Source organism: Ceratotherium simum, chromosome 7 (genome assembly GCF_057802395.1).
Source record: "Ceratotherium simum simum isolate JZ-2026a chromosome 7, ASM5780239v1, whole genome shotgun sequence".
Taxonomy (NCBI): Eukaryota; Metazoa; Chordata; class Mammalia; order Perissodactyla; family Rhinocerotidae; genus Ceratotherium; species Ceratotherium simum.
The window spans coordinates 22226241-22514598 of record NC_141906.1 but is presented as its reverse complement, the minus strand read 5'-3'; the positions used below and the strand labels follow the sequence as shown (position 1 = coordinate 22514598).

Below are 288358 nucleotides of genomic sequence, written 5' to 3'. Positions count from 1 at the left end.
AATCCTGCCCAAGGAGGAGAACCTCCTAGGAAAATGAACATGCATTTCTGTATCAAGTCAAAAGATAGATATTTCAGAAGAAATATTTTCCTTCATGTTGTAGTAAGGAATTTACCCCCAGAAACTTCTGATTCTAGCAGTCATCTGGTGACTACAAGAGAAACTAAGTGTTGATGCCTAGTCTGTTTATTCACAGTTGAAGTGCATATTGTCTACCCTACCACTGCTTTCTCCCCTTTTACACTAATTGGAACCCAGGCCAATGTCTTTGGAATAGGAGCTAAAGGGGGCATTACTGCATCCCTGGGTCAAACCGAAGGAATCCAGATTGGCTTTTCTGTTTCTGCTGCTACACAGATGGCTCACCATTCCCACACACAAACAGGGGCTGACAGCACTCCGGTGCCCTATTTAAGCTTTCTGGCTCCAGAGAGAAGCTATTTTGAAAAGTGAAAAGATTTCACTCCGATAATAGACCAGAGGCCTTACACATGTGAATGGCTCACAGAAGATTAAAAGAGCAGACCCAGAATAAATGCAGCCTGAGCCTGATAGAACAATGAGGATAACTCACTCTCACACTGACCACAAGGGGCTTTTTGAAGGAAGTTCCCTGCTCAGATCATTGATGCCTCTGTGAGCCAATGCAATGGCAGGTGGTTTAGGGGGCCAAGGTCTGATCCAACTGCTGTCTTTTCGAGGAACAAATTAGACCACTTCATACGCCTCTGATGTCTCAGGGATCTCAGGTCCTAATTGGTATACTGCTCTCTCCAGATTTTGTTTGATCTTTTTCTGAGTGTTCCTGCATGGAAACATTTTCCCAGGGTCACTAATCATATGAAGAAGTAGATGAGTGGGGAAATTCACACTAGTTCTAATTTATTTTAAACAAAATATAATGCAGATTGGAACTTTGTTAATTTCAGGCCAAGATCCCCTAGAAGTTGCTCTATGAGGAGCCCATGACTGGACAAGGTTTTAAGTTTTGTAGGTCAGATTTAAAGAGATCAAGGCTTTGGGAAGACTAGCTCACTCAACTGTGATAATACCCATACATTAATGTGTTCATTTACCAAGAGAAATTATATGGTCCAAAGATACAAAGTTTATTTTGTAACATACGTACAAAGGATATTTTATAAAGTATGTAGAAAGTTTATTAACATTGGTCTCAATGCATTTTCTGTGTGGGAAAGCCAACCTAGGAAACTAAGTAATTAATTAAACAAATATATTCAACAACATTTATTAAACACGTAATATGTGCCGAGAACCTTGCCTGGCACTGAGGACTCAATGATGAAAGAGGATTAAGGCATTGGTCTTGGTGTCTATAATCAATGAGAAGGAAACTGTTGAAACTGCACCTCCACTCCCCAATCCTATGGATGGTAGGGGGAGTCCATTACATAATCCGTGGTGTTTGTCATAGACACATTCAGGTGTCTGTTGGGTCTATTTTTGACTCAAGCATATATGTCATAGGTAGAAATGAACTGTAGGGCACCAGGCCAGATTTATAGCCACAAAATACCCTAGCATTTTATATTACCTGAAATGGTCCATGGGATGATCTTGTAACAGAGTCACTGTGTCTAAGTGGAAGATGCACCTGCTGCTTGAAGCAGGAGGCCTTCCACACCGCAGGGTACGGGCTCTTGCATGTTGTTCCTGCCTGATCATCTTGGTCAGTCATAATGAGGCTGGGGGCAATTTCTTGGGCTGGAGAATCAGGCAGGATGGCCTTTGCTGTCCCAGTTTTCAGGCTTGTGGGACCTGGCATCTGTTTGGTGGATCTGACTACTTGGAAGGTAGAGTTTAGATCTCTTTGGGGAAGCTTTCTGATATGCTTCAGTTGATCTGGGACTAGGTAGTCAGAACTTGCTGTTGAGAGTTGTATGATCCTTTGGGGAAGTATCGCCATGCTTCCATAGTGCCGTACTGTCATTAACTATTACCCACACTGGTTTTTTGTCCCTGTTTTAAGATGTGAGGATTAGAAGGTACCAATAGTAGTTAGAAATCCAGGAAAGAAATGTCAGAGTATACGTCTCTCAGTTTCAGCCATGGTCAAGCAGGAAGCCGAGCAGGTCTGATGGATACAGTGAGAGCCACTGTCCTAGGATCCTTCTAGTGTGTTTCATTTGTCCATGTGTCTAAACATGAACTTGAGCCCTCCCCAGGCAAGCATGGCATGATTAATTTTGAAGTAGGTTTTAAAATTTTTAAAATAAGCTTTTAATTTTACAATTTTATTAGTTTTACATAAAAGTTGCAAAGATACTACAGAAAGTTCCCATATACCCCCCACCCAGTTTCCCCTATGATTAATATCTTACATTACCATGCTATATTTGTATAACTGAGGAACTAACATTGATAAGTTACTATTAATTAAATTCTACACTTTATTTGGGTTTTACTTCTTTTTCGCAATGTAAGGTTTTGAATCATCATTCATACACAGTTCTAGTTGTAGTATCCTATTTATTGCCATCATTGTCCAGTTTTGATATCAGTGTTATGTCATCTTTGTAACCTTCTTTAAGTAAGTTCTGGAACAGTTTAAAAGGAATTGGAATTATTTACTTACTGGTTTGAAAGAACTGACCTGTGAAATTGGATAGTCTTGGTACCATTGGGGGAAGTTATATGCACTGAGACAATGGCCAAGAGAGGAGCATTAATATCCTAGCCAGGACTTTGGCCCCACACTCCACTGGAATCCCCAGTTGGGGTATGCTGGAGCACTTGGAGAATTCTCCCCTAGGCCAGGTTGACCTGTATGTCCTTGTAGAAAGCAGGCTGAAAAGCCCACCTAGCCTCTTCCCACATGAGTCTGGGCTTTTATGTCTCTTTGATAAGGAAAGGCCATAACAGAGCCTTGTAGTTGGTGCAAAAATAACAGAACAAATAATAAAGAGCCAGAGTTTGATCTTAATGCTCAAAGAGCCTACTCTTAACCCTTTCAGGCTCAGCTCCATCCCCAGAATTTTGATTCAGTCTAAAGTGGGGCCTGAGATTTTGAATAAGCTTTCAGGTAATGTTGCTGGTCCAGGGACCACACTTTGAGAAACATTGCCTCAAGGTATAGTTTATAGAAAAAAACCAGAATAAATGCTTCATTATTTTTCAGTTTTCTGAATAATTCAGTTCCCTAGCAGCCTCCAAATGTGACCAGTGATTTTTATTTCCACAACATTATGAACTCAAGCGTTATTTTCAATATATTTAATGTGTTTCAATGACTTGCAGTTATTAGTTTTCTTTTGGAGCTCAAGTTGTGTCATGCTTGGCCCATGGGAGCCTCTTTAAGTTGGCTCCCTGTTCTTTTGACATGACCCTTCCAACGGTCTTCGAAAACTTCCTTGTTTTTGGGCACCAACAGAATGCTGCAGGCTTATCTTATGAAGTCATACTCCACACTTGAATTCAGCCATTTCTCCAAAAATCTTGGTTCCTTTTAGTGTGAATCTGTATTATATTTTTGCTAATTTTTTCCTCTAATTTTAAAAGCATATTCTCATTGTAAAAAGTGTGGAAATAGCATGATAGTGTAAAGAAGCAGAAAAATAATCCTACCATTTTAAAGCAAATACCGATAACATTTTAATATATTCCTTTCTGGATCTTTTGCAATGACATTCTACATAGCTGAAATCACATTACGTATAAAAAGTAATATCTTGCATTGTTCATTTTAAAAAGAATATTCATAACAATTTTCCCGTATCATTAAAAACTTCCATAAGCATCATTTTAACAGTAGTGTCTTGTCCCACTATATGGACTTATTAATTTCCCTAATCATTGCTCAAATATTGGACATTTGTCTTATTCTTATAAATTATGCTTCAAAGGACAGCTGTGTGCTTACACCTTTGATCTCATTTTATATTGTTTCCTTAGAACTAATCCAGAAGTAGAATTCATGGATCAGAGGCTGTGAACAAGTTTAAAGCTCTTGAAACTTATTACCAAATTGCAAACAGAAACCATTATACTATACCCTTGCCAGAACTGAAAATTTTCATTTTAAAATCTCTGCTAGTGTGATAGGTGAAAAATTAGTCATCATTGTCATTTGAATCTTTTTTTTTTTTTGTGAGGAAGATCGGCCCTGAGCTAACATCTGCCAATCCTCCTCTTTTTACTGAGGAAGACTGGCCCTGGGCTAACATCCATGCCTATCTTCCTCCACTTTATATGGGACGCCTGCGACAGCATGGCCTGACAAGTGGTGCATCGGTGCATGCCCAGGATCCGAACCGGTGAACCCCTGGCCGCTGCAGTGGAGCGCACGCACTTAACCGCTTGCGCCACTGGGCCAGCCCCAGAATTTTTATTCTAAATATAGTAACACTTTATCTGTTATGATATTGCAAGTATTTCCCCCAGATTACCATTTGCCTTTCAGTTTTGAAATAGTTTTTGATACACAGAATCCTATACTGATCTACTAATATCTTCTTTTTTTTTAACTATAATAATAATTTAATATCCTTAGTTTATTACATCATCTATAACTGCTAACAATTGTCAGTTTCTAGTGCTTAGCTAGATTATTTTTCTTTATACCCCAGCACCTAGCATAATGCTTAGCATATAAAAATGACTTGTTCTATATTAAATAGATGAAAAGATGAACAGACAAACAGTTGAATTATATTATAAATTACTTAGGGGCAAGGGTTGTCATTTTTTTTTAAATTTTTTATTTATTGCAGTAACATTGGTTTATAACATTGTATAAATTTCAGGTGTACATCATTATACTTCTATTTCTGCATAGATTACATTATGTTCACCACCCAAATACTAATTACAACCCATCACCACACACATGTGCCAAATTATCCCTTTTGCCTTCTCCCCTCCCCCCTTCACCTCTGGTAACCACCAATCCAATCTCTGTCTCTATGTGTTTGTTTATTGTTGTTATTATCTACTACTTAATATCTTCTTTTGATATCTCTGCTAACAGATTTATTTATTTATTTATTTATTTATTTATTTATTTATTTTTTTTGTGAGGAAGATTAGCCCTGAGCTAACATCCATGCCAATCCTCCTCTTTTTGCTGAGGAAGACTGGCCCTGAGCTAACATCCATTGCCAATCCTCCTCCTTTTTTTCCCTTTTTCTCCCCAAAGCCCCAGTAGATAGTTGTATGTCATAGTTGCATATCCCTCTAGTTGCTGTATGTGGGACGCCACCTCAGCGTGGCTGGACAAGTGGTGCATCGGTGCGCGCCCGGGATCTGAACTCGGGCCGCCAGTAGCAGAGTGCCTGCACTTAACCGCTAAGCCACGGGGCCAGCCCCTGTTAATGGATTTATAATGTCTACATTGATAACAGAAATAAAAGGGAGGTTTATGTCCAGTTTATATAAATTAACTATAAAACTGATTTTACTAGAGCACATATGTTTTATAAAGCAAGAAATAGGAGCAAAAAGGAGACGCCAGTGGTCACACGTGAGTGGAGCCTCAGCCTTATACTGTAATTTGAGTGTGGCAGGGCCCATCCCAGCTCTGCTCATCTGTGAGGTGCAGTTGAGTCTCTCATACTTGATGGAGGCTATTTTTGTTGAGATAGTCACTCTGAAAACCAGTTGTGATTTAATAATCCACATGGGCTAAAACCCTTCAACACGGTCTCAGCCAGAGCCCTGTGATGGGACTAGGAACAACAAAGCCTTCCTCTGGCCATTCTGCTGGAGCCTCACTGTTCTCTATCAGAAAAACAGGCAGAACTATAATAATAGAAGGGAAGGATGGGGTCATCTCAGTATAAGAACATGGTGTGGGGAGAACAAGCTCAGAACTCAGTCTGATTTATGCCGTGAAAGCCATACTTCATCCTCTGCACGGATGTGACCCTGTGGACATTCCCTCCCATTGACTCTACTTTCCCTCTCCCCATGTTAGCTTCCCCCTTTCCTCCTGCAACTCTTTCTCACTAAGTCATTCAGTACCATTCCTGCGCCCTCCCTCTTCACTCAGGAAATTCCCTTCACACTTTAGGATTAAGAGTTTCATCCTTTGCGTTTTTCAAACTCCAATAATGTCTCAAGATTCTTCTATGTGCTCTTTGCAGTTTCCTTCTGCTCATTTCATTGCTAGTTTGGGAGGGGTGAGGTGGGGTGAGGCTTAACTTTAATCTCTCTTAAAGAGAAAACTGAAAACTAGATTTTTTTAATTTTAATTTTTTTTTTTACTATTTAACCTAATATGTAAACACATCCCATCAAAGTGAGTATTATTTTTGTTAAAGACAATATAGTTTAGTATATGCCAAGAGAGAAATAATTTGTATCAGCATGACTCTGGGCCTTGCCCATCTTGGAACAATAAATCTCGTCATCGTTGTGTTAAGGAGCATTTGGCGGTCTCTGAGCCTGGCCTGCTTTACAGAAGGAACCACTAGCTCTAACAGGCCCTTTCCTTGCTGTGCAGGATAGATGCTGCCTGCTCCAATTAATTTGAGAGTCAGTTCATCTCACCTCAAAATGGCATGCTCCCTACCTGCCACCAAGATGAATTATGTTCCTGTAGGATTGTCAGTCTCCAAATTTGCTTTGGCTCATCTACTGCTTGTATTTTTCAGAACAAGTTTATACACACACACATACATGTTTTTTAAGGAGAGAAATATAAGTTCAGTTTTGCTTATATAAGTGGGTAGCTTTTGAGGGAGAAAATTTGGCTTTATGGCAGTCTTCTATTTCTACTGATGGAGACAGCATTTGGGAAGATTTTCCTCATTGTGAGCAAAACATTTGGGTGGTTATTTATTTAAAATAACCATAAGTTATTAGAGTTATATAAGTTATTAAAATAACCATAATAATAAGTAGGCCCACCTTGCCCTGGGACTAGATTTAAAAGGGCATTTTTCTTCTTTATGTAGCTAAGGAGAAGCTATGGTCCTGTCCTCATGGTGTGCTGAGCTCACAGGAGGACATGAAATGATTTGCATAAGGAGATTTGAAGATAGGAAAACGTCCTGGATCCATCTACATGGCAAACAGGAGGCCCAGGGCTGGAAATGATGCAAAGGGCCCCACATAGGAGCTCTCTACGGTGCATCTGGGCTGTGGCCATGAGTGTAACATGTGGGGCCTTGAGTGGGCTTGAGGGGCTCTGCTTCAGTCTGTGGTCGAGGTTGGCAAATGCAGTAGGTGCAGCCACCCCAGTAGGGTATGGAACTTTGGGGGAAAAAGCTAAGCATGTGTTTTTGAGCTGACCAAGTTATAAACTTGGAATCCAAGGATGAGGTGCTGCTGTGGCGGTGAAGGATCTTGATAGAGATTATTGCCGCACCTGTAGACAAGCCCCCCTCTGATTTTATGAAACCAGTGTTCATATATTATGAGAGAGTGGTGGGAACGACGGAGGTTATGGGATGAACATACTTCTAGTTTTCCTTCTTCATGTGTTTTTGGAAGCAGGATGGATCTCTTCAAACCGAGCGAGCCTCTAGTGCTCTTACACATTTGGGCATGGTGGGGGCTTCAACAGGTCGAGACTGGACTTCTCAAAGTTACTCAAGCCAGAAATCTTGGATTTCTGTTTTTCCTTTCCCTATTTCCAAGCTATCATAAATCCCTAATGAGGCTACTTCTAAAATCGAAATGAATCCATCTGCTTTTCTTTATTTCCACTTCTAGTTTGAAATACAGAATGCTAGTTTGGGCCATTGGCATTGCTTTTCTGGTTTACTAGCCTCCTATCTCCTGTTTCAGCTCCCACCCCTATAGAATTCACTCTCTGCACAGAGTTAATTTTTGAAAATATAAATCAGTCGTGCCACTCCCCTGCTAAAGTACTCCGATGGTTTAACATCCTGCTCACAGTAAAATCAAATCTCCCTACACTGGCCTACAAGGCCCTACAAGGTCTCACCCCCTTTCCACTCCCTTCTCTAACTATTCTTCCCTTTCCCAGTGCACTCCAACCACAGGACTCTCTGTTTCTGGAACATTCCCATTTTAGGGCATGGGCACTAGCTGTTCCCTTTGCCTGCAATGCACTTCTCCCGACTCTTGAGCTTCCACATCACAGCGTCAGAGAGGCCTTTCTTAGACAACCAAGTTAAAATAGCCCCCACTCCCATCACTCAGAGATTTTCGAGTTAGCATTTATCACCATCTTATATTTTCTTAGTTTTTTTATCTACCTGCCTATCTGTCTATCATCTCTCTAATCTAAGCTAGCTACTAGTTTATGGTCTAGTTTGGGGGCAGGGGAAAGAGTAGCAACAGATGACTAATAATTGAATGAGTGGCTAGCTATGAATTCATTCATTTAGTATTTCTTCCATGATTAGACTGCAAGTTCCATGGGAGCGGGGATTTTGAATGGATCCTCAGCTCCTGGAATAATGTCTGGTACATAGTAGTCACTCAATAAATATTTGTTGAATGAATGAAATGACTGGAGTGAATAGTTGAAAAAATAGAGAGACACTCACCTTTATTCCCTGAGGGTATGAAGTGCATCTCACCTGTTACACATAGTTAAAATGTTTTAGTGTTTCCCAGGAGACAGGTAATGTGCAAAGTGCTTTTTCAATGCTTCGTTTAATACTTAAAACAACCTTCTGAGTTACATACTGTACTATTTCCGTTTTATAGGTGGAGAAACTGAGGCTCAGAAGATTAAGTAACTGTTATTTAAGTCAAAGAGCAGAATCTCTGATCATTTGATGCTATCTAGTAATTGGTTCATATGATTTCATCCTAGTAAAGGGTGCTTATTGAAGTTATAATTTTTAAAATAGATTCTATACATCTTATAACAATAGAAATAATAGGAACAATAAATGGTAAAAAGCATCCTTTCTTGCTTCTTTCCTGTTCAGAGAGGAAGTGCTACCTTTTTGGCAGAAACAGTTATCAGCAAATAACTATATTATAAATGATCAAATATGGGAAACAAAGTCTTGTCTGCTCCATTATAGATTGTCTTTTCAGCTTTCAGGAAAGGAAGAAATGGAGTAAAATAATCTTGTATTAAAGGTTAAGTGAAAGACACCTAAACTAATGAGTAATCTCTTCCTTTCATGTAGGAAAGAGAAACATTCCACTTTTCCTTTTTTTTGAAAGTCCAGGCCCCTTTTGGAGGCAGAAGTTTGCGTTTCCTAACTCCATGGGGTTACCGGCTCCCAGGACCAGCCTGCGTTGGAAGGTGGCCCCCACCACCAGCTTTGAGTAGGCCTGACATTTGTCTCCTTCTGTCCATCCCACTGGGCTCTGTGACAGACAGATGGAGTTGATTCTAAACCGACCTGCTGAGCTTGGGTATGATGCTTTCAGACATGAAATCTTGATTAACAGCAAATGTTAATTGAAGCAGTGAATTATTAAAGTGTTTTTCCATAAATGATAAATGCTGTTGTTGGCTGTTTTGCCTCTTGTGACATCATAAAACTTTCCAAGAAGTTACTAGCTTTGCCCATGGAAAACGGGAAGAGGTGGCTGCATATCCTGGCATTTTTGGTGATCTGCTTATGCTCTGTGGCCAGGCCTGGCTGAGGATGACACCACCTTTTCTCCTGGAGTCCCGCATCACCTCAACCAAACATGTAAATCATCTTTCCTTTAAATGCAGAACTCTCGCCAAGTGATCTCATCCAGCCTCCTAGCTTCAGTTCCCACCAATAACTGATGACTCTTAGTTTTTACCTCAAACTGGATTTTCCCCTAAGCTCCAGAATTATACACACAATTATTATTTGACAGCTCCACCTGATGCCCCATGGGATCTCAAACTCATATTTGTTCATTTAACAATTATTTATCAAGTACCTACCATATGTCCCCAGTGCCACTTTGTTCTAGGCACCAGGGAAACAATAATGAACAAAATAGACAGAGGTCTTTGTGGAACTTACATTCTAGTGGGGAGGGGAGGAGAGAGATAAACAAAGGCAGAGACAGGGGAGCAGGGGACACTGAGCATTGGAGGTGGTGGTGGCAGTGATAGGGGTTTCTTCAACGTGTTCAAGAAATACCCCATTAGATGACATTTGAGCAGCTACTTAGAAGAAATTCTAGATGGATCTAAGATTTAAACATAAGAAATGAAACTATAAAATATTCAAAATTGTCTGTCTGTCTTTTCAAATTTTCCCCTTGTCCTGCATTGACAATCTTGGGGAATGTAGCACCCAATCACTAGAGTCACCTTCCTGGGGGTCGTCTTTCTCCCCCACCTCTATCCTTGCAGGAGAAAGCATCCTTTTGCTCATCCTGAATTCCTGCCAGCCCCAAGCAGGAACTCACACCTTCACAGAGGCATCAGGTAGAATTTTCTACCTCTCGTCCACCTTTTATTGGCTCCTCCCCATGGGAGAAGGAGTGATGGATCTAATAGGCCAGATGGAGAGGGTCTGTCGTCCACTGGTCCAGTTTCTCTAGTGCTCTCTGGCATGGCTTTTCAAACTTTATTGTTCACAGGAGTCAGCTGGGGGATCTCATTCAAATGCAGACTCTGATCCAGTAGGTTTTTGCTGGGGCCTGAGATTCTGCATTGCTATTAAACTCTCAGGTAAAGCTGCTGCTGCTGGTCTGTGGGCTGTACTCTGAGTAACAAGGATCTAGAGGGTATGAGAAGGCTTCAGTCCTTCACACTAAGTACCTTCTCAGCAGCTGCAACTCTCCTCACATGTGGGCCGCAATGTATGGGCTTGAGAGCAGGTGTTAGGGAGCACATTTTCACTTCAAATCCAAGCCAAATACTCCAGTCCAGATTTATCAGATTAAAGCCTATATGTTGATTTCTATTTGACACGTGTCTATGCCTCAGTTGGTTCAGAAGTCAGGAGAGAGAGGAGGAAGTTGTTATCATTTCCATTTAGCAGATGAGGAAATCGAGGCTTAATGAAGTTGAATAATTGGTTTAAAGCCATGCAGACTGGGATTAGAAGCCTATCGATTAGACCTTAGCATTTACCCTCTTACCCCCCGTTTTCTACTGCCGCCATTGAAACTACCCTGCCCCACGTGATCTGGTCACTCCCTAGCATCTCGTTCCTGTCTTGCAGAGAATGATACCATATTCACTATCTCCTGCTTTGTACTCTCCACACCAGTCACAGCTCTCTTATCCCTTTTTGCTACTTGGCCATCTTCTTACCTATCAATATGCAGATCAAGGTCTATCTCCTTTATGAAGTTTTTCTTTGAAGCTTCAACAGAAATAATTCTTTCTTATTTGTCTCTTGGTTTGCTGTGTACAGAATTCCAACAGTTCCCTTGCAATAGTTATTGCATTGATTTGTCATGTGCCAATTTCCTCTACTATTTTGAAAGATAGGACTAGTGTTTGATTTATCTTTTCTTCCCAGCACGCTACTCAGGGCTTGCACTTATTATGTACTAAATATATGTATATTGAATGAGTGTTTAATGCTTATGTTGGAACTTACTTGCTGGGTGCTTCTGTGCTCCATCTTCCTTTTTCTCTTTCCCCCTCTTCACTCTCTTGCATTTTGTTTGAAGTGTCCATTTTCCTCTCCACTGTATGAGCAGAAATAGAGAGGGCAGGGGCAATGTCCTCTTATGTTAGAGACCTGCTCATCATTTCATGAGAACCTTACACAAAACTCACGGTAAAATAAAAGTTTGATGATAAAATATTTTTGTATCCTGAGAAGAGCAGAATACAACCCTTAACACAAACTTAAAGGAACCAGCTGTTCCATTAACAAGTATATGATCTTGGGCTAGTTCCCTAAATTATCTGAACTTTACTATCCTCATCTGTAAGATGGTGGTGTTGACATCTACATCGCAGAGTTATTGATGGTTCGGATGAAATAATGCGTCTTAAAGGACAGCGGGGGTTCAATGACTGTCAATCCTCCAGCTTCCTCTTGTCCATTCTTGCTGCCAACATGAGGTTTAGGCCCTCATCGTACTTGATTCTTTCTACTTCCTGTCTCTCCCTTTTTTGTTCATTTTACGTATGCTGCCACGATCCTCTCTGTAAACGCAATATTTATCCTGATGCTCTTCTGTTCTGAGAGCCTCCAACAAGGTAAAATCCAAGCAGCCGTATTCCAAGGTGCCCCTTCAGCCTTCCACTGTGCCCTGGTACCAGCTCCTGCTCCAGGCACAGTGGGCAGCCACTACTTCTTTGAATACACAGTTTTACTTTCTTATCCCTGGGCCATTTCTCACATGGCTCCATCTGCTACTTATGTCCAACTGTTACTTAAGAATCCAAATCTTATCCTCAAAACAGTGCAGGTCTTAATTTCTCAATCACCAGAAATAACATGTGCTTGCTCTTCTGACCTGTGTGTCCTGGTTACAGTAATTAGTTTTGCATTTTCCTGTTGGAGTAGTATTTTTTCTGTTGTTTGAAAAGGACTTTTAAATCTTGTCTCACTATTTTTCCTCTCCCATCAGATGGTAAGATTCTTGGGAGCAGGGACAATGTCTTGTATTCTACGTGTCTTTGGATTCCAACCACTGTCTAACCTGCAATCTAATGTTTACTCAACCCCACACTGAGCAGTTTACTCTGTGCCAGGCAATCAGTACATGAAAATAAATATCAAGACAAGACGTATGAGGATTTGTCAACATAATTATGCAGACAGATAATAAATAGGTGGAATACAGTGGATGTAGTAGATGCAAATATCCATGTATGCTTTGTAATACCTTTCATCAAAAGGTGACGTCTATTCCACCGTTCCTTGAATCTGCCTGGTCTTATGATGTGCTTTTCCAGTAGAATGTAGCAGAAGGGATATTGTGTGAGTTTTTGCAGCATATGCTCTTATTGTCTTGGAAACTGCAACCATGAGAACAAGTCAAGGCCAGCCTCATTGAGGATGAGGGAACATGTGGAGAGAGGGAGGCCCAGCCTTCCTAGCCATCCTTCCAAGAGTGAACCCAGCCAACCATGTAGAGCAGAGAGGAGCTGTCCCAGCTGAACTCAATCCAAATTACTGACCCACTGAATCATGAGAAATAAATGATTATTATTTTAAGCCACTGAGGTTTGGGAATGATTTTTTATGCACCAGAAACTAACTGATACAGTGGAATAAGTGCTATGGTAGACTGATATAATAAAACGCAGCCTATTAGGGGCAGAGGCCAGACAGGGAAAATCTCCTAGAGGTGATATTTGACCTCAATATTTTATGCATAGAAGTTTCCAGAATAAATGATTAGAGGGGGAACACATGATAGGTGTTTAACAAAATTATATTCCTTTAATTAGCAAATATACATTAAATAAAACCTAAGAAAAATTATAATAATGTCATTATCTCGCATTTAACAAAGATGTAAGTTATTGGACCAATGTATGGGGACAAAAAGAATTATAAGACCAGTTACTGCTATGAGAAGCTAATACTGTCACTGAAATATAGGGTACTTAGGCAAAAACAAGATACCAATTAAAAGCATATATAGTAAATGAAACAGACAGTGGGATAGCAGATGGGAGGAAGGAAGAATATCAAAGAACTGGGTCTCAGGAGAGCTTCACAGAAGAGGCAGGGTAGGGACTAAATTGTGAAGGATAGGGAATGCCTAAAGCTCAGACAAAATGAGTTTCCAATCAAAATAGAAGGAGAGGACATTCCAGAAAGGAAAATGGCGAGAGTAAAACATGGAGGCAAGTAAGTGGCCCAGCTGGAGAAGGAATGGACCCTTTGAAGTAGCAAGTGTAGGCGTGAGGGATGGTTTTGGAAAGGAGTTATGGACCTTATAGTAATGGGTCTTGAATGCTAGAGTAAGGATGTTTAATTTTATTTTGTGGAAATGGGAGCTTTGAAGATTTTTAGTAAGACCACAACATTAACAAGGTTCTGTGAAAAAACAAACCTATGTGAAAATCATCTACCTAATGTCAACACTGAGATTTTTCTCCGGAAGCTCAAAGGCTCCTAATATTCAGTTTGCTTCCCACCCCACCACCCCCACCCCCAAACTTTTGTGATCAAATTGAGTTTAGGAAAATCTCCAAATATGTGGATCTGGGGTTTGGGCATAGTCCAATATAGAACATGGTTAGTTAGCACACTTACTTCTCATTTGAGAAGTAGCTGAATTAGGTATAGTAGATCTCAGTTCCCGTTGCTCTCCTGGTCCACACTCCAGCTTTTCAGGCTCACTGGTTTGCTTCTCAGTATACACAGAGTGTGTCAATTCAATAATAGACCCACTAATGCCCCATATTCTCCTTTGACCTTAGAAGCAAAATAAATAGGATTTGGTAAAGAATTACTCTTTATTCCCCAAGTATCTATTGATACCTTTTCTTGGCTAAGAATTTTGGATTAGAAAAGCCAAATAAGATGTTGTTGCTCCCCTTTATGAGCCACTAATGAAAGCAGATACATCAAAATACAGCCTGCAAGGTTCTGTAGGGGGTTATATGAATTGTCTTACTCAAGTTAGTTTTCTTCTTTCTGTTGAGCCTGGCTGTTTGCAAAGGCTGAAAAGCTAAAAACTATATTTCCTAGACTCCCTTTCAGCTAGGGTTCTGGATAAATTAGTTCCTACTGATTTGATGCACTCACATCTGATTTGGAAGGGCAAATTCCTACCCTTTTGGCTGTTTTCTGTTGACAGGCAAGGTCTGGGGTCTGTAGTTATTCCGCTGCAGCATTCTAAGGCCCATTTGCCAACTTTGTGGCTGCCAAGAGGCAATTTCAGTTGAAGTGTTGTCAACTTTTTCTGATCCCTGGATCAGAGGTGTGGTATGTGCTCTTGTACTAGGGTCAGTTGTGTAGCATTCTTGGAGTCATTTCAGGAGACTTAGCCTAGAACGCTTGCAACAATTTTGTAAGCATCTAATTCCCTGTATTAAATCTCCTTCTGCTTAAAGTACTTAGTATAGTTTCTGTTTCCTGCACTGAACATTTACAGATGGCTTGAAAAGTGTATAAACAAAGCAGTTGAGAATCCAGCCAAGTGCATGACTAATTCTGCTTGGGAAGTTGGAGAAGTATCCATGGAGAAAGTGATAATATTATGTATCTTGAAGAATGAGTAGTAATTATTATTTAATAGGCAGCTAGGGGTGGAAAGGGCAGGCTAGGCATTGAAAAGAACTTTTGTAGAAGTGCAAAAGTGTCAAAGATAATTGTGTTCAGGGAACAATAAGTAGACTACTGAATTTCTGCTGCCATTTCCAGCCCATTTTTTCAGTACATTCTTTTAATAATACAATTATACCTCAGTTACCATTTCCCCACAGAGTACCAAGTCTTTATAGTGCTTTTCATGTCACAAGTAACATATATACATGAATGTAATTAGTATACATCTTTCCCATGTCCAGTCAACCAGTAGGGTAGAGAGATATCAGGGAGTTGTGCAGTAAGGTGATTAGGATATGGGCTTGGGAGTCAGACTGCCTTGATGTTACCCACTCCCTGTATTTCCTCCTCTGTAAAAATAGGGATAATAATAATACCCTCCCACCAAAGAATTGTTTTGAGGATTATAATTAACACATGTAAAGTGCTTAGAACCTAGCAGACATGCAGAAAGCCCTCAATAAGTGTTAGTATGGTGATCCATTATTCTTATGTTTGTACTGTCTCGGCCAGTGAGTGCTAGTGTGCTAGCCTGTGCTTTTGCAGTTGGAATGACCTTCACGAGTCTGTTTGTTTGCTGCTCTGTGGTATTTCTTTCTACTGTTATTAACTTGTTTTTGAGAGCTATTTTGACCCTTTTTGGCTATTAAAATATATGCCAAGAGAGTGCTTGTAGTGCCACAAAATTGCCAAGGAAGATTTTCCTGCTGGATGTTAAAATGCAAAGTTTATGATGGTTCAAGGCATTCAATGTAATGGGCAAGGCAACAGAAGATAAATATCAGCAGAAATTGGTGGAAATCCTTTGACATTTTAAAGGGTATTGTAAAATAAACTTTACTGCAGACCAACAATTGCTTGACAGAACCCAGAAGAAACAATGGAAGTGGTATAGAGACTCTGGTACAACTCTGAAACTAACACTCTCGTCTCCGAGAAAATATTCTCTATGTTAAAATGGCTACGCCTGTACCTTTTTTAAAAAATCTATACTCTCTATTTGTATTGTCCTCTTCCCATCCTTGTCAGTCTCCTGGATTTCCTGAGATCTTTGGGACTTGACTTTTGGTTGTCGATTCCACAGACTCTCCTGCCAACACTCAGAAAAACTTCCAACTGACAAGTTTCAGCTCTATCCAATGGCCATTCGATAGAACTACATCATAGGCCTCTGTTGTCTAGCAACTTGGACCTTCTTTTTACATTAGGAACCTCCACATTAGGAAAGAGCTTCAGCTCGCCGCACCCCCCACACCTCCCCCCGGCCGCCACCCCATACTCCCCTTGGGACTGTTCTACCCTAGAGAACTTGATCTCTTGTTTTCATTCCCCATCCTTAGATTTGCTCCATCACACTACACTTTTTTAAAGTTTTACAATTTTTTCCTAATCTGAAACAAAAGAAAAGCCTTCCCTTTATTTTTGTTATTAATCCAATTATTTCTTCACGTTCTTTCTTCCTTTCAACAAACATTTACTAAAGCATCTACTATGTGTGTTCTAGGCTCTTGGGATTCAGAACAGAAAGACACCATCCTTATTCCCAAGGAACATTCAGTCTGATGTAAGAAACAAAGGAGTAAAACTTACAACAGCAGGTGATTCAAGCTATGATGTAAGCAACTGCAGAAGTCTGTAGGCAAACTGAGCAGGGACACGGAACCAAGACTTCCTTGAGGAGGAAAAACTAGAGTTCAATCTTGATGGCAGAGATTTTATTTTTGTGTTTTGTGGTGATTTATCTATTTTTAACTGCTTTCTTGAAATATAATTCACATACCATACAATTCACCCTTTTAAAGTATATGATTCAGTGACTTTTATTGTATTCACAGAAATGTAGATCTATTACCACGTTCAATTTTAGAACATGTCATTACCTCAAAAGAAACCCAATACCTCATAGCCATAACCCCAACACCCCCACCCATTTTTCCCCTAGTTATAGGCAACCACTAATCTACTTTCTGTCTCTATGTATTTGCCTATTCTAAACATTTCATATAAATACAGTCATACAATATATGGTACTTTGTGACTGACATCTTTCACATAGCATAATGTTTTCAAGGTTTATCCATGTTGTAGCATGTATCAGTATTTCATTTCTTTTTATTATCAAATAATATTCTATTGTATGGATATGCTACATTTTATTTTTTCGTAATTCTATGGACATTTGAGTTGTTTCCACTTTTTGGCTACTGTGAATAATACTCCTATGAATATTCATAAGTTTTGTGTAGACAGATGTTTTCTCTTCTCTTGGGTCTATACCTAGGAGTAGAATTACTAAATCATATGAAAACTCTGTGTTTAACTGTTTATGGAACTGCCAGATTGTTTTTGAAAATGGCTGCATCATTTTACATTTTGACCAGCAGTGTAAGAGGTTCCAATTTCTTCACATCCTTGCCACATTTGTTATTGTCTGTCTTTTGTTTATAGCCATCCTAGTGGTGTGAAGTGATAACTCTTTGTGGTAGAAACTTTGTTTTACTTAACTTCACATTTCACTAACACCGTGCCTGACACATAGTGGGTACTTTAAATTTTAGAACAGAGGAAGGGGAAAAAGACATATTGGCAGAAGGAACAGAAAATCCAAAGGCAGAGAATCAAGAGAAAGTTGATAGTATTCTGTGAATTCTTAGAAACTCAGTGTGTTGGAGCACAGGCTTTATGTGGAGAAGATTCAGGAAATAAAATTGAAGATATAGTCAATTAGTCAACAAATATGTGCCAGGCAGTGTGTTTTGTACCAAGATAGAGCAATTAACAAATAGATGAAGTCTCTACCCATGAGAAAGATGGAACATAAAAATTTTATAAAATAAGAAAATCAGAACATTTCAGAAGTTAAATTCTTTGAAGAAAATTAAATAGCCTAATATAATAGAAAATAACTTAGGTAGGAGTGAGGCTACAGTAGGTCAAGTGGAAGACAAGTGGCATTTAAGCAGAGACCTGAATGATTAAGAACCAGTTAGTTACATGTCACCCTGGTGTAGGAGCACTCAAGTCAAAAAAAAGCAAGAGCAAAGATCCTGAGACAGTGTACAATTAGAATGCACTGGGCTGCAAGTAAAAAGAAAGCAAAATGCAAATGCCTCAAAAGTAGGGATTAACATTACTCACAACAAGAATCTGGTAATAGATGATCCCAGGTTTGGTTAATTCAGCAGCACAATGACGTCAAGGACCCAGGTACTTTCCGTTTTCCTCCTTTGTCATCTTTAGGATGTTTCCTTTATTAATATGTAATATGCAGACTGACAATGGGCTTTCACTTGGTCCAAATGCCAGACAATCAAATGTGGCACAGAGTGTACCCAATAAAAAAGTGGTGGGGTTCATGAGTTATTCTCACATTTTTCTTTTGCTTTCAGGTTTTTGTAATGTTTTGTAGTTTATGAGCCTACTTAAGTAGATTAATTTTTTCTTAGATAGAGGAATCTTTACAATACTTATTTATGAAATGGGAAATGATTATAAAAATCTTTTAAGCTCCACATATTATTTCATGACAAGGAATATTAAAATACTTGTCAAACATAAAGCTGAACTACACATTTTTCTCTTTAAAAAAAATAAACATTCTACATTTACTGACCTTTTCTTTAATAAGTGTGTCATTAGTATCCTATCTAGCAGATAGTTTTGAAAAAATAAACTCATTTAGTTTCTTCTTCAAGGAAAATGTGATGTCTCATTAATGAAATAAATTCAAGGTATGGATTGAACATTTTGAAAATTATTTTTTGGAAACATTTCCACTGTGTGATTTTGTTGCTGAAAATGTTGTGTCACCCATAAAACTCTCCTGTGTGCATACCTTAAAAATGTAGAAACAATTTTCTAAGATTCAAAAAATATTCTAAAGAGTTTCAGTTGGTTTTAAACTCAGCTGTTTAAAATATATAAATGTAGTACTTTCTCACTTGTTTCCTAGACCAACTAAGGGTATTTCCTCCCAAATTTATGTGCAAGCCTCTGGGGGATGGTGGAGAGGATTGAAAACATTAATTTCATTATTTACTAAGTGTAGCCAAAGAAACTTGTTCTCTTTGAAACAATTATGCCATTTGGATCTCTGTATTATTGTGACATATAATTTTCATTTATGAATGCTGTTAAGCACTAAGAAGCAAAATATGTGGAATTTAGAACTAAACTGTTGATTCAATGTATTACAAAGTATTAGACAAACGTTTTTAAAAAGATATTACTCCCACTAAAATTTACTAATAATGTCATTAATATAAATTATATTAAAATATTATTAACTTTATAAGAGCAAAATACCTTGTACCTTTGAAGAGCAAAATGAAATAGTTGAAAATTACTCTTTATTTTATCTTTACCACATTATTTTTTAAACAGTTTTATTGAGATATAATTCACATACCATACAATTCACTCATTTAAAGTGTACAATTCAGTATTTCTTAGTAGAGGCATAGATATGTGCAACCATCACCACATTCAATTTTAGGACATTTTCGTCATCCCAAAAAGAAACCCCATGCCCATTAGCAGCCATCCCGCATTTCCTCCCCAGACTCCTAGTACTAAGCAACCACTAATCTACTTTCTATCCCTATGATTTGCCTATTTTGAACATCTCATATAAATGGAAAGATAATACGTGGTCTTTTGTGACTAGCTTCTTTCACATAGGAGAATGTTTTCAAGATTCATCCATGTTGTAACATATATCAGTATTTCATTCCTTTTTATGGCCAAATAATATTCCATTGCAGTGGATAAACCACATTTTGTTTATCCATTCTTTCATTGATTATCCTTTGGGTTGTTTCTACCTTTTGGCTATTGTAAATAGTGCTGCTATGCACATCCATATACAAGTTTTTATTTGAACATCTGCTTTCAATTCTTTTGGGTATATACCTAGGAGTGGAATTGCTAGATCTTATGGTAACTTTATGTTTAACTTTTTGAGGAACTTCCAAACTACTTTCTATAGTAGCTGTACCATTTTAAATTCCCACCAGAAATGAACAAAGGCTCTAATTAATCCAATCCTTGCGGATACTTGTTATATTCTGTTTTTTTTAATTATAGCCATCCTAGTGGGTATGAAGTGGTATCTTATTGTGGTTTTTTTATTTTTATTTTTTTATTTTTTGTGAGGAAGATCAGCCCTGAGCTAACATCCATGCTAATCCTCCTCTTTTTGCTGAGGAAGACCAGCTCTGAGCTACCATCTGTTGCCAATCCTCCTCCTTTTTTTATTTTTTCCCCAAAGCTCCAGTAGATAGCTGTATGTCATAGTTGCACATCCTTCTAGTTGCTGTATGCGGGACACGGCCTCAGCATGGCCAGAGAAGCGGTGCGTCAGTGTGCGCATGGGATCCGAACCCAGGCCGCCAGTAGTGGAGCACGCGTGCTTAATGGCTAAGCCACGGGGCCGGCCCCTATCTTATTGTGGTTTGATTTACATTTCCCTAATAACTAATGACATCGAGCATCGATTCATGTGTTTATTGGCCATTTGTAACTCTTCCTTGTAAAACTGTTTATGCATGTCCTTTGTCCATTATTAAATGGGGTTGTCTTTTTGTTGTTGAGTTGTAAGAGGTCTTTATATATTCTGGATACTAGATCCTTATCAGATGTATGATTCACAAATATTTTCTCCCATTTTGTGGGTTGTCTTTTCACTTTTTTTTATTGTATCCTTTGATGCACAAAAGTTTTTAATTTACATGAAGTTCAATTTATCTATTTTTTCTTTCGTTGCTTGTGCTTTTGGCGTCATATCCAAGAAACCATTGCCAAATCCGAGGTCATGAAGATTTATCCCCATGTTTTCTTCTAAGAATTTTATTATTTCAGCTGTTACCTGTAGATCTTTAGTCCATTTTGAGTTAATTTTTGTAAATGGTGTAAAGTAAGGTCCAACTTCATTCTTTTGCTTGTGGTTATCCAGTTGTCCCAGCACTCTTTGTTGAAAAGACTGTTCTTTCCCCATTAGATGGTATTGGCAACCTTGTCAAAAATTAGTTGGCATAGGCTTATTTCTAGACTCTCAGTTCCATCCCATTCATCTATATGCCTGTCCTTATGCCAATACCACACTGTCTTGATTACTGTTGCTTTGTATAAGTTTTGATATCTGGAAGTGTGAGTCCTCTTACTTTGTCCATCTTTTCCAGGATTGTTTTGGCCATCTGAAAAGGCCATATACTGTATGATTCCATTTATATGACATTCTGGACAAGGCAAAACTAGAGAGACAGTAAGTAGATCATTGGTTGCCAGACATTCAGGGTGGAGGAGGGTTGAATAAGTGAAACAGAGGGGATTTTTTTAGGACGATTATACTATTCTGTATGAAACTGTAATGGTGGATACATGACTATGCATTTATCAGAACCCATAGAACTTGAGAGCAATAGAGTGAACCTTAATATATGCAAATTTTAAAAATCAATTAGGAAGTGGGAGATCCCAGGATAGAATGCCGACTGAAAAAGAACTTAATTGTGTTGTAATTATGTTACAGTCTAATTGTATTACAATTGTATTACAAAAGGGTATATAGGGGCTCATTGTAAAATACTCCTTTTGTGAATATTTATTAGAAAATTTTCATTACACTTTGTAAAGGTAAATGAAATTTCAACAACAAAAAAATATATGTATATGGAATATACCATGTACAATGTTTATTAGGGAGTATCCTTGGAATCAGCACCTGCAGAAGAGAGGCAAAGGAAGGAAGCAGGAATGTATGGAGGGAAAAGTCAAGCTGCAATGTAGGCCCAACTTCAAGGGAAGCTCAGGAGCTAGAATGGCCCTTTAAAGTTATCCCAAATTAGGCCTAGATGGCGAGGACTTTATATACTTTATACTCCTGCATCAGTGAGTCACTGGATGTGGGACAGCCCAGGAATGGGTAAAAAGACGTCAGGCAAGGCAGCTCTCTGCAATCTCTAAAGAGACTGACAACTGAGGGCTGTCTACTGACAGAGCTCCAAGCAGCTGGTGCAGCGAGTCCTTCCTTGAAATGGGATCTGAGCAGTGCATCATTGGGTCCACCACAGGTGGTAACCAGATCACACACATACAAAATGTCAGAGTTAGCCAGGATCTATAACCAAGGGAATCTGGATGTCAAGAGAAGAGTAAGAGGATGGATTCAGGATCAGACAGACTTCCAGAGTCCAGGGAGGTGTCCAAGAGTATGGTTCATGCCATAAACAAAGTCAGAGGACAGGAGAAGTCAGAAAGCCAAAGAGGCAAACAAGAAAGGCTTCACAATGCCTCAGATTGAGAGAGCTTTGAAACTGTAGCCAATTTATGGCCTAGTGAGAAGTTTTTCATCCAAAAGTCCAAGAGCCAGCAACTGACTATGGCAATGGGAAGGAGGAAGGAAGAAGCAGTAACTAAGAGCTTTGAACGACATGAGCTTAGAGTTCTATAACTTGGAGAAAAATCCACAGTCATCCTGCTTAGTAATAATACTGAACCATTGCCTGACAGGAGGGAGAAAATGCTTTAATTAGTAGAGAAGCCTCTTTAAGTCTGAATTTTTAAGTAGACCTAAAATACCTCTCACACATACAGAGGGGCACAGCAGCAACTTCTGTTTATTATGCCTTCTCATTCTCTGCCAGTGAAATTCAGCACTGTCTTCTGAAATCCAGAGGTCTTATCTCATGTACACCTCTTATTCCTGGGTTCATACAGGCGTGTGGTGTAACTAGCCATTTGACCACTTCCATTTGACCATTTTTCTCTATATAGTTATGTATAAAACTCCCATTTCCAATGTAAATCTGGAACATTCATAATTTGTTTTCTGGATCTTTTCCCATTCCTAGAATTATCTTGCTGCTAAAAGTGAAGGACTCCAGTGGGATCCCTTCCTTCCTGGATGATACTAGTCACTCCATGCTGTGTACTTAGTTTCTGATTATCTATCAGTCTCCTTATATTTTGCATCTTTCACTGGAACACTTTGCCTCTTACTGACAAATGTCTCAGATAACCCTGTAGATCCTAATGATTGAGCTAATCATTGATCAAAGTCTTCAGGTCATTGTGCTAAATTACCCATTTGGATTGTCTGGCCTACTGACTTGTGAGTAGCTTTTCTTAATGTTAGGACACTAAGTCTAGCAGAATAGGATCTTGCATAAGATTAATGGAGAAAATTTCTCTTATACCTATAGGGCCTCGCACCTTTTGCAGTATCTTGGAATGTTCCCTGTTTACTGCTGGTGAGGCATAAGTGCCAACTGTCTTTCTCTTACTTGGTTCTCAGCTGGAAAAGCTTTACCTGGACTAATTCTTCTTCCAATTATCTACACTTGGTCTTTCAGGGTACTTTGCCTGGAATATCCTGCTTTGGCTCCTAAGTCTGTGGCTCAGCAATGACTTGTATTTCTCAATTGCCAACCACTTCTTCTCTTTCTTCTAATTCTTGTCTGAGTTTTCTACCCTATACCTTATTTCTTATCAAGGAATCATATTTAAAAAGAAATATTCCAAATTTCTGACTTCCTTAATTTTTTAGTTCAGTTTATAGAGATTTGTAGAAAGATACTCTGCAGAATGCTTCTCCACGGGAGTCTACCTCTGACTGGGAAGTCTTCTTACTTCACATTTCTGTAGCTTTAGCATATAATGTGCATTTGTATAGAGAGGCTGGCTCATTCAAATTCACAGTCATTTATAAGAATGGAGTCTCCCTTACTATAGATTGGATGTACTGTCATATTTCTTCTAGATTTAAAGGCAGTCTTCCCCCATGTGATTGATGTTTTCTGAACTATGTAACAAGTTGGGATGCAGAGGGGGTGGGTAACATGGAAAATGATGCATGTACATTCCGGGCAGCAGATTTTCGACATCCAAGTCTCTGAGACAGTAGGCACTTGGCAGTAGGGGCTAGGAATAGCTAGGAGGTTGGTATGGCTGGAATACAGTGAGTGAGAGGAAGATTGTTAGGAATTGAGGTTGGAGAGCTGGGGTAGGAGTGGGGAGCAGGAGGTATAGGTCCTTTGGGACCTTGGAGGCCGTGGTAAGCACACTGGATTTTTCTCTGAGGAACATGGGAAATTATCTGTTCTCCTTCATCTCTTCTTTTTTTTTTTTCCAGTAACATATTTTATTTTTATTTTTTCCATTTTTTTTTATTGTGGTAAAATAAATATAACATAAAACTTACTAACAACTATTTTTAAGTGTACAGTTCAGTGATATTAAGTGTATTCATATTGTTGTGCAGTCATCATCACCATCCATCTCCAGAACTCTTTTCATCTCACAAAACTGAAACCCGGTACCCATTAAACAATAACTCCCCAAGACCTTCTCCCCCTAGCCCCTGACAACCACCATTCTACTTTCTTTCTTTCTTTTTTAATCTCCCTATTTTCCCAACGCCCCAGCCTCTGGTAACCACCATTCTACTCTCTGTTACTATGAATTCAGCTTTTCTTGTTTTTAATTCCACACATAATTGAGATCATGCAATATTTGTCTTTCTGTTTCTCACTTGTTTCACTTAACATAATGTCTTCCAGTTTCATTCACTTTGTCACAAATGGTAGGATATCCCTCTTTTTTTTTTTTTTTTTAATTTTTTACTTGTCTTTTATTTATTTATTTTTTTCAGGTGTACATCATTGTACTTCTATTTCTGCATGGACTACATCATGTTCACCACCAAAATACTAATTACAACCCATCACCACACACATGTACCGAATTATCCCTTTCACCCTCCTCCCCCCCCTTCCCTCTGGTAACCACCAATCCAATCTCTGTCCCTATGTGTTTGTTTATTGTTGTTATTATCTACTACTTAATGAAGGAAATCATACGGTATTTGACCTTCTCCCTCTGACTTATTTCACTTTGCATTATACCCTCAATGTCCATCCGTGTTGTCACAAATGGCTGGATTTCATCGTTTCTTATGGCTGAGTAGTATTCCATTGTGTATATATACCACATCTTCTTTATCCATTCGTCCCTTGATGGGCACTTAGGTTGCTTCCAAGTCTTGGCTATTGTGAATAACGCTGCAATGAACACAGGGGTGCATGTACCTTTGCAAATTGGTGTTTTCAAGTTCTTTGGATAAATGCCCAACAGTGGAATAGCTGGATCATATGGTAGTTCTATCCTTGATTTTTTGAGGAATCTCCATACTGTTTTCCATAGTGGCTGCACCAGTTTGCATTCCCACCAGCAGTGTATGAGAGTTCCCTTCTCTCCACATCCTCTCCAACACATATTGTTTTCTGTCTTGTTAATTATAGCCATTCTGACAGGCGTGAGGTGATATCTCATTGTAGTTTTGATTTGCATTTCCCTGATAGTTAGTGATTTTGAACATCTTTTCATGTGTCTGTTGGCCATCTGTATATCTTCTTTGGAGAAATGTCTGTTCAGGTCTTTTGCCCATTTTTTAATTGGGTTGGTAGTTTTTTTGTTGTTGAGATGCATGAGTTCTTTATATATTTTGGAGATTAAGCCCTTATCAGATGTATGGTTTGCAAATATCTTCTCCCAATTGTTAGGTTGTCTTTTTGTTTTGTTGATGGTTTCCTTTGCTGTGCAGAAGCTTTTTAATTTGATGTAGTCCCATTTGTTTATTTTTTCTATTGTTTCTCTTGCCCGGTCAGATGTGGTGTTTGAAAAGATATTGCTAAGACCGATGTGGAAGAGCGTACTGCCTATGTTTTCTTCTAGAAGTTTCATAGTTTCAGGTCTTACATTCAAGTCTTTAATCCATTTGGAGTTAATTTTTGTGTATGGTGTAAGGTAAGGGTCTACTTTCATTTTTTTGCATGTGGCTATCCAGTTTTCCCAACACCATTTGTTGAAGAGACTTTCTTTTCCCCATTGTATGTTCTTGGCTCCTTTGTCAAAGATTAGCTGTCCATAGATGTGTGGGTTTATTTCTGGGCTTTCGATTCTATTCCATTGATCTGTGTGTCTGTTTTTGTGCCAGTACCATGCTGTTTTTGTTACTATAGCTTTGTAGTATATTTTGAAATCAGGGAGTGTGATACCTCCAGCTTTGTTCTTTTTTCTCAAGATTCCTTGAGCTATTCGGGGTCTTTTGTTGTTCCATATAAATTTTAGGATTCTTTGTTCTATTTCTGTGAAAAATGTTGTTGGAACTTTGATAGGGATTGCATTGAATCTATAGATGGCTTTAGGAAGCATGGACATCTTAACTATGTTAATTCTTCCAATCCAAGAGCACGGAATATCTTTCCATTTCTTTGTGTCTTCAATTTCTTTCAGAAATGTTCTATAGTTTTTGGTGTACAGATCTTTCACCTCTTTGGTTAAGTTTATTCCTAGGTATTTTATTCTTTTTGTTGCAATTGTAAATGGGATGGTATTCTTAATTTCTCTTTCTGCTACTTCGTTATTAGTGTACAGAAATGCAACTGATTTTTGTATGTTGATTTTGTATCCTGCAACTTTACCATATTCGTTTATTACTTCTAAAAGTTTTCTGGTGGATTCTTTAGGGTTTTCTATATATAAAATCATGTCATCTGCAAATAGTGACAGTTTCACTTCTTCCTTTCCAATTTGGATCCCTTTTATTTCTTTCTCTTGCCTGATTGCTCTGGCTAGGACTTCCAATACTATGTTAAATAGGAGTGGTGACAGTGGGCATCCTTGTCTGGTTCCTGTTCTTAGAGGGATAGCTTTCAGTTTTTCACCATTGAGGATGATATTAGCTGTGGGTTTCTCATATATGGTCTTTATTATGTTGAGGTACTTTCCTTCTATACCCATTTTATTCAGAGTTTTTATCATAAATGGATGCTATATCTTGTCAAATGCTTTCTCTGCATCTATTGAGATGATCATGTGATTTTTGTTCTTCATTTTATTAATGTGGTGTATTACGTTGATTGATTTGCGAATGTTAAACCATCCCTGCATACCTGGAATAAATCCCACTTGATCATGGTGTATAATCTTTTTAACGTATTGTTGTATGCGATTTGCTAGTATTTTGTTGAGGATTTTCACATCGATGTTCATCAGTGATATTGGCCTGTAATTTTCTTTTTTTGTGTTGTCCTTGTCTGGTTTTGGTATCAGGGTAATGTCAGCTTTGTAGAATGAGTCAGGGAGCTCCCCCCCCCTCCTCAATTTTTTGGAAGAGTTTGAGAAGGATAGGTATTAAGTCTTCTTTGAATGTTTGGTAGACTTTACCAGGGAAGCCGTCTGGTCCTGGACTTTTATTTTTGGGGAGATTTTTGATTACTGTTTCGATCTCCTTACTGGTGATTGGTCTATTCAAATTCTCTACCTCTTCTTGATCCAGTTTTGGAAGGTTGTATGATTCTAAGAATTTATCCATTTCTTCCAGATTGTCGAATTGGTTGGCATATAGCTTTTCATAGTATTCTCTTATAGTCTTTTGTATTTCTGAGGTGTCTGTTGTAACCTCTCCTCTTTCATTTCTGATTTTACTTATTTGTGCCTTCTCTCTTTTTTTCTTGGTGAGTCTAGCTAAAGGTTTGTCTATTTTGTTGATCTTTTCAAAGAACCAGCTCTTGGTTTTATTAATTTTTTCTATTGTTTTTTTGGGCTCTATTTCATTTATTTCTGCTCTGATTTTTATTATTTCCCTTCTTCTACTGATTTTGGGCTTTGTTTGTTCTTCTTTTTCCAGTTCCTTTAGGTGCATTGTTAGATTGTTTATTTGAGATTTTTCTTGTTTGTTGAGATAGGCCTGTATCGCTATATACTTCCCTCTTAGAACCGCTTTTGCTGTATCCCATAAATTCTGGCATGTCGTATTTTCATTTTCATTTGTCTCCAGGTATTTTTTGATTTCTCCTTTGATTTCTTCGTTGACCCAATCATTGTTCAGTAGCATTTTGTTTAATCTCCATGTATTTGTGGCTTTTCTGACTTTCTTCCTATAGTTGATTTCTAGTTTCATACCGTTGTGGTCAGAAAAGATGCTTGGTATTATTCCAATCTTCTTAAATTTATGGAGACTTGTTTTGTGGCCTAATATGTGATCAATCCTGGAGAATGTTCCATGTGCATTTGAAAAGAACGTGTATTCTTCAGTTTTTGGATGGAATGCTCTGTATATATCTACTAGGTCCATCTGTTCTAGTGTGTCATTTAAGGCCAATGTTTCCTTATTGATCTTCTGTTTGGATGATCTATCCGTTGGTGTAAGTGGAGTGTTAAAGTCCCCTACTATTATTGTGTTACTGTCTATTTCTGTTTTTATGTCTATTAATAATTGCTTTATATATTTAGGTGCACCTACATTGGGTGCGTAGATATTTACAAGTGTTATATCCTCTTGTTGGATTGTTCCCTTGATCATTATGTAATGCCCTTCTTTGTCTCTTTTTACAGTTGTTGTTTTAAAGTCTATTTTGTCTGATTTGAGTACTGCTACCCCAGCTTTCTTTTCATTGCCATTTGCGTGGAGTATCTTTTTCCATCCCTTCACATTCAGTTTGTGAGTGTCTTTAGGTCTGAAGTGTGTCTCTTGTATGCAGCATATATATGGGTCTTGTTCTTTTATCCAGTCAGCCACCCTATGCTTTTTAATTGGAGCATTTAGTCCATTGACGTTTAAAGTAGCTATTGATAAGTATGTACTTACTGCCATTTTTTAACTTTTTATTTTCCCCTCAGTGTTTTAGTAGTCCTTCTCTGTTCCTTACTTCTTCTATACAGAATTGATGGTCACTTTAGTTTGACCTCTGTCTGAAAGCTGTACTCTTTAACTCCCCTCCTCCCTCATGTTTGATATCATATCTAACCTCTTTTTTGTGCATTTGTATCCGTTACGTTCTAATCGTGGAAATAAATAATTTTTCCTATTTGTGGTCTTCTCTTTTCCCCTTAAATCAGTCCCTTTAACGTTTCTTGTAACACTGGTTTCTTGGTGACAAACTCCTTTAATTTTTGCTTATCTGGGAAAATTTTGATCTCTCCTTCCATTTTGAATGATAACCTTGCCGGGTAGAGTATTCTTGGCTGTAAGTTTTTTCCTTTTAGCACTTTAAATATATCGTGCCATTCTCTTCTAGCCTGTAAGGTTTCTGCTGAGAAGTCAGCTGATAACCTTATGGGGTTTCCTTTGTATGTAACTTGACATTCTCTTGCGGCTTTTAGGATTCTCTCTTTATCTTTGATTCTGGACATTTTGATTATGATGTGTCTTGGTGTGGGCCTCTTTGGGTTTATCTTGTTTGGGGCTCTCTGTGCTTCCTGTACCTGGATGTCTGTTTCCTTCCTTAGGTTAGGGAAGTTTTCATCTATTATTTCTTGAAATAGATTCTCTGCCCCCTTGTCTTGCTCTTCTCCTTCCGGGACACCTATAACACGGATGTTAGTGCGCTTGATGTTGTCCCAGAGGTCCCTTAGACTGTCCTCACTCTTTTTAATTCTTTTCTCTTTTACCTCTTCACCTTGGGTAATTTCTTCTAGTCTTTCTTCCAGCTCACAGATCCGTTCTTCTGTATCCTCTACTCTGCTTTTGAGTCCCTCTAATGAATTTTTCATTTCCAGTATTGTATTCGTCATTTCTGATTGGTTCTTTTTTATATCTTCCATTTCTTTGTTGACATTCTCACTGAGTTCATCTATTCTTCTCCCCAGATCAGTGAGCATCCTTAAAACTCTTAGTTTGAACTCTCTGTCAGGTAGGTTGCTCATTTCTGTTTCACTTAGTTCCTTTTCTGGGGTTTTGTCCTGTTCCCTTACTTGGAATGTATTCTTTTGCCTCCTCATTTTGCCTCTTTCCCTGTGCTTGTGTCTACATATTAGGTAGGTCAGCTACGTCTCCTGCTCTTGGATAGGTGACCTTATGTAAGTGATGCCTTAGGAGGCTTCCAGTGTACTTCCCTCAGTTCTCAATGTTCCAGGGGTGGCCCCTATGTGGGCTACGTGTGTCCCTCTATTGTGGCCTGTTAGCTCTCCCTGTAGGTGCCCAGGGAGGCTGAGTCATGCTCCTGGCCAGCTGTTGTAATGCTCAGCTGCTTGTAGTTGTTGTGGGCCCTTCAGTCTCTTTATCAGGTGTGGGGAGCCCCAGCACAGTTGGCTGTAAGTTCTAATACCACATTTGTGTTGCAGTATTTCTTTTAACTGAGTAGGCCCCCAGCGTGGCAGGTTGTTAGGCTCAGGGCCTTACAATTGCTGTAAGCCTCTAGCCTATTAGGTCTCTTGTCAGCTCTCTGAGGATTGCAGCTGGGTGGGGCTGGCCTCAGGCACAGGAGCACCCAATTGTTTCAGGCTTTGGAAGGTGGGGCAAACCCCCTATGTGGGTCTTTGAGAAGCACAAGTCTTCTGCAGCTGACAAGCCCTGTTGCCCACAGGTCCACACACACAGTCAACACAGTCCTGCCCCGTGTGAGCGCCCCAACCTCCCCAAGCAGACCCAGTCTCTCCACGGCGGGAGCCCCACACACTCCGCCACTGCCCCACTCTCTCCACCCGCTCCTTGTGCACACCCTGCCTGCTCAAGTCGGCTCAGTTGCCGGGCTGCAGAGAATCCAGTCACCAATCTATGCAGGCCCACACGTTGCCTGAGGGCTTGTTGTTGGGTGGGGCCAGTCTCTAGGGTGGGCTGCCTGCCTTGGCTGAGCTGGATTAAATCGGTGCTCTAGCGGGTGGGGCAGACCCTGGGCTAGCAGGCCTCAGGGAGAACTCCAATGGCGTCTGTGTCAGCACGCTCACACCAGGCCACAACAATGGCCGCCGCCAATGTCCCAGTCCCTGGAGAGGTCTCACCCCTCACCGAGATGCACTCAGGGCCTATTAGGTGAGTCTCTTGTCACCAAAGCACTGTGCACCTTTCTTTCTGGTGATTTTAGGGTGCTTTCTGGAACGGGTGAGTTTGTGCGCGGGCCCTTTAAGAGCCAGTTTTAGTTTCTTTGTGAACCGGGTTTTCTGGGGGTGCTCCCCAATGCTTTAGTAGCAGGCAAAGTCAGATATTATGCCGCTGGTGTCGATTGTGCTGGGTCCACAAAATGCCCACAGCGGGGGCGCTCCCCGCCTCAGGACCCCGCGCCTCCAGGGAGGCTGCGTACCTGTGGGCTGCTCCTGCGGCCGTGAAGCTGGCGGCTTGTGAAGGCGGCATTTTTCCTCTCCGGAAGGGAGTCTCTGCCTCTTCTACCCCAGCTAGGACTGTCCGCTGCTGCAGGAGGTCCTCTTATCCAGTTTTCAGTTCTGTCTCAGGGGCAATTTTTCCACGAGTAGTTGTAAATTGGCTGTGTCCACGGGAGGAGGTGAGTTCAGAGTCTGCTTACGCCGCCATCTTGACCTGAAACCTATCCCTCTTTTTTAAGGCTGAATAATATTCCATTTTTTGTGTGTGTGTATGTATACATACACATGAGTATAAATATATATATATTTATATATATGTACACATACCACATCTTCTTTATTCATCCACCAGTGGATATTTAGGTTGTTTCCCTATCTCGGCTACTGTGAATAATGCTGCAATGCACATGGGAATGTTGATATCTCTTTGAGATCCTGAGTTCCTTTCTTTTGGATATATACCCAGGAGTGGAATAGCTGGATCATACGGTAGTTCTACTTTTTTTTTTTTTTAAAGATTTTATTTATTTATTCCCCCCAAAGCCCCAGTAGATAGTTGTATGTCATAGCTGCACATCCTTCTAGTTGCTGTATGTGGGACACGGCCTCAGCATGGCCAGAGAAGCGGTGTGTCAGTGCGCGCCCGGGATCCAAACCGGGGCCGCCAGCAGCGGAGCGCGTGCACTTAACCACTAAGCCACGGGGCCGGCCCAAGTAATTCTATTTTTAATCTTGTGAGGAACCTCCATACTGTTTTCCACAGTGGCTGCACCATTTTACGTTCCCACCAACAGTGCCCAAGGGTTGTTCCATTTTCTCCCATCCTCACCAATGCTTATCTCTTCTCTTTTTGATGATAGCCATTCTAACAGGTGTGAAGTGATATCTCATTGTGGTTTTGATTTGCATTTCCCTGATGATTAGTGATGTTGAGCATCTTTTCGTGTACCTGTTGGCCGTTTGTATGTCTCATTTGGAAAAATGTCTGTTCAGGTCCTCTGCTCATTTTTTAATCAGATTATTTGGTTTTTTGATATTGAGTTGTATGAATTCCTTATATATTTTGGATACTAACCTGTCATCAGATACGTAGTTTGCAAATATTTTCTCCCATTCCATGGGTTACCTTTTAATTTTGTTAATTGTTTCTTTTGCTGTGCAGAAGCTTCTTAGTTTGATGTAGTCCCACTTTACTTTTGCTTTTGTTGCTTGTGCTTTTGGTGTCATATCCAAAAAGTCTTTGCCAAGACCAATGTCAAGGAGATTTTTCCTATGTTTTCTTCGAGGAGTTTTATGGTTTCAGACCTTACATTTAAGTCTTTAATCCATTTAGAGTTAATTTTTGTGAGTGGTGTAAGATAGAGGTCCAATTTCATTCTTCTGCAGGTGAATATCCAGTTTTCCCAGCACCATTTATTGAAGAGACTGTCCTTTCCCCATTGAGTAGTCTTGGCTCCCTTGTCAAATATTAGTTGACTATATATGCATGGGTTATTTTCTCCCATTCTGTAGGTTGGCTTTTTCGTTTTGTTGATAGTTTCCTTTGCTGTGCCTTACCTCTATTGTTTTTGTCTGAGGAAGGGGAAGGAGATTTCCTTCTCATGTTCAAGGCTAAATCCTATCTAGACTCTGAGCCTCACTTCTTCCTTGTTTCATGAATTGTCTTTACTATGAATATACTGACACTTAGGAATTATTAACGTATTGAAATTTTATCTCTCACACAGTCTTTAATCATGCTTAGTTATTTTTCATCTTAAAACCAAGATTTTCCTTTAACTCTCGTTTCCTTGTTTAGTTGATATCTTATTTTGTTTTATTCTTTCATAACTAAATTTCTTAAAACAGTAGTCTACTCTCCCTTTTCTACTTCATCTCCTATTCATGATACAAATCACTATAGTCTGTTACCTATAGTATTTACCCTGCTGAAATGGCTATTGCTAAATTCACAAACCACCATTGAATGGCCAAATCCAAATTCATTTCATTCCTTTTCATATTTGCACTTTTTGTTGACCAGTACCTCTATCTTGAGATTCTCTCCTGTTGGCTTCCCCAAACCACTTTCTCTTTCTTTTCTTACCTCTGTTAGTTTTTTGCTAGCTCCTCTTTCTTCATTCAGCTCTATATTTTAGCATTAACCAGCATCCTGTTTTTTGAATTTATTCTCATTCTAAACACTTACCTTGAGTGATTTCATTTACATTCATAGCTTCAGTTACTATGTAATAACCTGTCAACTTCCAAACAAGTCTTTAGCCTTAATTTCTTTCTTAAGTTTAAATATATAGATTTACATGTGTTTATCTGGCATTTTTCACATTAATTTACCACAGACGCCTTAAACTCAACATACCTCAAACCATAATGTTTGCTTCTCAATTTATATTCCCAACTCAGTTCATAATCCTATGATCCTTCCATTAAGGCTAATCAAATATATGGAAATTATCCTACTTTTTTCTACTTTTTACCTCTAATATTAAATCTCCTCAGTTCTCTTTGTAAATAATTCTCAAGTATGTCACTTCATCTCAATTCCCACCATCCCTGCCTTAGTTCAAGTTATTATTATTATATTGCCTAGACTATTAAAATAGCTTGTCAGTTCCTACCCCTTTAAACCTCAATTGCATGATTATCATGGAAGTCTTGCTTCGTTGTCTGTGGAGATACTTGTTTACTCATCAATTTACTTTTATGCCCACAAGAGGAAAAATTTGAAAATAGAGATTAACCATATTTGTTGATGCAAAAGTTGCTGGCATAGGCATTGGTCCTGTTCAAAATAAAGTGGTACTTGGGTTTTTGTTTTTTTTTTTTACAGGAGACAAATGAAGTCTTGTGTGTGACTGTCAAAGTGAAACAGAGATGGATAGTAGTTAAAGCAGTAAAAACAGATTTTATTCAGGAACTATTGCAATTGACTTAAAGAGACCTCAGTATTGAACTAGGCTCAATTCTAAATACAACAAAGACAGCTGGGGATTTATAGTCACGAAGCCAAATGAGGAGGTCAGTGGATGGAAAATTAGTAAGTGGAGACATCAGAGGTAGGGGGATTGTTGCTGAACTTACTTGACAGGATTCTTGCTGAAGGCAGACCAGCATGATCAGACATGAAAGGTAGGGAATTCTCTCCAAATTGACTTAGCAGGATTCTTGCTAAAACTGGGCTATGAAGACTGACCAAGGATGGGGGTCAAGGTCAAGATCTAGTGTGATAGAGGGCTCAGAGGAGCCTGACCAAAGTTTGGACAAAAAGAGAATCTTTATCAATATATAGATTGTCAATAATGCAGAACATATTCATATTTGATAAATTATCAATCAAACAAATATGAACAGGAGAATGAAAAACAAGAATTTGATTGGCTTGTTTCGGGCATAAATTGTTTTAGGCTGTCTTTTGAAGAGATTATAGTATATAGCCACAATTGATGTCATCTTTTATTCTTTAAAAATCATTTTTGCGTGTTCATGATCTATAGGAAAAATTCCAAATTCATTGTGTTGACATATAAAATCCATTAAGATCTTTGCCGTGAATATCTTTCCACACTCATTGCCCTCCTCTCCTCAACATGCCTGTGAATAGTAGGCGAACCAGACTATACATAATTTTTTTCCTATATGTGATCTTTCTTAAATCTAAGACTTTACTCAAGAAGTTCCCTCTTTCTGGCGTGGCCTTGTCAACATGGTAAACTCTTATATTGTCTTTCAAGACTCCCCTCAGTGTCACTTCTTTTCAAAGGCTGTCTCTTGCCTTCCTAGTCAAGTTTAAGTATACCATCCTCATTACTCTCTTAGGATCTTGTGTATACATGTTATAGCACTTATAATATCACAGTGCAGCTACTAGTGTACATGTTTATCTGTTCCCAAGGACCCTAAACTACAGGGAGGCAATGATGTTGTTTCAGTCATTACCATGTACCTGCATCTACGTCAGTGCCTGGCACCAAGTAGGTGTACAATACATGTTGGCTGAATGAATGAATGAATGAATGAACAAGGATTTTATAGCTGGCTGACTTACCTAACATTTGGCAGTCAGTAGAAATAATTGTTGAAATAAACTAAAAGTCTCAATTTCCTCCATGCAGGAAGGAAGAAACTTCTGTGATTGTTATTCATAAGCAACTCCAGAAAACGTTAGGATCCCAGATGAAAGTTAGCATGCTGCCAAGCATTAATCCCAGTGAGTTTTCTGAAAGGCACTTTTATGGCCTAAACAAACTCCTTCAAGCCTTTTCTATGTACAACTAAGTTCTTAAAACTCAGAATTTTATCTCATCAAGCACCTAAACCATTATGTTGTAGGGGCAACGAGAAAAGAGGATATGCAGATAAAACCGGAGTAATCCTTTTTACAGAGACCAGAACACCAAGCAAAGATTTCCAAAATAAACTGTCCACAATTACAGCTCCTTTTCTGCCCCCACCAACCCAGGCAGCTGACTGACTGACAAGGTACTATCTGCCATTCCAACTTAAGGGCTAAAGGCAGAGTCCAGGGAAAGAGGAGGAGGATATTCTAAGACACACATTAGGTACAAACAGGAAAAAGAAAAAAGAATCTGTGTAAAATTTGGCCACTAAAAAAGAAATAAACACGGCATGCAAAATTATGAATGTAAAAGTGTGTGTGAAAATTTACACCAGGAAGTAGATAAAAATTTTGGAAAACAACTATTTTGCATGTTCAAGAAATTAAAGATATTACAGTTTCTGTGATAATCCAGACTCAAAGATGTCTTAAAACTATAAACAAAAGGTAGCTGGAAAAGCTAGAGAGGAAAGAAAGAAAGAAACGGGGTGGGGGGAGGAAGAAATTCATTACGTATTTTAGAATAGATTTAGAAACAGATATAAAAAGCCTCCATACTGTATGATTCCAATTATATGACATTCTGGAAAAGGAAATACTATGGAGACAGTAAAAAGATCAGTGGTTGCCAAGGGCTGGAGGATGAATAGGTAGAGCATAGAGGATTTTTAGGGCAGTGAAAATACTCTGTATGATACCATAATGATGGATACACATCATTATACATTTGTCCAAGCCCATAGAATATACAACACCAAGAGTGAACTCTAATGTAAACTATTGACTTTGGGTGATGATGTGTCAATGTGGGTTCATCAGTTCTAACAAATGAACTGCTCTGGTGGAGGCTTTTGACAATGCGGGAGGCTATGCATGTGTGGGGACAGGGGGTATGTGGGACATCTCCATCCTTTCCCTGCAGTTTTGCTGTAAACCCTAAATTGCTCAAAAAAATAGTCTTAATTAAAAAAAAATCCTTTCATGACCTTCTGGAGAACTAGAGTTTTGTTTTATTTCATTTACTATTTAGCCCTTTTTCCTTTACTGCTCTGATACACACCTGCATCTAATCTTCCTTGTAATTTCTCAATAATCTTCAAACTTCTTACTCTTTTTCTGAGGCCCTATAGTCGTGGAGGTATATTTTGTACTTCACAATTGTCTCTTGTTAGCCCACCAGTGTTAAGATGTTGGCCACCTGTCCTTTCAATATGAATCTCCCTGTAAAACCAGCTCGATCAATCATCATAGTTTTCACGAGACCATGGACGTTTCTGTTATTGTGGTTTGGGAGATGTTTTTCTTCCTCCTTCAAAGAGAATAGCAACTTAGCAAGATAATTGATCAGTGGTGAGAAAACATATTCTGTTAAGTGTTCTATAAGTATTTTCCCAGGCTCTTCAGTCCTCTTATCTTTAAGTTATGAAAGTAAAGATTTTCTTTTCTTCCTACCTTTGAATGTGAGGTCTCCTCTCATCCTAGCTGCATGTAGTTCAAGTTCTTTGAATTTGTAATCTGAAAAATGAAGTAATACATTGGTGACTATCTTCCTTTGATGACAGAAAACATGTTAAATCTCTCTCAAACTCTAGGATACATGCTTTTTATCAATTCAGGAAAATTGTTTTAGGTTAGTTTCTTAGTTTCATAATATGGGTTTATTTCAATTTTTTCTCACATCTTCTTTGACACCACAATTGTGTACAGATTAGATTTATATCTGTGATACTTATCAGGTTTTATTTTCAGCTGATTGTGTGGGGTTAATGTCAATTTGAGTTGTGACATCCATTCTGATTGGTTGGTACCCATTCCGTACAATTGTGGAATATTTTTGATATCTCCCTAGTGTGATATCTTTACACTGGTCAGTGGGCCAATGCCAGTCCCTGATGAAGTTTGCATTTATCTCTGGCTAATTGAGAAATATCAGGACAATAAATTTAGTTCATAATAAGGGTAAGTGTATTCAATCTAAAAAACTATTCTTTATTCATAGCCTGTGTCACTCCTAAAATTTTGGTTACAAAATGTTTTTTCTTTTATGAAAAAATGATAATGGTTGTTTTTTTTTTCTTTTTCTTTTAACATTCTTACTTGGCTTAATAGAAAGATGACAACGACCATGTCAGTCCTCAAAATTTTAAAAGGGAGGAAAAAAAACCAATTTGTGAAATTCAAAAGTCTGGGAACACTAATCTTTGGCATTGTTTTCTAAGTTAATGTCTAGTCCTGTTGTTCTGGAATCTGTCTATATCATTTGTCACAGGCTGTCTTTCTTTTCCAGTTCTTTTGTAATATTGTTTCATTATACAGTTTTTAGAGTTCTATTCCATTCCAGTGATTTTCATATTCTGTGGTAGAGTTGGAAACCGAGCATTTTAGTATCTATCATGATCTAACACCTGGTAGAACAGGATTGAGATCCGAGATTCAACTTTTATCTTTCAAGTTACTGACTCTTTTTGCCTTCCTCTTTGCTATTTCTAGGAATTTTCATAATTCTTAATTTTTTATTTTCATCAAACTTTCAGTTCTTGTACACTTTCATAGTTGATGTTGCCGACTTCACATTCCTCTAGTCACAAAGGCCAAGGGGCATATCAACAGTAATAAACTGGATCTAGTAATAAACTACATTTTTCCAGCTCTCTTCCTCACCTACCATTATGTATTTCCCACTCTGCAAATTCTCTCCTCTTGTTTCTAGAAGTTTCCAGTGAGCATCTCACATGTGTGCCTTAACCAGTCTCTTAGGTCCTCTGATTGCGTGTATCTCTGTAGCCCACATAGCTAATGAAGGTGTTGTCATCGTCAATGGCACCAAAGCTCACTCTTGTGGGTCTGATGTCTGGCTACTGATGCTATCTTCTTTTCCTCCCATAGATGAGGCCAATAAATACTGGAAAGATTGAAACAACATTTTATTATCTGTAGGTAATAACTATATAGTTAGAAAATTTCCAAAAATTGGCAAAAAGTAATAGCATTATTTTTTTAATGAAGAAGACATGTCAATTGCAAGACAAAAAAGGATCAGTGATATTCTAATGTGTTAATAATAAATGGAGAGTCTAAACAAGAAAAGCCCTACTTCAGTGTAACACACACACACACACACAAACATACATACACACACAACGTAAACACACAGAGATAAAGGCATTGGGATAAAATAATAATACATAGCTTCATAATGAAAATAATAAAACCTTGATAAATATAAAAATTTTGAGCAAATATAGCATGGTACATTTATAGATTGGAGCATGAACATCTGCTAACTCTGGCTGGAGTTCTAGGATCTAGAGCTGGAATAGGAAAACAGGAGAGGCTGGCAAATAGGCTAAAATAATAGAATCAAAGCAAAAGGAAAAAAACATAGCACCTCGCAGGGAACACAGGCCGGAAACCAAGGAAACTGTCAAAAGGATGTGACCAATAATAAAAACAGAAGTAAAGGAAAAAGAATAAACTTCAAGGCCAAAAGTCTTTACCTTAAAGCTTATCAGACAAGCAAGAGACATGCAGGGTCCAGCAGAGCTTGAAGAGTTTCCTATAAATAGTGATTCAAATCCCCTTTCATATGTAGACAGAGGTCACATCAACAGCTGTTACAAATACCAAAATAATTCAATAATAATTTTCCAACAGTTAATTTAGAAGTTACACAGAATTCAAATTGACATTCCCACCAAGGTTTTATCTTAGAAAGCAACAAAATGCTTCTAAATTTCATATGAAAAATGAACAGGTCACATAGTCACAGATCATAGATAGAAGCAGTGAAGCGGCCTGTTCTACCAAGTATTGGGACATGGTAGATACTAAAATGCTTGGCTTGCGATTCTACCACAGAATATAAGAGATCATTGGAATGGAATAGAACTCTAAAAACTGTATAAGGAAACAATATCACAAAAAAACTAAAAAAGAAAGACCACTTATTAAATGACAAGTTGATAGCTGGATAATAATTTGAGAAACCGATAATTTAAATCCAACACACACTAAATTTGTGTCTCACCAAAATGAATTATGGAAGAATAAATGAGTAAACATTTAATCAAGTCAAATCATAGACTACCCAGATGAAAATTATTCAGATATTTGCATGTGCAAGATTCTTTTAAGGATTTAAGTCATAAAACAAAATATGCTCCAGATATCACCTTTTCTGTGGACCCTTCTCTGACCACTCTGCCAAGGCCCCACTTTTCCTCCTTTCTGTGATTCTTACACGTCTACCTCTCATACAAGATTTTGAGCTTCTTGAAGAACTGATATAAAACATACCAAACATATTTAACAAGAAGCATAAAATTTAAAAAAAAACATTTAAAATGAGCTGTATAGTATATTTCTATTTGTGAGGATAATGATACATTCTGTATGTATATGTGTGTAAATATGCTTTTGCTATTATATGCTTAGGAAAGAAAAGGAAGATACCTAAGCAATCACAAATATGTTTATCTTTGGAGAGTAGGGTTACTCTGGGATAGTGGTTTTCAATTTTTTTTTTGTCTTAGGACTCCTTTATATCCTTAAAAATTATTGAGGACCCCAAGGAGCTTTGTTTATGTGAATTATATCTATAGATATTTACTGTATCAGAAGTAAAAACTGAGAATTTAAATATTTATCTATTATTTCATTTTAAATTACAACAATAAACACATTACATGTTAACATAAATAACATGTTTAAATAGACAAATGGCCAGATTTCCCAAAATTAAAAAAAAAATAGTGAGAAGAGTAACATTGTTTTACCTTTTTGTAATTCTTTCTACTGTCTGGCTAAATAGAGACAGCGGGATTCTTATTCTGCTTCTGAATTCAGTCTGGTTTAATCTAGACTCCTGAGAGAATTAGAGTAACAAAGGAAAATAAAACTTCAGTAGTATTATGAAAATAGTTTTGACCTAGATCCCCAGACAACACTTGGAGAACTATTTCTCTAGAAGAGGAGGGGAAGATTTCTGTTTTCACCATAGTTATCTGTTAAATAGGAAAAATAATCCTGCCTTATAGAATCTTTATGAAGAATATGTGTAATGTGCTTAGAAGAGAAATAAGCACATCTCAGGCAAGTAAGATGGATAGCTATTATTATAACAAAAGATACATATATAGTAAAGAATAGATGTTATTATAATAGACATTTATTATGATGATGGTTAAACTCAAAGCCAAGATGAAAACTTATGACTTTAAATCCCATGCTCTGATTTCCACTGAGGCCACAATATGGCTTAGAGGCTGTAGACAGGGTTGCAAGGACTTAATATACCCTTCTGGAAAACCATATGTTTTGAGTCAAGCAAAGCCCTATTTCCCAGAGTGAGACTCTAGGGTTGTTGGGAGAAATGCTGAAGTCATCCTTGGATACTGATAGACCTTAGGGCACTGATATTTTCAAACAAAATGGAGGAGAAAGATGGCCCAGACCTCTGAAGAGAAAGAAGGCCAGGGAAAGCGTGAGTAGTGAAACGGAGCCAATGCAGCCAATTAATCAACTCAGTGGCCCTGGTCTATGAGGGGCCCACAGAGCTTACACCCAGGGCAGGATTGTGCATAGCCCAAAAGGGTGCTGGGGCTGGTAGCCTAAGAAGTGAAGGCTGATGCAATGATGTTGAAAAGTGGAGCAGGCTGGTCAGAATACAGAGAGGCATTGGGACCACAGCAGGGGCAGGGGGGCTCTCCCAAAATTGCACCTTCTCCCCCACATTCTCAACCCACTTGTGGTTAAGTGGGGCCAACATGACTGGTTTTGGACAATGAACACAATAAAAAGAGATAAGGAATTTAATATATACATTGTGAAATGGCAGAGAAGGGGCATGAAGGGTATTTATTTGATAGGAGTCTAAAAGAATTTAATGGAGGAAATGAAAGATAAATATCTGAGGAGATAAAACATTGAAATTTTCAGAATCAATTAAATACGAGTCCTTACACTGAAAGTGCATGCCTAGAACCAAACAGGATGCAGATAATGCACCACACCTAGACATTTCGTGGTGAACCTGCAGAGCATCAAGGATGAAAGAAAATCTTTAATATTGTAAGAGGGAAAATACAGATTACATACAAAGCAACAACAATTGTCTTCATAGTAGACTTCTCAGTGACAATAGATGGCAGAAGATAAAAGAGTAATATTGAATGATAAACTATTAATCAATACTAAAAGAAAAATAAAAATATTTTCAGCTTTTCCTTGCCAAGACAAATGGTTAGAGGGAAAGAAGGGGAAATAAATGATTTTGAGTGGGCTGAATATTGCCCAAGTCTATACTGTCAGCTGCTACAGGCATTGAAAGCCAGGAAGCTGGGAGCACAGGTAAACTACCAGGGATTGTATAACCAAATCTGCCATATCCCCAATATCGCTGTGGAGCAGTAAACTAAACAATCATTAAAAGCCATATACTAGACCAGAAAATTGAGGGCATGCATCTGCAAAACCACTAAATAAGAAAGATAAGCATAGAGGAAAAGGGAGAAAATAAAAAGAAGGAAAAAGAAATCCTTAACATTCAAAATTGAGCTTGCAAACCAAATTTCAAACATGAAAAAATGTAACATTAAGAAAACAGCCCCTGGGCCGGCTCCGTGGCTTAGCGGTTAAGTGTGCGCGCTCTGATGCTGGCGGCCCGGGTTCGGATCCCAGGCACGCCCCAAGGCACCACTTCTCCGTCCAACGCGAGGCCAAGTCCCACGTACAGCAACTAGAAGGATGTGAACCTATGACATACAACTATCTACTGGGGCTTTGGGGGGAAAAAATGAATAAATAAAATCTTTAAAAAAAAAAAAAGAAAAAGAAAACAGCCCACACAATCAACAAGTGAAAAATTAATTCGTTACAGATGATATTACATTTCTAGAACAGATGGTTATAAAATCAGGGTATTGAATGTATTCAAAGAGGTAAATGAAGACAAACTTCCTGCTATAAAAATAAAAATAAATTATGTAACAAATAGGCAAGGATAAAAGCAGATTTCATAATATAAACTTAATATAAACTCTTGAGAAGAGAATTGGATAGTTGGAAGAAATAAATTTGAAATTCATCCAGAACACAGCCCAGAGAGCTAAGAGAGAAAGAGATAAAAAGTATATTTTCAGAACTAAGAGATGGAGAGACGAGAAAAGGATATCGCTTTTGCCATTTCTATTCAACATTGTACTGGAGGTTCAAGCCAGGGCAATTAGGCAAGAAAAAGAAATATATAGGCATCCAGACCAGAAAGGAAGAAGTAAAACTATCTCTATTCACAGATGCATGATCTTGTATATTGAAAATCCTAAGGAATACACACACACACACACACACAAAATTATTAGAGGTAAATGAGATCGGCAAGGTTGCAAGATACAATAGGTAATAATCAATTGCATTTCTATACAACAGCAATGAAAAATCTGAAAATGAAATTAAAGTAATTCCATTTATTGTAGCATCAAAAAGATAAAATACTTAGGAATAAATATTACAAAGAAGTATAAGACTAGTACACTGAAAACTACGTGACATCATAAGACTGTATGATACTGGCATAGGAGAGATATATAGGTCAATGGAATAGAGTTGAAAGTCCAGAAATAAATTCATAGATTTTTTTTTCAATTGATTTTCAACAAGGATAGCAAGACCATTCAATAGGGAAAAAGTATTATTTGTCTTTACAACAAATAAGGCTTGGACAACCGGATTGCCACACACAAAAGAATGAATTTGGACCCCTACCACATACCATATACAAAAAATTAACTCAAAATCCATTAAAGACCTACGTGTAAGAATTAAACTGTAAAACTCTTAGAAGAAAACATAGCAGTAAATTTTTGTGACCTTGGATTAGGCAATATTTTCTTAGATATGACACAAAGCACAAGCAACCGAAGACAAAATAGATAAACTGGATTTCATCAAAATGAAAAACTTATGTGTTTCAAAGGGCACTATGAGAAAGTGAAAAGATAAACCACAGAATGGGAGAAAATATTTGCAAATGATATGTCTGATAAGAGTCTAGGATCTCGGTCATAAGCAAATGAATGAAAACAATATTGACATTATATTATAACACTGGACTTCTCATCAGTCTCACAGAATGCAAGAAGCTAATTATCCTAATTAGGAATATGTTAGAAGCATTACCTGTTAAAACAGGAACAGAAGAAATGCAGGTGTTCTCATAAGTAGGGAAATTCATTCCAAATTAATCTATTAATTTAGTGCAATTTCAATTAAAATAACTACAGAGCGCTTTTACAGAACTTGCCAAGATAATTCTAAAATTCTTAGGGGGAATTAAGGGCCAAAAATAAAAAAGCCATTTTGCAGAAAAAGATCAGGGGAAAGATATGACTTATCATTGTGAGATTGCTTTAAATCCAAATGATTTCTATGCAGAAAAAGGAATAAACACTATTATTTATAATTAGTTTATTTTCCAATTTATTAATCATATTACTCTAGAATTTATTTGAATATTAATAACATCCCCACTGAATATTTACACAGAATGTACATAAACTGATATATCAAATGTAGGCACTAGACAGATTAAATTTCCCAAAACATTTAAACGTTGATTGCAAACTTAATCAAACACTTCTAAACCTTTAAGGAGAATCCCTTTGAATATATCAGAGTCTCTTAAATGCTCTAAAATTTCAAAAGACTGTCAAAAAGCACATGCAGTATAATTATTATAAAACTGATCAAAAACTCACCAGAAAACCTGAGTATAAAGTGTTTAAACTAGGGTTTTAAAATTAATTGTTTATTATATTCATTATTATACTTATTTCTTAGTGGAGTTACCTTCAAGATGAAGTTCAGTAACACTACCTTCTTACCTTCCTAAATTTTCATAATTTTCCAGACCCCAAAGAAAAGAGGTACTATATGAGGACAACTGGGATTACAGGATGTGGATATGGGCTTATAGATGGTCAGGACACAGGAAGTTGAGTCCTTCTTTAGAGTCAAATTTTCTTATTACATCGTGACACTTTTCCATTCTCCACCTATCATATTGATATTAATTTTTGACACCTGGTGTCTTTGCCAGAAATGATGTATTCTTTAAGTTTCAGATGACCAACAGCATTTGTCCCTTGTCTATTATCATGATATATAATATAGATCTGGTCTAAGATTTTCTAATACATTTACAATTAGAAATATAAAGCATGAAGACATTGTGATAGTGACTAAAGGGATCAGAATAGAAAGCCCACAAATAGATCCAAGCAGGTATGGAAACTTAATTTATTGCAGAAATAGCATTAATCAGTGGGGAAAATGACGTGTGACTGAATATATGGAGCTGGGATAATTGGTTACCCATATAAAAAAGTGAGTTTGTTCTCTCACAGTATACATAAAATAAATAAGTTCCTGTAGGGGCTGGCCCTGTGGCTTGGTGGTTAAGTGCACGCGCTGCGATGCTGGTGGCCCGGGTTCGGATCCCGGGTGCGCATCGAGGCACCGCTTCTCCGTTCATCCTGAGGCCGAGTCCCACATACAGCAACTAGAAGGATGTGCAGCTACGACATACAACTATCCACTGGGGCTTTGGGGGGAAAAATAAAATAAATAAAATCTTTAAAAAAAAAATTAAAAAAAAAAAATAATAAGTTCCTGTATATTAAAATGTAAATGTTAAAAACAAGACTTTAAAATTGAGAAGAAAATATAGGAGAATTATCTTTATGACATTGGGATAGGAAAGGATTTCTTAACACACTGCACAAATACACCTATAAAAATATTATTGACATATTTTGCTGTATTAAAATTTAAAATTCTCCACAACATAAAAGACCATAGGCAAACAAGTTTTATTGAATGAGCTGAACTTGATAGAATGCAAATAGAAAGCAAACTTATGACACCACTATACCTTCAAATTTGCATTTCAATTAGATCTTTCATGTCCCTGGATGAAATTTCAGTGAGTTCTCCTAGTTTTTGGTCACTATCACAAAATAAAATGATTTTTTTCCTATTCTTGGCATTTAAAATTCCAGTTCTCTAAACTATAAAACTCTAAACTCCTATTACATGTAATTTTTCCCCACATTCCCAAATTGAGCTTTGTTTCAGACTTGGAAGGCTGCCTTGGTTGGTGCAGGCTTGATTTCTCTTTTCTCTCTCTTCTGCTTCTTTCTTGATTCTCATATGATGTTTATGGCCTCTCTAGGGTGGAGTGAGGAGAAACGTGGGCTAAATAAAGGTAAAAAAACTTTGACTGGCAAAGTTGGAGTTGATGTTAGTGCTTCTAGGTGTGCCAGACATCTGAAGCTGCCTTTTCCTCTCATAGGACTCTTCAGAGACCACTTCTCCCCACCCTCAGGAAACATCTGACTGCTGTTTCCTTGTTGCAGTCCCTGGGCAGGCTGACTGCTTTTGACTTCTTTTCTCAGCCCCCAGACCCCTGGCAGTCACATTTTTTTGATCAGAACTGCATGCAATAAAGTTTATTGATTTATTATATTTGTAGGGTTCAAACCTGGAGCATTATCACAAATAATGAGTACAGCCATGTGAGAAGCTTTTTGTTTGTTTGTTTATTTGTTTTACTTCCCAACATATCAGATCCTATCTTAGTGGATCTGACAGATCTTGTCATCTGGTAGATCCAAATGAAATGGCACACAGAATTGCTACCACCATGTGAAATGGCCTTAGGAAACAAGTGTTCCCATGATTAAACTCCTACATGTATTCATCAATAAGTCAACGTGATCAGTGATTGATGTGATCACAAGAAAATAAGCTAATTTCACAATTATGTAGCTCAACACAGCACGGCAGCAATTTAAAAATCATTTGAATTGACCTTGTGTGTCTTAATTTCAGAATGATTTTGTGTGATTTTTTCACAATAATTGATCATACAAAAAGTCAATTATAATGGGAAGGAAGTAGCCTAGGAGAAGCCAAAAAATATAATTTTACAGAAAGAAAGCTTGCAGAAACTTCATAATGTCAAAATTCTGAACTATAATTAATAAAAAATAAATGTTGACAATTATGCTAAAGGAAATACTGAACCATTTCCTCTACCAAAAAATGGTAGTAAAAATCATTATCATCTGAAGAAACAATCGAAGAGCATGCAGAAAAAAATGTAGAAAAAAGAATTAAAGAGGTGTGTCAGGCTGATAATAAAAAGATCATATTACTTTTCTGACAATTGTAATATTTGTGATTATTGTCAGCTTCTTTTATTTGCTGAGGAAGATTTGCCCTGAGCTAACATCTGCTGCCAATCTTCCTCTTGTATGTGGATCACTGCCACAGCATGACCACTGACAGATGAGTGGTGTAGGTCCACGCCTGGGAAACAAACCTGGGCCACCAAAGCGGAGCACGCCAAACTTAACCACTGTGCCACCAGGGTTGACCCTACTGTCAGCTTTTTAAAATTTGTAATTTGTGATTTCTTTTCTCATTCTAAATAAATATTAGTTTTTATAAGAAATTTCAAATTTTAATTTTCTATCCTTTTTTCTTAAAGAGGGGCTTAAATGTTAACTAGACTAAGATCCCAAAAATCTTGGACTCGCTATTCTTTTATACAAAGTTCAAAGACAGTCTGGGAGAAAATATTGCCACATAAGCAATTGACAAGGGTAGTATACAGAGCATATAAAGATCTCTTTATATCAATAAAGATATAAATATATAGAAAATCTATATTGTCAGGGCCATGAGAGGGATCCAATAATTAAAGCTTTTTATTTTCTTTTTGTGATATATTAGCAATAAAAACATAGAAAAATAAACATTTTAGAATATTTTCATGAAACTGTTCCCAATGCTAAATTACTTGTACACACTGTCAAAAAGCCTCATTTAACGTATTTTCAGATAGTGCAGTCCAAGCAATATAGTGACAGGTTTCTGCTTGGGCTTTTAATTGTACAGGCATACCTCAGAGATACTGTGGGTTTGGTTCCAGACTACTGTAATAAAGTGAATATCACAATAAAGCAAGTCGCACAAAGTTTTTGGTTTCCCAGTGCATATAAAAATTATTTTTACACTATATTATAGTCTATTAAGTGTGCAATAGCATTATGTCTGAAAAAACAATGTACATACCTTAATTAAAAAATACTTGGGCCTGGCCCCATGGCTGAGTGGTTAAAGTTCCGTGTGCTCTGCTTCAGCAGCCTGGGTTCTTGGGTTTGGATCCCCGGCCCACAGCCATGCTGTGGTGGTGTCCCATCTATAAGGTAGAGGAAAACTGGCACAGATGTTAGCTCAGGGCTAATCTTCCTTGAACAAAAGAAGAGGAGGATTGGCAGTGGATATGAGCTCAGGGCAAATCTTCCTCAGAAAAAAAAAAACCTTTATTACTAAAAACTGCTAACCATCATCTGAACCTTCAGCAAGTCATAATCTTTTTGCTGGTGGGAGTGTCTTATAAGAAATGTAGTATCTGCAACGTTCAATAAAACAAACTGCAAATAAAACGAGGTATGCCTGTATATGAGATGCCGGAAAAATAAACATATTTCACTATTAGGCATCAGAGTAAAAATCTTGGTAAATGATTGATAATCAATTGGTATAATTTACCAGATAAAAAGTACTGACGTGTAAATTTAGAAAGCAAATTCACCAGTTATTTTACCCTCAAAAGGAGTTTATTTGGAATAGCCAAAAAAATTGCAATTTGGGATGTACATGCTGTGGCAACCATAGGCAAATCCACAAGACAAAGGAAGGGGCTTGCTTTTATAGAGCAAAGGGGAACTAGGGAGGGCTGTTGTAAATGAAAGCCCATTGGAGGAAAGTAGTAACAGTTCAGGGTGGTGAGGGCTTCTCATTGGCTGATCTGTGGCATTTCTCATTGGCTAGGCTGTTGCTGGGCTGGGAGAGAAATCTTCCCTCATTAGTCAAGTAGTCGTACTTCCTGTGGGAGATGCAAGTGTATGTCTCTTCCTGGTTGAAGTAATTGACAATGTGTGATAGGCTGTGAGAGCTCCCCCTACAGGTCTGCTCAACTCCTATTTAGTTGAGGTTTCTCTTATTTATTTTACACGTTGGTGCACAAACTCTTTTTAAAAATAGAACTGGGTTAGCATCACTGAAAAAGGAATCACTGCAAGGTCTAAATCTTTAAACTTACAGGCAAAAAAATAGGTGTTGAACCAGATGTGTATAATCATCAGCTTTTGCCCATCATCTCCTGACTCAAGGCAGACGTGCCCTCCATCAAGCTCTGAGTGGACCTACAGTTATATCCTGAGGGCTGATGGTAATGCATACAACGTGCTACTAAAAGAGTCTGAAATAAGCACCGTCCCTTGAATACTGCTAAACCTCAGCTAATTTGATGAAAAATCTAAGAGGTGCTTTTTTATTTTTTTTAATCCAGACAAGTCCCCATGTAGAGTTAAGTATGTAACTCAATTCTAATCAATGAGATGTAAGCACACTTTGTTGAGTGAAGCTCTTCAGAAAACTCCTAAAGAGCGGCATGCTCTGTTGGTACACATCTTTTATGTCTTTTACCCTTGCCCTCCGTCCTGTCCAGAATACAGATGAGGTATCCAACAGTAGAGCAATAGTTATGTGCCCACAAGATAATATACACATACTAAGGATGGCTGAGTAGACAGGTAAAAGGAGCAGGGGCTTGAAGTACTTGAGAAGACACTGAACCAGCCTGGGATTATCCATTATGACAGAAAAATAAACTGAATTTGTTTAAGCCACATTTTGTGTACGTATGTGTTTTAGGATTTCTCCTGAGTATAGGATTCTTCCTTTTCCAGGTAAGTTTGTACCCATGAAACGTATAACATTGTTTTAGATATTTTAACATTTTACGTTAATGAGATCATTCTGTATTTATCATTTGGCAACTTGCTTTTTTAAAATTCAGTGCTATGGGGCCGGCCCTGTGGCTTAGCGGTTAAGTGTGCATGCTCCGCCACTAGGGACCCGGTTCCGATCCCGGGCGCACACCGATGCACCGCTTCTCCGGCCATGCTGAGGCCACGTCCCACATACAGCAACTAGAAGGATGTGCGACTATGACATACAACTATCTACTGGGTCTTTGGGGGAAAAAAAAAAAGGAGGAGGATTGGCAATAGATTAGCTATTAGATTAGATGAGCTATAGTTAGCTCAGAGCTGGTCTTCCTCAGCAAAAAGAGGAGGATTAGCACGGATGTTAGCTCAGGGCTGATCTCCTTCACAAAAATAAATAAATAAATAAAAATAAAACAGTTTAAAAAAAAATAAAATAAAATTCAGTACTATGATTTCAAAATTAATCCACATTAATAAATGTAGATCTAGATCGTCCATTTAAACCATTTTATGGTAGTCCACTGTTTGAAAATGCTACAGTTTGGTGGTTGTTTATTTCATCCATTCCCCCTATTGATGAACATTTAGATTACTTATTATTTTTCATTTTACAATGCTACAATAAATATCTTGGTATGTCTGCTTGTGCACATGTGCTAGAGTTTCTCCAGGTAAAGACCTTAAAGTGGAAGAATATAAACTTCTTCAATTTAACCAGATAGAGCCAAATTACACTCCAAAGTGCCCATGACAATTTACATTCCCACGAGTGTAAATTCTCCATACCTAGAACTGTGCTTGGCATTATCAGTTATAAATTTTGACAATCAGATGGGTGTGAAATTTTAATATTTTTATTTGCATTTCCCTGATTATTCTGAGAATGAACATTTTTGAAATGTTTATTAGCCATCAACTTTCTTCTACAAATTGCCATTTGTCCATAAATATAAATTAAGTACTTCTGTGTTGCTAATATCTTCTCCAAGTCTGTGCCCTATCTTTTAACATTGTTAATGATTTCTTTTGTCCCAGAGAAGTTTCTTATTTTAATGTACTCATATTTAACAAAATTTTCCTATTGTTTTATACTTTTTGTATCGTGTTCAATAAATTTTGTCTCTCTCTGATATTAAGAAGATATTCACCTACATTTGTAATTATTAGTTTTAAAGGAATAGATTGATACATCCTCGTGCAAACATATGCATTTCTACATATATCTATATTTAAACCAAATGTCAATATTGATGTCAGTCAAAAAATATTAAAACATTGGAAAATTCTCGTTATAATTAGGAAAAGACATGGATGTCCATTGTAATTCTTGCTATTTACCATGTGCATTAATATAATACAATTGTTAGACAAGATAGTAATTACACAAGATAGTGAAATAAGATATATGTAGATATGTACCTGGAAAACCCCCAAAAACAATAAAACCCATGAAAACTAAGAAATTATGAAAAGATTAAATGGTATGACTGGTTACAAAATAAATATATGCAAATCAATATATCTTATATGAACCAATAAGAACCAATTGAAACGTATAATAGAAAAAGATATAATTTACAATGACAACTGAAAAATAACCAGTTGTTTCTTTTTTTGTTTTTTTTTTTTGTTGTTGTTGTTGTTTTTTAATGCTGAAATATTTTATTGTAGATCTTTCAGACTAAACCTGTATTAATTATTCTTTTTTAACTCACTTTATTTTTTTATTTTTTTTAAATAATTTTATTTATTTATTTTTCCCCCAAAGCCCCAGCAGATAGTTGTATGTCATAGCTGCACATCCTTCTAGCTGCTGTATGTGGGACGCTGCCTCAGCATGGCCGGAGAAGCGGTGTCAGTGCGCGCCCGGGATCCGAACCTGGCCGCCACCAGCGGAGCCCGCGCACTTAACCACCAAGCCACGGGGCCAGCCCCTTAACTCACTTTATTTTTTTTTTTAATTTTTTGTTTATTGCAATAACAATGGTTTATAACATTGTAAAAATTTCAGGTGTACATCATTGTACTTCTATTTCTGCATGGACTACATCATGTTCACCACCAAAATACTAATTACAACCCATCACCACACACATGTGCCGAATTATCCCTTTCACCCTCCTCCCTCCCCCCTTCCCCTCTGGTAACCACCAATCCACTCTCTGTCCCTATGTGTTTGTTTATTGTTGTTATTATCTACTACTTAATGAAGGAAATCATACGGTATTTGACCTTCTCCCTCTGACTTATTTCACTTTGCATTATACCCTCAATGTCCATCCATGTTGTCACAAATGGCTGGATTTCATCGTTTCTTATGGCTGAGTAGTATTCCATTGTGTATATATACCACATCTTCTTTATCCATTCGTCCCTTGATGGGCACTTAGGTTGCTTCCAAGTCTTGGCTATTGTGAATAACGCTGCAATGAACACAGGGGTGCATGTACCTTTGCAAATTGGTGTTTTCAAGTTCTTTGGATAAATACCCAGCAGTGGAATAGCTGGATCATATGGTAGTTCTATCCTTGATTTTTTGAGGAATCTCCGTACTGTTTTCCATAGTGGCTGCACCAGTTTGCACTCCCACCAGCAGTGTATGAGAGTTCCCTTTTCTACACATCTTCTCCAACACATATTGTTTCCTGTCTTGTTAATTATAGCCATTCTGACGGGCGTGAGGTGATATCTCATTGTAGTTTTGATTTGCATTTCCCTGATAGTTAGTGATTTTGAACATCTTTTCATGTGTCTGTTGGCCATCTGTATATCTTCTTTGGAGAAATGTCTGTTCAGGTCTTTTGCCCATTTTTTAATTGGGTTGGTAGTTTTTTTGTTGTTGAGATGCATGAGTTCTTTATATATTTTGGAGATTAAGCCCTTATCAGATGTATGGTTTGCAAATATCTTCTCCCAATTGTTAGGTTGTCTTTTCGTTTTGTTGATGGTTTCCTTTGCTGTGCAGAAGCTTTTTAATTTGATGTAGTCCCATTTGTTTATTTTTTCTATTGTTTCTCTTGCCCGGTCAGATGTGGTGTTTGAAAAGATGTTGCTAAGACCGATGTGGAAGAGCGAACTGCCTATGTTTTCTTCTAGAAGTTTCATAGTTTCAGGTCTTACATTCAAGTCTTTAATCCATTTGGAGTTAATTTTTGTGCATTAAAAATTAAATGGTATGACTGGTTACAAAATAAATATATGCAAATCAATATATCTTATATGAACCAATAAGAACCAATTGAAACGTATAATAGAAAAAGATATAATTTACAATGACAACTGAAAAATAACCAGTTGTTTCTAACATGAATAATGAAATTTATAAAATTAAGAAATTTTATCAAAGACCATAAATAAATAGGCCCAAATTGTTTTAAGATAGAAAGACTTTGTATATAAAGAAAGAGGTCAATATCCTACATCTGTTCATATATTCAATGCAGTTCCTATAAAAATTCCAACAGAATTTCTTTTCAACTTTACAAAATAATTATAAAAATATACAAGTGAAAATACTCAAAAATTCTGAGAAAGAACACTAATGAGAATGGTTTGCTTTAGCAGATATTAAAATGCATTATAAAGTTAAAGCAATTAAAAATATACGTTTCTGGTGCAAAAACAGAAAGAACAAAGGAAAAAACACAACTCCAGACTTAGAACCAAGTGTATGTGGGGAGTTTATGTCTGTGAAGATGGCTTTTTAAATTAGTAGGAAAAACAAAGATTAGTAAATGAAGTTAAGACAATTAGCCAGACATTTAAAAAAAAAATAGATCTACTTCTTTACTATACCAAAATAAATTCTTGCTTAAGCCATTGGTAAATATTTTTATAATCTTGGGTTGGGGAAGACCTTTCTAAGTTTGTCTCAGCAGTGGAAAATATAAGATTGGTAAACTTGACTACTTAAAGAATGAAACTTCTGGGGCTGGCGAGGTGGCGTAGTGGTTAAGTTTGCACACTCTGTTTCAGTGGTCCGGGATTCACAGGTTTGAATCTCTGGTGTGGACCTATGCACCGCTTATCAAGCCATACTGTGGCGAGGGTCCCACATATAAAGTAGAGGAAAATACGCATAGATGTTAGCCCAGAGCCAATCTTCCTCAGCAAAAAGAGGAGGATTGGCAACAGATGTTAGCTCAGGGCTAATCATCCTCACCAAAAAAAAAAAAAAAAGAAAAGAAAAAGAAAAAGAAACTTCTGTGTAATAATAAACACCATAAAATATTGAAAGGTAGAAAGCAAATTGGAAAATTATTTGCAAAATGTTAGACAAAGGATCAATATCCCAGACAAATAGAGAGCTCTTAAAAATCAATGTGGAAAATATTTAATGTTTTAATGGAAAAATGGGCAAAATACTCTGATGCAAGTTACCGAAGAAACACAAAGACATATGAAAAATGTTTAGCCTCACGTAAAATCAAAGAAATGCTACTAAAAGGTGAATAGTCTTTGTCTTCCATCAAGCTGGCAAAGATTAAAATTATTGACTAACTCGAATTTGCAACTGTGAGGGGCAGCAAGTCTTCTCCTGCAATATTGTTGAGAGTGTAAAACAGTCACATCACCTTTGGAAAAGAGGGCAGCAGTATATATTGAAATGTAAAATCGTTCATTCTGCAACACACTTCTGGGAATTTACCCTAAGGAGATGAACGCACTTGACTGCTCTATTTACAATATTGAAAATGGGAAATAATCTTAACGTCCATCAATAATGGACTGGTAAAGTAAATTATGATGTAGGAATTTCATACGGCTCTTCAACGTGGACTTGATGCTTATTGACTAGAAAGATCTTGTTGAATGAAAAATGAAGTTTTCATAATACAGGCTATGTAAAATTATGGTAATAGATTTTTATGCCTGTTTATGAATAGAGAGATGCTTGAAATGATGTTCATTCTCTGCCCACCACTCCGCAAAGAAAAGTAATAAAAAATAATGCATGTTTCATGTTAAAAAAAATCAAATGCTACGGAAATGTAATAAGTAGAGGTGAAAGTGCATCTCTCACTTTTCTCTCAGACTCCCCACAACACCTGCCTCAGGAATAAGCAGTGTTAACAATTTGATTTCTAACCTTAAGACCTTAAAGTCCATATCCACCCCCATGCTAACATGGGTGGATACAGAGATATATTGATATTTCAATATTTATGTTGTTCTGCTGCTTTTAAAAATATCTCATGGAAGTATTGTTTGCACACATATAAGTGCACGTACCACAGTTATACATATCAATGAATCTTCACAAACTGAACACATCTGGATAACCAGTTCCCAGATAAAACACCACCACCACCACCCCAGGACATTACCAGCACCCAGAAGACCTCCTTGTGCCCCTTTTCCAGTTATTACTCTGACTATACTGACTTCTAATAGGAGTGATTAGTTTGGCTAGTTTTTATTTTAAATAAATGTAGCAACAACAACAAAGTATGTGTGCTTTTGAGTCTGGCTTATTTTGCTCAATGTCATATGTCTGAGATACATCCATGTTGCTACATGTAGTTGTAGATCATTTATTCTCATTGCTGTCTAGTATTCTATTCTGTGACTATTCAACATCCATTGTGCTTTTGATGGACTTTTGGATAATGTCCAGTTTGAAGTTGAAAAGTGCTGCTGTGAACATTCTTGTGTATGTCTTTTGGGAATCATGCATGTGCATTTCTGTTGACTATAAACCAAAGGATGGAACTACTGCAGCATAGAATATGATAATATCCAACTTTGGTGTACACTTTGAAGACATTTTCCAAAGCCCATTTACACCTCTTGTGATGGTTAAATTTGTGTCAACTCTGTTAAGCCACAGTATCTACATATTTGGTCAAATGTTATTCTAGATGTTTCTGTGAAGGTCTGTTTTAGATGAGATTAACATTTAAATCAGTAGACTTTGAGTGAAGCAGATTACCCTCCATAATGTGGGTGGGCCTCATCCAACAGTTGAAGGCCTGACCTCCTTATAGTCTATAACTTTTTATATGATTTCTTAAGCAGTTGAGAAAGTTTTAATTTTTATGTTGTCAGTTAATCTTCTTCATGACCTCTAAGTCTTATATTACATCATCATCTCTCTAAGATAATAAAATACTGCTGTTTGGTTTCTTCTAGTATTTACATAATTTTATGTCCTCCTTTTAGATTATCAAGCCATATGGAATTTATTTTTTATATGTTATAAAGATTTACCTTCATATTCTCCCAAATAGAGAGCCAAATACCCAAAAGCCATTTTTCTAATAATCAGTGATTTCCTCGTGGACTTTAAATGTCACTGTTTTAATACTACAATAGTATTGGTACTTGGATGTGTTGCTGGACTATAATAGTATTGGTACTTGGATGTGTTGCTGGACTCTTTCTGTTCCCATTGATTTTTACGCTGGTACCACGTTGTTTAATTTTGTTAGCTTTATAGCAATTTTTTATATCTGCCGGTCAAGCCAACTTTTCTTCTTCTTTACAACAGGTTCTCAATGATTATTGCAAATTTATGCTTTTAAATCCAGTATAGAATCAACTAGCCAAATCAACCTGCTGTGGCATAATGCCACTCCTCCTCATTTTTTTTTTCAGTGTCTTTCTGATCTTTTAATCTCTTCATTGATGTTTTGATTCGATGAATATGTCATCTTTAATTTCTCTGAGAATGTAGAGAAGGTTTTGATTTCAAGTTTTTCTTTTTTGTAGTTTCTTTCCATATGTCTCATGTTATCTCCTTTCTGCTAATTATTTATCTAGACTGGAGGAACAGGGCTGCCGTCTAGAGCTGTACCAGTATGCATCCACAACTTTAGGAGGCATCCTTCATGTAGATGCGGTGCAGACCTTGCAAAACTGTTATACTGCTGGCTTAGGGATCAGTTGTATGGGATCTTCTTTTTACTAAAGATTAGCATGCGTTAGTTCTCCTTGATTCTCCTCTCTGGTAATCTGGAAACTATTTTAATTGTGCCATTATAAATTGAGCTAGAGAATCATTTGTGCCACAGTTTGTAATCTCTGTACAGTGTTTCAGTTATTGTCAGGTGGCAGGAAGCAAGGATTGGATCAACCAGTATACTGAGGCAAACTTTATTCAGAAAGGTTGTGTCAGGGCGCTGTGGCATGACTTTTACCTGCAACACACCTAGTGTATACTGCCCAGCTCTCACTGCAGTTAGGTGTGGCCACATGATGAGTTCTCATCCAGGGAATGTAAGCTCAAGTCATAGATATATATCACTGCCAGGATGAACCAGTTGAGGGGCAGACAAGCCTCTCCACCGTGGTATAATGGAAATAAGTATTTAGTCTTTGTTCTGGGGGGAGCTGGGAGGGCTACATAGCATCTAGCTGGTAGCCAGAAAAATCAAACCTTGATTAGAGGATTGGGACTTTCAGCCCCACCTCCTAACCTCCAGGGAGGGGAGAGGGGCTGGAGATTGAGTTAATCACCAATGGCCAATGATTTAATCAATCATACCTCTGTAATGAAACCTCCATAAAAACCCCTAAATGACAGGATTTGAATAGCTTTGGGTTTGGTGAACACATCGAGGTGCTGGAAGGGTGGCACACCTGGAGAAGGCACGTTCTGCACCCACCTTTCTGCATACTTCCACCCACACTGTACCTCGCCCTATGCACCTCTTCCATTTGGCTGTTCCTGAGCTGTATCCTTTATAATAAACAGGTAATAACAAGTAAAGTGCTTTCTTGATTTCTGTGAGTCGTTTTAGTGAATTATCAAAAGGGGGTTATGGGAACCTCTGAATCTATAGCCAGTCAGTCAGAAGTCCAGGTAGCAACCTGGGACTTATGACTGGTGTCTGAAGGGAGGGCAGTCTTGTAGGACTGAGCCCTTAACCTGTGGGGTCTGTGCCAGCTCTGGATAGTTAGTGTCAGAATTGAACTGTTGAGGGCCGGCCCTGTGGCTTGGTGGTTAAGTGCGCGCGCTGCGATGCTGGTGGCCCGGGTTCGGATCCCGGGTGCGCATCGAGGCACCACTTCTCCGTTCATCCTGAGGCCGAGTCCCACGTACAGCAACTAGAAGGATGTGCAGCTACGACACACAACTATCCACTGGGGCTTTGGGGGGAAAAATAAAAATAAATAAAATCTTTAAAAAAAAAAAAAAAAAAAAAAAAGAATTGAACTGTTGAAAACCAGTTGGTGTTGGAGAATGAGAGAAGCGATGTCTCAAAAAAAGACACCACATCGACCCTTTATATTTCTATCTTCTACGTAAGTACAGAGGACTCTGAGGCCCTAGAGGAAGGTGAAACCACAAGACAGAAGGAGCCAGTACCCTAAATGACAGGTAGATGACAACCACCTACCAGGAACATTTACTTTAGACTATGTGGGGAATAAATTACTTTTTATTGTGTTAAGCGATTCAAATTGGGTGTTTGTTGTAGGATATACTTCCAAATAAAATGTAGAATCAACTAGCCATATCAACCTCCTGGACCCTGACCCCGCCGCCCTTCCTTACTGGGTTTGTTTTAGTGTCTTTTGGATCTTTTAATCTCTGTGTTGATCTTTGTTTCAAAGAATACATGTCCTCTTTAATTTCTCTGAGAATGTTGAGAAGGTTTTGATTTCAACATAGAATAACAACATAGGATATTGTTAGCAATATCCTAATTAATATTAGTACTACCACCAAATATAACAAGTTATCAACCCTAAGTCATGATTCCCTTCAGCACTTTTTACGCCCTTTTAAGCAAGTAGATCATTGATGGTTCAATATGAAGCTCTTTGGCTCACAATTAGGACTCTTAGCTCATAGATCTTTTTTTTAGTGATTTAGTTTTAATTTGTTTGTTTGGTTTTTAATATGTGCTCAGTTAACTTTAGTCACCTGATGCCAAACTAATCTGATGGCTAAGCTAGTTTTCTTCTAGAATTGTATTTGCATATTTCATTCTTATTTTCCAGGCTTAACTCCTGCCACTTTCCCCAGTGTATTGTTCCCCAGCCACACTTTATTCTTCTCATTCTTCAAATGCATGCTGCACCTTTTTTTATTCTTAGCTTTGCTCCTGCTATGACTTAGTCTAGAATAATTTTCTCTGCCTTCACTACCCGTGAAAAGCTTACCTAATCCCTCCATAGTCAACTCAGATGCCACTTTCTCCCTGAGATCATCATTGTATAAATTTTTCCTTTCTCTCTTTCCTTTCATAGCTTTTATCATATCATTTATCTTGTTTTATATTGCATTTTAGAAGGCATCATGAGATGAACACTGATTCAATGTCCCATGTCGATTAACTTATTTAATACACATCACTTGAACACATATTATATACGAGGTACCTAATACAAAGGATCCTATTTCAAAGTTGCCTTTGTGAGTGAAGAGCCTCCGTAGTACCTGACCTACAGTATATGCTCAATGTGAATTTTGTGATTATGTAGTTATTAAAGGAGTGATTTGCAAACAGACTATCTTGGTAAATCAACCATAAATTCTCCTACTTGACCACTTCCCAGAACAGATGGTAAATTTGAAACTCCCTCCTTTATGACCACTGTAGTCAGAGCATATGTCAAATAGATAGGCTCAGTAACTCATTCAAGAATAAAGAAGATGCCTGGCATGGGTGTCAAAGTTCAAGTAGGGTGAGGAGCTGCCTATGTGGAGAGGCAGCCTGGTACGGGGTGAGAGTTCCAGAGCAAGGTGTGGAGGGTGTTGACATGGAGAGGCAGCTGTCATGGGAGTCAGAGACCAAGCAAGAGGGGAGGGCATCATCCGCACAGAGGGTCTTCCTGGCATGGAATGCTGGAACTAGAGTAAGCAGAGGAGAGCATCCATGTAGGGAAGAGGGTAGGCAGAGTGTTGGAAGATTGGTTACATACCATGGAGTTGATAAGTGAATATAGTAAGGATAATTTCTATTTATCCTATTTATCCAGAGATTCCTATTTATATTATATTATATAATACATTATTTATTTATATATAATGTATATTATATTATATATATTATATTATATATCATATTTATGGGTAAATCCTATTTATCCAGTGATTCCTCGCTGTCACAGAAGAGATTTACAAATAAGGAAAGGGAGAAAACTAGGATGAACCTATGGTGTTAGACTAGAATTAGAGATATTGGTGTGAATTCATGGACTACTATAAATATAGGTAGATATAGAAATAAACGTGGATGTGAATGTATGTGAATGTTCTGTTAACTGAGAGGGCCTGGAGGTCTCCTCTGAATAGCAATGAGCACATGTAGTGTCCAGATCGTGGCTTCTAAATACCATTTTCCAGTAAAAGAAACCAGTGCTCCTTGGAGAAATAGCTGATTCCAAGGCAGGAGCAGGGAAAGTTCAAGATGAGCCCAGAACATATTTTTATACCAGAAAACAAGGAAGTGCTCAAAGAATGATGAGACACGTCAAAAGGACACAGGAGCCATCCTGAAGGATATGAGAATAAAGGATTATAACCCTTGAATAAATTAGGAAACAATGGTCCATTCTGATATAAATAAATAAGAAAGTTTGATGAGCAATGGAATATTTACATAGTTTCAAAGAACTTCTTCCCAAAACACTTATTAATTTGAAAGGAAAAAGTGTAAGCGCACAGTAAAGAGTGTGGCATAAACTACCTTTAAGAAATGGTGAAAGTGAACATCATCAAGGATGAGACAAATTAAAATCCTGTGTCACCTGATAGGATGCAATGACAAGAACACAGCGTTATTCTCTGATATGTCTGCCAAATCACATAACCTGATTCTAGTCATGAGGAGACATCAGATGCACCAAAATGGACAGACATGATGCAAAATAACTGGCCTGTAATCTTCAGAAGTAGCAAATGCAACACATAATTCCTAATAACTAAATGCAACACATAATTCTAAACTGGCTTCTTTTGCTCTAAAGGACGTTATTAGGACAATTGGAAAAACCTAAATGGAGTCTGAGGCTCAGATGGTATTAATGTATCACTTTAGTTTCCTGATTTTGATGTTTGTATTACGATTGTTAAGACAATATCCTTGCTTGTAGAAAACACACACTAAAGTAATCAGAGGGTTAAGGGGTATCAAGTCAGCAATTCGCTCTCAAAGTTTTTTGGTACTGTACACACCTCTTTTCTGTAAGTTTGACATTGTTTGAAAATAGAAGATATATGCCAAAGAAAGAATAAAATGGTTTGTGGGATTTTCTATCATCTTACAATCAACTACAAAACTTCCATATCTAGTTCTAACCATGTTTTCCAGCAGTGCACGCTCACCTCTGCAGCCTCGAGCAGCTTCTTCTATCAGATGGCTCACCACGGCACTGGTCACGCTGGGCACTCTTGTCTCCTCTTCATCACTGTTCACTGGACCGTTTCTGGACTTAAGATGTGCTTATTTTTAGAATGTGGATTTTAACAGCCAGAGTAGGAGTATAAATGTCTTAGACATTTCAGCACATCCAGTGTTCATGTTACAGAAATGTGAGGTCGGGATGTCAGAGCCCTTAGTAGATATTATAGTATTATAATTTATATTTTTTGTCCCATTGCGTTATATATATATTTTTTTATAATTTTATTTTATTTATTTTTCCCCCAAAGCCCCAGTAGATAGTTATGTCATAGCTGCACATCCTCCTAGTAGCTGTACGTGGGACGCGGCCTCAGCATGGCGGGAGAAGTGGTGCGTCGGTGCGCGCCCGGGATCTGAACCTGGGCCGCCAGCAGCGGAGCGCTCGCACTTAACCGCTAAGCCACGGGGCCGTGCCCATTGCGTTATATTTGATTCTCCTGAAAACTTCTATTTATAGAAACCAAATGACTTTACGTTATATATTTTCTCACAAATACTCAGCCTATAAAAGTTTACATATATAAAAATATATTTTATTATCTTATTTTGATAATTAAAACATTTGAAAATTATCAATAATTTCTTTAAAGTTTACACATATATTTAGCCTTGAGAAGTGGAAGATAAATATTGCAATGTATTGATATAAACATAGTATACTCTGTGTGTGAGAGACCAAATTATCTGTCAGGGAAAACACAATATGTTTGTTACCATCTGCCTGGATAAGTAAGAAATATATAAATCAAGTAACTGAAGGAAAAATGAAAAACCAAAGATATTTCCCTATGTGTATTAGGAAAAGGAATATGACTACTCAAGTATTTGGGTACCTCCTTTGGAATGGAGGGACTTATTAATTTAATTAATGAGTTTAATTATAATTTAATAAGTATTAATTTAATTAATACTTATTAATTATGAACCTTATAACTCAACTTGAACTCCACGCAATATTAGTATCAATTCTATGGTTGTTTAATATAGGAGCTAGAGGTATGCATCACTGGGCCGTAAAATAGGAAACTCATTTGGCTACCCTATTTGTCCCTATGACAGTCTAGCATGTGTCAGCCTGCTTACACCGTGACAGCACAGTTGACATTAAAGCAGCCTAATCTGTTTGCCTACGTGTACCATTATGGCCCTATATATGCCATATCAGCCCAAAGTATGTTCGTGTGTGTGTACCATGTCAGTCCATTATACACTGTGACAGCCTGTATATCAGTCTACATGGAGCATGACAACCAAGTATAAATATGACAGCACCGCATACGTCAGCTTGTGTGTATCTTGAGAGCCATTTTACACTGTGGAGGACCAGTATGTGTTAGTCTCACACACCGTGACACTCTCATATTTGCTGTAACAGCCCAGAGTATGTCAGGATGTATGTATCATGACAGCCCATACAAACTGTGACAGTCCAGGATCTATCAGCTGGCATGCACTATGACAACCTTCTGCCTTGAGAGCTCAGTATATACCATGACAGCCTTGCATGAACCACAGTAGCCATTTTACATGAGGGGGGCAGGCATTTTGTGTCAGTCTACATGTCCTATGACTGCCCGGTAGATATTATAACATCTTAGCAGACCAGAATGCAACACGACAGCCCAGCACGTGTCAGCCTGCCTGTATTCTAAAAGTCTGGATGCACTGTGACAGCGCATGATTTATCAGCCTGCATGCTCCATCGCAGCCACTGCGTACTATAACAGCCCAGCGTGAGCCTTTCTGCATGTGCAATGACAAATACAGACTGTGACCACCCAGTGTGTGGAAGCCTGCCTGGACAAGGGTGGTCAGTACATACTGTGACAGCTTATAATGTATTGAGCTTTTCATTCTAGCAATGCAACTTGGTGTAGTGTCTGTGTGTATGTGCACATGTGCATATGCTTACTTTACCTACACTGGTTCTAGCTGCATTTCTTTCCATTGCATTGGCTTATTTATTTCTTTATTTTTGGTGAGGAAGATCGGCCCTGAGATAACACTTGTTGCCAATCTTCCTCTTTTTGCTTGAGGAAGCTTAGCCCTGGGCTAACATCTGTGCCAGTCTTCCCCTATTTTATATGTGGGTCGCTGTCACAGCATGGCTTGATGAGCAGCATGTAGGTCTGCACCCAGGATCCGAACCCATGAACCCAGGCTGCCAAAGCACAGCATGCCAAACTTAACCATGACGCCACCAGGCCCGCCCCTGGCTTATGTTTTCGATTATCTACTTCCTGTTCCCAGTTCCTTCAAGTGATTGTATCTCATTTTTTATACCATCTCTCAGCATTTGCCTTCCTCATTCCAGAAGGCTGCAACAGCTTATTGGCCAGTTGTCTCTTAGATTCTTTTTTTGAACTAAGGTGGAGCATAAATAAGTAAATAAATAAGGTCATTTTGGGGGCTGACAAATTTTACAGTTTAACCTCCTTTCCTCTCATTTGGTTGTCTACAACTAGAATCATCATCTCCATCACACACACACACACACACACACAATTGCATATACATCACATCTTTAAAAATCCTCAAGGTTTCCCCGTGCTAAAGAAACAACTTAGCATCACTGTCATCACCGCCCATGTTTCCCTTTCACTTTCTTTTCATTACAATGCACTTTTGTGTTACACTTTGTCCCATTCCATGAACAAAACTCTGCACTTCCCCACCTCTGGACCTTGGTTTGCCTTATGCCCTCTTGGTACAATGTACATCTCTGAACATCTCCTTAAAGGTTTGAGATCCTTTACGCTTTCTGCCCAATTTTCTCCTCCCATTGACTCAAATATCTAGATATCTGACAGTCAGGGGAGTAGTATTTCACTAAAAGGATAGAGCTCACATTAAGCATTTGGTTCTAATTGCAAGGGATTTTAGAAGTACATTAGTCCAGCACAATTTCCTCTAATAGGTGGCACCCCATCTCAACTTTCGGTTTCAAAAGGGAAGATTTCTCTACCTGAATATACCTATTAATGAAGCAATATTCTGAGAGGCATGCGTGATTTACTAAGATGATTTTCATTAACCGTAATAGGAGGAACCTGAGTGGTCACACCTACTCCAAATCATTGGAATCAGTTTTTACAATCTCTCTACCCTTTGAAAGAAATCATTATTATTCACAAGTATTGTGTGCAATTAATATATTTTTTTATTGTGGTAACATTGGTTTATAACATTGTATAAATTTCAAGTGTACATCATTATACTTCTATTTCTGCAGAGACGTAATTAATATTTTATTTAGGTAATGAAAAAAATTCTGTCTATTATAATCAAAGGCTCATAGTTTAATGAAGTTCAGATTCTATTAGTAATTTTTAATGTTCTATTTAGCATACTAATAAATTTGAATTTCAGCTGCACCACTTAACAGCTTTGAATGTGGGCCAGATAATATATCTAAGCCTCAGTTTCTTCATTTGTAACCTAAGAAGGTTGATAACACCTACCTCATAGTATTGTGAGAGTTAAATGAGATCATTCATTCACTCAACAAACATTTACTGAATACGTGCTACATGCCAGTACCTGTTCTTAGTGCTGGGGATATATTGATGAGCAAAATTTTTTAAAAAATTCCCTGCCCTTAAGAAACTTGCATTTCTAGTAAACAGTAGTAGTTATAGTACATTAGAAGCACTGTGGAGACACAGGGAAAGTTAAGAAGGACTGTGAGTTCTGGGGTGAGTGTGGGTGAAGTTATCACTGAAAGAATGACATTTCAGCAAAGTCTTTAAAAATGTGCTGGACTAAACCAGGCAAACACCTGTGGGGAGAGTGGTTCAGGTATGGGGAACAGCCATTACAATGACCTTAAGGCTCAAGGAACCTTAAGCATATTCAAGGAATGGCAAATAGATCAGTGTGGTTGGAGAAGAATAGGTAGGAGGGAAGGTAGGAGATGAAATCAGAGAGATAACAGAGGCCCAGATCACGTGGGGCATTATTAGTCATTGTAAGAATCATGGCCTTACTCTGAATGAGATGAAAGACCTTTGGAGATTTTTGAGCAGAGGGGTGACATAATCTCATTTAAATTTTAAAAGCTGTACATTGGCTACTGTGTTGAGAATGAATAATAGAGGGACAAGGGTGGAAGCAGGGAGACCAGTTAGAAAGCTGATCCAGGTAAGAGGTGATCATAAAAGTGAATGTGGAGAGAAGTGGTCAGAGACTAGGGGTATCTTGAACACACAGCTCAAGGGATTTACTGATGAAAAGATGTGAAATACAAGAGAAAGAGGAGAATAAATGATAACTGCAAAGTTTTGGCTTAAGCAATGAGAAAGATGCGATTAGCCGGGATGGTCTAGACTTCAGGTGGAGCAGGATGGGGCTAGGCAAGAGCAGAGCTCGGTGTTGGACATGATGAATTTGAGGTGCCTATTTGACATTCAAGTGTAGAAGTTGAGAAAGCATTTGGATATATGAGTCTGGAGTTCAGAGAAGAGGTCTGAGCTAAAGACATAAATATAGGAGTTGTCTTTTTATAGATGATATTTAAAGCCATGAGACAAATCCCCAAGGGAGGGAGCACAAATAGAGAAAAGAAATCCATAAACTGAGCTCTGAGGTACTCCAGCACTGAGAAATCAGGAGTTGAGGAAGAACCAGCACAGGATGCTAAGCGGTGGTCAGTGAGGGTGGAGAGAAACCAGGAGATTCAAGCCGTATTGGAAGCCAAGTGTCCAATACTGCTGATTAGTCGAGAAACATGAGGATGTGGAATTATATTTGGATCAAATGGATTTTAAATACGGTATTAAATTTTGGATTATTGGATTTAGCAACAGTGAGGTCATTATTGATCTTGAAAAGAGTAGTTTTGGTGGAGTGGTGGAGGCAGACTCTGAGTGAATGAGTTTAAGAAAGAATGGAAAGAGAAGAACTATATGTATCAAGCATATACAACTCAAAAAAAATTTTTTTTTCTGTAAGGGGAGAGGAAAAGGGGCATAGTAGCTGGAAACAGAAGTAGGGTTAACAGAGGGTTTTTTTTTGTAATGGGAGAAATAATAGTATGTTCACAGCCTAATAAGGAAGTTCCAAAAGAGAGAGAAATTGTTTTTTCAGGAGCAAGAGGGAAGAACTTGCTCCTTGAATGACAAGAAGGGGTGAGATCTAACACATCTAGTGGTGTTCTTGAGCTCTGATACAGGCTCCCAAGAGCATATTAAGAGCATCTCTTCCCAACTCCAAGTTCAGTGACGTCATGCTGGTAGCTTGAAATAGGCCATAGGAGGACTATTTACACTACAGAAATCAGCAGATGCTACAAATCTGGGCTTTCTACCCCAGGAGAACAGGGTGTTAAACATTTATGAGTTCATCAGTGGAGTTGCTGGCCTTGGATAAACGCAGGAAGTATTCATCTATAAGAGAGAAAGAAGAGAATGAATAAAGGTGTAGATTCTGGTAGGTGGAGAGATGTACGTAACATGCTTGTCCCAGTGACTAGCAGACAGTAAGTGATTATTTATTATGTTTGTCACCTCACTCAATCATACCACATTGCCTCTAGCTACAACAATGTTCCAGGCTATGTAGCACAGCATTATGTCTTAAAAGGAAGAAGACAAAATATTCAGTACAATATGCAAGTACAGTTTCAAGTATCACCTGTATGCAGACAAATAACAGCTGTGTGTCTTCCACTTCGTAAATACCCTGTGCTCCAGAGCTGTACATCCCAACCAGCCACTTGAAATCTCCCTCAAGCTGTTTCCTAGACACCTTAAACTCAAACATATTCATCTCCTAGAAACCAAGAAATTACCTGAATTCCTCCTCTCTCTCCCTACTACATCTGCTTAGACATCCAATTCTATCAGTTCTCCCTTTAATATTCATTGTCCCTGCCAATTCCTTAGTTCAGTAACTATTATTTTTACCTGAGTTATTGCTAATAGTCTCCTATTTTGTTTCCCTGTTTTCAATTCTTTTTCCCTTTCATCCGAATTATCTTTCTAAGATACTGATCTGATCAGGTTACATTCCATCTTAAAATTTTGTAACTATATCTATCCTTAGGATATAATGTGTAATATTTAACAGAAACACAAATGAATTATGAAGATGTGAATCATAGTACGATTAGTGAAAAATAGAAATGACATAAATTTTCAACAATAAAGGAATGGGTAAGTTGATTATGATGTGTCCATTCAATGAAATATCCAGCAGTCAACAGTAATAATTTTCCAGGAAACTAGAACAGACTGAATCTTAGGGATGCACATTGGAGCTAGTGCAAATTTATGTTCTCATTCTTTCTAGAACCCACACAGACTTATTCTGACTTAATACTCCAAGAAAATTGCTCCATGCTCTTGGAGGTCACATGCAACTTCAACAGATCTCAGAAACTCTGTGAATCTTGTCCCAGTTACACTGTAAGCAGTTTCATAAAGGTAATCGCTGACACTTTTGTGCCTGTTGCTCTTGCTTTCTTTATCCCTGATTCTTGTCTCCTGGACCCATATCCCAGATTTAATATCCAATTCTAGTCCCATTGGACTTTAACAAACTTAGGACAGATCCTTCTGGCTCTCTTCAGAGTTCACGTTCCCACCTGGGCTTTATGCAAGCCTTTGTTTTTGGTGCCCTCTGCCCCTGCTATTGTGAGTAAAGATTTCCTTGCTCCAGTCCCTAGTACATCTTCAGAATTTATACGTGGGATTCTGAATTCCCAGTCTTCCATCACTCACTCAAGGCAATTGATGAGAAATGGTCACTGTGCCCCCCTGCAAAAGGGAATGCAGCACAATTGTATGACAGTGTGATGTTACACAGACGGGAAACTGCTCTCTCTACACAACCGAAGCTATGACATCTGAAGTTGTGGTAGAGTACTCACAAGAACTGCTAGAAAAGGTATTCCTTGACCCTTCCTCAGTCTCCTCCTTAGACTAATTTGAGGTGGATGAGATGGATGGAGGGGAAGGGACGTCGGTAAGAAACGTGCAGATTTCCTCCTGCGTAAGTGACCTAATTTATAGAGAGCCCGGAAAGAGAGGCTTTTCTTGCTGTCGGCTTATCCAAGGAGAATGAACACTAAGTGAGTGGTCTACGTCTCCAGTAAAAGGAGTTCCTTTTAATGGGAGGCACAGGATTCTAGGACTCAAAGTGTAATATAGTTGGCATCGTGTATCCTATATGTCCTATATATATCCTTTATATCCCAAATATCCTATATTCAGGACATACTGAATGCTGATAAAAATAAACATTCCCCTCTGGCAAGGTAAAGAAAAATGTTGGAGCTTTCTTATATCCGAGCATTTATTTTGCTGATTTAACCTCTAGAAAGAAATCTCTCCCTCTTGTGGGTTGAGGAAAGACTTCCCTTTTTTCATGGCTATAGGCCTTAATACCACATGGGGGAAGGGAAGGTGTGTTGTGTTCACCACTATATCCCCAGAGTCCAGCAGCATCCGGCACATAGGTGTTCAACAGGTGTTTGTTGAATGCATGAAGTATTGACTGGCTTCTTGCCCCAGGGCACATGTTCTATTCCTAGAATATCATTTCATGTGTAAAGGTTTGACCTCTGCACAGAGACAGGTATGTTCTTCCCTGAGTTAGCATTTCCCAGGTAGTGTTATTAAATCTAGGCATCTGATTCTCCGTGCTGCCAGGGCATCAATCACCTCGTCAGTCTATGGTGATCGGGCTTGTTCTCATCAGGTTACCAGTGAACTCCTCGTGGCGGAATCAAACTGTGTTATCAGACCTTTCTGCCACTCATTACCCTGATCCTCCTCCTTGAAATCCTTTCATGCTTTAACTACAACTGTGATTTTCATTTCCAAAAATATATGTCTCTAATCCAGGGCTCACTCTTGAGTTCCAAATATCCAACTAACTGTCCCAGAAGAATCTCAACTTCAGTGTGTCCAAAAACTGGCTTATAATCATCCCCTTAAACAAGCTTCTAGTCCTGTATTTGTTGTCTTGGTTAATTAGCTAGATTCAATTTTTTCTATTTCAATTTTTTCTACTGGTTTCCTTAATTAGAACAAACATTTTGAACTTTTATTTCTAGTGGTGTTAAGAATAAAATAGTAATTATGTTTCAGCTCTCTCAATGATGTAATAATAAAAGTGATGATGATGATGATGATAGAGGATGTTTATTAAGCACTTACTATATGCTAACTACTCTCCTAAGCCCTTTATATGTACTAATTTATTTATTCTTCACAACAATCCTACGAAGCAGATGCTGTTATCAATCCCGATATACTGAAGAGGAAACCAAAGCACGAGAGATTAAATAATTTGCTCTTGATTATAATAGCTGGAAAGCAGTAGAAGTAGCAGTTAAGCTTGAGAATCCGCACTCTTGAATTTATTCTTACACTGTTATACACTTTTTTCTTACTTTATGTCCTTTGTATTTCAAGAATTCTTAACAATCCCCACATATTTCAGGAACATAGTAGCAACTGTTATTCAGATTGAATTAGCACTAGTCTTATTGATTGCTACTGTTTCTTGTATATTAAATTTTCACCATCTTGAAATCTTTATGCTAATGCATTTTCATTTGGCTAGATTACTTTTATGAGTCTTTTTTTTTTTCTGAAAGGAAATATGGATGTGATACTTTCTAAGTGCTTGCATGTCTAAAAATTCCTTGCCATCACGAAGGAACAAATTTGGTTGGATACAGTGATGCAGAATTACCATCTCTTTTCCTTATAAACCCACAGATATTGCTCCATTGATACTGTTTATCCAGTATTATAAATGAAGCTGTTGGAGCCAATCTGATTTTTTTTTTTTAGGTAATTGCTCTTTTCTATGGGGAAGCTTTTAGAATGTTATCTTTTGATTCCAAAATGTCACCAGTGTGTGTCTAAGTATGTGTAGATATTTTTTCAATAATCATGGCCAGCATTTGCCTTTTCAATTCAGAGAAGTTTTCTTCCAGTTTGGCTTTTATTGCCATTTCTCCTCCATCCGCTCTTTTCTCCCCTTTCAGTCCTCTCATTTTTCAGATTGGAACACTTGGATTTATCCCCCATTAGTTTTCTCATAATTTCTACCTCTTTGTCTTCTTGCTCTGCGTTCTGGGAGGGTTATTTTTTTCAATAATTAAACTCTTTAATTCAGCATTTAGTAGCATACATTCTTCTGTTCATTGCCTCTATTGAATTTTTTATTTTGGCAAATACAATTTTTATATGGAAAACACCTTCTTATTGTCAAATTGCTCTTCAGTATGGCAGCCTGCTATTTTTATCAATGCAATATCCCATTAACAGAGAATAGGATTTAGAATTCTTTAAAGTCTTCTCCTATTTCCTACATTAACTCTTTTTTTAAAATGTTGGCCTATTTGCTCTGGTTACTCAGTTCAATATTCTATTTTGGAGTGTTAATTTGTTTTATTTGCTCCATGATTTTTCCCACTTGAATAACTACATAGTTTTTTTCCCACTGGGGTGAATTCCTTCACATCCTATGTAATTCTGGTATCTGTAGACCTAGAGAAGCAGCAGTTGGATTTATTTCTTAAAAGATCATAGATGAGAGGTAGGCAGGCCCTCCCATGCAAAGCAGATAGATGCATAGGTCTTTACCTTAAGTGGGTCTCTCCTAAGAGGTAAATGACTATAAGACCCCTCAGATAATACAAGTGACTGTGGGAATTCCATCCAAAGAGCACGTTAATTCTTTGGGAGCTTACAAAGGATGGAGGTGTCAGAAGTATGACTGCCAAACAGGACTGTTCGATCTAGGCAGGCACCTTTGGGGAGTTTTGGCTTACAGTTTTGTCTGTTTCCAGGAAAGCAAGGTGGCTATAGCCAGGCAGCATGGACCTGAGAAAGCCAAGAGAGCTGCCATCTGGCCAGCTTCTACTTGCATGCAGTGGACTAATGGCAGACAGTAGCCATGGGGTTGTCCTTTCATCCATCCTCCTGTGAACAACTTTTTATGAACCTCAGAAGGTGTGTTGGTTTGGTCTCTCTCTCTGTTTTCCAATAATAATAATTTGTCTGTGTTTTCCCTTCAACATTCGTTGGGTTGTCTCAGTAGCAAATTGAATTTAGGTTCCTATCTTCTCAGAATTATAAGTATCCTTTATATTTTATTTTTTCTAACTTCAATTTTGAAGACATGAAGGTACATTTCTTTATCTCTAGGGATTGACCATAGTCTCCATTCGTCTCCACCCCTCTAATCATAGGGGCCACAGAATGCTCAGGTAAAACTTACCAACTGTCCATCACCCCTATAGTTGTTTTCCTTGGACAACGTGGTCAGATGAGAAATGCTATGAAAACATAACTCACTTCTGAAAAAGCCTCCATATGTGGGAAAGAATGCTGCAAATGGATCAGCAGAAGCAAGACGTGGTGATAAGAGAAACATGATAGATTCTGAAAATTACAAAAGGTCTAGTATGTCTGCAGTGGAGTGTGGGAGAGATAAGCCTAGAAAGTTGGGTAAGGACCAGATCATGAGGTTTTTTTATTGCCATGACAAAGAGTTTGAATATTATCCAGAAGGCAATCGGAAGATGAAGGCTTTTAAAGAAGGGAGCAATAAGATTAGACGTGTGTTTTAAGCAGATCATTCTGGCAGCAGTATGGAGAATGAATTGGATGAGGGGAGAATGGAGTGAGGAAACCCATTAGGAAGCTATTAAAGAGGTCTAGGTGAGAATTTATGAGGCTTCTACCAGGGCCAGTAGCAATGTTGAGAATAGTGGAAAGACTCAAAAGCTACTTAGGAAGTAGAATAAATACACTTATTGTTTGATTATACATGGAATGAGGAGAAGCCAGAGCCTAGAATGGCTTGGTGATGGGTGTGCCTGGTGATACCATTACTTGAGGCTGGGAATATAGAAGGAGAGTTGGGTTTAGGGAAAAAGAGGACATATTGTGTATAACTTGTCTAAGATATTTGAATGTAAATGTCCAAATGTGTCCAATGTGTACACCCACACATTACATATACATAAGCAAAATTGTTCAGTAAGGACATATGAGCCAGATTTATAGATATGGACGTCAACAGCATATGGTCAATATGTAAAGAAAGAATAATAATAGTAAATACAATTTTTGTGTTATTAGTATGCTCTAGATACTATACTGGTGCTTTAGGGATAGACAGAAGAGAAGAATCTAGAAGCTCATAGATAAGAACCAGAGAGGTAAACAGAGTATGGAGAGAATGTAGGTCAAAAAAATGTGGGGGAGGGAGAGAAGGGAGTTTCAAAGTGTAGGATAAAGTCATATCCTTAAGATGTCAAACAAGTTGAGGACTAAAAGTGTCCTTTGATTTTGACAATTAGGAAGTCACTGAAATACTAATTAAAGGGAAGGATAGACAAAGGGTATGGAAGAGTTCCCATCTCTTTCCTTAGAAGTGCATTTGACTTTGATTAGTCACTTTTTGAACAGATTTTAGAGGAAGTACCTGAGATTAGAAGGAATTCTCTGAGAAGAAAAAGTGTAGTTTTAGTTGCTTGTTGTTGGAAGTGAATACAGCCAAATTCCTGGTGAAGGATAAAGTAAATCTTATCCCCACAGAGCAGATTGAGGCAAATGGACAACGTCACCTCAGTGCTGCGAGAAGCCCACCATCCCTATGCATTAGAAAGGATGGGTAAGGCTGAGGTACCTGAATAGGCTTGAGTAGAGTGACTTGGAGGGAGGAAGGGTGAATGTACTAGATGCTGAGTCCTGTAATCTAGATCCCTCTCCCAGAAGCGAGGTACTCCTTCTTTTAGTTGTCGGGAATATTGACTACTGGTTACTCATGGCTGAGTCCCTCTGCAGAAATCATCCTTGTCAAAGGTTATGCTCCCTCCCCCAGGGCAGCCTGCATTCAGTGACTGGTTGATGCAGAGATATCAGAATCCAGTCCCCTTGCCTCAATTCAGGACATCTCTGAGGGGCCATCGCAGCTTCAGGGTTCCCATGATATTGGCTGAAACCTCAGTGCAACCATGTACCACTTCAATCTCTTTCTTAGCAGAATCCAGTCTCCTTACTCTTACTTAATTTAGAGGTATCATTCTCAAGGACAGTCTGCAATAAACCTCCTGCATCAAATCTTGGTTGCAGAGTCTGTTTCTGGGGAACCCAACCTAAGGGAGTGAGTGTATTTGTCATAATCAGATTTATATCTCCCAGATTTGGATCTAACAGGAACAGAGTTTTGATTTCATCATTTAGAGGACTGATCAAAAGACTCTAAAATGAGGAGTTAACATGACATAATTCTAAGCAATAGTTCTCAACTGGGAGCAGAGGTTAGAGATAAGAAGGATATATCCTATGGCTATACCCATCTGTGTCCATCCTTGATACCTTTCTTCCCAAAATTCGGACATCCCATACTGCCCCCACCACCTTCTTGAGAAACACTCTTCTAATACTATGGAACTGTCTGCACGTTGGAATGGACTTGTTTTGGGGGAGTCACTGCAGATGGAAAGCCTATCAGTGACGCAATGTAGTCGCTAGAGGAGAGGGGAAGGGCAGAGGAGAGCTATTTTGTTTTTTTTAAGGGAGGTACTTTAGTATATTTATATCTTGGATGAAAAAGACCAGTGGAAAGAGAGACGTTGTGAATACAGGAGAAAGAAGAAATAATTAATAGAAGAACCACTTTGCCTGAAAAGACCCTATACCAACCAAGCCCTGTAAGTTTTTCTCCAGTAGTCTCATCTCCATGCTGATAATGCTGAACTCTTATTTGCATCTTTAGAGTTAGAGTTCCCATCAACAAACCCCCAAACCCCTAAGATTGGAGGTTGGTGATATTTGATAGAGACTTCCAATGCTCTTCTTTTTTTTTTTTTTGATAACAAAGAGAAAATAGCCTTAGGTATTGCCATATTTTATGTTTTTTTTTAATTGAGGTATAGTTGACATATAACATTATATTAGTTTCAGGTGTACAACATAATGATTTGATATTTGTATACCTTGTGACATGATCACCACAATAAGTCTAGTTAACATCCGTCACCAAACATAGTTACCAGAAAATTTTTTTCTTATGATGAGGACTTTTAAGATCTACTCTCTTAGCAACTTTCAAATATGCAATACAGTATTAACTGTAGTCACCATGCTGTACATTACATCCCCGTGACTTATTTGTCTTATAACTGGAAGTTTGTATCTTTTGACCCCCTTCACCCATTTTTCTCACCCAATGTTCTTCTGATCCATTTCTAAATGGCTTGTTCACTCTGGCTCTCAGCTGCTGGGGTCATCATGAGACCAGCAAGTCTCAGCCTCTTTGGGAGATCTATTTATGACCCTCTATACTTTTTGCTTACAGGTTTCCTGATGGTCTGGGTAGTTCTGCAGTGGCCATCCTTCCCCTGAACGAAAACCCAAAAGTTAATAAGTCTCTTCATATCTGACAGCTAATATAAGCTATAATTATGATGAAACAAAACTGGGAGTCCAGCTAAATGTTCTTACCACTGAAGGAAGTGTGTGTTCGGGGCAGTCATGAGGTAAGGCCTCACTGCAATTAGAAATCACTCCTGGATGTTGACACCTCCCTCTGAGTTTCAGAGAGAAAATAAATTGGATGAGAGGAAGGGACACGACATGCAAGAGGAAAAAAATTTAAAGAGATGTCTGACAAATCACAGCTCGAAGGTTAAAATTTTTTATTTATTTATTTATTTTTTACTGCTTTAGGGGATGATAGCAAATTTCCGTGGTAAGAAATGATTGATTTACAGGACTGGCTTGGGGGCTATTAACAAGATATGACCGAATGCAATGCTCCCCATGGGTCGTAAAGATGACTATATGCAGGAACTGATCATTAGAAAAATGATTAAGGCTATTATTAACACATTACTCAATTACTTATTAATTACTTTAAAATGTGGCTAGAAATGAGGCAATTAGGAGTTCACAATTTAATTGGTATTTGAAATCACAGAGGGTGAATTGATGAGCACCAGCTGCTCTGACATTTTGCCTGGCGATCAGCTACTGAGGAAGAGGCTGCAGAGCAACCATCTGTAATCTCTCTTTTCACAGCACGGCCACACTCGGGGAAGGCAGATGTTTCTCCTGGGAGAATTAAAAAGTACTCACACTTCCATTTAACTGGAGAGCCGTGAAATCAGGATCAGGCTAAAGCATGCCGCCCTGGTAGGAAGCAGGAGGAAAGCTGTGCATTGGTCTTTCGCACAGTGGACACAGGAACTTGAAGCTGCACCCGGAAAAAGGGGGATGACTGTGGACATGGCTGAGTTCAAAACTGAACTTCTGGGACAAGTGGGTTAATACCCAGCTGGGTACAGTATGAATACCAGTGATACAGCCTTCAGAGTCCCCTTACTTGTTGAGAGTAGGTGGGCTAACCACTCAAGACACTCTCCATTCCTCATTCAGGTCTTCGGAAGGCATTTAGTGTCTTTTGATCATGTGTCCATCAGCTCTGTGACAAGAAGACAGGGTACTCAAGGAAGTGGCCTCCTTCCATGAATTTCCCAGAGTTTTCTTCCTCCAAGGAGATATGTTTGTGATATTAAACATGTCCTAATATTGTTATGTATGTGGTTCTGTTCTCCACATAGATGTCTTTAATCATTTCCTTTGAAACAGGAGGAACAATTCTCACAATAACACAGCTACAGAGAGTGAGTTTTCTCATGTTCAGTACCTGAGGCAAAATAATGACAGTCTTTCCCAAAAAGGCTAGAGTTTTTTAATTAAAAAAAGACCTGGTTTTCATAGGAAAACATAGAATATGGAAAGAAGCATGTCAGAAAGGAGGGGAAGGGGGTATGGGAGGTAAAGAAGAATGAAAGAAAGAATAGAGAAAAGAGCCAAATAAAGAAGCAGAGGAGAGTGAGAAAAAGAGAGAGGCAGAAGGTTATGAGGTGTGCTACCTGAGAATCTCAAGCATATAAAAGCAGGGACATCTCCTTGTCCCCATCTCTGATGGTTAATTTTATTTTATTTTATTTTATTTGGTGAGGAAGATTGACCTTGAGCTAACATCTGTTGCCAATCTTCCTCTTTTTGCTGGGGAAAATTGTTGCTGAGCTAACACCTGTGCCAATCTTCCTCTATTTTGTATGTGGGACGCCGCCACAGTGTGGCTTGATGAGTGATGTGTAGGTCCGTGCCAGGGATCCAAACCCGTGAACCCCGGGCCACTGAAGCAGAGCACGTGAACTTAACCACCAAGCCACCAGGCTGGCCCCACTGGTGGTTAATTTTATGTGTCAATTTGACTGGCCCATGGGGTGACCAGACATTTGGTCAAACATTATTCTAGGTGCTTCTATGAGGGTGTTTCTGTATGAGACTAACTTTTTTTTTTTTTTGGTGAGGGAGATCAGCCCTGAGCTAACATCCGTGCTAATCCTCCTCTTTTTGCTGAGGAAGACCCACTCTGAGCTAACATCTATTACCAATCCTCCTCCTTTTTTTTTTTTCTTCCCCAAAGCCCCAGTAGATAGTTGTATGTCATAGCTGCACATCCTTCTAGTTGCTGTATGTGGGACTTGGCCTCAGCATGGCCAGAGAAGCGGTGCGTCGGTGCGCGCCTGGGATCTGAACTTGGGCCGCCAGTAGCGGAGCGTGTGCACTTAACCGCTAAGCCATGGGGCCGGCCCTAGACTAACTTTTGAATTGATAAACTGAGTAAAGCAGATTACTTTCTCTAATGTGGGTGGGCCTCATCCAATCAGCTGAAGGCCTGAATAGAACAAAAAAATCTGAGTAAGAAGGAAATCCCCCTGCTTGACTACTTGAGTTGGTCTTTTCCAGCCTTCAGACGCAGACTGAAGCATGAGCTCTTCTTGGGTCTCAAGCCTGCCAGCTTTCAGACTGGAACATACACCATCGGCTCTCCTGGTTCTCAGACCTTCAGACTCAGACTGGAACTACACATTGGCTCTCCTGGGTCTCCAGCTTGCTGACTTCTTAGCCTCCATAATCACATAAGCCAATTCCTTATAATAAATATATTATAGAATAGTATAGTATAATATAGTATAGTATATTAGTCAAGGTTACCCAGAGAAACATAAGCAAACAGAACCAATTCTTTCCCATTGGAAAGAAGCATGTCAGAATACACACACACGTGTATATATATATGCATCCTATTGGTTCTGTTTCTCTGGGTAACTCTGACTAATACACTATCCCAAAACTTTTCCTTCTCTATGTATTTAGGGGAGGAAGGAGTGTGTCCCACATCCACTTCTGGGCAAGTTCATACTGAAGACTTCTTTATTATCATCCCCAGTTTCTCATGCCTACTTTCACATATGCCTTAGGCGTCTACCTGCTTTGCTATCTTTGCTATGGGGCCATCTCCTGGAGCTTTGGAACTGCCATCCTTCATCACATTGATCCTGCTACCACCATGCTGGCCTTGATAGAAGGATGATTCAGAAAAGGCCATTTTTCTTTAAAGTTCCATTTTAATTCTCCAGAGAACCACTAATGGAAAGAAGTCGTATGTAACTGAAAGTTTAGGGATAAGTAGAAAGAATTTCTAGTGGACTTGTGGTATCAATTAGTTTTGTTACTCAGCATCTCTTCCTCTTTGTCTGGTAATAACACCCTCTCCCATTTGGGAAACTGTTCCATTCCCATTCCATTTTGTTCTGGGAGGGTATCATCATAGTGCCCACACCTCATGGCAACAGTAATTGGTCCAAGGGATAGACACATGACCCAAACAAAGATATCAGAACACTTCTTTGGGATTGATATATGGACACTGAGAGAAAGTGTCTGTCTTTCCACTGGGGTTACTAAGCTCAGACAGTGTAAGCTTGGAGCTGCTGGCAATCATCTTCCCTAATTGCATTGAAGTCCATCTATAGTAGGAGAAGATGAGGCCAACACAGAAAGTAGCAGAACTAAAAAATGAGGAGGAGGAAGAGGAGAGGAAGGAGGAGGAGGAAGAGAGATCTAATTAAATTATTTAAGTCTCTGAGTCCAGCCATGCCTGAAAGAGCCATTAACTCCTAGACTTTCGGTATATGGGCCAATGTGCTTCATTTTTAGTTTAAGATAGTTTGACTTGAGGTTCTGATATTTCTAAATAACATCTAAGGCAAATGATCTATAGCATTCTGATTAATACCAAGTATTCAATATAATCTAAAGAATTCTAATTAATACCAAAAATGGTACAGAGGTTGGAGCATTACTAGTGTTACTACTAACAGAATTGTAAATTGTAGAACCAGCAAAGAGCTTAGGCAAATGGATAGTGAGGCCTCTTGCTGAGAAGTTGACGATGTTGGTTGAGTGGTTGTGAAACAGCAGGTTAAACTGCTGTCTGCTCGGTCTTTGAGTCAGACTTTGTGCCTACTGTAAAGCTAGGATTTCAGGGGACTTGGTGGAAAAATGTAAGGGTGGTGAAGCATTTTTGCTATTTCCGATGCCCTTCATAAATATTCTGCAATAAAAAAGATAAGCTTAGGGACCGGCCTGGTTGCGCAAGCGGTTGAGTGCGGGCGCTCCGCTGTGGCTGCCCGGGATTCCCTGGTTTGGATCCCAGGTGCGCACAGACACACTGCTTGGCAAGCCATGCTGTGGTGGCGCCCCATATAAAGTGGAGGAAGATGGGCACCGATGTTACCCCAGGGCCGGTCTTCCTCAGCAACAAAAGAAGAGGATTGGCAGATGTTAGCACAGGGCTGATCTCCTCACCAAAAAAAAAAAAAAAAGATAAGCTTGGTTCAAGATGGCCCATCTGAAAACAGCACAAATAAAACAGCATTTGACTTTGTAAAGAGATGCCCTTTAGTCCTAGAACCAACAATCCAAGCCCATGGATGTGAGGATGGTGGTCAGATAATCACAAATCTTTTGAAAATGCAAAAATTTAGTTATCTGCCTCTACAAAGTCAGGAAAGTGGCAAAAAGTGGGAAATACAATAGGGATCTGAGACACTTAGGGTATCTTGTGGGATTTATGCTTCCTTCCTTAAGATAGGAAGACAGATTGTCCTTTCCTAAGGATTGGAAAGATCCTTAGAACCTCTTTCCTAGGAGATTATGCTTTTTTCTAAGACATTTTAAAGATATGGAAAAATACAAAGAATAATATGACAAATACCTATTCTCCCGCAACCCGGAATTAACAGTGGTTAATTGCTTACAAACATAGGTAATCAATATATAGTTCAAAATTTTTATTCACTGTAGAGTATTTCATATCATGATTATAAAAATAAAAGTTTTGTCTCTTCTCTTTGTAATAGAGATTTAGGTTGCAGTTTATAGTATCACAAATAATAGATTAATTACTTCCACTATATATGTTTTGTGATGCTTTTTGTGAGAATTTTTTCTAGCTTGTACGTCTGGAATTGGACTGCTGGATCATAAAGTTTGCATAGTTTTAATTTTGTTAGCTGCTACCAATCGCTCTCCGAAATTGTTATGCCAATTTATATTCTTACCAGTAATGTATGAGAATTCTATTTTCCCAAAATCTTTGCAAATAATTGATATTGTCAGACTTTTTAATATTTGCCTATTTGATGAGAGAAAAATGGCATTGTGTTGTTGCTTTACTTTGCATTTTGCAGAATCTAAATGAGATTGAACATCTTTTTCCCATGTTTATTGTCCATTCAGATTTCTTCTTCTGTGAACTTTATAACCTGTGACTATTTTTCTGTTTTCTCTTCTTGATTTGTGGGAGATCTTCATATATTTTGCATATAAATCCTTTGCTTGGATGGTGGTTGTAGAATATAACCTTTGACCTCTGTTTGAATTCTGGTTTGTCACTAACCAGTAAGTTACTTATCTACTCTGTGCTTCAGTTTTCTTGTCTGTAAACTAGAGATGATAATAGTTTCTCCCTCATAGCGTTATCATGATTTATTGAATTAATAGCGACAAGAGGGATTTAGAACAGTGCTTGATATCTTGTCAGAATGCGGAGGAGAGAAAACGTAATGAAAAAAACGCGAAGAGCACACATTCTTTCCAATTCTTTTACAGCAGCAGAAACAAGATACCCATCAGTAGGTCAATAAATCATCCTGGTACACACTTGATAGAGTTCTTGCTGGGTTTCTTCACTTGTCAAGTGACCCTTCTTTGCCTGACTCCATTTTGCATGCCATTCAAGCTTCTACACATTTTTGCAAAGTTAGCACAAATACTGTATGTTTAAGAGAACTTATTAGACGATCTCTTCTTTGGTTCCCAACGCTTCTTGAACATACCTTGAACGTAGCCCTTTCTCACAGTAATACAATATTCTCTACACCACTGCTCAACCCTGTAAGGCAGTTAAGGGTAGAGACTGCCTCATTCATCTCAATATCCCCAGTGCTAGGATCATTACTGCCCCTTAGAAGGGATTCACTAAATGTTGAATGATTGCCTGACAGAAGCAGTTTCCAGCTGGAGGAAAAATAATGCTTTAAAATTCTTCCCAGCTCATCAGTAATTATAATAGCAGTAGCATTAGTGAAGGTTAATTTTGGAATCATTTATTAAATGTATTTTTCATAAATTGTAAAATTTCGTTTGGGAAATCTAGTACACATATATTGTGTGTATATAGCACCTATGCACCAGTGCCTCATGAGCATACACACACACTGTATTGTAGAAATAACAGCGAAATCTGGGGGGGAAAGGTAGCTTCCTGTAGCTCTTCCTAGAGCTCATCTTAGAGCTTATTTAAAAGAAACAATTTATTCTTTTCGGGGCCTCAGCACAGAACTCTGCTAAACTGAGCTCCTAGGCTGGGAACACATCAGAGAGAAAGGAAGGTGTCATTTGGCAATTTGGCTGCTGCTGATGACAGAGTCATCGTTCAGGAAAAAAGTTAGCTCCAGGGGAGGTCTGCCTATTAGAGCAAAAGGATAGGACGTTAAGAGAATTGGTTGCTAGGTTTTCTTTGCGGGAAAGCAAGCTGATTTTTTTTGCTGAGTATGAAAAAAATGCCACCTATTTATTCTGACTGAGATAGTACTAGCAAAAGAAAGGCTGGAAACCAGAAATACAAATCTTGAGAGATACGGGGACTGTAAGTAAGGTTGTTGGGAAAGGATTCATGCCTGTTTGTTCACCCTTTGTATACTGAGGAGCTGCAGTGTCTGGCACTAGCAGACACTTGGTAAATGTTTGTTGAATGAGTATATAAATGAATGTCTCCTAGATTTTAGTAGTATCCCCTTATCCTTCTTCTCAACGATTCTTTAATTCTTATAAAAATATAATATTCTCAGTATTTTCAAAATTACAGAAAAATAAAGAGAATAAAAGAAAATAAATTCATAATCCACCCATAAAGATAAAATTAGGTTTTGAATATTTTCCTGTGGTCATTTTTATATATGCACGTGTTGGTATTTGCATGTGTGCATGCATAAATATACACAAATTTATAATCATGGTATATAAGCAATTTTTCATTTGCATTGAGAATATTTTTCAATGTTACTAAATAATTTCTTTGAGAATATGATATAATTGCTGAAAAAATTGTTAATCTATCAACATTTAATGATTCTTCCCTATTGTTAGATAATTAAACTGTTTCTAAATATCTCCTATTTTAAAAACATAAATTCCAATTAATAAGGTTACTTAAGTCAAAGGATATTAATATTTAACTACTTTGGTATACCTTTCCAAAATCATTTTCCAGACAGGATTGTACGTAATGCTAGTATAACCCTCACTAACATTGAGTATTACAGGTTTTAAATTTTTTTTTCAAATTCGGAATCAGAAAAACACAGTTTCACTGTTATTTTAACCCACATTTCTCATAATTAAAAAGATCAAACATTTTATTTTTTTCATATTTTTAGGCTTATGCTTTTTTGGTGAATTATCTGTTCATGTCCTTTATCCATTATGTTTTATTGAGATAATAGTGTGTTCCTTCTTGATTTGACAGCAATGTGAAAAAATATTTTAAGAAGATTAAGTCTTGGTCTACAAATAATTTCCTAGGTTGTCAAATTTCTTTTAATTTTATTTTATGGTAACTTAGATTTTTAAGTAATTAAATCTACTGTTTTTTGTTTGTTTTTTGTGATTTCTTCCATGTCTTTCATTCTTAGAAAAAATTGTCCATTCCTGGAGTGTACAAAATGCTCATTTATAGTTTATTCTAGTTTTGTTTCACTTACTTTGGTTTAGTTTTATTTTGTCTAACTTTTAAGCATGTCACTAAGTGATTTCAATCCAGCTTTATTTTTCCCTGAAGATGTAACCAGTTGTTCCAACATCATTTATTGAATACTCCTCCCTTTACATATTGATTTATGATGGATATTTAACTATATATTAAATTCTTACATGTAGGAGTGTTGGTTTCTAAAATGTTTATATTGCTTCATTGATCAAACTATCAATTCTTGCCCTAGATACACAGCATCTTGATAACTAAAAGTTTATTGTAGGCTTTATTATCTTGTAAGACAAATCTCTCTTCATTACTCTTTTCATCTTATTTTATTTTGTCTTTTTGGAACTTTTTTACTATTCAAAACTGTATACTTTTTTAATGAGCTATATTTTCACTTTGTCAAGAAAAATTAGAACTCTTTTAGAAAATTTTTATTGGAATCACATTAAACTTTTAAATTATTTGAAAAGAATTAAATAATTACCTAAATATTATAAATATTTAGTATTCCCATTTAGGAACATGGTATATCTCGCCATACATTTTATTCATATAGATGACACACAATTCTCTAAATCGTTTTTCACAGATTTCTTATTAGAGATATTTGTAAGTTTTCTTAATTATTTTGATGATATAGAATAAAATAGTTTACTATCATAATTTTGATATTCCTGGTGAAAAGGATCAACAATTAATATTTTACATTTATGTTTGCATCTGGACATTTTCCTAACTTCTCTAATTGGTTCTAATATCTGATAATTTTTATTAAAAATTTCTTAGATCTTCTAGATCAACAAATGAATAATTTGTAAAGTATTTTTCTCCTTACTTTAATAGCTGCAGCTTATTTCCCTTTAACTCTATTATTGCACTGCAAATTTACAAAGTAATGTGAAATAATAATGAAGGAATTAATGATTATTTTTTTGTCCCTTAACTATAAAGGAAATATTTCTGGTGTTTCAGCCTTCAGAATGTTGCCTCTAGATTTTTTTTAAAGATTATTTTATAGGGGTCATATTGGCTTACAACACTGTGTAAATTTCAGGTGTACATCACTATATTCCAGTTTCTCTATAGACTGCATTGTGTCTTCATTCTAATGTTAAGGAAATTTCCTCCTTTGCTTATTTTCCAAGACTTTTATCAGAAATAGATATTAAATTTTATGGGATGATTATAGGGAGCCTGCAGGAGTGATTACGTTGCTTTTCTCCTTTGACCTATTATTGATGGACTATATTAATAAATTTACTACTAATAAGTGAATGTTATATTCCACGAATAAAATCTACATACTCTTCTGGACATAGTATTCTTCTAATATACTACTATATCATTTTCATTGATTTATTTAAGATTTTACATCTATCTCTAAAATGTAAAATTCTAAATTGCAGAAATCATGACCTGGCCACCCCGTTCCCCATACTCTAGAGTCCCCTTATTAGGTACCCCTCTGTTTTTTTTTAATGGGACCATGTAGCATATTATAGAAGTATAAGGAAAGCCCCATAAGAGCAGAAGTCTTTGTTTTATTTGCTGACGATGCATTTAAGATCTTAGATGTGTGCTGACACACAATTGGTATTCAGTAAATATTTGTTGACTAGATTAATGAATTCTCTCTTTTATTGATATTTACATTCTTCTTCATTCATATTATACTATGCATTACACATTCTTTGACTCTTCATTTTGAGTCTTTACCTGATTAGCTGGAATATGATACAGAAGTAATTATACTACATACAAATATTTTTCCATGTGAGTAAGAGCATGATTTCCTTGCAGAACTTTTGCATATCTGAGGATATCTTTCTGTTGCCATCAGGAATGGAAAAGTAGCTGAAAACAAAATTCTTCTGATACACTTTTTTTTCCATCAAACCGTAATATATTGTTCCATTATTTTCTGGTACTTAGCATTGCTGAGAAGTATTATGAAGCTGGGCTTTGTTTCTTTGTCTATAATTTTTCTTTTTCTTTAGTGCCAGGATGCTTTATTCTTAAATTTTAAATACTATGACAAAAATAATACATTTATTATTTAAAAATATACGGACATATATGCTATATAAAGTAAGACTCCCTCTCACTACTTAGAACTTCTATTCCCCATCTCACAGAACTCCTTCAAAATAACCTCACTCCTCAGCTGTAACTACTCTAGTGCTTGGTTGTATTTTTCTTCTAGATTTGTTTCTATATAGTTATATGAATATAGAGTTTCTTCTTTCTAAAATGAGATCATACTCTTGTAACAGGGTACCAGGAAGAACTTTAATAAATAGAAGCGGCCAAATGCCTCTTTGTCTAGGTAGACACAGAAATTCACATTGAAACAAATTTTCTTGGCCTGCTGCTTGAATGGCTCTACTTGATAGTGTAAATATTAGATGTGTAGGCACTTGTCATCCAGGGGAAAGGCACAATAGGAACTTTTGTGTCTTTGCCAAGGCTGCCTTTTCTCAATGTCCCTAAGGATGTAGATATATTTGGTCTTCGAGTAGAAAGTGGAAAATTTTACATAGAGGCTATGAAGCTGCCCCAGAAGACAGGTAGATTCTTCAACTCCTTCCCATTCAAGAGTCAACATTACTAAAATCTCAAACTTGGGTTAGGATGATCCCAACCTAGCACAAGGTACCCAAAGCAAACAAACTAAGAAGAAACTTTGAGTTTCTAGAGGGTTAGGAAGAAATAGGAGATGTATGACAGAGCTAGAGAGGGTGAACAGCTCCAGCAACATGTCAGGAGGTTAAGCTAGTTCAGAGGGTCCTAGACAGTGAGAAATTCCTAATGATGGAGAATGGCCAATATATTTCCAGGAACAATGACGTCTTCTTTTAATTTGAGGGTGTTTCTTTTATTGACTATAATTACCTCCTATTATCTTTAAACCATCAGTAGACATCCGTTATCTAAAATAACCTACTGTGAGTTGTACTTTGTGGGTATGAAGGAAGAGGAAAAGAGTCCACTGCAGACTCGGAAGCAAAGAAAACCTGTTAGAAGCAGGCTATAAGGAGGAAATAGGATTTAGGATAGACTCATCAGAACATAAACCCTCCCTGGAATCCAAGGAACTATACCAGTGGCAGAGGTAGGTGTACTTTGTATAGTATTGGGATAGTTGCTTGAATCATCTTATTTGGATATTATGCAAAATGTAAGACTCAAAAGATGGAGAATTTGGGGAGTACTAGATTACATGCTTAAATATAAATAATTCTGGGCTAGAATGACCCTGTCCTAATGGATGTAGTGGGCAGCCTCTAAGATGGCCCCCAATGATCCTCACCTCCTCGTATTCATGCCTTTGTATAAACCCGCTTGTTTGATTATGGAACAGATTTAGTGATTCACTTCTAGCGAATAAAATGCAGGAGAGGAGATGGGATGTCACTTCTAAGATAAGGTTACAGAAAGACTGTGGATTTCATGTTGGGCATTCTCTCTTACAGACTCACTCCAAGGAAAGCCAGCTGTTATGTTGTGAGCTGCCCAGTGGAGAGGCTTGCATGGCAAGGAACTGAAGGAGGTCTCCAGCCAATAGCTAGCAAGAACTCAGGCCCTCAGTTCAACAGCCTACAAGGAACTGAAGCAGGCAAACAACCATATGAGTGAGCTTGAGAGAGCATTCTCCCCCAGTCAAGTCTTCAGATGAGACCATAACCCTGACCCACATCTTGACTTTAACCTCATAAGAAACCTTGAGCCAGAACCCAGCTAAGCCATGCCTGGATACCTGAGCCACAGAGACTGTGGAAAAATAAATGTTTGTTGCTTTAAGTTCCTAAGTTTTAGGAAAAGTGTTATGCAACAACATAATTAATTTGGGGAAAAATAATCAAGTGTACCTCACAGATAGTTGATAAATTAGAGTGAGGACTCTGATATGGGATTCTGAATGGAATCAAATGTTTAGTAGAGACAGAGTGTAGGAAATACAATGTTATGTTCAAGGATCCATCACTATATAAAGTAACATGTCACAGGATATTATACCAATCCATTTTCATGCTTCTACTTGATCCTTAAGATATACATGTAAATCTGTTTCAGAAGAGACAACAGAAAGGCTCAGGTGGAGCATAGTGAGACAACACTGACTTGTCTTCCTTTCCTTCCCGATGACATACTATGAAAACACAGGAAGTTACATAGGCATATTGGTCAAAAATATGGTAGGCTTCAAGTAAAGCCACTCACCAGAGTGTAGAGGGGAACTTAGGTGAGGAGAATACTAAGAGGTCCAGGCTATCACCTACCAAAGGCTGCAGAAGAGCCACTCTTCTTGGACCCCTCCTCTCTCCAATCACACATAATGGGCTCCTCATTAGTAAATCTCTTTCTGAATGCTTTCAGGGAATTCAATTCCCAAGATTTAACATAGCTGAGGGCATAGTATAGACAGATGGTGGCTCACTGTATCCAGAGAAATCAAGTTGATAGTAGAAAAGAGTAGAGGCAGAGAAAACATTGAAGCCTGCTTGCTCTTGTTAGTACATTTTTATTATAGCCATGGGCTGTTACAACAGATTCCCAGTGTTTTCCAACCTTATATTTGCATTATTATAATCCTAAAACTCAATCAATCTCCAAATACATAATTGCCAAAGTCTTGTTCTGTTTGAAACTGTGATTTTACTTAATATTACATTACAAGTCCATTTCTAGAACTTGCCTGAAACAGGGGCCTGGTCAGTCAGACAGTGTGGTGTCTCTAGGCAGACTGCCTGTGTTCAAACCCCAGCTCTCCTACTTACTGGCTGTGTCACCGTGGGCAAGTAACTTACTCTCTCCAGGCATCAACCTTCTGACTTATAAGATGAAGATAATAAAAGCACCTGTCTCTACCAGAGTAATGATAGCCTTACTTTGAGGATTCAATGAGTTAATGCTTGTAAAGCGCTTAGAACAGCAACAGCTCCACAAATGGGTTAGCTCTATGTTAGCAGTTGGTTTTGTAATAGAACAGCAAATTCTGGGGAGAGTAGGGGTGTTGGTGGAGAAGAAAAGAAACCTTAAGCTTCCCCAGTACAGAGTAGTTCCTTTTGCCTCAGGAGTCAGCCTGACCCAGAAACAGTGTTAGTGGTGTAACATAAGGCTGTTTTGTGTTTCCTGAAAATTCTAGATTAATATTAATACTCATGGAATAGTCTCTGGAGGCCCAGAGTTGAACCTGCATACACCTTAGCCGTGTTGGGTCTTAACTCATAGATATTCACTCAAACAAATATGGCTTAAACTGGGGGAAAAAATCAGCTTATTGGGCCTTTGTTTTTTATTTTACGGTTCTGTCTTTTCTTTTGAAAAACAAATGATTTATTCTCTTGCTCCTCTGGGAGCAGAGAAGGTCATAAACTGAAAACAACTGTCTGTGGAAAAAAACTTTCCAGTCAACAGTTCTTCTAACAGACAGAACATCATCTATTCAGTAGAGAAAGCCAAGCTTGCTTGCTTGTTTGCTATTTTTTAATACTCTAAAAAAAACTGTGAGACCCGTAGCTTTTCCATGGTCATCTTTATCTAAAGCTTCACAGTGAATGGAATCCTTCCTCCAGGAGTGGAGGCCCAAGGACTGACAAGCAGGAGGCATGAGGACCCCCAGGCTTGTTCTCTGGAATAAATTCTTCTAACTTAAAGGAACGCTTCTGGTTTGAGGTTGGGCTGGGAATTCTGCAGGGCATAAAGAACTCTCTTTCTCTCTCTTGACTAGTCAACACTTGTAAGCACACATTCAGAAACTGTCTCCTATATCCAGCATGCACACACTAATAAATTTCACATTTACTCTTTACGTGTTGTGTCCATGTGTGTGCATGCACACACACACACACACTCTACCTATAAACACTCACACCTTCAGAACACATTCACATATACAGGCACATGGTGGTCATGGTCTGAGGTGTTAGTCAGAGAGAATCATGGAGGGGTGGGGGCTTACATCAGTTCAGAAGAAGGAGCTTTTTGTTAGATTACTATCAAAGTAAAACTGAGACGTAGCACCTGTCTCAAGTGCCTTGGCAGGATTCATAAGGGTAAGGAGCTAGGCCAGGAAAAACTCCTTGCAGGTATTTAATATTTATCTTTAAATTCAGTTGTTTGAAGTCTGTCTATTTGGGGTGAGGAATTCTACTTGATCTCGAAATACTAGAATAAGAGAGGAAGAGGAATTTCAGTCATTACCCAATCAGCAGGCACTTAACTGATGCGTACCATGGGCCAGGCAGTACCCTGAGCACTGGGCTAGAAGGGTGATTGAGACATGATTCCTACCCCATCAGAGTCTAACAGGGGAGATGAGACTAACACACGAAACAGGCTGAGTGGAGATCAAAGTTATATTGTCAATGCCCCATAGGACCTTGTCTTGTCAAATACGTCCATTTTTAGCAATGAGACACTGATATCCAGAGAGTCACTTTCTTATGGCCACACAACCAGATAATAGACGAATGCTTCCTGATAGAATTACTCTCTCCATTCCTCTATATTCTTTTATAATTCTATAAAAAACTTTAACATGGCCCTGTGATTTAACTAGATGTCACCCGTCTGTCCCTCCTCCAGGATTGGGAGGTCTCACAAGGTAAGAACCTGATCTTATACATTTTCACACAGTTGTACACAGTCATACTTATCCAGGAAGTGCTCAATCCATCAGCCTGAAATGTTCTGAAATAGTCCAGGTAACTTTGCTTTTGGCCCAGGGCTCCATTTATTACACAAGAAGCCACACAGGTAGTAAAGAACTAAATCTTGAATACAAATTCAAGGTAAGATATTTCAAACTTGGCATAAAAACGACAAACGTGTTTCCAAGCCTTTCTGTTTTCTTATCCATTTTGACCTCAGCTCTTGTATAATTTTACAGACAAAGGTAATGCATTTTCAATTCAGCCAGCAGGAAAAGATCAGTTTCCTCAGGTGCTTTTGACTCTTCATTGAGAGACAGAATCATTGAAAGGTTTTGATATATTTCTCCTAAGGGTTTTTTGAAATTATACCAGGTCACGCAATCATCAAACATTTATTTCAACGAGAATTTTTTAAGTCATCTGCTCTGTGCCAAATACTGGGCAAATTGTTGGCTACAAATTTGCCTGGCTGAATTATTGAACACTTACTTTATGCCCAGAAAAAAAATAACAGCATAGCTGTTGTATTATTTTCCTAGGGCTGCTGTAAAAAATTACCATAACCTTGGTGGCTTAAAGCAACCAATATTTATTCTCTCACAATTCTGGAGGCTGGGAATCTGAAATCAAAGTGTTGGCAGGGCCACAGTCCTTCTGGATGCTCTAGGGAAGAATCCTTCCTTGCCTTCTCCTAGCTTCTGGTAGTTCCTGGCAATTCCTTGGCATTCCCTGGCTTGTAGCTGTATCACTCCACTCTCTGCCTCTGTCTTCCTCTCTTTGTATCTCTCTATGTCCTCTCCTCTTCTTAGAAGGAGCCTGCCCTAAACCCAGGATGATTTCATCACTAGATCCTTGACTAATTACATCTGCAAAGACCTTGTTTCCAAATAAGGTCACATTCTTGAGGTTCCAAGTGGACATGAATTTTGGGGAAACACTATTCAGCAGCTGTTACTGTGCTTCACTGGCTTGGGTCTGCATTGATCAGACTGACAGTAAAAGAGACGACCATGGAGGGAAGCTTGGCTTTGTTTCCATGAATGAGTTCCTCCCCTCTTGCTTCTGGTTCTCCACGGTCTTACTCGTGTTCTGCATGTATCCAGATCCAGACTGCTTACTTGGATTCTGAGCTCCTGATTCCCCTGATTCTTAGACATCTGACACTGGGTCTTATGCGTTTGCCAAGCTATTGACCCATTCTCTCACGACTACCCTGGCCCATCTGGGTTTGAGTCCTGCTCAGCATTATCTACTTTGTTTAGTTTAACAAATACTCACTGGACACTTCCTAAGTGTCAGGCACTGTCTTGGATGCTGGATTCTCAGCGATGACAGACAAGGTCCCTACCCTCATGGGAAATGAGGGATGGGAATAAGCAAAAAACAAGCAAATAGATACTTGGCACCCAGAACAGTTTCTGGCACATAGTAGGTGTTCAATAAACATTTGTGATTTGAGCAAGATAGTTTCTAATAGTGATAAGTGATATGAAGTAAATAGCTTACTGTGAAATAGAGCATGGAAGGCCTCTCTAAGAAGGTGATGTTTAAGCTAAAATGTGAAGAAAAGGAAGGAGCCAACTGAGGAGACATGTCTAAGGTAGAGGAAAGAGCAAGTGAAACATCACTGAATTGAGAACAAACTGATTGTATTTGGAGAACAATGTGACTGAGACATACTGAGCAAGGGGGAGAGTAGGTGTCAGAATGATAGAGGGAAGCTCAGTTACACTGGACACTATAGATCAAAGGAGTTTGGGTTTTTAATTTCCGGTGCAATTGGAAGCCATTTGAGGTTTAAGCAGTGAATCAATGTGACTTAACTCATGAATTAAAAGGTCACTATAGCTGCTCTGAGGAGAAAGGATTGTAGGAGGCAAGACTGCAAGAAGGAAGTCTGCTTAGGAAGCGCATCAGTTAGGATGATTTAGCATACAAACAGGTTATAGGTGTCAAAGATATTGATCCCTTCAGTCCTTAGTGTAACCAGGAGAGGATTGGGCTGGCCCAAGCCGCAAGATTGGTCTGTCTACAAACAGACTCATACATTAACCCGAGCTTGCTGAATAAATAGCATCATTTTCTATGTCTGCCACGGTGTAAAAAAGATCAGAAAGCATTGCACTAATGAACATTTCTCATGCTTTGTGGACACCAAGCTTCTTTTACACACTCTTTCTATGTTTGGAGAATTTCCCACCGTGGTAACCAGCCTCCAAGATGGCCTCCAGTGCTCTCCACATCCTGTTATGCATACCCTGATATAGTCCCCTCCACATTGTACCAGGGTTTAGTTTGTGTAACTAATGGAAGACGACAGAAGTGATGGTATATCACTTCTAAAATTAGGTTATAAAAGACTATGGCCTATATCTTGGGCTCTATCTATCTTTTGCATCACTCACTCTGGGGTAGCCAGCTGTCATGTCTTGAGAATATCCAGGTATCCTTGTGGAGAGGCCCACATGGCGAGGAACTGAGACTTTCAGCCAACAGCCAAACAGGAAAGCTTCTTGAAAACAGCCCCAGTCAAGCCTTCAGATGATGCAGCCCTGGCAACAACTTGACTGCAGTCACATGGGAGACTGTGAACCAGAAGCACCCAGCTAAGCTGCCCTCAGATTCCTGATGTTCAGAAACTGTGAAATAACAAATGTTGGTTAAGTTGCAAGTTTTGGGATGATTTGTCACATAGCAATAGATAACTAATGCATCCCATTTTGGAGTCTTACCACCCCAAGGTGGAAGCCAATAACTCTTTATTAGTCTCCCTGGCAAGTAGGGTGAAAGCAAGTGGCCTGAGCTTTGCCAGTCTGACCCATCTGACTGAGAGTTCAATTCAGGAAATAATGACATGAAGAAGTGGGTGCTGCAGAGAACTGATTCTGGGGAAGATGGTGGAGGAAGATTCAGCTTTCAGAGGCAGCAGAGATAAAGTTGCTGGTAGTGAATCTCATGCCCAACCTCTATCTGTGTGAGCTGCTGTGCCGGCAGCCAGCAGTGGTAGGAGTGGTAAGGTCTCCACTGGAGCTATCTGCTGATGTAACATGGACATTGTTCCTGGACTCCAAACCCGATTCACTCCAGGACATTCTTTCACACGTTTCGCTTAAGCGATCTAGTGGGCTCTGATGCTGGCATGCAGGAACTCAGACTGACATACAAGTCTTTGAAAGCAAGTAACAGAAAACACTGCCTCAAAGTGGCTTAAATAATATGGAAGTGAACTGCCCCCCACAACAAGAAGTACAGAGGAAGGAGGCTGCAGGGGCTGGCCATCAAAACTCTGGCTCCACTCTACTAGAGCTCTCCAGGCTGTGCCCTTCCCTGTGTGTTTGTTCCATCCTCTTTGCTGGTTGCAGTTTGGCTGTGGCAGTTCCAGGTATCAGATTAGATGTGAAAATGTCCAGAGGGAGAAGAAGGCTCCATATTCCTCGTATCCCTTGTAAGAGTGAGGAACCTTACTCAGGAATCCTCCGTAAACTTTCCTTCACGTCTCATTGACCATAATTTGGTCAGACGCTCCTTCCTAAAGCAGTCACTGGTAAGGAGGATGGTATTACTTACCACAATTGCCTTGGACTAATTAGGTTCTACCTCTGGGATCTGGGGATGCAGCCAGACTCCTTTGAAGCATCTGGCCAGGTGGAAGAAGGTGGTTATATTTAAAATATTAGGGCTTTTCTGGAGATTAACAGATGGTGGGTAATCAAGCAATACTGTCTGCTATAGGAGGTTATTAGTGGTCCAGGCATAAGGTAATAGTGGTTTGCAGTAGGTAATGGAGTAGGAACAGAGAGAAGGAAGCAAGACTAGGGATGTACTACACATCTAAAAGCAACAAGATTTGCTGGTGGATTGAATTAGGAGGGAAAAGAAAGAGAAAGGGATGAAGGGAATGATGCATTAGTTTAGACCTGAGCATTTAAATGAGTAATTTACTTAAATGAGGAGGGTTGGGAAGAGACAAGGTGAGGTGAGGGTGAAGTTATACACTTACGTGGTTACCAAGCAGGCAGATTAACATATGAGTTTGGAGCTCAGAGGGAAATCATGAATGGAGATATGAACTTGAGAGTCATCTGCATATAGAGGGAATTTGATATGATATCGATATATCATAGAGGGATGTCTATGTTTGAAAGGAACCATCATCTTCTGCATCTGTGTTTGAAGTCTGTATAACAGCTTTACTTCAAGTGAGTTTCACCTCTAGTTGAGCCTAAAAGCCACTGGAAACTGAAAAAAGATAGGAACATAATCTAGGGGAAAATGCACTTTAGAAAACTTGTCTACTTTTCTTTCTTGAGTAATATATGCAAGGCATTTTCCTTATAAATGGCATGGTAAAAGGCTAAAAAAACAAAAACACAAAACAAGCTTTGAATACATCTTTTAATACCCCAAATATTTTAAAACAAAAAATGAACAAGACCACCTCTTACTATTTTATTGAGGCAGTATCCTTAAAGCAGTTCACAAATAACATTATGTTGCTTTAAATAGAACTATTTCAAATAGGACAACTGATATATAATGATCTCTCTTTTTTCCTTTTAGATCTAAAAGAGAATTAAGGCATGTGCTTTTATTTTGATCAGTGGGAGTTATAGTTTAAAAGGTACACTTCTAATTAAACCCTGAAAGGCAGGCAGCTATCCACAGTTCATTAAAGTTCAGGTTTTGCATAAAACCTTCATTATCTGAACTTGATGAGTTTCCCTTCCTTTCAATACATTGCACTCTCTCAGAAGAGGTCTGAACTCAAAAGACCCTTCAAGAAACGTGAAATAAGCCCACACCCTGGCTCACTGCTGTGCCCTGACGAACCTGAAGAATTCTAATCATCTTTGGAAACAAATAGTCTTCTGCAGGGAATAAGATGATTCAAAAGAAAAAAATAGCTTATTTGCTACATCCACATGCATCCAGGGAAGTTGTTTTGTATTGTAACAGATAGTCCATTACTTTCTATACTGGCCAAGCCCTGAAAAAGAGTTACTCTTTTCTCCAATAAGAAGGCAGAGATTATGTAAAACACACACACACACACACACACACACACACACACACACACACACACAGAGCACATATTTTAGAGATCCATATGAAAATGAGAGAAATGAGATAACAGAGAGGTACTACCCAGGTACAAGGAGAGAAAAAATGTTTGTGTGGTAAAGATAGCAATTATTTTTCACTTATTGCATGGGAGGAAAATTTATGTCTAGTTAGCGGAAACTCTCTATGCAAAATCTGAGCTTTGATGAGTTGCTGATAGAGAAGGTCTCTGTGTTGGAGAACAGCAATTCTGATGCCTACAAGGAAGGCAGAAGTGCAGAAAAGAAGGCGAAAGAACGCACACCAGGACAAAACCAGTGGAGAGGATCCAGACCACGTGGGATTGCTCATTTCCTAGTTAGGCGGGACTGCGTGGGCCGAATAAAAGGAGAATAGGGTGTTTTGCTTGTAGTTTAACCATATAATCACCTGGGCTTTAATCAATTCTTCAGTAAGCTATATACAATTCATTTTAGAGTATGGATTTGGCGTTCCTACAATTGTCCAGCGGGATCATAAGAGTCTCCAAGAATGTATATAAAACTTGCAAAATTCTGCCAGGCGTTTCTCATATGAAAAGTTCATGGGGAAGCATATTGTGTGATAGTTAAATTTCAATCATTGGCGTCTCCCTAACATGGGTTTGAATCCTCATTCCATCGCTTGCTTGCTGTGTCACCTTTGGCAGGTGACTTAGGCGTCAGACTATCAGTGTTACCATCTCTGAAGTCAGGATGATAACAACAACATCTGTTTCAAATGGTTGTGGTAATGATACAACTAAACCAAGCACGTAAAGCACAGCATGCAGTTCACAGTACAGAGCACTTGCTCAATAAATGTCAGCTATAAATGGACACTTAGGCCAATCTGGAAAGACCCCACAGGACATAAGCATACATTGGTCAGACCCTGCCCAACCTCACATGCAGAAAACAAAATCAAGGCATGGATCCGATTGCATCCACCAGAGTTGGTGAAGGCACAGTGCCAGCACTGCTCTTTCGGCCACTTGGGCTCAGTCAGCTTCAGGAGGTAGGCTCTGTGCTCTCCTGGATCCACTGTAGCCATCTGCAGAGGAGGGCAGTGTTAAAGGCAGGGCTCAGGAGTCACACAGCCCATCGTGACCACTGACTAGCTATGTGACCTTGTGCAGGCTGCTTAATTTCTGTGCTTACGTTTCCTCAGCTGAAAAGTCGGGATAATTATAACAATACCCTCCTCCTAGAGTTGTTATGGAGATTATATGAGCTAATATATTTAGACCATTTTTTAGAATGTCTGACACATAGCATGAACTCAAAAAACTATATTAAAAATAATATGAATATAATTATAATAGTAACTTTGAAATAGACTTCTAGGATTCCAAATTCTACTTTGCTTCCCGACAAAAGCTTTGCAGAATGGATTTATGGAAAGAAAACGAGAAAGAAGAAAATTAGGTAGGTTAGAAGTGGGAAAGAAAAGTCAAGAAAATTTGCAATAGGGATAATTCAAAGTATAAGCAATACTAAGAGGCTAAAGCTTTAAATAATAAATGCAAGATATAAGAAGAAGAAAGCTTAAATATGGTAATCTAATATTCAACCTAGAAGTTGTATTAAAAAATCCTTGCATTTAGCAAGCACTCAATAGACATTTGATTAATTTATTGGTTGATTAAATGTGTTTTAAGTTCTAAACTCTTCAGCAGATAACCTGAAGCCTTGGTTCTTTGGACAGAGTGAGGGCTGAGAAAAACATATGGTATTCTTATGGTCTTCTGAATAAGACTAGAGAGATAATAAACCGGATACTTGTCTCTCTCTCACTCTCTCTCTGTGTATAACCAGAGATTTTTGTCCAAGCCATTTACAGCTACGCAAAAGATCAGGAAAGGGATTGTGGAAACTTTTCTTCAAGTGCTTAATACCTGTATTCTCACCCATAAATATGCACACTGACCCCTTTTCTTAATAAGCAGGCACCTGAGTGCAGCTCCACCTGCTCTAGATCCATTTTCAGCCCTGAGGGTAAAGGGAAGCTTGCTGTGGAAGACAAGGAAAGCTACTGATTATTTGGAATCTTTTCTTCCAGCACCTCTTCAGCTAGTTGGATATTTTACGACCACTGTAACACAGTCTAGCCAGTTCTGGACTTCATCATCCTCTTCTGTCTTTCCATCATCCAGAGTGACTTCAGCCATTTCCCAGACCTATGCAGGGTGAGGGATGTTAGCCACTTTGAAAGGCAGCTCCGGGGATGCAAAAAGTATTTGAAAAAAAAGAATTACTTGGTGGCAGAGAGTACTGAGATCTGGTTTTTTTTCACTCAGCAGAAATCTGACCTCTGCTCTCTCCTCTGGCCTTGTTCTGAAAAGACGAACCACGAGTAAAACCACGAGTGTCTACTAAGACAAGACAGTGGAGGAGTGCCAGGCCCTCTGACCCGGAACGTCGCCTTCTGTTCCTTTCAGTAGATTGCTATTATGGTGTAGCTTTTAAATACTAAAGCTAATAAATCTCTACTTTCTTTAAAGTCAAAGAAATTTGAGTTATAACTTTGTAATTATAATTGGCAATGATAAAACCAGGAAGGAACCCACACAGCCCAGGAAGGAAGAATAAGATTCTGAATATCCCAGAACAACCTGCTTCTTGGTGCAATGATAAGAGATACATGGGCAAAGTGGACTTCCCCAATCCAAATCTGCTGTGATTTCATCTCAAGAACAATTCACTCCGAACAAGGAAGGACCAAGCTCACAGATTCAAAAGGCAATTGATGTCCAAGATGAGAGAGTGGTTGTCACAGAACATGAGCTCAGTTCTAGTCTCTTGATCCAAGTGAATTGTACTTCAGACTCTAAAGCAAGTGTGAGCATGAGTTCCTGTTTGGGATAATTAAGCAGGAGGTCTGTGAGTAGTTCACGGCGGGTGCTAATCACTAGGAGATAGCATGGGCTCACTAAGAACAAGTCATGACAGTGAGATCTTATTTTCTTTTGTTAAAGGCCACTATCTGGCAAGGAAATGAATTGAACAAAATGCCAATTAATAGGAAGTTCTGCCATTAGGAATCCCAAACCATTTCCCAAGAACAGAATCTGGGTCTTGGGAGAAGGAGTGAGGATATGGTGTAAGAGCAGCATGAAAGACTTACGGGATTTCTTTATTATTTTTTCCCTTGGCTTTTTTGAGATATAATTGACAAATAAAATTGTATATATTTAAAGTGTACAGCATGATGATTTGATATACATATACATTGTGAAACAATTACTAAGAGCAAATTAATGAACACAACCATCACCTTTTAAAATTTTAACTTTTCTTAAAACTTTTTTTTTGTGGTGAGAAAGCTTATCTACTTTCAGCATCTCTCAAGCGCACAATACCGTATTATTAACCATAGTCACCATGCTGTACATTAGATCCTTATAAGTGAGAGTTTGTGCCCTTTGACCTACATCTACCCATTTCACCCACCCCCAACCCCTGGCAACCATCGTTTACTCTGTTTCTAGGAGATCAGCTTTTTTTTTTTTTTTTTGATTCTACCTATAAGTGATACCATGCAGTATTTTGTCTTTCTCTGTCTGGCTTATTTCACTTAGTATAATGCCCTCCAGGTTTATTCATGTTGTTGCAAATGGCAGGATTTCCTTCTTTTTAAGGCTGAATAATATTCCATTATATATATCACATTTTCTGTATCCATTCATCCATTGATATATCCATTCAGATATATACCCAGAAGTGGGATGGCTGTATCATATGGTTGTTCTATTTTTAATTTTTGAGGAACTCCCATACTGTTTTCCACAGTAGCTGCACCAATTTACATTCCCACTAACAGTGCACCAGGGTTCCCTTTTCTCCACATCCTTGCCATCAAACGTTCTGACACCAGAATATCACTTCCACACATTTTGTTGGTTAAAGTAAGTCACAGGGCCAGCCTAGATTCAAGGGGAAGGGAAACAGACTTGACTTCTTGTGGGAAGCAGTGGTCAAGTCACATTGCAAAAGGATGTGTGGAATGGAAGGGATGGTTGAGGCTGTCTCCGGAAACAATCTACCAATTCGTCTTTGGGAAAATTATTTAACCACCTAATTTCACTTTCTTCATCTGTAAAATAAAAAATAATAACATCTACCATTTAGGGATGTAGTGAGTATTAAGTTAAGAAAGTGTGTTTATCACCTAGCACATTGTAGTAGCCACACAACAGCAACAACAAGAACATGTATTGATTGAGCCTGTACTACATGACAGCACTATTCCAAGTACTTTCTGTAATCTTTATAGCAACATGATGATGCACATACTAGTATTTTCTGATGAGAATCCTTAGGCACAGAAACCTTAAGTAAATTCTACAAGGTTGGTTGCACAGTAACTATTCTCTCTAAATCATGAATGTCTTACTGCCTGCTACATCCACAGGATAATTCTTAGTTTTTTTCTCTTAAGTACTGTCAACAGTTGATGCTGTTGATCACTCCTCCATCAAATGCTCCCCCTCCTTTGCCTCCATGACTCCCCTCCGTCTGATTTTCCTCCCTCTCTGATTGCTACTTTTCAGTCTCCTCCTTGTTAAGCCACTTTTTAAATGGCAAAGCTCTCTCCCATTTTTCCAGCTCTTCTTTTCTGGAGGAACCTATCCAATGTGACAATTTCTACCTTTCTATGGACGATTCCCAGTCTCCCCTCTCTTCTAAACACTAGGCTTGCAATTCTAAGTGTCATCAGCGACTCACCACATATGACCCAGAAACTTCTACGTCTTTCATTCTTCCTCATTCCATTGATTGCAGTCTTGTCAATTAATACTTGAAATGTTTTTCAAATTTGGATGTTCTTGGCAATCAGCCAATGCCTTTGGCCTGATCTAGGCCCTTTTTATATTTTGCCTGGCTTATCAAAGTAGTTTCTTAACAGAACTTATCACTTTCAGTGCCTCTCTGACACAGTTGCATCAGTGTTATATTTCTACATGCTTTAACACACTCTCCTCCTCACCGTTACTGTAACAGCCCTGGCATCGCAATCTCTCCTGTTCCCCCTCCACCTTCACGTGTTCTTTTCCCTCCTTTCAAGGACCAGCTTCTGCTCTACCTCCCCCATAGGCTCCCTCTCAGCTGGTTACTTCTTATCCTAATTTCCCTAGAGCAGAGTCGACTCATCTTTTCACAACTCTCTGGAGTTATCTTTACCTTTACAACTCTGCATTTTCTCTGCTGTTCTAATATAAGGTCCTTGAAGCTCTAGCACCATTTACAGCAGGATCTCAAAGCCTGTCTGTTGGGTGAACACTCCATGGCATCCAGAATGACCTTTCTGCACAATATGATGTACTTACGAGATGTCCCTAGCAAGAGCACAATCTTATGGCTAAGGGTGCCAGTTGTAGGGATTCTGTCCTACTTGTTTTAGAGTGGCAGCCTGGACACTAGTATCATGTAAAAGCAAAAAAAAAAAAAAAAAATCAAGATTACTCTGCCTTCCCATGTACGAACTTGGGCAGGTGACACTTTTCGGAGTCTCAGGTTTTTCACTGATAAAATGAGGATAACAGTTATACAGACCCTGTTGGGTTATCGAAGGGATTAAATGAGATTATATATCTAAAGGGCTTGTGGCACAGTGCCCAGCACACACACACAAAAGAGCTCAATACTCCGTGGTTATTTCTGGGCTTACTGCCTGAAAGACTGAAGAGGTGGGTGGGTGAGAGGTGTCCTGTGTTCCCTTCCAAACATCCCAGATTCTGTGATACCCTTCGTTGGTGGGTGCTGGAGACACGCTGGCAATTCTCCAATCGGTTGCTTAGAAAACCAGCCAGGATCTGCGAAGCTCCGGGTAAATCCAGCGTCTTTCTCAGAAGCCATTTATTTGACCTTAGTTCTGATCTGAGAGCCTCCACCGTCGCCAAATCACCACGACGGTCGAAAAGGTCCTGCGCTTGGGAAATCTTTCCTTTGTTGGCGAATCTTGGACCCAAACCCCGCATTTGGGCGTCTAGCACCCTTAGGCCCATGGTTTATGCCCAGGTGGCGCTTTTCAAGTTCCAAGCCTGAACTCGGTTCTCCAGCTCCAGCGGGTGTGGTCCAGATTGCACCCTTCGCGCAACGCACCCAAGAACGTGCTATGGGCGCCCGCGGCGAGGGGTGGTGGGAGGGGGTGCTTGGTTTGCATCAGGACAGAGGGGTGGGGTGGCGAGAGCGCCCGGAGCGCGCACCCGCTCACCTTCTCCAAGCCTGGGCGCGGCCGCTCTGCGCGCGAGGACCGGAGCCGAGTTCCGCGCTCCTCCAGGAGCCGGCGAGCGCCCCCGGTCCCCTGCTGGTGCCCCAGCAGGGCCCGCCGGGATCCTGCCCCGGGGCGCGCACCCCTGACCCGGCCCCGCCCCCGGCGGCAGCGAGTGGCGGGCGGAGCGCGAGGAGAGAGGCGCGCTGGGCTGTGCGGCGCCGCCTCTTCTCCGTGCCGGGGGAGGGACGGAGGGGCCGGGCGGGAGAGAGAGAAAGCCCGACCGACCGGCTGGCAAAGAGCTGCATGCAACCGGTGGGAGGCCGGGCCGGCTGGGGCTGGGGCTCGGGCCGTTTCCCGGCGGGTCCCTGGCGGCGAGCGCTTACGGGCCAGAGGCGGCGGCTCTGAGCTGGCAGGCGGAGGGTTGTCTCCCGCGCCCGCCTGCCCGGCGCGGTCCGAGGATGCGGGGGGGCGATGCCCGGGGCCAGGGACGCGCTCTGTCACCAGGCGCTGCAGCTGCTGGCCGAGCTCTGTGCCCGTGGGGCCCTGGAACACGACAGCTGCCAGGATTTCATCTACCACCTGCGGGACCGCACCAGACCCCGGCTCCGCGACCCAGGTGAGTGCCGCCGCCGCTGCCGGGCGCGACCGGAGGGCCCTGGGCTGGGAGTTGGGGCCGCACCCGGGCCTGAGGCAGAAGAGCGACGCGAACTGGAGGGAGGAGGGGGATGGCCACCGACCTAGAGGAGGGGATCAGGAACCAGCGCGCAGTGGCCTGATGCTGGAACTGGGCGGGGACCCCGGAGGAGGCTGCCGCGCGGAGGCCGAGTCCGGGTGGGCTGGGGCAGGGCTGGAGGGACCACGCCCGCCACCTGCGCTCCCACCGCCGGGGCTCCTGGGGGCGGCTCCCGAGCTCCCAGCTCCGTGCTCCACTTTCCCGGCTCTGCGCACTGGGCAAGGGGAGGCCGCGGCGGCCTCACGAGCAGTGGGAAGGGGGACGAGGCTGGAGGAAACTCTAGGAAGTTGGGAGTTGGGGACGGCCCCGGGCTGCGGCTGAATCCCACTGGGCGCTCCTCGTCCTCGCTCCGGAGCGCCTATTTCCCTTCCTTGGTCTGGAGTGAGAAAGGCGGGGCGGGATCCGGCGTCGGGCCGGGGACAGGGAGCTCCGGGTCCTGGGCAGCCGGGCCTGAACCGGTTGCCTGCGGGTCGCTTGACGTGGAGGCGGCCTGGGCCTGGGCGCCCGGCTCTACCAGCTGCCACCGCTGGGCACACCAGGGTCGGTGGACTCGCTGGTCACGGCTTGTGCACCTGCAGTTATCCCTAGTGAAAGTTGCAATGCTCCTAACTTAGGAAAGTTCATTTATTTTGGCATTTGACCAATTAAGGTTGGAGAAGGGAGTTTTAGTGGAGCCATTTGCTTTCCCCAAGGGCCCTGGGTCTCCCACGTCTTCTCATTCACTGCTGGTTACTGGAAGACACATTCCTTCCAAATGTTTTCTTGAGATTCTTCTCACCTGGAGAAATAATTTTCTCGAATATTCTCTCAACCTAAGTAAATAAATAAATAGAGCAAGATATGTGGTTGGATTATTAAAGATGGGGTGAGAAAATGGCCTTTCCCCTGATAGTCCTGTGTATAAATGTTGGAAATGAGCAATTGCTGTGCAAATTATCCAACACTAATTTACCTCATTTTAAGCCAATCCATTACACAAAAATCCATTTACCCAAAGGATATATTAGAGAATTATTTGAATCATGAAGAGATATACACTGAGCCTGACTTAAATAGCATTTCATAGATAGTATATTCAAAATAGGTCTATGGGGTGAAGAGAAGTCGTCTGGTAAAAGTTTATGTCAGATTTTCCCTACTCAAAGGCTTATTTTCTATTGAAAAAGAAAGATGATTGTTCCCCGTTGGCTGGGGTTGCCTTAATTAAGTTTATCAGGTGATCACTAGTGTGTTACTTCAAAAGTGGAGAATTAAGTAGAGAAATACTGTTGATTCCCAAATGATTTCCCTGGAGGTTTCGTATCCAGCCTCTGTGTGGCTCATTGCTGGATGTGATAGGCGGCACAGACTGCAGACATGGATGAGAGAGCCTCATTTCATGAACTGGGGGCCCTGATGATGTCCTAAGTGGGGAAAGCTCTGTCCTTAAGCAGCAGGAACAAGAAAATTGTCAAGCATGGGTCACCCAAAGCAAGTGTTAGTGTTGAAACCGTCCCACCTGCTTGCCTGTGACTCCGCCTTGAGCTTCCATTGTTATCCCACGTGAGCAGCATCTTTGGCTTTACAAGAGAACACGGATGAGGCCTCTGGCTGAGTCGCATGTTTAACACTCCACATCTTTTTGGTTGATTTTATGCGTCTGCTCCTTTTAATCCACGAGCTGGATTCCGTGTTCTAAGGTTTTGCTCAACCCTTGCACTAGGCAGCCCTCGAGGAAGAATCACAGAGAAGACTCCTTGCAAGAGACAAATCTGTTTCCTTGGCTGAGAAATAGCCATAGACAAGAGCATGCCTTGCTACTCTCTGAGTTCCTGAAAGCACTGCTCTGCTTTCTTAAACTAGGGCACAGGGGTTTTGAGGTAGCCCCGTGCCTCCCTGGATCTTTGGTTTGTGTCAGGAAGTAGCCTGCACATGAGGCAGGAGTTGGGGACTGTGAATGCAAGATGAGAGGAACCGAGGCTGATGACAACATCCAAAGTGCACCCTCTCTTCCAGGGTACTTCAGCTTAGGCCAGAATCTCTCTTCACTTCCCTCCTCCCTCTCCTTGCCCACATTAATTCTTACATCAGATGCATTTGTCTCCATCCCTCTGAAGCTGATTGTCCAAGCCAAGAGTGGCTTTAATTTCTGAGCCCTAAGAGCTGAGTGGCTGGAGCAGCTGCCCTGCACAGCACTGCGAATGGTGCCCCTGCTACTGTGGAGTGCAGACCAGAATGACCATGCACGGCAGCCCTGGGATGTGCGTCCCCAGGGAGAGTTGTCTCTGCGAATGGGTGACTTTCTTTTCTGTAAAGGATCCCACCTGAATGCCAGGCTCCAGCTTTCTCTGTCTATTGTCCATCCGTGGCTACCCACTGGTAGCTAGTTTTGCTCAAGCTCGGTGGAGAAACTTTGGTTTTAAAAGGAGAAAACAGACGTAATTCCCTGTGGGAAGCAAAGTGACACTGCATCTAGGATGTTCATTTTTTCAGAGGTGGGATAAGCCTGGGTCACAGACCAGTGGGCCATCAGAAGGGTTATTCTTTGTCCAGGCAATTGCAGCCCCGATGTGGGAGTACGGCATCTAGTCTCCCCTAACTTGGTGTTAAGAGAAGATTTGATGAAAGTGTGATTTTAAAAAATGAAGCTAAGTCACTATTGGAACTAGAATGCCCTACCTAGTCCTTCATCTGTACCAGCTATGGAAAGTAAAGTGTTGATCTTTAAGCTGAGTATGATCACTTTTTTTCCATAGAGAGTGATTAGAATGCTTCTGGTAGGTGTCTTTATGTTGTCATATATTGGCCATGTGGGACATAAACTTAGGAATCTTAGAGAATAGCTTTCATGGCAGAGGGAAAAGCAAGTGCAAAGGTCCTGAGGTAGAAGTGTCCTTGACGTGATTCAGGAAGGAGTGAATTCAAGGGTGGCTGGAGCAGAGTAAAAAAGATAGAGAATGACAAGAAATATGGTCAGGGATGTGGGGGGTGGGGGGGGGTGGGCGGGAAGATCATGTAGGGCTTTGTAAACCCTTATAAGGACTTTGGTTTTTACTCTGAATGTGATATGAAGCCATTAGAAGGAACTGAGCAGAGAAGTGCCCATGCTCTGGCTGCCGTGTTGAGAAAATACTGTAGAAGATCAAAGGTGAAGAAAGGGAAACTTGTTAGGAGGCTATTGTAATAATCCAGACAGAGGGGACAGTGGCTTGGACCAGGAGAATTGTAATGGAGGTGGTGAGAAGTAATCGGATTATGGGCACAGTTTGAAGGTACAGCGCTAGGATTTATTGATGGGATGGATGTGAGAAGTGAGAGCAGAGGAGTTAAGGATGAGTCCAAGGCTTGTTGACCTAAGCAACTCCATTTACTGCGTAGGGAAACACCTCAGGAGGAGCGGAGTGGAGTGGAGGTTCAGTAAAGATGTTTCTGTTTTATTGTTAAAAAACTTTTGTACATATTAAGTGTGTGATGCCTCTTAGGTAGTTACACAGTGACCCGAAGCGTGAATGTCTTCCTTAACATCATCAACCGGTCTACGCTCATATTTTTTGACTGCAGACTTCACTCTCTCTCCTCAAGAGGGCCAACTGATGTAAGATGTCAAAAGGTTTTTCCTTGTATAGAATTAAAAGCTGTCTTTAACTTCCACTCATTGATCTTTTTTTTTTTTTTTTTTTTAAAGATTTTATTTATTCAGTTTTTTCCCCCCAAAGCCCCAGTAGATAGTTGTATGTCATAGGTTCACATCCTTCTAGTGGCTGTACGTGGGACTCGGCCTTGCATGGGACTCGGCCTCGCATTGGACGGAGAAGTGGTGCCTCGGGGCGCTCCCGGGATCCGAACCCGGGCCGCCAGCATCAGAGCGCGCGCACTTAACCGCTAAGCCACGGAGCTGGCCCCACTCATTGATCTTGATTGTACTTTTTGCAGTCAAAAAGAATTAGTCTCTTCTCCATTACACACTTTGGCCGTTAGGAGGTAGCGATTTTAACTTTTCTCAACCTGTTGTTTCCGTATCTGGAAAAGAAAAGAGGATTGGATCGTGGGATTTCTAAGTTTTAATCATGTTTTATTATTTTCGTCATGAGTCTTTTCTTCTGTAGAGTGCCAAGCACATCTGTGCCAAGCACTTTATATAGGTCATTTCATGTAATCCTCGTAACGTCTTCTAAGACCTTGCTGCTCAAAGTTTTCGTCTGTGGACTGGCAGCATTGCAGCACTGGGAGCTTATTAGAAATGCAGACTCTCAGGCCCCACCCCAGACCTACTGCATATGAATCTGTGTATTAACAGGATTCTTGGGTGATTCGTAGGCACATTCAAGTTTGAGAAGCACTGCTGAAAGAGATTGGTATGTATGAACAGACTGAAGCGCAGAGAGCTAAATTAGCCCAAAGCCATGGGTTCCATGTTAAAAAAGAGTTGAATGTAAGTCAAAGTAGCTTATGAGGTAAGCACAGCAAATATACTAGGAATCTTGGGGTTATTGTCAATGAAAATTTCCTAGGTATTTTTCATAAGAGCTACCTTTAGACCTACTGTCTCTGTTCTGTACTTCTATAATGGATTTAATCTCTTAGTGTAGGTTAAATTCTATGCAGTTATAAAGATTCAGCTCAGTATTTTGGTTATGAATTCTTTTATCCAGGATACTGATTTTCCATTGACCTTTCAGCTTTGTATTTCTAGAGATTTTTCTTCATTTTCTGGTGAACTAGAAAATGTTCACTTGATCAGAGTGAAGCAGAGCTTGATGACACGTCATTAATGACTCCTCTTTTCAAGTGGATGTTAACCCTATTCAGGGAAAGCTTTTTCTAGACCAATGGTTTTCAGCATTGGCTGCACATTAGAAATATTTAGGGAGCTCTAGTAAACAAACAAACAAAAATAAAACAAAAAAACTACCAATGACTGAGATTTACCCTAGACCAATTAAATCTGAATCTCTGGGGGTGGGGGCCTGGTATCAGTGTGTGTATATATATATAATTTTTTTTTTTTTTGGTGAGGAAGGTTGGCCCTGAGCTAACATCTGTTACCAATCTTCCTCTTTTTGCTTGAGGAAGATTGACCCTGAGCTAACATCTGTGCCAATCTTCCTCTATTTTGTATGTGAGTCACCGCCACAGCAGCGCTAATGAGTGGTATAGGTCCACGACCCGGATCCAAACCCGTGAACTCGGCCACCGAAGCGGAGCACGCTGAACTTAACCACTAGGCCACAGGGCTGGCCCCATCAGTATATTTTTTAAGTTCCTCAGTTGATTCTAAAGTGCAGCCAGATGCAGGACCACTGTCGACACTATCAAGGGAAGGATGAACCCACCTAACTCTACTCCGATCAGCTCATATATCTTTCCTAAAAATTAGGAAAGATGGTATCAAAAGTTGGGGGCCTTGACTGTTACCTTTGTGCACTTACTATCCAAATGGAACTGATTCTTAACTTTTTTTGACAATATTATCTCAAATTTTTATTTTGAGGGCTCTTTAAAAATATGATGAGACTCTAATTCCACTCAATTTGGGGGGAAAAAAAGAAAAACAAATTGAGAAAATTGTGTCCAAATAGTATTTTGTTAAAAGGCCAGAATGTGGAACCTTCACTAATGTCACCTTATATTGAATTAGGGTGAAATCACTTATTAGAAGATGTACATGTAAAATAATAATTAGATATAGTTTCTAAGGAAAAATTTCCAAAATAATCATTGAGATTAAATATTCGCCTTAATTCAGATTTTCAAAGTTAATCAAAAGAGAATCAACCTTAAAACACTGGATTTTTATGAATAGACGTTGGTGAGATATGCACAGTGGGGTTAATTTTTAAAAATTAATGTTAATTGCAATCAGGAAATAGAGAGTCTTCTAAGGAATGAGTGACATATTGGATGCGCAATATGTGAAGATCTAATTTGCATTTACTTCAGTGACATTTTAGGGCTTCTTCATAAATATTTTATTTAAACAAGTGTGTTTTCATCTCTGTGGGATTCCTCTACGTGAACCAGTGAGTGATTTAGTCAAGAGGTAATTATCAAGAGGGAAAAACAAAAGCAAATTGTGGTAAAGACATCACAGGTGGCCCTGTGGCCAGCTGCCTCTTTCAGAATAAACAATCAAAAGCACAAACTTTTTGACGTGGACTAAACCCTCAAGGAAAAATTAAGCTGACACCCAGGGGATATCACCCTGAAATTTCCCATTATGTAAAGAGCACAGGCATTGCTTTCACTGTAAAAGCGTATTGGCGTGTTTGTGTTTGTGTGAGCACGTGTGCTTTCCCATATGATTGGCTTAAAAAAATTCATAATCCTTTCTTAACTGACCGACTTGAAGGAACTAACAATTCACATGCCGAAGTGTATAGAGAAAGGGGAGGAGCTTAGTGAGGTCATAAGTGGGAGAGCAGTCTCACTTTTAAAAGAAGTATGGAGTATGTATTTCTACTTTCTAAATGAAAACACAATTGAAGCCGTAAATGTACATCACGGCTTTTTTTCAAGTGTTTCATTGGGCTGGCTCTAGGAAGGGCTTTAAACCAAAGCAAACCTCAATGACTAGGTTTTGCAGATCTCCTTGAAATATTTATGTGTCCTTGTGCATTTATTTTATCACACAAAAACTTTTATATCAACATTGATAGAACTGCACCTGAAACTAAAAAAAAAAAACTCATCCAGGAAATCGGGAGGACAAAGTGGAATCAGCAAGAGCTTTGGAGTCAGAATCTGATCCTGCACTTACTAGTTTTATGACCTTGAGAAAAATATTTAACTCTTCACTTCATTCATCTGTAAAATGGGAATGGAAGGCTGTTGCAATGCAGTGCCCAGATTAAGTGCTCAAGTGCTCAATAAATGGATTTTGGTGTAGGAGTGTCAGCTGTCCATGCCTCCTCTCAGCCATGGTCCATGGGCATGAATATGTTTCACCTATTTGTAATTGTTCGTAGACAAAATTTTGTATTCTACTTTTTTGTAAACTTAGTGTTTATAATGACTTATTATCTTTATGTCCCTGCGCAAATTATTTAATCTCTTTGTCTTAGTTTTCTCATCAGTAAAACAGATTACTAGTATCTGGGTAAAATACAGGATGCCCAGTTCAATTTGAATTTCAGATAAACAGCAGATAATATTACAGATAATATTGGGACATAAACTTATACTAAATAATTATCTGTTGTTTATCTGAAATTCAAATTGAACTGGGCATCTTATGTTTTTATTTGCTAAATCTGGCAACTCTATATTAGTACCTATCTCATAATGCTTGTGAAATACTTACCTTAGGACCTGGCACATGGTAAATGCTCAATAAATATTAGCCGTGATTACTATTATTATGATGATTTTTCCATGATGAACAATCATTATTGTGCAATTATTGTGATGACTATATATATTCCAAAGAATAGATAAATCTTTTTTACTTAACCATTCTTTTTGGACATTTCTAGCTTCTAATTTTTCATTATTATAAAATTTTATATTTATAGTATCCCACTCACTTTTGGGAAAATTTCTTAGTAATGAATTAGCAACAGTGGGTTCAAATTGCTTTCCAGTAGATCCATGCCACTTAGCCCTCCTGCGTGTCAATGGTAGATCCACTAGCTTTAGGTGGTATAATGTGAACAAAAGGTTGCTAATTTAACAGGTTTTAAATGGCTACCTGGTTGTTGTTTCAATTTATATTTTTTGGTTGGTAGGATTGAAGATTTTTAATATTTTAAACCTACTTATATTTCCTCTTATGTGAATTTTCTGTTTATTCTGGACCATGTATCAGTTTATTTTTTGAGAATCTTAATGTTTATCTTACCAAATTGTACTAGTTAGAGTATAAATATTCTGTCAAATTAGCTCATAGAAGGGGCACTGTATAGTCAATGAGCTCAAGTTGTCTGACTATAATCAATCCATTATACTGGACTGCCTTTTAAAATTTTAGGAGTGCATCAACAACTAGGGGTTCATTGTAACATTCTTTCTAATGCAAAGTGGTGCCTTAATTATATGAAATACGAAAAGAAAATTGTTGTTATATAACTTGGATCTCTTTTCTTTATGTTTTCTTTCCTTTTTTCCAAGTCCCCTCCCTTTCCAGCACTTATGTAGCCTTTACTCTAACCACACTGATCTGATCACTCTTTTCTAATTATAATTAAGTTAAATTCAAAAAACATTCATTGAGTGCCTCTAAATGCCAGGTACTAGGTTAGGCATCACTAATTCAAAGATACATTAGACATGGTGCCTTCCCCTATGGAATTGAGATAAAACAATAATTGTGTTAATAAAATAAAGGCAAGAAAGAAGATATGTACTGGATACAGTGTAAGAAAAGAGAAGAGAAGTAATTAGCTGACTTGAGTGGATCTGCAAAGGATTCCTAGAGAAGTTGATTCTTGGGTGGAGCACCTTGCCTGGAATGTGTGTGTGGGAAGGATGTTCTAGGAATTTACAAAGGACCTAAGCCAGGAAAAAATGGATCTTTGGTAATAGTAAGTGGAGTGTGTTGGGAATGCTGAGAGATGAGTCTGCTCTAGTAAACACTGGTCAGATGGTGAAAGTCCTTGTGTGCCATTGTCCAAGTCCCACAGAGGACTTGGGCTATAGCACTTTGATGCAGAAATCTTGAAAGAAGTACAGTTGACTGTGATGAGCCCAAAGGATCCATTCTCAGCAAAGTCGTCCAGGAGATTTCAGGATGCGGGAAGTTCTGGGAGTGCATTTCTCAAGTCTTCCTGGTTCCTCGTGGGATAAAAAGCTCAAGTTGGTGATGATAGTCTTCCTGACCAAGGTAAGGTGCTGACAGATTGGAATCACTGCATGGGAGATTACCAATTTTAGATCCCCAATCATGTCACCCTGCAACTCAAGTATAATTATCTCATATAGTTGTAAAAACTGCCTTGAGCAAGTTTCGTCATCTGGTTCAAACATCTGGGTTCCAGATAGAATTTCAGACTATGCCAACAGTGACATCTTGCTTCCTTGCCTGTTTATTTAATAATGAAAAAGCAACGTGCTCAGTTGCATTGCAACCACTCAGTTTGTGGATTTGCACAGTCTGTTTTCTCTGATGTTATAGGGCCCAGGAGGGAGTCAGCATGGCAAGCCTGTCTAGTGCCTACCAAGCCATGCTCTGGAGATGGTTGGTTGTTCTATTTACAGGGGCTGCCACGTAGCCACCACAATTCTTTGAAATAATTGAATTGAATGCCCTTAGGTAAGTCTTACACACTCCACTTTTCATATTTACCACCCACTCCTGCCCCACACACATAAACTTTACTTACCACATTTATGGGATATGCCTGGCTACTGAAGACATTTCAGTTTGCATCAGCTATAGAACTGGAGGCCCACTGAAGGGTTTTAAGCTGAAAATTGAGGTAAGCAGATTTATCTCTTAATTAGACAACTCTGGAGACAGGATGTAGGTTTATTGGAGAGATTGTGATTGAAGGTGCCGTTCATTTACTCATCCAATGTTTATTGAGCATCTCCTATGTGCAAGGTGCTGTTCTAGGTCTTGTACATACCTAGGTACCTAGATACAGTATTGTACATACAGTAGGGAACAAAACAGGAAATACAAAGCTTGCTCTTATGGAACTTACATATTAGTGAGAGAAAAATGATAACACATAAATAAATTAACTAATTACATAGTATGTTAGATGGTAGTAAGTGCTAAGGAGAAAAATAAAGCACGGAAAGAGAATAAAGTGTGGGAACTGAAATGGCATCACTGAGAAGTTGATGTATGAGTAAAGGTATGAGGGAGATGTGAGCAAGATGTGCACACAGCAGGGGGAAGAGCATCCCAGGCAGGGGAACAGCAGGTATAAAGGTCCTGAGGCAGCCACATGCCTGGCATGTTCAGGTATTAGCCAGGGGCAGTGGGGCTGTTGTGGAGTTGGCAAGGAAGAGAGAGTGGTAGATGGGGTCAGAGAGGTGATGGCAGGCTGATTGTAGGGCCGTTATAAGCCATTGTAACTTTTACTTAGAGTAAGATGGGACACCGTTAGAAAGTTTTAAGCAGACAAGTGATAATCTGACTTAGGCATAGAAAGGATCACTCTGACCGGCATATAGAAAACAGACTGTCGAAGGGTTAGGGTGGAATCAGAGAGAGCAGTTATGTGGCTGTGGTAATAATCTATGTGAGAGATGGTGGTGGCTTGGGCCAGAGTGCTGGCAGTGGAGGTATTGAGAAGTGGTCAGATTCTGGGTAGCTTGAAGGTAGAGCTGACAGGATTCACTGATGGATGGATGTAGGATGTGAAAGACAGAGTGGAATCAAGGATGACTCCCAGATTTTGGCCTGAGCAAGAGAAGAGAGTTGTAGAAGAAGTAAGTTTGAGGGAATGATTAGGAGATCAGTTTTGGATGTGTTAAGTTGGAAATGCTTGTTAGTGAGCCAAGTGGGGCTACAGATTAGGAAGTTGGATATATGACCTGGAGTTTAGGAAAGATGGCTGGACTGGAGATAGAAATGTGAGAGTTGTAGACTTAGAGATGATATTTGAAATGAGTCTGGCTGAAATCATCTAGGAAAGCAGTGTGGCTAGAGGAGGGAAAAGGACCAGGACTGAGTTCTGGAACTCTCCAACACTAGAAGGATGGAGAGAAGTACAGAACCAGCAAAGGAAGACTAATAAAGAGGGACCAGAAAATCCAAGCAAGAGTGATGACCTGAAAGCCAAGATGATGAAGAAGGTGCATCCAAGAGGAGGGACTGAACAGCCACGTCAAATGCTACCATTCAGTCAAGTAAATGAGCACTGCCTACTGACCAGTGCAGTTAGGTCACGTAGGGACCTAGGAAGTGATGTTGACAAGCAGTTTTGGTAGAAAGGTGGGAACAAGAGCCTGATTGGAGTGGCTTTAAGAGAAACTGGTGGGAGAGGAATTGAGGGCAGTGAGTGTAGACTATTTCAAGTTTTTCTGCAGTCAAGAGCAGAGAGAAATGGGCTAGTAGTCACTGGTGAGGGAAGCAAGATCAAGGGTTTTTGTTTTCAGTTGTAAGAGATAGCAGCACTAAGGTGATGGGAATGATCTGATAGAGAAGAAAACTCCATGAAATAGGATAATGAGGGGAGGAGTACTGGAGCCATATCCTTGAGTATATCCATTTGGATATACTTCCTAGGACTTCAAGGAAGAAGTCTGGCCTGCATGTATACATTTGAGACCCATCAGCATAAGGATGATATTTAAAGCCAAGAAACTAGGTTAGCTCACCAAGGGGCAAAATAAAAAAGAAAACAAATCAAACAACTAGTTAGACGTTAGGGAGATGAGAAGGAACCAATGCAGGAAACTGACAAGGAGCAGCAAGTACAGTGGGAGGAGAATTAGGAGTGTGGTGGGTTGGAAGTGAAGAAAGTCTTCCTGGGAGGAAGGAGTGATCCCTTGTGTGAAAGGCAGCTGTTGTCAGGTAAGGTGAGGACTGAGAACTGACCACTGATGGCATTTAGCAATGTGCAGGTTCATTGGTGACCCAGGACTGAGGGATTTTGGAGGAGTGGTGGGTGAGTGGAGTTGGCGAAAATCTGATTAGAGTCTCTTCAAGACAGAACGAGAGGAGACAAGTTGAAGAAAGACAATAGACGCTACTTTTTTGAGTTTTGTTGTGAAGGATAAGGGAGGAGAGAATGAGTCAAAAGACGGTTTTTAAAGAAAGGAGAAGATAACTGCATGTCTGTATGCTGGAGAGAAGGAAAAAGTGATGCAGAGGATTGAACCCCTGGAGTGATGTGCTTGAGCGAGTGGGTTTTCAACAGTTCATTCATTGTCAAGGAGTCAAGGCAGTATTTATGGTACCAGGTGGGTACATATGGTTTGGGGATCTTATAGAGTTTATCTTCTGATTGCTTTTCCATTTCCAGTGAAAAGGGAGCAGCAAGGTTCTCAGCTGAGAGTGAGGATGGGGTAGGAGGTGATGCAGGTTTGAAAGAGCAGAGCTGTAAGTGATTGTCCAGGAGAGTGGGGGTGAATGGGTTAGGGAAGTGGAGTACCATTGCCAGGCAATGTTAAAGGCCTACTTGAAGTTGATGATCATGAATTTAAAGTGACATCCATGGGCGTAGGTGTCAGTTTTTCTCCCACCACATGCAGCTGTGTTTGTGCAGACTGGAAGAGACAGGAATCTGTGTTTAACCAGTGTTTTCTAATATATGACAGTGAAATAGTGGCAAAAGAGTTGATGGTGAATAGAATGGAGTAATTAGAATGATTTGTTCTGAATTTCATCTGAGTAAGGAGAGTCAAGTAGACATGTGAGGGGTTAAGGATAGCGAAGATGTGGTAGGATTAGTGGATTGTAGGTCCTCTGGGCTGAGATGATCATTGGGAATGCGGTGTCTAAGAGGAGGGGCCAGACATTATGGAGGGGCTGCAGTTGTTGGATGACTGGGTCTAGGGTATGATCATGGGAGTAAGGCCCTAAGGTGGGGGGAGGACAAGTTATTGAAGGAGACAGAGAAAAGAATGGAAAGACCAGAGTTTTGGAAGTACTGAATTAACCAAAAATTAAGACAAAAGTAGTGTTGGAGCGAATGAAAACAATTCAGGAGTGGGGGAAGTGACCTGAGGAATAGTAGAAGTCTGCAACGAGGATGGCGGCTGTGGTGTACTGGTGCAGTCAGGCCATATGAGATTCAAAGCTGGCGGGTTTAGAGAAAACACCAAAAGTGGTAGACTGTTAGTGTTTATCTAGGCAGAAATGTTGAAGGAATGCTTTAAGGCAATGGAGTTGGAGAAGAGAGGATAGATACAAAAAAGATTGAGGTAAAATAGTCAGTGCACTGATATAAAGAAGAGGAATCCTAATTCCCAGATTTCTGGCATAAGTGCCTGCGAGGATAGTCGTGTGATTGTTAGGTTTACCACAGGAAGTCGAGCATGTTTTGTGGGAAAATAATAAGATTAATTTTAAATGCATTAAGTTTGAGGATGTATATGAGATCTGAGGCGGATGTCCAGGGCCGTTGACTGGTGGATCATTGGGAAGAAGTTACTGGAAATCAAGGAAGGTGAGAAACAGTTGAATTCTAAGGCCCCTTCCAACTTGAAGGGTTTTGGAAAGTGATTCTCAGTTCTGCTATGCATCAGAATCAACTGGGGAACTTTTGAAGATACTACTGCCCTGTCTTCAGATAGGCTGAATCAGAATCTTCTGGGGTGACACCTAAAATAGCTCTACACCTGAGTCTGGTGTGCAGCCAGGGTTGCAAATGACATGTATTTATGGCCTTTATGGATTGAAATTGCTTTTTACAGCCCTATTGTCAAAATAAATGCTCCAGTCATCTGTATGAAACTGTTATAAAATATTATGCAAGGAAATCCAAGCACTGAAATGCATTTACTATCTATCATTGATCCTATTTTTTTTTTTTTTTACCACGGTGGGAGTTATCTCAAATTATTAGTAAGTAAAGCTGCTCTAGGTACAACTAATAATAAATTCTATAGAAAATTTAGCTGTAGGATGTAACTGCAGCATGCTGGTGCTAACTAATATCATGGTCTTCTTTATTGCTGGACATGTAATATGATTATCATTTAGTTTTAATTTAGGATAACTGTACTGTAAATAAACTCTATAAAAACTCTAACTATGCTGTGAGATTGCAGAAGAACATGGTTGCTTGATTCCTGTAAGGCAATCAATTGTTCTTGCCAGTAAGTTCACTTGTCAGGAAGACCTGGAAACAAAGAAAGGCATGAATGAGGGGCCACATTAGAACCGCTTTTAACACTTCACTCAGAAAATCTCGGGTAAAATGTGGTTTCAATTCTGAATTTTTCAAATAATATGAATGTCAGTTGATGTTATAGCTGAGCTAGCTCTGAACGCTTCCCAAATTATTTTGGAGGGAATGAGAGAACAGTGTTGTTCGCTTTTCTTTAATCTGCTCCACTGGCCTGCTACTTTAGATTTAAACTCACTGTAATATCCAGAATTTATAGGTCATCCTTCTTCTGGGGCTTTTAAAGTGCTTTGTGTGCATTACTTTAATTTTGAGGGAGCTAAAATTCATCATGTTATGGACTCTATTTCAGAGAGAGTCTACAAAGAGAACCAGAAAATCCCCTGAAGTGTTTCTTTTTTCCTTCCACATGCTGTTGGTAGCAGCATCCATTGATTCTAACTCCACACTGCTTTAGAGGCCATTTATGAGTGGATTACTGTAGGCTTCTTGGGGGGAGTCTAATCCCCAGAGGTTGTTTGAGAAAATACACTCTGCAGGCTGATAAAGATTAAAATCGCAGCTCTTTTCCATGACATTGGTTTTTTGATCTTTTAATTTTTATATTGTCTTATGCTTCAGTGACTCAATCACACTTGTCTTCCCAGTGCCTCAGTACGTCGGAATTTAGGGAGTTAAATTGGACAGACTCACAAAACAAGAGGTCTAGAGCATATGCCATTATAGTAAAAGGTGATGTCTTAGGGCCTGTGGTCATAGTGCTACAGACAGTCATCAGATTTGATCCAGGGAGGCTCATGGAGAGAAGAATGGGTGTTAAACAGTGGCCTCAATAATGCAGCTTAGGGGCCGGCCTCGTGGCTTAGCTGTTAAGTCCGTGTGCTCCGCTGCTGGCAGCCGGGGTTCGGATCCCGGGCATGCACCGATGCACTGCTTCTCTGGCCATGCTGAGGCCGTGTCCCACATACAGCAACTAGAAGGATGTGTAGCTATGACATACAACTATCTACTGGGGCTTTAGGGGAAAAGAAAATAAATAAAATAAAATAAAATAAAATAAAATAAAATAAAAAAATAATGTAGCTTAGGACTTGAGGAAATGTCAGAGAAGGATCAGAGTTGGCTCTGTACTACCTGATTCTTTAAATGTTTAGGAAATAGTTCCATTAAATATATTAAAATAACAAATACAAAATATCTGTGGATATTTTATTGTCTTTACCTGCTCTTTTCCCAAAGCCTCATGTTAATTAAACTAACATTCCTATAATAGACATACTGAATGCAACATAAAAGTTATTAAATAAGACTTATTTTAGGTTGATAAATAGTATAATAAACAATGAAGACTTAGCAGTCATAAACTTTTACTTTTAATGAATGAAGTGGTATTTAAATATATAGAACCAAGTTTGTTAAAACTTTGGAAGTTAGAAACATCAGAATTATAGTGGGAGACTGCCATACTTCACTAATAATATGACATATCAAATAGACAAATGAGTAGAAGATAGAAATAATGTAGTTAAAAGTTTGATAAATATGAAATACTTATGGAAATTTCTGCTCACCAAGAGAAAGATAATGTTCATGGAACATTTCAAAAAATTGATCAGTACATGATCAGACCATAAAAAAGGAACATTAATTCCAAAAGATCAAGTTTATGGGCTTCATTTACTGACCATAATGCGATAAAAGTATCAAGAAATGAATAACAAGTAACAACAACAATGTCAAAACACCTGAAAATTGAACTCTCTTAGAGATCTCTTGAGCGAAAAAAAAAATCAGAAAGGGAAACTAAATTATAGACTTTGAAAACATATGGAATTGAAAGCACATATATCAAAACTAGAGAGTCCAGCGAAAGCTATATTTATATGAAAATTTATAACTTTAACTTGTTATAGTAAATAAATAGAGTGATAGAAAATACATAAACTAAGCATTAAATTAAGAACCTAGAAATGGAAAAATAAAGCAAACCGAAATATTTGGAAACAAAGCATTAGTAAAACCAAAAGAAGAGATTAATGAATTAGAAAGTGAAAAATAAAAAAAAGAAAAAGTGGTATTAATAAACAAAACCAAGATGTGTTTCTTTGAATTATAAATAAGTAAATATTTTGCTATTCTGACCAAGAAAAAATTATGCGAAAACATAAATATAAAGCAAAAGGAATGAGAAAAGGGATTTAACAACAGATAGAGAAGAGATTAAAAAACATAAGAAAATGCTATATATGCCAGTGATGTGGAAATACAAATTGAGTGGAAGGTATAAACATCTCAGAGCAGGTATAAAAATATTTAGGGCCAGCCCTGGTGGCCTAGTGGTTCAGTTTGATGCACTCTGCTTCAGTGGCTTGGGCTAGGTTCCCAGGCATGAACCTATACCACTTGTCTATCTGTGGCCGTGCTGTGATGGTGGCTCACATACAAAGTAGAGGAAGATTGGCAGCAGATGTTAGCTCAGGGCAAATCTTCCTCAGCAAAAAAAAAAAAAATTAGGAGAAGCTGAAAAGTAGTCTAAGAACTATTCCTCATAAAAAGCTGTAGGCCCAGATATTTGTATAGGTCAAGTCTGTCAAAATATCAAGTAATGCATCATCCTCTCATTTGCTGGAACCATGATAGTCATTGCAAATTTGTTGTAAATTCTCACTGCAAAAAAACATTTTAAATGAGCAAGAGAATTAAGTAAAGCTCACCAGCACATCCACCACCCAGAAAGAATCACTGTTATTTATTTTTTTACTGAAAGTAGAATTGCTAGATCCAGGCTTATGCACATTAAATATTTTGATACAAAGTTATCATATTTTCACCTGGAAAGTCTTAGCAATTCACTTACTTTAAAACTATTCCATGGCATAGAAAAAATATAGAAAGCATTCCAATTCACTTAGGAGGCTAATATCATACTGGTATCAAATCAGACAAAGACAATGGGAAGAAAATCCTGATGCCAATCTCAGTTAAGCACATAAATGCACAAATTTTATGTTAAATACTAGTAAACTAAATGCAGCTTTGTATTAAAAGAATGATATACTATAACCTTGTGGAGTTTATTTCAAGAATGGTAAATGTATTACCACATTAATAGGTTTTTTTTGTTGTTTATATATATAAATATTTGTTTTAATTTTTGACTATGTTTACACAAAATGAGTGACATAAACTTCACATAGTTTCCTCAATTTATCTCCAATCATTCTCTCATTAAAAAAAAACTTTATTGAGGCATATTTTACATATCCTACAATTCACCCACTTTAAGTGTACAATTCAGTGATTGTGTAGTAAATTTTTGAAGTTGTGCAAGCATCCCTATGAATCAGTTTTAGAACATGCCTATCACTCCAGGAAGATCCTTCATGTCCATTCACTGTTAATCCCAGTTCCAGGAGGCCACTAATCTCCTCTCTGTCTCTGCTGATTTGCCTTTTTTGGACATTTTATATAAGTGGAATCATACAATATGTGATCTCTTTTGTGACTGATCTTTTCACTTTGCATACTGTTTTTGAGGTCCAGCCATACTGTAGCATGTGTCATTAGTTCTTTCCTTTTTATTACTGATTAGTATTCCATTATATGCATATACCACATTTTATTTATCCATTCATCTATTTATGGACATTTGGGTTGTTTCCAGTTTGGGGCTATTATGAATAATGCTGCTAAGAACATTCAGGTGCAAGTTTTTGCACAGATGTGTGTTTTCATTTCTCTTGGGTCTATACCTAGAAGTGGAATTGCTGGGTCATATGGTGACTCTATGTTGAACATTTGGAGGAACTGCCAGACAGGTTTCCAAAATGGCTGCACATTCTACATTCCCATCAGTTAGTGTATGAGGGTTCCCGTTTCTCCACTTTCTCACCAACATTTTTCATTACCTATCTTTTCTATTATAGCCATCTAGTGAGTGTGAAACGGTGTCTCATTCACACTAATAAGTTTTTGGAGAAACAAACAAACATAATCATCTCAGGTGATGCCAACGAAGCATCTGATAAAATTCAACATTATTCTTGATAATACCTTAGGAGACAAAAAAGCCACTATATTAATATTAAGAATGATGATGATGATAGCAATAGTAATAATTACATTATAACTATTAAAAGTAATGATAATGATGATGATACATAATACAATTTAATGCCAGACACTGTTCTAAGATTTTTATATAATAACTCATTTAACACAGCAACCTGGAGCTGGATTCTAGTCTTATCTCCATTGTACAGAGGAGGAATCCAAAGCATAGACAGATTAGGTGATTTGTCTGATTCTATACAGCTAGTAAGTCCTAAAGCTGGAATTTGAACACAGGCATTCTGGGTGCAGAGTCCACCCTGTTAATCCTTATACTGTGACAGGGAGAATCTTATCTCAGCTGGGTCCTCAGTGCTGCTTGATAGTTCTTCCATCATTTGGCCTCCTCCTTGCCCCTCCCCCACTCACTGAAGCTCTACCTCTACTCTCAACTTTCTGCAGATAACTGTACTTCCCACTTCCCAGAGAAAATAAAGACTGTACAAAAGAAAACTAATGCAACAAAAACAAAGTAACGTGGAAGTATAGTATTGCTAAAGGTGACATTTCAAATCAGTGGGGGAGAAAATGGATTATTCAGTAAATGGTATTGGGGTAACTGGACAGCTATTTGGGGAAAACACTATATTCCTGCTCCAATCCCGAAAATTTTCATGTGCTTTAAATTTTACAAAAAATAAAACCATTAAAATTCTAAAGGAAATGATAAGATAATTTATAATCGGTATTCTCTACATATGACGGAAAAACATTAATAACAATGGCTTAAACACAGAAGGTAAATTTTTAAAATTCTCTTATTTAAATAGATCTAGAGATAGGCTACCCAGGTCTGGGAGGCTCCAGGTAGTCATAAGACCCAGATTCCTTCTGTCTTTCTATTTTTCCTTCTTTAGTGCATGCTTTATACCTCAAAAGTCACCTCATGGGCTAAGATGGCTGCTGGAATTCCAACACTCACATTTGCATTCCTGGGAAAGACAAAAGACATCTCCTACCTGAGGCTGCTCTTTTTAAGTAAACTTTCTGAAAGTCCCACTCATGGGACTCCCACTCATGCTCTTTTTAAGTAAACTTTCTGCAAGTCCCACTCAGCTTGTGCTCTCATGTCACTGATGAGAATTTAGTCACATGGTCATACCTACATACAAACAAAGCTAGTTGGGATATGTAGTCATTTGGCTTGATATATTGTCATTCCAAATATAGTTTAAGTTGTGTTTTTTGGAAAAAGGAAAAAATAGATATTGGGTGGCAACTACTAGTTTCTGTCATATTTTAGGTGGACGATTCCTTCTTTAACATGACCCCAAAGCCAACAACCATAAAAGACAAGCTGGATGGATTTTGACAAACACAACAGCAACAGTTTTTGTTTTTTTTTTCCTTTTACAAAAGGCACTGTAAACAAAATGAAGACAAACCACAAAATAGGACAGAATAATTGCAATGAATGTGACATATAATTAATATTCTTAAAGTGTAAAGAAATATATTAATTAGTAAGAAATTGATTGCCTATGGTTTTTGGAGCGAAAGTATCGATTCTTTGCTTCTTCTTTAAATGTACAGTGATAATTATAGACAGTGCTTAATCTTATGTGTACTTTAAGAAAAAAACATGTTGAGCAAGGGGGAGCATTTTTTGTTTTCGGTGTTTTATTTTAATTCTCTGCCCCTCAAGGGCACATTCGAGGCTCATCTGTTTAATGCTACCCTGTATTAATACACGGACAGTGATGGGCTGTTTGATTTAGGAGAGATTCAGCTTGATTGCCTGAATGCTCAATTAACTGCTATGGTGAGAATCATCTGCTTTTAGATTGATAAGAAGATCAAATCAGTAGCCATTCTCAGTTCAGTGCTTCATCAGAAAGTGAATTAAAGTGAAACCATTAACGGTCATTTCTCTAAATACTAATCACTGAATTTCAAATCCTAGAAAAAACTTTGCATGTTTTTAGTGGTTATTATAGACTGGAATGTTTTTAACTGAGTTCAGGACTTGGGAACATTGGCAGAGGGCTTTGTTTCTGGCCAGATTACTTAGACAACAATAATTCTTCACAGCTTTCTGTTAATGACGTCTGATTAACAAGCAAGTTGGAGCCAAGTGATTTCGGCTATTTGGTATCCTTGGTAACCACTGTTAGATGATAAATTGAATCAGTTAAAATTAATTTCTTGTGAAAATCTGCTTCCATGAGAAAGTATTGGCTTTGATGTTTAGATGCACAAGAATGAATACATACGTATGTATATATAAATATATAGATCATCAAATGTGGAGAATATTTGTAGATAAAAGTCTACAAAGCCTAGTAAATTCAAAAAGTGGAGGGGATGAGGGAAGCCTGCCGGGGCTCAGCCTTTGAGGACGTCGCTGCCTACCTAGAGAGGGAAGACTTATATAAATGGGAACCTGAAGCATGATAGCCACTGTGTAAGCTTTTGTTCAGCTAGAGGAGTAGCCTTCCTTCCCTTGCATCTGAGAATGCTGTCATGACAAAGCTATTTTATTGTTGTAGAAGTTTGGGAAAACATAGAGGACACTTTTTTCCCATATAAAATAACACAGTATATATTTTAGCTCTAAGCCCATTTTTGATGTCAGTTTAGGAAGCATTTTCCTTTGGTCCTGATAGGTGCCTTAGCTGAGGCCCATATCTGCTACAAACCATGCATTTCTGGAAATTTACATTTTGGAGATATTGCTAGAACGTGGTAAAGCCAGTGCTGGACTGTGTAGCATGGGCCGGGACTGCTGGTTGGTGCGATAGCAACACTCCTGTTCCCAAATTTGGAGCCTGTGGCACAAGATGGGCTAGAGCAACCCCGTTGTGCAGACGTGCCCCACTCCCTGCTGGCCACGCATTTGCCTAGAGGAGGAGGAGGAGGAATGGATGGTCTGACTTCAGTTCCACATAGGATTTTGGCTAATGCTGACTTCAGGATATTCTACTTGCTCTTGGAGGAGCTGTGAGATAAAAATTCAAGGAAAAAAAAGCAGGAGCTGAGCTATAACAAGGTAAATCACAGCTTTATTTATAAGGTTAGCTGCTTAGAATTTTTTACCATCAAATCTACCTTTGTTCCACATTTAAATACTTCCTAAATGAACACTTCCAGGGAAAAAGCACATATCCTGAGAAGTTCATGTAAACTGAGTTCAAAGACCACTTCACCACTTAATAGTGGTATAACTTGAGGATAGTTACCTAACTTCATAGTGTCTCAATTTCCTTATCTGCAAAATGAGGATAATAATGTTTATAGGGGAACTGTAAGGTACAATTGAGATCGTGGGTTTGGGAGAAGGCCTGACACTTAGAGCTCAGTGAATGTTAGTTCCCTTATTACTCCCCTCAGGAAAGATTTTTCTGAGTTTCACAAAAATCTGCACGACTGACTTCTACGTCATCCTTTATTTTTGCTTTCTTTTACTTCCACTAATCTCTCTTCTTGTTTTCCATTCACCTCTTGTACCCTACTCTATAATTTTTTTCTCTCTTTCTTCATCTTATCTCCTTTTGCTTCATTTTATCCTCCAAATTTATTATATTGGCTCTATTCTGTTGCTCTTCGTAAGTGAGAATGTAACATAATCTAGCTATTCATTCACCACGTTTAACAGGAAACCGCCCTGTGCCGGATGCTGTCCTTGGTGCTGAAGTTATTGAGAATGAGAGTGCACCTGTCCTCAAGGAGATTACCTTCTAGTGGAGGCTATAGACGAGTAAACAGACATTTACAACTCAGTGCAATAAGGGAAAGTGCGGTGTGTTATGGAGGCACATAGAAGGGGCACCTAACTGAAATTTGGCAGGAGTGGTGGCAAAGACGGCTTCCCCAGAGAAGAAATAAATAAGCTCTGACATGTTGTGGAAGTGAGAGTCCAAGCAAAGCATTCAGAGGAAGAGTTTTTAGTAAAGAAAACAACATATGCAAAGGCTTGAATACTTGAAGTGGTGCATGGCCTTAGGGAGCCTGAATGAGTTTAGGGTTGGTGGAGCTGAATTTGGGAGTTAGAGTGGGCATGTTTATGTGTTAAGAGATAAAGTCAGAAAGGTAAGTAGGGGCCTTATGGGCCATATTAAGAATTTTCAATTTTATCCTAATGGTAATAGTGATTTGTTTTCTGATAGAAGTCATAGGGCATGGAATACAGTAGGAGGGAGGTATAAAGGAAGTCTGAGGTTTCTGATTTAGGCAGCTAGGTCATACAGAATGCAGAAGAAGGAGAAGGTTGAGGGAATGCAAGAGATTGAGTTGGGTTTTAGAAATGTGTGTTTGAGGTATGTAGTAGTTGTAAAATGGGTCTGAAATGAAAAACAATGAAAAAACAATTTCAGATCATATTTTGAAATTGATAGTGATTGCATTTGTTATTCCCAACTCTTTTCTTGTGATGTTTTTCATGATTCTGGTCCTTCTGCCTGTCCTTACATTTTGGCATGCATAGTTGGGTAATGCTGGCTCAATTGTACGTATCCAAGAGGGATCAAAGTGTGAGAAGAACATAGTTGAGGTGGAGGAGAGAACTCAGTATGCATTTCCTGTGAAGGCAATTAGAATAAAATAGAGAGTGTTCAGCCTCTGGTGTCATAGGAATTGCTTACAGGAACTGGGAGGTTGGCTCCTTTCCAAGAAGCAGAAATACCATTCTAAGTGCGTCCCATGGTCAAAACATGGGCTGATGGTGGTCCCAAGGGAAGCGTTATGAGTGAGGGTGTGGGGGTGAGTGATAAGGAAGGTCTTATCCTGCCTAAACTCAATCTCCAAGATGACAGATATCTCTAAATCAGCTAATTTCATTTAAGGAGCAATGATGGTTTTGTTATTGCTGAATTTATCTAAAAACGTTTGGAGTCTATTTTTATTTCTGGTTTGTATGCCCTTTGAGATAAAGTCCTATGGTAAGGTTATTACCTGCTGGACTACGTAGAGTTGCCTTTGATTAGTCAGAGCCTGATTTTTCTTTTGCTTTCAGTGGAGCCCTCTTATTCCGATATTTCAGAATTTGTCGACCCAATCCATGTTTCTGTAGTTTACACCAGTTGTGATTGTATAATCTTTGATCATACCTCTGTTAAGTTCATATTTTCATGATGTTAATTTATTTGGTTAGTTTCTTCCCATATGGCTAGGCTATCATCTCCATCACTACTCAGGTTTTCCTTTTCTTCACCTCTCACATCCCACCTGAAGCATGGAACTGGACCTGACCTTGAACTTCTGGGGCTGATGCTCTGTGGTATAAATGGAGGAATGAGCAGTTTTTCCTTACAGGATGCAGCAGCTACACGTAACCTGAACACCAATACTTATACCACTTATCCCACATAAGCAGCCACGCATAAGGCCACTGTGTCAGGAAACCCAGCGGTGGCTTCCCAACCCCTTCTTCATGGCCAGGCTCCTCAACTGACAAACATCATTTGTTTTGTTTTGCTTATAATGTTTCCTGTTACACCTCCTCCCTCACACAGATTTGGGCGAACTTCCTAAAGGTTTTTGCAATCCACTGGAGTGAGGAATGCTAGGTGATCTATCAGCTCCCTCCTGACCCTGTAAAGTCCAGGTCATGGGCTGGAATTAGTTCTTGGGAGGCAGGGCTGCACAGGGCCAGCTGGCAAAGGGTGCACGGCCTCTGCTCCACTTCAGGGTGTGCCCCTTGCCTGCCAGCACAGCTCTAGCTGATTTCTCCTGACTTGCCAGACTCTGTACTTTCAGGGTACACGCTCTCTCTGCTGTCCATCACCTCTCCAAATGATCTCTCTCTCTTCACAGCTGCACTTCTCATAAGATGTCTTATACTTGCTAGGTTTCCTCCTCATCTTTTTCAAACCACTGTTGCCCAGTTCCCACACCCACCACTCCTCTGAGGCTGCTCTAACTAGTCATCAATGACCTGCTAATTGCTAATCCCAGTGGCCACATTTCAGTTAGTGGAATGCTGCTGCTTTTGAAATGGGGATCACTGCTTCCTTCTCTCTTGAATTTTGCAACACTGAATCCCAGTCTCTCTTCTTCCTTCGTGGATTTCTTTTCTTCTACTTACCCCTTAAATGTTGGTGTTTCTTAGTTACCTAACTCGGCCACTGCTTTTCTCACTTTTTGCGCTTTTCCTCAAGTCATACCCTCCACTCTCAAGGTTCACCAGCCTCCAATATACTGATAGTTCCAAACCCATAGTCCAGCCCAGACTCTGCTGAGCTCCAGACCTGTGTATTTAACTTCCTTCTAGATGTCTCTATCTTGATAGACAAAAGTCACCTCAAATTCAACATGGAGTCATCATTTTGGTCTTTACACTTGATGTTCTTCTGCCTGAAATATTCTTCCTGCAAGTCCAAGGTTCACTACTCTCTTCATTGAGTCTCTGCTCAATCAGCACCTTCTCAGGAAGGCCCCATATGTACCTGTACCTTCGCTGGCTTTATTTTTCTTCAGAGCACACATATCTGAATTTTATGATAGAATTTTTTTCACTTGTTAGGTGTTTGCCTCCCCCCATTAGAATGTAAGTTTTGTTTATCTTTCCAGTTCACTATAATTTTTGTAGCACCTGGACCAATTTCTGGAACATGGTAGGTGCTCAAATATTAGGTGAATGAATAAATCATCCCCCCAACCCCAGACTGATTTCTGTATTCTTTTCATCTTACTAGATGACACCACCTCCACTCCCAGTCACTCAAATCAGAAACTTGGGTGTCATTCCAGAAACTTCTGTCACTGTCACCACATCCCTACATCCCTTCAGCCAACAGTCACCAATTCCAGCCATTTATCTCGTAATTCTTTCTCAAATCTGTCTCCCAACTCCATTCCTATGACCACCACCTTACTTCAGGCCTCAAATTTCTCTCCTGTATTATCAGAGCTGCTCATGTGCTTCCTGCCTTTGTTGCGAACCACCCAAATCGAGCCTCCACAGAAGCCAGAGTGGTCTTTCTAAAAAGCAAATCAGACCCTGCTGCTTTCCTTTGTAAAGCTTCTGCGGTTCCAATCAGCTACGGGATAAAGTCCAAGCCCTTTAGTGTGACATATGAGAGACTCATCCGGTCACACAACTTGCCATCCCTAGCTTTCCTTTAATGGTAAAGAGTGCTGTGCAGTTTCTCACCTCCATACTTAAACTGTCCACTCAGCCTAGAATGACTCTCCTCGCCCTCTTGCCCCCTCCTTTCTGGTGGATTCTTCCTCATCGTTCTTTTAACACTCAGCTTTGGGTCTCTTTCACCTGGATTCTCTGTGCTCTTTTCCTTATCACTGTACCCACACTTAAAACATTATCTGTCCCCGGTTCTGCCTCCTTCATTGGATTGGGAATGCTCTGATGGAAAGGGCTGTGTATTACTCATCTTTCTATTCCCCTCATCTAACCCAGTGACCGAAGCACAATAAGTACTTGATAAATGTTTGAATAGATGAAAGAATGAATGAATAACCTGTATAGATGAGTGTTTCCGGCTGAAGTCTGGTCATTGTCATCAGGTCATGGCACAGAATTGCATTTTCAAAACCTGAAAGATATTAGTGTAATCTGCAACAATGAGAGTTCCTTGTATGCTTTGTGCTACAGAACATTCTCTTTATACTTGTCAAAAAGAGCCCGTGTCTTACTTTCTCTGTTGTCCTATTAAGACCAAAAGTCAACTTAACATAAAAGAAAAAAGAAGAAAAAACAGAGCATTGGAAGATTACATCCATTGGTTTCTGTGTCTTATGAATCTGAAGGGTTTTCTCGAGCAAAAACAAAAGGACATTTTTTGCAATAGTCAAGTAATTGTGTTGTTGTTATGTATTGCATCAGGCATGTGGACAATATGGCTTAGCGGATAATTTTTTAAGGATTTAGAGTATGCTTAGTTGAAAGTTACTACTCTTTCCCCCAGAGTATATACTGGATTTGAGTTTTCAATATGAAAACAAATGTTTCTGTTATAGGACTTTATCATCAACTTGTTGGCATTCATGCCCAGAATATTTTGAGTTGAAGAGTTCTGTCTCACTGGCGTGTAAAGATTCACTAAGAAAGGCACTATGCCAATGATGCTGTAAACGTGTTAGAAGCTAGGAATGCTGTGCATTACTTAAATGGCAGACACAAGCCAGTCTCAAACTGAGGTAAGTGTTGAATCTGCACAGTGGTTTTAAAACTCTGAGTCCTGAGATTTTGCAACATTGTCTTGGCTACCGTTCGGCCTAAGTGGTGGGGCTGAAGCTGCACCTCACTCCCACAGCAACCAGAGCAGCAACACTGGGATCCGGTTTACAGAGGGTGGTTCCCTGTTGTATTGCACTTGTTGTGATATTTGACTTGATTTGGCTGGGTATAGCTGGACTTGTGTTCTATAATATAGGAAAAATTTTAAGTGAATAAAACTAGGTATAATTTCATGTGGTCTGATTCCAAATAGCTCAGGAGGAATGAAAAACATAAAGGATCTTTTAGATTCTCACATTCAGATTCTTAAAAGTGGAGAAGAGGAAGGGGGAAGACCCCACCATCTCAGAAATCAGTGCTGATGAGCACAAACTTAAAGGGTTGTGGGCACACAGATGCAGGGGCCAGGCGAGTACACATCTAAGACTTTAAGGGGGCATATGCCACGGAGATATTTTCAGGAATGCTGATGGTAAGAATGAATTGGTGTTTTAGAAACATCCAAAGAATAATCATAAATGTATTATTTTAATTTATTTTCAAACCAAGAAGGAAGACTTCTCCCTGCTAGGAGACATCCAGTGAGGCAGGAGCAATGCCAGCAGATAGAGTTGGGCAGATAGCCCAGTCCTCACGGTGGAGGATATGTGGAATCTAGAAATTTAAGGCTTGTGAGCTTGGTGTCCATCCCTGGCAAAGTCCTAAGCCAATTTAGCAGATGGTCTGTGAACACCTAGAAAAGAAAAGGTGCCCCTGAGTTGGCTTCTTAAAACTAAGTCATAATAAACTTCCTGTGCTCCCTTTATTGGTAGAGTCACTTTTGACTTCAGCAAGAATTTTCATGAGGCTGCTTATGGTGACCAACACAAGTCCTTTTTTCAATGGGAACAAAGAAACTGAGTTGGAGAAAGGGTGGGTGGGGTGAGGCTCATGTCAGCTGAAGAGAAAAGCCAGGGAGAACCTGGAAGGAAGATACCTCCTTATGGCCAGTTGATGGAGCCAGTTAGAGTCTGCTTAAGAAAAAGCGGGAGCTTAGATAAGCTACTATGTTTACGCTCAGAGTGTCTCATCATACTGCATTTCTCAAACTGAATCACGAGCCACCTGCTTTCAGAGATACTTGGAGTGTTTATTTAAAATGTAGATTCCCGGGCCTCACCCAGAATCAGGATCTCTGGAGGCACGGCCGGGAATCTATAATTGTAACAAGCTTCCCAGGCGATTGTCAAGCACACATGAATTTCAGAACTATTGTTTTAAAGATAAGATCATCTGCTGTAAAGAAAGTTACCAAGATAGAGAAGCATAGAAATTCTTTAGTTGTTTTATAAGCAAATTAATGTTTTTTATATGATTGTGACCCAGAAATTTCTTATCTTTCTCTCGGTCTTTTTTGCCCAGGGTCAAGCCCAACTCTGTTGCCATTTGGTGACAGCCCACTTATGCTGCAAAAGTAGGCCAATGAGACAAATATTTTGAGCACTAAAATGGGAATTCTGCATCAGATAAAGACCTTATGTAAAGAGCAATGGGGCATACTGGTAGAAACTTAGTTCTGTATAATTCCTTGAGAAAGTCAGTTTCCATGCTGCCTGAATTCAGGGCAGTGGTGTGCTGCTACCTGTGTAACAACCAGTTCTCCAGAATTAAAAATGTATGCATAAATATACACACGTAAGTTTATTATATATTTTACTCATATAAAGGATGTGCAGCACACAATTCACAATAAAAGACACACACCACTTTATTGATTACATCACGATTGATTATTACAGAATGTTTTTCTTGATTTTTGTCAAACTTCTGTGTCTATAGCAACCTTCGCTTGCAATTGACAAACGAGTGTAGGTCCAACGTGCATGGTGGTTGATAGTTTTATTTATGTTAAAGAGTAAGATGAAAGTGAAACAACAACGACCAATGTAACTTCACACATTCGTCAATAATGTAAGCAGCTTCTTTGTTGAATCAGATAACGGCTTTTGAATACTGGAAGAAATTATCTTCAATCTTTTGTGCTATTCACGATGTAATGGCTACAGACAAGACACACGTTTAATCTGTGATATTGACATTTTCTCCATCACTTTCTTAAGACTAGTCCATCAACAAAATAATAAATCAAGCCCTGATTTGTGGTGTTTGAAATTTCCTTGGTGTAAATGCTCCCACCATGGTCCATTTCAACCAGCAACATGACATCACTGAACGCGGCGTTGGAAGAGATGTACAGTTGCACATCGTTGTATAGTATTTCCACCATACAGATACTATATAGGTAAATAATCTTGAGAGCATAGATAATAGTAAAATATAGCAAAATGAGTAGGACATGATGACTTTTGAATACTTATTACCTTTGTTTTCAATATAATTTATATAATTGTAAGTTTATATAATTTAATTTTTAAATAATGTCTGTGTTTAATGACCAGCTCTCAAAAATCCCTGAAAATTTAACAATTGGCTCTTCTGAGCTGCTGTGAGCTGGCTTTAGCCCACTACTGAATAGGGGCAAGTTTTCTGAACTTGCAGATATGTGACTAGGTTTTGTTCTTTCTTTTATGCACGAGCACAGATATGACATTCAGGCACATATTCATATTTGCCTAAAATTCGGCTCTTCTAACCAGAGCGTAGCAGTAGCATGCCTGACAAATGTGTCCCACCCCTGGGCATCAGAGTGAAGAGGAATTCCTACACAGATAAAGTCAGATCCAATAGAACAGGTTTCCCCTGTCATGTCTGGGAAACTGTTTGTGCCTCACGCTCTTTGCCAGCTCTGCATTTTGCATCAGTAGATATTTTCACATGTAAAAGTACCTTTCTTGTGTCGTGTCCGTATGCTGATTTCAGCGAAACTGTTTTTGATCCTTTGACGCTGTCCAGTCGAGAAGCCTTTCTGAATACTGTTATGATATTATTGTTTCTAATTGTTATGATATTATCGTTTCTTACTTTTCTATTTTCTTCTACACCTCTACTATAAAATGGCAGTTCAGTTTGTAAGTAAAATCTGATGGCAGCCTGGCTGTGGCCACTAGTGTAGATTTTTGGAGTCATTTTCCCAAAGCCAGATATAGAATTTATTTTCACTTGTAAGTTTTTGTAGCTGGAAGTTTGAGACTATCTGCCATATGCAGAGATATTAGGATTTGAGCCACACTTTTATGTAAATTCATATTAAAACTGACAGTGCTGTGGAGTGTTGTTTCCTTGATAGAATTTTTGGACCGTCAGGGAGTAAGTAATATGCCTGCAATGCACAATCATATTCTTTCTTCCTGTTTTCTCACTGTTATGCTTGCAAGCAAATTGTTAAATAATTTCGTTCTGCTCCCCAAGAGCATTTCCTGAAGTGTGTTTGAATTTCCCACTGTAGGGACCTAGGCTCTATGAGTATTTTCTGTACTGACCCTTGTAATTATGGCACAGGGACCTACTTAAGCAGAACTTTGCTTCCCAAGGAATATAAACACAAAATTGCTTTAAGTGCTAATTGTTCTTTCCTGTTGTGGATATTGGCTATATAATCCAGCGGCTTGGCTGCTATTTCAGTCATAAGAGATCTTCTACACGCTCTCAAATACTTCCTCAAGTCAAAATTCTTATGGCATCCACTGACTTTTAATTGGGGTAAGGAAGCTTCTCTCCTAACATTGTAATAAAATTTTACATTTATAAAATGGAAAAAAGTAACTTTTTTTCATATTATAAATAATATAAGGTGAAATCAATCAATATTTTGGCTGCAGGGAGACCCAGAACCCGTTTCACAGAATTGATGCCATCTTTCTATTTTTCTTTGCAAGCCAAGTCCATGTATATAAAAGCTCTCTAGTGTGTGCACAGCTGATTCCATGGTTCTGGTTCAGCGCAAAAAATGGAACCACGATCAAGGGCTTCTATAAAATACCCTTTGGCCAGGTAGGTATGAGGTGTGAGTTCACGGAGGCAGGCAGGCAGACAGATGGCAGGCTCGGCACCCTGGCTTCACGTTCCCAATGACAGGAGGTGCCTAATTGCAGTTCCTCGCGCGCGCCTCCCGGGGCACTGTGCGCAGGCGCAGACCCAGGGACGTCTTGGGCAGCCATCTGGGTCCTCCAGCCCAGAGTAGCCTGTAGACAGACCTGTGAGAAGTTTCTGAGAACAGAAACCTTCCTAGGTGCTTTCGTGTGTTTTTTGGCATCTGTTTCGGTTGAGACAGAGGCCCTTCTGGGCCCTTAATGATCCTCTTTAGTCAGAATTGGGAATGTCAGCTTCCTAATTTAAAGCGTGTTTTCTTTATTTGTATTACATTTAACTTCACATTTTATTTACAATTTTTAATTATAATTATTTCAAGTAATATATACACAATGTTAAAAGAAAATCACTGGAAAAAAGGGAAAGAAAAGCTTTAATTCTTACCTGTGAGTCCACTCTCAGACAACCATTTTCATTTAATCTTTTCCACTGGTAGGTTTCTGGTAATTACCTCCATACTGTAAATAATATACTTGTACTTCAGTTTTTTATTTACCAACTTTAGAATATATGCAAACAAGATGAGGAATTTTCTCATTCCCAATTTATATTTGTTATGTTATTTTGGATTTTTTTATTGGTTATATTTTTAGACTAAAAAAAAATTTTAATTTCCATTTGCTATTGTATCAAACTTAGAAATCATCTCTGGATGCTCTGCTTTGTAAAATTGAGGATAGTGGTTGGCTATTATGCTGTTATTATACTGTGATGGTAAAATTTTTACATTCCGTGTTATAATTATTGTCATCCATCTTTTGTCTATATGTTAATTCTAAACAGCACATACCAACAAACTGTGTTTTATGTTACATTTGAAACTTTCTTAACCAACTTCCAATTGTCTGACTGGCCAAAATTATCAGGGCTTTCCATTTCTTCTGGAAAACACTTCAAAATACCATGACAGGCTGAGTGCTCACAGATAGCAGGCTAGTCACTGCTATTCCCATTTATTTCTGCTACCGTTAAGTTAAGCTGAATGCTGACTGAGAAGCAGTTATTTTTGTTCCCAAAATTGTTTATTCTGGTTGTAATTATTATTGCAATTATGTAATTTAATTAAATATTACAAATACTGATGAAATATGAACATTAAAAGAGAATTGTTTCTATGAAAATTGAATTGAATGGTTTCTAAGACTCAGTAAAGGCAAATTATTTTTCGAAATGCTGCTGAATTAGGAGTGGAGGAGCAACCATGAAAGATTGAAAACAATGGTAAAAATCTAGATGGATTCGCCTCTCAGATTGCTTTACAAATATCTTTAACTTCTTATTCTACTTTACAGAAACGTGAGTTGAATACAAACTGCATTGTGGGTATTTTTGATATAATAAAGACAGTGCAAAACTACAATCTGAGGACACATATTCAAAAAAAAGAACTTTACCTTATATCAAAAGATTGGTGAATCAGTACCTTGAGTTAAAATGTTTATGTTAAAATATTTAAGGTTTAGGGAGGGGTGGTTTTTTCCTTTAACAGACTTTTTCAATTACCTCTGCCAATCACAATAGCTACTCTAACTTGTAATGTTAGAGTACAGTGATTAAGAGTGGCCTTCAGCAAGTTACTTCCCCTTTCTGTACATCGCTTCCCTCATCTGTTCAACTGTGGTAATCGTAGGGTTTTCATGATGATCAATGAAGTGGCACATGGCGATGCTATCACAGCATTGGCTCTTGTTAGGCACTCGAAGATGGAGCTATTGTCAATGCTATTACAATATTGTGATTTTGTAAAAATTATTAACTCCTGAACCATGAAGTGTGATTGGACCCCTAGAAAAGGAAACGCGGTTTTATTTTGTTAATCTTGTGCCACTTGAAGGATTCAGTTCCTTGCATGCAAAGTCTGCAATTATGTGCCATCCGTTGTTCAAAATCTTGTCATATTTTAATTGGCTTTATATTTGACTGTTATTCTCTTTCATGGCATTTTGTGTTTCTTGGACTATTTTATAATATTTTTTATCATAGAATACTTTGGATATTTTGTAAACAGAAGAAACATATTTCTTTACTATATTATTATTAAATATATCTAGTCTCTTGATCATACATTTGGTGTTGGCAACCTACTTTCTTCTTGATGGTATTCTTCCCAGGAGCCCCTGCTCCCATCTAGAAATACTCTTTAACCTGCACAGAGCTGATATCCTGGGTCCCCCATAACACTGGCACTTGAAGGTTAGGTACACTGTTTATTAGTTTCCCTACTTTCTTTTTCTCGAATACCTTTTTTTCATTTAGCTGGAGTACATCCCGAAGTAAATTTTTCAGAAGATGGACATAGGATATAAATATTGAGTCCTTGCATTTCTAAATTTGCTTTTATTTTCTTCTCATTTTTATGGATAATTTGGCTGAGCATACATTTTATGTTGAAAATAATTTTCTCTTAGAATTTTAAAGGTACTGTTTCATAGTCTTCTTGCATTATAGAATTGCTTAAAAGAAGTCTGAAGGCAGCCTGCTTCTAGATCTCTTTATGGTGGTCTCTCCAATCTTGGAGTTTTGAAATTTCACAGCAGTGTGTCTGGGTGTCTGCCCTTTTTCATTTCCTGGGACATGTAATCAAGAACCATATGAATTTCTTTCGTTCTGGGAAATGTTATTTTATTTTTATGAGAATTTCCTCCCCTCCATTTTCTCAGTTTTCTCCTTTGGGGGGCCTCCTAGATTAATCCTCTATGTTTCCTAGCTTCTCTACTGCTTTTTGTCTCTTTGCTCTGTATTCTTAGTGTCTTGGAAGGCAAATTTTACCTCAGAATACTTTACTATGTGTGCATCGTTTGTTTTCTCCTCCCATTTCTCCATACTTTTTTCCCTTTTCATGACCCTTTCACCATCATTTTCCATACCTTCCCCTTCACCTAACTATGGAGTTTGAGCACTGAGAAACAAAAAGACAACTCAGTATGAGTTTACTCAGGCCATTGGGTTACATTTCCCTGTCCTCCAGGGGCCAAGCTCTCAGTCCGTTTGGGCTGCTATAACAAACTGCCATAGACTGAGTGGCTTACAGACAACAGAAATTTATTTCTCACAGTTCTGAAGGCTGGGAAATCCAAGGTCAAGGTGCAGGCAGATTTGGTGTCTGGTGAGGACCCACTTCCTAGTTCATAGATGGCCATCTTCTCACTGTGTCCTTACATGGCAGAAGGGGCAAGAGAGCTCTCTGGAGTCTCTTTTATAAGGACACTAATCCCATTCATGACCTTATCATCTCCCAAAGATGATCCATCACATTGGGTGTTAAAATTTAACATATAGATTTGGTGGGGAGACAACATTCAGTCTATAGCACAAGCTATCTGTAGGCCTCAGTTTAGGAAAATTTTGAGGCAAAAGATCAGGTGAGCTTCTCTCTTTTCAAAGCCCATATTAAATTAATGGTTCTTTTTATAAGTTCATAAGTATAAGGTTCAGAACTCTGTGACCAACATCGGTCAGAAGGAGTTTTTGGCAATGTCTACTTCTTTCAAGATAACATTAAGTTATAATTGGATATAATTAGCCACATTAGCTTCTCAGTTCACTGGTGGTTGTGGTCTCTATCTTAATTGTTCAAAGACCTGAGGAGAAATTGAGTCACTCCCTATCTTAGAAGAGGGTGAAACTCCTTGTTCATAACCTGGTCATTGCTTCTTCCCCTTGAGCTAATATGCATCCCTATTTTATACCTAACTTGATTAACAGTGATGACATCTCATTGCAACTTTTTCTTTCTCATTTTGGGACAGTGAAGTAGGGGCCCTCTTATAGTTTCTAACAAATTATAAAGCAGCAAACATCCAGAAATTCCCGAGACAGTATGCAAGTTATAAAGACAATCCAACACCTTAGAGGTGGAATTGTCTAAGCTCTGAGGTACCATGTTTTCTAAGTGACATCTAGCAGTTTGTACGTTCACAGTAGAAAGAAGCATCATGACATCATGGCAGATGGCAAAGATGCTCCCTAGACTTAATTTTGCAGGATTGTCCAAGGGTCTTCTGACACAGACTCCCAGAGTCACATCAGTGGGAATAAGTATGTGACTGTTAGGGCCCTGGGAAACCCTGGGAGTTACCCTAGACTCTGGGGGATGGAGCAGTACTCCATTAGGAGTGCTTTGGCAGAAGGGTTGAGAGGGACTGTGCACCTAGCTGTTATTAGTATTTAGTAAAGCCGTGGAGTTATGTGTAAACATCTAACTCTTCATCAGTCTTCCCCTTGCTTAGTAATTCTCTTATATTTTTATGATAATGTCTCAATCTTTTTGATAGTGTCAATACTTCTTATTTTTGTTTCCTTTATTATTGTGTAACCCAAATATCTCCCTGAATATCGCCCACTTGTGGGCCCAAGTGAGACTACTTTAGCATTTTATACCTGGGCCTGCTGGATCACCAGCCTTTACCTGCCAAAGGACAGGAGGACCCCTGTTGTTCCACTTCTTGTGTTTTCCTATGAGTCTCCCATGGGGAATATGGTGGATAATAATATCCCATATAAGATGGGCCCCTTGCTTTGCTTTGCTGTCTTTCAGCTGAGCCTACTGCTTTTGTTATCCCTCCAAGCCATGCTTGCCCCTGTTTTCCTTGCCTTAGCTGCCTACTAATCTCTGCTCTGTCCCCAGACCCTTGCCTGACCTGCCACTAGTGATGCAGCCTCATTTCCTCCACCACTCTAAGTGTGAGAACCCTGCCCTCTCACTCCTGTCTCCAGTGCTCACATTCTTGATCTTTAGGGAAACATTTTCCCTATCTGGAGACCAGCTTGTATAGAGTGTGTCTCAGGGCAGTGCTGCTTGAACCTCTAGTGATACAGGATGCTGATAAGTGCCCAGAAAAGTGGGAGAAATTCTGTGCATCCTCAGGAGAGCACAGTTCCATCTAGGGTCAGAAGATCTGGAGAATGTTAATAAAACACCTGTTTGTAGGCCTTTTCCTCCCTCAATCTCCAAAGCATCATCTGGGATGTGCCCTGGACTCTCCTCTTTGCTTGGCGTTCGTGTAGCAACCTGCCTGTGCTCTCTGGCTGTGATCATCTCCAGTTCTTCCTTGTGTACCTTTGGGAGGTGAAGAGCCTCTCTAGTGGCCAACTCATTAAAATGGAGCAAACCACTTGGTTTATCATAGAGACAGAAAGTAGAGCAGTGGTCACCAGGGACTGGGTGGGTGTGGGGGCTGAGATGGGAATAGGGGGATATTGTTTAATGGGTATAGAATTTCACTATGGCATGATGAAAAAGTTCTGGAGATGGATGGTGGTGATGGTTGCACAACAGTGCCACTGAACTGTACACATAAAAATGAGAATGTTATGTAGATTTTTACCACATTAAAAAAAAGTGAAAAAAAACTTACCTGATTTAAAGAGAAGTGAGAGGTGCAGAAATGTCTTAGGAAAAAACATCATTGCCTGTCATAGCTATAGCTTTGTCCACTGCCATTAGGCAGAATTTCTGTGACTCGTGGAAAAGGCAGGCCGAAGGAGAACACTTTTGAGAAGAAATGGTATTCCTTGTATCTTCCAGTTAGAGAGTGGTTTGTACTGAAATCCAAGGGTTTCTTTACAGTCGATGCTTGTTAGAACAATTACTACATTTCTTGATCATATACCAGTATTATTAATCATTCTGATGATGAATAAATGCCAATTTCTAAGCATGACTACTGATGAAAATTAGTGATTTAAAAGAAGCCACCTTCCAACTATGACATACAACTATCTACTGGGGCTTTGGGGGAAAAAAAAAAAAAGGAGGAGGATTGGCAATAGATGTTAGCTCAGAGCTGGTCTTCCTCAGCAAAAGGAGGAGGATTAGCACGAATGTTAGCTCAGGGCTGATCTTCCTCATAAATAAATAGACAAACAAATAAATAAATAAAAGAAACCACCTTCTTTTCAGCAGCATGAAATATTTACAGAAAGGAAATTGACTTAAAAACATATAATTTGTAGAAAATTGACAGTTAAATACAAAGACACAACAGCCCATGCTTTTAATCAATTGCCGGTAATCTAAACCTGATCATGTTTTTAGCACAAGCAGATCCATGACCTAGAGGTACATCAGGGTTTCAGGCATAGAAGTCCAAGGTAGTAAGAGGTTGTGTGTTGGAACAGATCTGTGTTTTTAGCCATGGACCAGGGATCAAGCCAGACAAAAGAGAATAAAAACACAGAGAAGAGTTTGAACTAGGAGTCCACTCTCTGTTCTGATTTGAAGCAGCCTTGTGGCTTGGAACTTTTTCTCAGGAGAGATACTTCTTGGGTTAGTGTTGTCCACAGGAGCAAGACTATTTTATAGAGAGATCATCAGGCTTCTCCTGAAAATTTAGTATTTCTGGTACCCTCTGAATAGGTCACTCTATCCCCAGTTACATAATATCTTCATAAAGGCAGCTCAATAGAATGTGTTGTGAAATTAATTTAATAAATGATACATGTTTCCAGAACCCATGCTTCTTCCATTACACTGCACTGCCTGTATGGAGTCTTAAACGTTTAGAGAAACATGAAATATTGTGTCATTTTCAGTCATGAAGAAAAGGTAATCTTAATGCTCACTTTCTGTACACTCAAACACGAGGCTTCTTTGGCAGTTCCTTTCCCTGAAGCACATTTTTTAGTGGATATAAAAATGGAAATGATACATAGCTTAGAATTTTATCATTCATCAAGCGTTGAGTGCCTCCTGTGTGCCAGACATCATGCTAGTTGTAGAAGATACTTTAGATATAAAATTTCTCTCAATTCAAGAATATGAGATCTGAAAGGGCCCTTCCATCTCATCACGTCTCATTTTGGATATCAGGAAACTTGGGCCCAGATATGAATTCAGGTTCCCTGAGGTTATGCAAGTGACTTGAGGTAGGGCCCAGAATAGAAAACAGTTCGTTTTACAGTGAATCCATCTGGGTCCCAGTGGAAATAGATAGATAGCATGGTCAAACTAGGTAATTCGAGGAGAGCTTAATACAGGGACTTTTTACAAAGGCATGGTCAGGATTCAGGGAATCCAGCAAGGGGGAGGACAGTACTCTAGGGCTAGTAATAGTAGGGAGCCTGTACCACCCATAGGCCTGAAAGAACCTGGCAAAGGAGCGGTGCCCTTCAGTAGAGCGACACATGCGACATGGTGACCTTGCAAGGAGAAAGCTGGGGTGATAAATACTGTAACTTCACTCTCCTCCCACCCTCTAATATCCCACTAGGGCCTCGTATTGGCTAAACTCAACAGAAGCCAAAGGCTGGGGAGTCCCTTCATATAGTCCAGGTGGGTCAGCCTCACATGGCCCAAAGGGGAATGGATTTGGAGTGGTAAATGGAAGATGCACAACACGTAGTTCCCTATTAGAAGACTTAGATTGTATCAGGTATCCAAATGTTAGGACATATTTTCAAGGTTAATAAGATGTTGGAAGGTCTTTGACTCTCTTATAAAGGGCATCACATTACAAAGGCTGAGTTATTTTTGTATAAAAGAGAAAATATTGTTTTAGAATCATAGAATTCTAATAACTGAAATGCCTAGAACCTCAACGGCCTGAAGATACATGAAATTCTTTAGCCCATTGCTCCCAACAGCTCACCAGTCCTTCTTCCAGGAATTATTGGGAGACTCTAAGGAGTGTCTCACTTATGTTTAAAAACAAGTCTGCACCCAGACTCTGGGTCGTTTCCTCATATATCCTGTGTCTCACCCAACTGTTGTGCTGTGAAAAAAATATCCCCCCATGTAACTCCGTTCATGCTAATAGAAGCCTGACAGTCCTCTGCGCATACCTGCTCTCTAGGAGAGAGCATGTGCACAGGTCTGCTCTCAGCTAGGTCATACGTTTAAGAGTCAAGGCCTCGTCCTGCAGGTGTCCAGCTGTGCCTGAGGAGGACCCAGGAGAGAGAGTCTGCCTAATTCTGGGGTCTGGAGCAATAACAGACTTTGCAGTACTGCACCATGCCCTGTGCAAGTGCACAGATGTCAAGTAGAACGGAGAGGTGAGGCTGCACTGAGCTGTCTAATCGAGTAACGCACTTCCCCTCTGAATGGAGAAGAGGTGGGAGAAGTGACCAGGAGCATTTAGGGAAGTCACTCCTCATGGGAACTGGGAATGAGAAGAAGCATTCCCACCCTAACATTACGCATTGCTTTATGAGATTTTTCTAGTTCACAAAAGGTGGTTGTCAGCAACCTTTCGATCTTATTCCACAGGGTAGGTAAGAGATTTAAACACTAACTGGATCAGAGCAAGATTAGATCTGGTCTAGGAAATGACTCGGACTGACAAAGTTTGGAAAGGGGTCCCATGGGAGGTGTGAATTATTGGGCTAATGCAGCGGTGCATGGCTTAAAAAGAAGTTCAGGCTATGAAAGCACTATGACAGGCTTTTATAAATATGCAACTGCACCTAATTTTCAAAAGGGCAAGGCAAGGAGGAATTTCTTCCCCCATTTTAGAGGTGAAGAAATGGCCCAGGAGATGTTGCGGGCAGCCCAAAGTCTCCTGGGAGGTCAGAGCTGGACACCAGGTCTGCCGACTCCCGTCCCCTTCCTCCGCTGGGTGGGCTGGGGCTCCCATTTCCCACAGACACACCAAGGAGGGTTGCTGACCTCTTCGGCCTGTGCCCGGTCCCCACATGTTCTTGAGTTTTGTTTCATGGTGTTCTTTTCAAGCAGAATGTCCCCATTGTCTAAAACCCTGCACATCAGATTTTCTATTATTTCACAAGAATCCTAGCACATCTGATTGTTTCCATTTACTCTGCACAGGCCAGAGTCCCACGATACGGAAAACATTGTAGATTTTCCAAGCACTTCCAATGAAGCTACAGTGGGTGGTAAAATATTTTCTTTTTTTTTTTTTTTTTTTAAAGATTTTTTATTTATTTATTTTCCCCCAAAGCCCCAGCAGATAGTTGTCTGTCATAGCTGCACATCCTTCTAGTTGCCGTATGTGGGACGCGGCCCCAGCATGGCCAGAGGAGCGGTGCGTCGGTGCGCACCCGGGATCCGAACCCGGGCCGCCGGCAGCACAGTGCGCGCACTTAACCCCCAAGCCACGGGGCCGGCCCTAAAATATTTTCTTAAGTGGATTTTTTTTCCAGTTAAATAATTTCTGTAGGGAGTAAAAAGAGAGTGGAAACCCAGTAGCAAACCTGAACATAATTCCTGAGCCTTCCTGTTGTGCAGACAGGAGAGGCTCAGGTGAAACAGGATTGGGAAGTCAGGTATTATGGACACGAGCTAAAACCCAGCTGTTAGTGTTTGCAGCTCCAGCCACTGTGTGGCCTCAGCAGCGCCTGCCCCATCTGGCTGAGGCAGAGGGGGTGATGGCAGTGTGAAGAGGAGCTGGTCACACTGATGAGGCTGCACTTTGCAAATAGAAGGTGCAACAGAAAGTGTTCTCTCAATGCTAATTTTAGGCCAGCTGCTTAGTTAACACAGGCAGAATCATCTGGGAAGCCTTCTGAGGAAAGGATCTGTGGGCTGGAGATAGAGTCCTATTAAATATGCTCCTCCCTTTATGTCAATCACAGGAAAATGCAGTTGATGCCATTTGCAATTTCCACGCCCATTTCATTTCACTAGTCCAAGGGCTTCTTAGAGTTAAGGCAGTAGAGTGCTCTGTTTATCTGGCTCAGTGCCTTAATAATGGTATGGCCCCTGCAGGCCCAAGTTAATGCTCCTTAATCCTTGCAATTGCACCATGAGCCAGTGCTAAGAGAAATTCATGTCTGCTGCAAGAATGAAAAGCAGGATGGCCCTAAAATATAGCCTCCAATTGAATAGCACCCATTGGCTTGTGGTCACTAATGGGAATTATTATAATGGCTTTAGCCCTAGATACAAACATTGCTGTGAACTCCAGGTCATTTGGCAGTTTCACAAGAACCACAGAATGGGAGAGCCACGTCCAGGCCCTTTATGACAGATGAGGAAAACCATAGAGGGGCAGTGACTTATACAAGGTCATAAATTATAAAAGATGGCAAAGCTGGTCCTAGAGCCCTTGGAACATGCGAGTTCTTTCCCAGGGCTGCGATGTATAGTTGAGCAAATCGTGCCCTGTGCAACATGGATGACCATACACAGAAGCCCTGGCTTTCCCTTTCTCCTGGTGAAGTCTTTGGACCTCATGGCCAAGTGACCTGGGTCTGGTCTTTGTATAAGAGAAGTGGTTATAAGGAGGACTTGGCTCACTCCTTTTGTATGGGAAGCCTTCTCCAAATCCTAGATTGGGTTATTTATCCCCCACTTCTAGGCTCCAGTAGGACTCTGTGAATTGTGAATAGCATTATTGAAATTCTCTTGACTAATGGTTCCTTAAGGGCAAGGACTAGTTGCTTATTTTGTACCCCTGGTTTAGTCCATAGCAAATATCAGGTGCTCAATAGGAGCTCCTTCTCTAGTCCTCAGTAATTCAGCTCAATAACACCTATTAGGCACCTGATATTTGCTTGTTGCCAGCCCATTTCATAAAGCTGCAGGAGGCCTCACTATTTACTGACCAAGGTGACCACTTCTTAGCAGTAACCGTAAGTCTGGATATGGAGCGGCTGAATCCTGAGACACCTCGTGAAGAAACAAAAACCAATAACTTACATTTATTGAGTGCCAGTACCTTTCTAAGTACTCACTACAACCCCAAGAGGTGAATACTATTATTATCCCAATGTTACTATGAGAAAACAAGATATAGAGAAATTGATCTTAGGTTGTACAACTGATGTTGGGCTGTGGACCATGACTGTGTGATTCTAGAACCTGTGTCCCTAACTACTGTACAAGGGTGCCTACAGAATAATTAAAGAGCAAGGTCTCTGCAAGATTGCATTTTCCAGACAGATTAAGTTCAGTCATTTAAACACCCAAACATCTAATTTTAGTCTAAAATTATTACTTGCTCCTTATCCAAGATGCCTCAGGGTCGCCATTTGGAAGATGACCTCTGGGCTTTGAGGTGTGTATGGAGCTATGTTCCCCTTCACTAGATAACTCCAGAATGCTGTGATTTTTGAATGCAACAATTTTATTGTTATTGTTATTATCCTTTAAAATTGCAAAGTAATATATGTTCTTTGTAATAAGTTTTGAAAATGCGGAAAATAAAGTATTCAAATGAAGGCCTGTTGGTCACATGGAAGGGACTGTTTATGAGGAAATTCTGACATGGACTGTTCTGGATGATCACTAAGGTTTCTTCTAATATAGTGTTTCCCCTTTGGTTCAGTTCCCTGAAACACTGAACATCTCATCACCAGAGCTGTCTAGTCTTGCCTGTTTCCTCTATCTGATTCCATTATCACTTTCCCTACAAGGCATCACGTGATATCCTCAGGTTCTCCACGGCCTGATTGTGTAACTAAATTTCCTGGTGTTATCTTTATTTGCCCTCTAAGACACAATTATTCTAGGATTAGGACAGCGTCTTGTGTTCTGAACCACTTTTTATACATATATATATATTTACTTGATCAGGTTTGCTCAGTGTTATCTATAGACTATCTGCATCAGATTAATCTGAGATCTGAGATGCTGGTTAAAAATGAAGATTAAGGGTCTTCACCCAAGACCTTTTAAATAAGAATGTCCAAGATTGACGTCAAGGATCAACATTTTTCCCTGACCAAAATGTTTTGTTCTTTATTTTTCGTTAGGAAATTTTCAAACATATTCAAAAGTAGAATAATATCATGAACTCCACATACTTTGATTACTCAGTTTCAACAACTATTAACCCAGAGTCAATCTTGTTTCATGTATAATTTGAAGTAAATTCCAAACAGCATGTCGTTTGAATGTTTCCATATGTATCTACACAGCATAACCACAATACAATTATCATATCTAAAATAATTAACAGTAATCTCCAATATCATTACACTTCTAGTTCAAATGTCCCTCGTCTCGTAAATGTTTCTTAATTGTGTAGTGTTTTAGATGTTGAATCATGTCATTGGTTAGGTTTTGTTCTTTTCTGTGACAAGTGGGATGTTGGGAGCCAGTTCTGTAGCCACCTCTGGTGACTTTACAAAACCTCGTGCCTGCATTTTGGCTATTTACCTTACCCCTGACTTCGTCGTCATTTCACTTTTGTTTCGCTTGGCCCTGATTTCCTCACAAAGTTTATTTTATCCTGTTGTGCTATATGTATTTTTAAAGATGTCTCAAATCCTTTTGCAAAAAAGGTGAGTCACGTGTAAATGAACGTATCAGTGATCTTGAGCCACTTGCTTGCCTTCATTTTGCACCAGTCTTTTAAACCAGTTCCTATCATCCCAGCTTCTCACCATGAGTCTCTGCTTCCTTTTTAGCTCCCACCCCACCTAAGGCCAATGCTCAGCACCACTTTTCCAGCTCTGATCTTTCTTACTTCCCACCTCAATTGTGATACTGAGTTTCCTTTGCCTGCCCTGGAAGCACCACGTTTGATTCATCCTGAGCGGTGCACTGGCTCCTCTCTATCATCACCATCAGGTTTCTTGTGGCCATGAGAGGACTAGACAGAGACACTAAATCTTACGTTCCAACATACTCACTTTGAAAACCAGTCCTCTGGGACAGCAAGTGGTTGGGAGGGCAATTGAAAGCGGAGAGCTCAGGATAGGAAGCCTGGGGCGGGTGCCAAAAATGTCATCCATTTTTCTGTTTTGCCCTGAGTTATATTTGTTGCTTTAAGAAGTAGACATGGGGCAGGGCTGACATGTGAGGGACTAGGACAGTGGTTCCCAATCTCTGGTCCCCTGTTTATCCATTACAAGGTTCTCACAGTCTGAAGCAAATTGACAAAATAAGGACAGTCGGATGGTTTTATTCATAAAGCTCAATATAGTGTTTTAAGAGAATGTCATTTGTTTTTGGTATTAAAACATTCTTTCTTGTATGAAATGAGCGAGGTAGTAAATGAGTTGCATGTTTTAACATTGGTATTAGCAAAGTAAAAAATTGATAGCCTATGTTAGTCGCCTGATATTTTGTTCATAAATCTAAAAGTCTGAACAAAGATGAATAGACAAGGATGGAAGTATTTTATAGGTTTGACTTGGAAGGAAAACCATGCTGGGGAGCTGAGATTATCATTATTGTAATAATTTTCACTCATTTGTTCTTTATAAACCAAGCAGTTGGATTAAATAAGGACCATTTTCAGAAATGTTTTGGGATTACAGACCTAAATTCACCAGAATGTACTAAACCACATGTACTTCATATACTATAGTAGCTGAAAAATTTGTTTTCATTTTTTTCTCAATAATACTTGCTCTTTGTAAAAACTTAATATAGAAGTGAAAGTCCTTCTAATTTCATCCCAACAGAAATGGCTTGCTATATCTCCACATGGTTTTCAATGTAAAAATAAATACTTTTAGCATGAAAACGTCAATATATACATATTGTCTATCAACTACAGACAGTTCCCTCATTTTGGAAGGCAACCTGTAATCTTTCCTTCAGTTTTTCTCCTCTTTCTACTTCTTAATTTCTAACCTCTTTTCTAATAATTTTAAATTGTCAAAGTTGAATTTATATTCTGTTCTACAACCATACTTAAGTCTTCCATGCTTTGTCTGTTGTTTGATTCTGAGTCGAAAATCAATAAATGGTGTTTATGTTATTATGAATATAAAATTTTATTTAGTACAGAACCAAGATGTATACTGTGATTAGTTTTCCTTTTACCAAAAAATTTCTCTCGGAGAATTCCTAATTTCTCTCTCTTTTTTTTTTTTTACACTATTTGAAGACAAATAACGATGTCATTAGAAACTAAACTCTCCATAATGTCATTTCTTTCTTTCTGAATCCTCTTTGTCTGAGGAGACCTCCTTCCTAGAGCCCAGTCTTCCTGCTCCGGGCTGGACCGGCTCCTCTCTAGGCCTGCTCCTCAGCTCTCATGCAGGGACTTCAGTCGTCTGAGTGGAGTGCACATTTTTCCTATACACTAAGTCCTTCTTCTGTCTCATTTTAATCTCATACATTCATCCCGAAATAACTGCCTTTGATACATGCATGGAAAGTAATCTTTCTGACTTCTTGTAAGGCTGAAAATGCCTTTTTCAGCCTTTATACTTCATTGATAGTATGTTTGGGTATAGAATTCTAACTTGAATATAATTTTTCCTCAGAAGTTTACAGACATTATTCCATTATCTAGTGTTTTTTATGAGAAGTCCAATGCGAGTATGCTTCTAATTTCGTGTTCATATTATTTTTGTCTCTTAAGCCTTTGTGATTTTCTCTAATTTTTATGTTTTGAAATTTCACAACAATGTGTCTAAGGGAGGGTTATTTTATTATAGGTGTTCAGTGGACTTCTATAATTTGTCATTCAATTCTAGGGAATTAAAAAGTTTTTTTCTCTGATGATTTTTACCTTCATTTTCTCTGTCCTCACCTTCTGGAAACCTTAGATATTAGACCTCCTGGATGCATATCTTTTGCTTAAATTTCCTGAATCTTTGGTCCACGTTCAGGTAGATACTTCTTGGCTTTACTGTCTATCAAATTTTGTATTTGTTTTATCAATCATGTTATTTTACTTCTAAGAACATTGTCTTACTCTCCATTCCATTTATTAGTAGTCTACTCTTGTTTTATGGATGGAATACCTTCTGGAAACTTGCTGTAAATGAAATGTTTTTAAAGTTCTTGTTTTCTCCCTGATTTATCTCTGTTTTCTCTGGTAAGATCTTTTTTTGCTTCTATACATTGATCTGGTTGCTATAAGGTTTCCTTCCATGGCTGGTGATTGTTTGCAGCTTAGTCATAGTTAATGAGGAGGCAGTAGAAGAGCTGACTATGAGGCTGTGTATCTGTGAGTGAGATTTTAACAGACAAGATTTACTTTAAGGGGCTTAGAAGGGGTTCCATTTTTTGTAAGAACATGAAGGATGCTGCTCTTGGGCACTAATTCTCACACTAGTTGTCTTGGTTTCTCCCTAGACAGATTGGACAATATTTTGGTGAAGATTTTCAATCCATGCCCACGTTTTTAGTCCTACATCTCAGTCCTAGCCACCACCATACTGGAAATGTCTGTGTCCTGAACCCGAGTTCAGAAGGTCAAGTTGCCTGTCCCTCAGGTGTATCCCCCTATGTGTCCTCTACTGCTCCTCTATACACATACTGTCTTCCAGAAAAATTTCTTAGTTTGTTGATGGTCTTGTGCTTGGGGGTTTATACTTTTTATTTATTTCCTATCGCTTAATGAGGGTCTCAGGAAGGAGAGGATAAATATATATGCAGATGTACTATTATGAATCAAAGTCCCCCTTAAACATTTTATATGCATATTTGCACCTGTATTTCCTTATCAACAGCAAGTTGAAGTATCTGTAATCTCCCCCTGCTAACAATATAGGACATGCATTTGTTTTTACTTCCTTCCTTTTTCCACCTTTCATGTTTTGTTGAAATTGTTGGAATTCAAGTGCTCATTCCTTTGCTCTTTTAAGTGTTTTTTTTTTCCTTAACAGTTACATTAAACTTCATAACCTCGTAACTAGCAATTATTTAGATTTAATACACTTTCTACTGCTTTCTTTGCTTATCACTAATTCTTATAATACAGAGTATGTAAGTATATATCTTACACAGTACATCCTTCCCTTCTTGGTTTCTCTATTCTGACATAAATTTTTGTTTGTTTAGAGAATTGCCTTAGATTTTATGCAGGAAAGGGTATGTGAACGGTATATTTTCCGAGTCATTGACTGCTGAAAATGCCTTTCTTTCCTCTTGTGATCACGTGGCTGGCTGTGGAATTCTAAGGCTACCATCTCCTTGTCTTAGATCAGGTGGGGTCTCAAGGGTGTTTCTGGTTACGCTGCAGCCATGCTTCTTTATCTTAGCCACTATTTTATAAATCTCACTGAATATTTGAATTAGTTTGCCTCTTGCATTAATTTGTTTTTTTGTCAAGGACCATTTGTTCTGATGGTTCAGCTTGGTAGGTCTCTTTGAGCTGCTGATTTGGCCCATTTGTCCCCTGACTTTTCCACTGTTGTTCATTTATGTGTTCTTCCTGGCCCTTCACAGTTTAGGGGTACGGCTACTGTTCTGCTCTCCATATGCAGCGATGGGTGCTCAAGCTTTTCACTCACTGGACAATAATATTTGTTATTCCAAAACAAGTCTTTAGGGTTGCAGGGATCCCTTAGAATGATAGGTGTCCAGCTGGGATGTCTGCTGGGTCTAGGCGTGTCATGGGGTCTTGTGCCTGGTGTCCAGGGATGTTGCTGCAGTACATCATGTCCTATGGCTAGGGCGAATAGCCGGTAGAAGAGGGTTCTGATGATCAGGCCTGAGTGCAGAGCATTCTACTCCACTTCGTCCCTGGAAGGGTGTTCTCTATGGCAGCTCTGGGTGCTGTTTTATGCTCAGTCACCCCCAAGCAGCAACACCTCCAAGGATCTGGATCAGAACTGGGTTGCCATTTGCCTCCTTCATCCCTGAGTCACCATCTTGTTATTCTCTTGACTCTTGGTCAAAAGGACCAATTACACTTTCCTTTTCTTTAGGAATAGGAAAATTTATCTTTAATAATTTATCTTTAGAATAAAAAATTTTTGATATCACCATTTTTTTCAGTTTTTATTATGAAATATACCATAAATGCCAGAGAGTATATACAGTTAATACATATAGTTTAAAGATCAATAATGAAACAAATGGCCATGTATACCACTTAACTTAAGAAATAACTTCTCTTCTTCTAAATAAAGCTATTTTGTGCTTCTAAGCGGATTCTCCCTCTCCCTTTCCTGAGGTTGGATGTGAGGTGGGTAGTAGGTATGGCCTTAGTGAATCCACAGCAGTTTTCTAGCACTTCTTTCTGAAAAAAGAGAGAGGAGTACAAATGTAACGTCTAGAGGGTAGCCTGAGCTGTTTGCAAACAGAAGTCCCGCTGATGATGCTTAGTGGTTGGTGTGGCTGGGTAGGTCACCACTGGTTTCTCCTGGCAGGTGTTCCCTGGCCCACTGCTAACCCACATGCCTTTGTGTGAATAAGAAAAAGCCACTCTTGCCATTTGCCAGAAATTTTCTGTAATAATTATATGCATAAAAATCTATAAGGACTATGAATGTGAGTAGCCCCTCCTGGAGTTTATAGACCACAACCATAATTCATGGTAAACATAGCAAGGTGGCCACAGGGCTCCTCAGGTGGGCTTTATCCAACATTTACTAACTCCACTCTTTTAGGTGCTTGGGATTCAATGCTGAGATAGACAGACAAGATCCCCGCTCTCACGGATCCCCCGTGACTTGGGAGTGAGCTGTTTTTTGAGTGTATCAACTAACAAGCTGGAGTCATTCTTGAGCCGTGTCAGGGCCCTGTGGTTACTAGCAGAAATGGGCCGAGGCTTTAATTTATTTAGCGTAATGTCTATGCCAGGTAAACCCTGAGAGGCCATATTGTACCATGCTGATGAGTTCAGAGCTCAGGTGGGATTCTTAAGTCCAGGGTGACCATATGTCCTGGTTTACCCTGGACAATCCTGAGAGAAGTCTCTTGTTCCATGTGATTATCAATATTGCCTCTTTTCCTTCTTAGTGGTGGCCCAGCCTTAGACAATAAATTATATGGTCACATATATTAGTCAAGTTTTTTTGCCATGATAACAAATACTTTCAAAATCTTAGTGACTTAAAACATCAAATATTTAGGTTTTGCTCATGGATCTGTGGATCAGCTGCAGTTCTGCCCCAGGCTGTGGGTCAGATTTAAGTTACTCCTCATTCTGGACTTTGGGCCTATACCATCGTGGCACCCAGGCTGAAAGATCAGCCCTCATTTAAGACCTCTTCTTTTCATAGAAGAAGGTGGGAGCCCAAGAGTCCTCTGGTCCAATGTGGCATAGGCTATATCTACTCATATTTCATTGACTAGGGCAAGTCACATGGCCAAGACCAATGTCAGGGGATTGGGATTTATGCTCTTCCCTCGGAGGGAGCGCTGTGAGGGAAGAGACTGATATTTGGTAAATAATATAATTATCACATCACACTCCTGAACCCTACTGCCTTCTGGTGTACCCCTCCTCCGGCCTTTGCTGGGAGTCTTCTAGTGGTGTCTGTGTTAGGACAGTGCCGAAGTGATTAAAAGGATGTAGGAAATCATATGGTATTTGACCTTCTCCCTCTGACTTATTTCGCTTTGCATTATACCCTCGATGTCCATCCATGTTGTCATAAATGGCTGGATTTCATCGTTTCTTATGGCTGAGTACAATATGATTTCCTTCATTAAGTAGTAGATAATAACAACAATAAACAAACACATAGGGACAGAGATTGGATTGGTGGTTACCAGAGGGGCAGGGGGGAGGGAGGAGGGTGAAAGGGATAATTCGGTACATGTGTGTGGCGAAGGGTTGTAATTAGTATTTTGGTGGTGAACATGATGTAATCTATGCAGAAATAGAAGTACAATGATGTACATTTGAAATTTTTACAATGTTATAAACCAATGTTACTGCAATAAACAAAAAATTAAAAAAAAAAAAAAAAGGATGTAGGGAAGGTTTGCCTCCGTGTGGATTACAGAATGTATTAAAGGATTTCACTGTGTTGTGGAGCCTGTTTTGTTTTTAGATTTTGTTGGAGGGGGTGGGGGTTGATGTTTGCTGTGGCAGCCTGATTAACTGGGACAGAGTCTCCTCCTTCCCATGCCTCCGGAACTACTGTCTACCCTAGAAGTTTGCACCAATAAATTTTCCACTCTACTGTATGAGCTGTCAGAATCAAGTGGAGCCTGTGGCCAGGCCATGCTGTCCCCTACCTCATATTGGGGCTCTATGAGGCGTGGTTTCTAGTGCCCTTTACTCTGCCCCCACTGATTCTACTCCCAGTCCCTCATCCCTGCCAATGTTGCTCTGCACCTGAGGTTTTTAATTTTCATTTTTTCCCTCAGTGCGCCTTCATTTGCCTGTGTTAAGTGTTCAGCACTGATTAGCTTTCTCTTTAAAACAATTCCAGAAAGTCCTCAACGTTAGTGGTTCACTGATGGATTGGTGGTACCTATCCTTATTTTCCATTGTTATATAGTTTGCTTATCTAATCTCAGTCAGACTTGAGATGAGAAAAGTGGCAAAGCTGTGAGCTCAGTTACCTGTGTTGAAACTGGAACCACAGTGTTTTCAAACAGAGATATAATACTGTTTCGTTATAAGGGCAAACATTGATTGGGAGGCATGGAGGAGATACATTAGATCCATCACCAGCGCTGGCAGTTGGCTTTCTGTCAAGAGCAATTTTTCATAAAGAAATTGTTTTTTCATTTCATAAAAATGGTCAAGTACCTTCAGAGTCATGTTGAAAAGCACACAGATGGTAGGTGGTCAGCTTGACTCAGTAGGTAAGTGACTTGCAGGAGGGGTTCACCTGCATGCCTCAGCAGAAATACAAATTGTCTCATATCATGGATTGTTGGTGTGCTGTGGATGGTTGAAATTGTCACTATCAAATAACTAATTCCTAATTTTCTCCTTCACTAGAATATGAGTGTATGAAGGTATGGAATGTGTCTGTCATGTTCTTCATTGTATCTGCAAAGCTTAGCACAGTACCTGGCATATAATGGACATTCAGAAAACTTTGGCTGAAGCAATGCAAATATCAGTGATGGACAGTAAAGGCAAAACCTGGGGAGAATCCCTGGGTTCTTAGTGTAGTGGAGCGCCACAAGGGCAGGTAGGGGTGTCCTTCAAAGTAAGGAGTTTATAGCCTCCACAGTGCCAGGAATTAGTTTCAGGTTGATGCCTCAGCCTCCCTGGCTCTACTATAGGGTGAAGTGGAAGCCTAGAGGGGGTTGGGCCTTGTTCTGAGAGTTAGGAGCACAGCCCCTAAACACTGCACTACCATGGACTCTAGCTGAGGCCATGGGGCCGTGGTCCATGTAGCAAATCCCGTTGTTGCCCCACTGTGTCCCCTCACCCTTACCACTTGAGTGCATGCCTGCTGACCTCCAAAAGCCAGCCCCTGCATTTATTTAATGTGGGAGTTTTCTGGCCACTGAAGCTTAAGCTTACCTTGCCACCTGTGCTGCAGGTTGGAAATGTCCCTTGAGAGCTGCCGTCAAATCAATAACTGAAGGCAGCTGATGTTATAAATAGCCCAGGTCCCTGGCCCCTGGGATGGGGTGACTGAGGTGTGTGGAGCCTCTTCAGCAGGCTTAACCTCCAGTCCCCCATGGTGGTAATTGGCTTGGTAAAGCCCCCTTTCAGGCTGCCTTCCCTGGGTTATTTCCCTACTCCCCTACCTGTGTTTTCTTCCCCTTCTCAATAATCCACTTGCCCTTGAATACTTGTCTCAGGTCTGCTACTGGGGAAACCCAAGCTATAGCAGTCGGCCCTGTGTCCTGGCACCTGACCCCTGGGTGGTGGGTATTCTTGAGGCTTCAGAGGACTTGAGCTTCGTTTTACTTAGACCCTTAAAAGATAATATCAAAAATAGAAATAAAAACACTCCAGTTTCTCTTGTTTTAAAAAGTTATTACTTAAATTATTCCCAAATTATATTATACAGCTCTCTGAGATGACAGAGCAATTTTTAAGGACAGTTGAAACCGCCCTGCTCACAAAATATCAGTGACTTGTAGTGCCATGGGGTAGGTTCTCGGTTGACTTGCAGGACGTGCCTCGTCCCCCGAATATACTGCCTCTTGCTATAGCAGGCTGTTTATTGTTTCTAAACATGGCCTGCCTGTTACCTGCTCTGTGCTTGTGTCTGAGTCCTCATTGTCCCTGTCTCAGAATCAGGTGACCCAGCAGCGCCAGCCTGGCCTTCCACAGCCGGCTCCTGAGAGATGAACGGGTGAGAGGGTCATTCTGCCCGCACTGTGCAGTGGGTGGGCACAGCAAGAGCAACCACACTGACCTTTGGTCTTTGCTTCTTTGCAGATATCTCGGTGAGCCTGCTGACCCTTGTGGTCACTGCCTGTGGCCTCGCCCTCTTTGGTGTGTCTCTCTTCGTGTCTTGGAAACTCTGCTGGGTTCCATGGCGAGAACGAGGCCTGTTCTCTGGTAGCAAAGACAACAACCAGGAGCCTCTTAACTACACGGACACAGAGACCAACGAGCAGGAGAACAGTGAGGGCTTCCTAGACCCTCCCACGCCCTGCCCCGACTCCTCCATGAAGATCAGCCACACCTCCCCTGACATTCCCCTCTCCACCCAGGTGGCGGGCCAGGAGAACTGTGCCCATGGCGTCCGCGTACAGCGCCAAGTCACAGAGCCAACCTCATCGGCTCGGTCAGTAACACCCCCTTCCTTTCTGAATGCAAGGCAAGGACCGCCCTGGTCCCTCTGTTGGTAGCGATGGCATTGATTAGCCAAGGGGCCTGTAACCTTCCACATGTCCACTCGGTATCAGAGACATGAATATGAGAAAACTCGGTACTTCCTATCCTGCAGTGAGGTTCCTGAGGTCTGCTTAGTCTCTGCTTAGTCCACAATAACAATAGTTAACATTGCTGAGACTTATCCTGTCAAGTACTATCTAAGAACTTTATATGTGTGATTTTATTGTAGCTCACAACTTTGTGTGAGATGGATCCTATTATCATTTTCATTTCACAGAAGAAGAAACTTAAGTCAGGGAGAGTAAGTAAAAAAGTCTTTTGTTGGTGAACATCCAGGTTAAGATTTGAACCCTGGTTCAACCAACACCGGAGCCTGAGTTTTTAACCACTCTTCCATGCTGCCCTCCTGGTGCTAGAGTTTATTTCCTGTGTCTCTGACCTAGCCTGGCTGTCACACACAGGCTCTCCTTAGACCCCGCAAAGTGGCTGGAGATGGACAAAGACCTCAAGGCCTACAGAGTACGCAGGCCTGCGTCACTCTCTTTCCATGGTCTGGATGCTTTGTGCTCTTAAGCAGTAGAGAAATAATCGAGTGCTATGAAAAAGCAAGGGCTCTGGGGCCAAGGAACTGGGTTTTACTTACATGTATGATATTGGACACATGACTTTACCTCTGCGTGTTTCCCTTTCCTCCTCTGTAAGAGAGGAGTAGTGACAGTACCAACGTGTGCGTGGTTTTAAGAATGAAATGATAATGTGTGCATCACGTGCTTTGCACAGGCCTGCACCTGATAAGTACTCCAGATCGTGAGCTGCCATTTTCAGTATTGAAAATTCAGTATTGCTTCAGTATTGCTGTTAGCATCATCATTATCATTGAAACTGGCCTCTCCCAAGACCCACATGTTGCATAAAGGTGGCTTTAAGGTTAAACAGCCAGTTCTGAATCACAGGATATGAAAATTCACTCTCCATAAGAGACTTCAGGAAAAGAGACTCAGAAAGCAGCTTTCTTTAAAATGAAAATATTCGCTTGAGCGATAGCCAGAGGAATAGCACGTGCTGTTATTTGGAAAGTATGAGCACAATTTGGGGGTATTTTTAAAAAATCTTCTTTATTTGTTCTCTGGAAACAGAAATAAGATTTTACCCTTTTTTATGTTAATCAAGTTTATCCTAGAGGCTCTGCTTATTCACTTTAAGTGGGATGGAATATGACAGTTTATAATTTAATTTCTTCAGAAACCTATTTTAGCATCATTTCCAATTCTGAATCAAAGAGCTAAACCTAAAATATTCCTCTTTGAGGAAATGGATGGTTGTTTGCCATTTGATTTAGAAGAAATCCTCAGATTTTATCACTAGAATTTCTCTTCAGATTTAAGACTTAAATATAACTGGAACTCTGTGTGATGCTGCTGTGGAGCCTGTGCGATGGTGCAGACTCATAATAAAATCCTTTCAGCACTTCAGTAAGCAGAGCCTTTCAGATAGAGTCTCCATTGAAATTGTCTGCTCTTCGGATTTACTCTGCATGTTAATTTTTCTAGTCTGGGTTCCATCAATATAGGGCGATAGTACTGTGTTTTTCTTAGATTATGGATCTGAGGACTCTGCCATAATTCTCATGAATTGATAGCAATCGTATCACTGTAATTATCACAGTATTTATTCTAGAAAACTGTATAAGTACTCTGAGTATCAAGAAATATACTTCATTTGAAAATAAAAACTGTAGATATCTTCACCACTGATTTGTGGAAATTGGGTAGAAGGAGAAGTTGAGGTCTAGAGCATCAGCTTGGAGGCTGATAAGTATGAGGCCAAGTTAAGTAGCAGGCTCAGCTCAAGTATCATCTCCTCCAGGACAATTTCCCAAGCCAGAGGCCTTTCTTTCTACCTCTCTGCTTCTGTGGCTCTCCAACCTCTGGTCAGTTCTTATCCTCCTCTGCCCTGCTTTAGAGTTAGTGCATGACTGTCTCATCACATCACCCCCCCCAGCCCACGCCAGGCGCCAGTCATTCCTTGAAGGCAGTCAGTAGGCTTTGCCCGTCTGTGCCTCTGCCCTACCTCACCCTTGCGCTGCACATTCCAATTTGTTCAATTACAGTTATGTCCTCTTTCTTAAGATCCAATGAAGGTAGTAGGCTTTTTGGGTGATGGTTCAGGGACTGAGACTTTGGAGACTCAAAGTGGGATGCTGGAACTGGTTAATTCAAATTTGAGGAAAGGAGAGGAGGAAAAGCCTTTTGCCTCTGGGCGCTTGCTGCTCCTGACCCTTGGCTGCAACTCAGCAGCAGGTCAGCTTCCTTCAGGCATGAAAGTGTGTTTTTGACTTTGTTGTGGGAAATCTGATTCACAGATTTTGTTTAATCATTTTTGAAATTAGGATTTCTCCAGGCTCAACCACCAATCTTCCAGCTCAAGTCAGGGATAGCTAAGTCCAATCTTTACGTTTTCTTCCTTGTCTCTTCCATGACAGGAAAATGACCTCTGCCCGCACTGAGGGAGAATAGGAGGTGGAGGAAGCTGCGAGTTCCAACCCCCATGACCAGCTTCCCTAAGACAGCTTTAGGGTATGACTTATTGACAGAGGACACCATCTCTCCGCTTTCGTTATTGCCTCCCATCCTTGGGGCCCACCCCCCTCCTTCCATTCGTTGTGCACTTAATTCCTGAGAACACCCAAAATACAGGACTCCCCAGACCTACTCAGAGGACTGTCTGCTTCAGACACAGATCCTTCCTTGCACACTCACTCAGTGTCACTCAGTGGCATTGAAATTCTAGACCCTTACCCTGGGGGACCTCTAGTTCACTGCACTCAAGGACCACATCCCTTGACCATTTTAGAATTCTTCATGTCCCTGGAGCAGCCTCTCTGCTCTACTTTCTCATTTCTCAGCCCAGAGAGCTGCAGAGGTTATGGAGGGGGCGGTACGAGTTACCCTGGTTCTCTGGCTGCTCTGAGCTTCTCTGCTCTAACCCCCGTCCCCCACCTACTCCAGTAATGGCTAACTGTCTCCTGAAAGGAAATGGAAAGCGATTGAAAGAGAGCCCCAGGGAGTGAGAACTGTCACGGCCTGTTACAGTCTTTGCTATCTGCTTTAAGCCACTACCTTACAATTGGATTCAACTGTTTTCTCAATAGTATGTGTGATTCTGAATGGAGGAAGAGTGTTGGGAATGAAACTAGTCATGTAAAACATTTGGGTAGATGATAGTATTCATATCTATGCTTGGTTTTTAAAAAGAATCTTCAGCTGTGTGTAATTTTGAATGGAGGCATCGTGTGCAATTGGGTTCTGAGAGAATGGGATCTTGCTTCAGTCTTTGAAGTACAAATCTCTCCATAATGCCCTCCCCAATCCACCTCCTCTACCCCCTGGCAATCCACTGTGGGTGAAGAGCAGAGCACGTAGGGCTTATTTCTCTTCAGAGTTCATTTCTAAGAAAATGTACAAGTAAAACAGAATATATTCCATTGCTAAGCAGCCAAATTCATGTATTTTAAATTAAAATTTACATTTACATGGCAGGCTTCGTCCTACAGATAAGGGTTAAGACAAAATGTTGCTGTGATGAATCTAAAGCCAGTACTCAAAAAACTTGAAGGTAAGTTGTTAAGCACAGAGAATCTGCACAGCAACCACCTTAGGAGAAAGTAGCAGCAGAGTGTCGGGGATTGGGGCTGGCGTAGACACAGGTCTGGTGTGCCATCAGAGATGTTGGTCCAGAGGAGGCACATCCAGTGGGCCTTGAGGGAGCACTTTCAGTATTTAAACAGAACCACTAACTAGAAAAGCACCCAGAATGGCCCATTGTAGGTGGGAACTGACTCTGGACCCAAGTAGGGCCCTTGTTAGAATGAGCCCGGAGAGAAAAATCAATAGCAGAGGAACCAGAGCTGTTCCTTATGGCTTCTGCATAGGGCTGGACGCTTGCTGTTCCCTGCCAGTCCTTTCTGCCCAGAGATCCCACTAGAGCAAGATTAAAGCTCCATTCTGGCACTACAAATGTTCAACATCTGGATAAGGGAATGACCTGGCTGTGCTAGCACAGGGAGCCAGTTATAGGCACTTAACAGCATCTCCTGCCTCCCTGATCTCCTGACAAATCATAAGATCCAGAGAAAACTTAAGATCGTGGGTTTCTCTGTAAGAAATTAAAATCTCACAACAGATACTTTCAGACCACAGTGTTTGCGCATGCATGTTGCGAATGTATGTGCCTGGGGTATGTCTGCTTGCGGTAGACTGCTGGCTGTGACAGGTGCAGTGACAGCTCTGTGATTGTGCTCTTGTTGTACCACGTGGGTGATTAGTGACCAGGAGGGTATTTTAGGATAAAGAGGAATGTTCAGCATAACAACATCTGTATGACAAGGGAGAATAATTTCAAACTTGTTTGGGGTCTATTAATCCCATTTTTGCATCTTTATTTCATAAAGTAGACTTAAGCCAGGAAAAGAAGACAAACACAAATGTTTACTCTGCCTCTCTAACTATTTACCAATCCCTCAGAGATTCCCTTTTCCTTCTGCTGGAGAGAGGATATTGTAATTAAGGTTATGGAGAGACTGCATAAAATATAATATAATGACTCTGAACTCTTCAGCTAAAAACAAAAAAAAATAACCTCATATGTAATGACTACTTCTCTCAATTTGTGAGGACCCACACATATAAGACAAGTTTCAAGTAGAATTTCAGGGAAACTTCTAAACCAAACCAATAAGCTCATAGGGTGAAGAGTAGATTCTGTTAGCAAATATTTAATTTGCAAATATCAGTCTCCAGCCTTCTATAACTGAATCCTTATATACATTTATAGGAGCCTACCTTTAATTTTTATACCCTTACTGTTTATTATGGAAATAAAACCCTTCTTCCTGATCACTGATCACCCACATGGTAACAGAAGTTTAATCACAGAGCTGTCACTTGCACCTGTCCAAGCCAGCATAATCCACTACAAGCAGATACGTCCTGTCACATACATTCTCATGGCAGCAAAGATTATGTTCTTGTAATGAAATGATTTGATTTGAACCCGTAAGAATGTACATCCTGTAAAGCTATATGCTAGTGACAGGAAATTCTGTATCATTTAGAAAAAGATTCATTCTTCTTAAGACAACACATGGCTAACTATTTCAAGTTCAGGATGATATTATATATGAAGGTGAATAATTTTATTTTTAAACCAGTTTGTACAAATCTTTACATTCCACCAGCGTAAGAAGCTTCTTTAATGGTATATTAGTTTAGAAAGTGCATTAAACCTTTAAAGCTCCAAGGTCATGTGTTAGTAAGTTCATTTCCTGATACCAGGCCTCAATTTTGAGCTTCAAGCCTTGGGGAGCAGCTTACTCATACTGATGAGCATTTTGAATTTAGGCCAAAGGAAAAAAAAAGAGCCCACAGATCTAAGCTTTTAACGGTGCGTAACAGTCTACCTACATCCCAGGCACAAGTTTCTGAAAGACCCGTAGCTAATGAGGTTATAACTTTGTTCTCTCTTGCTCTTCATTCAAGGCATAATTCAATCCGAAGACAACTCAATCTGTCAAACCCGGACTTCAATATCCAACAGCTTCAAAAACAGGAACAGTTGACTGGAATTGGTCGAATTAAACCGGAGTTATATAAGCAGAGGTCATTGGACAATGATGATGGGAGGAGGAGTAACAGCAAAGCCTGTGGGAAGCTGAACTTCATTTTAAAATATGACTGTGACTTAGAGCAGCTCATAGTGAAGATTCACAAAGCTGTCAATTTGCCCGCCAAGGACTTTTCTGGAACTTCAGATCCTTATGTCAAGATCTATTTGCTTCCCGATCGGAAAACAAAACACCAGACTAAAGTTCACAGAAAGACCCTGAACCCTGTGTTTGATGAAGTGTTTTTGTTTCCGGTTCCCTACCATGACCTTGCTGCACGGAAGCTTCACTTCTCTGTGTACGACTTTGACAGGTTCTCTCGCCATGACTTAATCGGCCAAGTGGTGGTGGATCACTTCTTAGACTTGGCTGATTTCCCCAGAGAATGCATCCTTTGGAAGGATATCGAATATGTCACCAATGTGAGTCCAGCATTTCTTCATTTTGGGGGACTTCTTGGTCAGCATGCACACAGAATACTTACATTTTATTTTGTTTTGGGGCAAAGTATAAAATTCATGTCAGCATACATATAGCTGTTGTTTCAGAACCTCTTTATACCTCTCCAGAAACAGGTCTTTAACAATATTCATTTTGCAATTTCCAAGAATTATTTATGAAAACAATATAAAAGAATAACATTCTCTTTTCTATTTTCTAATTCTAAGCTATTCCCTAATAGACAGTAGATATTATCTGCCCTCCTTACCACATTTTCTTTAGAGCTTTCTTAGGTTGTTTGTGCTAAATGGCTCCTGGCATCATATTAACTGTAATCTGCAGCTAAGAGACCATTGCCTGACTCTCTGAGAGTGGTCAGTCCTTGCCCGCATTCTCAGGTCAGCTCAGCAGCATTTCCCAAGATCAGATCTTCAACTTTAACCCCAGAAATGAAGTTGAAAAGAGTTGGCACCACATTTTTAAATATAGAATCAAAGTTACAAGGAGGCCAATCTGAAAAGATGCCACGATATTGGCAAAATTAATCTATAGAAGGTCAAATCCAATTTAGAGCTCAGGAGAGAGGGCAGAAGTGCTATGTAGTGAAGCTGTATATCCATGTTTACATTTTAAACACAAGATTGGGTGATATTTTTACTCCATTTACATCCTTTCAACTATCCTGCAGAGGGGTATTGACACTCTTGAATTAGAAAGGGAAATTGGACTTCCTTAGGTAACTCTAATATTTTAAAGCCCCTTGTTTCTTTCACCTGTCCAAATTCTCTCAGATAACTTTGTTAGCTCGTCTTCTGGAATTTGAGTGCTTCTGAGGTTAACATAGTTCTCTTTCATCCAAAGACACCAAGCCCCATAGTACTTCCTCAGCTCAGGCGATGATCCAGCTTGAATTTGGAGCCCATTTAGTGAAAGACTCTCATCTGCTCAGGAAGAGAACACACAAAATCTCTGCCCAGTGACCAAATACCCACACTAGGACTTTCTCATCCTCAGCCACTTTTGAGAGCTGGGGACTCACTCACACTTTGGCTCTTCCAAGGGACACCTTCTCTTTGCGTGCCACAAAATACCAGGGCCAGCTTTGTCCTGCTACTCAGATGAGCGAAGTGTAGCATGGGGTTTTGCTGGCCTTTATCATAATGATGATAATGAGATGATGATGAGAAAAGAAAAAAAGGAGCTGGAGAAGGTGCAGAGAATATCAGGTGCTGAAACTAGGGTGATTTGGAAGATTGGAGAAGGAACAGACATCTTCAAACTTGAAAGGTTGTGATATCTATAAATCCAAAAATATATGCTGGGGGATACAAGGATTGTATTCCACATACCAATTGCCAAAATGAGGAGACAGCATCAGAAACTTTAAAGAAATAAAATGGGCAGGCTGCATATACTAAGATATGAATGGCTCAAGAATGAATCTTCTCAATGGAGTATTTACCAAGTCCTCTTGAGTATAAGCTGAGACAGTGCTGGCCAACAGTGATGAGCCTTGGTAGAAAGAGGTTAGTTACTCCATCTAATGTGACATCAATTTATATATATATTGTGTGTGTGTGTATATATATATATATATATATATATATATATTTATATATACTTTTTTTTTTTTTTTGCTGGGAAAAGTTCGCTCTGAGTTAACATTTGTTGTCAATCTTCCACTATTTTTTTTTCCTCCCCAAAGCCCCAGTACATAGTTGTGAATTCTTCTAGTTCTTCTATATGAGCCGCCACCACAGCATGGCTACTGACAGACAAGTGGTGTGGTTCTGCCCCCAGGAACTGAACCTGGGTCTCCGAAGCAGAATGTGCCAAACTTTAACTGCTAGGCCATCAGGGCTGGCTCTCAATTTATATTTTTTTGACAAATGGATTCCATAAAATAGCTGGAATGGTTGTTAGAAAGCTCAACAGGAATCCTGCTGTGAGTTGACTTCTAGACACTTTATGGAGAGAGTAACACTGAGTGCCCAGTGGCTGATAAAATTCTGGATAAGGCTGATCTCTGGTGGGAACCTCCCCTAGAGCAGTTTTGTGTGGGATGAGAATATAGAAGGTCAGTCTGCAGAGACCTTCTGGCCCTGAGATCACTGCCATTTTAGCACTGTCCCAGGACTAGGGGTTTCCTGTCCATTGTTGGAGAATCCTGGATTTCCATAGAGCTGAGGAGACCTTTTAAAGCTAAAGGTCTCAAAATTCTCAGTTGTTTCCTCAGGCAAACAATAAATATTCTGAACATTGATCTAGGCCTTTGGATGGCCAGCAGGGGAGGGGAGGTCATGAGAATGGATTGTTCATAATTATTTCATAATCTGCCATATACTTTTTTAAAATTCTATTTTAAAAATTATTATTTGAGGCTGTTTTGACTGTGCTTTTTTGAATGTGACTTTGTACAGAGACTGAGCATGAAGATCTGAGATTTGCCAAGTTTCCGTTTTTATAATGTAGCATGTATATAACACAGTGTATATAGGGTTCACACACAGGTTAGTGAGGGAATAATGAAATGAATGGGCGTGAACCCACCCCTCAGCTGAAGAACAGAACATGACCAGTACTTTTGCTGACCCTTGGGCTGCCCTCCCTCACGTTCCCTCTCAGTTCACTCCTGCCAGGAGGAAACCACTATCCTGAATTTTATTTATATTGTGGCATATTTGTAAGACAATATATTATTTGGTTTTGTCTGTTTCTGCTTTTCATAGCTCTTCTTTGACTTTTTTTTTTTTTCAGTCCACTTTGATTATGACATTTAGCAATAGAGATGAATGGCACTGTGGTTCACATATTTCCGTCGCTATAATATCCCATTGAGTTATATACAACAAATTAGCTTTCTTGTATTGATGATATTTGGGTTGTTATTGGTTTTTTATGATTCCAAATAATACTGCAGAGAACATCTTTGTGCGCATCTGTTTCACATTTGCAATAATTTCTGTAGGGTATATTCCTGATTGAGATAAGGTGCACACGTGTTCAACTTTTCTAGGCAATGCCAAGTTCTTTTCCACAGTGTCTGTACAAATTGATCCTCCCACTAGTGAGGTATGACAGTTCCTAATGCTCCACATTGTCACCAACTCTTGCAGTTGACACAGTTTAACATGAGTGTGTAGGCATGCGTATAAAATGATATGTAATTTGTATTTCCTTGGTTGCCAAGGTGGACCATCTTCTGATATGTTTATTGGTCATTCATAATTCCTTTCTTGCAAAGTGCTTATTTTCTTTTCCTTATTGATTCATATATGTTCTTTATATAGTCTGGAGGAAGATCTTTTGTTGGTGATGTGTATTACAAACATCATCTCTCAATTTATGGCTTTGTACTCACTTGATGGTATCTTTTGATCAATAGAGGTTCTTATGTTTAATGTAGTAAAATGTCAATATTTTCCATTGTAAATTAGCATTTTTGCATCTTGTTCAAGAAATCTTTCCTTACCCTATGTCATAAAGACATTTCTCCTATATTTTCTATTAGAAGAAGTTTTAAAGTTTTGGCTTTCCTAATTATGATTTTAATCCCCCAGAATGAAATTGTGTAGTGTGATACAGGCATCGTATGTTAGTCATCTTGGGCTGCCATAATAAAATACCATAAACTGGGTGGCTTAAAGAACAGGAATTTATTTCTCACAGTTCTGGAGGCTGAGAATTCCAAGGTCAACGTGCCAGCAGATTCAGTTCCTTGTGAGAGCTCTCTTCCCGGCTTGCAGACAGCTACCTTCTTGATGTGTCATGACAGGGCAGAGACAGAGAGAGAGCTCTGTTCTGTCTTCCTCTTCTTATAACGACACAATCTCATATTCGGGAATCCCAGCAAATCTTAGTCAGGATAAATAAAAAGAAATGTTCACTTAGCAATGTAAGAGTTAAACTACAGAACACTAAAGAGGAAAGCAAGATCTTGAAAGCAATGAGAAAGAAAGAAAATCATCTACAAGCAATAAGTATTAGACCAAATGTTGACTTCTCAAAAGCAATTAGAGGTCAGAAGACTATGGAATGATAGCCTTACAATACCAAAATCAAAGTAAATGCTAGTTTTATGGCCCCAATTTTTATACCCAGAAAAACAATCTTCTAAGAGCAATAGCAAAATAAAAACGTATTCAAAACTGTGACTTTTGGTTGAAGGTTATTGCCAGCCTATGGCTACCTCAAAGAGGGTATCCAGGGGAATAAGTATGCTGACCCCACTCTCCTACCTTCCTCATTGTCTGAACCTAACTAGAAGCCAGAGACTAAGAGAACTCTTTTCAGTTCAAAGAAAAATAAACAAAAACCCCAAAGGCTCCATGGGCACCGAGCAGGAGCAAATGGATTCCAACCAACTTCTATCATTACTCATCATACCTTCTTTTATGTGTTTGTTTCAATTTTCTTTCTTCCCTATTAGACAGTTCTGTGAGCGCAAAGACCATATCTGTCGTTTGCTGTGCCTAGCCTTTAGAATGGTGTCTGGAAGTGAAATAATTAATAAGCACCTGCTGAATAAAATGAAGCTCCTTGTTTGGTGAGCCTCTAGGGACTGATTTGGTTGGGAGGTGTTACGCAGAGCTGAACCCATAAACTAATCTTTTTTTATTGTTCTTTATTTCTCCAAGGAGATTATGAGTTTTATAAATGTTGGCAGTCAAATAAAAATTAATTCTCACACCTTCCTGTGAAGGAACAAAATGGCAATTATTGAGTGTAAAAATGATAGTTTAATTAAACCTTTCAACTGCTGAAGCCAGATCAATCAATAATAGCGTAATGCATCTCTGTGGGATGTGTATCAGTCAGTAAGAGAGAAGATAGCGTCTGGAGGAAGGTCAGAGTTAGGAGAGCATGAATTTAGTGGTCTGGTTGAATGTTGGCTGTGGTGCCTATACTCTTGGAATTTTTAGTGTACCCCACTCATCACTGGCTCCCTGACGAATAGGCGTTGAGCACTTCAGGAAACTCTTGTCTTGGCAGCCCACTGAGAAACTGGGTTCAGAGACTTTCTCTGGCACCTATGATCATCTCAGCTAGACTCTAATTTGGAGCAGATGCCAGAGTTTTCACACTGTAATAGTAGAAGTCATGAGATTCCCTCTATGCCAGTATGGATCCCAGTACAGAAAAGGGAAGGGTACAGTTTACAATCACATAGACTTTCTTGTAATGTTGGGAATTTTAAAACTTTACATTTCCATCAAAATTTGACTTTGTGAGTCATTGCAAAGTCCCATATTTTGCAGTGGCTGATTTAAGAATTTCTCTGTTCTGTTTTCCAGGGCCCTGGGGCCGTTTCTATGTTTGCTCCTCACAGTTGAATACGAATTGGCAGACAGTCTCCGTGACTGAAGAAGTTTGTTAGTTTAATCCTATTTCATTCTGTTGCACTATGAGTCCTAAGTTATTAGCATAGGATCACATTCAGTGGTGTCCTGGTAGAGATGTAACAACTCGCTTAGGGGTGGGGCATAGGAAGGGGACCTGATTTGTAGCATTTGTTCTTTTCCATGGTGTGAGTACTCCCAATAGGGCTGATTTTAAGCTACTAATGTGACATCACTGAAGGCAGAGTTGGCAAAAAATGCTCACATTGGCTTTTGCAAGCTGGTGTCAACTGATAAGAGCCCGCTCCAGTGCACCACTACGTGTAGTGCTGAAAACACTAAGGCTGGTTGGCTGACAGATCCTAAGGGACCAACAATTTGAAAAACCCCACAGAAAGCCCTGGTTTCCAGTTGACAACAGAGAAGCCAAGTTTCTTCTGTAAATGTGCATGTGGGTGGAGTCGGGCCATTTCTGGGGTCTAATGAGCTGTGTCTTCATGAGCATCTACTGAATCCCACCCTGTCGTTTTTCCCACTTATGATCCCTCAGACACGTTATCCCCTTGATGTCTAGATTATTCAGAAGGAGTGAAAAGTGGCAGAACTGCGGAATAGAACATATGAAGCAAGGGGTTAATAAAGCTACAGGTCTCTGACAAAGAGCCTTTGATAGCTTGTATCCTAGTGCCAGGACAAAGCATTTGCTTTTTCAAATGAAATATATGACACATACAAGAGTATGTACAATGTATATGTATGATTTTAAAATAATAAGAAAATCCACATTAGTCAATCCAGAATTTAGCTGAAGAAAGAGAACATTATCAATCTTTTTGAAGTTCCCTGTGTGCCCCTCCTCCATCCCTAAACCACCCCAGAAGTAATTAATATACTGAATTTCATATCTATAATTACCTTGTTTTTTAAATCATTTTACCACTTAAGAATAGTTGGTTTAGTTTTGCCTCTTTTTTGAAATTTATGTGAAAGAAATTATATTGTATGTATTCTTCTGCAAACTGCTATATGTGCAATATTATGTGTACTGAATCACTTATATTTGCATACATACTGTAGTCCTTTTTTTTTTTTTTTGGCAGAGATGTTTTAGCATTCCATTGTGTGGCATACCGTAATTTATTTTTCTAGTCTCTTGTGAATGGATATTTGAATTAATTTAAGTTTTTTTCTGTTTTAGAAAATGCTGCTATATGTATACTTTCTGTACATGTCTCCTGGTAAATATGTGCAAGAATTTCTCTAGAGTATATACCTAGGAATGGAGTTCCTAGATCAAAAAAATTATATCTCACAGTGGTTTGACCAGTTTGCAATCCCAACAGCAGTATATGAGCCCATCTTAGTCTGTGCTCTCTTCAACACTTGGTAGTGCTACGCACTTCAAGTCTAAAAAATTGACCACAGATTCATTTGAGTTTTGCACATTGACAGTTATACCATGCATGAGTAAAGACAGTTTTGTTTCTTCTTCCCTTTTTGATTCTTTTGACTTCTCCCCATATCATCCCTTTTGCTTGCTTCATTGCGTTTACCAAGACTGCCAATACGAAAGCCAACAGAGTAATCTTTGGCTTATTCCTGATCTTAAAAAGATGCTTTGAATTTTCACCACTAAGTAGGACATTGACTAAAGACTGAAAACCTGAATGGATATTGAATTTTATCACATGATTTTTCTGAATTTATTAAGATGATCATATGTTTTGCTCCTTTTATTTTATACTGTGATAAATTATATTGCTTTATTTTCTAATTTTGGTGAACTTGTATTCCTGGATAGATCCAACTTTTTCATTATGTATTATTTTTCATATACATGGATATACATGAATGTGTTTTTGTGTGTGTGTGTGCATGCTATTTGGTTTGTTAATATTTTGTTAAAGGTTTTTGCAACTAAATTCATGAGTGAGATTAGCCTCTGATTTTATGTTCTTGTTCTCTCTTCATCTGGTTTCATTATCAAAATGAGTGATGGAGCGTTCTCTCTTTTCCTATTTTCTTGAAGATTTTGTGTATGATTGAAATAATCTTTTCCTTCAACATTTAGTAGAAATGATCCATACAACTGTCTCGGTCAGGTGTTTACTTTGGGGGAAATTGATTTCATTTCTTTGGTGGTTATAGCACTATACAAGTTTTCTGTTTCTTTATGAATTAATTTGGTGATATAGATTTTTCTAGAAATTTACTTATTTCATTTATGTTTTAAATGTATTGACTTGAAGTTATTCGTAACCTTTTCTTGTCTTTTTATTTTCTGCTTCATTTGTAGTTATGTCCTTTTTCTTATTTCTAATTTTGATTATTTGTTCCTGTTCTCTTTTTTTTGGATCAGTGTTATTGGAAGTTTGTCAATTTTATTAGTCTTTTCAAAGAACCAACTTTTAGTTTTGTTGATTCTATTTAATTCTTGTTTTCCGTTTCTTCTATTGACTGTATGATATTCTTTCTTTTTTTATTCTTTAGGTTTATTCACTTATTTCTTTTAACTCCTTATATCTTTAGGTTAGTAATTTTCAGTCTCTTTAAACTTTTTTAAACCACTTTATTGACATATGATTGACATGTAAAAAGCTATACATATTTAGTGTATACAACTCAATGAGTTTGGGGGTAAGTATATACTTGTGAAACCATCACCACCATCAAGGCTGTAGACATATCCATCACCTCCCAAAGTTTCTTCCCATCCCCTTTGTTATTATTTATTATTATTATTATTTTTATCATTTCGGTGTGATAAGAACATTAACATAAGGTCTACCCTCTTGGCAAATTTTATGTATACAATACAGCATTGTTAGCTATAGGTACGATGCTGTATATAGATCTCCAGAAATTATTTATCTTGTATAACTAAAACTTTAAATATACATTTAAGATTATAAATTTCCCTTGAACTACTGCTTTAGCTGTATGTTCACAAATTTTGATATTTAGTATTTTCATTATCACTCTGATCTGTGTTTTCTAATACCAAGTAAAATTTTTTTTTGATGTATATGTTACTTAAAAGTGTTTTTTTTTTTAATTTCACATTATGTAGTTTTTTTTAAATGTTATTGTTCTAACTTAATTAGTACGTGATCAGATAATATGGACCATATTTTACAGATTATTTGATATGTGTTGAAATTTGCTTTATGTTCTCTTACAACTCAGTTTTTATATATATGCATTACTCACATCCATATCTTGACTGATATTTTTAGTCAGTCTAATATATTAGTTATCAATAAAACATATTTATAAATATCTTACTATGAGAGTAGACTTTCAATTTCTTCATATATATATTATATATATAATGTGATGATATTAGTATTTTTTATATCTTTCTTGCCATCTGAACCTTTTATCATTATTTAGTGTCCCTCTTTACCTAGAGAAATATTTTCTGCCTTCAAGTGTACTTTGTCTGGTATTTATCTACAAAATCTTCCTTTTAGTTAGTTTGGTCATATATATTTTTTTCTGTTCTTTTACTTGCAAATTTCCTATATCTTTATACTTTAAATGTAAATATTGTAAGCAAAGTATAGCTGAATTTTTTTTTAAAATCCATTGTGAAAATCATTGACTTTTAACAAGTGAGATTAGTCTATTTATGTCATTGTGATTATTAGTATTTTTGGATTATTTCTCCCATTTACTTTGTCTTTATTTTAGTCCTGATATTTTCTCCCATTTTGCCTTCTTTTGAATTGAGTTTTCTCCCCATTTCACTTTCTCCTTTCTGCTAACTTATAAGCTATACCCTCTATTTCTATTTGTTTAAGAGTTTCCTAAAAAAGTAAAAAGTTAATCAGTGTATTCAACCTCCTCTAAAACTATTCTTATATCCTGGAACCTTCAACGCCAGTCCCTCTACTCCAGAAAACATGCTATTCTTTTCCAACATTTTACTTCTATCTTGCCTTGACTTTTTACACCACTGAATTAGACATTATAATTAATGTTTTATATAGTTAGCAGTTGTTTAAATTTACCACCTATTTATCACTTTTCTTTGTTTATCACTTCTTCAGGCTTTCCTTCTAGATTATTTTTCATGTTTAGTACATCCTTGAGAAATTCCTTCAGTAAAGGGTCTGTTGATGTTAACTCGCTCAGTTTTTATCTGTCTGAAAATATCACTATTTCACATTTATAATTGAAAAAATATGAGTATACAGGTCTTATCTGGATAATTACGTTTTTCTCAGCAATTAGTCTGTTAGCTGCTTGCCTCCAAATGTTGGTTTTGAGAAATCAGCTGCAATCTAATTGTAATATGCTTTTCTTTTCTCTATTTTAAGTCATATTTAAGTATTTTAAGTCATATTTTAAGTATTTTTAAGTCAGATTTAAGTCATGTTTTAAGACTCTTCTTTGTCTCCAATTTGCTGATGATATGAATGGTATGGATTTTTGAAAAAATTGTTTATCTTGCTCAGGATTCAAAGGGTGTCCTGCGTCCGAGGGTGAGTCTCATCAATTCTGAAAATTCCCAGCCACAATCTCTTTAAATATTGTCTCTTCCTGACACTTTCTGTCTTTTCCTCCTGGAAATCCCTTTAGATATTTTTAGACCTACTCACTCCATCTTCCATGTTTGTTTGTTCGTTTATTCTTTTTTCTATTAGTGATGCATCCTGGGTAATTTCTTTAGATCTTTCAGTTAAGTAAATCTTTCTCTAGCAGTTGCTAATTAGTTATTTAACAAGTCCATTGAGTTTCCATTTATTAATGTAATTTTCATTCCCAGGAGCTTTATTTGATTCCCCAAACTTTAGTCATTTGTGTAATCACTTGATCCTTTTTCACACTTTTGGTATATATTTTTTTAATTTCTTTAAACTTATCAATTTACTTGTACATATTTTCAATCAGATAGTCACAGAATATATGATTCTAGACATCACTTCTGTATTTGAGATAAAAGGAAAGTGGCAAGGAGAAAAGACAGTGCTTGCTACCTCTAAAACTTCTTTCTATCAGGAAAGGAAAAGCTTTCCTAAAAATCACAGCTTAGTCTGCTTCTTATTGGCCAAAACTGTGTCACATAACCGTCCTCACATTCAAGAAAGGTATCAAAAGCATATTTTTTGGGTTTTTCAGCCTGTGTGTTGGAATGTGGCCAGATGAAGAGGCTTGAAATGGATGTTAACTTGGCTAGTCTGTAGTGTCTTCCCCCGGGGCACAGGAGACACTCAGGACCCTTTAACTGAATCCGAGTCTGAGCTGCAGTATTCTGTCTGACACACTGGGGTGCGCCAAGAGGAGGGGAGGGCAGAGAACTGACAAGGCAGGCTGGCTCTGTGGGATTCCTGTGTACGTAAGTGGAGGCAATACCGCAGCTCAAAGAAGATAGCAGGGAATACTGATTTTTTTTTTTTCTGTAAAATGTTCCCGTGTTTTCATTATTTTACATGGAATTTGAAAAAGAGTAAATTTCCAAGAGAAATAAAAATGTGTTTATAAGAAATATCTCTGTGAACCTGTATGTGAATATTTATAGCAGCTTTATTTATAGTTACCAAAAACTGGAAGCAACCTAGATGTCCTTCAGTGGCTAAACAGATAAACTGTTTTATCCATACCATGGAATACTATTCAGCAATGAAAGGAATGATTTGTATGTAATGTACACACGATTACGTGGATGAATCTGAGATGCATTATGCTAAGTGAAAGAAGCCAGCTTTAGAAGACTACATACTGTATCATTCCATTTATAGGATATTATGAAAAAGGCCAAACAACACTTGTTCGCTGGGGACAGCGAACAAATCAATGGTTGCCTGGAGTTGAGGGTAGGGAGATGGGTTGACTACAAAGGGGCAACATGAGGGAATTTTGGAGGAGTGATGGAACTGTTCTTTATTATAACTGTGGTGGTGGTTACATGACTATGCATTTGTCAAAACTCATAGAACTGTTTAACAAAACAGTGGAATTTACTGTATGTAAATTAAAGATAAATTAATAAAAATTTAAAAATCACTTCCAAGGGGGAAAATAAAGACTTCATTAAATGATAAAATGATCTAATGAAAAGAGTCAGTAAAGGTAGAGCTTGAAGATATGGATATAGAAGGTAGGATAAGCAATAGAGCAAGTTCCTTGAGAACACAGGAGACAGGATCTAAAATGCAGGTAAAGAGGTTGGCTTTAGACAAACAAAGGGACAACATTTTCTTTGTTATAAGAATTAGTGGGAGCAGATGCAGGTAAGGTTGTAGATTTGGCGCTGTGTAGTTGAAGAAGAAACATAAAAATGTATGTGCAAAAGGGATGGCAAAGAGTTTTCATCTTCAGGACCAATTCTAATCAGCTGGTGGTAGCTGACTAGTGGGCTGTGTGAAGGAGGATTGAGAAGCAGTGTCAAAGCTCCGCAAATGAGAAGACCAGGGTCCAATAGCAATGTCTGCCTTACGTTGTGGACAACCAACTCCCTTCTGTTATTCCAGCTAATTCCCTCCAATTGCTCACTCATGTATTTGTTCTGAACACACATTATTCTCTGTCTGCAATGACCTTTTTTTCTACTCCTCTTCTCTGTTCAACTAAATTGGCATTCATCTTAGAAGTCCTACACTTAACCTTCATCCCATTAAGCAAGCCCTCCCTATATTCACCCTGAACAGATTTGGCATCCCTTGTGTGCCCTTAAAGCATTTTGTATGTACCTCTTCACAGCACTTATCACATTAATTGCAAGTATCTGTTTATCCTTGCCTACCCCACTAGACTAGATGCTCCTTGAGGACAAAGTCTGTGACTGTATCTTTATAGTTTTTGAGGTTTTTTTTTTTTTTTGGTGAGGAAGATTGGCCCAAAGCTAACATCCGTTGCCAATCTTCCTCTATTTTATATGTGGGTCGCCACCACAGCAGGCCTTGATGAGTGGTGTATGTCTGCATCCAGGATCCGAACCCGCGAACCCCGGCTGCAGAAGCAGAGCCTGCTGAACTTAACCACTACGCCACCGGGCAGGCCCCTGTGACTGTATCTTTAGTACTTAACCTAAGAGGTGGGTGATAAATGCTTTTTGAGTGAGTGAATGAATGAACAAAATGAAGGTAGCTCCAATATAGTGTGTGTATCTTGAGTAGGATTCCCTAGAAGCAGGGGCTGAGAGGGATTCTTGTGCAGTGATTTATTGAGGGAATGCTCTGAAGTGAAAAATGTTAAGGAAGTAAGGGGAACAGAATAGGCAAAGTCGGGGGTTCAGCTAAAGCCTGTCCTGAGCCTGAACCCACAGGCAGCTGTGGAGCATGAAAGGCACGGTAGAGGTATCCCACTGTGAGAAAAGGGGGCTGCATTTTACTCTGCCTTTGTTATTGGCTGAAGGTCCCCCCTGGGGAGCGGTTGTAACTTGCCAGTCATTTTTAAGGTGGCGCCCATCAGCTTAAGGGAATTATCCCATGAATGATGCAGCTATGAGCTGTGAGCAGCCAGCACTCACAGAAGCTAAGCAATGGGTGCACTGGTCTGGTAAAGAGGATTTAGGCAGGACATAATGGGGTCTACGGCAGTGTGATAGAACAAAATAATGGGAAGGGGGGTTATGGGGACACAGGAGAGACCCTGACTCTCGTGAACTCTGAGATTTAGTGAAGTGATGAAAGAGAGAAGAAACCCTCTTCTCCCACTCCCCCACCCTACATACTCCTTTCCTAGATGAGTCTGCTTGCTGCCTCACCGTGAGTACCAAAGGCAGGTATGTGCATGGCCAGCTGGATGCTCCTGAGAGCAGGGCTGGTTTTGCAGGGAGCTGAAGTGGACTCCACTTGGTTCCCCCTTACACAGTCAGATATCTCCACAGCCGAATACCTAGGGACAACCTAGCTCAGTGAAAAAAATCTTCTGCAAACCTGGAACGACTGGAGGAGAACTTAATAGAGTTGTCAAGGACAGCAATTTCATCTCTGAAGAAAGGTGAGACCAGTCGGGTAGAATGTCCCCCTGGGACTGCTTTTAATGATCTTCTACCTGTGGAAGCATTACTGTCCAAAATAGCGAGCCAGTTTCCTGACAGAAAGCCTTGTCCCATGGATTGGCATTTGCTTGCTTGGAAAATGAGTTTGAGCCTTTGGAGAATCGAAGAGTCTGTGGTATTTACAATACAGCCTCACTGTCCAGTAGCTAAGTGTAGTCTAATTCTGACAGATGGCTCTCAAGGGAAATTTTCTTTCAGATTGGATTATTCTTCCATGCCAAAATGCTCTAATTAAGGGGAGTCTATAATCATAGAGGGGGAGTGAGAGGGAGGGGAAGGTAGGCTGTTTCTTAGGAAGCTGTTCTGGAAAATGGCCGTGTTGGCAGTCTTGATCTTCCCAGTCCCACATACTCAGCTACACTGAGAATCTAGGCCACTGCTCTGCTAAAAACATGGTGGTGCTGGATCAATGGTGAGCTTTCAGCAAGGAGCCATGACTTCATTTCCTGCAAGGTCCTGCCTCTCTAGCCTCATCTCCATCCAGTTTCATCCTTTGTTAACTAACTTTGTAACTATTTGGGCGGGTAACTTCCAGAATAAATGTATCATTAAAATGACTATGACTGATTTTTTAAGAACCCCAACTAATCTATCAATTCAGCTATGTTTAACATTGCTAATCTTTCTTTTATAAGTCTAATACTTTGGTTTTAAAGGATTTAATACTCAAGATACTGTTTGATTACATTTCTTAATTCTTACCAATTTGAGACCAAATTAACTAGGAAAAGTACACTTGACTGTCAGATACAGAAAGATAGATTTTGCATGGGTGGGTTGAGAAAAATCTAATTTGGAGGGAGTGAGTTCTGCGTCAGGAAGTGAGTTCTGTCTCTATCATTTATTCAACAAGTGTTTTGGAATACCTACTTGCCATGCAATGTACTAGGCATCGCATACATGAGGGTCCCTACCCTCTTGGAGCTTATGGTCTTGGGAGATGGGAATGTGGGAAAAAGGGACAGAAAGTAAACAAAAAATTGCACATATAATTATTTACATGTGTGGTTGGTACTGCGAAGGAGACATAGGCAAGTTCTGTCTTCAAGACCTAACCTAGCTTGGTGCATCAAAGAAGGATGCCTTGAGGAGATAAAATTGAACGTAAGGCTAAAGGAAGGTTAAGAGATCACCTGGAGAAGGGCAAAGTCCCAGGCAAAAAGAATTAGTGGGTGCAAAGGCCCTGAGAGAGAAACAGTTTTGGCAAGTTCCAGGAGCAGAAAGTGCAGAGTTGTTAAAAAGGGGGAAACAAGATGGAAAAGAGACTGGAACTCAGGCAGGAGCAATAATAAGTAGGGCCTTGTAGGCAAGAATAAGTCTTTGGGTCTTTATTTTATGAGTAATTTTTGAAGGATTTGGGCAGCGAAGTGACACAAATAGATTTAAGTTTTTAAAAGATCACTCTAGCTACAGAGCAGAGAATAGACAAGAGAGGACAGTGAGGAAAGGGTCAGGCTGTTGTAGAAGGCCAGGAGGGCGATGATTTTTCTCACCAGGATGGTGGTAATGGACAAAGAGAATAGATTTTTATACAATATATTTTCTGTTTTGTTTGGCTTCTTTCAATCAGAACAATTATTCTGAGATTTGTGCATGATGTTGTGTGTATTAATAGTTCGATCCCTTTATTGCTGAATATTATTCCATAGCATGGATACACCACTGTTTGTTTATCCCATTGCTTATTTGGATTATTATTATTGGATTATATGTGTTATTTTCAGTATGGAACTATTACAAATGAAGCTGCTATCAACATTCATGTGTTTTGTATGGGCAAATGCTTTCATTTTTCTTGCATAATTACCTAGGAGTAGAATGGCTGGATCATATGGTAGGTATATCTTTACCTTTTTAAGAAACTGCTAAATTGTTTACCAAAATGGTGATGCCATTTTGCATCCACACCAGCAGTGTATGAAAGTTCTTGTTGCTCTACATTCTCACCAGTACTTGGTAGGGTTGGTCTTTAATGTTAGACATTCTAACAGGTGTAAAATGGAATCTTGTTGTGATTTAATTTGCATTTCCCTAGTGACTTTTTATGTTGAGTATCTTTTCGTGTACTTATCTACCATCAGTTTATCTTCTTTGATGAAGTGTCTGTTCAAATCTTTGTCCATTTTTTAATTGCGTTGTTTGCTTTCTTGTTATTGAGTTGTGAGAGTTCTTTATATATTCTGGATGCCAATCAGAATATATAAAGCTATATGATGTGCAAATATTTTCTCTCAAGACATAGCTTGTATTTTCATTCTCCTAACATTGCCTTTTGAAGGGGGGAAGTTCTTAATTTTGCTCAAGTCCATTTTATCAATTTAATCTTTTATAGAGTATGCTTTTAGTGACATGTCAAAGAAATCTTTAATCCAAATTTATACAGTATGATTTTCTACTGTTTTCTTTTAGGAGTTTTGTAATTTTAGCTCTTATGTTTATGATTATGATCTATTTTGAGTTAATTTTTTATATATTGTACGATATAGATTGGAGTTCCTTCTCTTTTGTTTTTTTTGTATACGGTATCCACTTTTTCCAGCACCATTGTTGAAAAAAACTATATTTTTTCTACTCAATTGCTTTTTGCACTTTTGAAGAAAATCAACTGATCATACATACAAGTCTATTTCTGGACTCTCTATTCTTTTCTGTTGCTCTATTTGTCTATCTTTACTCCAGTACCACAGTGTCTTGATTATTGTAGACTTATAATAACTCCTGAAATCAGGTAATATAAGGGCTCTAACTTTGTCCTACTTTTTCAAAGTGATTTTGGTTATTCTAGGTCCTTTGCATTTTCCTATGAATTTTGTAATCAGCTTATCTATTTACACATGCACACAAAACAAACAAACAAAAGCACCAAAACTCTGTTGGAATTATGCTTGAGGTTGCATTGAATATAAAATCAATTTGGAAAGAATAGACATCTTAAATGTATTGAGTTTTTCTAATCAGAAAGAGTATCTATTTCTCCATTTAATACATCTTTAATTTATTTCAGCAGTGTTTTGGAGTACAGATCTCTGGAGCTCTCTCATTGTTCATCTTTCTCCTCTCTGGTACTCTGCCTGTAAACTCTAGCTGGGTTGGCCTTTCCAGACTCCCAAGTCCATTTCCTCAACTCAGGGAGCCCACTAGGCTCTGCCTGGGTTCCCACCTCTCTGTGCTGTGTCTTGAAAACTCTTTGAAGGTAGTGAGCTGGGGCAATCATAAGACTCCCGTCATTTGTTTTCCTGTCCCTCAAGTATTACTTGTCTTCACTGTCTGATGTCCAATGTCTTGGAAACCATTGTTTCATATACTTTGTTCAGATTTTTAGTTGTTTAGGATGTGAGGGTAAATGCCTTTCCTGTCTCTCCATCATTGTCAGAAGTGATTAATATTCTGTGAGCCTTTAAGAATGGAAGTGGTCAAAGATGATTTTCTGGTTTCCAGCATGATCAACCTCAAGGAAGGTGTTGGTATTTACTGAGATAGGAAGTATTACATGAAAAATAGGGTATTTATTTTTTGGTGTTCTAAGATCATGTGTTCCATTTTTAATGTATTCAGTTTGCATTTTCAGTGAAACATTCAAATGTGAACAAATAAAAAGCAGTTGTATGTACTAGGCTGAGCTCAGATGCAGTGTCTGAGTTGGAAATATGAATTTATGAATTGTCAGCATATACTGTTCATGGTATTTGAATCATAGCGGTTGACGAAGTTACTTAGTCGAATTGAGAGTGAAGAAGGAAGAGGGTGTGAGACCTTAAAGTAGCCTGAAGTGGGACAGCCAAAGAGGTAAAAGGAAAACTGGTTGATTGTGCCACAGAAATCACTAGAATGTTTCAAGGAACCATGAGTGGTCAGGTGGGTCAAAAGCTACACTGATGTCAATGAAGAAAGGATTGAAAAGAACCCATTGGATTCTGCAGTATGAAGTTGTCAGTGACTCTAATAAGGGAAGTTAGTGGTAAGCACTGAAGCCAGAGTGGAGTAGACCGAAAAGCAAATGAAAGGGAACAGGGAGGCAGCATGTTGAAATAGTTCTGTGACACATTTGGCTACAAAAAAGAGGAGAGGGATTGGAATGGGGGGAAGGGAGGATGTCAAATGGGAGGGACCAGATGCTTTAAATGCTGACAGGTAAGAGCCAGTAAAGTGGGGATGCTTAAAGATGCAAGAGAAGATGAGCAGTAGAGGAAACCCCGGGGCCGGGAGCCCATCGGAAGGTGAGAGTGGCTGGGATCTGGAAAAGAGTTGATGGATCGGCTTTTGGTGGGACACTTCCTCCCAGATCACAAATAGGAAGGAGGCCCCACAGAAGCAGGAAGTTAGGTGTGGCTCTGTCTTTTCTGTGAAGTATGAGACAGATCTGTTGGCTGAGAGTGAGTATGAAATAGCCCCTCTCCTCACAGAGCTTGTGGTCCTGTGGGATGTACTGGTCTGATGATTTCTGTTATATTAACTACAATATATAATTTGTTATACTCAGTCACACTTTAACTTTAGTCTGTTTTAAACTTTAGAACATATTTTACTTTTCAAAAATAATTTGTTGGCTTTTCCCTTTGTTAGGTAATATGCTCAATACAGAAAACTTGAATAAAAACAGAAGGGCAGATAATCCTGAGTACCTAGTCACCCGTAATCCCTGTGCCCAGAGACAGCTACTGGTGAGGTTTGGATATGTCTTCCCTGTATAATCTCTGTCTATGGCTCTTCATTTGCAATTTTTATGTGGTTGTGATGCAATCTGGCCTGCTTCTTTGCTTGAATTTGTTTCAGGAAAGAGGCAGAACGCACAGTTGTGCATCTCAGAGGACCCCCCTCTGCAGGTGGGTGGGGCTCCTGTCCCTGAACAGCTGGACAGGGCTTGGTTCCCTTTGTCCACATTTCCTGAGGTCGGGGCTTCACTGGCAGCCAGGCAGCCCTGGACAAGCAGACGTCCAGTGTGCAGTCTTGAAAGGAAGTTGGCTGGCTGCTTCCCTCTTTGGAGGCTGAAGGGTCACAGTCAGTGTGTCCAAAAGAGAAACTGGCACTGATCAATTGACCAATACTACTTTTGAACAGTTCTCATGAAAATATTCCAATCAAAGCAGAGTAATGCTTGCACGGGGGGTCTCCTGTGCAGCTTCAGAGATCTTAGGGCCAGCATCTCTGCCGTAAAGGATACTGCGGGTCTGGGGAGTCAGGAAGTTTGCAGATATGCAGTGCTTCCACTTAGGCCTGGAGAGGAAAGTCTCACTATTCTTTCACGACGGGCTGTGGTGAGCAGCTTGTTGAGGGGATGGGAAGCAGAGCAGAGGAAATTTTGGAGCCTTGCCATACTGAGACAGAAATCAACCACTCAGTGAGGGCAGAGCATGAGGGAATGGTCCAAGGCCCCGTGAAGCATTTGTTCATTCAACAGACATTGCAAATCAGGCTCGATGCTGGGCCTTCGGATGCCCGTAGAAACTGGAGGAGGAAACCACAGGCCGACAGAGGCTAAGTCTGTGGCATCAGAGCAGCAAGCAGTTCCAAGAAGAAGCAACTCGTCTCTCGCTGCATTTATTCCCCTTTCTCCCTGGAAGAGTGAGGGGAGGGAGGAGAGAAAATTTCCTAGTAAGGGACTTTCCTTAATATCTGGGTTTCATATGAATAGATGCTTTCAGAAACAAAAAGAACTCTTTCAGCATAGAAAGAGTCCCCTATCAGGTCATGCGATGTTTAATAACTACAGTTTGACCACACTCGTACGGAAAAAATAGGGGATCCTGCCTTCAAAGATGTACACGAGTTCCAGAAAGCCACCTGAGAATCTTGCGTTGGCCTCTGCACCAACCCCATCACCCTCCCCAGTCTCTATTAATCTGTTTCCAAAAAGAAATGTCACCAGATGGCCCTGCAAATGTCACCTGGCCATCAGCATGGCTTCACCCCAAACAGAGAGGCATTGGAGAATCTAATCCATAGTTCATTTTCTTCATTTCAGATCTGTTTTGCATCCTTTACTGGGCATTTAGTGCTTTCTTAATACGCTGGAACGGACAGTAATGTCCATAATTGTGCTGCTATTAAAGAATATTACTTTTACATTTAATGGAGGAGGATCCCAGTGACTCACAGATCCTAAACATTTTGTAAGAGAACTCCTCTCTTGTTAGCATTACTGCCAGATTTTTCTGCCCTCTGCTTCATAAAGTGCGCACTCCCTCAGCGTTCTCAATACCTTGAGCTATTTTTAGCATTTAATCCCTTCCAGGTATCAGAGCCATCAGACTTTTTTTTTCCTTTTTTTTTTTACAGAGGAGAATCCTTCTGTATTTGCAGACTGTGGGTGGGTAGTGTTTAAGAATTGAGCTGGTCCTTTTTAAAAATGGGTTTCTTTGACTTTCTGAGATTTCATACCCAGCCATGGGCATCAGGTCTGGTCCTGACTCTGGTCTGTGTATTTTTCAATTCTAGCAGTTATAGAAATGTAGCTGAGGTCACTTTGACTGATCTGGAGAAAGAAAGGGAAGTAAAACTCCACAAACTGAGGAGGTACACAGCCCAGCCAGTGGTGGGGTAGGGAGGGGTTCTGCTGGGCTCTTAGGCAGAGGGGCCACACAAACTGATATGGTTTTGAGCTCCCCACAGCTTTTGGGGAGTGGCTTCCAAAGGGGTCAGAAAATTCACAAGTGGGTTTGGAATAGGAAATTTCAAGTGGGCCCCTGCCCATTGTCACCCCCATTTTCTTTCTTCACCGAGGGTTAAAAACCTCTACAACAGTGGCCAGAGGCTGGGAGAGAGGGAAGCGGGAGTTATTGGTTAATGGACACCGGCTGTCTGGGATGATGCAGAAGTTCTGGAAAGGGACTGTAGTGATGGTTGCATAACATTGTGAATGTACTTAACGCTACTGAACTGTATACCTACAAATGGCTAAAATGATAAATTTTGTGTAATGTATATTTTACACAATTCAAAAAATATACAGAAAAATGAAAATCTTCTACCAGGACACAAAGGAGACTTGGAGCCAGCACAGGAGAGCCCAGACCAGAGTGCCTCGGCTGGGCACTAGAAAAGTGTTGCCAAGGGCAGCTCCTCCTCGTGTCAGAGGAGGCTCCGGAGACCGGGGCCAGCATCCCACCAACGTCTGTCTTGACAAAATCCACCCATTTGATTTCACTTACTTCCTTGTTTCTTACTTCCCTTGCCATCCCTATGCAAGGTTCTCTCCTGGGTACTGAGTACACACACTGGAAAAACAAAACAAAACAAAAATCTTAGCTGAAAGAAAAGTTCTGCTTTCCTGTAAATCATCAGCATGGTCAAGGAACCTTGCACGGTTGCTGAACCCTTCATCCTCTGCGTGCCCGTGTGCCAGTTTCCATGGAGGAAGAAGGGGACTCGAGTACTGCACATGTCCTGTGTGGCAGACCCTGGGTTCTGTGCTTTTAGATGTTTCCCAATTAATTTTCAAAAAGGTGAAATAGGATTATGCCCGTTTTACAGAAGAGGAAATTGAGGTATAGAGGAGTTCATTACTTGCCTAAGGTGACACAGTATAAGGGGTGAGGCAAAGTTTGAGTGTAAGCCTGTCTAAAGCCTGTGTTCCAAACCTGTTTCTTCCATTGTACCACACTTCAGGATGTCTGCCCTAGTATAAAAATATGCTTTGAACAATGCCTTCATCAACTCTAGAATAAAAGTGAGTTTGTATGATGATTTGTGTCTAGTACGCTTGAGAGTCGCTAGTGTTTCTGGTGTTTTCATCATAGATCCCTCCACCCTGTGAGTCACTCATGCCAGTGGGACCACCCACAGTGCCTTGTCCCCACAATGTGGTTTTTGATCAATAGATGATTCATCAGAGCCTGAATAATAGACAGGCTGACCAGACAGATGTCCAGAGAACTAATCAAGAAAGGATGCGAAAACACTGAGGTGGAGGAAACTATTAATCAATATTTCTCTCCAGGAGAATATTACACACAGTTGGAAATAGTACTTTAATAAGCCCCTTAGAGAGACTGATGACGTTCCCAAATAGCTCAGGTTGTGATGAATGCTCACTAACCTCTCTTCTGAAGATGTAGGTACAGTTAACCGCAAGCTTCAGGCTCAACTGTTCAGATGATAGAGTGGACACAGCACTGCTTCCAACAACCTTCTTTCTCTACCCATCAGAACAGTCAACTTCTCTTCTAATAAACTCTGAACAAGTGTTTAAATAATACCAGTTTGAAGGACGGCCAAGGTTGGCTCCTGCCTGAGCTGCCCATGTGCATTGGTCTGTCCTACAGGCTGCAAGCCTTTATCCTTGTCAGCCCACTTCTGGCTGATAGATACGTCCCTCCAAAATGCGGGGGGGCCTGTGCTGACTTTATCTTCCTTCATCTCAAGGCTTATTGCTCAGGCCTCACTCTGTCTTCTTTCGGGTCCAGCCCTCTCTCCTCTCCGTGCCCACTCCCTGGCTCCTCCTTCCGTGACTGACATTGCTCATTGCCACCACCAACTTCAACTGAGAGTGTGATTTTTCCAGAAGATGTGAGGGTGAGGCAAGAGAGAGAAAATAAATGCTGTGTGCATTTTGACACTCCTTAAAAGCAAACAGGTAAACTTCCAGCTTTTACAGACATTTCTAAATAAGGTATAAAACTGTGTTTAGTGGATTCCCGCCCCTGATCCCATCGCTAACTCTTATCCTATTCGTGAGTGATGGTCACATAGAGTGGGCTGAGGCATGGGCTAAGCATCAGCTTGGTAATAAAAACAGTGATTTTTTTTTTGATATGATATTCTTGTCGTAAAAACATCCAGATCAAAATGCTCACTTTAAAAAATTCTGCTTCCATAAGAACAGCCAGAGTTTTAAAAATAATTTTTAATGATTGTTTTGCACTTTGAAACAAAGAAGTACGTATTGCCTATTTCTTAATGGTTGAATATCGTGAACTTTGGTGGGGAAAGAAACTGAAAGCTCAATGGTTCCTAAGATCTTTGATACAAGTAAAGTATTATCCAAGTATTGTTTGGGGCAGTGGTTACCTTTTCAAGAGTCTGCCATCTGTGCTAATTGGCCAGGGCTAGCCAGGGTCAAGCTCCTGCAGTCAGCGCAAGAGGGCCCTGAGGCTTTGGGCAGCCTGTCTGATGGCAGTCACCTAACGCACGGTGCAGTGGTGATGCTGGCCTACTTTCGAGAGCAGCTCCTGAGTTGTGGGCTCCTCATATGGGAGTTGTGTGTCGGACTGGAGCTCAAGACTGCTCGTTCCCTGCCCAGAGCCTTAGCCTGTCATCATTGATTTTATGGGGAAAGAAAGCACTTCCTTTCGTAAACACCACACCAGCGTCTTCAATAAAATGATGTAATGGGATTAATGATGCACTTTCCAGAATCCTCATTGATTCTGAAGATGGAAGTGGAAACTTGAGATGACGCTAAGCTCTGTTTTGTCAACATTTGGCCACTCTGTTAAGCAAAGTATCCTCAGACAAACAGTGGGCTTAGTTGAAAGATATGCTGGTATTTGAATACCCAGGGCTGGGAAGATTCTGTCTGTGTTACCAGACACCTCAGTCAGGCCTGAGAGTGAGGAGCAAGGAAGAAAAAAATAATGAGCAAACAATCACTCTATGCCAGAGCCTGCTGTATGGGTGAGCAGTGGTGTTGGCTTGTGAATGTGTTTTCCAGGAAATAATCCCCGGAGGAGTGGTGGGGACAGGATGAGGTGAGGCGAGTAGAGGGACCACCAGACCTTGCTTTTTGTTGCAGGTCTAGGCCTGCCATCAGCCTGAGGAGGACCCAGATAGTGAGCAGTTGTGTGGCTCTTTGGCCAAATTCCAACTGGCTCGACAGGCCATCCTGGAGTGGTTGGATAATGTGTGTGTGTGTGAAGTGCTATGAGATTTTACGAAGTAGAACAATCTTTAGATTTCTGACATAAAAGATTTTAAAGGAAGTAGGCTTTTTCCTTCCTAGAGAAGCATAAACACATACAATCTTAGAATCTCAGGAGTTTCTATACAAGTGTTGTCTAGGCACATCAGAGATGGAGAAGAGATAAATGTCTCTCCAGCAAGGCAGCTGGGTTTGCATAGCTGCCCTGAACGTCTGCACTGGGATTGAGAGACAGTTTACATAGATTTGTCAGAAAGTTGTGCAACAGACGTTGAAACTGACATCAACAAATGCATTTTATTAAATGCTCCCTTGCCTTGTGTCCCTAGATGAGGTGAGTTAAACAAGAAGACTCAGACATCTTTAGTTTAAAGTTTGGAAACATGCAATGCCTCTGGCTAGTTATTATCTGAACAATGAAGAAAAATGTAGTGTTTGGTAGATATTGATGTTATTTAAGAATAATTGGTGATGATGAGTATGTTTGTGGCATAGATCGTGGTGATGTTTCACAGGTGTATACTTATCTTCAAACTCATCAAGTTGTATATGTTAAATATGTACAGCTTTTTGTATGTATTGAGGTATTTTTATACCTCAATAAAGTAGTTAAAAAAAAAGTCAGTGAATCAACCATTAGCAAGTCTGTAATGACTGTGTAATTTTTGTCTAGTCCTGTGGGGAATAGTCTAGAATAATGTGGCACATGCCCCCTGCAGTTGTTAGGGAAGATGAGATACACCTATGAAACACTGAAGTAGCAATACAGAGCAGGACTCATACATATATGTGAAATAGCCAGCGATTACTATGAGCTGGAAAAATGAGACAAGCATCTGGGAGTAAGTACTTCGGCGTGGTCCCTGATCGGTTTGACTAGGTGATGTGATCTCCAAAGTAGGGGGTGGGGGGGCATACATTGAGGTACAAGTATAAAATATTAGAACTTCTGTTAATATTATCTCATCTTCATTATTTCTCTCTTTTTTGTATATGTTTATGCTATATAATTTGCTAGAATTTTCTACATGTATATAAGTTATAAATAAGTAAATATGCTTATGTTGGGGGTATATGCCCAAAACTTTGTTATACTACATGTGCCAGTTCTAGATTTATTTCCTCTCAGCTCCAAATTTATCCTTCATTGCCTGCTCTGGAAAAATAGAGTTAAGACCGTTAAATAGTTTTTTCTTGGGGCCGGCCTGGTGGCGCAAGCAGTTAAGTGCGCGCGCTCCGCTGCAGCGGCCCAGGGTTCGCCGGTTTGGATCCCCGGGTGTGCACTGATGCACCACTTGGCAAGCCATGCTGTGGTGGCCTCCCATATAAAGTGGAGGAAGATGGGCACGGATGTTAGCCCAGGGCCAATCTTCCTCAGCCAAAAGAAAAAAAAGGAGGATTGGCAGATGTTAGCACAGGGCTGATCTTCCTCACACGCATACACACAAAAAAATAGTTTTTCTTTCCACCTGGCACAATGTTAAGCTCTACCATTAGAGGGCGCAGGCGAGACAATTAAAGAGGACAGGGTTTTCATTCCTGATTTTGGTGTCCTCCTCTCTGGCTCTTGCAATGAACACAGGTTCTCCAACACCCAGCGTTTGCAGTGTAGACAAGGCTTCTCCAGCACCCGTGCAGCTTCCCTAGTGCCCTGCTTCTGCAGCGCAGGCAGCGGCGTCAGAGCCAGGCTCCACAACACAGGTGGCCCTCCAGCACTTGGCCTCTGCAGCACTCATGGCCGCCAGCTTCCCCTGGCGCCTCCTCTGGTGGTTTTGTAGCAGAACACCTCTGATGAGACACTGTCTCATGAACAGCTCTTCCTGGCACCTAGGTGGCAGATTTCTGGCAAATTCCAGAAGGTGGATTTCCAGTTATTTCTCCTGGTGCAGTACCACAGTGACTTCTCTGTCATTCAGTGACTGACAGCTGTGCCCTCTCCAACAATGTCTTGGGTCTCAGCCTTGAGGGCAGGCAGGATCTTGTGCTTGGGTGCTCTATCTCAGCCCAAGGGCTGCTCCTTATCTGCTATTCCTATCTTCTTGAGTTCTCGTCACTTCTTGCTAGCCAATCCCTCATTACTCCAGTCCTCCGTTACAGCTAATAATTCTTCATATTAAACTTTCCCTGTCTGAATTACTGGATGGTTTCTTTGTCCTGTTTGAACCCAGACTGATACAGTGTGCTTCTATTAGTAAAAAAATAAAAAATAAAAAAACTTGAGCATGTGCTGCCAACATATGTATATTTTCTTGCTTATCAATTCATGTACTGTTTTACTAATTTTCATGAACATGTTAAAACATACACATAAATTTTAATAATACAAAGATTAAATATTGTATATTTGAAATATTGTATTTTAATGATCTTCTTGATTATAATGGCTTTATACTGTCTCTAGCAAATATCTCAAGTAACAATATAGACCAGGTATGGTTAATCATTAATAATAGTAAATAATGTCTACATTTCAAATAATGTTTTTGATTAGGATTGCGTAAGGCCGCCTGTGTCCATCTTTATTGTATTAAGTATGAGTAGACTTTATTTTTAAAATAACAAGATAAAGAGAAGTTATTTTATTTCCTTCCTGAAATAAGGAAAATATTATAATTATGATATGAAATATATCCATCATCTTACTAGGCACTATCACCTCACCACCCACAGTGACAACATTGCCCCTGGGAACACTCTCCCAGCACTCCTCTGTAAATGCTCTGGACACCATTTCTCTCTATGCCTCAGTTGTCTCATGTGGAAAAGATATTAATACTCGTATCTAGCTGTGGAGTTGTTGTGCAGAACAAATGAGTTAGCGTTTGAACTAGTACCTGTAATAGAGTAGGCATTTCAATAAAAGCTATTATTATTCTTCAAGGTCCACACCAAGAGAAAAGTACATTTTCTTAGGTTTTCTCTCTGCTACGCTCTTCTCTCGCACTTCCACACCTGGCTCTACCTGAAACCTGAAAGAGGCAATTTGCTCTTGCCTGCATCAAGCTCCTGAATCTGAGATTCCCAGCTGGCATGCTGCAGGAGACGGGTGTGCCACAGATGACTTGCAAGTGTGCTGAGATACTGGTTTCCCTTCAGCTTTCTGGGAGGCCAGGTGGGCTCCCCTCCCCTCCAGCCTTACCTCCTTACCTAGCTGGTTTAGCCCAGTGTGCACTACAAATATCGCTTCCATGTTTGCCACACACAAAATATTGGGGAAGTTCTGGTTCAGAGTTACCTTTTACTTTCCCTCTCCTCTCTCTTCTGTTGATCTTTCTGGCCTCAACTCAAATCCCACCTTTCCCTTAAATCCCTCTCTGCCTTCCTTAGCCATAAGGAATAGAAGCATCCATCTGGGGCAGGTTACCCCACCTTCTTCCACATATTTCTACTGCATATTGTCTCATCCACTGATTGGATGATTCAACAGATACTCAGCTACTGCCTTGGGACATCTCTTATGGGCTATTACTGGGCTAAAGAGTGGGGAGGGGGCAGTGGGATTGATGGGATTGACCCTAGACGTCATCTGGTCAAATGATACATAGAGGAGAGGAGCCTTATCAAGGTTAAGCGGAACCTGTCCAATATCACTTGGAGCTGAAATTGGAGTTCCAGGATTCTCATAACTAGTCCACAGTTGTGCTGTCTGCATTTCTCATGCTGTTTTCTCTCAACAGTTATCCCAGGAGCTCTTTGGGGGCCCATTCCTTTCCTTATTGACTTGTGTCTGCTGCAGTGAACCTGGCCCCAGGCTCTGTACCAGTAGGAGCTTATGAAATGTTCCTCATTTGAACCTGATAGGTCACACTCGAGCCTTTTCCTTGGATTTAAGTTGGGAATCAGACCTAAATCATTCCAGTGGGGTGATGGTTTCTCTTCCGCTCATCAGCTGCCTCAGATCTAGGCTGAGATAACTGACGATGTGTTTGAGCCTGTCCAGGAGGTGAGATTGGTCACTGTGGTTAAAGTCAACAAATGACAACGAGCCTGTCAAAGGATGGAAGAAGCAGTTTTGAGAGGCTAATATTCTGGCTCCCAATTGTAGTTCTAGCACAGAAAGAAAGACTGAAATATTTGGTGAGTCTACTGTTTGCGTCTTCAAACTTGAGTTGTCTTTCTAGTACTTGAAATTTAATTTTAATACCTTCTTTGAAACTCTGACATTCAGCATCCAGATCCTCCGTTGGGAGAATGGCTATTTCTGTATTTCAGTGTTCTAAACTACGAGCAGTTAGCATCAAGGTCACAGCCTAAGCAACCCTGGCATGGTTTGGGGGCTTTGTCTCTTCTGCTTTTTTCTCTCCCTTCCAACCTGACTTTGACTCCATGTCATTCAACCCCCCAGGGAGGGAGGGAAGAGGAAGAGGATGTACTGCTACAGGTTACCCCTCTGTCCTCCTTTCTGGAGGTCTTTGCTCTTTCCCCTTGTGATTTAATTATTTAAATCTCTGACTTGAGACTATTTGCAATAGCAACAAAAACTACTTTTTGAGCCTTATAAAATCACTCCCTTACAGACAACTGTCACATTTTACAGCAGATGCAATGAAAAGTAATTGTGATCATCAATACTTAACGCTTCACTTACAGGGTCTGTTATTTGGAGAATAATTATGTTTACTTATTTTTTTTCTGGTTGTAGTATGAAAACATACTAATTCATGTGTTCTGCAATTCTATGTTGAATGGTTACTCGTGCCGGCACTGTGCTGCTGTGTCCTAGGGTCTCTGCCTTCATGGTGTTTCAACTAGGAGGGGAGGCAGATATTCAACAAATAATTACACAGATTGTTATTTAATCAAAAGTGTGAGGAGTGCTATAAGGAAAAATATCAGGTACTCCAAGAACCTGTAACGAGAGGGTCAAACTTGGTCTGAAGAGTCAGGGAAATTTTCCACAAAGAAGTAGTGTTTATGCTGAGGCTGAAGTGTGAAGAGAAGATAACTGGGAGAAGAGGACCAGGGAGAAGTTCTGAAAAGAGCATTTCATGATGGAAAAACAAGCCATGTTAAGTATTTGGGATTTTTTTCCCCCTAAACAACAGTGGAAACCTACTGAAGGATTTTTAGGAAGAGTGAAACATGAAATTATTTGCATTTTAAAAATAACCCTCAGGCTATTATGTGAAGAAGAGATTATATGGTGTCTAGGGAAATTGTCAGGAACTATATTGGTATTGTCTTATGTTGAAAGATTAGGGAAAGGGAGCCAATGTCTGGTTGCTTGGAAATACGAGATACGAATGCCAGCATAGGACAAAAATAATATTAAGTTTACACTGGTCTTCAAGACTTGACAATAAAAATGTTTTAAATTATTCATATTACCAAGCTTTGTCTCCCCAAGCAAGGTAATGCGGATAAACCAGTTGTAATTGGACCCCAGCTTCTCTGAGAGTGTCCTAAAGATAGCAAAGTAATGAGAAGGAAACCCCTGATAGAATAATTTTCTGATAAATGGATACTCAGAGACCCCAAACCTACTCCTCCTACTTTCCCTAATAGGCATCTTGGCATGAACCTAACAAAATCAAGACATAACCCAGGAAGAGCCATTGCTTATCTGTCACCAGCCGCATCCATCTTGGGAAAATATCCCGATTTTAAGGACATTCTGTCCTGGGAGCAGGGGTTGAGTGAGTGGTCAAGAAGACTGGGGAGGGGAGAGGATGGATGGCCAGGGCTGTTAATTCCTTCCATTTTCTATTTTATTTGTCCTTTATTTTCAATATTTTAACATATTGAAAAATGCAAAAGAAATATAACAGATGTTCATATGTTAACATTTTGTCATATTTGATTCTAGTATTTTTGTAGATGTAAAATAGCACAGACATAGTCAAAGCCCTCCCAACCCCCTGAGATAACCACTGAAGTGGGTGTGTATGCTTTCCATGAATATTTTTATTATTTTAGTAAATTTGATTGTATCCAGAAACAAAATATAATATTGCTTCATGTTTGTTGAAATTTTTCACAAGTAACATCACAATTTATAAGTCCTTTTGTAACTTACTCTTTTTCTTTTAATGTGATTTTCTCGAGGCTTATCCACACTGATGCTTGTACATGTAGATCCTTTACTAACTGTTGTTTAGATTCCATTTGTGGATAAATTAGTTTGCTTATCCATTCCTCATGACTGATGGATGGTTAGATCAATTCTACTTTCTGCTAAAAAAAATTCTGTAATGAACATCCTTATACATGTCCCTTTGGGGTATTACTAGAAATGAAATTGCTGAGGCTTAGAGTATACACATAATTCAATTTTATTAGGTATTTAAAAATTTCTTCCCTAAGTAGTTATGCCAGTTTATACTCCCAGCAGAAATATATGGGTTTCAGTATCTGTACATATTCCCAAAAACTTGGTTAATTTGTTAATTTTGACAGTCTGATAGGTATTAAATTGTATCTCATTATTTTAAGATAAATTGTATCTCATTATACATTTCTCTATATGTATTTATTACATAAATATATATAGTCATTAGGATTTCTTATGGATTACCTGATTGTATAGTTTGGCCATTTTTCTCTTAGGGCTACTTTTGTTTATTAATTGTTAGGATTTTTTACTTTCTAGTTATAAATCATTTTTCAATTATGCATGTTGTTAATACTTTCTCTCCACCTAAAGCTTAACTTTTAACTTTGTATGTTGTATCTTTTGTCATGCAGAAGCCTTTACTTTTAATATGGTCAAAATTGTCTCTTCATTCCTCGTGGTCTGCAGTTTTAGACTGCTTTAAGAGGTCGGTCCTTACCGCAACATCATCAAAAGAGCATCTTAGACTATCTTCTAAAACTTTTGAAGTTTTGCGTTTTACAATTTATTCTGTGGTCTATCTGGATTTTGTTTTTATGTGTACAGTGTGAGTGTTAGAGACCCAAGCCTGTCTTTTTCTGTAAGGATGTCTATATCCATTATTTATTGCCACAGTAATGTGGTATAACAAATAACCATATAACCTCAGTGACATATTTATTTTGCTCCCAAGCGCGACTGTTCCGTTGATGTGAGCTGGGCCTCACTCATGCGTCTGTTGTCTGCTGGAGCTTGGCTAGGCAGTTCTGCTGATCTTGGCTGGGCACTTTTACATGTCTGGGGCTTCTGTCGGCACAACTGTACTTAGCTCTGCTCCGTGTGGTTCCCCAGGCTTGTTCTCACAGCAAAGGCTCAGAAGTAAGAGAGAAAGTAGAAGCACGTAAGGCATTTTGAGGCCTAGGTTTGGAACTGACAGTCACTTCAGCTTCATTTTATTGACCAAAGCTATTTGCAGGGCTGGCCCAGAATCAAGGAGACCACTTCTTTATGGGAGGAGCTAAAACATGACATTGCAAAGGGTATGTACAGATAGGGGTGGAGAATTGGAGCCATTTTTGCAATCAATCTACCATAATAGCCAATTGTCCAACACCATATATGAATAGTTAATCCTTTCCCCATGAATTTGTAAGTCTACTTTTGACATATGACAAGTTCTCATATACACATTGGTTTTTCTCTCGACATTCTTTTCTGTTCCATCAGTTTGTATTTCATCAGTTTCTATAGCATTTTAATAATTGTTGAATCTGGCAGTGTGAGTCTTCTCTCACTCAGCTCTGTTCTCAACTTTCCTCTCCTCTCTCTTACATGGATTGGCTATTTTTAGCCCTTCATTATTCCTTAAGAATTTTAGGTTCAGCTTCATGAAAAACAATGTAGACATTTTTATTTATATTGCATTGAATTTATATATTAATTTGATTAGAATTGACCTTTATAGTATTGATTTTTTTCTACCCATAAACATTTTATTTCTCGGTTGATTTAGATGTTCATCAATTCATTGAAAAAGTATTTATTGAGCCATACTATGTGCGAGGTACTATTCCAGAAACTGTTATGCAGCAGAAAATAAAAGCAGAAAAAGTGCTGGCTTTGAGGACTTTATATTCTAGTAGGGACAAAACAGATAATAAACAAAAAAATACGTATGTTAGGAGGTGATAAGTACTATGAAGTACAAAAATTGGGGCCCACCTGGTGGCATAGTGGTTAAGTTTGTGAGTTCTGCTTCATTGGCCCGGGGTTCACAGGTTCGGATCCCAGGCACGGACCTACGCACTGCTCATCAAGCCGTGCTGTGGCAGGCGTCCCACGTATAAAGTAGAGGAAGATTGGGCATGTTAGCCCAGGGCCAGTCTTCCTCAGCAAAAAGAGGAGGATTGGCAACAGATGTTAGATCAGGGCTAATCTTCCTCATAAATAAATAAATAAATAAATAAATAAATAAATAACTCTTTAGAAAAAAGAAAAAAATGCAAAGGGATAAGGAATGACAATTAGGTTTTTTTTGGTCATTCCATAATAATGTTCTCCTTAGATTTTTTTATAACTTCTGTAGATTTCTTTCTTTTTTTTTTTTTTTTGTGAGGAAGATAAGCCCTGAGCTAACATCTGTGCTAATCCTCCTCTTTTTGTTGAGGAAGACCGGCTCTGAGCTAACATCTATTGCCAATCCTCCTCCTCTTTTTTCTCCAAAGCCCCAGTAGATAGTTGTATGTCATAGTTGCACATCCTTCTAGTTGCTGTATGTGGGACACGGCCTCAGCATGGCCGGAGAGGCGGTGCGTCGGTGCACGCCCGGGATCCGAACCCAGGCCGCCAGTAGCGGAGCGCGCTCACGTAACCGCTAAGCCACCGGGCTGGTCCTATAGATTTATTTCTTAGTACAATATAGTTTTTGATGCCACTCTGAAAGTTGTCTTCTCTTAAAATTACAGGGCTTTTTGTCTGGTGAATAAAAATGCTGTTGATTTTGGAATATTGATCATATATCCAGCAAACTTTTGTATTTGGTTATTAGTTTAATTGGTTTGCAGATTCTCTTTAGATGGTCATTTTTAACAAAATGTAATTTTGTTTCTCTTCACTCCTCCTGCTCTTGTGTTTTTCTTATCTGGAGCACTGTTAGGCCCTCCAGTACAATATTGCACAGAAACAGTGAGAGCAGAGTTTCTTCTCTGCTTCTTAAAGGGAAGGTTTCTAGCATTTCACCATTAAGTATGATGTTCTCAGTGAGGGTTTGATATACACTTTTTATCAGATTAAGGATTCTTAGTTTGCTAAATATCTTTTTCCTGAATGAGTGTTAAAATTTAGTAAGTGTTTTTTCTGAGTCTATTAAGGTGATAATATTGTTTTCCATTTTCCATTTCCATCATGTTATGTGGTAGGTTATAATATTATATTATCTCATGTTAAATCATCCTTGAATGCTGGTGGTAAACACTACTTTGTCACGATTTTTATTTATTGCTTTATTTTGCTTGCGTATAATTTCTTTAGTGTTTTTGCAGCTATGTTCATGAAAGCAATTGAAGTATTGTTTTCCTCTCTTATACTGTCCGTGTCTGGTTATGCTATCAAGGTTATACTAGCTTCATAAGACAAATTGGAGAAAGTACCTTTTTAAAATCAGTTGTCTAGAGAAATTTGTAAAAGATAGAGAATATTGGTTCCTTGAAGATTTGGTAGAACTTGCCTCTCAAATTATCTGTCTTAGGGGACTTTTTTGAGGTCAGTTTTAAATAACTTATTTGATTGATTTAATGGTTATAATTTTTTCAAGTTATCTATTCTTGATGTGAACATTGGTAATTATATTTTTCCAGATAATTTTCCATTTCATAAGTTTTCAAATTTCTTTGCATAAAGTTGGTTGTAATAGTCTCTAACATTTCTAAAAGTTTCTGATATAAGCATAATTATGGCTTCTTTTTCATTTCTAATATTGCTTATTTGTTCTTTATCTCTTTATTCTTGATCAACTTTGTGAAGGATTTAACTAATTTTTTAGAGCTTTTCAAAGAACAAACTTTTGTATTGTTAATCCTTTTGTCTTTATTTTTATTTCCCTCTTTTCTTTCTTTTCTGTTTGTTTTTGTTTTGTGTTTGTTTTTTGGTGTGGTTAGTCTGTTATGCTTTTTCTAACTTTTTGATGTAGTTTTTTATTGTACCCTATGAGTCATTCAGTTCTAAGTAGCTTCTAATTCCCATTATCATTCCTATGTGACTGATGAATTATTTAGAAGTATATTTTTTAATTTCCAAATTTGTGGGCTTGTTTGGATTTTTACCATTGATTTATAATCATATTGCATTTTGCTCAGAGAACATGATCTGAAGAGTATCATTGTTTTGGATTTACTGAGACTTGCTTTGCAGCCTTATGTGGTCGGCTTTTATAACTGTTCCCTGGTTCCTTAAAAAGAATGTATTTTTGACTTCAGGTTTCTGGTTCTTCATGCGAGGAGCCTGGAAGCTGCCACTCCTCCTAACAATAAGCAAAAAGCTGAACAAACTGAAAAAACGCCAGTTCTTTTACAATCTGTCAGAAAGGTGAGGGCACAAAGCAAACCCCCAAGATTGGAGACTGGCAGGTGAATACAGAGAATAACAACTTCCTGGAGTAGAGACTCATAAATGGAAACCACTGCTGGAACCAGTGCTGGGCAGGAGAACACAATGAATTGCTGGAGGCTCAGTGTAGACAACTCTGAGAATTAAAAACTCCAGAGGGACACACCCATAGTGGGGCCCCACAATTTTGTGAGATTCACCTCCAGGAGCTCAACCAGGTTTCCACAGTAAATATCAGAGAAAAATCCCTTTCTGCTTCTGGCAGGCAGAGGGGAAAAAGAACCATTTTGAAATGCTCCAGAGCACTCTGTTCTTCTTAACAAGGCCTGTCCTTGGGAGAAACTGTTTCACCAGAGCCTAACCTGCTTGGGTATTATCAGAGCCTAACTGACCTGGGGGAATGGAAATACCCAACTTCAGTCAGCTCTAGCCATCCTCTCCCACCTAAAGAGAGGAGAAAAAAAATTAAAAACACTTGTGATGTTCACAGTCCAGAGGTACAGACTCACTAAAAGTCTGAGACCCAATCATAGGACTATAGAATGCTTCCCCTCTCCCATACCTCACCACCACTTTACCTATCTACAGTAGTTCCTTTTACCTGGTACGTTATATCCGGCTATCAGGAAAAATTACGAGGCACGTCAAAAAGCAAAAGACACAATTTGAGGAGATAGAGCAAGCATCAGAATCGGACATGGTAGGGATGTTGGAATTATCAGATTGGAAATTTAAAACAACTATGATTAATATGCTAAGGGCTCTAATGCATAAAATAGACAACATGCGGGAACTGATGGGCATTGTAAGCAGAAAGATGGAAATCCTAAGAAAGAACCAAAAAGAAATGCTAGAGGTAAAAAAAACACTGTAACAGGAATAAAAAATGCCTTTGATGGGCTTATGAGTAGACTGGACATGGCTGCGGAGGAATGCCTGTGCTTGAGGATGTTCAACAGAGACCTCCAAAACTGAAAAGCAAAAAGAAAGAAAGGAATAGAAGAAATATTTAAAACAATAACTGAGAATTTCCCCCAATTTTTTCTTTTTAAGAAATTTTATTTATTTTGTGAAAAAGATTAGCCCTGTGCTAACATCTGCCAATCCTCCTCTTTGGTTTTTTTGGTGAGGAAGACTGGCCCTGGCCTAACATCCATGCCCATATTCCTCCACTTTATATGGGATGCCACCACAGCATGGCTTGCCAAGCGGTGTGTCGGTGCGCGTCCGGGATCCGAACCGGCGAACCCCGGGCTGCTGCAGTGGAGCACGCGCATTTAACCGCTGGCTAATTCGCGCCACCAGGCTGGCCCCGAATTTTCCCCCAATTAATGTCAGACACCAAAGCACAGATCCGGGAAGCTCAGAGAACACCAAGCAGGATAAATCACAAAAAATTTACACCTAGGCATATCATTTTCAAGTTATAGAAAGTCAAAGATGAAGAAAAAATCCTGAAAGAAGCCAGAGGAAAAAAGCACAATAGGAATTACATCCAACTTATCTTCAGAAACCGTGCAAGCAAGAAGAGAGTAGGGTGAAATATTTAAAGTGTTGAGAGAAAAAAAACACCAACCAAAAATTCTATACTCTGGGAAATTATCCTTCAAAAGTGAAGGAGAAACAAAGACTTTCTCAGACAAACCAAAACTGAGGGAATTTGTTGCCAGTAGACTGGCCTCACAAAAAATGTTAAAAGAAATTCTTTAGAAAGAAGGAAAATAATATAAGTCAGAAACTTGGTTCAACTAAAGAAAGGAAGAGTATCAAAGAAGAATTAAGGGAAGGTAAAATAAAAACTTTTATTTGTCTTATTCTTTATTGATCTATCAGATAACAGCTTGCTCAAATAATAATAGCAACAATATATTCGATTAGGTATGCTCATGTATAAAAAGAATGTGTTTTCTCCTATTATTGAATTTAGACTTCTGTAATATCCCTTAGATCAAGCTTGTTAATTGTATTTTTCAAATAATCTATATTCTTACATATTTTGTCACTTAGGTTATCATTTACTGAAAGAGGTGTGTTATAATGTGCCACTATGATTGTGAATTTGTTGATTTCTCTTTCTGGTACATACATGGTGCTTCAGGATCATTATATCTTCCTGACAAATTGTTCCTTATATCATTATGTCTGCTGGAAATGAGTTCAACGATGTGTTATAGAAAACCAACTAAAGTGGCTTAGTGACAGAGAACATCATTTTTCTCAAGAAATAAGAAATCTGATAATAGACAGCTGAGGGCTGGTTATGTTCTTCAAGGAAGTTTTCAAGGCCTCAGATCGTTCTGATTTCCTACTCCACCATTCTTACAATTTTACTTTCAAATTCATAGTCACTGAATGGCTACTATACCTACAGCATCAACTCAGCATTACATACAAGAAGATAGTGGAAGATTGAAAGACCAAACTCATGTGTCAGCTAAGACTATTCCTTTATATCAGAAAACTAATGGCCTTCTCAGAATTACCATCCAGTAGATTTCCGCCTCCATAGTTTTGGCCTGAAATGGTCACTGATCATCCCTCACTGCAAAACAGTCCGGAAACTTGAGTATTTTTAATTGGGCCCATTTCTGCCTCAACCAAATTGTGGTTCCATTAATCGGGAAGTGGAGAGCTTGGGTATTGGGTAGAAAATCCGCAGAGTATGCCATACTTGCTTTATCCCTACTGTTTTTCACTTTAAAGACCATTTGTCTGATAATATATGAACTTTTGGTTAGTATTTATCTTGTATATATTGTTATTTCTTTACATTCAACATTGATTTGTTGTTATATTTTAGGAGTGTCTCTTGTAAATAGCATAGAACTGAACTGTAATTGAAATTTTAATCCATGTACACATATTGCCATTACTTATATATGGATTTATTTCCACCATATTATTATTTTTCGCTTTCTAGTTAACATGGTTGATTTTTTTGCCTCTCTTTTTTATTGTTGTTTACTGATCACTTTCTTTTGTTGTCTGCTATACCTTTTTTCCACCAGTTACTTATATGAGGAATTTGGAATGGCTCCCTTGTATCCTTCTTTTGCTCTCCTCTAACATTCCATCAGTCACCAGTTCCTGTAAATCTTGTTTTCTGCGTTTAGCTTGAATCTCCATTGCTACTATGTTAGCCCAAGCTACTCTCATTTCTCTGCTGGATTTTTACGTAGCCTCCTAATTGGCCTTCCAGAATCCACTCTTGCTACTGCTTCTGAATGACTTCACTGGACTAGGTAGAGAAATTCGTAAGAAAACAACTAACCTAAATTTTCCTGGATTCATTCACATGGTCCAATCAAATTGAGTGCTCTTAACACCAGGAAATCATAAAAGGAAAATGATGATGCTCAGGTTTCTCACATTAGCATCGAAGTGAATGGTGATGCCATTTACTGGAATGGAGAATAGTAGAAACAGGTTTAGAGGGGAAGATTGTGAATTCAGTTTTGTACATAGTGAATGTGAGTCGTCTATGGACCATATAGTTGGATAGACTATTAGATATATGGGTTTGAAATGTACAGATAGGGCTAGCCTGAGCATATTGAAGGCATGGGACAGGATCATCTTAGATGATCTAGAGTGAAGAGAAAGCAATGCCTCATACCAAACCATGGAAACTTATTACATTTAAAGATCCAATGGAGTGGAAGCTTCCCCAAAGGAAACTGAAAAGGTAGAGTCAAAAAGAAGGAGGAAAAGCAGGAGAATCTAATGTTGTCAAATCCAGAGGAAGGGAGCGTTTTCAGAAGGAGAGAGAGTGATCATGTATGACAAATGCCTCTGAGAGGTCAAGATGAGGATGGAGAAGTGTCTACTGTACTTAGCAACATGGAGGGCACCTGTGAGAGCAGTTCAGGTAGAGCCCTGGTGCACAAGCCAAGTAGAAGTGAGTTGAGGAGCCAGTGGGGGATAAGGAATTGGAGCTGTTTTGCCTAAACAACCCTTTAGAGAAGTTTGGCCAGACAAGAAAGTGGCAGAAAGTAGTTGGAATAGGGCCATGTTTTCAAGGGAGAGGTTTATTTAAAAATTTTGAGAGTATGTTTAAACACTGATAAGTAGGATCCATTGAAGAAGAAAAGAGTGAAGGATGAGAAGAGCAGAGATAATCCTTTAAGTTTCTGAGAGAGCTTAGTGGGATGGGAGATCAATCCCACTTGATAGGTTGAGGAACACATCTTCCAGTGCAGGAAGGAGGATGAAGATACAGATGTCTTTGTAAGGATGTTGAGGGAACAGTTGAGGAAGTTCCTATCTAATGACTTCTGTTTTCTTCATGAAGTAAGAAGCAAAGTCGTTTGCTGATAGTGAGGTAAGGATGAAGGTCAGAGGTTTAAGAAAGAATAGGAGGCCTGATTGGCCAGTAAATTATAGTTACATTTTGTTGAATTTCTAGTGTCAAGGATATATATTATTTCTAATAATTACAAAGCCCAGTAATTGCTATTACCCTCACTCTACAGATGTGGAAACAAATGTTAAATAATTTGCCCAAACTCATATGGCTAATGATGGCAGAGCTGGGATTGAACTCCAGATCTGTTTGACTTTAAACTGACCCTTTAATTTGAAACGTGAGAGTGTGGCAAACACAACAGTTATCTCCTCCAGCTTTTCACTGGCTTGTTAGAAATTGTCTGCAGCCCTTCACTGGCCTGTCTACAGTTCATACGGATATTTAAGATCTTGTGTGGCCCAGTTGAAAACTCTAACCTGCGTGAGCAGACTTAGTTGTCTTCAGTGCTTACATTTATTTCTGTTAAATGTAAGGCATCACTAAGACTAAAATAGAATTTGGGGTCAGATTCCTTCATGGCTCGGGAACTCTGCAGCTGTGACAGATGGATGAAGGAGAAAATGCTAGGGGGAGAAAGGGAAGAAAAAAGAATCTGTCCTAAACTGAACCTCTATCCAGACTTGCCTCCCAGAACAGTTTTTCTGGATTGCTAGGCGTCTCTTGTTTTGTGTCCTAGTGTGTCTTCGTGAGCGTGCTCCCTGGGCATCCAGGCTCCCTCCTCCTAGACCTACCCCACCCTTACACAACCTTCACTCCCTTGGGCAATGAAACCCTCCGAAAACCGAAAGGCTTACAGAGTAGAAAGCTATGATAATGGAATGTAAGTTTTTTTGTCTTCGTGACTGTGAAGAAAAAAAAACATGATGAAATACCTTAGAAACCCTCAAATGGGGATGGGAGAATGGTAACTATAGGGGAGGAAGACATATTCCTCTACCCTCTAGGTTTTTCTGGCTGGTCTAAGAATTAAATTGACATAAGACAGAATAACAGGAGAAAATCAAACAAATTTAATAACGTAAATACACGGGAGAAACCCAGGAAAACTGTAAGTAACTCACTAAGATGGCCAAAGCCACCACCTTAAATACCATCTTCAGCTAAAGGCAAAGGAGGATGTTGAGGGCAGTGGTTTGGGACTTCAAAGGGGAGGAAGGCAATTCACATGGAGATGGAAAAGCAAGTGTTTGGTAAACAAATGTTTGCCATGCCTTGCAAAGACAATGGGACATGGAGAGGACTTGCATCAATGGGCCTTGCTAGGTTCCTCTCTGTCTACCACACCTAGTTCATATTATGCTGTAGTTATCTGTGGTGATAGCTCCTTCCTGAAACAGGCCTTCTATCTTAAATTCTTTTAGGCACTCAGGGGGAAGGTCAAAGTTTCTTCGAGTCTTGTTCTTAAAAATAATCAAGCCAAAGAGAAACATTTTGGGGTGGCAAATTCTGATCCCCGACAGAACAAATGAATTGTGAGGAAAATAGACACCCTAGTCTAAAAAGCACATCTTTTATTCTCCTCACAATTTATGGAGAAAAGCATGTTTCATATGTTTTTATCAGCCAAAAAGGAAAAAAATTTTCAATTTTCTTATTTTCTGTCTTTGCAAGGCTAAAAATATTTTTGAGACTTTATACTTTACCACATTCTGGTAATGTTTGCATTATGTTTAACAGTAGGTTGTATTTTATTTGCATTTCTGGGCAAACTGGATTGGAACTCCGCAGGGTCAGGGGACTCTTTCATTCACCTTTGCTCCCTCCAGACTCTAGCACCTCGTGCCATGCCTGACATCTCACGGATGACAACTTTTTTTTTTTTTAATAAATGAATGAATGAGCTAATTAAGCTTTCCTTGTTAAATATTCTCACCAATTTTCATTGGTTTCTGCTTCTCATTGCTTTCTCTTTAATGACATTTTCCGGGGATTTCTCGCCCATTTTAATTTTTGCTTTTTTCTAATTGTTGTAGTTATTGTTTTAGTTATTGTAGATCTCACAGATTTTTCCTGTTATCATAATTTTATTTTCTAATCTAATAGGCAAAATACAGTGTGATGATTTGACATGATTTGTGTTTCTTATAATATTGATGAAGATAAATATCTTTATGTTTATTGACCATTGGTTTTATTCCTTTTGTGACTTGTCTATTTCTTCCTTTTACTTAATTTCTTTTTTGGTAGACTTTTTTTTTTTTTGCAGGGAAGGATTCGCCCTGAGCTAACCTCTGTTGCCAATCTTCCTCTTTTTTTTTTCTCCCCAAAGCCGCATTGTATGGCTGTATGTCCTAAGTAAGTCCTTCCAATTCTTCTATGTGAGCTACCGCCACAGTAAGGCAACTGACAGATGGGTGGTGTGGTTCTGCAACCAGGAACTGAAGCCGGGCCGCCAAAGCGGTGAGAGCACCGAACTTTAACCGCTAGGCCATCAGAGCTGGCTCTTCCTTTACTATTTTTGTATTGGAATGTACTTTTTTGTTTTTTCTTAGTAATTTTTAAGATCTCTGAAATGAAAGGTGTCAGCCTTTGTATGCTTTTTGACACTGTTAAATATTTATGTATTCACATGCATAATGTTCTTCCACTGGAGGTTCTGCCTTTGGAGTTATGCTTAGAAAGTCCCGCCCACCTCCACCCACACTTCTGAGATTACAAAAATCACCTATTTAACAACAAGAACAACATCAAGGATTGACATTTACTGAGTATTTGGCCATTTGCCAGGCCCTGTTGTAAGAACTTTACATATGCTATCTTCTTTATTCATCACAAAAACCCTATAAGGCATATGATATTGTTATAACTCATTTTACAAATGAGGAAACTGAGACATAAAAAGGTGAAGTGACTTGCTGAAGGTCACGTAGTGAGTGGCAGAGCCTGGAATCAAACCTAGATAGTCTGACTCCAGAGTCCACAATCTAAACTGCGACCTCTACTTTAAAACTTGAATCCGCTTGGAATGAATTTGGTGTACATATATGCTAGTGATCTTAACTAATTCCCCCCCCAAATAATCAGTTATCTCAACCCCATCTGAATAAACCAACATTTCCCAAACTACCAATATTGTCATGTAACAAATACTCATATTTTTAACTTTTGTGCAGTCTGCACATTTGAGCCTCATATATTGATATAACTAAGCCACCTTTTATAACCCAAATTTGACATTTGATGCATCAGTCGAAAAAGTTCTTGGAAACTATTTCAAGTGGTATTGCTGAAGTCAGTTTCAGCAGTATTTTTCTCTTCATTTGATTAATGGTATTAAAAATTGTATCTTATCTTGCCCTTATTTCGAAACCAGACACTATAGAACACATATTGTATGATTCCATTAATATGGAATGTCCAGAAAAGGCAAATCTATAGAGATTCAAAGTAGATTAGTGGTTGTCTAGGACTGGGGGTGGGAATGGGGAGTGACTGTAAATAGGCATAAGGTTTCCTTTTAGGGTGATGGAAATATCCTAAAATTAGATTGTGGTGATGTTGTAAAATTCTGTAAATATACTAAAATTCATTGAGTTTTACACTTCAAACAGGTGAATTTTATGGGATGTAAATCATGTCTCAGCAAAGCAATTTTTTAAAAAAGCAAAAATCTACATCCTGCTCAAATACACACACACACACACGCACGGAAAATGGGAAATTGAAAAATTCTGCTATTAATCATAAAGTATAAGCCTCAAAAATGTAATAAAATTGAGATAAATATGGAAATAATTAGAATTTGAAAGCAGTTCACTGTTATCCCTAACAGATGCTCTCTTACACCTAGCCTGTTGATTCTGGGATCTATCGTGAATGAAAGAAAATGTTGGGAACATATTGTTAAAAATTGTGCTACTAAAGTAATGTGTGAGTAGAGTCTTAATAGAATTTTTAGTTCTTAAAGAATAGAAACCCCTTTATACTATCTAAGTATGTTTTTCAGTTTTTGTGCATTTGTATTTCTTAAGTTGTTATGAGATAATTATGTACCAGAGTCGGGAACTGTCTGTATACTTTGGTCTATTTTTGTACTTTCTGGGTTTTTTTCAATTCATCTGCTTCACTTTTCTGGTAGCAATATGCTGATATGATAATTATAGCCTCTTAATAATACATTTTACTAGCAAGACAAATCTCCCATCTTATTCTTATAAATGATAAAAAGATTGGTTATTTCATCCATTTAATCTTGCAAGTAAACCTTTATATCATTTAGGAAAGATGTTTAGAAATGAATTGTGAGGGCCGGCCCCGTGGCTTAGTGGTTAAGTGCGCGCGCTCCGCTGCTGGCGGCCGGGTTCGGATCCCGGGCGTGCACTGATGCACCGCTTCCCCGGCCATGCTGAGGCCGCGTCCCACATACAGCAACTAGAAGGATGTGCAACTGTGACATACAACTATCTACTGGGGCTTTGGGGGAAAATAAATAAATAAAATTATAAAAAAAAAAAAAGAAATGAATTGTGACATTACTCTGGGATTTGCCTATATTTATATACAATTTTGGTATGAGTGAACATCTTTACAATATTAAATATTCCCATTTGGGAACATAGAATATCTCCATTTACTCTAGTCTTTTTATAAAGCCATTTAATAACATTCTGTAAAATATCTTTATCTGGGTTCGTTACATTGCTTTTTAAGATTTTTCCTGTGTACTTTATATTTTTGCTGCCATTGAGAATGGAATTTTTTTTAAGTCTGTTTTATTTGCTAGTATATGTAGAAAAGATATTTAAAATTGAGATATACTTTATGTTTGATAAAATGCATAGATCTGAAGTGCTCAGTTTGAGGAGTTTTGACATTTGTGTTCACCCATGTCACCACCATCCAAAACAAGGTATAAAACATTTCCATCATCCCAGAAAGTTCCATCATGTCCCATTCCAGGCAATCCTTCTACCTCTACCCCAAACAGCAGCCACTTTCTGACTTCTATCACCATGATTTCTTGTTCTTGTACTTCGTTCTTTTGTGTTGGGGGGAATTCTTTTGCTCAGCATAACATTTTTGATATTCATCCCTGTTGTGAAGTGTATCAGTAGTTTGTTCTCTTTTTTTACTGAGTAATATTACATTGTATGAATATGCCAGAATTTATTTATCCATTTTCCTGCTCTTGGACATTTGGTTTGTTTTTAGTTTTGGCCCCTGGGTTTTTTTTTGTTTTGTTTTTCTTTGTTTTTGTTTTCATTTTTGGCTAATGTGAATACAGCTGTGCTGAACATGTTTGTACAAGTCTATTTGTGAACATATGTTTTTATTTCTCTTGGGTAAACACCTAGGAGTAAAATTCCTGGGTCATAGGTTGGGTATAGGTTTATAAGAAGAGCAATTCATTTTTCAAAGTGGCTGTACTATGTTACATTCCACCAGCAGTGCATGTGAGTTCCAGTTGCTTCATATCCCTGCCAATATTTGGTGTTGTCATCCTTTTTATTTTAGCCGTTCTAGTAAAGGTATTCATTGTGGTTTTCCTTTATGATTAATGATGTTGAGCACTTCTTCTTGCTTTTCATATATCTTCTATAAAAATTCTGTTTTAGCTGTTTGCCCATTTTTATTGGGTTATCTTTTGATTTATGATTTGTGGGAGTTCTTTATTTTTACATACTTATAGTAAGCCACCTGTTTCATTAGTTTCAATAGTTATTTACTTGGTTATCTTTGATTTCCAACTAAGGAATCATATCTTCTGTGAAGAATCATATTTTTCTCCTTTTTTGTAATAATTTTACCATTTGTGTATTTTTCTTATTTTATGGCATTGGCTAGAACTTCCCAAACTGTTAAATAATAGGAATGATAGCAGAAATTCTTGTCGTGATCCTGAATTTAATGATAATGCTCTTAGTGTTACATTGTTGTTTTATTAGGAACGGACGTTGAGTTTTATCTAACTCAACATCTTTTTATTGAGATGTTTGCGTGATTTTTCTCCTTCAATCTGTTAACGTGATTTACTAATTTTGAAACATCCATGCATCTTGGAAGAAACCCTACTTGGTCAAGGTATATTCTTAATACGTACAGATTTTATTTATTAATATATGATGTAGAATTTTCAACTATATTCATATAAGAATTGGCCTATAGTTTTGTTTGCTTGCTTGTTTGTTTTTATCTTGGTGGAGTTGCATGCTTCTTTTGTGCATCTTTGTCAGACGTTGGTTTCAGGGTTATATTAAACTCAATATAAAAGTTGTTATTCTTTTCTCCTCTGAAGTATATTTTTAAATAAATCAATTACATATGTCGCCTCTTCATTCCCATTCCACTATCCATTTTATCCTTGAGTGATTTCCTTCGTCTTACACCGCCTCTTCCCATATTGTTGTTACTACTGGCCTGTTCCTCCAGAGGTTCCCAAGCCCCTCTTCCCTGCTTTTGGGCCTGCTGCTGCAGATAGAGGCTTTGTCCACATTCTTGGCTGCCTGACCATTGAAGTTTGCATTTTATGTTGGAGTCATTTATCATGTGCTAAGTCAGAGGGCATTTAACGATAGCATCTAGGGCAGCAGCAAGCTCAGCTCGCACTGACCCTGAGCCGTGAAATAGGTTGAACTGTATGAAATTAGTGATAGTCCCCATTTTTGACCTGAAAAAGTGGTAATTTTACATAATTTCAATCTGATACTTGGACTCTCTCCTGCTGGATGTCTGGAAGCACGTGGAGGCTGAGGAAACCTTCACATTCTCTCTGTGGGAGAGCCTGGAGGGAGATAACCTGCAGTGGGTGTGATAGGGGCCCATGGTGTGGGGGAGATGCCTCCTGATAAACATTTTCAGTGTTCTTTTTACCTTTTTCTAGATTGTTCTAGAGCGTTTTGCTTTGGTATCCCAGAGTTCCTGGAGAGAATATTCGGTTAGGCCCCTATTGTGAACCCTCCTACACAAAAGGAGTGTCCTACCATACACTGCAGGATCTGGCTGGGTGAGTGGCAGAAACATATCCAGAGTAGAAGCAATGGCTAATTCAATAACCAATTAAAATACTTCTCAATGATTAAGGAGACCATATGAAATCCAAGACAATCAAGAAATTAGCTAAAAACAATGGAAGCTTAAATAGCATAGGTGGCAGGTTTATTGCAATGCCTCCTAATTGGTTATCCTGATCCTCATTTGCCTCCACCCTTTCAGTCTCTTCTCTGCACGAAAGCTAGAGTGATCCCTCTAAATTTTTGGTTAATTCTTGTCACCTTTTTGCCCCACATCCTCTGATGACTCCCCATTTCACCAGAATAAAAGCCAAAGTCCTCTAGGATTTGGACTGCTCCCCTTCTCACACATATTATCTCTGACTTCATCTCCCACTACTTTCCCAAACGTATTCTCCACTCCAGCTACACTGGAGCCTCCTGCTGTTGCCTCTGGGTATTTTCTTTGCCTGAACCACCTCCCCTAGATATCCATATGCCTTGCCTCCTCACTTCCTTTAGGTCTTCTCTTAAATGTCATCATCTCTGTCATCTTCCCTGAATATCCTATTTAAAATTGCGTTTCCTTCCACCACCTGCTAGCTCCCTATAGTTTTTTGGTAACACTTTTTACCATTTAACATACAATATAGTTTACTTATTTAAATTGTTTGTTATCTGAGTTCCAGAATCTCAACTACAGTGGCAACTCCATTACAGCAGGATTCTTCTGCTTTCTTCCCCTTTGTATTCCCAGCAGTCAACTACTACATCAATGCATCTCCTAGTATAGTGCCTGAAATATTTTGTATACATGGTAGGTATTCAACAAATATTTGTGCAATAAATGAATGAATACCTTTAAAGTGAAGACTTTTTTTTTGAAACATGCCCAGGTTCTTCCTGCCTTCCACATTAACTGCCTTTTGCTCTTGTCCTGGGTGAATGAGAACCATGCCTTTGTAGAGAGAAGAGAGAATTCCTACACAACATAGACTAAGTGCTGACTCTAGGGAGTCAGGTAATCCCTCAGGTGATCCTGGCAAACCTGGTGCCCAGGTCTGTCACCCAAACCATCCCAACATGTGGAGTGGCCCTGGGCCATTACCGAGAAGTAGACTCTCTGTAGTAGTTGACTTACTCTTCCTAGAAATGCCTGTGAGTCTCAAATGGGGCATTGGGTGGAGAAAACTGCAGACCCACTGCTGAGTCCTGGGAGTTGGAGGGGGAGCTTTTTTCTAAAATTCTAATAAGGTTATTTGACACATTCTAAAAATCACCGTCTTTGAATGAAGACTTAGGGTCAGAGAGAGCACGTGGAGATGGAAAGTATCTTCAGACCCATCTTGACACTGGTGAACGTTGTGACCATGGGCACGTTGTTCAACCTCTCTGATGATATCTGATAACCTTCTGCAGCTCCCAGGGCCATACTATTTAAAAAGGATATCTTATTTGTTTTCTTTCCTGTATAATTCTTTCCATAGCCTAGGAAATTCTTGTAGCATCTGTGTGTCTCCTTTATCCAGCTTGTAGATCAGGATGTAAGAGTGTCTTCAAATGTGGGTCGAGCTGATGGAGAGGAGTTCTTGCTCTGTGCTTTCCCTGATCAATCTATCTTTCCCTTCCTGTAGAGACAACTGCTATTCGTTCATTGATGCATTGTATGTTTAATAATTATGGACCTACTCTGTCCAGGCACTACTCTAAGAGGTGTGGGAGTGACACAGATAATGAGTTCACACATATATTTCAGACACTGTGCTAAATGCTTTACTGTATTAGTTCATTTATTTTTTGAGAGAGAGAGACTATTATTATTGTTCTTATTGGAAGTATGTCTAAGATGCCCCCTGATTACACCTATACTACCCTTTATTGTAACAAAATCTCTTATTTTCCTAAAGAGTATTAGGAAATTGCAGTGGACATGGAGGGAAATGGTCTGATGCTTGTGCTTGGAGGAAAGGCAGATCCTTTTTTGCTAAAGACCCATTTGCCCTAGTTCTCAAATAGGATTCAGTCAATCCTTTCTTTTTTTCTTTTCCCCACCAGCTGGAAAGGGAACAAGTTCCTGCTGTTCAAGTTGTGAGGAGGTCAGCCCTGAGGGTGGAAACGTTGTGTGGTGAAGGGAAGGATCTGGAGACTTGTAGTTCCCAAGTCAGTTCCTCCAAGCTTCCTCAAGTCTCCATCAGACAAAATAAGGAGGCTTTCGCCACCTTCCTCTTTACCATTCTCGAAGATCCTCTTGGGCTGTACAAGGGCTCCCCACTTGGGAGCTCTGTAGGCTCCGCAGTCGGGTTGCCTAGTTGGGGCTCCAGCACTAACTGGCTATGTGAACTTGGGCAGGTTACTTAACCTCTCTGTCCTGGGGTTCTCCTCTGTAAAATGGCCACACCCCCTATAAAAGTGCCAAAAAGAAGAAGATATGCTGCTGCCTTCAGCATCTCCCAGTCTAACACAAATATCTGTAATTTCATGTGGTAAGAGAAATGTGGGCAAACTGTTGCCAGAGCAGAGAGCAGAGGCTTGGAGAGACCTGAAGGTCGCACAGAGGGGATAACTTGCAAGCCGGGGCTTCAGAGATACAAAAGAACATTTTGCCAGCAGAGAAGTGAGCAGGATGATTCAGAAGAAGAAACAGCACACAAAGGAATGAAAGGGTGAGGCGTGTGTAGAGAGTTAAGAATAGTCTGACTGATTGGGGAATTGGACATGTTAAAAGAAATAACAGAACAGTTAGAGAAGTCATCTTTTAGAGGATATGCTAAGAGGTTCACATTTTAACCTAAGCACATCTGGGATCTGTTGAAAGATTTAATCAAAGAGTGAAATGATCATGTCTGTGTTTACACGGAGGATGGATTGGAAGAGGTAGAATTGCTCCCGAATAATCTTTCAGAGACTGATGCAAAGGGAATGGAAAGGAAGAGTTGTAATCAAGACGTGTTTTGGAGGTCAATTGAAACAACTTGGTGACCTGTGTAATAAGCTCTAAGAGTTACATAGTAATAGAGATGGAGAAACAGTTGAGGGAGGCAGAAGAGAGGTGGGATGGCTAGTGCCTGTCTCCAATAAAAGGTTAAAAACACCCGATGTCCTGTGATTATCTTGGGAGCAGGTCTCCATCCATGGTAGAATAAACATAATATGCTTTCTTTATGATTGTTCTTACCACTGGGCATGTTGGTTTAATTCACTTACTGCCGTGCCTCTCTTACTAGCATTTAGAGGGCATCTTTACTAAAGAACCTCATCCTCCCCATCTCCCATAAACTGTGTGAATTCTTAGTTTTGATGGAAATTTTCAAGATGACAGAGATGCTTAGAATTCAGGGTGAATTCATAATTGTTTCCAACTCATCTTAATGTTTTCTTTTCTTCAAAAGCCAATGAAACATGTTGTAGCAGTCAGAGCCAGCACACAATGCCCAAGCTTCTAAGGATGCTCTGATATTCCCAAATGATATTTGTTCTTTAAATAAGAACACATTTTCAACTCCAATTACTTTTGTTTTTTTTCTATTGAGAATTGATGGATCTATAAAAAGTCTTTTCTGAACAGATTATTTCACATTCAAATGAAATATTAAAGCCTTTACAGTAGCCCTTTAACTTTTGAAATCTGCTATCTTTGTTTTCACCAAGGACATTCTTTGACAAGACATGCTCCCTGGGAAAATAGGAGCATCAAAAAAAATCACATGTGAATCTCAGTTTATCTATTAGGGAAGCCTGTTGAGAAAGAATAAGAAGGTTCAGAAATTCTCCAATACTCAACATTCCTACACTAGGTGCACCAAGACTTGGAATTCACCTCCTCATGCCCATGTCCCCTTTTAAAGTTAACATGTTCCTAGGATGCTGAATTAAGCATTATTAGTCAACAGCCCTCACTGTTTCTGACCTCCCAGTCTCCAGACCTTCCCCTTGAATACAATTGCACACTCCACCAAATCCTTTCTCCTTAATCACATTTCTGATAACACAATTGCCTTGCTCCAAAACTTTATTGTCTCCTCTTGCCTACCAGTTAATGTCTGAGATCAGAGAATTCCAGGGTATCAGGGCTGGGAAAGGCTTTACCTTTGTTCAACCATCTGCTTAATAACTTGATTCTCCTCTAAAGTAGAGAAGCCTGCCCAACAGACGGGAAACTTATCGTCTTCAGAGACTAACATACCATGTTTTTGGATTGTGATAGAAAAGAATGTTCTAAATCTTCCTGTGGCTTCCACTTGTTGGTCCTAGTTCTAATCCTTGGAACCATTCAGAACAAGTTTAATCCCTCTTCTATGTGACAGCACTTCAAATATGTGCTGAGAAGAATCTTGTCTTTCTTAAATCTTTTCCTTAAAGCTTAATAGCTCCTTATGTAATCCTGACCCTCCCTGCTGGTGGTTGTCTTCTCACTGCCTTCCAGGTGATTACATATCTCTAAAATTGACAGAATTAATGTTTCAGGTGAGTTGTGGCTGGTGTACATCCTCCCCCTCTAGACTGTACCTCTACTGAGACAGCCTAAAGCAAAATTAGTTTCTGGTAGCTATATCAAATTTTGATTCAAAATAAGACTAAACCATAAAGCCTTTTATTTTCACATGCATTAGGTTGCATCTACTTCAGAAGTTGCATCATTGACTTTTTAGGCCATCAAATAATTTATTTTGATAAATTTATATTGTTAGGCTTTATCCATCTCACATACCTGTCAGGATTTTTATGGATCTTGATTCTGGACTCCAATATACTTATTATGCCTATTGTATCATACCTAAATTCTATGTCTTCTTCTAAATTATTGATAAAATTACAAAATTGAATAATACCTGAGTTGTTGAATCATTAATCAGCACCCTTTAGATGTGGTTGTCCAATTGGATATGAATTCAACTTGTTTTACTATCATCTAGCCTAAATTTATCCAGATCATCTATAGGAGATCAGGAGAGAGCTTGCCAGATGCTGTGCTGAGGTCCATGTTTACTATGCCTACAAAAGGACTCTGATAAGTGAGTCAAATAGCTCAAATTAAAAAAGGGAGTGATGTTGGGGCCGGCCCGGTGGTGCAGGCGGTTAATTGTGCGCACTCCACTGCGGTGGCCCGAGCTTCGCCGGTTCAGATCCCGGGCGTGCACCAATGCACCGCTTGTCAAGCCGTGCTGTGGCGGCGTCCCATATAAAGTGGAGGAAGATAGGCATGGATGTTAGCCCAGGGCCAGTCTTCCTCAGCACAAAGAGGAGGATTGGCAGATGTTAGCTCAGGGCCGATCTTCCTCACAAAAAAAAAAAAAAAGGAGGGAGTGATGTTAGTGTAGTATCACCTGTTTTTAATGAACCTATGAAGACAATGATTTTTTAGGGCCTCCAAAACCATACTTTTTAAATAATCAATCCTGATAACAATCCTGAGATGAGCACCAAGCTTACTTTCCCAGGGAAAGGGCTTAGCTCTTTACTCTTGGATCCTTGGTTTCCCTCTCTGCCAGGTAGGGCCCTGACCGCTGCCTGTGGGAAGCTCTGCCTGTCGTCCTAGGTGGTCAGTTCCTATGGGGCACAAGCCAGTCACTAAACTTTTCCTTTCCCCCCAAGTGCTGAGAAAAGCTGAGCACCTAGTAAGCTCTTAGTGAGATATTGTTGGCTGACTATGTCCCAGAAGAGCGTGTCTGCCAGATTCACCACATCTTCCCTGGCTGTGTTGGCTAGTGTTTTGAAATATAAAAGACTCAAATCGCAACCAGCCATCATGTCATTCAAGACAAGCCAAGGCTACTGTTTTTTATAGGAAGGCAAAGAGGTTGCTCAGATTGAACTATTACCATTCTTCTTATCATTAAGTTCCTCTTGGTGTTATTATTGTTAGCAATCCTATCTGCCATTGGAGCTCTAGGACATAGCTGGCTTCTTGTGTGGTGGAGATGTGATGGGAGCTCTCCAGCAACTAAGTCATACTCTAGAAGCCTTTGAGGGAAAGCCCCAATCATGTGGGGCGGTAGGGAACTGCAGTGTCCTCTCCACAGGTGGAACCAGTCTTTTCTGAAGCTCTCTCTGAGTAGTCACCAGGGCACTGGACCAGACTGGGAATCCCAGACTCAGAGTCATATTGCAGTGTAGGCATGAGGCTATGTAAGCAAGCCGTGGAGGCTTCCTTCTATCTTCAGCAACTGTGAGCCATATAGAATCATATGATATGAGCATATCATAGCAGCAATCCTGCCTCATGGACTCACTTCTTTTGCTTTCAGTGTTCTGCAGTAGTTCATGTGAGAGAGGTGATGGTATCTTGGACAGGGTAGCACTATAGAAAAGGGGAAAATTGGACAGACTCTGGATATTTTTGGAAGGAGAAATAACATGACTTGCAGATGTGGGAGGGTGAGAGAAGAGGAGGAATATAGACATGATGACTACCAGATTTTGAGCTTCAGCATCTGGGAGGATGTTTTTACCAAACTGTGATGGAGAAGACTTGGGTAGGAAGGCTGGGGGCAGGAGAGGGAAATCAGTTCTATTTTTGAAATATTAAAATTGAAATTTCTGTTTGACAATTAGCTAGACATCCAAAGAAAGCCTTTGGATAGATGAGTCTATAAAGCAGGGAAGAAGCTGAGATAGAGATACAAATGTTGGAGTCATCCATACATAAGTGGCATTTTAGACCAAGGAACTGGATAAGATCAGATAAGATAGTCACGTGAACGTTTTTGGTCAACCATAAAGTGCTTTACACATATGTGAAGTTATTCTTCTGTCCATTCCTGGCTGAATATATTATTAGTCAGAGTAAATACTTTCTAATGTAGGGCCAGTCCTATGGAATTAGACCTAGAATCATTTGAGGGAGAATTCAGAAAGGAAAAGGAGTGGGCTGATCACAACCCTCTCCCAACACTCTGTGAGGGCTGCTGGGTTCACTCATGCACCAGCACCAGCTCAGAAAGCGTCATCCTCCAGGCACACTTCCAATGCAGTTAATCCTGTTAATATCTATAAATAAAGTGCAATCAACAGTTACGTTAACAGTACATGCTAATTATTGGTAGGATCTGTCACTGAAAAAGGGTGTTTTTGCCAATTTGGTCATGTCTGGAGAAAATATCAAGAATACAGTTGGAGTTTCTGGGAAAACAGAATGATCAAGTCATTAGCAGTTTCCATGTTACAGGTGGGCCAGGTTTGGGCCAACAGTGTGATTATTGCAGGTGAGGATTAATGACTTGAGAGAAATGTTGCGACTAAAATTTCCTCTTCACTTGCTAAATAATGATTTCTTGCTGCTGTATCTCACAAGGGTTTTTGTTTTTGAAAGAGACTCTATAAGAACAGGATTTCTCAGTGAGTCAGTAGTGCTGGGGAATATCAAGAGTGGTGGTGACCAGATGTCCCATAGTGAGGTGGCTCGCTTGAAATTTGACCCGAAGGCTCCAGGAAGCTAGGCTACTGAGACTGCAGCAGATATCCAAGGACTCTTGTGCCTCCATTCATTTGTGCATCAACTCATTAACTCAAGAAATAGTGACTAAGTTACTCCTAAGTGTCAGCCCAGGGAGAGGTGGATAAGTGGTACTTCCCGGGGAAGAGAACACAGACCAGTGAGAGTGAGAAACTTGTAATCAAGTGCAGTAGTAATAATAGCTACCACATGTCCAGTAATTACTGCATACGTATGTTTTCTCATTTACTCTTTTTAACAACCCTGTACTTTAGATACTAATCCCAGTTTCCAAATGAGGAAATTGAGAACAGAGAACCGAGAAACTGAGAAATTATGTAGTTTATCTAAAGTTGCATAATAGTAAGTGAGGTGATTAGACTTGAACTCAGCTTCTATTAGTTACACTATATGTATGTTCATGCTTCGGGGACTTTAAATACCACTTAAGTCATCTTTATGTTTATACCCCTGCAAAGCGTTCCTGGACCCAATTCATGTGTGTGTGTGGACGCTTCCCCACACCAACAAGCAGTTCTCAGATAGCAGGAGGGTGTCAGAGAATTCAACTCAATTCTGACACTGTCTACCCAGAGATAGAATCAGATGGCATGAGTTAAGGGCTCAGTCCCACAAGACCACCCTTCACTTTAGATGCCAGCTGCAAGCCCAGGTTGTTACCTATACTTCTGCCCCATTAACTATAAATCAGAGGTTCCCACAACACCCTTCTTGGGTTCTACTAATTTGCTAGAATAGCTCGCAGAGCTCAGGGAAATACTTAGTTTACCAGTTTATTAAAGGCTATGATAGGGCCGGCCCCGTGGCTTGGTGGTTGGGTGAGCGCGCTCCACTGCTGGCGACCCGGGTTCGGATCCCGGGCGCGCACCGACGCGCTGCTTCTCCGGCCATGCTGAGGCCGCGTCCCACATACAGCAACTAGAAGGATGTGCAGCTGTGACACACAACTATCTACTGGGGCTTTGGGGGGAAAAGTAAATAAATAAAATCTTTAAAGGCTATGATAAAGGATACAGATGAACATTGAGATGGAAGAGATACATAGGGCAAAGAATGTAGGAAGGAATGCGGAGCTTCCATGCCCTTTCTGAGCTCGCCACTCTCCCAGCACCTCTACGTGTTCACCAACCCAGAAGCTCTCCGAAAAAAGACTGAGGGGCTGTCCTTTTTTGGGTTTTTATAGAAGATTCATTACGTAGTCATGATTGACTAAGTCATTGGTCATTGGCAACTGATTCAACCTTAAGCCCCCTTCCACTCCCCAGAAATCAGGGGTGGGACTGAAAGGTCCAATCCTCTGACCACATGGCTGGTTCTCCTGGCAACCAGCCCCTGCCATTGGGTGGGGTCCAAAAGTCACCTTCATTAACATAAACGAGAAATTCCAAGGATTTTGGGAGCTGTGAGCCAGGAACTGTGGTCTAAGACCACGTATGTCTGAGAAATACATTTCTCCCCCAACCTCAGTTCCCACTTTTCAGAAGCAAACACTTTCAGCTACTTTAACTGTGTCTTTTAAAATATGCCTTCATATTTTAAATAAAGCGCTTGATTTTAATTTAGTTTAGTTTAAGATTTCTATTGAATTTTATTGTGGGAGATGATTTAGCTCATAAATTCATTACACGCACACATGCACATGCACACACATTTCCCTCCCCGATCTTCTCAAAATAGTTATAACATAAATTTATGGTGATAATTATTCATGTCTATATCATTATTATGTAAACTTAATTTACAACTGAACCATGTAGTGTGCTGTGATTACATTCTCTTTTTCCCCTCAGGAGTTGGTCATTTGTTTCTGGCTCTTTCCCCTGATCTTCATACTCATATCTAATTGCCTACTTGACATCCCCACTTGGATGTCAAATAGGCATCTCACGTTTAACATGCAAAGCTGAATTGTTGATATCTCCCGTAGCCCAGTGCCTTCTCCCTGTCTGTTTAGAAATGAGGGTTAATGGCAATTCCACCTTTCCATTAACTCAAGCCAAAAATACTGGATTCATCCTTGACTCCTCTCTATCATTTAATCTATTAGAATATCCTGTTGTTTTATCTCTAAAATTTAATGACTTATCATCACCTCCACTGCTTTCTCTGGACCAAGCCACATCACCTCTCGCCAGGTTCATTGTAATAACCTCCTAACTGATGGCCTTGCTTCTTCCTTTATCCCCTCAGAATCTTCTCAATACAACTGCCCGGGTGATCCTGTTAAAATTAAGTCACATTGTGCTACTTTTCTGATTCAATCACTTTAATGGGTTCCATTCCCACTCAGAGGTTAAGCCATAATGCTTTCGATAACCTAAATGATCTGGTCCATCACAACCTCTCTGACCTCTTCATTTTTACTCTCTTCCTTTTTCGCTGTCTGCTTTCCTTCCTCAGACATAGCAGGTACACTCCCACCTCAGGGCATCTGCACTTGCTCCTTGGTCTGTGTGGAATCTTCCCCAGTTAGCTGCACGACTAGCTTCTTCAGCTCATTTCTCCAGGTCCTTACTCAAAAGCCCTCCCTATTTACTATTTTATTTAACCCCTCAACACTACTTAACTCCCTTCTCTACTTTTTTATGTCCATTTCATTATACATATGTGTGTGTTGTATGTGTATTTATGTGTATATATATATATGTATGTGTGTGTGTATAATTTATTTTGCTCATACAAGCAATACAATCAAAACAAGCACATACAAAAAATATAAACTTCATGAGGGCGAATAATTTTTGCCTGTTTGGTTCACTGATCGATTCCCAGCACCCAGAAGAGTACCTGACAAATAATTGCATTCCATAAATATTTACTGAATGAAGAATAAACGAATGAATTATCTTGGTTTTATTTGCAGTGTGTGTATATGTGTGTGTGTGTGTGTGTGTGTCCAGGTGCCTATCTCTAATTTATCCCAAACTCTGTCGGACCTTTAAGTCTCTAAATAAATACATCAGGTTTAATTTATTTCTGTAGGGGACAGCCTTTTAGGGCATGGAGCAGGGCTAGGAGTGGTGTAGAGAAGCAAATGAAGAGAACCAGTACATAAGACAAATGTCCATACACACAAGTCAGTTTCTGAGCTCTCTGTACAACTCCATTGGTTTATTTGCCCTGCACAAATGCTACATTAGTTCAGTCCATTCTGGACACTAGTCTAGTAGCATTCTAATAAGTTTTTCCATCCAGTAGAGTAAAATCGCACAATTTTTTTCTTCTTTAAGAGAATCTCAACTGTTCTTGGCACTTTGTGTCCAAATTAAATTTAGAATCAGTTTGTCGAGTTGTAATCTGATTGGAGTTACATTTAACCTGTAGATCAGTTTGGGGAATATCTTCACAATACAGTCATGTGCCGCATAACGACGTCTCGGTCAACCACAGACCACATATACGATGGTGGTTGCGTAAGATGGGTACCATACAGCATAGGCGTGTATGGTAGGCTATACCATCTAGGTTTGTGTAAGTACACTCTGATGTTCGCACAATGATGAAATCGCCTACTGACACATTTCTCACAATGTATCCCTGTCATTAAGAAATGCATGACTGTGTTGAGTCTTCCAATCTATGACCATGGTATATCTCTTCATTTATTTAGACCTTCCTTAACTTTACTCAATAATGCTTTATTTTTTTTCTGTAGAGAAATATTGGACATTTTTTGGTAAATTTATTCCAAGGTATTTGATGTTTTTTGATGCTATTTTAAGTGAATTTTTTCTATTTTTATTTTTTTACCTGTTTTTTCTGGTATATAAAAGTGAAATTTATTTTTGTTCACTGACTCATATCCATCAGTCCATCAATAAACAAGCTTATTAATTCTAATAATTTATTTGTAGGGTTTTTTGGATTTCTTTGTAAGTCAGATCATCTAACAATTATGACAGAATGAATTCTTCATGTCAAAACTTTACACCATTTATCTCTTTTTCATGACTTATTTCACTAGCTAGGACCTCCAGTATAATGTAGAATAGAAGTAGTAATGTGTCGTATTCCTGACATTACTTAGGAAGATTTCCACATTTCACCATTAAGTACACCATTGCTGTAGCCTTGTTTTTAGACACCCTCCATCAGATAAGCAAATTCTCTTTCCATATCTGGTTTGTTAAAAGCTTTTATCGTTAAGTAAATGCGTGATTTTATCATATGTTTCTTTATTCATTTAGAGAATTATATGATTTTTTTCTCTTTATTTTGTTATTATGGACAATTATGTTTTTTAAAATTTCGCTATGTTAAATCAACCTTCTAAACGAGGTAAAACACACATGTTAGTAATGTACTACCATTTTCATGTTTTTCTGCATTTAATTATCTAATATGTTATTTAATTTTTTTAATCTCAGTTCCTGAGTGAAATTGGTCTATAATTTTACTTTTGTTGTCATAGCCTTCTCAGATGTTGGTACCCAAAATATGATGGCTTTAAAAAATTACTTGGGGAGTATTTCCTCTTTTTCTCTTGTCTGAAAGTGTTTGCATAATATTGGTTTTATTTCTTCCCTAAATATTTAATAGAATTCACCAGTGAACTCAACTGGGTCTGAAATTTTCTTTATGGTGAGGTTTTCAATTACAGATTTAATTTCTTTAATAAGCCATAGAAATTCAGTCTTTTAGTCTTCTTATATCCGTTTTATGAGTCTTAGGTTTTGAAGAATTTGTCCATTTTATCTAATTTTTGAAATCTATGGGTGTATAGTTGTTTATAAAATCCTTTTATTGTCTTTTTAATGCTTTTAGTAAAGCTCTGTAATGGTGTTGCATTTTCAACAATGACATGGTTATTTGTGCCTTTTTCTCCCTGATCTCTCTTTTTTATCTGTCTCGAAAGACGGTTAGCAATTTTTATTAGCCTTTCAAAAGACAACTTTTGGCTTTATTGATTCTCCCAAAATATATGTTTTCTATTTCACTAATTTCTGTTCTTATGTTTATTATTTCCTTCCTTCTTCTTACTTTGGGTTTAATTTATTGTTCTTTTTCCAAGTTCTTGAGATAGATGCTTGGATCATTGATTATCAGCCTTATTTTGTTCCATTTTATGCATTTAAAGCTAAAAATTTTCCCTTCATCTGATTTTTAAGCATTTGTGTAGGAAAAACCTACAGTTCCTCTCCTTTATGGTTGTCTTTTACTCTCACACTACTACCATACTCATAACACTTCTACCACCCGACGTGTGAGGGTTATTCCCACACCAAGCAATTCTGTGACACCAGCTGGGTGTCCTACCATTTCACTCAATTCTGACACTGTCTACCTGGTGATAGTATCAGATCCCACAGGATAAGGGCTCAGTTCCACGAGACTGCCCCCTACTTCACATGCCAATCGCAAGTAGTATGTCCCCAGGTTGCCCACAGCTTCTGTCCGATTTGGCTACAAATTGGAGGTTCCCACGACTCCCTCCTCAGGTTTGACTAATTTTCTAGAGTGGCTCACAGAACTCAGGGAAACACTTACTTATATTTACCGGTTTATTAAAGGATAGATAAAGGATATAGATGAACAGCCTGATGAAGAGATACATAGGGTGAGGTCTGGGAGGGTCCCAAGCACAGGAGCTTCTGACCCCATGGAGTTGGAGTGTGTCACCCTCCCTGTATATGGATGTGTTCACCAACCTGGAAGCTCTCTGGACCCCATACTACTGAGATTTTATGGAGGCTTCCTCACGTAGGCATGATCAATTATTCACTCCATTTCCAGCCCGCTTCCTCTCTCTAGAGAATGAGCGGGAGGGAGCTGAAAATTTCAAGCTTCTAATTGTGGCTTGGTTTTTCTGGTGACCAGCTCCCATCCAGGACCCCACCCAGAGTCGCTTCACTAGAACAAAAGATGCTCTTTGTGCTCTTATCACTTAGGAATCTACAAGGGTTTCAGGAGCTCTGTGTCGGGAACAGGGATGAAGACCAAATATATAGTTCTCATTATAAATCACAGTATCCCAGAATTCTACATGTTTTGAGATGTATTATTTTCATTATCATTAAGTTCAATATATTTCTAATTTTCGTTGTGATTTTTACTTGGACCTGTGGTTTATTTGGAAGTGTATCTCTTAGTTCCCAAATGTATGGGGACATTCTAGTTATCTTTTTGGTATAGATTTCTAGCTTAATTGCATTATGGTCATCCCTCATACTATTTAACATCTCTGCAAGGCCCTACTGTTAACCAACCTCCTTCCAGAATATCTTCCATGACGTCAACTGTTTTTCTCTAGGTGAGAACGTGTGATGGTTGGGTATGCAAGCATATGGACCACAACCATCTCTCCCCTTTTTAGTACAGGAAAATATGTATGAAAAGGCAAGATGAAATGAGAGCATCATATGTGTGTAGTAATGGGTTAACTTAGCAAGCTTGAGATGCTCAAACCCTGCACACTCCAAAGAAAGGACTGGCCTTTGACTGTTTCCATAGAGATAACCTCTAAGCGCTTAGAATGTCCTGCTTGGTAAGAGTTCTTTGTAGAGCAGACCTTGGGCCACACCAGATATTTTATACTGACAATGTGACTTATGGTGAATGCCTGTTTTTTGTTCACCTAGGGCCCTGGGCCATGCTGTTTGACCTCTGATGAGGGGAATGGAGACTGCCTAGCTAAGGTCAGTCATAAGGGCAATCCTTGCCACTTGCAACAAGAACCTTGGACATCAAAGTTTAGGTGAGCTTCCCTGGTTGGCAGTAGTTAATATGTGTTGTCACACATCACTGCTGGGAGAATTAAGTGCTGTCTGTGTGACTCCACTGGGAGAGGACAAGTGGAAGCTCATGCCTGGTTTTTCCAGACTCCACCTTATGTATCTTTTTCCTTTGCTGATTTTAACCTGTGTCCCTTTGCTGTAATAAACTGTAAACTCTGAGTATAACAACTTTTCTGGGTCCTGTGATTCCTTCTAGTGAATCATCAAAACTGAGGGTGGTCTTGGGGACCCCCAGTACAGTGGTACTCAAAAAATATTGAGGAGACCGAGGTATCAAAAGTCTGTTGAGGGGCTGGCCCGGTGGCGCAAGCGGTTAAGTGCGCGCACTCCGCTGCAGCAGCCCGGGGTTCGCTGGTTCGGATCCCCGGGCGTGCACCGATTCACTGCTTGGCAAGCCATGCTGTGGCGGCGTCCCATATAAAGTGGAGGAAGATGGGCACAGATGTTAGCCCAGGGCCGTCTTCCTCAGCAAAAAAAGAGGATTGGCGGATGTTAGCAGAGGGCTGATCTCCTCACAAAAAAAAAAAAAAAAAAAAGAGTCTGTTGATAATGACTCTCTTTGCCTAACTTGTGTAACCTTCTCTAAAGCCAAAGTTCAGTGATTTGGGTGATATTAATATCATACAAGTAGTATTAAAGAATAATTCATCAGAATTTCCAGTTAAATACATCAGATGAAAAACATGAAATTGCCTCTATCCCCTCTTGAGACTCCATAAAATGATATAAAGGGACTACAAAAGTCATAGACAGTAGAAGACTTTTGCTTTGACTTCTCAGTTATAAATATAGACGTTTAGGGATGTCCTAGAATGTGAGGAAAACCACCATCATGAAAGAGAAGTTCCAAAATAAACAAATAGATCAACTGATCACTGAAGAAAAAGAGAGTAAAGCAGGAAGAAAGAATTCTAATTAACATCCATCACTGAGGACCAAGCAAAACCAGTGAAAATAAGATATCTAAATACCTTGTGGGGAAATTTCCAAAGGCACAAGTACAAAGTAAAACTGCAAAGAGACAATCTTAAAACTTCCTCAAGAGAAAACAAATCTACAGAAGAATCACATTAGACACCCCACCTGGAACATGGAGTTCTAGAAGACATTGTGACAATGTAAAATGAGGCTAAGATGAAATAATTTTAACCTAAATTCTATGCCCAGCCAACTTTCTTTTAAGAATTAGAGCACAATAAACATTATTTTAACCTGTGAACCGTCACTGGAATAAAAAGTACTCAAGAACGTACTCAACAAAATGAAAAATGTATCTAAAAAGAGAGGATGATGTGGGTTTTAAGAAACTACAGTGAGCAAAGAAATGAGAACTTTTTAACCCTGGTTTAAGTGTTTGTTAATAATTTGTCTGGGAAACATAATGGAATAATGAGAAACCATATTTTAAAAGACAAAAGCATAATAAATTAAATTACAGGGGGAAAGAGATTTGAATACAAAATTAACAACTTAATTTAATAGACATAGAAATTTGCCCCCTGCAAATAGAGAATACTCATTATTTTCAGAGGCATTTGAGCACAAATGAATAGGATAGGATGGGATGGGATGGGATAGGATAGGATAGGATAGAATAGAATAGAATAATATTTTAAATGATTGAAGTCATCAAGTCATATTCTCTGAACTCAAAGCAATATAACCAGAAGACAAAAACACAGTCCTCTGCAAAATCTATCCTCTCAGGATTTTTTAAATGCTCATTATTGACATTTAATTTACATACAATAAAATTAACCAATTTTAAGTGTACAAGTTTTGTGACACATATTTTTCTGTCATCTCCAAAGGTTTCCCAGTGCCCTTTTATGAATAGTCCCTTCCTCCCACTCCTGGTTCGTAAGACCCACTGATCACTCTCTGTTACTGCATTTTTGCTTTTCCTAGAATTTCATATAAAGGGAATCACACAATATGTTGTCTTTTATGTCTGGCTTTTTTCGCTCAGCATAATGCTTTTGAGATTTATTCATATTGTTTCTTGTATTTGTAGTTTGTTCCGTTTGGTTGCTGAGTAGTATTCCACTATATGGATATACCACATTTTGTTTATCCATTCACCATGTGATGCTACCTTTGGGGTTCTTTTCCAGCTTGGGCTCAGAACTATTTCATAGACGTCTTTGGATGTATGTGTGGTTTTATTTCACTTGGGTAAATAACTAGGTGTGTGATTTCTGGGGTTATTTGGAAAGTGTATGTGTAACTTTAAGGGAAACTACCAAAACTTTTTTCCAAAATGGTTGTAACATTTTGCCTTTCAAGCAGCAGCTTATGAGAGGGGCAATTGCTCTACATCCTGGGCAACAATTCATGTTGTCAGTCTTTCATTTTCGCTATTCTAGTGAGTGCATAGTAGTATCTCACTATGGTTTAATTTTTTTTTTCTTTTTTTCTCTTCTTCTCCCCAAAGCTCCAGTAGATAGTTGTACGTCATAGTTGCACATCCTTCTAGTTGCTGTATGTGGGACGCCGCCTCAGCATAGCTGGACAAGCGGTGCATTGGTGCGAGCCTGGGATCTGAACCCCGGCCACCAGTAGCGGAGTGCAGGCACTTAACTGCTACGCCACAAGGCCGGCCCCTGGTTTACTTTAATTTTGATGAAGTGTCTGTTCAGATCTTTTGCCCACATTTTTGTCAGGTTGTTTCTCTGAGGTATAGGAGTTCTTTATGTATCTTGGACGTAAGTCCTTTACTGGCTATATGTTTTGCAAATATAATCCTTCAGCCTGTGGCATAACCTTTCCCTTTCCTAACAATATGTTTTGAAGAGCAAAAGTTTTTAACTTTAATTAAGCACAATTTATCAGTTTTTACTGTTATGCTTTGTGCTTTTTGGTCCATCTAAGGAATCTTTGTCTAACCCAAAGTCACAAACATTTTCTCCTATGTTTTCTTCTAGAAGTTTCATAGTTTTAATCCTTAGGTCTATGATCTATTTCCAGTAAATTCTTTCCTATGATGTGAAGGAAAGGTCATGGTTCTTTTTTTTTTTTTTTTTTTTCGGCAAATGGATATCCAACTATTCTAACACTATTTGTTGAAAAGAATATCCTTTCTTCATTAAATTATCTGGCACTTTTCTAGAAAATCACTTCACCATATAAATGAGGGTCTACTTCTGGCCTCTTTATTCTCTTCCACTGATCAATATGTCTGTCCTTTTGCCAATACCTTACTATCTTGATTACTGTAGTTTTATTCTATGTCTCATAAGCAGGTAATGTTAAGTCCTCCAATTTTGTTGTTTCTCAAAATGATTTTGGATATTCTAAGTTCTTTGCATTTCCATATAAACTTTAGAATCAGTTTGTCAACATCTACAAAAGGTATGTTGGGATTTTGAATGGAATTGCATTGAATTTACAGATCAGTTGAGGAAGAACTGATATCTTAACAATACTGAGTCTCCTGATCCATGAATGGGAACTCTCTCCCCGTTTATTTATGTCTTATCTAATTTGTCTCAGCAATGTTTTGTAGTTTTCAGTGTACAGGTCTTGCACATAATTTGTTAAATTTATCCCTAAGTATATATGTAGGCATATTTTTACATTTCAATTCACTTGTTTCATTTCTAGTATATAAAAATAATGTTGCTTTTGTATTGACCTTGTTGGCCTTGCTAAACTTAGTTGTTTTAGTAGCTTTTTGTGGATTCCTGAGGATTTTCTACATAAACAATCATTGCATCTGCAATAAGAGTTTTACTACTTCCTTTTTAATGTGTATGGCTTTATTTCTGCCTTATTGCAATGGCTGGAACCTCTAGTACAATGTTGAGTAGCAGTGGTAAAAGCAGGCATCCTAGCCGTGTTCCCTGATCTTAAGGAGAAAGTGTTCAGTCTTTCATCATTAAGTATAATATTCACTGTAGCTTTTTATAGATGCCTTTCCTAATAGAAGTCCCTTTCTATTCCTGGTTTGCTGAGTTCCTGTCCGGAATGGGTATTGACTTTTGTCAAATGATTGTTTTGTATCTGTCGATATGGATTTTTTTTTATCATGTTGATATGGTGATTTACCTTGATAAAGATTTCCAGATGTTGAGCCAACCTCACATTCCCAGGATAAATCTCACTTGTTCAGAATACATATCCTTTTAAATATATTGCTGGGTTTGATTTGCTAAAGTGTTATTAAGCATAATTGTGTCTATGTCCATGAGGATACTGGTCTGTGGTTTTCTTATAATATCTTCGTCTAGTTTTAGTGTCAGAATATTGCTCTCCTCATATAATGAGTTGCAAAGTGTTTCTACCTCTTCTGTTTTATGGAGAAGCTTGTGTAGAATTGGTATTATTTTTTTTAAGTTGCCTGGAGTTTTATTTGTGGGAAGGTTTTTAACTATGACTTCAATTTATTTAGAATATATAACTATTTGGGTTACATATTTTTTCTTTAGTTTGGTATGGTATTTTTTGTCTTTCAAGTAATTTCTTCATTTTATCTAAGTTGTCAAATTTATTGGGATAAAATTGTTCATAATATCCCCTTATTATTTTAATGTCTATAGTATCTGTACAGATGTGTCCGCTTCCATTTTTGATAATGATAATTAATATTTTCTCATTTTCTTTCCTGATCAGTCTTGCTAGGATGTTGGTTTCATTGATTTTCTCTAGTGTTTTGATGCTTTATGTTCATTGTTTTCTACTCATAATTATTATTTCCTTCCTTTTATATACCTTGTGTTTGATTTTCTCTTGTTTTTGTGTTTCTAAGTTGAAGCTCAGATCACTGTTCTGAGATGATACTTTTTTTAATGCTATATATTTCCCTATAAACACTGCTTTTGCTGTGTCCTACAAATTTTGATATGTTGTGTTTTCATTTTCATTCAGTTCAAAGTAGTTTGTAATATCCCTCATGATTTTTTTCTTTGATCTGTGAGTAATTTAGAAAAGTACTATTTAATTTTCAAATATTTGGAGATTTTCCAGATATCTGTGATTGACTCCTAGTTTAATTTTATCCATGTTAAAGAATATGCTTTGTATGATTTCAATCTTCTTGAATTTAATGAGAGTTATTTTATGGCCCAGAATATAGTTTATCTTGGTAAATGTTTGATGTACACTTGAAAAGAATGTGCATTTTGCTGTTGTTGTATGGAGTATTAAGGAGTGAGTAAATATCATTAGATCAACTTGGTTGATAATGTTGTCCAAGTCTTTTATCTTCTTATTTCTTTTCTGCTACTTTGTTCAATCAATTACTGATAGAGTGGGGTTGAAATCTCTAACTCTACTTGGGAGTTTGCCTATTTCTCCTCTTAATTCTGTAAGATTTGTTTAATATATTTTGAGGGTCTCTTATTAGAAATATACACATTGAAAGTTATGTCCTCTTGATGATTTGACCCTTTATCAATGAACTGTCCCCTTACTCCTTGGTAATATTTCTTGGTCTGAACTCTTTTTAGTATTAATGTAGCCAGTCTAGCTTTTTTTTAATTAGTGTTTACATGGCCTAATTTTTTCATCCTTTTGTAACCTATCTTTGTCATGATATTTTAAGTGAGTTTCCTACAGATAGCATATGTAGTTGGGTCTTGCTTTATTGTCCAATCTGACAATTTTTGTCCTTTCAATTGAAGTTATTAGGTATATACATTTAATGTAATTATCAATGTGGTAATATTTAAATTTACCTTTTCTATTTGTTCCATCTGCACTTTTGTTCTTTTTTTCTGCCTTGTTTTGGATTGAGTATTTTTATAATTCGATTTTATCTCCATTAGTGGCTTATTACATATAACTATTAGTTCTTTTAGTGGTTATGCTAATATTTAAAATTTACATCTTTATATTATTTTATGTAATCTTTATTATTTCCTTTTTTCTGCTTACTTTGTTAATTTATTTTTATTTTTCTGGTTTCTTAGACTGGAAGCTGAGGTCATTGATTTGAGAGTTTTATTCTTGTCTAATATAGGCATTTGAGTGCTCTGAATTTCCCTCTAAGTGCTGCTTTAGCTGCATTCCACAAATTTTAATATATCGTGTTTTCTTTTTAATTCAGCTCAAAATATTTTCTAATTTCTCTTCGGATTTCTTTTTTGATCCATGGGTTATTTAGAACTATATTATTTAGTTGCCAAATATTTGGAGGTTTTCCAGATATCTTTTTGTTACTGACTTCTAATTCATTTCCGTTGCAGTCAGAAAATATACTTTGAATCTCCTCAGGTTTAATTGAAACTTGTTTTATGGCTCAGAATATGGGCTATCTTGGTCAGTGTTCTGAACGCACTTGAAAAGAATGTGTACTCTACTGCTGTTTGGTGGAGTGTTTTTTAAATGCCACTAGTTAAGCCAAGTTAGTTGATAGTATTGTTCAAATATTCAAATCTCTGACTATAACTGGGGACTCGTTTATTTATTCTCACAGTTCTATCAGCTTTTCTTCATGCATTTTGAGGATGTGCTATCAGGTGCATAAATATTTAGCCTTGTTATGTACTCTTGATGAGTTGACCCCTTTATCATAATGAAATGACCTTCCTTGTCCCTGGTAATATTCATTGCTCTGACATATACTTTGATATTAATTTAGCCACTCTACATTTCTTTTTATTAGTGTTAGTATGTCATACCATTTTTCATTGTTTTACTTTTAATCTATTTATATCTTTATATTTAAAGGAGATTTCTTGTAGGCAGCATAAAATGGAGTCTTGCTATTTTTATTGAATTAGACAATCTTTACCTTTTATTTGGATGCTTAGATCATTTACATTTAATGTAATTACTGAAATAGTTAGGTTTAAATTTACCATCTTACTGTTTATTTCTATCAGATTTGCCTCTTCTCATCTTATTTCCTTTCCCTTTTTTTCTTCCTTCTTTTAGATTAATTTAATATTTTTAATCATCTATTTTATCTCCTTCGTTGGCTTATTAGCTATAACTCCTTGTTGTATTATTTTAGTCATTTCTTTTCAGTTTACAGTATACATCTTTAACATACACAGCCTAACTTAAGGTCACATTATACTACTTGTACTATATATAGTACAAGAACCTTACAACAATTCTGGTTTCATATCTTACCAATGAATAACCCCAATAAAATGAGAATGTCCCTTTCTCAGTATCAATTTTTCAATCCCAAGGGGGTCTTTAAGTGGCCCTGCTTGGGTTACATACTCATCCCTAAATAGACAACAGTGGACAGGGGCATGAGTATTTTGGTCAGCCTGAATTCCTCTAGCAGGCCTTCTAGAACTTCATGGAATTGGGAGGGAGTCACCAAAAGAACCCAAGAAGAGGAATGCAAAAGTACACTAGTTAGACAAAAACTACAGCTATCATAGACCACTACAGGCAAACATATCATAGAAAGAGTTTACAGATTGGCAGGTAGAGAATTTGCACACACTTGTTTTAAATTCCCAATATATCTTGCCAACAATACTGAACTTGGCCACACAAAGCAGGAGCAAATGAAGCATTTCTTTGTATGACATTTTCCTTCCCCTAGTACCCTCTAGGGCACTCAGCTGCCAGTGACACTTCTACATATCTGATTCCTGTCAAGCTGAAAAAGAAGCAAAATACTCCACCACCCTTTTATATTTGACTTTTATCAGCATTCTAGAAAAATTTTTACTAACAATCTAAGCACTTCTGTCTAAGAGTTTCTCAACCTTGGCACTTTTGACATATTGGACTAGATAATTCTTTGCAGTCAGGGGCTTCCCTGTGCATTATAGGATGCTTAGCCAACATCCCTGCACCCACTAGATGTCACCCACTACCCACTAGATGTCAGTAACACACCTGCCTCCCCAGTTGTGTCAATCAAAAATTCCTCCAGATAGTGTCAGTGTCCCCCCGGGGAAGCAGAATTGCTCCTGGCTGAGGACCACTAATTTAAGGGAATGTTTACAAACATCAGGATCTACAGGTTCTTGACCCCAAATCAGCATCAGCAGATGGGGAGAAAGCAGAATTAGCATTAGGCGTCATGAACTCCTGTTCCATATCCCACCAAGCCCATCTCTCCTCAAGGAACCATGTCTTTTGTTCACCACTGCAGAATCCAGCTTCTGGAGCTCCCAGATTCTGGAAAAGAGCAATGCTCAACAGAACTACAACCACAACCAGTGTTGAAAGAATAAGTGAATGAAGGAATGAATGGATGGGTGAATGAATGAAAAGAAAAATCTGGATGGTTATTCACTGTTACTCTAGAGAAAGGAGTGACATAGGTGGTATGTACATGAGAAAAGGGAATATTTTACTATTTTACTTAAAATTTTCTGTATTTGAATTTTATCATTTTTACTTTCATAATTTAGAAAAGTTTAAATGATTTATTTTTAAAGCAGTTGGAAATCAAACCAAGCGTTTTCTCTTTGATAACTCTTTCTCTTTTTTCTTTTTTTTTTTTGTGAGGAAGATCAGCCCCGATCTAACATCTGTGCTAATCCTCCTCTTTTTCCTGAGGAAGACCGGCTCTGAGCTAACATCTATTGCCAATCCTCCTCCCTTTTTTTTTTTTTTCCCCCCAAAGCCCCAGTAGATAGTTGTATGTCATAGCTGCACATCCTTCTAGTTGCTGTATGTGGGACGCGGCCTCAGTATGGCCGGAGAAGTGGTGCGTCTGTGCGTGCCCGGATCCGAACCCGGGCCACCAGTAGCAGAGCGCGTGCACTCAACCGCTAAGCCACGGCGCTGGCCCTGATAACTATTTCTTTAGTTTGCCTTTTTTTTAAAAAATACAAGTGTGGACTTTAGCCCTCGCTCACTTTCTGAATGTATCACTGAGTCTGAAGCTTGATTTTTGTTTTTTTAGTTTTAACTCATGAGCAAACAGCCATATAATATAAATATTTATGAATGGGGTTTATGTTGGAAAGAGAAATGCACTTAGCTTAAAAGTAGCCCGACACATCACATTCAATTGTGTGCATTGGCTTTGAGGGCAGAAACTGGACTATATGCATCTTCATATCTCAAATCCTACAGAGCTTATGCAGTGTGGCCCCTCAGGAATTGTGTGCTTAAAGAATTAATGATGATGACGCTTCATAGGCATGATTTTTGTTCTTCCTGTTTTACTTTGTCAAACCAAGATTTCCTGGGCAGGATGAGAGGAGAGGAGAAGCGAGCTAAGTGAAAGGAGAAGGGAAGAAAGAACATGTGTCTGGACCTTTCTGCTTAAGGCAAACAGGAGAAGTCAAAGGGTGAAGGAGTAGGCCAGGGAGTATGGAAGGAAAAGGATAATTTGTGGAGACAGCTGTTGCTCCTCTCTCTCCTCTGCCACCAGCAGGAAGCTGGGTCAGATCCTCCCTCTTCAGTGAGAGCAGACACTCCTCGTGCAGTAGGGAACCCACAGCACAAAGCAGTTCAGCCCCTGCCCTCTGTGACACCCCCACTCCTGTAGAATTCTCCTCTCTCCTCCTCACCTCCACCCCAGAAGGAAAGGCCCAGCCACCGGCATCTCTTGAGGTCAGGGCTCCAGGAACTAGGAGAGCCTGGCTGCGAAGTGAGGTCATTTATTGACACGAGGCAAGCGACACGTGAAGACACAGAGCAATCCATCTGCCTTAGCGACCAGATTCCCATCGCCTCATCCTCCTGCGGAAGCGGTCAAGGCAGGGAGGCTGGGTGAGGTGACCTTCCAGAGCTGAATCTGTGCTTCTAAACATAGAAGCATCCTTAGAGAATCCAGAAGGGGCGGGGAGGCTGTGGATGTTGAGGGCAAAAACCGGACTCCCCAGAGCACTGTCAGTGTGAAACTGTATTAATTAGACACAGGCACCCAGCTCGATGACCTCAGGTGTCTCAAAAATTGAAACTGAATGAACTGGCTCTTTTTTTCCCCTTTCTGTTTACACTCTCCCTCGGCTAAAAAAGAGAAAGAGAAGCGTGTATTCGGACCTATTTGAATGGCTGCACATTGCCCTAGGAGATGTCTTCCCCAGCAGAGGGAAATGGGGGTTCCTTAGAGACACACCAAGGGAACGAAAGAGCTTCTGGCAAAGCGGGAACCCGCAGGGCGGCAGTAGGGGGCCTGCAGGGTCTGGGTCCCCACCCATCTCTCCCTGTGTAGAGACTTCTCAGGGCCCTTGTCCGAGGCTTGGTGGGGCGAGGCGAGTGTCCCGGTGTGTCCAGGGCTGTGGATGTGTAGGATCACAGGGTGCCTCTCTCAGGCTCCTGTAGCCTCCTTGTCCAGAGCCACATAGAGACTAGGTGTTTCCAGGGTTCAGTGGAGCCATGTGCTGGTCTGCACAGGTTGTCAGAGAACTAGTTGGTGTGCAGTGCTCTGGTGGGTGAAGGGTTGTGTGTGTGTTGTGGGGCCGGGTTTGCAAGAATGTGCAGGGTATTGTGACAAACTCGGGGGGACTGCATATGTGGGGCCATGGTGGAAGGATGCATATGGACAGTAACTATTTGGAGGACTTTGTGGTCCTTCGTGGGGCCTGTGGGAAAAACTATGGAGGAGGCTATGTAGGAAAAGGCAGGGGCGTTGGGAGGGTGGGACTGAGTCTCCGAGGAGCTGTGTGGGGATCCGTTTGAGAGACTGGAGGAGGCTGCATGGCACTGTGTGCAGAGCATGTGTGGACTTTCGGTGGGGCTGCTCTGTGTAGCTTTGTCCCAGGGACTCTGTGTGGATTGTCATAGAGATATGAGGGATATGAGTGGATCCACATGAGGACTCCGTCGGGGGTAGTTACTGCTGTGGGGGCATCTGCTCTGAGGGCTGCGTTTCTGGTCTCGGGGAACCTGTGTGAGGCTGTGCTGGGCAAGTGGCTGCATAGAGGGTAGCGGAGCCCTGGACACCCTCCACAGGTTTGCCATCTAAATATGGGCTATGCTTCCCTAGGGTGAGGGGCTCCCGAAGTGCAGGGATTAATCCTTCTCCATGTGACCGACATGAAGGGGAGAGATGCTGGGGATTCACCAGATCAAAAGGAGCAGTGCCTTCCTTCCAGTGCTGCCCTGCAGCTGGTCCTTACGCGCCCAGGCTGAAGATACTTCCCAACGCGTCAGTTTCTGCTTTCTCAACAGGACAACGTGGATCTTGGAGAGCTGATGTTTTCCCTCTGCTATCTTCCAACGGCTGGCAGGCTGACCATTACCATTATAAAAGCAAGGAATTTAAAGGCAATGGACATAACAGGAGCATCAGGTGGGACATTCTCAAATTCAGACTTCCTCATAACGGTTCTAATGCAGTAACTCATGAAGTTTCTAGTATAGTAATAAAGTGCATGGAACCAAATGCCTAGGTTTAATCCCAGTCCTAGACCTACTAGCTGTGTGACCTTAGGCAGGTCACTTAACCTCTCTGGGCTTCAGATTCTCCATCTGTTAAATGAGGGTGATAACAGTATCTGGCTCACTGGGTTATTGTCAGATTAAATGAGTTAATACATATGAAGCCGTAAGAACAGTGCCTGGCACATGCTAAATGTTGCCTGATGTTCGCTGTCATTATTATCATCATCATTCACTCTTAGGTCTTCTGAACCATAGTTGGGAACTGGACCTACAGTTTGCACATGCTTATCTAACTGGGTCTTTCCTCAGATATAAGCAATCATCTCAGGCTCATTGAAGACTGAAGAATCCTGTGTCCTTATAAAAAGCCTGTCGGTGAACTGTGCAATTTGGTTTATTCCAGTGAATCAAGCATGTGCACTTAAATTCTTTTTTTTTTTTTATAATTTTATTTATTTACTTTTCCCCCAAAGGCCCAGTAGATAGTTGTATGTCACAGTTGCACATCCTTCTAGTTGCTGTATGTGGGACGCGGCCTCAGCATGGCCGGAGAAGCGGTGCGTCAGTGTGCGCCCGGGATCCGAACCAGGGCCGCCAGCTGCGGAGCGCGCGCACTTAACCGCTAAGCCACGGGGCCGGCCCATTAAACTCTAATCTTTAACAAAAAGTGCTCCGATACGCAGTTCCTACTATACAAATTCATGAGTAACCTCTGCAGGGGCTCCTGAAATGTGGTCACAAAACACCCAGTCCCCTGGCTGTTAGTCACTGGAATCAAAGGACATTAGATGCAGTATATTCTGCTTCCTGTACTCCAGTGTTCTTCCAAGCAGAAAAAAAAGGTGTGGCCCCTTCCGGCCCTCTGAGTCCCTCCTGGACAGTGTCAAGGAGTCAGGACATCATGTGGTTATGCAGGTGAAGAGAGAAGGGGAACTCCCCACGGAGCAGAGGGTAGTGAGGTGGGACCATGAAGGTTCCACCTGAAGCAGAGACCAGCCTTGTCACCTGTCACTCCATCCCAGTGTGACACCACAAGCAAGCCTGTGTCCTTTCTCTCCCTGGGAGCTCAAGGCCCCTGCACTTAATGAAATCCACTCCCTCCGCGCCAAGTTCTCCCTGTCCTCTGGGAATTCAGCTTCTCCCTTTCCTAAAGCCTTAATCTTTAGGAATAGATTCCCTGGGGTGCCTCAGAGTCGGGACCTGCAGCCCATTTCCCAGGCTGTGGAAGAGGCTTTGCATTCCTCTTCCTGTCGCAGCCAGGCAGGTCTTGAATTCTAGCTGGAGAATTTTCTAACTGGGTAACAGATGTTTTCACACTATTTTTAAATTCCACGCGTTTTGAGGAGACGGTGTCCTGTGCTTTTTCTTGAATGAATGACTTAATTGTCCTAACTCTAGTCGCTGCCCAGGCATCATATTAATTAAACGCCTCAAACTCCAGTCCACGGGCAGGTAAGAGAGTTCTGCATGAAACTCCACAGTGACGAAACTGCTAGCCTAAATCTCCATTTATCCTCACAGTACCCCTGCTTGTCATGGTTTGTACAGATCCCTACGTGAAAGTCTCCCTGATGTGTGAAGGCAGACGGCTGAAGAAGAGGAAAACGTCCACCAAGAGGAACACTCTGAATCCTGTTTACAATGAAGCCATAGTCTTTGACGTCCCTCCTGAGAACATTGACCAAATCCACTTGTCCATAGCAGTCATGGACTACGACCGGTGAGATTCCTGGAGCTCTTTCTCAGTGCAGGTCCGCCGTGCCCAGGGCAGGGAGGGCAGAGGGGGTGTGCAGCCACAGAAGTTTACCTGGGGTCCCATGCCACAGGAAATGAGTCGAATGAGCAGCACATGAAAAGCGGATTGACAGATAGAGTCACTATTTTCCAAACCATGCTGTAGAGTCAGATTACCTAAGTGCCTCTCAGCTCTCCCATTTTCTTACTTCTCTCGCGTTCTCCATCCTCCCCCACCTCTATCCCTCTCCATCCCTGCACGCCCTCTAGATCTCAGCTTGGAGAACTGTGGCCCCACGGGATTAATCTTCTCTTGAGCAATCCTGCCTGGCCTTCTTTGGAAAGATTCCACTCAAAACAGCAGAATGATTACTTTAGCCAGACCATCAACATTTCTAAATACATAACTTCATCCTTTTTTCCCTTTTCCCAATGTGTTTAATAAAGATCATTTCCATCCACTTAAGTCTGAAAGCAAACTCAGAAATGTTCTCTTGAAAATGCTAGAATCAGTATGGATGACAGGGTACATTAAAATGTATAAGATGCTCAACTTTCTAATTAATACAGCACAGAAGAGTTATTTATAGCCTGCATTGTAGCCAATTGTGTATTTAAAGGACAGATTTGAAAAACAGTCATTTTAATATGCAAAGAAAGTACCAACAGGGAATTATACATGTTAAACCAGTCATTAGACTGAAATGCAAAGTCTCTTTTTAATTGGAAACCTCCCACGTGGTCTGGGCACAATTATAAAAAAATCATTCTGACTTCTAATATAATCTTACAAATATTATTTGTAGCTAAAAATTTTCCCACATGCCTCTGAAATGTCAGCAAGGAAACTTCAGTGCCCTTATGCCTGGGTGAAACATAACCGTCCTCCAGCCCAGGGAGCACATGGGTTGGCTCAGCTGCCCATGGGTGTAACAGCCCACGCTGGGCAGTAGACCTCATCCTGTCTCCTCTGGACGACGCACAACACCAATAGTGTCAGGCCACAGGAGGGGACATTGCCCACCAACCGTGGAAGGCTAGGCCAGCATTTTTCCAGCTATTGCCAAGTTTCCCGCATCGACAAATCTGATTATGTGAGCTCTGCTTCAATTTAATTCTCAGTAAACTCATGAATCTGGCCTGGAAAAATCCATGGCAGAATTCATGGGGCTTCTGCATGCTACTGATTTTAGTGAGCATAGACGCAAATGTCTTTCACACTACTTTCCCGCCCTTGTCTCCCCCTTACTCCTTACACACAGATAGGAGAAAAATCACTCACCTTTGCAGCAGGGAAAAAAGAAAGAGAGAAAGTCTGTGAGTTTGGATCCCATAGAGTTAAAGGTTGGGCCATATCATTCTGGTTATGCAAAGGACTTCTAACTAAAAACTGCTAAGGGAAAAGAAATTTGACCCAAGGTAGGGGCCTACCCAAGGAATGTTTCAGAAATATTAGCCCTGAAGTTAAAGGAGCTAAGTCTCTTTCTACAGTAGGGAAGTCTTATAAGAAGCAAAGCTGGGTTTGGAAGGAAGGAGGAAAGAGCATTAAAAAAACATATTCTCTAAAGAGAGGGGTTGCAAGAAGACCCAGGAGCCATCTCCACTCTGCCCTCTTTGTGAGCCCAAAACAATGGCCGTCAAACCCAGAGCTTCTCCCTTATCTGGACTTGGTTGCCTCTTGCAAGAATTTGAGCAACCATTATTGGAAGAAACTCCTTTCACATGGCTCCCTTTTCATTGCATGGATTTGAAGACTTGGAGATCGATCTAGTTCCGGAAACAGAGGTGGCGTCCTTAGCATGCGTCAGGGAGGTCTTTAAACATAGGGTTCTTGGGAACAAGCTAAGCCATGCCAGTGTTATGAAAGCTGAGGTGTGTGAGGGGCAGACTCTGTTCTTCCTCTTTGTGCCACTGGGTATAATATTGGGTCTCAAGTACTATTGGCTGTTAAACATGGCCTGTAGTTTGAAATTATGGAATGAAAAGAACCACCCCTTCCCTAATTCCTCTATTAGTTTAATTGAGTAGTTGTTGCACTTACATACGCAAATTTTAAGAAAAAACTATCGTGGGCCATTTTCACAGTGTAGGTCACAATGAGATCATCGGCGTGTGTCAAGTAGGCAACGAAGCTGAGAGGCTGGGCAGAGACCACTGGAGTGAAATGTTGTCGTATCCTCGGAAGCCCATTGCACACTGGCATTCCCTGGTGGAGGTAAGACTCGACCCCCACGTGTTCACTTTGTGGAAGAAGTGCTTTATTGTTGAAATGCAGGAGCCACCACAGATATGAGTGTACCTGGGTCTACGGTCATAGATGGGTTTCCCTGCTTGCATTTTCTGGGGCCTTTGGGAACTATATTCAATCTGAGGTTGACTCTTTGATGCCCACCAGTGTGGTAGGTTTTGAACATTGATCAGAGATCATCGCTCACTTTGATTGTCTTTAAAAATGATCAAGATTTTCTGATTCTGTGTCATGGCTTGGGTTGACATTTGGAGGGCATCTGCAGGGTCTGGATGAGTGTGGAGTTTCAGGCCACCATATGGTGACTTATGCCTGGCATCAGAAAGAACTTGAGACTGGGATACAGGAGTCCTATATTTTAGGACTGGCTCTAGCATTAACCTGTGATTCTGGGCAAGTTGGTTAGTATCAGATTCAATTACATATGATAAAAATCCAAAAAACAACAAACCACAACACAACAAATGAAATGGAAATATTTCTCTCTTACATAAAAAAGGTCCAGTGGAAGGCAGTCTAGGGTGTTATAGTGATTCCATGTTCAACAGAGACCTAGATTTCTTCTATCTTTCTGCTTCACTGACCGGTGTGGCTTTTTTTTGAGGTCACCTTGTACAAAATGGCTGCAAAGCTCCAGCCATGACACATCTTCCAGGCCATAGAAAGGTGGCAAGGGGCAAGAGCCAAAAGCATACACATTCCTTTTTTAAGGATTTTCCTTGATGTCTCATGCAACACTGCTACTTACATTTAACTTAGTCACAGAACTTAGTTACGTGGACATATGTGGAAAAGGTATACTTTTTGTTGGGTAGAAATGTGCCCAACTGAAAACCAGGGTTCTGTTTGCAAGGAAAAAGAGGAGAGTGGATACCTGGAGGCAGTGGACCATCATTCTGCCTCTCACATCCTCATTCATTCACTCATTCTGCCATCATTTACTTCTCATTTGTTCATCACCCATTCATCTTTGCTCATTGACTCACTCGCTTATTTACTTACCAACTCATTCTCTCAAAAAATAAATGGCATTTACTAAGTAACATTTCTGAGGGTCAAATGCCATAATTAAGTACAGAAAATATGGATGTGAATAAGAAACCATCCCTTCCCTTGAAGAGGTTACAGACCATGAGAGAGACAGAAGGTGGTGTGTAAATTAATCATTCAAGTGCACAATCATAAGTATTATCATCTACGTCAAGTGCCACAGGAGCACATGGAGGGAGGTGTTTGTCACACTTAGATGTGACTGTCCATGAAACATTCCTCCCTGCTGCTCTCGATAAGTGAAGAGAGCTGAGCCCCTGGGAACAGGGTCACGAGGGAGCATGGGTTCCAGGTAGAGAACTTTCCTCATTCTCCCAGTGCAGGCAGCTCTGCCCCATGCAAAGCCATCCTGAGAGGCCAAGATTAGAACCTCGCCCAATGTGGGTTCCGCTGCCACTGACAGTCAGGTGAGTCTGGCTGAAGCAAACATGCAGGGCAGCTGTGGAGAGGCAGGGAGGCCCCACACCCAGGCCTGAGGACAAGGGACAGTCTTCCTTTGTTGGAAGTGGTGCCAGAAGGAGAAGAGCAGGGCGGGCTTTATGAACTGATTCTAAGTTTCAGGGCCTCTGGGTGTGTTCAAGGAGAGCCGAGGGGCCCCTAATTTGCAGGTACCTGAGGACTTCTGCCCCTGGGCCATAGAAGCTAAGACTCTTTCTTTCCTGGACTCAAAATTAATCCCTAAGGGAGACCCTGTGAACCACTTGAGGAGTAGCCCGGGGACTAATGCTGACTGCGCGGTACCTCACTTCTTCAGCTCCTGGTGGAATTCTCGAAGGAGTCCATCTGTGGGTTCATTAAATTGTTGAGCTGGGCACTAGCAGTGGCACTTAGAGCAGTTGTAATAGACTTTTTGCACCCTTATAAGTCACTGCGGACTTTAATTTTTATTTGTAATCTGGAGTGTCAGAGTGTCAAAGCTCTCTGTTTCTCAGGACACAGGAGATGGGTGGGGACAAGGATTAGGGGTGCGGCGGGGAACTGAGCCCTGATTTGGTGCACAGGCATTTCTTCTCAATGACCTTGTGAGAGAGTCACCATGGATGGCACGTTGTAGCCTGGGCCCTGGGTGTCAGTGCATGCACCTCACGCAGCAGAATAGAAAGTGGGCCTTGGGGGCTTCCTTCACTGCATGGGAAACATGCTATATGACTTTGGTCACCTGGGAGATATTCCTTAAACCCTGAGCACTTGGCTTTTTGCAAATCTGTGTTGGACAGTTAAATAAGTGAGAAATAAATGTTTTCAGGGTTAAACCACTGAAACTTGGGTGTTGTTTGTTACAGCAGCTAGAATTAGTTCAGCTAATACAATGATCATTTCCCAACTGTTGCAGCAGAACTGAGGAAATGAAATGCTGGCGCCCCTTATATGGAGGGCAAACTGAGGAGGCTGCCCCAGTAGCAAGCCCTGTTGCTTCCTGTCCCTTTGAAATACATGCCCAGGACTCCAGATCCATCCTGAGAGGGGAAACGATACTTTGCCTTTTAAAAATAAATGTAACTGGCAGAATTGGGGCTCTGGTACCAGAGGAGATGAAAAAAGATATCGGAGAGGTCAGTGTGCTTTGTGACCAGCTGTGAGGATGGAGGAGGCCATGGGCAGAGCAGTGGGGGGCACTCACTCTGGAGTTGGAGGGGCCTAGATTCAATCCCTGTGCTGCCTCACAACGTGTTTGTTTTTCTGAATCTCAGTTTTCTCATCTGTAAAGTGGCCAGAACAGCACCTATCTCACAGGGTGGTTGTGAGAATTAAACAGTCTAATCTGTGTGAAGCACAGTGGCTGACACATAATAAATAAATGCTCAGTAAGTTCTCAGTTATGATCATTGTTATGTATGTCCCATGTTCTGAGGGATTGCTGTGTGTGTGCTCGTGTGACTGTCACACAAAGAAATACCATCCATAATGTGTGTCATGGAGGATAAAAGGAAGACTGGAGACCCCCCAGTTCCCCGTGCCCCAGTGAGCCATTACCTCAGATTGGAGCAAGGCTGGACTTGGCTGGACATAGATGAACATATTTAAGTTCTGTTCCTTCTCCTTTGTTCTTTGGCCTTAAAGATAAGTCGCTTTTATGAGCTGTAAGACCCTTTAAGTTTCTGCCCTAAAACAAAAACAGCAATTAAGTCCCAGTGTTCTCGATAAGTGCGTGTGTGTGTGTGTGTGTGTGTGTGTGTGTGTATAAGTGTGTGTGTATGAATGAATGAGAGAGGGACGAGAGAGGATATGGGGTAGTTAGGATTCAGGATGAAGAGAGACTGGCCTGGCAGAAGCTCTTCACTGCTGGGGACTGAGGGACGAGGTTAGGACTGAGCCCCGAGCCCTGCAGAAAGCTGGCAGCCTGCTCGGGGCTGCATCCAACACACCCTGACCTTGGCAGGGCAGGTGGCAGATGGAGTCTTCAAAGCCAATGAGTTCAAAAATCCGTTTCTCTCTCAGGGATTCTGGATGGCTTCACTGCACACTCAAAGGTCAGCCAATATGGCTCCCTTTCCTCTCCATGATGTCAAAGGCTTCGAAAGCTGGGTAAACTCCCTCAGAGCAGGCTTCCTGGGGCTTGTGAACAGGACCATCCCTGCCAGGGGGCCTCAGGAGATGACAGAGCTCTCAGGGCTCCCATCACAGCCCCCTTCTCCGTATATCTGAGAGAAGATGGTGCTGGCCTGGCCATATCCCAGCACCTTTCCCACCTTCCTGTGTATGGAGCTGACCTACATCAGGAGCCCTGGGGAGAATAATAGAAATAATTCCAGGTTTTCATTGCATCCCTGTGTAATGTTGCATACCCTCTGTATTAACAAGCAGTAATCTTAGTTTGATGGGAAGACCAGACACAGACACCATTTGGTTAAATCAAATTTCCTTTTCTAAAAGAGATGGAAGACAGAGAATCCCATCAGAATATATGGTGAAGATCAGCAACATTATCCTGATTGACAGGGGTGCAAGATTTTAAACCCCAAAGTCCTACTCAAGGAGTGCTCAGATGTGGATAAGTCTTCCTCTCTCCAAGCTCAGCCTTTTCTACGTATATGTACATAAGGCTAACGGGGTTCTGCATCCGACTAGTCTGGTGGTCTGCTGGGACCACCTCATTGAGCCTGATGCTCCCTGCAACTCAGGGTTATACAATTCCCAGCATAACTAGGGGGCATTGTGGCACAGTACACCTGGCATGAACAGAGTCCTCATCTACCACCTTCTGCCCTTTTAAGGGTGTAAACTTAGAGCTATAGAACTAAAGCGAATGTCAGTTACCCAGACTCGACTGGGAGTTACACCAGCAGGCCCTTCAAACCAGCTTAGATATTATCCATCAAGTGCCCGTGGAACCCACCTGGAGTCTTTGAGGTGCACACATTCCCAGGAGAAAGCATCAGATTGCCCAGGTTGGGTTAGGTGTCCCCCCCGGTCCAGTTCGCTGTAGGCCAGGGGTCATGGAAATGTGAGCCGGTGCCCACTCCAGCAGGAGTGTTGGGAGTAGACTTCCTGAGGAGAGTCCTGGCAGGACAGGGAGATTGACACTTGTGAACCTGACTGCTACTCAGATTTTGAAGTGAAGGAGTTGGAGGCTTTAGCACTCTGGGCAAATTGTTATTCACAACAGATTTAGGAAAGAAGAGCAATTCCCCGGAAAGGGAAGAGGTGACTGGGAGAAGCCAAGCAGATCAGGTTCCAAATAAGGGAGTTTGGTGCATTGCAGCGCGTGGGTTCTGGTGAGAATTAGACCAGCAGAGAAGGAAACTAAGAAAAAATTTAAAAAAAAACATGGACTGAGGCATAGGTTGGGAAAAAGCCCTAGGAAGTACTACCACTCAAGAAGCAGGAGGCACTTGAGGTGCCCATGGGCACCACAGATTGCAGGTCTTTAGAAACACCATGAACGCCAGTCCCTGTCAGGTCAGTAGGGAGTGAACTGAGGCTGGCGATCACATGCTTTGCCCTCTGAAGGCGTGGCTCAAGAACTGGGTTGATGAGCTAAGCCTAGGGGTGGGTCATGGAGGAGGTGAGTAGTCCGTACATGGAGGGCCATGTGCTGTCACAGCATCTCCTCCATGTTGTAACATACTCCCCCACACATAGTCCAACAGAATGTCTCAGTGTCTCAGAGAACGAAATGTTTGTTCTGGATGGAAGCTGAGAGAATGATAAATGTGTAAAGTACATCAAAATAGTGCAAGAAAATGCAAATTTCTTTATTATCTAAAATGAGTACCATCCTGGTAAAGAACAGAAAGGGAAAAAAAAAAAACTTGATCTTGCTAATTAATGTTTCTCAGTCTTTTCCAGGTTATCTCAGTCTCTTTGGGATAAGTATTTAGTCAAATGTAATATTCGAATTCCCTGCTAGAACTATTTCCTTTCTTCCCAGAGGCCACCTCTCTTCTTCCTCCTTCCTGCGCTGGCATCTAGGTGCAGGGAAGTGCAAAGGCCCTGCCGCCCCCTGGCGGCAGGGGATGGTCCGCGTGCTTTCATCTGACTGGGCGTGTTGTCCTGCTTGTCTTTAGCCATCAGAATCCTCCATCACTGCCTGTGCTGCTGAGGATCTTTGCTGGTGTCACTTGCGGCCTGTCCTCTCAGTGCAAGCCAGGCAAGAGGATTGCTCTTCAGGAGCTTGGCCCGCTTCGAGACTGACCAGGCCTCACTTCGGCTCTTGATGGCCCTGTGGATCTCTGAGGACTGGCGGCACCTCCCGTTGAATACCTGGCCTAGGAGATCTTCTTTGTAGCCCTTAGTACAGGGTCACTTCCCCACTTGCTAGAACCCCCCTGAACCCCCGTTAGCCAATACTGTCACCTCCTTTCCACATCCTCCAAGCATTCGGGGACACATGGGAGCTGCAGGAGACCCAGTGCCATCACAGGATCCCTCTTCATGCCTGTAGAGTTACGTGGCTGTTTCTACATTGTTCCTCTAGCCTCATGCTGGCTCAGGGGCCACATCGCCTTCAGCTGCCTCCTCAATCCATCTGAAACTCAGAGTTTCAAGCCTGAGAGGTGAAGCCAGGACCTAATATCAGAGCCTCTCCTATTCCTCTCTCCCTATCTCTTCTGCCAAGGCTCTCTACTTCCTCTTGCCAGCTGGTAGAAACTTCCTTTATGTCCAGAACATGATTCCTCTCTACCTACACCTTATGTTCAGATATCCAAGGTCTCTTCTCAACATGTAAAGGGAACATTTGGAATCTAGATGTGTCTCTTTTCTCTTGACAAGACCTGGCTTTGGAGACTCTTGTTTCATGAGGGACTAGCTGATCATTGACCTTGTGTTATTTGCCCTTGGCTTTGTTAAAAAATAAAACTTAACTGAATAATTTTAAAGATCTAATTGGTTTTATTCAATGATTCATGAATTGGGCAACATCCCGTCTAGCAAATAGAAAGGAGCTCCAAGGAGCTGTACAAAACGGAAGAGTTTTATAGGCAAAAGGAGGTGGGACAAGGAAGTTATTAGCAAAGAGTGGATTGTTTCAGGCAAGGTCACCTTCTGTTGGGGGACAGCAGGGGTCCCTCAGGATTTCCTCACTAGTGCTGACCAGGTAATTCCAGACTGACTGGTTAAGACAACATTCCTGGGAGAGGCTGAAGCTGCAATTAAGTTAGGTGTTAAGTCTTGGTTTGGTGACATGGGTTTAGCACAAGTGACTCCATTTTGGGCCTGTTTCTTTTTTAACAGCTTGCAGGAATACAAGGAAATGATTCATTGCATGGAACAACAAGAGTTACAGAAAAAGGAAATACTATCCCTGTTACATAGGTATTGAATTAGTATTTGATGAATGAATGAAATATATAATGAAAGCGACTGAGTTCCTTTAGTTCTAAAGTTCCTCAATTCTCCATTCGATGGAGTCCAAAGTAGAAGTTCAGGGCAAGATGTAAACGCCATGAAGACTGAATTTGTAGTAGGCTCTTCAAATGGAGGCGGTCCTTATTAAGCTCCAAGCTTTGATTATTTTTTCTCCGTCTAGAAGGATGTGAGGAGAGGTCATCTCCTCCTTTGGTCCCCATGAACTTCCATCTAATGATATGGCTTTGCAGTTTGAGTGCAGTTGAGAAATTTTCAGGCACCTGAGGCACCTTAGTAAATCATGAAGGTCCCTCTCAAGGGACCTAGAGTACTTCATTATCTTCTTTCATAAGAGATAGAGGAAGTACAAATACCACAGAGATCCCTGGGGTGAATGGCAGACTGTTGCACCTGTTACTGCACCAGGTCCATTTTTGCCCACCGCCCAGAAAGCCAATCACCGAGACGACGAGATTGCAGCAGAAAGACGACGAGATTGCAGCAGAGAGAGCAGGTTTATTAATCACAAGGCGGCCGAGTGAGGAAACGGGAGAATGAATCTCAAATCCGCTTCCCTGAAAATAGGGACTCAGAGATATTTATGGGGAAGGGGGCAAGGTGGTCTGACATGATTGGAGGTGAGGAGAGATGAGGTAATTGATGATCTGCGAAAGCATAGTCAGGCTTCATGCTGCTTCGTAGGATGCATGTTCACAGAATGGCTGCGTTAGCATGCCCTGAGGGTGGAGTTCTAACCTCTTGATGTCAAAAGGTCACTTATTAGACATATGTCTGTGTGGGCCCAGTTGATGGGTTGGTGGTTTCAACTGGCCTAAAGTGGACAAGGAGTTCCAATTCCTGAAAAAAATAGCTCAAGCACCCATTACCGTGGTTCCAGGGAGATGTTATCTATAGGAACCTAGTAGGAGTCAGATAGCATATTGCCTAAACAGCACAGTTAACAATGGGTGAGTTTATCATGCAGATTTAAGTCCTCACCTTCCATTCTGATAAGTTTCTCGGTAAGACCATCCCCACCTTCTTCCTGGTACAGAGAAGATAGCTTTACAAATGGAGATTTCCTTTACAAATGTAAATGTCTCTTACAAAGGGTAACCAGAACTAAGAATGGGCTTCGCAAGGACCCTCCCAGATACCCAGAAATGTCTATGCTGATGGCCTGTTCTGGGGGCAGGACTCCCATCCCAAACTCTTTTGGCCCATTAGTGGGGGTGGGGGTCAAAGTGTCTGTCAGGCAGAGACATATTTTTAGGTGGCCAATTCCAATCCCCCATAGTTACTAGCTGCTTAATCATCAATGGCTATTTGCCGGTTTCACACCCTGAATGAGAACTGATCAGGAGGTGATAAGGATGTTAGTTTACAAGTTGGCTTTTCTCACCAGGGAAACATTTTAGCAGCAGTTTTACACAATGTAATGATTTGTTCCGCCTACCTATGAAGATAAAAAGCAAAAAAATAGTGGGAAAGTATTTTTTGGACAACATAAAGGACTTACAGTTGAGTTTTCTTTTCAAAAAATAAACTCTTGGGGCCGGCCTGGTGGCGCAAGGGGTTAAGTGCGCACGCTCCACTGAGGCCACCCGGGGTTCACCGGTTTGGATCCCGGGCACGCACCGACGCACCGCTTGGCAAGCCATGCTTTGGCGGTGTCCCATATAAAGTGGAGGAAGATGGGCACGGATGTTAGCCCAGGGGCAGTCTTCCTCAGCAAAAAAAAGAGGAGGATTGGCAGATGTTAGCATAGGGCTGATCTTCCTCATGAAAGAAAAAAATAAAAATAATAATAATAAAAATAAAAAATATACTCTTTTTATTGGTGGGATTTAGCATGCCAGTATCCATAAACGCCTGCAGGGCCAATGAAGCAAAACTGATTGCAAAGAACATAAAAATGTGCTACATGTTTGGGATCTGAAAAACATTAACAAACCTGTTAGAATCTGTGCCAATTGATATAAGTGGCCAGAATGCAGTTTGGACAAGTAGACATGGTCAGTGTTAATGGGGCATTGTGTTGCCAGCTGGTGGTGGGAATGGTCAGCAAACAAAGCCAAGAGCATTCGGTATTTCCCAAGCAAGTCTTCTCTCTTGTATTGAATTATCTGTACAGAAAAAAAAGGTTGCTAAGCATTTTCTCATCTTCAGCTGGAATATAAAACCAGTGACTCTCTGAAGGTCTGTAGAGATAGTAATCATACAAAACAGGGAAGCATTAGGGTAAACACTGGAGGTGTGAAAGATGATAACAATGTGATGGAAAATAACATTTCTGCCTGAACAGAAAGTCAATTGCATCTTGACTCCCCTCATTCACAAATGACCTTGCCCCAGCAGTCCCTGTCCTGGAGTGTTCCTGCTGCACACTTGAATAGTAATTAAATAAAAAAGTGGTTAACAATGGGCTTGAGCCTTCAGCAATCTCCATCTCCAGGAATGGCGTTCAGAGGTGACTGCTAATACAATGCACCAATGGGCCAATTCTTCCCCCATAGATGAAATGAACTAGAATAGTTTATGCCAGCCTCTGAAAGAACTGCACGCCCTCATGATATCTAGAGGGAGAAGAGTACTACCTGGATTAAGGGCCCTGGAGCAAGGGTAGAATATTCTGGCAAAGGACAGAGAACATCAGGAAGGCCACTGCTCCTGGAAATGAGTCTTTCAGGAGATGTGCCTGTTGAATGCTGCCTCCCAAATATCACCAGAACAACCTGTTGATAAGACAAAGCTGAGTTTATTGCTTGCCTGGTAACGGAAGGGAAAGGCAAGGGCAAGATCTCATTTATTGAGATTTTGAAGTATGGTTTAATGTGATTCTTTCAGTGTGGCAAGGGGGACGAGACAGAGGATGGGGGAGCGTGGTTAGAATTGGGTGAAGATCATGATATAATAGTTGAGGTGGACAAAACAGGGTGAGGATTTTGACATCAGGATTCAAAGAGTTTTGGAGTATAAACTGTCTATTGATGCTGTTTAAGTGTTGATGCAAAATAACCAATAACCATTCTATAGATAAGAGAAATAAGGTGAATTTTACTTGAGCCAGAGTGAGGATTATAACCCAGGAAGGCTTTAGAAAGTGTTCCAGAGAAGCATGGTTTTCAGTACAGTCTTGTATCTTTTTAGAACAAAGAACATACATTAAATATGCCCAGGATACTTACTCATCAAAGTTTCAGAGAGGTATTTAGTTGCAAATTAGCAGATCAACATGACCCTGATGGAGCATAGGAGGGGAAGTATGCATTCTTATTTTCCTTTAATGGTTAAGCAGATGTACGGTGTATGTTTGATAGGCCATAAGTCAGGATTTTAGTTCAAGCTGAATCAGTTTTGGATTCGATTAGTTACCCCATGTACCTCAATATGTGAAAATCTCTTGTCATAAAGAAGAGTTGATGGTCTTTTGGGAAGTTCCTGAAATAAGCAATAATGTTATGTGCAACTTTTATGTGTCTGGGCAAGTGTCTTCAAAAATAGTAAAATTATGTTAATGAAGGCAATAAACTAGTAAAGTAAAGTTAACGTAGAGTGCATTCTGTAGACACCTGGCTGTGTTGGGGTGGATGGCTTTTGTTCTCATGCCCCAAGAACAAAAAGCAGAAGGAGAGCTCACAGGGATCCTGCCCAGTACTGCAGGTACCTACACAGAAAGTGTGAATGTTTGTTACTTGCCTCCCTAGCATCAACCTCCCTTTCTGATGGCCCTGACTTCTGACTGGAGATTCTAGGGAGCCTGGCTCCATCCTTGGCTCCAGTAATGGGATTATGACCTAGTCCCAGGCTAAAACCAGTCAAGCCAACCATGGGGATTAGCACTGCATAAGCTCATTCAGTCAGAGAGTGGTATAAAACATTCGGTGTAAATGCTTGTACAAAGATGCTGTCTCTTTCCTGTTAGATATGTAGGGGAGGAAGAAATATTCCTGTATGCTCTAGGTTCTTCTGGCTAGTCTAAGAATTAAATTTACATGAGACAGAATAATAGGAGAAAATCAAACAAATTTAATAACATCCATACATGGGAGAAACCCAGGAAAACTGAGTAACTTGCCAAAATGGCTGAGGCCACCGCCTTAAATACCAAATAAGACAAAGGAGGATGTTGGGATAGTGGGTTGGGACATCAAAGGCAATTCACATGGAGATGGAAAAGCAAATGTTTGGTAAACAAATGTTTGCCATGCCTTGCAAAGACAATGAGACATGGAGAGAACTTTGATCAAATGGGTCTTGCCAGGTTCCTCCCTGTCCACCACATCTGGTTCATATTATACTATATTTATCTATGGTATTAGCTCCCTCCTGAAACAGGTCTTCTATCTTAAATTCTTTTAGGCAGTTAGAGGAAGGTCAGATTTCTTCCTGAGTCTTCTGTGCTTAAAAATAATCAAGCCAAAGAGACACATTTTGGGGTGGCAAATTCTGATCCTCTACAGATACAAACAAAGAAGTGTATACCCCAGGAGCAGCTGTAGCCTGTGATCTCTAGAGGAGCCAGGTTTGGGGTGAGGCCAACCCCATGGGTGGCAGAATAGCAAGATGAAAAGAATCCAATCCTTTGATCGTATGGTTGAGCTGCTGGATCAAGCTTGTCCTGAACATAGTGTTACCTCTGACCTTCAAGAATATGTAAACATATAAATTCCCTTTGCTATGTAAGCAATATGAGGTAAGATTTCTGTTGCTTGAAACAAAAAATATCTTATCTAGGCACAGGTAAATACCCACCCTTGTCCCAATTGATGTTCTCTTGGAGTGAAGAAAATCCTTCCCGAAGTTGCCATGAGATCATCTCTTCTCTCTTGTTCACTATGGTTTGTCCAATACCTAACAAAGTACATGGCACATGGTTGACATTCAGTGAAGTTTTCCTAATGAAATGTTACCGATGTTGGTTATTTAGCTTATGTGTTGAAACAGTCATGGCCAAAAGAGAGACTGTCTGCTCTTAATGACACACAAATACTGTATAAAGTTAGGCAAAAATTGCTTTCTTTTTTTTTTTTTTTTAAAGATTTTATTTATTTATTTTTTCCCCCCAAAGCCCCAGTAGATAGTTGTATGTCATAGCTGCATATCCTTCTAGTTGCTGTATGTGGGACTCGGCCTCAGGATGGACGGAGAAGTGGTGCCTCGGTGCACGCCCGGGATCCGATCCCGGGCCACCAGCATCGGTGCGCGCGCACTTAACCACCAAGCCACTGGGCCGGCCCAAAAATTGCTTTCCTTTTGCATTTATATCTTATTTTCAAAAGGGAAATTTAAATCCAACATGGACTTGAAGGAGCCATGGGCAGCTCTCCATCTTATGATGGCTCCCTTGGGTTGATACAGGCATAGGTCCTCAGGAGTGAAGATCAGTCACATCAACCTCTCCTAATGATAACCAGCTCAAGACAAGGTTGACATGAGGGAAGCGATTGTAGAAAAGAAACTATTGTTGTTTGAATGACCTATTCAATAGGTTCAATAAGTTACCTATTGTAACTTTGAATGACCTCTGACAAACTAACCCAGCTGGATTTGCAACCCCCAGGAGATCTAATTGCTATGTAGATTTTATGACCTCTGCTTGTGCCTGTACCTCCCAGCTGCGATAAGATGATAACTTTGTTCTTTTGAGTTCCTTAGGAATGTGATGACCCCTGAACAAAGAATCTATGCTAATAGCCATCATCAATGAAAACTGAAAGACCTGGTGTGGTGACTCCCAGTCTGTAACACCAGAAGGTCAACATTCCTAACCCCCTCCCCTATAACCCAGCAGCCTATATAACTGCTGTAAGACTTTGTGCCCCTTAAGCTGGTTTTTTTCAGACATTAGTCTTCTTCCCTCTTGCTAGCAAGCTGTAATAAAAAAGTTCTTTTTCTCCTACCTCCTTGCCTCTTGACTATTGACATGTCTTGGAGTGAGCAGAAGGCCCCACGTTGGGCGGTAACACTACCATGTTATGAACTACCACTGTAGTTCATTTGTTTAGAATGAATATGAATATCTATACTCTTTGAATAACAGTATTTTAGCAACTCTAACATTATCCTTTAATACTATGCTTATTTTATTTTTATTTATAAACTAAAGCTCAATTGTATGTTAGTCTGTGATCAGTGGTGGTAGAATAGCATATTTTCCCCCATCTTAAATAAAGTTCAGAACATGAAATGTGGTGACATTAATCACTGAAATGCTTAAAAATAAGGAAAGGGGGTTTTCTAAAAAGCCGGGGGATCTTTACAAATCTTTGAGAAATTACATAATGCCATGTTAACTTTATTAGGTATAGGGGGTACTATTATGAGTTGTGCTCAGATTATCAGAAAGAGAAGCAGTTAGGAATGAGGAGCAGGGTGATAAAGGCTTGGTTTGTTCCTGTGTAGCTGAGGATCCGAGTGGAGTGTGCTTAAATACTGTACATATTGATAGTAAGTGTCCAGATTGAAAAAGTTTATTACAGAAAGGTCATAAAACCAATCAAGAAAGCAAATGCCATCTAGAGGGATTAAGATTAACTAAAATTAAACAGTGTAAACATTCTGGATTTTCCTTCCTGTTATTAATGCTTAAAGAAGTCTCTGAAGGGGGATGTGGACCCAAACACAGTGCTTTTGTTTGGGCATTTTCTGCTTTCTCTCTCCTTCTTGACTGGAGTCAGGGTCACGTCGAGGAACAAGGCTGAATTAAAACAGGTGGCACCTACCCACGAAGGGAAGATGGATGTGGAGGATTTGGCCTGGTGCACAGGGGCCCAGAGTCCATAACCAAGATATCAAGGCTGAGCACTTGGTATTTCCGTCCTAGTTCTGGAAGCTTCCATACAGGGATGGAAAGTGACGCCCTCCAGTGACAGTGGCCGCAGATCCAGCCTCTAAGAAAGGAACCAAGAGCCAGGCATGGATCAGGGTTTGCTTCTCGTGTTAGAGAGAGTGATGGCAGAGCTCCTCATGGCAAACTTTTAGGACTGAGGTAGGATCCAAGCAGTATCCCAGCTGGCAGACAGGTCAACCTGGTGGTGGAGGTGAAGGGCGTGGGAGCTGGACTCACTTTGGTACACAAGGTCCAGGGATGAGTTGATGACCAAGCCCCCTTGGCTATGGAAGATTGTATTGCAAGACCCCAAAGCCCGGCGGGGCAGCCACAGGACTGAGGTTCTGCCTCTCCTCCTGGAGCCTGCAGGGTGACATCAACGTTATGTTCACGGGTGAGTAGCTGAGGTGACAGAATCTGATTTTTCACTTGCATTTTAAATTTTATGTTTCTTAAAGTTGCAGAATGTCCATTCCCAGGATCAGCGCTAATGGCTCTTATCCTACTGCTTAAAAATAATGTGACACTTCCATCGCTCTTCAAGAATGGAACCAAAGTATCGTGTGAATGTGGGCTTATCTAGAACTAAATCTTATATCAGGAATAAGGATCCAGGGATCCTTCCAGAGAAAGAAATAGTAACTCAGAGAAACCCTCCACTCTCAGAATAATAAGGGGAAATCAGGGACACTGCCACAGTCACACTGACAAGTCCAGCAGGATCTAAGCCATCCCACACAGTGCCCCACCTGCTCCACCGCCATCCTGCGGCTCTCACACGTCTGTGGGCATGAAAGAGTTAATAGCAAAGGCCTTGAGAAAGCTGCACTTTGTTACAGGGAAATAACTTTTAGCTCCAGCTGCTGCTGCCAGAGGAGATGCTTGAAAGAAGGAAAGGGAATAATAGGAAAGAAAAGGACTTTTGAATCACATGGGAGTCTTCGAGGACTACTCAGCCCAGAAGATGCTCCTCTTACTGCTTCAAGCCAATAATTCTCTAAAGCCCCCAGCACAGATGTAGCTTCTTACACTATCTTTACAGATTGTGATTGAATTCACAGGAGCCCAGGAGACTGCCCTGCGGGTCTGGACTTCCTCAGTGGCAGGAACTGGGGACAGCATTAATTACAGCAGTAGCACTGAGTGGCAGCGCTGAGCCCTGTATTGTAGTTGAGGTGGATGGTCTCTCAGCTTTAGGAGAGTCCTTGAGCAGTTGCAGACAGAGACTCATACTTGCTTAGTGAATCAGCTGCAAAGACCGGAGGGGGACCTCATGAGCCAGGGAATGATAGGGAGCCAAGGCTATGAAAGAAGAAACAGATCTGGACCAGATGCAGGGTTTCACCCATTCCCGTCCTAGAGAGGAGGGCTTGGAAGTTAAAGCCAGGGCCCCCTCCACCATTATCACCCCCTCTGTGCTCAGGGAACCTAAGGTGGCCTCTGTTTCTAAGGCATTGCATTGCTGAGTGGGACATGCCTGCTGAGTAGCTGTTGAGTGGGGTGGGATGGGAGGTTGTATAGGGGCTGTGGTTGAAGAAGCTGAAGGAAGAGTAGGTATAGGAGAGAGAGAAGAGGTGGAATGACAGCTAGCCACAGGGAAGGGAATTGGTGGTTTGGGGGGAGAGGGGGAGTGGGGTAGAGAGATAAAAGGCATTTAAAGGAGATATGGAGTCAGTTTTGCTGGCAGGAGACAAGGTAACCTTTGTAGCATCAGGACATCTTCATTAGGATTGACATGGGTTTGCATTTGGATTATGCTATGAGAACTTGCTGAGTCCGGCCCCCAGACTGGAGGGTCCATGGCAGTGCTGTATTATTCTAGATTATTTGTAACCTGCTGTCCATATGCCCCTGTATATGTACAAATTTAAGTTAGGTCTCAGCAAATTTAAGCATACACCTAAAGGCTTAAATTAATTGTTTAACACAGTAGTGTCCAGTTTGATTTTATTCTAAACATTTTCCTGAAGTCAAATCTAATTTGGAAACTGAATGTGTAAAACAGATAAATGCAAGAGCTACTGTGGTCGAAGCAGACAGAAATTGAGGAGAGCAAAATCATTTAATCAGAGGAAGGCATGACCCGGGTAAACTTCTTGGTGGACTAGCCCCGTTGTGCTGTTCCTGGTGTCTGCCAGGGAGGGGAATGTAATGCCAGCTCCCCCACTTAGAGCTGCTACGCTTGAGCAAATTACCTGATGTGTCCTGAGGATCAGTTTCCTCCTCCATAAAGTGGGGCTATTGCTACTTCGTTTTAAATACCTGTTGTGGTGATTAAATGATATAAGTGAAAGCACCCAGCATAGTCTCTGGCAGTGAACGATGCTCACCAAGTGCTGAATGAACAGTTGGGAAAACATAACCCCACCCAGCTTTTCAGTGGCTGATTGTTGATGATGTTATTGCAGTGCTCAAATAAGGATAACTTTCGTGGGGTATTCCAAGTTTGTCATTTCTCTGGCTTTTGGAATTTCCAATGTTTCACAGAGACTTAGATGTCTCTAAGTCTTAGATGCCCGCTTGGACAGGCTCTTGAATGTGAGTAGGAATCCTCCCGCTGAGCAGAGAGAAAAAGGAATTTTGAGGAGAAAGAGTTAACACATTCAAAGGCATGAATGAGTGAAAGAGGAAGGCTGGTGCCTGGGACACCAAGGAGTTCAGGATGACTGACACACAGTGCGCACAGGGGAGGGGACAGAAATGGGGCGAGAAAGGGAAGGAAAGGTTGTTCACCATGATAAAGAATTGCAGCTTTCAGCTGGGGCAGAATGATTTTAAGGGAATGGTTTTAAGGAGAGCAGCAGCATGCTCAAATGTATGTTTTAAAAGGATCACACTGACCATCTGGAGAAACATGGGCAAGAGAGGATGTGGCTGGAGGCAGAGACAGCTGTAGTGCTCAAGATGAGCTGTGCTCATGCTCTGGCCTGAGGAGGGCAGAAGTGGAGGGGATGGGTAGGAGAGAATGCCCTGTGAAGGCTTGTGAGAGGTCAGGGAGAGGGGGGAGTTCAGGCTGATAACAAGGCCCTCTATGGTGACCAGATGGATGGTCCTGCCATCTGCTGAGCTACAGAATGGTAGAGAAGCGACAGGGTATTTGGCACAAGAGTGAGGGAGGGGTAGCTGGCAAGGAGATTAAGGGGTGTCAGTATCTGCCAAGAGCAGTAGAATTTGATAAAATGTACCATTATTACCTTCTAAAAGGTGCTCTTCTAGACAATATATTGCATTCACAAATAAGTTACTTAGATTTTAATCATCTACCCCTCAAACACAGATGCACACACACGCGTGCACACGCACACAAAGTCCTTCTATCTCCTACCCTTTTCTTAGCTGACAGCCGGTCAGATTCTATTCTGGGCCCAAGGCCACATAAAGAAGGCAGATTGGTTCACTGGTTTTTAAGTGAAAATGCCTATGCCCATAATCTGTTGACAAAAGGCTAATTAGCCTGAATTTTAATTCGGACTCGGTTGTGACCCTCCTGTGAAGAGAAGGGACCTCGATTCAGACAGGTGGATTCTTTGCATTGCAGCCATCTCCCTGCTGAGGCTGAGAGTGAGGACTGAAAAAAGAAATTCTGGAACAGCAGTCATCAAGGGAACTCAGACAGATGGGGTGTCCTTCAAACAAGGAGTGGGGGAGGGAGCAATGACTGGAGAGGCACAAGGAGACAGTGACACTAAGGCAGTCAATGTCAGGTCATGGAGGAAGGCTGAGCCAAATCTATTCAAATCAACTTCAAATTAAACTTAAAAATGTTTAAAAATCATTTCTCAGTACTATGCCCCATTCCTCTGCTTCTCTTCAGATTTCTTGAATATCTTGAGAAAGAGAGCACGCTAGTGTTTCTGAGTGCACGGGTTGGTTGGGCTGCTACCCTGAGTTTTTATGCCTGTGTATCTCCCTCCCCTGAAGGAGAACAGTCTCAGCAGAGCCATGGTATCTGTGACATCCAGATTGGAGACAGACAAGGAGTGAGGAATTAGAGTTCATGAATGTAGACAACTCCTTCAAGTTTCTTGGCTGAAAGAGATAGGCCAGGCGCTGGAAAAGGAGGAAGGATTTTGAGAGAAGGATTTTCTTTTTCAGAAGCAAGAAATTGGAGCATTTTTATAGGCTGAGGAAAAGGCTGAAGGGAAGGACAGGTTGAAGATGCAGGAGGGGGTGGTAACTGATGCATGGGCTTTAACCTGGAGACATGTGGCCCTGGCCTGTGCCCAGCTCTTCTCACAGAGCACACAGGATGATCCGCCCTCCTATTTCAGGCACATTGTGGCTCCATCTCACCTCTGAGGCCTGTGGAAGCAGATGTTACTCCACAGGCAGGGTTAGGAGAAGCCTTGTGCTGCTCTCAATGCAAGGGCAGAGCACCCAGCATTTATGCCATGCCCCCTCTCTCCTCCCTCAGCTACCAGAACTGAGGCCCAGCCAATCACCTGCCTCCTCTCTTCCCACATCTCTAGGTCGCTAGGTTTTCTCTGCATACTTACCGCACACTCCAGCGTCCTGGAAGCAGCTCTGCCCTCTTCCAACCTGGCTCAGCCTTGAAAGGGCCTCTTTCCCCACTTGGGTCCTGCTGAGCCTGCATTCAGACCCTGCTCTTATGCTTCCACCAACTTTGATGACATTGTCTGGAACAACCTCGCCTCTTCTCAGTACTCTGCTCTGCACTCTGAAACTGCACCTCTCAGATCAGAGCCCCACTCTGTGTCATCCCATGCACCTCCCACGTCCCACCTCTGACACTTGAATGGACATGTCACACCTCTTCTCTGACCTCGTCTCTGATTTCAGCATCAACCCTTGAAGCAGAAGCTTCTTCCTGCTAAGTCCTCTCCTCCCAGCTCTAATTCATAGCCCCCACCTCCATTCATTTCCAGCAAGTCCAGCTGTGGACAGTCTTTGAGCATTTATTCTAAAGTCCTGAAGGGCCCAACACTGATGTGAGAGGCCACCCCTCACCACTCAGAATACAGACACTCACTGTATCCTTTTGGCCTCCATCAAACAAACTCCAAGACATTTGGAGGGATGAAGCAGCCTGAAAAATGTTCCTAAAAACCCAGCTTAATAGAGAGGACAAAGTTGGAGGAAAGAATGGAAAAAATTTTACAAACTGAAATTATACAAGCTAATGGTGGCATGCACACAACACAGAAGAAAAAGAAAAGTCCCTGGATCCAGTTTCATGATGGTGTGAGACCTTCACTTTGAATGTGAATCTAAATCTTCTGCAGAGTTTCTCTGTTCCAAGAAATAAGGAAAAGGAGGCTTTGGGGAGTCAGTGTGGAGCCAAGGGTGGGCTGGTAGAAAAGGAGAGCATGTCTGATCTCGAGTAGCCTGCACTGATGCTGGGGTGGCCAGTGCTTAGGAATGTTGGGTCGTACCTGCCAAGGCTGCTGTAGAAGCATTTCATGGGCGTGGACCCCCAGGCCAAGCCACAGGAGTTATAGTCAAGCTCAACAAGTCACAGGCTAGGAGGTGAGAGGTGAGGCCATGAGCTGAGACTGGAGAGGCTGAACAGAGAGACTTCGAGGCTGGAGATGAGACTTTAGCAAATGAGAGGTCAGGAAAATGGAGTAGGGGTGGGGCACAGAGAAGATGACAGAAGAGCCCCTCAAGGGAATTGCACTGAACAAGTTACTCACAGTGCCTGCCCCCTCTCAGCCTCCCCTGCATGCACACACAGCTCCACCCCTAATATCTGTTGAACAGGCAGTTCTAACCACCATGATTTGTAAAATGTATCCCTGACCACAGATGATTGGATCAAGAGGGGCATATGCTCCCAGCAACCAATCTCTGGGCTGCCCAGTGACATATGACATGGCCTGATACCCAAGGTGGGTTGAGTCAGTTATATACTACCACTGAACTTGGTAGATATCAAGAAAATGAGGCATCAGCAGAACCATGGGATAAAGAGAGGCTTTAGAGGTCTTGGTAGGCCATGAAAAACTAGATTATAGATACAGTATGCTTAAATTGCAGTGAGTAGAAAAATATGCTCAGTAGAGTATTAAGAAGCCAATCGGTAAAAAGAGGAGAGAACAGAGAAGAGTTGAGTCTGGTTAATAGCAGACCACAGCCAAGATCCAGGAGTTGTGATGCTGAGGTTCCAGGAGTTACCTTGGACCCAGAACAAAACTCCTGTTCAGTTCGTCATAGGACCCCCTCCTACCATGGTTCCTGCTCTTGAACTTCTATGAGAATCCATTTCCATTATTGCCCCATGAGTGTTTTTAAAATAAATCACCACCACCACCCCTAGCTAACCTTTCATTGAGCTACCTACCTTGAGTAAGCCTCTGTTTCTTGCAACACAAAGACTCACCAGAACGTGTTTGAACTTGGGACTGCCCAGAAGTACATTTGATGGATGTTGGATTTTGGCCACTCAACTGGTTTTCACATAGGTTGCCACAGTCTAGCTGTGCTTAAGATGAAATTTTAAAATGGCAGGAATCTTTCTGAATAGAAAAGAAGCTAGAATGAGCAGAACAATACAAATAGAAACGAGAGTCATCCCACTGAGAGGAAGCCAGAGTTTCTGAAAAAGAAGCACAGATGAAGGAGAAACTCCAAGAACGCGAGTGTGAGGAAAGCTGCTTGGAGAGAAGATAAAAAGACCCTGGATGGTGACTCCCTGTGTGAGGCATAGAGCAGCTGCGTATGGACCCAAAAGATCTGATGGCAAGATGCCTTCCTGATGGTGAATAAGGTGTAATAAGTCAGCCAAACTGGTCAAACTCACTGCTTCTCATGGACATAGACATCCCTCTAGGAGCAATCATGGATGCATCTTCAGACACAATGATTTTTGGGTGAGAAAATGAAGGACTTGAGAACATAGGTGGTATTTTCATTACTTCTTCCCATTGCCCTTTGGAACTCTAGAGACCAAGAAACACCTCAAAGATGATCAACAGTTGCCTCAAAAGATCAAGTTGAGCAACTAGAAGGATGTGCAGCTATGACATACAACTATCTACTGGGGCTTTGGGGGAAAGAATAAATAAATAAAATTAAAAAGATCAAGTTGATGTTTAGCTGAGGTTATGAACCATGGCCTAACATACCAGAAGAAATCATTCTTAGCCAAGAACGCAGAAGATCTTACAGAGACATGGAGGACTAGTGATTGATTAGTTAATCTCATCAAGAGGATTTAAAAATGAATGCCAGGAGGAAAAGAGAAAGAACACAAAACAGATAACAGATGAGACCAGTTGCTGTGAATGATATGAAGCGGGATGTGGGAAAAAGAGTTTCAGGACAGGCGATGCCAGAGGAGGTAAGACCAAAAGCCCCGCTGTAAGTGGCCTTAGGTATCTAATGCATCCCAGACAGTGAACAAACAAAATAACCCAGAGCAATGTCTACAGACACCCAAGCAAGTCAACAGACCACTTAGAAACAGGAAGATTAATGTGTGCTGTGCCTGCCTGGAAAGCTGTGCAGCTGAGGCTAAGAACTCATTGAGAAGCAGATGTGTGGGGCTCAGCAGGAATGACTCTGCTATGGGAGTGTCACAGGTAGAGGGGTGATGCTCTCCTAAAACAAATCCTAGCACTAGTACAGAGACAAAATCTCATCATGAGGGAGAAACTCCCTGAGGAAACATTGCCTGGAAGTCTTCTTTGGTTGAAAACAGAAGATCTGACAAGATCTTTTGTTTTTTTGTGTTTTTTTTTGACAAGTTCTTGAGTTGTTTTGCTGGCAAGTATATCAGTTAGAATACTTTTGATGTAAAGAACAGAAATTCTGACACAAACTGGATTGAACAATGAGAAAATGTATAATCTGGCTGTGGAGTTAGAGGTGGGATGGGGATCAGGGATTGTAGATTCAGAGGAATGTGGTCCATCTTTCCAGGCTGCTGGGCCATCCTTCCATTTTGATTCATCTTCAGGTTGGTGGCAAGATGGATGCAGTTCCAGGTATTCCATCCAGACATGAAAATAACCAGAGAAAAATGCACTTCCTGAAGCTCTCTATTAGGACCAAGGAAAATATTCATCAAGCCCCCAACAGACTTTCCCCTTACATGTCACGGCCAGAAGTATGCCAATTTTTGAATCAATCACTGGCAAAAGGAACGGGATTATGTGGGCAAAACAGGTCCAACCCTGGAGATGGATCCCCTCCCCCTGTGATACTTAGGTGTATGCAGAAAGATGGGAACCTGGACAAATTCAAGGTTCACTGAGGAAGGGGGAAATTAGGGGGGAATGGGTGCAGGGCAGGTAATTAACAGTATACGTCACGAGGTATCTTCCGATAAATGTAGACAGTGAATACAGGTAAGAAAAATATATACATTAAAATGAGAAGGAGAAGAAGAAAGAAAATGTATAGAAAAACAAGAACTCTTTGCAAAGTAGAAGTAATGAGACCCTTAGGAAAACTACTCTATCATCAGAGAGATTGTGGTAGCGAAGGGATGATCTTTGGATATTGTCACATTCTACCATCGGCTTTAGAATAAAATTTTTCAAAAACTCAGAAGACAAAATAAAGGTAGTGATGGGGCTTAGGGCTGGCTGCCCCAAAATATGCCAAAATGGCATATTAATTATCTTGAATTAAAGCTATTTGAGAAACAGCCAGTGCAATAAGGACACTCTGACCTTCCTCTCTGTCCCTCTGAAAGCAGAAAATAAATCTCCTGTGTGAAAGATACCCTCCCTGCACCAGGAGGTAGAGAGACATCCTTGTCACCAGAGATAGGGAATTCAAGGCTGAGCAGGCTGTGTAAACAAACTCTGCGTAGTTTCTTCACTAACTAATACCCAAGCCTAAGTTTCTTTGTCTTGTCAATTTTTCATGAATTTAATGTTTCTTGGTCTGAAAGGTATAAATGCTGCCTGCTTTGGTCACTTCTTTGAGCCTCATATCTTTGGGGTTCCCGTACATATGAAATTGAACTCATTTTTCTCCTGTTAATCTGTCTTATGTCAATTTAATTGTTAGGCCAGCCAAAGAACCTAGAAGGGAAGAAGGGAAAACTTTTCCACCCTACGACAGACAGTTTCTATTGCTAAGAGCCTGGATGGAGAGACTTGAAATCTTTGAAAAGCTCTTTAGAATGCTATTCTGACTATGCAATCAGAAATGACGGTCAGGGAGGTATCATAGAAACATATGATTACTAATATTTTACATGGACATGTACAAAAGCTGAAAAGAAAACAGTAAGGAAGGTGCTCTCTTGCCTTTTTCTTACTACCTGGCCTCTCTCAGCACCACCTTGCCCCTGTCCTCATCCTTCTGCCTCTCTGTACCACTTCCACTGCCTAGAAATATAGAACTTTGCCTGTCTCTCTACTTCCCGAGAGGGGCCTACTCTAGTCCTGAACCTAGAAATCTATCTGGTCCTCTGTCTATCCTGGGAAAGTAGGCTTCTTCAAGGACCCAGGCACTTAACACAGGACCACATGTTTTTTCACAAGTGGGACACTATGGAGGCATCATGCAGCAAATTGTTTCCATCAAAGCTTTGGTCAGAAATACGTGAGGGTAAGTGCCTCTTCATATTCTCCTGAGCTAAGGACCTCCCAAAGCTACTGACACTCATAGCATCCCAAAAGGACATGTGTCCTACCATCTGGGTTAGCTGGCCATGTCACATCCACCAGGGCCCAAAGGCATTCCCTGATTTGGAGGACATTGTTTTCAACCTCAGGCAGAATCCCTTCTTCAGACTGATGAAAACACCATCTCTTTGTCCCCTGGCGATATCTATCTAACCTTGCAGCTGTGACTCCCCCGACTCCCCTGATGTCTGCCCATAACAGCTCTGGGCTCCATCATCTGTCCTCCTGGAAACAAACCGCTTTCTAGCCAATTCTAAAAGGCTCAAGCTGACATAGGCAGCACAGGGCAGCAGATCAAGTCTGGATCCCAAAGCTCACCAGACCAGCAGCCCCCACTGAGACCCTCTCCAGAGATGATCCTGGCAGGCAGCTGACAGCCTGCTCCCCACCTGCCTTGTGTCACATCTCTGCACGTGCTGTCAGCACTCTGCTCTCCAGGGCAAATCGACTGAGATGCAGAGCTCTTCTTCTAATGACCCGGCACTCTGCCTGCTCCCACACCTATGGGGGACCTTGAGAGCATCCCTCCACAAAACCAGCCCTGGTCTGGTCTCAGCCATCTCTCCCACTGTTCCTGAGCCCAAACCAGGATGGAAGATTGTGTCAGGCCCGACTTTCAGGATACTTGTCACTTTAAGGACCAAAGTCAAAGCTGGAGGGTAAGTTTGGGGCTCCAAGGGGCACTCAGCACAGGGCTTGTGTTGCCAACACTGCGACTCTACTTCACTTGGGGTCCTGGACTTAGCTCCTTTCTCCACTTACCTCTACCCACACACCACTACGGCACCAGGCTCTCTAGCTCCCCACTCAAATTGGTCTCCCTCCTTTATGACGCCGGGCTTCACTGGACTTTTGTCCAGCAATTTTCTCCAGTCCTGGTGCTCTCAGTGTCCCCAAATATTCACATGGGTAGGACCCTTGCCCCAGTGCGGAGCGATCCCCAAAGAGCAAATAGCCCTTTCCTGGGACCTCTGCCATCAGCTCTGCTACCCTTTGCTGCCCTCCCCTGGCCATCGATGTGACTGCAGGTAACCTTTCAGTGCTCTGATGGCTTCGTTCATGAGCTCATTCAATAAACACTTATTTGGGGCCACTCTGTACTATGCAATGTCTAGACACTGAGGATTCAGCAATAGAAATACATGGTGCTTGCCTTCCAGAAGCACACAGTCTACTGCGGAAAACTGGCAAGAAAGAGAGAGAATATGAATGCATGGGAATGGGAATGAATGAATTCCTGTGGAAGCCTAGATTTGCTCATCATTCCACAGACTCCACCACCCAGCACCTCCACCTGACAAAATCCTTGGAGTTGAGCACCTCTTCTCCTTCAAGGGTAGAATTAAGGACCTTTGTCCCCCTCTAGTAGTGGAGTGTGCCAGTCACATCTGTCTTCTTCCTCCCCAACATTTTATGGTTTGTTTTCATTCATAAGCCAACTATGTCTGAGCAAGTGGTAAAGCGTGCAGCCAGGCACTGAAAATACAGTGGGGAAATACTGGTCCCATCTCCCATGGGATTTACAGACCAGCCAGGGAGACAGACATAAGTTAATCATTAGACAGATTGTTTGATGACACTTATGGTGAGCGTTACCTGGTGCTGTGTTCTGTCTTGTTCACACCTAGTGAGAGCCCTGCACAGCAAGTATAGGGCATGGTTTGGGGGTAGAAGAGATGGACCAGAGAGGAGCACAGCCTATGCACGTCGTAGGCATCTCAGGAAGTGCTGAATGCATGAAAGAGGCTGCGGAGCAGAGGCCTGAGAACCAAGCCATCGTTTCCAACAGGCTTTGCTGAAATCAGCAGCTTGTGGGCTCTCTCCTCACCTGCAGCATGCCCACCCCGTCCTGACACTCTCATCTACCCAACTACCTCATCTCCAGATGCAGATCCAGATGTGTGAGACTGTGCTGACCAGGGCCTTTGGCAGTTCCTGGTCAAGTCAAGGACAATTCAAGAGCTGCATTCCAATATCGCAGGAGCCGTATCTGCTCTGTTCACCAGTGTATACCCGATCCTCCATGCAGCACCTGCCACATAGGAGGTCTCCATAATTCTGTGGTGGTTATTGAATGAATACATGAGTTTTGCATAATTATCCAGGCAAACGCTTAGCTTCTGCAAGGAATTCAGTCATGATTAGACTAATTTAATCAGTAGAGACAGCCACTCTGGTTAATTGTAGCCAGAAGTGGATTTATAACCTCATATGGTGTATTGGCCACCAACAGGGTGTAGACTCTTGAGTTGTAGTGACACCATGGGTCAACATCCAGGCCAAGGAGAGCTCCGCCATCATCCCTGAGCTGAGACTTAGGGGCGACCCTTTGTTCAGCCTGCTCTCAGCCCCCAGAGTGAGAGATCAGTGTGAGCCCGCTGGTCTGAGAAATCTTCCTGGTGAAGAAGGGGCAGGAGGAAGGACTGCCAGCAGCAGGGGAGAGAGAGCAGTGTGCAGCAACGGCGAGGGCTGGGGTGCAGAACAGCTGTGAGAACATATTCCCAGATTTGGGAGACGAACCTTGGCGACGGCTGTGCTTCTTTGAGGGGTCCTAGTGGGCCCCTGTGCTGGTATCGCCCGACTTTTACTCAGACATCCGGCAGCGGCTGCAACACATTTTGCTTAAAACTGCAGCTGGTTTGTAATGTCGGCCTCAGACAGTAATTACAGCTACTGGGGCTCCTTAGAGAGATAATTACAGAAAGGATTCAGCGCATTCATTTTATCTACACACTTAACCATCAATTAAATCATTACCGTCTAATCCTATTCCAGAGTCTAGAAATGTTCTGTGAATGTATAATTTTCAAGGCACTGAAGTTTGTTTTCAGATGATTTTAAGTGAAAAATTGCCCAATTTCCAGAGCCAACAGAGGCCCCTGTGTGTGCTTTCCCTGTGGAGGCAGAGCCAAGGATGTTCCGTGTCTCGTGGTGGCTGCCTCCCCGGAGGCCTGCCCGCAGGAGGGGCCAGGAGGGAATGGATTGGCAGGCGGTGCCGGCTTTGCCTTTGATCTCCCATGGAGTTCTTGATTTTCCACAGCAGGATTACTACTGGGACCTAGAGGTCAGCGGCTGGGGACAGACAGGAGGGTGGTTTGTTTTGCCAAGAGGATTCCAGGAGGGTCCTCCCTTGCTGGGGATTTTGCAGGCACCCTGGGCCACCACCCACTAACTCAAAGCCAGGGATGAGGTCTCCCCCCCGTGGGAACCCTGAAGAGTGTGGTATTTAAAAGCACGGGCTCTGGAGTCAGGCCACTGGGCTCACATTTTGGCCCTGCCACTTCTGAACTGTGTGTCCTCGAGCAAGGTTCTGAACCTCTCTGAACCTCAGATTATTCAACTCTGTGATGGCACAATAATAGACCCTCCCAAATAGAGCTGTTGTGAGACTTAGAGAAAATAATGAACAGTGTTTAACACGGTGTCTGGCGCTAAATGGATGCTAGGTAAATTTTAATAATTGGTGTTATTTATCATATGAGTATGTACAGGGAGAGGAGAGAAGCAGAAGTGAGAACTGGAGTGTCTAAAACATGCAGCCGCGAGGCCCAGCGGCCTCCGAGAGCATGTGGAGCCATGGGCTGGTGCTGCCGCTGGGGGCCATGCCTCAGGCTGTGTTGTCCAGGCTTGGACTTCACAGCCACGGCCCTCTCAGACCTTGACCTCCCTCGGTGGTGACCCGCCCAGGAGCCCCTGACTGCAGTCTCGCTGTGTGCCCCTTCTCCCCTGGGCCTGCCCTCCCTCAGCTCCCGCCAGCTCCCTGAACAAGCCTGCTCCCTCCTACACCTCTGACTTCCCTTTTCTGTTCTCACGCGTCTTCGTGGGCTCACAGTTGGACACAGTCATGGCCCAAGTTTCTGTCTTAAGCCACTTTCTGTCTTCTACTCCACACAAAGCAGCTTTTGAGGACGGGGGTGCTGGTGACACAGGGACACAATTGTTTCTTGGCCTCCTGACGCCAGAGAGACACTTCTCCTAACAGGCGGGGCTCTTGGGCTGAATCAGCTGTTCAGACTCTGTGCCTAAAGCTGGGGTTCCAGAGGCACTGTCTATACTGTGGGGCCCTGGGGAAGTCCCCTATTTGGGAGCTGACTCTTCCAGACTGCTGCACCAGTTCTCTGGCCAGTGTCTGGGCTCAGCCCAGCCTGCCCTTCTGCCCAAAGCATGTGTTCCTTCTGCTGAGGGTGCTAGAAAGCCCGATTCTTATAGCCAGTGTGGAACTGGCCACAGGGCTAGCTTTTGCCCCTGCACAAGCAGCAACTATGTGGCAACTCCAAGCTGGGAGCCAGCCCCAGGCACAGCATCATCCAGGTGCCTGAGCAGCGTGGAGAGGTGCCCCACCTGATCCTATAGCTGTGCCCGACCCTGAGCCAGGGCTGCAGAGGAAATGAGAAGCTCCCGACTAGTGACGTCGTGGAGCTGGGATGTCCAGTCTTCACGTTCATGGATGATCATGGTTATTGTTGGAAGGACTGTAAAGTGGAGATTATTTTTTAACTACCTTCTAGAGTTGTAAGAATTAAATGAGTTCATAAGTGTAAAGCATCTACAAGAATGCCTGGTACCTAGTGTATGCTCAATAGATATTAACTATTGTTATCATCTTTGTTATTAAAGGAGAAACCAAGCGTCGTGGGGCTTATGGAGTCCTAGCCAGAAACACTGGGAAGACCCTGACTCTCTTGCCTTGGAACTTCCCAGAAGGGTCTGCTTTTGGGCTGGTCCTCCTGTCCAGAGGTCTCCGGGTTCAGTGACGTCATGACAGCTTCATGTCATGACTCCTACACTCAGCATTTGGTACCACAGGTGCCACAGGGTGCTCCCTTAAGAACCTGGATCCTGGCACTCCCAGAACAAAGGAGGAAAAGCCCTCCCTGGCCCCCCCAACACCCACCAGCCATGTGGCCCCTTTGTGTTGACTCCCTCGAGGGGAAGCAGGAGGGGGATACCCCCAGCTCCCTGTCCAAGGGTGCAAGGCTGCTATGGTGGTAACTCCTGGTTTCTCCTCCCCTTTTCCAGGTGGTTCCTGCTCTGCCTCTCTGTCTGTGAGCCCGCCTTGGCCATGGTCAGCCCCCCAGGCATCTTGCAGTGACTCCTGAATAATAAAATGATGCTCATCCAGTGGGCAGTAAGGACCCAGTCCTTGAGAGGAGCTAGGGAGGGAAGCACAGGGTACACCTTGACACCAGCACCGCCTGGGGTGTCCACCCTGGGTCCCTGCAGAACCTGGCCATGACCACGACATGGCTTTCACTCCTGGGTCCCGGGGGCACATGCATCCTGGTATCCTTTTGCTTTGGCATATGGGGTTTGGCGACATGGAAGTATGTACGAGTCTGCAGCACACGGGAGAACACTGGCTGGTGGACTGCTCAGGCTTTCCTCTGCAGTGGGACGGTTTGTTTTGGGGTCTGACCAGCCTTGACCTTGTATCAGAGTCTCTGAGCAGGAGACAGATGCAGCCAGCTCCCCTGTGCCCCAGCGAGTACATGTGGGAATTGCCTGTCTGCTTCATGTCTCCCCACAGACCTCACCCCAATTCTTTCTTTCCCTCTGGCTCTCCCTGGCTTCCTGTTAAAGGGTAGAACCCAGATTCCTCACAGAGCACACAGAGCCCTTCACGGCCGGGCCCCTCTCTGTCTGGAGTCCTGGTCCATCATTGCATTGAACGTCCCTTGACATTCCATGCCCCAGCCACACCACACAGGCTATTCCTAGGATGCAGAGACACTGTGCTCTGTGATGTCACTTTGCTTTTGCGTGTGCTGTTCCAGCTGCCTGAGACACCTCCCCAGAACTGCCTTGCAAATATGTACTGCTTTCAGCCTTCTCTCTGTGTCTGTACCCTTGCAATAGCTCCCATAATGCTGTGTTGTCATTTTGTGTCTATTTTCCTGAATAGACTGTGAGTTTCCTGAGAACAGGGACTGTATCTCATTCATCTCTGAATCCCTAGACCCTTGTGTAGGCTCTGGCAGTGAGTAGGGCTCAGTAGTGGCTGAATGAGAGAGAGACGGAGGGAGGGCCCAGCTTCCCATGTGCTCAGCGTGAGGTGTGCAAGCCCCTTTGCTGACTCACAGATTGGAGGTCTGTGACAAGATTCCTGGACAATCTGCCCGATTTCAGCAGATTTGCATGTTTAAACTTCTACCCACTGAAAAGCTAAATGGAAAAACCCTCACTGACAGCATCGTACACTGACAGCAAGGGATCTCTCTCTCTCTGGAAGGTCTTTTGGGAAAAGACTGTACGGTCTGGTCCACAAGGAGAGAAATGCAGCTGGGCTTCAGGGTCCCACAGACTTGGAGATATTTCACATTTCGAGATGATTTGGTGACTTTGCGTGTGACACTGAGAAGGCGAGAGACGGAGGAGCAGCAGGGAACAAGGACAGAAGGTAGAGGAGGCCGTGGCCTCCAGAAGGGCTTCAAAACCGCCTGCTTCTGTCTTAATCTATTCTGAAAACAGCTCTTGCAGCGTAAGTGTGCCATACTCAGGTGCGGGGATCTGGCTCGAGGCTTGCAGGAAACATCATTGCTTTTTCTGGCTCCCATGAAATGAGCAGAATGCACACAGACACCTCGTGGGATTGTAGCTTCTGTGCCGGGGGCTCCAATCCCTGCTGCGCTCCTCACAAGGTGGAGAACAGGGCAGCAGCACATGGCCCCTGCTCCGAAGAAGTAAGCGTCCCCCGTGTGTGTGCTGGTGCCGGCTTCAGCAAGAAGACTGCTTTATTTATCGCAATTTCATGCTGTGATTATTCCACTTCAATCTTTGCTGAAAATGGCAACCGTCCCCACTGTGTCTCCAGTGTTGTATAGTGCATGGTTTTGTTTTCCAGACTTACTGAAATCATTTGATAAAGTGGTAAAATCTCCTTTGCTACAGAGCACAAAGAATTCTCTCAAAATAACTCACCTTTTGTAGGCTCTGCAACATAATTCTGCAGGCACACTGAGTTAGAGGCCATGTCTCTACAGCCTCCCCAGAGATCTGAATCTCCCTCCCCACCCCCACCACCACTGTCACCACCATCGCCATAATGTGTGGCTGTGGTTTCACGGTGGGTTGAGTTGGCACCAAGGTGAGACACCTACCTGGCCTGGATGTTAGTGTGGGGCAGTGGCAGGACTTAGGGTGAAAGGGAAAACCGAGAGCAGCAGGGGCCTTAGTCTTCCTGGATAAAGGGGGATGGCCAAGGATGTTACTAGTGGTAGCAGGAAGAGAGATCGAGGGTAGACACGTGGTTTTACAAGAAGGTGGAGGAGGAAAGGCATAGACGAGCAAAAGAGACAATGGTACAACCCACCCTGAGATACGTGGAATGCAAGGGATTAAGTAACCTTCTTTTGCTGCAGAGAGAGTTGTGACTTTGAGGAAGAACCAGCATTCACTTAAGGCAAGGAGATGGATGGAAGGTTTTAATAAAGAGTCAAGGATGTAGAGGATGGCGGATGGAGGTCACCAGAGGAGGGTTGGAGATTGTTCAAGGAGGAGGTTCATTCAAGGCAGAAGAAGTACAGGACCGGATGTAGGTGACAGTAGGGAGAGGAGAGGCGACTGGACAGTGCAGGTGGAATGCCAGGGAGTGAGGCCTGGCAGGTTTGGTCTCAAGGAGGAAACTGTGACTTACCTGGAGGATGTAGGGTGACCAGGCTGTCCTGGGGGTGGGAAGATAAAGCCACAACCACTCAGACCAGCTGCTGTCCCAGAGTTGTTTGAGAGGGGGCCTGCGACGTCTCACTCAATCATCCCTTCTTTCATTCATCACCCAGTGTTCATGAGCCTCGGGTCTAATGTCCCCCTGGCCTTCCCACCACCTTAAACCCTTACCTGTCTGCCTGACCACCACCTCCTCTCCTGCTGCCAGGACTGTGCCCAGCTAACCTGTTAATCACTGTCCTGCCTTCTCCCCAGTGCCGGTCATTGCGCTCCTGACAGGCAGGCATGCCTTGCCTACAACATGATACCTCAGATTAATAATAATACAATGTTAGCTTTCCTCCATCGAACACCTACTCTGTCTGGGGCACTGTGCTAAGCACTGTACATGCGTCACCTAATTTAACCCTCACCCTGTGAGGGAAACAGTGTTATCTCCCCAGATGAAAAAAATTAGGGCTTAACTAACTGATCCAACATCATGAGACAAATACACGGCAGAGCTAGCATGTTGAGGTAGATTGCATTATTCATCCATTGCTATATGCCCCCTCCACGCTTTTGTGAGAGCCTTACACTCCAGTGACTTGTGGACTTGGCGCTGTGACTTGCTTTGACCAATGTGTGTGGGGTCACAGTTCCAAGTGAGGGCTTTAAGAAGCATCACATGTTTTTATTCACCCCCTTGAGCTTTTAGCATCTGTCATGGGAATTATCTGGGTCTTGGAACGAGAAGACACAGAAGCAGACCTCTACCTGTCTGGAGCCAGGTCCAGCTGAGCCCAGCAGAGCTGCAACCAACCCACAAACCCACAAGCAAGAAATAGTGTTTATTGTTGTAAGCAGCTATGATTAGGGGTTGTTTGTTACTGCTGCAAAAGCTAATACAGATTTAAACTGAGCTCTTTCTGATTCCATACAGTGCTTTTAAAATCACAATTCTTCTACCCTAGTGCTTCTTGGGCATAGATACCAAGGCTATTCGGGCTCTATCCAGATGTGGACCCCCTCCCCCCCAAGGAAAGTCTCTCTTTATCATCAAGTTGTGTTGGGCAGCCTATAGCTGTTCCAGCTGCATTCTTCTTTTTCTTCCCCTCCCCTCTTCCAAGAAAAAAATTTGCCCATGTCTACACATCTCAGCAAATCTCTCAAACGTGCTTCTCTGCCAGCCAGACAGCTTGGAAGAAGACACAGCTGTATCAGTCAGACACAACCAGTTTCTCGCATGGTCGGTCAGTTTATGGATCACACGGCTACGCTGGTTCTAAAAGATTTTTCCCTTCTGTGCTGTTATTATTCAGCTCAATTAAGAATGTAGAACTAAACAATGACTAAGAATTTTCCAGAAAATTCTTTTGTTTCCATCTTGCTGGCGCTAATTCACTATCCCTTTTGACCTCACATTCCCAAATGATTTGTCATGTGAGTTTTTTGCTAATTTACTTTCAGTTCTTTTGCTTCTGCTGTTTCTTCCCCCACCTAATCTTCTGCTTCAATATAACCATAATTTTCAAAACCAGTAGGACGTGCAGTGAACAATATGCACTAAAATTGATTAACTGAAAGCTCTTTTTATTTTAAATCCTAAAAGCTGACGGAATACTCTTTTTTATCTTGGTAGTCATGTTGTGTTCTGTGGGTTTTTTCCACAAATGTGTTTTTAAATGTTGTATTCTGATAAGACTAAACTTTGTAGAGGCAAAGATGTGATTCCTTCAAATTAGAACATAGTTTTCCCTGGTTATCTTAGCGTGAAAAGCTCTGAAGTGAAACCTTAGGATTTTGCTCATGCAGTATTTCTTCTCTCCTCTTCTGAAAAAAGAACCCCATTTTCCTTGAGGACCCACCTCTCCTCCCTCTCTGTCCACGTAGTTCGGGTGGATGTAACCACACCCTCACTTCAGGAGCCTCAGGAGCCCACCTTGGGTCCAGACAGCTGAGGCAGTGGGGTGTGTGGGTTGGGAGGGGATAAAGAGAGAGCCATGTCTTACAAGCATGACTTCCAGGGACTCATTGCTGTGGGTGGGCCACTGCAGATGATGGGGGGGGGGTGTTGTCAGTGTGAGCTGGGAAGACACTCCAAACTGTGTTCTTCTAACCCCCAAGGGCTAGCCATTGGCATATTTATCACCAGTTCCCATGAGAGTCTTCAGTTGTCCTGATCTCTACACTCACATATTTATTCAGCCAACATTCGTTGAGCACCTGGCACGTGCCATGCACTCTTCCAGACACTGGGAATGCAGTGTTAAGTAAGGTAGGCAAAATTCCTGCCACCATGGAGCTTGCATTCTGGTGACAGGAGACAGACAAATCACAGACAAATAAACAGAAAATAGGTCCTGATAAGTTCAAGGATGAAAGTACAACAGAGAGATGTGTTAGGAGTGAATGGAGCTACTTTTGTGTTGGGTGATTGGGGAGGTGACACTTAACGGAGACCTGGAACGAGAAGCAGACAGCTGAGCAAAGACCTGGGAAGAGCAGAGGGGAGGCGGGTGTGGCTGGGACACATGAGTCCTAGGAAGTTGGTCAGGGCAAGGAGGGTGGCTGCCCCTGTGGTTCTGGTCTCCTGCCCCTCATCAGGAGCGCCAGGGGAGAGGAGTTGAGTGCAGTCTCCTCAACCTTTCCCCTTGTGGACTCATCTTGTCTGACAGGCCAGTGCTCCCAGCAGAGGCAGAGCTCAGCTTCCCCACAGGTAACACACTAAGCCCTAATTTATCCAAGATGAGCCACCCCTTTCCCAGTCCTTGCCACACCCTCGGTCACTTTTCTTCCTTATCCCCTTATTTCCAGCCCCTTGATGAGAGTCCAGGGTCCTCAGGTTCTTCCTGATCTGAGCCTCTACCCTTTGTGTCTGCCGTGAGTTGATTTCCTTTCCCCACACTGCTCAGCGATTCCCTGAAGAATGTTTGTCTCCATCTCACAAGTCCCCGTGTTGCTTCCCCATTCTACTCCTGGCTGCACTCCAGGTTTCTCTGCTGGTCATCTCTAGATGTCTCAGAACTGCTTCTGCAGCTGCCAGTGTCTCCCTGCACTGCTTACCCCAAGTGTGCACACAGCCTCCTCTTCAAGTCCCCAAAGCACAGCTAGTGCCAGGCTGTAGCATTAATGAAACTTTCCTACAGGCTGGGGATGACATGAGTGATTACAAGACAAAACAGATAATGTGAAACTGAAAATTCTACAAGCACGGAAAGAAACATCCACCTCATATCATAGTTGTCCCTGCCGGTAGGAAACTGCCCGCAAGGAAGACACTTCACATCATTATGCAGAATAATACAGCCCCTCATGGTCTCAGCCTCTTAGACCAAGATAAGATCTGGGCTTTACCTTCGATAATCTAAGCCCCCCAGTAGCACCCCCCCCAAGAGCTTCTTCCCTAGGGTCATGCAAACTGTCCTACAGTAGTTTCTTCACCAGGGAGCCAGGCTGAGGGGAGGCAGGAAACTGAAGTCAGTCCTCTCTCCACTTGCCAAGAGGTGAGTGTCCCTGGAGGGGTTCCTGTTTCTAATTCGCACAAAGGCCCAATGTTAATAGCATTGTGGAACGGTACATTTCATGGTCTACTATTTTTTAGAAGAGAGCAGATACTCTCTTCCAAAGCTGAGAAAATTGTGCTGATAGGTTTTTTGTTTTTTTGCCACAGAATCTTTGAGATGAAAAGCTAATAGTAGGAATAGTACCCAAAATGTTGATATTATTAATAACATCAATATAAGCCTCTAAACCTTTAGAGAAAAGAAAGTTTCTTATCTCATAATCTCTTTTCAAACAACAAACACATTTAAGGATCTCTCTCTGAGAAAAGTAAGCTGCAAGACATTACATTTTTTAAAATTACCACATATTTAATTAATTTTTCAAAATGAAGTTCTGTTCCATTTATTGGATGTGTTTATTCCATATAGCTACATCCCAATGTTTAAGCTGATTCTGAGAACTCTTCCCAAGTTAAAGAAAAACACATCCATAATGACACCTGGAGAAGGAAAGGAGACATGCAGGGCCTGGGGAGGTGGGTGAAGACCTCTGCTTGAGGTGTCATGCAGTTGGTATTTTATCGCTCATGGGATCACAATAGGCTACAAATTCCACAGCTGCCCCTTTGACCTGTGTAAATTCTGGGCATGAATGACCATCTCCTGGGTCATATCTGCCGAAGCGAGTATCATCACCCAGTCAGGTGAGGCAGGTGCCCGACAAGGAAGCCGCCCAGTGCCTGTCACCTCTCCCTCAGGTGGTCTGTGGAAGTGATTTCAACAGCTGCCGAGTCATTTCCTTCTTGTCCCTTAGGAAGAACCCAGATTACACCAGGTCTCCCTCCTGCAAAACCTTCCACTGGCTGTCCATACCTATTTTACATTCCCTAAATTAATTTTCTATTTTATACCTTTTCTCCTGATGCTTCCTCAGCCTAGAATACCTTTCCTCTACATTCTCACCATATAAATCCTACATAATTCTCAGGGTTCAATTTAAGCGCCACCTCCTCCATGAAGTCTCCAATGAACTACACCCCACTTAACATGAAGTGCCCCCATGTGCTTTGATTGCGATTCACAATGAGCACTTCCTGCCTCTAGCTTTTGCTGTGTGGTTGGTTAGATACATCTGTCTTCTCTCTTGACTTGAACCCCTTGAAGTCTGAGATTGTGCTTCCTCCCCGTGGTGAAAAGTAGGGTCTTTCATTATTCACTGAGTTGATATATTTAGCTGATTTGGGCTCATTGTGACCTTTGCTACAGATGGTGATTGAGCTTCTCCTCTGTGGTCCATAGAGAAGTTTCCAGCATATGATGGTCAACAGGCAGGAGGGGACTGGTCAGTGTGAGAGTGCCCAAGGGAGGATTAAGACAGATGCAGTAGAAACACCCAGAGGAGAGATGCAGCGTACCCACGCATGCAGCAGGCTGGGCGCACCTCCCTCCAGTGTCTCCCACATGTCAGACAAATGAGAGCTAGAGGACACTGGGGTCTTGCCCTTTAGCCAGGAAATGCCCACCATCCGTAAGTGGTAATGGTGATACCCTGAAGCCAGGTTCCCAGGTGAACAGATCTAGCGTGCATTTTATTGTGCACTAATATTTAAGGTCAGCTGGGGGTTGGAAGGTAGATATATGACTCTTCATTCATAATCTCCTTAGTATTTATATTTGTAACTCTTTGCTCTTTTTCAGAGCTCCATTTGTCCCTTCCTAGGAAATGCTGAATTTAAACCACTGTGGTCCCATTTTGGGACCAGGCAAATAGAGCTCTCAGGAGCTGAAACCAACTACCTTCTTCCTGTCTTCACTAACCAACACTTCTACAGGGCTGGGGTGAATGGAGGCTGTCACGGCAAGAGGGTGCTTTTGCTGCTCCAACATGGGCACTCAGCTCTGGTTTCTCTGCTCCTGTGTTCTCTCCAATCCAGTGTCTGCACTGCTTCCAGGGTCCAAGTCCTAAAACACTAGTCTGACCATGCTCCTCCCCTACTTAAAATCTTTCAGTAACTGCCCTTTGTCCAGAGCAAGATCAAGATCAGGTTCCTTGTCTTGGCACTCAGGGTCCTCTAGGCCCCCACCTCCATCTCTTCCTTGCACACTATGCTGAGGCCATGCCCAATTACTGGTGGTCCACGCTGTGCTCTTATTCACCTCACACCCTTGCTCCTGCTTTAACTTCTTCTTGTGCCATCCTTTCTACCCTTCTTTGTCTGGCTAGATCCAGCTCATCTTTTAAGCATCTGTCAGATGTCGTCTTCTTCAGGAAGCATTCGGAAGATCCTCCCACTATGACTTAAATGTCTGTTGTCTGTGTTCTCTTCTCCTAGTACCCTGTGCCTACCCCTAACATAACATTTGGTGCCACTAGATATTATCTGTGTACTTGTCATCCACAGCACATCCAACTGCTCCTTGACGATAGAGACCAAGTGTTAATCATCATCATATAACCAGTACTTGGCAAAATGCATTGCACAAAGTCAGCATTGAAGAAATTCTTATTGGATAGGATTCCAATTTCTTCTAGCTTACACCTTGGAAAATGATTGCTGATTTATTAGGTGGACCCTGCATGTCATATTTTGAAATCTACAGGCATAGCTCTTCTATTAATATATAACAGTAGCCAGGTGCTAGCTAGCTCTGAGAGCTGAAGCAGCTCCATTTTCTTGAGGACGAATTGAACCCTACCTTCCTTCCAGCACCCCATTTTCCAAGTGCAGGGCAATGCCCATGAGAGTTAGGACGATGCAGTCAAGCACCCAGTCATTGTCTCCGGTGAGATTTGTGGCAACACGGAAGCCCAGATAGTTCTCATAAAGGTCTCTGCAAGAGAATCGTCTTAGTTTAAAAGCAGGTTGGGAGACCTGTGACCATTTCCTCCAGAAAGCTCAGAATTCCTTCATGCTTGGAATCATGCTGGCTGTTTATCTCAGCAATCTTTCAGGATGTCTCTTTGCATTACCGTTTATTGCGCCATTTATTGTATTATGGCATTCAGTTCAAGTAATAATCAATCACATTTCCTTTGAAACAATCACTTTGCAGAGGGAAATGGGGGATTCAGTCATTTATTTATTCGTCAACAAATATTGATTGAGTACCCACATGGGTATACATCTGTGAGAAAAAAATAGACAAAAATTCTTGCCCTAGTGGAGCTTATATTCTAGAGGGAGAAACAGAAAATAACCATTATAAATGAGTGTATTATGTAATATTTTAGGTAATAAGTACTATGAAAAATACAATAGAGCATGTAAGGGGGATCAGAAGTGTGGTAGTGGTTTTTTGTTTGTTGGTTGGTTTTTTTAAAGGGCAGTTAATTTTAATAGAGGTAATGGTAGGCCTCATGGAGAATTGAAACATTTTAGCAAACAGTTGAAGGAGATGAGGGAGCAGGCCATGTAGATATGCAGGCTGAGGGAACAGCCAACACAATGCCTTAAGGAAGTTTGTACAAGGAACATTGACAAGAGCAATGTGGGAGATGCAGAGTGAGTGAGAAGGAGAGTAATAGGAGGTGAGAGCAGAAAGGTAACTGGGTGGGTAGGGTTCAGGCTACATAGAACCTAATAGATCTTCATAAGGACTTTGGTTTATATTCGTAGATGAACAGGAAGGCATTGCAGGATTTTGAAGAGAGATGTGATGTGATCTGAGTTTATAACTGATCCCTCTGGTTCTGTGTTGAGAATGGACAGTACAGGGGAAAGGGTGAAAGTGGGGAGATCCATTAGAAGTCTACTGCTATTATCCAGGTGGAAACAATAGAGGCTTGGACCAGTGTAGAAGCAGGGGTAGTAGTGAGAAATGGTTGCATGCTGGATACATTTTGGAAGGAGATCTGATAGGATTTCCTGATGTTGGGTATGACCGACTGAAGTGAAGGATGATTCTAATGTTTTGGGCCTGAGCAGCTGGAAGGATGGAGTTGCCATGAAGTGAGATGAGGAAGACTGCAGGTGGACCAGCTGTGCAGGGCAGTCAGGAGTTGGACTTACTAGGTGTGAAGCATCTATTGGACTTCTACAGAGAGACATCAAGTGGCAGTTAGATTCAAGGATCTAGAGTTCCAGAGAAAGGTCAAGCTGTAGTGATAAAGATGTTAGAGATATAAACAGAGAAGAGAGGAGCTCCAAGGACTAGGAACTGGGGCATTCCAACACTGAAAGGTAGGGAAGGAAGAGAAACGAACAGAGACTGAAAAGGAGAACGTCACTAAAGTGGTAAGAAAACCAAGAGAATGTCCAAAGACAAGAAAGAAGAAATTAATCCCAGGAGAAGGGAATGATCAGAGCTGTCAGATGTTGCTAGTAGGTCAAATAAGATGAGGATTGAGAACTGATATTGGGTTTATCAACATGCTGGATATTGGTGACATGGCATACTAGGTTAGTGTCCCCCCAAATTTCTATCTACCCAGAACCTCAGAATGTGACCTTGTTTGGAAATAGAGTCTTTGCAGATATATTTAGTTAAGTTAAAATGAGGTCATACTGGATTAGGATGGGCCCTAAATTCAATGACTAGTGTCCTTATAAGAAGACTACATAAAGATACAGAGAGACACACAGGGAGAACGCAGTGTGATGATTGAGGCAGGAATTGGAGTGATGCAGCTGTAAGCCAAGGAGACACCAAGAGCTAGGAAGAGGCAAGGAAGGATTCTTACCCAGAGCCTTCAGCCCTGGGAAACTAATACACTTGGTGTCCTAGTCAGCTCACGCTGCCATAACAAAATACCATAGGCTGGGTGGCTTAAACAATAGAAATTTATCTTCTCACAGTTCTGGAGGCTGAAAGTCAGAGATCAGGGCACTGGCATGGTTGGGTTCTGGTGAGGACTCTCTTCCTGGCTTGCAAATGGCTGCTTTCTTACTGTGTCCTCACATGGTGGGTGGAGAGAAAGAGAGAGAAAGAGAAAGACAGCACTTTCTGATGTCTCTTCTTATGAGGGCACCAATGCCATCCTGAGGGCCCCACCTCATGACGACATCTAACCGTAATCACCCCTGAAGGCCCCATCTGCAAATACCATCACATTGAGGGGCAGAGCTTCAATATATGAACTTGGGAGGGTGCACAGTTCAGTCCATAGCACTTGGTGAAGCAGTCATTTGAAGTCTCTGTACCTCGATTTTCCTCATCTGTAAAATGAGATAATAATAGTACCCACCTCAGAGGATTGTGGTGAGGAGTAAATGAATTAGTACATGTAACAGTCTTAGACCAGTAGATACTAAATGCTGTATACTGTTAGCTATTATTATTTATAAATCTAATCATTTTGTTTTGAAATTAAAACACTCATTTTCACTTGTTCTTTGCTTAATTCTCAATTAGCTCATTAGTTTGACAGATTGAATTTCCCTAAAGTTCTAAACACCAATTTCACACTTAATCAAATTCTCTTAAACATTTCAAATTAAAGAAAAAAAAACCTTATAAATCTAGCAAATAAAATTTTCCTAATATTTAGGCACTGTGTAAGCAATTGATTGACTAAATTCCCTTAAACATTTCAAACTAAAGTCACAAATTTAAAATGTGATTATATCAAACACTTCAAACATCTAACATAGTTGGTGTTAAACAAAATTATTTTCAAGCACTGTTAACTCTTATAATGCTAATAAATAAAATCTTATACATTTAGATTAAATTACCTTAAGCATTTCAACATCTTAAAAGCCAAATTTATAAATATAGAATATTGCATTTTCCTAAGCATTTAAATGTTGACTATAAGTTCTCCTAATTATATCCATTAAAGTCATAAATTTAGTAATTTTCTGCTATATCATATCATTAAGCATTTACCTTAAAAACATAAACAAAGCAGAAATAAAGCAGAATTGTGATAATGAAATGTATTATTGCACTCAAGAAAATATAACTAACACAAAAGCATCATTACTTCATCTTTTATAATTCTTATTTGTTATATCTTTCTGGTGTTATAAAGTTACTTTTCCAAATAACAGGAACAGAGTTATCAGTTCAAGTCCTCTGTAACAACTGAGATTACAGGTGGCCATTCCGAGCTCTGAGTCCCAAATTGCAGAAGCAGGATAACTGTGTGCAGGCATGGCACAGGGCACGAGTTGCCTCCCAGGGGAATTTCACCACAGCTGTGAATGAGCAAGACAGGTCCCTTCTTTTCTTTTCTTTTTTTTTTTTTTCTTGAGGAGATCAGCCCTGTGCTAACATCTGCCAATCCTCCTCTTTTTTTTGTTGTTTTTTTGCTGAGGAAGACTGGCCTTGGGCTAACATCCGGGCCCGTCTTCCTCCACTTTATATGGGAGGCCGCCACAGCATGGCTTGCCAAGCAGTGCATCGGTGCGCGCCTGGGATCCGAACTGGCGAAGCCCGGACCGCCACAGCGGAGCGCACACACTTAACCACTTGCGCCACCGGGCCGGCCCCCAAGACAGGTCCCTTCTTATGGCTGCCTTCTGCTGCCTGTATTGTCAGTGGGGGACAACCCCAGGCTTTTTAAATGGAATTTCATTTCCCCATCCAGTGCATTGCATATATCCTAGGAACCTTTCAACTTTCACCCTTACCCAATTTCCTTTTTCTTCCCTGATTTGGGTAGATACAATTCTGCACACAGACACACAGACACACACACACAGCAGTTACAATCGAGCTTCCTATTGAGATTTCATTTACTCTCTTTTCTTTCTCATCATTTGTGATTCTCTAGTCATTTACTGACAACTGTGAGATCTTCAAGAGTAGAGTGTGCATTGATCATCTTTGTGTTTCTGGTGATCAGCACATTAGCCCGGGGCTCAATAAATAGTTGTTGAATGAATTAATGAATAAATGTAATGGGTTGTATACTTAGAGTAACAAACTCCAAATAACCTCCACCTACCTTCATCAGGTAGTGTCTGTTTTACCTCTCTGTACTTGCCTAACCTGCCCCTTCACCTGAAAACCTCTGACAGTACTCATCTTACCTTTTAAATGGCACCTCATATATGGCCCTTGCTTCTTGCTTGTTTCTGATGCACTTTTCTCAGTAACAGTCCACATGTCATACATGTCACACATGCCACCATGCTCCTCCTTTCCACTCAAAGTTGACTTGACAATGGATCTTAACACACTTTTCTACCAAGTCTAGACTGTCCAGAATTCTTTTCTGAACTGAGAATCCGTTTTAGAAAGGCGCCATAATGGAGCTGGCTTTCAAGGTGCAATAATTTGCCATCCTGGGTGTGGTACTTCAGAGCATACACTTGGATCCATAAAGGTGTGGTGGCAGATTCTGGCTCTGCCATCCACTATCTTTGTTATTTGGCTTTTCTCAGACTCAGTTACCTCTGTAAAAATGTAATTGTAATGTCTGTCACAGAGGGTCAGGCAAGTGTTGAATGAGGTAAGATGTGCAAAGCTCTAAGGACAGAGCAGTGTGCTCAAGTGCTCAGTAAATAGGAGTTATTGTGCAAATGGACTCTTTCCTTTTCCAGCTGTTGCCCCAACCCTCTGACTGCAAGTGTGGTTACATTCATGCTTTATTTCTTTAACATACTGATTTTTAAAGGGGCGAGAGGGAGTGGAGAATAAATGCCCTCTTTGGGGAAAGGAAGAAGCTAATCAGATTCTAAACAGGCAGGGCATGATGTTTCTTCGTATATTTGCCAAGCTGTGCTAAGTAGCTAAGTAATAGTCAACAAAATCATGAGATTTTTTTGCTTTTTAAATAAAATTTTTAAATACGGGTTTAACAATATTAAGCACATAGAAGATTGAATCATGTAATGAGTCACTTCAATTTTTGACAAGCTTCTTAGTTCAAAGCCCTTAGATACCTCCTGTAATCAAAACCCATTTTCAAATTCAGAGGAAGATATTATCTAATGATCCACTCAGTCTTTTCATGTTCTTAATTTGGGGTCAGTTTCAATGGCCTGTCTCACATCAGCTGTCATTTTTGTTATCGAAATGTCACTTCACATTACACTTTTCATTGGGACAGTTCTCATCTTTGGTTTCAATTCAGTTTAATTCAAATCAGATCCATATGTCTCAGGACAATTGAATTCACTTAAAATCCCCTCTGGTTAGATAAGATTGTAACCACTACTTCCTGTTGATGCCACTAAAGTTCTTGATACCTTCCAACCCCTGGTGCTGCCTGGGAGGCCACTGGGTCTGATAACAAGGACACTGCTGCTTCTGCCCACTGAAATGGGCCTAGTGCCAGCCCTGGAACCAGCTGGGCCAGCCATATAGCCACCAGCGCTTGCACTACCATTGCTATCTCCAGTGTTGATGCCACAGTCTCCACCACCCCATCTCCTCACCAAAATCCTACTGGGTCAGTGCTCTTCTGAACTATAGAAAAATCTTTCCTTATGCCTCATTTTATGGAAATCTTGGCTGAGAAACAACTCATTAGGTTGTAAGAGTTTGGAAAGGTGTTGTAATTTGCTTATTTTGTTTTGTTGGTTTGGTTGAATTTTTCCTGTCTTCCCCTCACAAAAGACAGACAAAAGGGGTTGGTCCACAGCACAGTTCACCCATGCCGTACTCAAAACTGCCCTTCTCCTGGAACTGAACTACTTTTTTCATACCTAACTTGTATACCTGTCTTTCCCTAGGAGAAGTTTGTTTCCAAGAAGCTTCTCTTGCAAGACCCCTAGTAGAGATGACCTCACCACTCCACCAGACGTACTGAAACTCCTTTATCCCATCATCTTGTGGGCTCGCAGACCAAAAGCACTCTGGGGCCTTAGTGTCCACTGTCCTTTGTAGGAAAACAAAGAATGGACCAGGCAGGATCAGGACCTAGAAAACTAAAGAAGGAGTGACCAGTAGGCCACTCCACAGTATTGCCATGGGCTGAGCTTGATTCCAGCTAACTGCATACACAAGGAAACTCACGAAGTGAGCAAAGCCCAGCCATGGAGGGCAGGTGGGAGCTGCACTATGATTTGGCCATTGGCAGCATGGCCTCTGCTAGTGGTATGCCTGGGTACGGGGACTGGTGAAAGGTTGGCTGAGGTCATAGCCCAGCCCTCTTAGGAGACTTCAGATAAGACCGTAAGACCGTAACAAACCAGGGATAGAAGTGGTCCCTGAGGCTGGCACTTTGGGAGAGCTCTACCCAAAGATGGCTGAAGGGAGTACTCAAATGGAGAGGTGAAACCAAGGTCAGAACAGGGAAGAATGGGGTTGTGCATGGAACTGAGGGGGCAAATGAGATACACATGCTGGTCACTAGCCAGGGGCATCCAGAGAAGCGGAATAAGAAGATAGGAAGCCGTAAGTGGGATATGGCACCTGCTGTATGCTACTAGCTTGGACTAGGGTTTCTTAAAGTTGCCTCATCTGACTAGATTTACAGTGTCTAGAAAACCAGGCAGAAGCTCAGATGTATAAAGTAGACTTATAGAGTGAGTTTAGGAATGATGCAATTGCTGAAGCTTAGACTTTGAAGTTAGAAGTCTTGGGTTCAAATCCTAACTCTGACACTTAATAGCAGTGTGGCTTGGGACAAATTAATCTCTCCACATCTCTATATCCTCCAGTAAAGAACCTCATAGGGTTCTTTTGAGGATTTGTAAAGTTCATATCCTACTTCCTGGAACACATTAGGTACTCAAAACTGAAGGAATGTGGCATGTGGCCTCGTTGGCTAATAGCAGCACAACTAATTCCAGATCGCATTCATTGGTGGGGCTGACCCTGTTGACAGTTTGCCTTCCCCGATAAAGAAGGACTCAGGGACTGGCGAGCTGGCTGGCAGATGTGCGACTCACAGCTGAGAGAAGGGACTCTGGGAACCAGGGTCTGAAGTGCATGGTTGGTTGGGAAGTAGAGCCATTTGGAAGGCGCTCCAGAGCATCAGCTGGTCTGGGAGAGTTGTATTTGAATCACAATATAAGGCAAATATCCATTCACATTTTCCTCTTCCACTCAGAAAGGAACTCCCTTTCCCAGGGGTATGGGTGTGCCCACACCCAGGCACATGCTTCAAAGCCAAAGGTCACAGTCAGACACGGCTTTCCCTCTGCAGTGTACGCTCTGGCTTTTATTACTTTCTCTAAGTTATAGCCTCACGTGTGAACATTTGATCTTTGAAATGCAATCCGTGTAGTCCAGTTTGAGAATGTTTGCGCATCTCCCATAGACTATGTGCACATTTTTTGTTATTGCTCTGTCCATGGAAGAGACTCTAGTTCTCTTTCTCTCTGTGACTGCAGCATTAATACCCTTAATCTGTAGTGGAAGTTGCCCTGTGTTTAAATTAATGTTACCGCACCAGGTCCGTTTTTTGCCCGCCACACAGAAAGCCAATCACCGAGACGACGGGATTGCGGAGAGAGAGGGTTTAATCACAAGGCAACCAAGTGAGGAAAACGGGAGAACAAGTCTCAAATCAGCCTCCCCAGAAATAGAGACTTGGGTATTTATGGGGAAGGGGGCAAGGTGATCTGAAATGATTGGAGGTGAGGAGAGATGAGGTAATTGATGATCTGCACAAGCGTAATTGAAGGAAGTAAATTATATTAAAAATTTAAAAGTTACTACCTTAGAGACAGGCACCTTCACACCCTAAGGATTCCTGGTATAGGAGGGAACGTTTATCAATCCTGACTGACTCTATTCATGAAAGACCCACCCTAAACTGTTCGGGGAAGAATTGAGAACAAGAGAGTGCTCCAGAGGGATAAGTTTGGGAGGGTCGGGGTGGAGGGGGTCCAGATGGGAACGCGTGTGTGTAACCTGATAATCGCTTCGCGCCACAGCAATTCGCGCCATAAAATGTAACTGTTTAAATTAGCCAATCATGTAAGATCGCGCCAACCTTTTCCCGCTTTATGCTTCCGAATCCTATAAAAGAGCTTGCCCTTTAAGGTTCGGGGTCGACTCCTCTGTCTCCTGCGAGAGATAGGTGTCGACCCGGAGCTCCGCTTAAGACCCGGAGCTCCGCTTAAGACCCGGAGCTCCGCTTAATAAACCTCTTACCTCTTGCGTTTGCATCAAGCTCGGTCTTCTGTGTCTGTGGGTCCGCGCCTTCCCGAGACTGGAGTTGGGGTCTCCTTTTTGGGATCCTACATAATCAGGCTTCACGTTTCTTCATAGGACACATGTTCACAGAATGGCAGCATTAGCATGCCCTGAGGTGGAGTTCCAACCTCTTGCCATCAAAAGGGCCCAGTTGATGGGTTGGTGGTCTCAATCCGGCCTGAAGTGGACAAGGGGTTCAGTTCCTGGAAAAAAATAGCTCAAACACCCATTAACATGGTAACCCAGGCTCCAGGGAGATGTCATCTATAGGAACCTAGTGGGAGTCAGACAGCATATTGCCCAAACAGCACAGTTAACAATGAGTAAGTTTATCATGCAGATTTAAGTCCTCACCTTCCATTCTGATAAGTTTCTAGGTAAGGCCATCCCCCTTTCTTCCTGGTGCAGGGAAGAAGATACCTTTACAAATGGAGATTTTCTTTACAAATGTAAATGTCTCTCATAAAGGGTAAGTAGAACTAAGAATGGGCTTAGCAGACCCACCCAGGTACCTGGAGATATCTACAGTAATGGCCTTTTCTAGGGCTAGGCCTCCCAACCCAAACTCCTTTGGTCAGTTAGTGGGGGTGGGGTTCAAAATGTCATTCAGGCAGAGGCATATATTGAGTTCGCAAATTCCAATCCCCCATAGTTACTAGCTGTTTAAGCATCAATGGCTGTTTGCCAGTTTCATTAAGTTGAACGCTAGGCTGAGTGTGAAATACAAGAAATCCTGCTACTCTAAGTCTGGGGCTCCCTTGAAAGAGCCCATCCTTCACAGCTGGGAAACAAGATAATTGACGTGGCTCCATGCAGACCCCCGCTCTTCTCCTCAGCCTTACTTCCTCCTGCTCCACTCCTCACAAGAGATTCTGACGATTCCTCCAACACACCGTGTGTCCTTTCCTGTCTGTGTGTCTTTGCACAGGCTCTTTCCTCTGCCCAAAATGGCCTTACCTCCTTCTCTCTTGATGGACTCCCCTTCAGCCTAAATGGCCCAGTTCAAGACTTACCTCTCAGAATCCTCTCTGTAGGCCTCCTCAGTCCCCGTAAAGTTCGTCCTTCCCTCCTCTTTGCAACCCTCTGTTATTCAGCTTCTGACATTGTAATTGCTCCCTCCTTGAGCCCTTTGAAAGCAGGGGGTGTGTCTTACTCATGATATCTGCATCTCCAGCATCTATCACAGTGCCTGGCACTTGTTTGGTACACATTAAAAATATATGGATGAAAACCAAAGCGTTCTTTTTGTTTCTTCTTCCTACAGAAACGATGACTATGGGTAAGAGGACTGCTTGTGCCGAGGACACAGTAGGACAACCATCTTACAAAGATCTTAAGGAATTTTCCCATCCAACAACACCCAGATGACTCCAGTGACCAAATGCTCAGCTGTACCCACAGCAATAACTGGCCTGCTTTCCAGATTGGGTTTGGTGAACATGAATGGTCCAGCCGTCTTCAGGTGGCCTAAGGTGGTGTGCTGTATGGGAAGCACATCTCACGGCCAGGAGCCAAGATCGGACTGTGGAAGAAGCCAACTAATATAGTGAGAGAACTAAGAGTAACCAGGAGTACCAGGGCTCTGAGTGATTACAAGTCCCTGGTGATGGAGTCACAGAACCTGCTCTGCCAGCCTCACTCTATGTGATATTTGCTCGAATGCCCTGGAAGGACTGAATATTTTAAAATATATCCAGGTGCTAAATAGGCAGCAGATCTAATTCACACTGGTCTACCTTTGAGCTAATAACTGTCTCCAGAAAATAATTTCACACAAGAAGTGCTCCAGCTTTGTAAGGAATAGGCCCAGGAGAGGAAGAGGATAAGCTGGCTGTTCCCCTGGAGAAAATCTAGTGCAAGGAGGGCTAGTTAATAGCAAATTCACTGCCCCCTCCCATGCATATGGCAGTGAGTACCAGTTGATCATGGCCCTCTCTTCTGCTAAACCCAGATTCTGAGGAGTCACAATCCCCAACACTGTTTTCTAGATAGGCAGCAGCCACTTCCTTTCAATGCGTGTTGGCATTAGAATGAAAGTTACTTGTCATCCCTGTTAGAGAGGCATATATCTCAGTGGTATAAGCAACTGGAATATCCTTTCCCAGGCGCATTTGTCCACTGAGGGAACAGCCTCAGAAATAGATGTACCATTGTGTGAGCTGAGTTCATGGAGAGATAACACAGCTGTCCCTGGACTGAAGGCACAACTTTTGGGCCTTCTTGGCCTGAGTGCCTTCTTCTAGGGTATTTCCATATGCAACAGCCCAGAGGCACAGCCTTGGGCAGCCACAAACAGGTGTCCTTTTCACTTCCAGACACATATATCACTTTCATAGCACTTGGGGAATGGAAATACCTACAAGAGTGAAGGTCAAGGGCTCTCCTGGATATCTCATTCATTACTCAGCTTCCTTTGTGACCACATTAGCCAACCCACTGCCAGCTGTGTTCCTCATCCTCATTGCTTCTGCTTCCAAATAAGTGAAACCAAAGGCCTCAGCATAACCCCCCCAGGGGAGGCTATTACCTGGTGGTCCTCTCTCTCCCATAATGGATGCAAGGTACCCCAGCCACACGTTTGCACCAGTTCTCCAAGATATCATTTCCCTTTTCATACAATCCCTTTGCAGCAGAATCCAGAGTTGGATTGTAGTTTACCTTCCTGGGAAGCTCATTATCTTCACTTGAAGTAACATTTCAATATGGGACTAACTGGGTATAAGCAGGGTCATTGCATGTCTTCAGAAAGTTCTTGTTGCCACAGCTACCTGATACAAGGAACTACCCTAATGTCAGATCTGAAAAGGAAGGAGGCCTTTGGTTGTGTGAGGCAGTGTTACTACACTCCAGCTTCACGCGTTCCCTAGCCTGCCTAATCCATTTCCATCTCTGATTGGCTTTCAACCTCCAGGATCCAAAGGGAACCCAAGGCTCTGCCTGTGTCTGTTGACATGGGAAGAATTCAACTTTCTTTGCCCAACGTTCCGCTCTGCGTATTCCTTGCCATTCAGACATCCTCCACCATACCAGTACTTAGAACCAAAGCATGAAGGACTAGTGCCAGCAGGAAAATCAGCAGAAATACTATCTCTAGATCTAGGCAGATGAGCCCAGTAGAATGTTCCCAGAGAAAGCAGATTGGCCCCAGTAGATAACAAGCAGCCATCCCAATAAACTTTGACATGTCCTCGGCACTAGGAGCCTGGGTGGGAGATCCTGGGGTAGCTGTGCCTATTGTTCCCCCCTAGGATCTTCCTGCCCAGAGAGCTAGCAGCCCTGGGGTACTAATGAGTATGCTATTGGCTTGTTGGTATGAAATAGAAGGTGGCTTTGTAGGGGCCAGCAGGCAAAGAGGCCTGCCCACGTGGCAAGTAGGTGGCCTTGTGTCTGGAAAGCTTTGCCTAGCCGCTCCAGCTACAGCCAGAGGCTGATTATAAATTTGAACTCCCTGAGGCCATCTGCAACTCTGCCTCTGTTCTCTTGCATTCTCTTTGATTTCCCTTTAGTTTCCTAGTAAATGTTCCTTTTGAAAAAATTCCAACTTTGTCTCATTGAACTTGGGGGGAAGGGGATTCTCCAACATCTTTTCCAGGATAGAGAAGGAAACTAAAGTACCTTGAAAAAAGGGAAATGACAGTGGGAAGGGATATGCCCTGGTTAGATCTTAGGAAGAGACCTTGGGGAAAGCTGGTTCCAAAAGACGGGGAGAGACCGGTGTCTCCCCCACCCACCTGGCACTGGTCTCAGCCCCCTCCTCTTGCTTCCTTTATCTTCAAGGAGATCTGCCCTGGATGTGTGTTGCTGCAAAAGCATCTTCCCGGCCAGTGAACTGGGCACATTTAGTCCAGGAAGTACACTGGCATATGACCAGAGGAGGAATAGGGGAGGTGAGGGGAGGGAAAGGAGTGGTTTCTACAATGTGGATGTTTTCAGAATGTTCCAACAGTCATGATTCTGGAATGATTTAGTCCTCACGGCCACTAATAGAACTACATTTCATATGAAGAGAAGAAAGTAATACTCTTATACTTAAGCCAAAGAGACTGACGAAAGATAGATCTGGAAAGCGTCTTGCTATCTTCATGACCATCCTGTCCTGCGATGGTGGATGTTCCAATTATTGCTGCCTAACAAAGCACTACAAAGCTTAGTGGTTTAAATAAAAAGTTATTATCTCTCATGATTTTGTGGGTTGGCTGGGCTTAGGTGATTGCTCTCTCTTGGGGTCTCATGGTTGCTATCAGATGGCAACTGAGACTGGTATCATCTAAATGCCTGACTGGGCGAGATATCCATGATGGATTCTTTTCTCACATGTCTGGCTCCTCCACTGGGATGACTGAAACAGCTGGAGGCTGGTTTCTCTCTCTCCACATAGTCTCTCCACATGGTTAGCTTGCACTTCCTCATAACACGGAAGTCTCAAGGTAGTCAGACTTCTTACAAAGCAGCTGTCTTCCCCCAGAGCTAACATTACAAGAGGTCCCAGTAGATGCCCAGTAAATAACCTCTGATGTAACACAGAGTCATTCCCACCACATACTATTGGTCAAGAGCAAGTCACAGGGCCAGCCTAGATCCAAGGGGAAGGGATTACACAAGAATGAATACCAGAAGGTGTGGCTCATTGGGGCCACTTTGGAGATAGTGGGGATGGGAGTGGGGGAGGGGTGCCGTGTCACTGAATCAGAGGGCTTCCTGGATAGCTGTCGCTTTAAAAGCACATGCAATATTTAACATGCAGAAGGGTGGAGTGATGAGGGGAGTAATAAGGGGCAGAGGAGGGGGGAAGGGCTGTCCATGGACACTTGAATAGAGCTTAAGCTAAAGAAAGGCACTGGTTATGACTGATACAGAGCTTACGATGTCACAAGAAATGCTGGAGGAAAAAACATGATTCTTATCATTCTACTTGACTGCTCAAAAGCTTGAGATGGATGCTTTTTTTCCCCCTCATCTCTGAGCCAAAGTAAAGGTGCAAACAGGACATTCCCATGCTTGGGAACATATTTAGAGGTGAAAATGCTAAGTAGAGACTGTCTGTCCCTTTTCTGAAGACTTCAAAAAGAATTATTGCAGGGGCCAGCCTGGTGGCGTGGTGGTTAAGTTCACACGTTCTGCTTTGGTGGCCTGGGGTTCGCAGGTTCGGATCCCGGGCGCGGAACGAGACGCACTGCTTGTCAAGCCATGCTGTGGCAGCGTCCCATATAAAGTAGAGGAAGATGGGCACAGATGTTAGCCCAGGGCCAATCTTCCTCAACAAAAAAGAGGAGGATTGGCAACAGTTGTTAGCTCAGGGCTAATGTTCCTCAAAAAAAATAAAAAAAAAATTGCAGCTAATTAAGAGAGAGAGAGATTTTATCAAATCTGCTTGAAATGAGCATAATTCATGCCAGTTGTCCCCTTTGCATGAGGTCCCCACATCACTAGTGTTGCCATGGTGCCTTCTCCAGTTGACGCCCCCCCCATCTCTTGCAGCAATCCTGCCATATGAAAGAGTCAGGTCTAGTCCACTGCTCTTCCCCCACCCTGGCCTCCTCCTAACTCAACCACCTTGCTAGAACTTTCAAAGCAAAAGAAAGTGACTTAATGAACTGAGAAAAGGACACAAACATGGATATGTATGTGGCCAAAAACAATGTCTGCAACCTGTATCTGGATCTTGAGAATTCTGCAGGCCATTTAGCTGCCCATGACCACCCATTTCACTGACGGCCACTGAGGGCTATTGGGAGTGTCCAGCCTGGAAGTTCCCTGGAAGTGCCATCCACACTCAAGCCAGAGAGGATGGTCTTACTTATTGCTTTATTGTCCCATTCTAGATCTCTGGGAAGAGTATCTCTTTCACACATCAGATTTCTGAGCTGGTGGCTGACATGGAGCACAACCAGAGGCTAAGAGTGGCCAGTGAGACCTCTTTGTGACTCAGGTTTTCTCACTGATGAGACCTTCTGACTCTTCCCCCTCCAGTCCTCTCTCAGGGCCAAAGAGAGGTGCTACATCTTAATATCCTTTAATAATCTCCTGCGGGCACTTCGCTAGTCACAGACCCAGTGATGCCGGCCACAAGGGTGCCGCTTGGCACCTGTCTTCTAAGCCAGAAATAAGTCATAGGCAGTGTTCAGAGAATTCTGGTGTGTCTCTGAGATGCCCTTTCCAGAGAAAAGACACATATCAATAGAGCCCGTCTGTTATAACACATGCTATTTCACCTTCTACCCAACTTCATATGAAATAGACTGACCTTCGTGGAAGAGGTGAAATAGTAAAGCTAAGGAAAAGAAAATAATCAGAGAAAAAAATTGCCCCACCAGTTGAGGAAATATCCCAGGGAAGAACTGCAGGATAACTCCAAGGAAAACAGAAAAGAGAGGGTTGGCTGGTATCCCAGGAGCTGCAGAAGGTAAGCTCAATGCTCATCTCTAGGCCCAGATGTGAGGGAAAGAGAAGCTCTGAGCAGTGACGTGAACCTGCCTCTGGTGTTGATGATGTCAGGTGTAAACCTCTCTTTGCTCGGTCTCCCAAGAGAACAAATCAAGGCTCTCCAAGAACCCACTTCTTCCTTCTTCTGGTCAAGAGACTTGTCACTTTCTGCCTAGGCTCCCTGGGCATATGAGCTGCAAAATTTAACCAGCAGTATAATCGCCCCTGGTGATTTCTCACTGTTCAGGAACTCTAGGCTGGGGAAGGACTAAGAACCGAGATTGAAGATGACCCCCAAGGGCTCAGAGGATCAGGAGCCAGCCCTGAAGTCCAGTCACCTTGGCTAAGCCTCAAAGGCATCAGGGTCTCCCAGCTCATCCACAGGCCAGCTGACGATTCTCATGTACCTCCTTCTGATAGGTAAGAGAAGAACAGGCCAAAGGGACCTGGGCCACAGACGTTGTCCCCTTAAGTCATTGCTACTGCCTTCCAAACCTCGATCATAAGATAGATTTCTCTGAGAAGGCTGGATGAGCATTGCCAGACAGTTAAAAGAGTATATTTATCAATATGAAGGTTATTGATGATAAACAACACTGCATGGTATCACTTTTACGCATTTTCTTTATTTTTGGAAAATTCAGCTTGTGATCCCAAACAGTAAAGGAAAAATCCCCCCCAAAAGACTGTCTTCTTGGCTCAATACTAAATTTAGTGTAGTTATTATTCCAATAATTATCCATTGCATTAAAACTTGTTCCAAACCAGCATTTGACATAGTAAGTAATGTTGATAGTTTTTCCTATCAAGTGATCACCTCCAAGACACTGACTCTTTTTTTTTTTTTTTGCACAATGTCAAAGGACATCAATTTCTTATTTTCTATTTGCTTCCTGGAATTGTGGAATGTAACTGCCCTCCACATCACGTTCTCTACACACTGACATTAAGTATGTTTGAGCGAACAGCTGATATAAATAAAATAAATTACCGCCCAATGTGGCAGCCCTTCTGCTCTCAATCATTGTTGAGATCCTGCTCCAAGACACTGACTTTTTCACAATTTAGATAAAATTCTTTTTGCATGACGACAGTATCCAGATTTGAATTTATCAAAGAAAGGCAATCTCTCTAATTCATCAAACTCAAAGCTTTCAGATAGTAAAATCATTTCCTCAAATACCTGAAAGTATTTGTATTCAGGGTTTCAGAGATGAGCTTATGGGCTAAATAAACTAGTAAATAAACCTTCCAGAAACAAGTTTTACCTTCATCTCAAAAAAGTAATGCTTTTTAAATGTATTTTTTCCACAAGGAATTTTAGAACTAAATCAAAATCTTTTAAATCTAAAATAAAGCTTTCAAATGATCTTTACCTTAAAAGTGCACTAGAGGGGCCGGCCCCGTGGCTTATTGGTTAAGTGCGCATGCTCCGCTACTGGCGGCCTGGGTTTGGATCCTGGGCGTGCACCAACGCACCCCTTCTCGGCCATAGTGAGGCCGCGTCCCACACACAGCAACTAGAAGCATGTGCAACTATGACATATAACTATCTACTGGGGCTTTGGGGAAAAAAAAGAGGAGGATTGGCAATTGATGTTAGCTCAGAGCCAGTCTTCCTCAGCAAAAAGAGGAGGATTAGCACGGATGTTAGCTCAGGGCTGATCTTCCTCACACACACACACACACACACACACAAAAGTGCACTAGAAAGTGCAGGCAAGATAAGAACTCAATAAAAAAAAGCACTGCTGTAAACTATACATTTCTTAAAGGGAAACAAATCCCCCCTGCCCCCGCCTTCCGCTGCTGTGTGTCTACAGACTCAGATTGAAACTCTGCCAAAGGCTCATGGGTCTGCAGATCCAGCAAGGCTCATGACTTTGACAACCAGCAAGTCGGTATCATGGCCCAATGTTATGGTTGATTTTTTTAAGTTCTGTTTTCTGGATGGAAGGAGGGAATACATAAATGTTTTAGTGAGACTAAGACACAAGCAGAACTAGACCAAGACCCCTGGAGAGAAATGGGTGTCTCGGCTATCGTATAAAAAGGAAAAGAAGCAGTTATATGCTATTTTCCAAATTAGAACTCCTGGGGTTGAAAATACTTCAACCAAAGTAATTGTTTTTCTAAAATATGTATTGGTTTTACCTTGTTCTCTGCCAAGTTAAGTGTCACACTATCCTGATCAGCACTGATAGGTTTTGAAAGAATTGTATTTGCTTGAGTAAAATTAACAAGAAGACATTTAAACTTTGCCTTCTAGCATTTTCCACACTTGAAATCCACAGGAAGCTGCCTGCCTGACCTGCTGTGGTGGGTGCCAGCCCTAACTCGTGCTGTTCACACCTGCTGGCCTTTGACAGCGGCTCCCCGGCCTGATGAGACCGTGCTTGCTGTGGCAGTCCACTTAGCAGCTTTCACAAACCCTCTGGGGCTTTGGGTCAAGATCATGCCATTTGGGCAGCAACTGCCACTTGGTTTTGATTCTCCCCACTCTGAAAGGTGGTCTTTTTTTTTGCCCAAAATTCAAAGCAAAGGAGAATGAATCAGTGTCATCAAACGAATGAGAACAAGGACAACCATGGTGCGTGCTTGCAGGGGAGTGGGGGAAACGTCATCCAGAGCCAGCCCAAACACAGTATTCTTAATTTTCTTCTATGTTTTGAAGTTTATTGATTTTGGATTTTTAGGGGACATAAAGATGGAATTTCCAATAATGTAAACAGTGGACTCAAGAAATCCAAGGGGTATGTCTGTGACTTTAAGGAGTCCCATAAAACCAGAAAAATTTAGTAAATTATTCAAACACGTATTGTATCTGGTAGACCAAATATTGACATTTGGCTCAATGGCTCCATTATGTCCATTTTCCTGGCTCATGTAAAAGCAGCTGTCACAGGTGCTTTCTTAAAGGACTGTTCCTATGCGTGAAGCCTCAGTGGGACCCACTGTCCCCGAGTGGGCCCTGTCTGGCTTGGAAGAGAAGAGCAGACTCAGGAAACCCCAGCGCAGTCGTCCAGTCTTCTGATGCTTCCATGGGGAGGGCAGTCCTGGCGGAGGAAGGCATTTATATAAATGAGGGAAGAGCTCGTGACCTTCTTTGACTCCAGAGGACAAGGGGAAATCACTAGCTTGGGAAAGGCAGATTTCAGGCTTGAAGCTGTAATTATACAGGGGTTAAGGACTGGGAAGGAAGATTAACTAAACTTTTATCCACCACTTGAAACTATTCTAGTGCATGATCTCACTGCTTTGGGTTCTAATTATAAAACATTTGCCCTGTTCTGGTAGACAGAAGCAGTGGTACAGACCAGCTGGCCCTAGAAGATGCAGAAGGAACTCAGACCAGTTCCCTCCAGGCAGAGTGCTGGTTGGAGATAGTTCTGCCTGTGGTGGGGCTGAGGATCTGCTCTGCCACTGAGCAACCCTGTAACCTCCAAGCCTTACGTTCCTACTACACTCCTGGCCCTCAGGGGTCCCTGCCTAGACCTTCCTCAGTCCCCGGTGCTACCAGATCACAAACAAACCTGAGGGAGAACAGCAGTGCGCCTGTGGCTGTACTTGGCTCCCACTCTCCTGGGCTTAAGAGGACTTCGGCAATCTCCCAAAGGGTTCAAGCACACAACAGAAGTACGGCCATGGGAAGCCCCTGCCTTGAACTCTTTGCCTTGCCCCAGCCTCTCACGGATTTTTACTTCATGTTTCTTGGCATCCCCAGGCCGCTGCACACACGCACACACACAAGCACAAATGCAATTATTGTGCACGAGCAGCTCAGAAGAGGCTGGTGCAGGGCTTCATGTCCCTCCTAGGCAGAGAAAAATGATTGAGGAGAGCGTGGCCCCATGCAGAGCTGGGACACTTGACCTTGTACATCTCTTTGCAGCAAGGAGCTCTCTGGGTCTTATACAAATCACTGCATGGGAATGCCAGAGATAAGGCGAGGCTCCATGGGTGCACCTGCCCACCTAGCACAAGTAGCCCAGTTCTCTCGAAGCCTCCTATATCTCCTTGGATACCCATGACTCTCAGTCATGGCAGCCCTGCCCTCTCATTTTATGCAAGATTCTATACGACTTACCTCTATAACCCAGTCTGCAGCCAGGAAAGTCATCACTAAGGGTGATCCTGCTTCTCCAGGGCCATGATGTGCAGGTTCAAGAAAGGATCATGTCAGAGACTACAGCATCATGTGTAGGGTTGTCAGGGTTGCCATTTGTGGTAAAATGTTGCT

At 40.7% G+C, this 288358-nt stretch overlaps 1 protein-coding gene across 2 annotated transcripts; it reads left to right on the top strand.

Moving 5' to 3' along the window:
- Window positions 1-100094: 100094 nt before the first annotated feature.
- On the top strand, window positions 100095-281219 carry SYT9 (synaptotagmin 9). Of its 2 annotated transcripts, XM_014782611.2 has the most exons (7): window positions 100099-100447; window positions 151456-151807; window positions 157395-157941; window positions 228043-228163; window positions 229804-229975; window positions 232075-232204; window positions 278960-281219. In XM_014782611.2, exons 1-7 carry the CDS (start codon window positions 100303-100305, stop codon window positions 278966-278968), a joined length of 1476 nt encoding a protein of 491 aa, XP_014638097.1. In that variant the 5' UTR covers window positions 100099-100302; the 3' UTR covers window positions 278969-281219. The 2 variants fall into 2 exon arrangements, with proteins under 2 accessions (XP_014638103.1, XP_014638097.1); XM_014782617.2 differs by lacking the exon at window positions 278960-281219 and having other exon boundaries at window positions 100095-100447; window positions 232080-232173.
- The last annotated feature ends 7139 nt before the right edge of the window (window positions 281220-288358 follow it).

Excerpts from the sequence above, each read along its gene's own strand:
- SYT9 (XM_014782611.2), top strand. The coding sequence starts at position 100,303 with ATGCCCGGGGCCAGGGACGCGCTCTGTCACCAGGCGCTGCAGCTGCTG. Across the intron at positions 100,448-151,455 it reads ACCCCGGCTCCGCGACCCAG|ATATCTCGGTGAGCCTGCTG; the intron begins GTGAGTGCCGCC and ends GCTTCTTTGCAG. Across the intron at positions 229,976-232,074 it reads GCAGTCATGGACTACGACCG|TGTAGGTCACAATGAGATCA; the intron begins GTGAGATTCCTG and ends CCATTTTCACAG.